The sequence below is a fragment of the Homalodisca vitripennis genome, chromosome 2 (assembly GCF_021130785.1).
Source record: "Homalodisca vitripennis isolate AUS2020 chromosome 2, UT_GWSS_2.1, whole genome shotgun sequence".
Classification (NCBI taxonomy): Eukaryota; Metazoa; Arthropoda; class Insecta; order Hemiptera; family Cicadellidae; genus Homalodisca; species Homalodisca vitripennis.
In genome coordinates, this window is record NC_060208.1 from 80,530,203 (window position 1) to 80,818,560 (window position 288,358).

Genomic DNA, 288,358 nt, shown 5'->3' on the forward strand with positions numbered 1-288,358 from the left:
GTTCCACCTTACGTTGAAGTAAAATAAAAACCCTAAATAAGCAACAAAACTCAAAAACTACTTCGTGGAAACAAAACATTTTGCAGACTTTTCGTATAATATCGCAAACTTAATTGAACTTTCTAATGCTCATCTTTGGCAAAAATATGAACCTGTGCTATCCTCATGAACAGTAACGTTAAGAACAAGAGTTTGTTATCTAGTACGAATGTTATCCTAGTGACAGCCTATGATCATCTGTTGGAAACCACGCGTTTGTCGAAATTAGACGGAATAGCGTGCTTGGATTTTGAGTTTTCTTAAATTACATTAACAATCCCGGGATGCTTGGAAGAATTTCTGTGCCAGATGATACTCATGTTAAAATCACTTATTCCCGCGTATCTTTCAGTGGGAGGATATTAGTGTGGAAGTAGGTGTGAGAGTTATAGGAAAATTTCTGGTTAACTTGTGACGTGTTGATGCTTTGGTATACAAAAAACGAACTTGGTGTAACCATCCCTTCACCCCCTCCCATAACAAAACAATTAACCGAGATTAATAGTGTTTGAAACCTTACATAATCGGCGGAAAACCCTTTGTTTCTGGTGTTGGTGTTGATTTTTCACAAGGGAGAGTGGGAGAAAAGATTTCACGTAGTCCTCTGGTGCCTTGATGCTTTGACCAACAAATAACGACCTGGATGTAACGCTCCCCCTCCCTCCATAACAATACACCAAACATTAATTACCGGGTTAGGGAGGTTTACACGATCATTAATGACAATGATTACTCTTTTTTTGTGGTTTGTGATGTTGATGATTGTTCACAAGTGATGACAGTTAGTGGAATAGTTCACGTAGTCCTGTAGTGTCTTGGTGCCTTGACCAAAAAATAACGGACTGGCTGTAACCCTCTCTATCCCTTCATTACAATACATCATATAATTTTCGTGTACATATAAATTACCGAAATTTATATATATAATTTACATATAATTTACATTCATATAAATTATTAACCGTGTTTGATGCCTTACATAATCAGCAATGATAATGATTGTTATTGACAATGTTTTTGTGATGTTGGCGATTTTTCACAAAGGGTGATAACTAGGGAAAGTTCACGTAGTCCCGTGATACTTTGACATGATGTAATGCCCTCTCCCACTTCCTCTAACAACACATCAAACATTCAGTAACCGTGTTTGATGCCTTACATAATCAGCAATGACAATGATTGTTATTGACAATGTTTTTGTGATGTTGACGATTTTTCACAAAGGGTGATAACTAGGGAAAGTTCACGTAGTCCCGTGATACTTTGACATGATGTAATGCCCTCTCCCACTTCCTCTAACAACACATCAAACATTCAGTAACCGTGTTTGATGTCTTACGCATCCAATTATGACAGCGATTAGTCTTTAGTTGGCTATTCACAAGAGGTGAGAGTTTAATGTAATTGACTATTCACAAAGTGTAAACTAGCGGAAAGGTGTACGTCGTCCAGTGTATGTATTTATTCACCATTCACAGACCAATTCACGAACTGGATTTAATTGACGCATCTAACAACACATGAGTTAAATAGATGTGTATAAATGCATCTAACCATAAATATACACACCAATCCTGATGCTTTCATACTTTTCATTCTTCATAACCAGATCCACTTGTTTCGTTTTTCTCTTAATATGTAAAAAGATAGTTTTAACTAAAAGTACGCGCGTGGACATTCTTAGTCAAATTTAAAAGTGCCAGAAATATCAATATGCCATTTTCTTAAATCTTAATTTACTCACAAATTATTTTTGTTTTTCAAAACAATACAATTTTTTAGATTGTTGGTAAGAGCCATCTGTACTGGCGGCTACCCTGTTTTTATCCCCATAAGAACAACTATAAACCTCAAACACTTTTACAGCCTTATTTTAAGTGGTAGAATCAGGGAACATGTATCATTCTAAAATTACCATTAATATAATTTTTTAAAGTGTTATCTATAGTTTTTTTTTAGTTATTGTACTTCATTAAAAATTATACACTTTACAAAACAGGCATTTGGTTGTTTATTCACCATATATGTACAAGGCAGCAGTACCCCAAACCTCGTGTCGCGTAAAAGGCTTCGCTGAAGTTGCATGTTAAATTTCAGATCTGTAACTCTCATCTCATTCTCGAAATGTCCTATAAACTTAAATAAAGAGACAGATGTCTTAAAGAGATAAAAAATAATTGGCACAGAAATCACGTTCAGCTCAATTCCATGGTTAGACATGCACCATCATAAAGCACGTCTTGTGTATATAGAATTGAAGTGTCGTCCTAACTTTAATATATAAGGCTGAAACCTTTCTCGGGATATCTTACCATATGGATATACATTCGCATTTTTTATTCATTAAGTTAGGTTTCATAGCAGTGTTCAAACAAACTAGGGAGGGTACTACAAGGTTATTGTGCGCTGATATCAAATCTAGTCACCGACTTTTACCATTGGCTGTTATATATGATATGTGTGTGTGTGTGTGTGTGTGTGTGTGTGTGTGTTTGTGTAATTATTATTTCTATTATTATTTTGTTTTACTCTATGAATTCAACTGCCACATGTTTAAATCTCATACGATTTTTTTAGCTTAGGACACAAGAAGGTTATATACTGCACATAGTCCTATGAGGACCTTTACGCTGCTTCCGTAGTTACAGGATAAGGTAAGGTTGGGCGTAGGGGCCGGCTCCTATCGATATCCACGAGGGCACTAAACTCAAGTCATGTCCACTCGAAAGAAGGGGATGCCAGCTCTGAACCACCCTCTGCAATCAAAGCAGGCAGGGGGTGGCACACCCTTATGTTGAGGCTAGCAAGAACCTCTGAGGTTAGGGAACGAACGCCACCAGCTCCAAAAGTCATCCCCCGCAGTAGACTATACCTATCGAATTGTCCTTGAGCCCCAGAATCTCGACATTTGCGGTTAGCGCCGTTCCTGGACATCCATAAGGTTGCCCAGATTTAATTGAGACATCGGTATTTTTACTGTGCCCAGTGGTATGTTCAACTGGAAGGTATGAACCAGCCAGAAGTGATCCCTGCTGGGTAAAATTACATGATTTTACTTAGTTTGTTTACAAATCTACTTATCCTTCTATTTTCCCGTTACCATCATTGATACGTACACGACCAATGTAAAAATATTCGTTAACGTTCAATCAAATCCCCTGGAGATGTACCATCATCTAACTCAGTGTTGCTCATATCAATATGAAGCTTCTTGCAAACTTTCAAGTCTATGTGTCATTTCGTTTTTGAGATATCGTAGGCAAACAGACAACCAGGATTAAGATTTTTCAGCCACTTAAGTGATAGGCTTCGCTAAAGGTCAGCCAATAATGAGATATTGTCTTTAAAGCCGGCTGTACTGAAACGATCTTTAGTTTTACTCCATGAGAACAACGTTAAACCTGAAAACCTGTATTCCCTATATTTGGCTTCAGAATAAGGGGGATGTCTCATTTTAAAGATAAGAATAGTACGCGTTCAGACCCAACGTATTTTTATTTTCTTGTAAAGTGCACGCTTTTTAAATACTCCAAAAATAATATAATACAAAATGGTGTTTAATATTTTTTTTTATTTTCGTTCAAAAATTATTAAAAATTATAACGTATTTAGCTGCGTATTAATCATGTATTTAAAATGATGCAGCTACCATAATACAACGATTGAAAATAAGGTATAAATAAAGTATACTCTCAGCACTATCATTACGTGAGTTTCGTCAACTGATTAATTACTATGCATTAACAGGTTAATTGTAAACAATGCTTTACATTACAGTACTAATTAACTTATAGATTCGCACAGATGTATACTTGATTCTCCCTTCCTTTAGCGCAAGGTAATGTTTAACTCGCCCTAAATTTTGAATAATCAACGACCCATAATATAATTCACTACATAAAGAGGAAATGAGTGTATCTGTTCATATTTTATAAATGAATAATCAAACTGATTCCAAATAAAGTAGTATGTAGTTTCAAAATTAAACACGAGTACAGTACTAATGTTATGTAATCAATATGAAACATAATTAAAACTTTGGGAAATAGGTTAGGGAAAAAATAATTTATCTTATTATATGATATTTAATATTCAGTGGTATTCCATATGTGATTAATAACCGAGGTCACAAATTTGCACTCGTATAATATTTTATCCATTTTAAAATATATTCGAAATTGAAGATAAGCATTTTCTGGTGTAACACTAAGAAATATAGATATTTATAAATACGAGCCTCGTACATTTCGGATAAGGCGTTAATAATCTCATCCTCATGGCAGTGTAGCTTGAGGGATCAGATCTACTTAACCTCATTGTGCGGGGGACTGTGTAGCTCTCGTCTCTCGAGAGTCAACTTCCCCCTTCCCCTCCACCACCCCTGTTCTCGTCCCACTTCCACCACGTTTCGCTTAATACTTTCACTGCGTTTAACTCCATAATTGTTATGCCTTAAACTGTATTTTCCACCTTCATTTAAATGCACGTCGATTGATATTTTCTCTTTCTCGATACTGTATTTGTGTTCGGAAATGAGTTTAAATGTTATTTTTAATAATGTAACCTTTGTTAGTCCGAGTATTGTATTTCCAACCAAGACACTTGAAAAGAAACTTGTACGCCGGAAGTCTGCAAACCAATAAATTTTTTTACGTGATAGGAGTTTTTGTTCTAGATATGATTCTACAATCCTAACATTAAGTTACCCTGTGATGATTCCTAATCAAGTTTTATGGATGGTCTAAACACATATTCAAATCGAGGTTATCAATTAATTAATGCTTAAAACAAAAGGATAAGTGAGAGTGCATAGTCGTTATGTGTTCCTATCCACAGTCATATATAGATAGATGATGAGAGCATACAACTACAAGAGCCGAGCTAGAGAGTTACATAAAGACAATTCGAGTATCTCAGTGGCATGCCTACTATTCCTGTCAGAGAGATAGATGAAGAATGAAGACAATACGAGTATGACAGTGTCAGGCTTACTATTCCGGTCAGAGAGATAGATGAAGAATGAAGACAATACGAGTTTCTCAGTGTCATGCCTACTATTCCTGTCAGAGATATAGATGAAGAATGAAGACAATACGAGTATGACAGTGTCAGGCTTACTATTCCGGTCAGAGAGATAGATGAAGAATGAAGACAATACGAGTATCTCAGTGTCATGCCTACTATTCCGGCCAGAGAGAGATAGATAAACGATGAAGACAATATGAGTATGTATCTCAGTGTCATGCCTACTATTCCTGTCAGAGATATAGATGAAGAATGAAGACAATACGAGTATGACAGTGTCAGGCTTACTATTCCGGTCAGAGAGATAGATGAAGAATGAAGACAATACGAGTATCTCAGTGTCTTGCCTACTATTCCGGTCAGAGAGATAGATGAAGAGTGAAGGCAATATGAGTATGACAGTATCATGTCTAATATTCCGGTCAGAGATATAGATGAAGAGTGAATATAATACGAGTATCTCAGTGTCATGCCTACTATTCCGGTCAGAGAGATAGATGAAGGATGAAGACAATGCGAGTACCTCAGTGTCATGCCTACTATTCCGGTCAGAGCTATAGATGAACGATGAAGACAATGCGAGTACTTCAGTGTCACGCCTACTATTCCGGTCAGAGCTATAGATGAACGATGAAGACAATACGAGTACCTCAGTGTGATGCCTACTATTCCGTTGAGAGAGATAGATGAAGAGCGAAGACAATACGAGTATGACAGTGTCAGGCCTACTATTCCGGTCAGAGAGATAGATGAAGGATGAAGACAATACGAGTATGACAGTGTCATGCCTACTATTCCGGTCACAGAGATAGATGAAGAGTGAAGACAATACGAGTTTGACAGTCAGGGCCTACTATTCCGTTCAGATAGATAGATGAAGACAATACGAGTATCTCAGTGTCATGTCTACTCTCCCGCTCAGAGAGACTGTTATTACTTGGCCAAGTTATTAAGGTAGACCCTTGCAAGATTTATGGCTTTAGCACTTCCTAATACTGGAAAGTTGTAACATCATCAACAAAGCAGTTGTTGATCGTTAGTGGTCTACAATACCATTAACCATTTATAAAATATTGAAAATAATTGTAAAGAATGTAAGGCTATGCGACTATGCTTTTCATACATTTGAATAGTTTTTATGCTTATGTTTTTTACCATGTATTGGATATATATAAACATACCCTGGATGATTTTCTTCGTAGAATAAGGTGTTCTACTAATAATTGTCTACTAAGCAATGCCTCACTGAGTTATAGTGTGGGATCTCTTTCCTAATTGAGCCTTAACAAACAAATTTTCAAACTGATATTGTCTACACTTTTTATTCATTCCTAAGCAAACAATTTCGGAATTCTAAAATACCCTTTGAAAGTTAAATTGCGTAGGATAAAGTACTTCATAATCTAAAGGTTCTACTGTATTTTTTAACAACATACTTACTTACTTACTGCCGGGGCATAACAAATCTCAGTCGATTCTTTGCCTCGTCTATGAGCCTCTTCCACGCCACCCTGTCTTCCGCCAGATCCACAGACCCTCCACACCGGGTCACATCTTCGACCACTTGATCGCACCATCTTATCTTTGGCCTACCCAAAGGGCGCCTTCCTGTCGGTACCGCCTGGTAGACCTCTTTTAACCTTGTGCCCTCCTGTCTCCGATGTACATGTCCTAGCCAGCTAATTCTCTTTGCCTTCACCAAAGCCACAATATCAGGATCTTGGTATACATTGCGTAATTCTCTATTTTTTCTTATTCGCCACACCCCTTCATCACATATTGGTCCAAATATTTTTCGGAGAACTTTATTCTCAAAAACAATCAACCGCCCCTCATTTTTCTTCGTTAATGTCCATGTTTCACTTCCATACATTAGGACTGGTTGAATGATTGTTTTATAAATTCTTATTTTGGAGCATTGTGACAACAATCTTGACGTAAAGAGTCTTGTACACGCCCCAAGACACCTATTTGCATTAGCTAATTTGCTTTGTATCTCTATATCCTCCACGTTTTTTGCTGTTTATTGTTACACCCAAATATTTAAAACTTTCTACACAGTCAATCGAGTAGTTGTCAATGCTTAAGTTTGTTCTCACATTTCCAGCATGTCTTCCAAAATGAATAATTTTAGTTTTATCTTCATTTAGCTCTAAGCCTACTGTTTGACATTCTTTAATAAAACTTTTTGTTAGTGTGGAGAGGTCATCCAAACTTTCTGACAAGATCACTACATCATCCGCAAATGCCATTATGTTCAGGTCCACTCCTAATTTAACCCCTCTTTGTAGTCTTTTAACTTTTTGTAATGCCTCTTCCACAGCCAGGTTGAAGAGAGTGGGAGAAATCCCATCTCCCTGTCTTACTCCAGTGTTGATAAGGAAGTTTTCCGACATTTCTCCATCTATTCTTATTTTGGCCTTTGAGTCACTTATACACATTTTTGACAGTCTTATCAGTTTTTGCGGGATTCCATGTTTTTCCATCTTCTTGAATAGAGCATTCCTATCTATGCTGTCATAAGCTTTCTTGAAGTCTATAAAAAATTCCATAGAAGCCTTTGTTGAACTCATAATATTTTGAAATTGCCTGTTTAAGTAGGAAAATTTGATCTATTGTGGACCTGCCTTTCATAAATCCTGATTGCTGTTCATCAATTATTGCTTCAGTATAAGGACTTAATCTTGATAGTAATATTTTTGAAAATATCTTGTAGGCGGTGTTCAAAAAGAGATATTCCTCTATAATTAGAACATAATTGTTTATCCCCCTTTTTGTGCAGAGGAATTACCACTGCTTCTCTCTATACCTCCGGTATAATTTCCTCTTCCCATACTTTTGTAATAAGTTTATGTATTTCTTTTATCAGGAATTTTCCTCCACTTTTAATAATCTCACTTGTAATTCCGTCTTCACCAGGAGCCTTATTGCATTTAAGCTTCGCTACCGCGTCTTCTACTTCTTGCGTAGAGGGTGGCATCACCTCCGGTTGTACATGTTGGTAATTTAATTCATCGTCAACGCTTCTGTTTGTACAGTGGTCACAATTCAGGAGTTCTTCAAAGTAGTCTTTCCACACTTTAACCCCTGATTCTTTGTCCATCACTAACTGTCCATTTTTGTCTTTTATGCCATAGCTTTTTGCTGAGACGCCTTGTTTGAAAAAACGGATTGTTCTGTAAAAATCTCTTGCGTTATTTGCTGTTCTGTCATTCTCAGCCTTGGTAAGTTTTCCGTTTAGGAAGTCTCTTTTCGCTCGTCTAAGTACCACTCTGGTATTTCTGGTATTTTTTTAACAACATAGATGACCAAAACTAGAAACGTTGCCTCTCACCTTGTTAAACTAAATTGTCTTCTTATAGAACTTACACTGCTATACACTAAATAATTTATATCTAAGCTATTTGTATATATTGTGGAGATAGCTGGATCATAATTTTATCCGAACTCTTGTAGGACGCGAAGGAACTACAGGGAACTGGGTAAAGTCATCGAGAAGTACGTGATATTGGGTTGGGTGAAATTTGAATATGCTATAGTTACAATCTTTAAAGATACCCATCCTGAAGACAGAAACGAGTTTTGTCACTAAGAGGAAGTGTAGACATTTGAAATCATTTTGGGACATTTTAAAATCATGCCTAATGGAAAATGACTGAGGATAAGGATTTAGAATTTGTAAAGTAGGTATGTAAAATATGGTCGGAGGGATTTTTTTAACACGAGTCAATTTTTCCACCACATTTTTTTTGTTACGGGAAAAGTATTAATTACACATTTTTCAGAGTGAAAAATATTTTCATGTCAGCTGTTTCTCAGCACCGAATTTGGAGGGGAAATGGGCCAGCAGGCTGTGTTATCACAGAAAACAAGAAACGAAGATGCTTCTGCGACCTAGCGGCCAGAGTGTACGTTACTGAAATATAGATAATCTTAACCACCAGAGGGCGGTACACTTGCTATCTGGAGCCTATTATAAAATCACTAGTAGATTGAGAGTAGCATTAAAAGGGTTAAACACCGCGCTTCCCTCGAATTCTATCCAAATGAAAATTCTAATTTTTCATAAATTAACACTCAAAATTATATTTAGCAGCTTACTTAAAAACCTCTACTAGAAAACAAACAGTCTGTAAAACACTCATGTTTGTTAATACGATTATCTGTTTGTTAATAGATTATCTGTCAGTTTCCAGAATGGAAATGTTAATTGGATCCAAACCTGTTCCGCTAAACGGCTTAGGAGTGGTAGCAGCCTGAATGGAGTTATGTAAATGAAGTTGTATAACTACAAAATTAGTCGGAATCTACATTCAGCGCACCAGTCGGAACGTTGTTGCTGGGTTTCTAGCTTTGCCAATAGTTATTGTTTCATGGTTGCTAGTCTGTGCCTGATTGAAATAAAACCATACAATAACTTAAAACTTTAGTTATTAGGAATATATTCAAATTTAGATATACTCCTTGTTCTTGTGTAATATACTGAAGTATTTTTAAGGAACACCCAATGAGGTTAGACCAAAAATAAATATAATCATTATTACTTTTTATTGTGAGATTGACTGTCTTGTGACGTGCACACAAAGCTGCATTGCTATAATTTAATGGTTTCTACCACATCTGTATTGATTGATAGTATTACTGATGTTAATTTGCTACCTTAAATAAATGGTTGTAGAATTTTCAAATCTATTCATTTATGTAATTTTATTTTAATTAGTCACTCTTAGTTATTATTTAAAACAATGTCGCGTTATGTAGCGTTTTCAAAATCTATGTATCTCATTAAACTATCTAAAATCGGTTTGTTCTTTTGTTTTTGATCAAATTCAAGAACAGCTCGAATAATAATAATAGCAATACTCAATTGTATACTTAACATTATAATATTATACAGCAATATTCAAAATTGGTAAACACACTAATACATAATATATACAAGGGTGTGTCAATTATATATGGGACTAGTTATGTGAAAGAATTTTTGAAGGCGTCACTGACCTGCAATCGGTTGATGTGCAGGTAGCCTGTCTCCTGTTAGGGGAAAGGGGAACCTACCCGCAACTCTCTCGAAAACCTTTATTACCAAAACAAATCAAAAGTGAACAGGAAGTGCATGTCTCTGTGGAGCAGCAGATTATAATCAATTTATTGGCCAAGGAAGAGGTGAGCCCAACCAAAATTTTGTTGCCATTACGAGCACAGTTCAAGGACATTATTCTGGCAGGCAACCCTCTAGCTTGCTTGGCACAAAGAACCCTCTGAAGATTGTGAAGACGTCGAGTACTAGAGCCACGATTGTCGTCCAAGGATTGTCAGTCCAAAATCCTATCAAGAAAAATATTCTCATAACCCTCTTTGAAATCACAATGCACAATATTATTGAAGTACGTAGTAGTATTATGTGTCGCAAAATTATCATTTCAAAGGAAAAAAGGGCAACAGTTGGCCAGAAGTGACATTCTTCTGCACAACAACGCCAACCTGCGGCTAAAACCGCCTAGCTGAAAATTGGTTGCATTAAATTGTGAAATACTGAAACATTCACCCTATAGCACAGACTTGTCACTCTAGTGAGTTTCATCCTTTTTTATCCCTTAAAGAAGCACTGGAGGCCAGCGTTTTTAAGACATGAAGATGTAGAGGAGTATGTACTCCAGTGGCTAAGAGAATGACCAAGGAGTTTGTACGATGGTGGAATTAAAAAGCTCCCAAACCGATGGGAAAAAATCAGTCCCGTTTATACACCCTCAATGCAGTCGTATTTATTGTATTCAGTCATTCATATCCACCAATTTTTGAACATAAATTCATTCATACTCTTAAAAAAAATAAGAATCGACCGTTATTTTGGTTGCTCTAAATGTATTAACATATGTGTTACAAACGCTGTGCAAATTTTTATTTAAAATTATTGTAATGAGTCAGATAAACATAGTTTTAATTATTAAATATGTATTTGTGCTATTTTAAAATTTTCAATCCGTTTTATAGTCATTTAATATCGTAAATGTTAGTGATATTTGGAAAAATCACTAAATTATTTGCTTTGATTACAATGATAATAAATGCGATGTTATAATGATCAATTTCGTTTTACTTTTAAGTTGTTTTTTTCTTATGAACCCGAAGTTGTAATAAGCATTTTAGAGCTCATTTGGCCTTCCAAAATCAGCTCTAAAGCAGTTTTTTATGACATTAATTGACGAGTTTCTTCTCAAGTTGCAACTCTTAATACCGCTTAGTAAATAGGACTATCTTCAGGACTAAATGATTTTCAATCTGATCTTAATTGGATCGGTTAACATGATCATTCCAGAAAGTTTCTAAAAACTAATCTCAAAGTCCTATCAAGTCAAGTGCTGCCAATTACGTTCAGTTGAAGGGGACGTTGAAAATATAATTCAATACAGTTTATCCGCAGTGATTTGATATTCGGGTTGGCAAATAATGTTGATGTCAATTAACTCGATCATGACTTTAGTGAGTCCTCGTTGCTTATGTGAATATTTCATATAGGCACATATTGCTGATTTCGAAATAACAGCGTATTGTAACTTTGCATACTGTTGGTCCATTCGCTTAGGCAAGTTTGAAGTTCAGGCATATTTTATAATTTCAAAGGTTAGTAAATGAAACAAGTGTGTGATTTTAACTTTTTCTTTATATGCATGTAGATTCTAAGAAGAAACAATTAACAAGGGTGATTTATTTTAAAGTCAATTAGTACTGCAATCCGGTAATAATTTGATGGTAAGTAGGAAATAATTAATCTTTATCATAACACTAAAAGTTTAATTTGAGCATAAAATTACTTTCACAAATTTATCATACCTTAGATCTGCACCATTAAGAATTTCTGAATTGTTAGTTTTCTTAAGGATCCTGTTACTGTCAATTTTCGACATTTGCATCTTTCAGTATCTTAAAATTTTAATTTTACACAAAGTTTTAACCACAGTTATAGACACCTAGCCCTATAGCTATTCTAGTTTACATAGGCTACCTACAGCCGAGTTTTGTATTGCAGTACAGCAGCATTCCTAACTTTGGATACAACTCTTAAGTAGCATAATCCCTAAAATTATTCAATACGCAACTTATACGGTAGAGGTTCATGTTCCTATTTATGATCACTGTATCGTTTAAAGCATATAAACCATACATGAATAATAACTTTTTAGGCAAGTTATTCAACATTATATGTTCAAAGTTAAAAGAGGGTTTAAATTGTCTAAATTATTCCTAAAATGACGAGGAAGTTGGCGAAAGTTGATTGTGACGTTTTGAAACTGCGTCAGAATCTTGAATGTGGCAGCTGATGATTCAGTGATACAAATGTTTAATCCTTGTGGTATACCGCACTGTATGTACTGGTCAATAATTAGCAGTGAAATGCTAGTATTTTATGTATTTCTGTCTGAGTTTAAATTATGTAGAATACCACCATTCCCATGACAAACGTATATTATTTACCGTGATATCCGCACATAGGTTTAGTTTTGTAAGATGTATCGTGGTCAGTCAAGTGTTTCATGTTCCATGTTTGTTTCAGGTTTTACCAAGTTCGCACAGCACTCCGCGTGTCGCCCAAGCTGCCCGTGAAGGTAGAGGTCACCCTGCCGCGTACTCAGAGTAAGTATGCAATACTTACAGTTTAATACCATGTGTGGAACCTTTACCCATTTATTCGGTAAGAAATTTTTTTAGTTAATTCAAACGGCATGCTTTTACTCGTGCTGTACTACATGTAAACTATAGAGAAGTTTTTATAAAACAATAACATATAGATATCGATGGAAAATGTGATATAAACTAAATTACATCACGACATTATGCGATTTGTTCAAATTTGTGCATTATCTAGGGAAATTTGTATTTCTAACTACTGTTTACCTCACAAAGTCGGAAATCCCTCCCCCTAACAGCGGGGTATTACATTTTGAAGTCGAAGACGGTGTTTGGTTCATAATAGACTCTATAGCGGCATAGATGTTTGAAAATGCACTGCGGTCTGGTGCATCAAGGAGACAAAGTAAATAAATGAGCTGATATGTTTATGATCAAAATAGAACGTTAGACATAAGTGTGAATGTAACTTACTGAAAGCGCGTACAAATAATACAGAGGGGGTTAACCGGTAAACGTTCCTTTTCATGTTATTGTTTACTTTTTGGTGTTCCGTTACCAAAATGATGGCGTTTTTAGGTTTATATTAAAAGTTTGATGAAAAATGATTGTAGTCGAGATAAAATCCTTATGCCAGCAAGGCGGCAACGAACCATTAGATAGGTCCTCAGGGGGCGGGACGTTGTGGGTAAAACATTCTACATTATAGGTGATCTGGGAATTTTACCTTGCAGTAATAAAGATGAGAATTTCACCACTGGGTCCACAGGCGGTTCACGTAAACTGTGAATTATTAGTTATGGTTACTTTATCTCTGTACACAATTTGTACAATAAAACCATTTAATTATTATTAAATATTTATATAACGTGTTAGAAGTGGGAAAACCGTATCGGTTTAAAGTTTCTTGGTCAACACTTAATAAAATGTTAAATGTTTCACTTTTACTAGTACTCACATTATTCCACTCAATTTAATTTTGAAAACAAACACCATGAGCATATTCTTCTTAAATGGCATTTTAAAGAAAGCATGGGTTACTTATGTCAGTCTCAAACAAAAAAGAAAATCAATGGATTGGGTTTACACCTCATTGCCAAGAAAATCCCCCTAATCGGTTCCGTTCAAAGGTGACAGAGTATTTTGTAAGTATTGAAAATATTGTACCTAGATACGATTAGTGATCAAATCTAAATGGCAACGATGTTGAAAAATGGTTTAAGAATCGTTCTTTCAAACGTATATAATAAAACAAATCTCTAAAAGTTACGTGTTAGTTTGTATTTACTAAAGGAACTTACTTGACAAACAACCCTCGTAATTATTTATGTACTCCTGTGGTAACAAAAAGGCTGATTCGTAATAGTAAAAAACTATAATTCCCATTAAGTAACTATAGCAAAAATAACTATAACTTTGAGGTAATATTATAAATGTTGTTGCCATTTAAGCTTTTCACATTACGTTGGTGATATATCTCGTTACTAATCGTTATAACACATTTGACTCAAACATGAATTTAGGACCAGCAAGGCTAAAAAAACATACTTATAGAGTGGCGAGAGTGTTCACATTTAAATTTATTAGTGTTTTTGTTACAAGAAATGTGTGATTTAGTGGGAGCCCAAACAACATTTTGCATTCTTCTAGGGAAGACAATTGTGGGGGATGAGGTGGTTTTCAAGGTAACACCTCACATATAATGTTTATTTGCTTTAATTGTAAATTCGATTGCTTAGTCCGACGTTTTAAAGTCATAGAAAATTATATATAACATTTTTTTTAATCTTTGCACGATGCCATTTTCTTGGATATATTCGCGCTGGCTAATCGAATCCCAACACAGCTCAGCCTCCCTCCACTCAGATTTATAAAGTGATATCCATCGCGGCAGTTTGACTCCTGGTGACTGAAGATGGATTTCTACTGCGATACCGTAATATCTCAAGATTTAATTTTGTTTGCCAGCGAATCACGACACAGCTCAGCCTCCCTCCACTCAGATTTATAAAGTGATATCCATCGCGGCAGTTTGACTCCTGGTGACTGAAGATGGATTTCTACTGCGATACCGTAATATCTCAAGATTTAATTTTGTTTGCCAGCGAATCCCAACACAGCTCAGCCTCCCTCCACTCAGATTTATAAAGTGATATCCATCGCGGCAGTTTGACTCCTGGTGACTGAAGATGGATTTTTCTACTGCGATACCGTAATATCTCAAGATTTAATTTTGTTTGCCAGTGAATCACGACACAGCTCAGCCTCCCTCCACTCAGATTTATAAAGTGATATCCATCGCGGCAGTTTTCCTCCTCGTGACTGAAGATGGATTTCTACTGCGATACCGTAATATCTCAAGATTTAATTTTGTTTGCCAGTGAATCACGACACAGCTCAGCCTCCCTCCACTCAGATTTATAAAGTGATATCCATCGCGGCAGTTTTCCTCCTCGTGACTGAAGATGGATTTCTACTGCGATACCGTAATATCTCAAGATTTAATTTTGTTTGCCAGCGAATCACGACACAGCTCAGCCTCCCTCCACTCAGATTTATAAAGTGATATCCATCGCGGCAGTTTTGACTCCTGGTGACTGAAGATGGATTTCTACTGCGATACCGTAAGATCTCAAGATTTAATTTTGTTTGCCAGCGAATCACGACACAGCTCAGCCTCCCACTCCTTTTTCCCTCCCTTCCCACTCAGATTTATAAAGTGATATCCATCGCGGCAGTTTGACTCCTCTTGACTGAAGATGGATTTCTACTGCGATACCGTAATATCTCAAGATTTAATTTTGTTTGCCAGCGAATCACGACACAGCTCAGCCTCCCACTCCTTTTTCCCTCCCTTCCCACTCAGATTTATAAAGTGATATCCATCGCGGCAGTTTGACTCCTCGTGACTGAAGATGGATTTCTACTGCGATACCGTAATATCTCAAGATTTAATTTTGTTTGCCAGCGAATCACGACACAGCTCAGCCTCCCTCCACTCAGATTTATAAAGTGATATCCATCGCGGCAGTTTGCCTCCTCGTGACTGAAGATGGATTTCTACTGCGATACCGTAATATCTCAAGATTTAATTTTGTTTGCCAGTGAATCACGACACAGCTCAGCCTCCCTCCACTCAGATTTATAAAGTGATATCCATCGCGGCAGTTTGACTCCTCGTGACTGAAGATGGATTTCTACTGCGATACCGTAATATCTCAAGATTTAATTTTGTTTGCCAGTGAATCACGACACAGCTCAGCCTCCCTCCACTCAGATTTATAAAGTGATATCCATCGCGGCAGTTTTCCTCCTCGTGACTGAAGATGGATTTCTACTGCGATACCGTAATATCTCAAGATTTAATTTTGTTTGCCAGTGAATCACGACACAGCTCAGCCTCCCTCCACTCAGATTTATAAAGTGATATCCATCGCGGCAGTTTTCCTCCTCGTGACTGAAGATGGATTTCTACTGCGATACCGTAATATCTCAAGATTTAATTTTGTTTGCCAGCGAATCACGACACAGCTCAGCCTCCCTCCACTCAGATTTATAATTTGATATCCATCGCGGCAGTTTTGACTCCTGGTGACTGAAGATGGATTTCTACTGCGATACCGTAAGATCTCAAGATTTAATTTTGTTTGCCAGCGAATCACGACACAGCTCAGCCTCCCACTCCTTTTTCCCTCCCTTCCCACTCAGATTTATAAAGTGATATCCATCGCGGCAGTTTTGACTCCTCTTGACTGAAGATGGATTTCTACTGCGATACCGTAATATCTCAAGATTTAATTTTGTTTGCCAGCGAATCACGACACAGCTCAGCCTCCCACTCCTTTTTCCCTCCCTTCCCACTCAGATTTATAAAGTGATATCCATCGCGGCAGTTTGACTCCTCGTGACTGAAGATGGATTTCTACTGCGATACCGTAATATCTCAAGATTTAATTTTGTTTGCCAGCGAATCACGACACAGCTCAGCCTCCCTCCACTCAGATTTATAAAGTGATATCCATCGTGGCAGTTTTCCTCCTCGTGACTGAAGATGGATTTCTACTGCGATACCGTAATATCTCAAGATTTAATTTTGTTTGCCAGTGAATCACGACACAGCTCAGCCTCCCTCCACTCAGATTTATACAGTGATATCCATCGCGGCAGTTTGCCTCCTCGTGACTGAAGATGGATTTCTACTGCGATACCGTAATATCTCAAGATTTAATTTTGTTTGCCAGCGAATCACGACACAGCTCAGCCTCCCTCCACTCAGATTTATAAAGTGATATCCATCGCGGCAGTTTGCCTCCTCGTGACTGAAGATGGATTTCTACTGCGATACCGTAATATCTCAAGATTTAATTGTGTTAGCAAGATTTGATGCGTGAACCGTAACACCCAGAAGCCTTGACACTAAGAGTGTTCAATGTTGTTTTAATTTAATTTTTTTTAATTCTTTTTGTCATCAAAATTTTTGTAATGGTGTGTAACTAACATGGCCTGAGCTGAAATTTAAGATTTTCAAATTCCTCTTCTTGGGTAAAAACGAAGGTATTCCAGAGGAGAGTATGGGTGGGAGTTTCCTTTTCTTCCACTCAGAAGGTGAATTAAATATAAAGGTAAATCCATGTTCCGGTCCCCACCGCGTTGAGACATTATTAACACAGTCTAACTATTATATTAATGTTGGCATAGTTGTGAGCACTAAATTCAGTAAGCAGATGTTAAATAGAATTTGTTAGCATAAACAAGTTATTCTAAACTTGTTTTATGGCATGTGAGGACATAACAATAACTGTATAGTATTAACAGCTCAGTAGTGGGTACATTTTGAACAGTATTTGGGATTATTGTTGTATGAAGGATTCTGGATTAACTCCTGTCCGATCTCTCGATACTGAGCATAGACGTGATAGTCGTGACTATTCCTTCCTGAATAATTTAACTGGTCCCACAAAAATCGTCACTGGAAGGGTTGGTTAGTGATAAAGTTACATAGTCAAATCATATTACTTTTTTGCAACGACAATTTTACGTTGTATAGCAAACGTCTTGGATTTTAATTTAACATTTCTTACATTCATATCACAAAATTCTCATTCACACATACAATTTTACAACTACGCCCCACTCATTCTTCGCCAATGTAACCCACTTTAAACAGCAGAATTATTCGTCTAATTGCGCGGTCTCCCAGTTAAATGCCAAAATCCCCCCTACATTATAAAACGCTTGTGACGCCAAAATGCGTTTAAGGCACATTTTGAACGCCTTGGGCCATAGGGACTTTGTTATTGAATTTGGTAGTCTTTTAATAACATTAACACCTGCCAGCGAGGGCAGGTGTTCTAAAACCATTTTCATGGTATTCTTACTGTAAAAATTAGACTGAAAATCAGTGCTGTACGAATTAACATTTTCAATTTTTTCTTTGTTAATAACGCTACAAGTCACTTTATGGTACAATGAAACATAAATATATTTAAAATTTTATTTTTTAATGATGTGTTATTTTTCAGCAGGGGCATTTTTTTCATTCCACACTATTTCTTTCTTCTACCAGCACCAAATAATCAATTATTTACTCGTATACTGTATTTTGTTTTTCAACTAAATCTTGTATTTGGGATAGAAGAGGTACGCGTCTGTAAGGAAATTTATGCTAATTAGGAAAACGCTCCCAGCTTTTGAAGCAATCTGGACTGGGAGTTTAAAAGGCTCGGGATGTTCGAGCTTGCATGGTTTAGAATGTTTGTAATCCAGTTATGAAGTTTGACGTTATAAATTGGAGTTATTAACTTAATTATGACTGATCCAATCTACTGAGTCAAGTTTAAATAAGTAATTGATTTCTTGTAACCAAAACACTAATAAATGTAAATGTGAACACTCTCGCAATTCTATACAGGGTGATTCATGAAGTTCTCCCCCCACTTCTACAGCACATTTTACTAGTAAAAATAATGAAAAAATGTTATATAAACATAGGTCCGAAAACGCTTCGTTAGCGAGTTACAGCTAGCGAAAGATTTCGCCTGAATTCCCTGGGTAAAGAGTAAAATAAAGCATACTGAACTTTTGGAAAGGTTAATTAAGTAAGAAATATCGTGGATTCTTATGTATTTTTACCTGATAAAGCTAATAAAATAGGTTTCAGAACTGTACCTGTAGTAGTTTTTGAGGGATTCAGGGTTAAATGCAAAAAATTGGGGCACTAAACAATGTTGTTTTTTTAAGTTTGATGTACAATGACTTTGTTAAATTGGTAATAAATACATAAAATCAACGAATATTAATTGTAGAGAATTTAATTCTGAGAAAATTGATATAATCAAAGTCTAAAAGAAAACAGAAATAAGTACCAAAAAATCGATTTTATTCAGTATAATACATTACTAGTTTTAAGCAAAATTAATCAGGTTGGGCCAACCGTACGTACCTTTTTATAATAGATGTTCGAAAATGAGGCCATCATTATCAATATACATTTTTGCAGCACGTTTGTGTATTGCTTTTGTTGCGTTTCTTAATTTTTCAGGACTTCCCTGTATCTGCACAGCCAAATCCATATACGGGCAATTAATTCATCACGAGAATTCACTTTTGTCTTGTATACAATGTCTTTCATCATCCATCCCCAGATGCAATAATCCAATGGAGATAGATCTGGTGATCTTGGTGGCCAAGGGTGAGGCCCTCCACGACCAATCCAGTGTCCAGGAAATTGATGATTTAAGTAAGCAGAAACGGCACGTGAAAAGTGGGGAGGTGCTCCGTCATGCTGGAAGTACAAAATTTTGTCTGAGATGTAAAGGGAACATTCTCTAACAGCTGCGGCAACTCTTCTTGAAGGAAATGCAAATAAGAACTCAGCATTTAGGCGTCCAGGTAATATGAAAGGTCCAATCAGCCGATTGTGCAAAAGGCCACACCAGACATTGACGCTAAATCGGTGTTGAAAGTTCTGTTCCACTACCTCATGTGGATTTTCTTCTGCCCATGAGTGTTCATTGTGCAAGTTATTGACACCATCCCGAGTGAATTGTGCCTCATTCCCGTAAACAAAATACGCTTGTAGAGTTGATTATTAATATTCAAAAAGTTGCAAAACTCCAAGCGAAGCGGACCATCCCCCTAGCTGTAGATGTTGAACCTTTTGTTTATATGAAACGGATAAAATTTGTTTCGATTAAGTGACCTCCACACCGTTGACTGCGAAACTCCTATCCGCCTAGAAAATACGTCGTGTACTTACACCTGGACTGCGATGAACAGCATTAATAACAATATCATCATCAAGTTGGACAGCTCGTTCATAATTGGTTTCTAGTACTTGGTTGTGATCCTGTTTCCCGAAGAGTACGAAAAGTTCCTGAAATTGTTTTGGTATCTGGAATCCTCCTATTAGGGTAATGTAGTTCATATTCTTCTACAGCAGCTCTAGCATTACCATTACAGTAACCCAAAATAAAAGCCATATCAGCGTATTCCTCTGATGTAAATAAGTAAGGCATTTTTTTTCGCTGAATAAACAATCGAATTATAACTCACAGAAAAATTGCATTTAATAACACGATTCACATAACCCGATCTCCTGCTGTAGCTTGCAAAAACACCACTAATACACAGTTCTAACGTAACAGTACAGAATACCATTGTTGATCAGCTGTTATTCGTGCGTTACCAACTTAGAAATTAATAAAAACAAAAACTGCATTCGATGATTAGTAAACAATAATGGGAAAATGTTTGCTTCATTTATTTTCGAACATTTAATGTAAATTCTTATTAAAAAAAAAAATACAACGTAATAAAACATGATATTTTTATTTACAAACAAATTTATTTAACAGTTAATCTTGTTTTCTCAATTTATCTCATCATTAAGGAACAAACATTTTGTTTTTGTTTTATTTTAACTAAATACCGTACGGTATTTCTTTACAGCTAGTAATGTAATTATACTGAATAAAATCGATTTTTTTGGTACTTATTTCTGTTTTCTTTTAGACTTTGATTATATCAATTTTTCTCAGAATTAAATTCTCTACAATTAATGTTTGTTGATTTTATGTATTTATTACCAAATTTAACAAAGTTATTGTACATCAAACTTAAAAAAAACATTGTTTCGTGCCCCAATTTTTTTTGCATTTAACCCTGAATCCCTCAAAAACTACTACAGGTACAGTTCTGAAACCTATTTTATTAGCTTTATCAGGTAAAAATACATAAGAATCCACGATATTTCTTACTTAATTAACCTTTTCCAAAAGTTTCAGTATGGCTTTATTTTACTCTTTACCCAGGAATTCAGGCGAAATCTTTCGCTAGCTGTAACTCGCTAACGAAGCGTTTTCGACCTATGTTTATATAACATTTTTTCATTATTTTTACTAGTACAATGTGCTGTAGAAGTGGGGGGAGAACTTCATGAATCACCCTGTATGTATGTATTATATTAAAATCACGTATTATATTGATCTTTTTCGACTGGAAAATCTAATTGTGTTTTAAAAATCACAAGTTAATACTAACTGAGTGTAAAACGAAAAAGATTTGTCGAAAGTATTGAAACATGGACGTTGAAATAGTTCACAAATCCGAATTCATAATTTGTTTTAAGATGGTTCAAAATTATCCCTCGGCCTTAAAAATAGATAACATTCACAACTCATTGTACAGGAAGTAAACTACGATGTTAAGGACAAACGTTGAGGGTTTTTAAATTTTAAACGTATATCAAATGTTTGGTCTTCAAAACGAGTTATCCTGTTGTTGATGTTTTAAAAAACAATTAGGTTTTACAATGGCTCTGATTCTACATCACGTCCATGTGTAACCAATTGTATTGCAATTGTCCTCAGGGTAGCACTAACGAACTTTTCTACATTACCGAACATGAACCAGATAGTACAAAACCACATCCCGTTCCAAATGTTACATATATTCTGAAAGGGAGAGTATCAAAGACAATCTAAACCTAGAGGTTTCATGCACACAGTAAATAGAACCAGCCAACATAAATCTCTAATGTCTACGTACTGTCAATGTTGATACTAGGCCTATGCGTCGGATCGCGCTGTGAGCAGTATTTCAGTGAGACTCGTGTGTATTACTTATTCTTTCTGCTGAGAAGTCTAGTATCCTGGACTCAAACAGCTGATTATAGTAAATACTAGCTGTTTCCCGCGGCTTCGCACGCGTCTCTTAAGCTTTGCCCGTATATTTCTTTGCCTTCAAATAGTGTTTGGATATTTTAATATACGTAACTACTGTGTTGTAATTGCAGTTTATAATGTGCAGGCGCTTTGATAACTTTTATATCTTGCAGTACAGCCTGGTGGTTAGTTACATCAATGGGCATTGCGTATAAACCTTCTACATAGAAAAATACAAATTTTCATAGTGATCGGTCCAATAGTTTCTGAGTCTATAAAGGACAAACACACAAACATTCATTTTTATATATTATGATTGCAGAAACAGTTTAAACAAAATTTGTCGTTTCTCTTAAGCTTACTCTATGCTTTAAAACTATAAGTGTAAAGAAATTTATATATAAATATATTTTTTGTCGCATTATATATGTTTACAAAGAACAGCTGATTAAAAATTTGAAAAGACTCTTTCACTTAATAACATATGTTTGCTGCAATGCATTTCTTACGGGTATTTCTGTAACCAGTGGGGCGGAATCCTGAATCGGGAAAGGGATAAAAAGTATCCTATAACCTTCTACAGATCAAGACGAACAAATTTTAAAAAAAAATTAGGCGAATCCGTCCAGCCGTTTGTGAGTGATGCTGTTACACACGAACAGTTTCATTTTTATATATATAGATGTGCCACTATATGGTCAACGTAAGGCAAATTTATTTAGTTTTCTTACAAGAAATAATGTATGTTTTAAAACGTTTATACGCTAAAAAGAGATGCTTCGTTACTTATTGAAGAAATTACAAAAACTTGGCTTTCTGTAGCTATTAATCAGAGACCAATATTTTTTTATTTACAAATTTAATACTTAATGTAATATTTGAGCGGGCTTAAAGTTGTGTAATATCTCATATGTGTTATTGGAGCACCCTGAATTCGAACTTGAAACCCTGGTAGGAAATTTATTGGAAACGAACTTTGCTGTGGTACTTACATCATTTAACAGTGTAAGATACGCTACATATAACAAGCTATCGCCGAAGAAAATAAATAAAAAATGTCACATTACATAAAAGTCGGTGTATTCAAATTATAATTCGTATTTACTCCAGGAATCTTACCACTAGTTTTGTAGCGAATGCATTTTTGATTCTACCAATAAATTAGTAGATTAAACATTTGATTATAAATATTGAATTGTAAATGAAGAATTATATGTTGATTTTGGTGCTGTATCGATAAGTAAACAATTAATGTATAATATTCCCTAATTGTTTCAGAAACCGAACTGGTGTTCCCAGCTTGTGTAGTCAATGGATCCGGGGTCAGCAAAACCTTCCAGATACTCTACCGCAACGAGGAGGTCTGCTTGGATGATGCCATCATGTTCCGTGCACACATCCTAGTCGACAGTCACAAGGTAGGGTATCATCTTCCTTGCTGCTGATTGGAACATGAACCTTCCAGATACTCTACCGCAACGAGGAGGTCTGCTTGGATGATGTCATGTTCCGTGCACACATCCTACGTCGACAGTCACAAGGTAGGGTATCATTTTATCTTCCCTTGCTGCTGATTGGAACATGAACCTTCCAGATACTCTACCGCAACGAGGAGGTCTGCTTGGATGATGCCATCATGTTCCGTGCACACATCCTAGTCGACAGTCACAAGGTAGGGCATCATTTTATCTTCCCTTGCTGCTGATTGGAACATGAACCTTCCAGATTCTCTACCGCGACGGAGAATGGGAGGCCAGCTCTGTTTCAGCCTCTGCAGCCAAAGTGGGCAGGGGACAGCACTATCTCTAGAGCAGGGGTTCTCAAGCAGGGGGTCGCTACCTCCAGAGGGGTCGCGAAAGGCCACGTCAGGGGTTTCGGAAGGGTCACGTAAGAAAATCTAAGTTTTTGTTCAAGAATGCCTACCGGTTTATCCTTTAGTCCATGGTGTTTGGGGTACAGAATACAGTACTTTACCACACACTGCGCTTATTTCCAAGGGACGTACACTACAACTTCAAATAAGACTCGTTGTATTACCGCATTTTTTTTTTTTTTTTTTTTAGTTTGATCCGCCTCTTAACTCAAGGAAGCACTTTTTTATCTATATATTACAACGTTTAACAAACTCGATGCAGTAAAGTAAACACGTGAAGAGTAAGCAACCTCCTGGTTAAATCAGGCAGAGAGAAGACCAAGTCATCATAGTTCATAAACTCTCTAATGAGTTCCGAAAATGTGAACAGTTCCTGGTCCGTTCCGGTTCCGGTGGAACTAGTTCCAGTTTCTTTTGCCTGGGGTCCAGGCTATCAACACCAAGGAAGCTCCACCAGACGTCAATTACTAGGCCTGCTGATTCACCCTCTCACCCCAGTATCTCGCCATATGTAATTAGTGATGTGTCATTCTTGGACGTCCATACGGTTATCCTATGAGACACATCCAGTTTGGCTGTACCCAATGTACGTTCAACAGGTACGATGTAAACAACCCAAAAGCAAATCTTTCTTCTGGTACCTTTGAAGAACTTTCTTTTCTTGATTTAGTGGTATTTGAATAATTTAACAGTTCAATCCAAATTCTAATTCTAATATTAATATTATTCTAGGCCTTTATACTGAGGATTATGTTTGTTTGTTGTCCTTAGTTTGTCTAATGACTGGTAACTTTTGAAATTCACCTCGTCCTGTCACACAGGTTTACCTAAATATGTAGCCAAACATTTAGTCTGTATTGAACGTTATTCTATGCTAGTCCTACATACTGAGGATTCCTTGATCCTTAGTTCACCTCATCGTGACACACAGGTTTGCCTAAATATGTAGCCAAACATTTAGTCTGTATTGAACGTTATTCTATGCTAGTCCTACATACTGAGGATTCCTTGATCCTTAGTTCACCTCATCGGGACACACAGGTTTGCCTAAATATGTAGCCAAACATTTAGTCTGTATTGAACGTTATTCTATGCTAGTCCTACATACTGAGGATTCCTTGATCCTTAGTTCACCTCATCGTGACACAGAGGTATGCCTAAATATGTAGCCAAACATTTAGTCTGTATTGAACGTTATTCTATGCTAGTCCTACATACTGAGGATTCCTTGATCCTTAGTTCACCTCATCGTGACACACAGGTATGCCTAAATATGTAGCCAAACATTTAGTCTGTATTGAACGTTATTCTATGCTAGTCCTACATACTGAGGATTCCTTGATCCTTAGTTCACCTCATCGGGACACACAGGTTTACCTAAATATGTAGCCAAACATTTAGTCTGTATTGAACGTTATTCTATGCTAGTCCTACATACTGAGGATTCCTTGATCCTTAGTTCACCTCATCGTGACACAGAGGTAAGCCTAAATATGTAGCCAAACATTTAGTCTGTATTGAACGTTATTCTATGCTAGTCCTACATACTGAGGATTCCTTGATCCTTAGTTCACCTCATCGGGACACACAGGTTTACCTAAATATGTAGCCAAACATTTAGTCTGTATTGAACGTTATTCTATGCTAGTCCTACATACTGAGGATTCCTTGATCCTTAGTTCACCTCATCGTGACACACAGGTAAGCCTAAATATGTAGCCAAACATTTAGTCTGTATTGAACGTAGTCCTACATTATGCTAGTTAGTCCTCATTTACTGTATTGAACGATTCCTACATACTGAGGATTCCTTGATCCTTAGTTCAGCTCATCACACATAGTTCAGTCGTGACACAGAGGTAAGCCTAAATATGTAGCCAAACATTTAGTCTGTATTGAACGTTATTCTATGCTAGTCCTACATACTGAGGATTCCTTGATCCTTAGTTCACCTCATCGGGACACACAGGTTTGCCTAAATATGTAGCCAAACATTTAGTCTGTATTGAACGTTATTCTATGCTAGTCCTACATACTGAGGATTCCTTGATCCTTAGTTCACCTCATCGGGACACAGGTATGCCTAAATATGTAGCCAAACATTTAGTCTGTATTGAACGTTATTCTATGCTAGTCCTACATACTGAGGATTCCTTGATCCTTAGTTCACCTCATCGTGACACAGAGGTAAGCCTAAATATGTAGCCAAACATTTAGTCTGTATTGAACGTTATTCTATGCTAGTCCTACATACTGAGGATTCCTTGATCCTTAGTTCACCTCATCGTGACACAGAGGTAAGCCTAAATATGTAGCCAAACATTTAGTCTGTATTGAACGTTATTCTATGCTAGTCCTACATACTGAGGATTCCTTGATCCTTAGTTCACCTCATCGGGACATACAGGTTTGCCTAAATATGTATGTAGCCTAACATTAACTGTACTCAAAATGTGTTTCAATTACACAACTAGATTGTAAATCACATTTATTTACACTGATCGTCATCTTGAAATGGGAAGAACGAGAGTACATCTTAGATGTTCATAGCTGTTTGGAAAAATACCAATATTTCAATATCTAGTAATGTTTTAATTGATTGGTTTTTTTACTGAACTAAATATACCTTTTTTGACGTAAACATAGTGACGACGTTTAAGGTTTTGTACAGATAACATTGAAATACATTGTTGATCCGAAATGTATAAAATGTTTGTTTTTCACAATCTTTTTTAACACGAGCAAGGTGGCTCTTCTTTACTTCTTTGCTTACAGATATTTTGTTACCTTGGTTACAAAATATGTAAAGAACAAAAGAGTATATCCACGGAAATAATGTATTTCCACTAGAAATATGTCATACGGATTATATAAAGAGTACACGGAGCGATGACACGTTCTTTGATTTGTAAGTTACGCGCGGCTGGCTATCGGAATATCCTCCACCTCTGGCACAAATGTGTGATGAATTCGTCTGCAGGGAATATCGTGTCTGTTGCCATTGTTCTGAATATTATGTTCGCTTGAAAGAAAGGTTACAATTGAATGTTTAAGTTTATTATTTAAATTTTGTTTAAGAAACAGTGAACGGTATATAATTGAAAACATACTTACTTAGATTCGTGCACAAATATTTTCTTTGATATAAATTTGGTAACCAAACTTCAAAAATAATTGTATTTGTATTTTTTTCCTATTAGTAACACTTATATCGTAACTGACGAAACTATAATAATTCCTTGGGCTTTTGTGAAGATTATCCTCCTGAGGCTGGACAAATTTAGTTTTTATTCTTTAGCACTACGTTTCGGAAACAAGTTGAGTAATATACTTGAAAATGTCATGACGCTTCATTTCTACATGAGGAACATGGTCTGACAAGGGTGCATGTCACTTCATGGGATTTTGCTGAATGGCAATGAATATTTTTATATTGGCATTATGAGCGCAATAGATAAATTTGTATTCTAACTATATTGATCTCTCTATTCATAAACACTCTATTAATGTCTCTGGTGTATTCAACCCAAAATAAATTGAAACATGTGATATGAATACTCATGTAATATAAATATACCAACATATGCAACCTACATTTATAGTGATTTCGTCTGTAGGTTGATATACAACACAATTTAAAGAATGAGCTATGACGCGTCATTTTCGTTTCAAATTGTTGTTTGTGTAATTGGCTTTCTGTCTATCTGTACGCAGGAAATCTTGAGAACGAAATTGGGAAAGTTCAGTGTCAGCGAATACCTTTATATTGGCATTATAAGCGCAATAAATTTGTAATCTAACTATATTGATCTCTCTATTCATAAACACTCTATTAATGTCTCTGGTGTATTCACCCAAAATAAATTGAAACATGTGATATGAATACTCATGTAACTTAAATATACCAACATATGCAACCAACATTTGTAGTGACGTGGTCTGTAGGTTGATATACAACGCAATTTAAAGAATGAGCTATGACGCGTCATTTTCATTTTAACTTCTTGTTTGTGCAATTGGCTTTCTGTGTATCTGTCCGCAGAAAATCTTGAGAACGAAATGGGTTCTACATTTGACATTTTGCATTGTAACTTCAGCGACTTTTGCTGTAGTGTGACGCACTTCTGCTTTGTATAAACTAAAGCAAGCGATTTCAAGAATTCCTGTAAATAAAAAAAAGGATTTCTTATTACTAATTACATTTACACAGAAAACTCCGTACCATTGTAATACTTTTGTAGTTCAGTAATAGTTATGTGCTGTATTTAAACGATCAATCATTGCTGTGCCAGTCGTGTTTTCATTTATTTCCAAACTGTTTACTCTAATCAGGCTTCTTTCTCCCTGTAAATTTCCAGTTTAAGAATGATTATACTTATTCTTACAGGTAATTTAAATTTGTTAGTTATCTCTTATTCCAGATATTGCCGATATCTCCAGTGCCTATGTGAAAAGTGGCGTGATCCGCACATTGTGTCAAATATGTATGCAATGAGGAATTAAATGTTCTTATTATTTATTTCTTTTGTTTGGAAATCGAGTCATCAAAGAGTTTCATTTACGTCCATCTCAATTAGTTGTCTATACTAAATGTTAATATACAAAATTTTTTGTTTTTATTATGATGACCCTAAATAGTCTCGAACTCATAAGATTTAAGTAGATACTGGTGGAAATTAAAACTGCACCTTTTTAGAAATATTCAGGTTTATTAAATCAATTCAAAGTCAATTGTTAACCTTGTATTCCACCAATGAAATGTTTTGCACAATAGTTTAAAATTACTACTTCCTTAGGCAAGGCACTTTCGATTTAACATGGACTCACTGTCCTCTAAATACGTGTGTATAAAATATAAAAATAAAATAATAATCTTGAATAAATTTGTATGAAATAAAATAAATGGGCTTTCTTCTCAAAACAAATAAAATAAAAATTATAAACTTCTTTAAAATAAAAATACTCAAACAAAACTAAACAGTTCTCAACAGGAATTTTTCACAAGTTCCTACAGGATATGGTGCAGCACCTGCAGCTCTTAATTTTAACTAGAATCCCTATAATTTCAATTAAATTTTTACGTTTGACCTTAAATAAATTACTCCTTTACAATTTAGATATATATTAGTCCACACTCAACAGAATTTGATCGTTAATTTCAAATTTCAATTCCAATTTCAAATTAATTCACTTCTTAAATTTTCAAATTTCAAATTTAGAAAAATTTAATAATTCAGTCAAAAGTACTTAGCTCTTTAGTCGTGAAGGTCTGGGAGTTCGGTATTAAAATAATCTATACCGACGGATCCTACGCCCGACACTACTTTTAAACTCGCACTCAAGACTTTACTCTATCGCTTCTCAACTCGGAATGGAAGCAGAGCGTGTTTTCTTGGCCTGCACCGACTACGCTCCTGTTCCTGCAGGCCTGTTTGAATCACTCTCAACGCAGGTTCGCCGCCTAACAAAAGATTGAGTCCACTGTAGACTATTGTTTAGCATTCACTGCCATCAAGTCAGGTCTAGACCAGATTCCAAGCGCGTTGTGCCTGCCGCTGGATTACAATATAAATTTACTTTTTTATTCCCTATCCATTTACAATTCTAAAATAAAATTTTATTTATTAAATTTTTATTTTTATTTAAAGTATACCATGTAATTGGTATATTGTCTTAATGACTACTCAAACTAAGTATATCCTAAAACAATGAATCAGTTAACACAATTAGATTAGCTTCTACTCATTCATGTTGTTATTTCGTTTTGAACACGCAATCATCATGAGTCCCCATTTCTTGTTCACTGACTCGGTGTCAACTCATTGCACTCACTGAGTGGGCGCTCTCGGTAATCTGAAATAGAAGATACGTATTACATAATATAACAGTTGAAGTTTTAATTTCTTAAATTTGTTCCACCAATTTTAATTTAGGATTGTATATAGACTGTGTTACACATAGTGCTCAATGAATGAAGCGCAGTGCGGAAAAGAAGCATAAATGTCAAATTCAAAGAGTAAACTTCATTTGTTTCTATTAAATGCTTCTAGAATTTTCAAACTGGTTCATTTGAGTTCGACTTTCATTTCGGAACGATATCAAGAATGTATTCGTTAAAAAAAATTTCTTTTCCGTAGAACTTATTTAGTTTAAAATTAAATGGAGGAAATTTAATAAACAAACATAAGCGGATTGTTTCTTCATTGATTATACTGAAAAATTTTGTTTTTACCAGTTTCAACTTATTAATATTGGAATAACATTCTTTTATGTAAACCTTATATTGCGTACAGGTACGATTAAATGCCGAATTGTTATCAAACCTACAATAACCGCATGGGCTCCTTAGTACGTAGTTAAAATTAGATTGGATGAAAAACTAAAACTACACAATATTTTATCAAGTTTTACAACAATGGAACGAAAAAATACAATTCCTGCAATATGTCTTATAATAGAATATCAATAGCGAAAATGTAATCAAACCCGTCATAAATGTTGAAAGTATTTTTCTTCAGCACGACGTGAAGCAAGAAATCAGAAATAAATAAATTTTTAAAGTGGAAGAGCTAGTTTAATAATTACTTATATGTGCATGTATATTTCGTCGAATAGGTTTGTTTTCGTGGTTCTGCACACACACACTAACTCGCATGCGCAAGTCGTAAGAACAAGTTTTGGGAACACATCTATAACAACTTTCATAGGATTTCAAATCAATATATGATTAAGAAAGTAAACACGAACAACATATGATAAATATAAACATGATCAACTAACCTCCGCCATTGCACACGTTGGCCTGCAATATACCACATGAGTTAGCGAACATTTTGTAGCCGCTTTTTGGACTGTGTCCACATGCAGGCATTTTGAGCTTCCCGCAAGGGAATGGACATTGGAGTTTGTGGTGTACGGAGATGACATGTACGGCTATACAACTTGCTGCAACTGAAAGTCAAAACATTAGGAAATTTTAGAGTATTTTAGTGTATAATATATTTGTAAAAATGTTGTACACTATATATATTATATATTATAATATATATATATATATATATATATATATATATGTGTGTATGTATGTATGTATGTATGCATGTATAAAACTTTACTAAAGATCTTTTGAGAAATTTCTTATCAAAAATACAAATAATACAGCAAAGTAATTTATGTAAAAATTAGCTCCACTGAAAATAAGATAAGGAACAACCTACATAGTCAGCCATAAATTTGCTAAGTGACGAATATAAAATATCTAAATATGTAGCTAGCTAGAAATGTAGGTTATATCATTAGCAACTTTTAAGAATGTATAAAACATGCTCACATTCGTATTGCTATTTGCATCAGAGAAAGAAATAGATCACTACTGTTGAACAGGATGGGCTAGGTCGTATTTTGTTACAATACTGAATCATCATTTTGAGGTTACGTTAAGTTTTCTTGGTACAAACATTGTTGCTGAGGAGCTTAAATAATAATCGACTGCTTCTCGGAATCACTAAGCACACATTAAAAGTAATTGATTTAAAGTCATTAAATTGATGTGCAACCAAAGACAATTTAAAATAACGTATAAATCGAATGTAAAACCTCGATATGTATAAAATTCAAATTTCAAAAACAGGTTAGTAACCGAGTAGATGCACACTCCGTTACACGAATATCGGTTTCCAATCATCATCGGAATTGAAGAGCAATCCACAAAACCTTGTCTTCAAGCCTTTTTTAAAATCGAGTCTCTTTAAGGCAGTTTTTACTTCAAATAGGAGACTCGAATTTTGGGTAAGATTAATGTTATTTTGAAAGTAACAGTCTGGAACAACAGTAAATCATATACACAGCATTGAAAATGTCTGCAAACATTTTGCACGTAGCATCATAACGGAAATTATCGGGAACTGGAGAATCTTGTTTTAGATTTCTCTCATAGCTCAAGAAAGCCTTGGGGTGCGAAGTTAAGTCTTCGTCAACCTTGGCATTTTCTTAACGCCATCCTGCACTCAGCTTGGACTATTTTAATTAATCAAAATATTTCGACGAAAAGTACTTTTTTACCAGCTGTAAAGTTTGTTTTTTTTCCGTTGTTTACTCACAGTTGTAATGGGAACCAACAAGGAAGGGGACAACTCAGCTCTTTTATAAGTACAAGTAACTAATGTAACCTTTTCAAAAGATTAACAAAGGTAAATAAAACAATTCCTCAACATCAAGCCATTTGGTTCTAAGCTGTATGTATGCAGTATGCAGGGTCAGTAAAAAGTCGTAAAGCAAATGTTTATTCAGAGGTTGCAGTATTGGCCAATTCAATAGTAGGAAGAAGTCCAAATATGGAACAGACCTCCTCTTTTGAATTACAAAAACTAGAGTTCACATCAGAACGTCGGTTAGGAGGTGACAACCTAGTCCACACATTTCGAGTGCTCAGCAATCTTCACACCTCTACCCGACCTCTTCGCACTTGTAAGCGATGGCCTATCCTTCGTATAGACAGACCAGTTACAAAGGCCTAACTCAAAGTTTCAGCAGTACTGTGACAGTAGTCTGTGAAACATAATGTTTTATGTATACGTGCATTTACAGATTCAATTAAACTGATTCGTTAAGTATATCGCCCTGTACTTTCTTTATTTTAAACAGAGATCGAAAGATTACTTACAATACTAATTACCAAAATTCAATGAATTTATTTTGAAAGGAAGACCGACACCATTTGCTAATTACTTGTAGATTATAAGGTATATTTATAAATTGCGTCCAGAAGACCAAATTTTGTGGAAAATAAATGGCATTCAAGGAAATACTTAGAGGGGATACATTTCTAACATTTAAAACCTACATGAATTGGCTATACCTGGCATGTAAAAGTTTAAATTATCAAAAATATCATTTGCTTACTTACGTGACAAGAGAAGTAGTATATTAACGAATTTCATTTTCAGACAGTATTCTTCAGAGCTGCGTTCAGTTGAATGATAATGGTTTATCGCCTGATGTTGGCTTTATAGGCGTGTTTGTCAATTGGAGCGTTGTCTCAGTACATTAGTATTCCAATTAAAACTTTATTACACTTTAGACGTTTAAGGTAGAACGCCTTGTTATGTGTCTGATGTATTACAGTCTATTCTTGTTCAATCACTAATAGATCAGAGTTTTCATTGTTCAAATGAATCATTACAAGTCGTAAACACTGTTACTGTGAGTTGTTAATATATTACTACGCTAAATTATAATTAAATACATTCCTCGGTAATAATTACTAGTTGATAGATAGTGTAAGTAATATGTTCGTGAATTATCACCTTTTTGGTTACTTACAATTTTTTAAAGATAGCGATCAATAAGTTTCTGTTGTACGTATCTATTTCCATGGATGTTAATGGAAGCCGTAGAAATAATGAAAGTTCAACATAGAAGATAGCGTCATGTTGTGATAAAACTGGAAATTCGTAACAGTGAAGAATTATTGGTCATACTGGCGGAACGTTGGTTAGGCTTCAGTCAATACGATACAACTCCTTTCCCTTCAAGTCATCTGTGTAGTAAATTCTATATTATTGACAATTTAGTTGTGTGAACAATGTTTCAACGTGCGTAACCCTAAAACTTGATTATACTTATGATACCTAAGAATTAAGTATTTCTCTTATATAAACATTTGATTTGTATTTTCATATTTAAACAAATAACACTATTCATTTTGTTACCCAATGGGTTTGATTAAATTTCCATTCAACATCGGCGTATTTTACTGATTTATGAGTTATAGATCCGAAATTCACTTTTCGGACGAAAAATGTTTTTTTGTAAATTTCAATTAGTCCTAAAAGGACCTTTGTGCTGCTTCCGGAGTGACAGGATACTCATGTTGGGTAGAGATGGGGGTAGGGGCCGCTTCCTTTCGAGATCCATGAGGAGGGATTTTGTACATTAATCTGTTATGTGTCCATGGAAGAATGGGGAGTCCACTCTGTACCGGCCTCTCCAGTCAAAGTAGGAAGAGGGTGGCACACCCTTACGTCTAGGCTAGAACAGGCTTAACACTCAGGAAGCCCTACCAACTCCAACAGCCATCTTCCGCTGTAGACTAAACCTACTATTGCACACCAGTATCTCTATATTTGCTGTTAGTGATGTGCATCTCTTGGATACCCACAAGGTTGCTAAGATTAAGATGACACATCGTTCATTGCTGTATCCAGTGTAGGTTCAACTGGAAGAACCAGCGAGTGTAGGTTCAACGAGCCAGAAGTGAACCCTCCTGGGGATAGTACATGTGTTATAAACCCACAACTTCCTGTTATGTTCTTTATAACTCTTTATATCGTTTACATGTGTTTGAAAGATATCTAATGTTTTAACTATAGTCTTTTTCCCACATTTACTAACATTGTTTTTGTTTAGTTAAATTAGAAGATTTTATTTTATTTTCTAAATACCCACAAAATCTTTTCATATCGCTACAGGTTTTCGGATAAATAATTATTCTTGTTATTTTCCGTATAGTCTTAAACACTTAAAATAAGTTTTCCAGGACAAGAGTTAAATATTTCTCACGCAACACGCTGTTATTGGACTTAGCATTTTATCAATGAGCGCCAAAAACTTCCGCATACAATCAACTTTAGTTCTATAACTTGTACTTAATAAGCCCATAATTTTTTTCAATAGATCAGTTTTCGAGTTGGTATAAAATATGTATTATAGATTATGAATATGGATATGAAAACATATATATATATATATATATATATATATATATATATATATATATATATATATATCAAATATGGGGTGTCTATTTGTGAATTATTTACGGATTCCCAGTTGTAAGTCACTTTAATAAGTATTGTTGATAGAGACATCTTTATTTTTTCGCGTTCAAAAATTACTAAAGAAAAACAAATCTTGGTTTGAGTCCACCCAACTATTTCGTATCTGATTATAATAGCGAACTATTGTCATTGCGTTCTTATATCTTCCGGGTTGAAGCTGTATTGTAAAAACAGTTAATTAATTATTCTGCATCAAAACACACGATTGAATGAAAATTTTAATTAACGCATATTTAACATGGTCAGTGCCTATATATCCAAATAAAAGAAGGTGTGATGAGATTGCAGTAAAGATTATAAATTTTAATTTTGTATGTTCAAAAATACGCGCCAATGTTTGATTTTACTCAGTCAAAATAATATGTATGCGTTCAGGGATTAAAATTCTGATTCTGATGTTGAACCTATTGATAAAATACATTGATTTAAAAAAAAATGTTTATTCACTTTTTACTTACGTGCAAATACAAATATTACTGCTCCGAAATTTATTTTGTGAGTAGTATCTCTCAGTTATCCATTGAGCTAAATGGCAATTAATTCATCATCTAATATTAAATTCATAATAATGTTTATTAATAAAACTCATTTTCTTAGTACATTAATTAGTCCAATTAAAAATATCTTAAAACCTGTGGCATTTGTGTTATAGCCTTTTCTTTTTCAATTACTAATATATCGACATATTCATTGTTCAGACACATTTAATAAGTAATGGCTTGTCGTAAACGTTCACACTTTACGCATTGCGGAGTTTTACAACACAAAATTGTAGTAGTTAAACGAATTGACTCCGTGTTTTACTTCAAATTACCATTTTATAAATATTTAAGTGAAGTATATGGTAAAATAATTAGCATCAATCATTTCATGTTATTTAATTTTGATTAAATGTTTGCAGTTAGCTGGATTGGACTTTTTCTTATACAGTGGTTACCCTCGTTAGTGTCTTCTTTAGGTTTCCGGCCTAAAAGTAATTCTAAAACTTCAGAATATTTTAAAGGAATGTCGTGAGTTATCTTTAAAATACTTTTCTTCTCTATCAGCTTATTTGGTTTCCCATGTAACCCAGATATAACATTTTGTTAGTAAACTAATATAATAACCCTAATTCTTATAATTATTTTTTTTTATTTGACAACATTTATCGATTGTCTCTCTGGTTGTTTACGAGTATATCTACATTGCATACGTGTAAATACCATTTAAATTTAGTATGAGAATAAAAAATCTATTTTAACTTTTTTTGTGGTAATATACATAAGAGTTTCAAAACATAAATAAATATTTTTACAATTAAAATTTTTTTTATTACTTTTTTAGTAAACTATTATTATTATTGAAATAACTCAGTAATACTGACATGTACTACTGAAATATCGTTCTCAACATAGAAACGGGTCAAGAACTTTTTAAGAAACAAAATGGGGCCTTACTTTCTGTCCACTATGGGGTAAAAAATCAGTTGTTTTGACCCACTCCAAATTTTTCTCTGGCTACGTTTTTGATAATATAAGACATTACAGGAAATGAATATCATACAACACATGTGAGCAAGTTCGTTAAAAATCATATGAAATAATAGGTTTCGGAATGTGTCACGTTTAGATCAATGTCAAAATGATGAACACCCAAATCTAATCTGCCTTATTTACATCGAAGGAACGACTGATGAAATGTGGCATATTAAATAGGCAAAATATAAAAGGTGAATTGCAGACGTCTCGAAAATTAAAGGACTAATTCGGACGATTGAAGGATGCTGCATGAGGTCTACTAAATTTCATACAGTTGTGGCTCATTCTACACCGGGGAAACAGTAAGACTGATATCTGCGCGAGTTAGTGAATACAGTAGGCACATGAAAAGACAGTATACGGGAAAATCGGTCAAAGCGGAAGTCAGTTACAAGACTAAACGTACAATAAAATTTGCCAAACCCAAAGTATTTTCAAAAATATTATATTACTATCCGAGAATAATAAGAGAAACCTATGAAATCATCTCGAAACAAAATCAAATTCAACAAAAAAGATAGCATCAAACTATGAACACACTGGCAGCCTGTGTTAAATAAATCTTATTTTGACTTTTATAGTATTATTGTTGGTTGTTTGGTTAAAGCTCCAGTACAGACGCCTGTGTCTTATTAGCAGTTTATACCTCTCTAGAGAGACGCCGACAAAATTCTGAAATTTTATTGTATAATCAAATTTTTGGCGCGCTGTGAAAAGCGGAAAATTTCATGTTAGTGATGACCCTTAAAAGCCTAAAAAATCATCTTTGTGCAGTTTCTAACCTTTATTTTTTTCATTTTAGATACTCCTGACGTATTGTATTTAGTTTTGCGTTAATTTACAAACCAAACAATACAATAACAAGATTTTATTTTCTAATGTCTTTCGTTTTCAAGGAAAGCATTATCTGATCCACGTATCTGAATACAAAGATTTCCTTTTGAAAGCAGAAGGGCTCACGATAATTAAATCTAGTTACTAATCAAAACTTTAGTGTTTTAGTTTCATGTTCGAACAAATAAAACTAACCATACTTATGTGATTAATTTGTAGGGTACAAATTTTCTTTTACGATAATCATTTTTACGTGAGATTAGTGAGTAATTTTGTGATAAATCCTCATCTAAAATAGACTTATCTGTCTTGTGTTTTATAAAATTGATTTTTTTTTTTTTTTTTTTTTTCAAAAAATGTCGTAATTTGTGTTCTTCTAAAACCCTCTTCCATGTTGGTTACTTTTAATTTACCATACAATTTTTACCATATCACAATATGTTTTCAGAAGAATAATTCATCTTATTCTTCATTGTGCGTATATACTTGAAAACGATTCAAAAGTGTTGCTTGTGTTGTTGTTGGTTAAACATTCCACACACATCAAGCACATACCTATCTTTTAATTTGTCAATTAGAGTTAAACACTTTTGCAACAATTAGCTTTAGTTTCATATCTGGCAATTAAGTCCATAACAGTTTTGATTGGACCAGACGGTCTTTAGAAAGTTTAACTTTGCATTTTAGATTAAATGTTGTGTATTTGCAATGCATAACAATGGACATGCTTGCTCAAGAAATTTTAGTAATGGAAGTGATTTTTTTATGTATTCAAAAAATACTAAAGACAAATATTTCTTGAGGAAACTCTATTCTTTAATATCTCATTATTATTGCGAACTACTTAGATATTCCGGGTTTTAGCTATCTTGTCAAACAGTAAGTGAAATTACTTTTCACCAGGAAAATACGATTGTAAAAAAACTAGTTTTCAAACATGGCCAATGCTTGCATATAAAAATCCAAGAAAGTGTGACAAGATTGCAGTAAAGATCAGAAATTTATATTTTGTAAGTTCAAAATTTCTCTTTCAGTTTTTAAAATATTCAGTAGTAGAAGGTTTGAGAAAAAGTACATCAGAATTGCGCATAACAGATGCGTATCCTTTAAATAAAAAAAGAGATTTTCGGTAAAGTTGTTCTTTAAAATTAAAATTTTCTTTTTTACTTCTTCGGTAAAACTTTGAGCCACTGAGGTTTCCACAGTTCTTCTTTGCAGTAGTGTGGTGCCTTCGTCATTGGATGAATCGGTGAGATAGCATAAAAGAACCCTTCCAAGGTGGGCTCTAATTTATAATATTTTTTCTTAATCTCGTGAGTATTATAGCTACAGCCGTGCCTTGTCAGATATGTATTAAAATAAATCCCCATTGGGACTAAAATGGAATTCTTTACAGAAATTTCGTTATCGTGGTTATAAAACATTGAGAGGACTGAGGTAAATCTCCACTTAAGAAATGTATTTCCACTAGAAATGTGTCAGGGATTATATAAATAGTACACGGAGCGATGACACGTTCTTTGATTTGTAAGTTACGCGCGGCTGGCTATCGGAATATCCTCCACCTCTGGCACACATGTGTGACAAATCCCGCTGCAGGGAATATCGTAACTGTTGCCATTGTTCTGTATATTATTTTCGCTTGAAAGAAAGATTACCCTTGAATATTTATGTGTATAATTCGAATTTTAGTTAATAACTAGTATAGAATTAAAAACGTACGGACAATCGTTATGGGGTGTAAATATTGGATTAGAATCAACAAACCAAAATATTTTATTTTACAAAGTTTGTCTCTTTATGTATGATGCTACAGGGACGAATTTTCTCGATTCGAAATTAGCTTCATAAATGACGAAGTATTGAGAAAATAACTAAATAGCACAAAATGTAAGGATTTGTGTAGATAACAAATTAAAAATAAAGACCGTATTAATATTTTTAGTACGAAGATTTCTTCTTCTACATATGTATTAAGACCTCTAAGGAGTTCTCACTATAGCTTTATGTATACTCACTTATGTGGAATTGCTATATGAGGATATTACGGTAAAAACTATCTACAGGCAAAATAACCCAAACTTCTGTAATAGTTATAAATATTACTACGGTTCAAAGTACGGTATCGTGTAGTTCAGTGTCCAACAAAATGGAGCAAGATGGAGTAAAGTCTGGCTTTATAATTTTGTATCATATTTAAAATTATATGTTACAAATGATAGATGCACACCTAGAATACTACTACTAGTCGCAGACGTGCGAAATGCACAACACCAACCAAAACAGTGGTAGTTACTCTTATTTGTAAAAGAAATCATTGGCTGTTTTTGGGGAAGAGAAAGTAAACTTTGCAGTATCTTGGTTTTCATAAAGATTTCATCGTTCTCCAAACATGTAAGCACTATTGTTTCAATACCTAAGAAGGAATTGGATCCTGTTTTCAAAATTTGAAAAATTTGATCACCTAATTTTCGATAACAACGATTTTGTCTAATACTGTACATATTATTTGTGAAACACCGTCTTACTTTTTCTGGGATAGGGACCGAGGACTATCGGGTCTGTGATTGGCAATTCCTTAGGAGTTTTTGCGGGGTTCCTGAACTAGTTTGAGTAATTCTGTGAAGGTACTTCGCCCTGATCCTCATTTAATACGTCGTGCTTTGGTAGACTTGTTTTCAATGGATTAATGTGAGGTCAAGATGATACTGAGCTGTGTCTTGTAATTAAACAATATCAGTGAACAATACCTTTTTATAGAAATAACTTTGATGCCTTACTAAACAAAATTGCAAAAAACATGTATGAGATAAAACTCAAAACACATTCAAATTTCATATTTACGCCGTAAATTATAAATAATAACCAAATTTTATTATAGAAGAAAACTTATAGAAAAAAAGTACCTGATCGAAAGTTATAAAGCAGACTGAAAGTTAATACATTTATTGTGCACTGTGGCATAAAACATCTTTTACACTCATCCTCTTATAATTTCATATTTAGATTGAATTCTAGAAGTGGTGGCTGTTAATGTTTTAAAATGTTAAACCTTTATTGACAATAAAGTAAGGTAGATAACATATATTGCATTATTTATTGAACTACCCAGAGGCATCCACTATAAATCGTGTTTGTAGAGAGCTAAATACAATGTTAGGAGTTAAAAATACACTTAATAAGGTGTTTTCCTTACAAAGTTCATCCCCCCACCCACACCGCCACCACAACAATAACTCTTACGTAATGTTTAGGGGACTCTCATTAGTCACACACTCATTTTCTTCTTCTCTTTTATGCTAAATTCTTGTATCGTGTTTTTATAAACCTCTTGTATGAAAATCTTAATGTGGTTTATAATGCAACTAGTAACAAATGTGTGTATTTAAATGATATTAGTTTGAAATACAATTAATAAGTGATGGATTGTCATTAAAATATGTGATTGTGTTAAAGTTAAACAAATTTGAGTTTATAATTCATTAATAGTTTTATAAGGTAATATATTAATTTAAGTATTATTTTAATAATTTTCTAATCAGGCAGTTAATGACGAAATTGAGTCTCCAATCATTTGTAATTAATTATGGAATCCAATCATCCAGCCAATATCAATAAATACATAATTGATGGTTCCTATCGGTTTACCAAAGTAGGGGCTGACAAGCGGATCTTCAAACGGAAGGTATATCATGAAAATATTAAATGTGTGTGTGTTTTGTTTTGTCATGGTATATCACTATCAAGTAGAACAGTGCTGTAAAATACTATATATATATATATATATATATATATATATATATATATATATATATATATATATATATATATATATATATCCAATTATCCTCAGGAAGATTCTAAACCATCAACGTAAAAACATTTCCTCTGCTCATACTCAATTGCCGCAACTACGTAATCTCAGTCCGTATTCCAGACAGCTACTGGAGATGGCTTACCATACTCAAGATGGCCTCGGACAAAGGATATATAAGAATCACATAAATGCTGGTCAATAAAAAATAGACAGTTGTCACTCTTCATACAGACAAGTATGCCACAAGATCCCTCTTAAAAACCGAGAATAACTTGAGTCGTCTTATTATAACTAATGAAAGCAATAACTATTTATTTGACCCCCCTCCCCCTCGTTCATTTTTATGAAGACTATAAATGCGCTACTGTGTAAGTGTCTTTTTAAAGCTCATTCACTGTTTTCAAACAGATTAATAAGACTACATTACGAACTTGACTGGCGTAATTAAGTTTGTTTACGCTCGCTCCATTTAGCTACCAATAAACTGTGTTTACAGAAGTCCCTAACGAACTTCTAATGCGTTCAGCAATATCATTGACATCTCTATAGTGTTCATGTACGAAGTCTTCTCAAAACGCAATTAACAACATATTCCTGAAGATCGAGTGATCCAAATCTGAAGTTGAGATTGGTACACAGAATATGGGTGACACCTTCAAACATTTATACAGTGAAGAGTGAATATTACACTGTGGGCTTCACCACGCTCTCGGGACCTATTGCCGTTAGCTCTTTAAAAAAAATAAAGCATTTATTTCAGTTATGTGGGTCTGATGATGTGTTCATTGAACACGAAAGGCCCCAGAAAAATAAAATTTCTAAATTATTGGAGTGTTTATTTATAAATTAAGCATTCGATTCCAATAAGAAGAAACTGGTAGAATGTGTGTAGCTTACTGCTTATAGATCGGTCTCAACAAAGAAACGGGCCAAGCAATTTTTAAGGAAAAAATAGGTTCTTACTCTCTGTCCACTACGGGAAAATATCAATTGTCTGGATCCTCCAACAAATTTTTTCCTGGCTACGTTCTTGCACATTACATTCGTCATATAACAGGACTACATCTCGTTCACTAATTATATTAAATTTATCATATAACGACCCGTTTGTTTTTTTATCTTTTATATCTGATTCGTCATTGAAAAAATATACCGTTTTCAAACACTCCATTTTTTTATGTTCTGCATTCGTTCATAGTATTTGTCTTAAAGTAGATCATTGTTATGTTTGTGTTTTAAGTTGGTAATTTGTTCACAGATAGAGGAGACGCTGGAGAGGGCTGACTTCTGTCTCTCGGTGGAGCTGTGGTTTACAGACCAGACGTTCGGACCTGAGCAACACAGCGCTATAACGTGCGTCTCCAGCCGCACACTCCAGCTCCACTTCTCCGCCACCAGGGGCCTCCACTACCACCTTCCGGTGCTGTTCGACTACTTCCACCTGGCCGCCGTCACGCTCACCATCCATGCTAGTCTGGTCGCCCTCCACCAGCCCTACATCAAGTCAGTAGCCTTTAGATTATAGCTGGCTGGAAAAAATATATATTTTATGTAGTGTCCAGTAATTTTGATGTTCCTCAGGGCTAACACCAAACACCCACACTCGATTTATCTCCAAATATTCTAGTTTTATTTAGTTTGTTTTTGGTAATGGTTCTGGAGGTAAAAGGATGTATAAAATTTACTAACGTTAAGTTAAACAAAAAACATAGGAATGATGTTATGTTACATCATAACATGTTTAATCTGTTCAAACATTGTGTAACTAATAAAATCAAAGTTAGACAATTTGGCTGTACACTTCATTGGCAAATCTGATAAATTAGGAATTAGATATAAGTATGTGGGCTTGTTGACAAGAATCAAGATACTGACACAGGAAGATGTTTATACTATGAACCCTTGATGATTTGGAACTCCATAGCGCAAATTCCTCATGTAACAATTTCTCTACAATCACTCTACATTTCTCATTTTCTCATAGATTTTTTTAAAATTATAGGTTGAGATTGAAAATGATAATTTACTAAATATTAATGATCTAAAAAAAGTAGTGAACTATTGATATTAGGCTGTATATGCCTAAGGATCTCCTCCAGGAATTCAATCTTTATAATTCTCCAAGTAGTAACTTTAAACCACACACATATTTTAACAATTCCGTATATCCTTGCAGTGACATAACTATGTTGGTGGATGAGAGGGATGGAACCCCCCCCCCAGAAAGCTTAAATACAATTTAAATATACATGTAACAGCAATCTAACTTGTTTAATACAGTTCAATATTTTATTTTGTATTAGGTTTATCTAATTTATTTACATATATGCAGATTTATTCCATACCCCAGTGTGAGTTCTCTTCAATCTGATTCATCCCTCTCCTCAAAAGCCAACTCCAAGTTACACCACTGTCTCCTTGTACACGTTACATCCACATAAACAGTAAAAGAGGGAAGACATTTTAATAAAAAACAACATCAAAGATGGTATTGGTGCTTATGGTCAGATAGAAACGGTCAGTGCAAAATAAAAGCTTATTGTGCATCTAGTTCAAAATAATTCTGCACATCAATGCATACAACCCATGCCATATATTTTACATTTAGCACTACAGTGGAGTCCCGCTAATCCGAACACGTGTAATCCGAACGTCGGTTAATCCGAACAGGTCCAGGAGGAATTATTTATAACGATAATGAACAGTTATAGGAACTAATTACATAAAAAATGAAAATGGGTGCATCATTTCGTACTTAAACAAAGAAAACTTTAATTAAATAGACATACAGTATTTTATTAAGACAAATTGTGTACGGTACAGTACATAAATAATGAAGTTAAATACAGTACCAAATTGAAACTTATAGGTTAAGTATGAGTTAAATTACTGTATTATAAGTGAAATCAAACAAAAATTGGATGTACAGTACTGATATTATTATTGAGTACAATATTAATTGTTAAAATACATAAATTCAGTTATTGTCTTCTGTCACATTGAAGAGAGTCTATTGGATGACGTGTAGTTTCGTACAACTATTGAACGCGTAGACCCGTACAATATCCAGTACGCTCACATTTCTTAACAATAGAACTCTCACACTAAATACGGTAAATGTGCTTAGTATTCGCAAACACGTTTTATTTGTCAAGAAATACAATGCAACAGTCAGAACACATGTTTTAATAAACAATGTTGATAATTCTATAACAAAATAGACCCATTCTCAAGTTTAAAACCGTATTTTTCTGTAATTCTGGCTAATCCGAACAATCACATAATCCGAATAGGACTCGGTCCCAATTAGGTCGGATTAACGGGACTCTACTGTACCTTCAAAACCATTGGTACCGAACTTTGAATGACAACTTTTCTGTGTGTAGTACAAGTTTTGTGATTTTTCTATTAGCACACCACAAAAACATCTAGAACTCAAAGGCATTTTAATTATGTATTTATTCACTAGTGTGAACATCCTCATAAATTTATTACTGCAATGAACATTGGAAATATGTACAGAGATCTAAATGTAACCAATCTTATACCACAAAACATTGTATTGCACTAATTTCAGACTTTAGATTTTAACTCTATATGGTCATAAGTACCGTTATGAACAAAAAAATAATATTTATACATTACAACCACAATTTATAGTAGTACACCTAAAATCACTAATTCTTGAAAATACTGTCTAACACAATGTATGTTTTCTGTTTTTCTGTGGCAGAAAGAGCATACTGCATTTAGTACAAAGCTGGTGAGTTATTTTCAAATTAATGGTTTTATCTTCCTTGCATTTCTTAAATCATTTCTAGTATTTAATATGTAATTTAGTTGTTTGAATAGGGAGTAAAAAATAATTATTTAGAGATTGAACTTTTTAATATTGATTTCAAACTATGTTAAGGCACAAAATGCGAAACTTTGGTTACTAAGGTTGGCTTTAATCAAGTGTTTAGGTTTTTATTATTTATTACCTTTAACTGATATCACGTTACTTACTGTGTACAATAATATGATTGTCAAATATAATGTTGTATTTAATTTTATGATGATTGGCACAGTTTATAAGGTACAAAACCTTTTATCATAAAGCAGAGTATATAATAGAAAGGAATTTAATATAAATACAATGACCCCAATCAGTCTTCTTATTTAATTTATTTTGAAAACATGAAATGTTTTTGAGAATATTTTTAAACTACTTCAGATTTGTTTCGAATTTTATTTCTTTCCCTATTTCGGAGTGTGAGAATTGGAAGCAACTCAAAATTAATTGTAAAAATAAGTTCCCATTTTATAGTCTGCTTCATTAAAGAATATATGATATTCATCACTGTTGATGAAAAACCCTTATTTAGTTACTATTTAAAGTGGGTATAGTATAATATATATACATATATATATATATATATATATATATATATATATATATATATATATATATATATATATTTATATATATTTATATATTTATAAATATATATATTTATATATATATATATATATATATATATATATATATTATATATATATATATATATTTCAATTTTATAATGGTTATAACAAGAAAGACTTCTCCTAAACCGTAAATGTAAAAATGTTAAGTAAATTGTATTTTTATGTTAAGTTTGTGAAAGGTATAGTAAAATGTCTACTTCTTTCCTGAAGTATGCAGAAATGATCTTTTAAGAACCAGCTGTAGTGAGAAAGTACTTGAGTTTTATTCAATAAAGTTAATATTATGCCTTAAACATTTTTAATTCCTTATTTTTAACCGTAGAATTGGTTAATGTCTCATTTTAAAAATAAGATTAATAAAAATTTTAATGCTTTTTTTTCTTTGTAAAGTAAACATATAGACTGTAGTAATTGAACTATAAAGTGCAAAAAGTTTGTAATTGTTTGGAACAGTCCAATAAAATTCTCCAAATAAAATTGATTTTACTCTAAAAATTTTCTGCAGACGCCATTTTGTTAATATTAAAGAAAATAACACAATTGTTTTGTTATTTTCCTTGTACCTCTTCAAATCTATATGCCAAATTTGGTTTCTTTAGCTTAACTAGTTTTAGAGATAATAATTTATTAATAAAAAATACAAAATAGCGGCTAGCGGCTAAACAAATTGGAAATTGGAAAAAAGTTATTCTTCATTTTTAGCTTACAATCACACGTAAAATCTGAAAATTGCATACCCAGCCCAACCTTTGTGTTACACCCTGTATACTGGCAAGGAAAAAGTTAAATTAATTAATTTAAGATGGTAGGAGCTAGAAAATTACTTGTCAAATTAGAGCAAATAGGGTTACATTAGAAAGATGGTTTGCCCTTAAAGTCCCTCTTTTCTAGTCTTCAGTAAGACAGTATACTCATAAAATTACGAAAATAAATTAAGAAAAGTAACTTGTATCGTGAACAACTCTTAATACGCTTTGAGTGAAAAGTAACAAATGGGTTAAAAGCTTTACAGTATTTTAAATCTTTTGTTAATGTCTTTTACCTTTTAAATTTCAAGCCTTTCAAAATTAAGTGATTCCATTAAAATGTAATCAACATGTATAATACAGTATTTTACTCCATTGTTGTTAAATGTCTTTGTTCCATAGCAAACAGTAACAAATTATTTTCCCTTGCATTACCACCCCTTTTTAACATATGGTGGCCATGTAGGATAGAAAACAAACTGCTGCCTTAAAATTCAACGCTTTGCTTGAGTCGAATACAAAATTTCAAATCTATAGCTAATTTATTCGAAGATTTTTTCACTGGTTACCCATAAGACCAGTGTAAAAATATTTGCTAACACGCAGCCAAATCCCATGGACAAATTGTCAATTTGTTGTGAATTTCTGATCTTGAAAATTTACTGGCACAGTTGTGGAAAAACAAGCGGATAACAAATTAAAGTTGTTCACCAACAGACCTCCCACTGTTTGCAATCTGTCGATCTTTGCGGTTGACTTTTTATCGGAACAACTTGTCTGAAGCAGTTCTAACACGTTTTACAGTTTTATTCTGGTCTTTAGCTTAACAAACTGTGTTTATTGCTACATTTATATTATTGTCCCTTTTTGCTGGTTTATTACTACCACAATTACTACTAATACTATAGTGCTATTTATTAAGAATACAATAGATCCTTCTTAAAACCTTGTTGTTGCCGGTCTGTCTGTGCAAAACTCTTGATAGAACAGTTCTTAGTACATAGGTTCCTCTTGGTCCAAGAAAGAACATTATGGATTTTGGAGTCAGGGGTAACCATGATGGCTACAAGGAAAATGCAGAGTAAACTATTATTCAAAATATAAACCTTTTTAAACAAACTAATTATTCTATGGAAGTTAATTATGTTATACTAGCACATACCCGCATCTTCACCCACAAATTCTATACAATATCTCATGTATTTGATTGAATAGCTCCCACAATTTCAGTAACAGTTGACTATTTTAGACTAATTTAGAGGAACTCCAAAGTCGAAGTTCATAGCTTTCTAGTGAAAACACTTGTGATATAATACAATAGGGCGCTATGGTATTTAAAAAAATGAAATTAGTCATATATTGTTAGCTACCCATTTTTCAGTGTTAATAATTAAGAAGGCTATTGTTTAAGCAAAATTGCAAGTAATCTTTATTTTAGGTTTTGCACTTCTTTTAATTATATTTATAACGCAAAATTGAAGTTTGCTATTTTGCCCAGAGCAAAAATATATATAGACCTATATTTAATTTTGTAAGAAGATTGGATTCAAAACATTACAGTTTTCTAAATAAAAAACCTCCGTAATTTAGAATTGGATTGACCCTTGCTGTATATAAGTTAATATATTTTGGAAACCGTTTGTAAATTCAGTATTATATAGACATTAATAAATGTTTATGTAGAAATTGTGATCAGTGTTACATTGTTTTAAAATCTAACATGAAATATGTATTTTCAAAAACTTTTTATGTACAAAATAGTAAATTTAAAATAACTCTGATTGAGATTTTTTATAGAATTTTGGAAAAAAACATGATTAAACATGATAATGAACTCTGTAAATAATGTTGAGTTGAATTATAGTTTTATTAGTATTATATGTACAAATTTATTTCTAATTCTTAGCCAGGATTTTGTAAATGCATGTTGTTTTAATACATTTAATTTAAAACTCTCTTGCACCAGTAAGGTAAGGCCTGACACATGGTAAAATGAAAGCTGTCTGTAAACTCCAGGTATGTAACATTATTTACCACTGAATGGTTAAAAATGTATTTGTTGTAATTGTTTTAATCATTGATATTGATGCTGAACTAAGTGGCATGAAAAATCTGTAACCCACTGGTAATGGAGGGTTGTGAATAAGTAAACATGATGGCAGCATTCATCCAATCCTCACTGAACGTAATCCATCATTGGAACGTGTTCAGACTCTCAATACGTTTACTGCAACAAATGGTCACAAAAATATACGTTAGTGGAATAATCAATTGTAAATAATAAATAGTAACTTTATAGCACTGACTACAAAAAGAAAATTTCCAGTATTATATAAGAACACAAAAATATATTACGACTTTAAAAAATAAAATTGTTATACTTTTTTAGTTAACTTTCCAAAAAGAGGTAAATTCAGTCTAATCAATCATTCAGTCAAAAATGATTAATGATCAATCAGACAAATGATCATTAATCATTTATGGTGTAAATACTGCCCAAAAAGTTGCCTAGGATATCATTTGTGTCTTTAAAGTAATATAAGGTAGAAGTATCCCACACCATGTGTCATATAACACCAGTTTTAGCTAAGGCTGCTGCATACAAAATGTCAAGTTTATAGCTTCATATGTTACTATGTCACATGTTAATATGTCATACGATTGTACTCAGTCTGTTTACAATTTATTTATTCTGTAACTTTTCTTGTTGCCATAGTTACCCATAAGACGAATGTAAAGTGTTCACCAACACTAAACTAAATCCCATGTATTGTAACATACACTATCATCGAATTTTATGTTGCCTGTATGATGCTTCATTCAAAATTTCAAGTCTACAGATTATTTTTTTTTATTTATATATATATATATATATATATATATATATATTACATAGACAGACCAACAAACAGAAATTAAACATTTTCAGCCTCCCAAGTGATAGCCTTTGCTGAGTCTGTCAAATATATTATGTAATAGTAACTCATTTCTGATCTACAATTATTATGTAATGATAACAACTTGTATCAGTATATGAGCAGTAATACTAAAGGAGGGCTTTTCTGTAACAGATTTAGTTGTTGCATTTTGCCCGTTTTGTGTTCAAATTTGTACTTTTTGCCATGTATGTAGCTTAATTAAGAAAATACGGTACTATTAAAGCCCAGAGAATTTATCTTGGTGAAAATATCCCTTTTAGTTATCCAGATGAAAAATAAGTCGTTTTTAAAAAGTTTATCCTTCTTTGTGTCTTCATGGCCACTGCTAGAAGTCATGTGGCTGGAAAGATTCAGTAACATTTAATAACTAGATCTAAATATTTCTTAATATCTCTAAAACTACTTTTAATTTTGTTGCAGTCTCAGTTTATAATTTTAAAACCCAATTAAACTATAATTTACCCAGTAAAATAATGTGGTTTTATGGAGAAAGTAAACTTTTTCAAAGAAGGGCTGAGAAGTACACTAAATAAAATTATCAAGGAATGTATGGTTCAATAGGTATTAAATATTAAATTTATATTTTTGACTGTAACATAGTTGATTAATTAAAATTTGTATTCTAGGAAACAATATTTTCTGATACATGAAAGTATACATGTAACTTTAAAGTAAAACATCAAACTTTTTTTTAATAAAATAAAAATTATAAATTTACGTATATATTGGATATTGGCAAGATATAGGTCAGCATGACAGAAGTGCTTGCAAAACAGATGAGTTTCCGATACTGCTAGGAAACTGATGAGATAAGATTGGTAGTAAAATGACATTTCATGGTTTAAGTTTGAGGCTGGGAAGATAAAATGGGCTACTAGAAACTACATAATGTAGTTGATAAAATAACTGTCCAGGATGAGGAATAACATTTGGTATTGCAAAGGGCTTAGGAGCATGTGTACTAGTTATGTAGTACTGTTTTTTTTTTTTTAATTGTTCATTTATAACAAAGTAATATCTTATTGCATGTAACAGGTAACATATTAATCGGACCTGTTTACATTTTATCAGTCACTGGCTCATCTTTTTGAGCGCTCGAATAAAATTTGTTAATTAATTGTTTACCATGTATGCATGCATAAAATTATACATAACTTTATTCAATACATGATGATTGTATACATTTTAAAAATAAACGTTATGGTCAGGGAATTGAGGGCCAATTTGCATTGTACACAATAAGTAAATAACTAATATTTACTAAAGAATAAATAATGTCAGTCAAGCTGGTTTTGGTGAAGGTTATTAAAGGGTAAAAATTTAAATTTATAACTAATTCCAATAAGAACAGCTTCTAGAATGTAAATATTTCCGTGTTTATAATTTTTGTACAACTTATAATCAATACTCAGACATGTACCATAAATAGTTATACCAGTGCCAGCTAACAAAAAAGCTGTTTTTTTTTATCTCATTAGTTGACACTGATTTAGCTATTACTAACGTGTCTATTAGTTCATTTTAACCATTTTAAATACAAATATGTGTGAAAAAAATTATAATTTCATATTTTAATCCTTTTGATGCTTCCCTTTTTGTTCCCCCATCATAACTAGTACTGCTGATGATTAATGTCTTTCTTAGAGGAAATTTTTCTGTTAATTTAATGAAAACCTAGGTTTTTTCATGCAATTCAAATTGTCGCTGAGCTTCTGGGCTATTAGCTTGAGAATGATAAATGGTGCTCAGAAATTTGAAAATATTATTTAACTTAATTACTATAATTTCAAAATCCAAAAGTTACTTAATGTCCAGTTTTTTACATAATACAATTTCTACTTATAATACATTCATTTTTAAAGGCTGACTCAACTCCAACAAAAGCAACACAAGCTGAGTTTGACTCATAAATGATCTATACAGTTCATATAGATAAGTGAGTTCACATTATGAAAACATGAAATCTATTATATATAAAAGAATATAACTTATAGTCATGTTTAACCCTTTGGGTACCAAACCAAAATTTTTTCTTTTTGCCTGAGGAACTCTGGCAACTTTTACCCAGGTATTACCGAAGAATACTGAATTCTTTTTAGCCTATTTTATATTTTTGCCTGTAAGTCCCGTTTGGTAAAAATGTGTGATATTTTTTCTAACTTGTATGTTAATAAATTTTGTAATAGTAAACATGACATATTTTTGCAAAACACATGTAAAAATTAAAATTAATAATAACAAATTTACTTACCGTAGTTAACATTTATATGTTTTTTTCTTCTTTGAGTAGAAATAATATTCTTTACAAAAATTCCAGATAAAACTGTACAGAATCACAAATTTTAGTGAAAAGCCAAATTTAAAAGAAATAGTTTATATGTATTATAGATATAGTAAATACAATTAATTTAATTGAAAAGTATAAAACACAAAAGTAACATTTGGAACGTCCAGATATCCAGTATTTTTCAACAGTACGGGCAATACTGTATAACAGGATGTTATTATTACTCTGCGTGTCTTCACTACTCTGAATATCCAAACATTAGTACCCAAAGGTTTAAAAGTGTGAATTTTGTTATATGACATAATTAACAGACTTAATGAGTCAAAAATCACACATGTACATGTTTAATACAAGTTTTCAAATCTACAATTTCAGATATAAGTATTTGTTTTAGGTCATTGTACAAGAAATGGTAAATTTTTAACCAACCTATACAAATTTATGCAAACGTATAAAATATCATAAACTCAGCCAGTATAGTTGCATGTTTCTCTACCAGATTTTATCACTAAACAGAGAGCATGATTTATAGCAAATCCAACTCAAGTGCATAGAATCTTAAATACTGCTAGCCGAGGAACCTGATTTAAATTTTCTTCAAATACTTGTATGTTGAGATTTAAAGGGTAGAATCATTTGAACATAGTATGAAATGGGTACTTAAAATTAAATTTCATCTAATTCCCGTAAGATAAAATAATTATAAAGACAACCTCTGACAAAATAAGAATTTATAGCTAATTGTCAGTAAATTTTAATTCTATATATCAGTTTATTTGTATTTAAAATTGCTCTACATTTTCCAGCACACCAAGAAGTGGGAAAACCTGGTTGGGGAACCGTCCCAGATTCAATTTCCGCCAACCTCAGGCATCCATGGAAACTGTGTTCTTCGGAAATCTGGTAACTTACCAACGAAGTCTCTTGTATTAATATTAATTATAAATTTTGAAATTATGGAAGGTTACTCAAAATTCAATGTGATGTAGTGTTGTAATAAATTGTAGATTTTGATAATGAAATGAGATGGAATTACTCCAGTCTTATTACCTTATGTGCAATAATATTCTTATGTCAGCTTAACAATGTTACCAAAACACCAGTAAGAAATAATTATGAAAAGATTTGTGATAGGTTTACTGTTCAAAAACTATACAGTCAGCCCTGAAATATTATGGATTATGACAACTATCCCTACTATTATTATCCAGGGTTCCAAAAAGACCTAGTGGGAAGAGCAGGGATATTTATACTCAGTTTGATGTGTAGAGTGGTGGTGGTGGGACCAAGTGTGTGGGCTCAGGAGGGAGTCGCCTGGCGCACGCACGCCATGTACACCGAGAGGTCTGCAGCCTGCTTCTGGCTGCGTATGAGACGCTGCAGCAAACTCTACAGCAGTATACACAGTTGTTGCCACAGTGGCAGCAACTCAAGATGGAGAACAACGCGCCCGATTGCTTCAAGCGGCTCACGAACATGAGTGACCTCGCCAAGGTAAATTGACCTTCTCTGGGAGTTAAGACATGTCCGCTCATGTTTTCTGGCTGTTACTAGTCTTCCTAAAAATGTACAATCATTACAGCGCAATTTTTAAGTAATAGTGACGATCTGGTTCATTAGGAATTTTAAAACAACCTTTTTGTACCAATACCCAACTCTATTTGATATCTAAAATTCTATATTTTGTTTACTTTAAAACAAGATCATAAGTTCTCTTAGAAAATAAAGAACATGTCTTCCACATCTACAGTATCACTTAATAACTGAGAATACAACAGATTAAAAACACATAGGAAAACAACAGCAGAACAGCTAAAGTTTTGTAGAAAAGAAATCCTATTGATCCTATAATGAGAATTTCTTCAGCCTATTGGAATTGTGCAATCGTGCTGGCACTTCACCGAACATGACTCTCAGAGACCAAAACTATACTCTGTTCAAAAGTTTATATAAAATAAAGTAAAGTAAGTAAAGGTATCTTATTTTACCAGGTAAAGTTAGGGCTAATAAGCCCTCTCTGACACTTAACCTTGGGACCAACGGCTTAAAGGTGACTTCCGAACCACCACTAATGGCCGGGCAGGTGGGCTGCTTGCAAGGACAGGATCACTCAGTGGAGCAGCCACGCTCGATGTTGTTTGATCTGGTTATCTTGTGATAACTGTTATACCCACTACATTGTGCATTGATATATACATATATTTATGCTATTAACACAGCTTGTTGAAACTATAACTGTCCCAAAAAAAGCCCAAATGAGTTTAAACTTAGTGTAAAAATTGATTTTATAAATATCTCAGCTAAGTTTGTTGGCCAGCTTGATATACCATTTTGTTTCAATGTGGTGGTCATTCAAACTCAGAAAAGTCACAACTCCTTTATTAATGAACCTGGAGAAAAATAAAAAGTGTTTTTTAATATATTTTATACAATTTCTTTACCTTTTTGTCACAAACAATTTTGTTGTATCTCGAATGGATTTCAATATATTGAGTACATGTAAATCCCATGAAAATGAACTGATACTGTTTCTCTTATCATAAAATCTATCTACTTCTTCCGACAGAGCCTGAAGGTCTATTTTGTTGAGTTACAAAATTGAATTTCACCAAAAAAGAAAGGATTGCTAAGTATATTTCTTACGAGAGTGGCAATGATGGGCAGCATACTTCACACTGATATTTGTAAGCTATCAGCTATAAAACTTTTACTGTAACAAAAATAATCAAGTGTGCCTAACAGCTAACTGAATCCTTCATAACATTCATTAATGATAAAGTGGAAACCATATAATTCAACCACAGTCTCTTTCCACCCTAATTCTATGTCTCTCCATAGAAAGAGTTAAAGTGCTGAGAGAGAGAGAGAGCTATTGTATGTATATTTGACACTAGTTTCATGCTATACTGTGTACTATTCTAATGCTGTCAATCATTAGAGTACAATCTTCAAAGTTCATTAAAAAATAAAAATTATACTTATAGCTGATATTAATTTCATATACAAAATTATTAACAGAATCTGTTTTCAAATTTTAAAAAATCGGTGTGAGTATTGTTCAATTACAGATCTTCAAGAAAAAATTCACATTTCGGTGTTGTGTGTTTTGTTTTTATTTATCTCTTTTATTGTGAGGAATGTCAATAATGTTTGACATGTGATATAGGCTACATAAAATAGTTAATTAAATAACATTATATATTTTACAAGTGCCTTGAATAAATATTAAACATAGCATTACAATTAAAATATATCATTAACGTACGTGTAATTCACTTTTTTCAACTTTAAGAGTTTTATAAAGTATTCTCTTCATTTTTTTTTTTTAAAAAAAAAGCATAAAAATGTAATAATTTGTCTTAAAAGTTAACTTAAATTTAAAACATTGATTTGCACAATTTACATTTTCTTGTACAGCAGGAATAATTGGAGATAAATTATAATGCAAGTCTCTTATTTGATGTTTTCAATTTGTGCAAATGGTGGTAGTGAGCAGTATTATGAGCTGGGCTAGTTGTAAGATATTTAGGATGTTGGCACTTCTGTTGAAGGACTACCAGCGAGCAATGCTGGCACGGCCGTCGTCAGTTCTGCGTACACAAGCGCACTGGGACCGTCTGCGGGTAACACACTTTGCTTCGCTGCATTTTGATTGGTCTTGCAATGTGCGCAGGGTTGTTTTCAGCTGGCTAGCTACTGAATGGCTTAAGGCGTGCTCTTGCTTGTTTCCACTGCCTACTCTTGCTAATTTGGTTCACGGAAAATTGATTTTCTTTGTGATTTTTTAAATGTCTGCTTTAAAGTGTATTTCAACCACTCTAGTGAACTATGTCCCCTCAAATTTATTTTTTATTTTTTATCTCTTGAAGACAAGGAATAAAACTTTTGTGCTTATGATAAAATGACATTGAATCAAAATAATTTAATAGTAATGAATTTAAAAATATCTAAGCTGCAGTGTGGAATAGAATAAAAAACTATTGCAGTTTCAGAAAATATATCTGGAGTTACACTGCTTATACTCAGATCAACTGTAAGTTTCTGTCATTCTGCAATCAGCTGTGTGTCTTGTACTGCAGTCAGTTGTTTGAGTTGTACGTCGTCTGCTGTTTGTAATTTGCAAAGACTCAGCTGTTTGTGTTGCGATGCAACATAGCATTTGTATTGTACCATACAGTCAACTAGAAGCTATTCTGCACCCTCACACACACTGTTTATCATTTTCTATTGGAATAACACTTTACACATCATGTAACTGTTATTCATAAAACAGGAATAAATAAAACTATGAGACAATTATTTAAATATGTTCAGCAATAAGATTCAAGCAATAATATTTATGTAACAAATGTCCCTTTTAGTGCCAACATCCCTATATATTGATGTTCGCAGAAAAAAAGATTATACCACAATCATTTTTCAACATATTACTGTATTAATTTTATATATAAACAATCATAATGAATCAAATGATACAAGAAAATAAATATTTATAACAATATTGTAAAAGTAATCAGCTGTCTAGTGTAAAACAACACAAAAAAATGAAATTGTAGCTTTCTAAAAATGCTTTTACAGATCATTTTTTTCAACATATTACTGTATTAATTTTATATATAAACAATCATAATGAATCCAATGATACAAGAAAATAAATATTTATAACAATATTGTAAAAGTAATCAGCTGTCTAGTGTAAAACAACACAAAAAAATGAAATTGTAGCTTTCTAAAAATGCTTTTACAGATTTAAAAATATGAATCAAAACTTTTTTATGTTTGTGTTCAGTTCTATTTTCTTTTTAAAGTGATATGATTTATAGTGAACGCTTTTTTCAAAATGCTATTATTCATGTGAAGCTGGAACAAAGTTTATACTGTAAATGAATATTTTTCTTTTTTTAAGTAAATTATATTTAAAAATAAATTTATTTTATAGTCATCCTTCAGTAGTACTGGGTGGAAAATTCCCACCATTCCTTGAAAAGACTTAATTTTAGTCTGGCACTAAAAGTGTTAATGTAAATAAACAAAATCATATTATAGCTGAAAAAACACAAACAATTACCTCAGTGCTTTAGTACCATGGCTATCCGTAAATATTTCCTTTTTTATTTCTTAACAAAGTAGCTAGTTCTTCCTAATCATTTGTCCTAAAACAAAGTTGCATTTTTTTAGTTCTCTATTCTATGAAATATCATTCTATCTTTACAACAGATACGTATTAATTAACTTCTCAAAACAATTTCCATCCGTTTTCAAATTAGCAAGAGTTGGCTGTATATAGCAATGTGTTAAATAATAACATAATTTTTTCAGCAATGATTTCCCATGGCTGCAGTTTCATTCACATGTGGCTGCTAATAATGGATGAATCATTTATTTCAGATGCTACATAAATAATGGTGTTGAAATTGTTCTTTCACTGAAATGGAAACCATTATTAGACAATTTATGTTCAAATGAGGTTTCTACGCATCAAACTGAAAACTTAACATGCCTTGTGGGTATTAGTGTAATTGACAATAGTTGGCTTCGGTATTAGCTGGTGGGACCATTGTATTGTGTCATACTTACATAGATGTTGGAAACTTAACACTCCTCGTGAATATTAGTGTACGTGACAATAGTTGGCTTGGGTATTACCTGGTGGGACTATTGTATTGTGTCATACTTACATAGATGTTGGAAACTTAACACTCCTCTTGGATATTAGTGTACGTGACAATAGTTGGCTTGGGTATTAGCTGATGGTACCATTGTATTATTGTGTATAAATATATCAGATCAAACACACTAATTTTTTTCTTTTATATTGATTTAAATCTCTTTTGGTTGTAACTGTATTGATATTTGAGTTTATGCATTAATCAATGACCATAGATCAATTATTAATAAAAACTAAATTGAATATAAATTTGTTATCACAAAAAATAATGTTCCTTACTGTATAAATTAGTTTCATGATTTATATGGTTTTGTGATCAGTATGAAATACCATCCAAATAGTGTATATATTTTAAGTCACACAGTGTATTCCGTAGAAGATTTATGACTCTTTATTTAATTCCAGCATTACTTGTATTCATTATTATTATTATTCTCTATTATTGCATCAAAATGTTATCTAATTATATTTCATATTTTACAATAATAAGTTTTGAATTTTCACTTACTTAGTGTGCTTCTGAAATAAATGGTTCAAATGTTTTGTTGGAAATATGTTTGTGTGTGTTAATATTTATCACAACACCATAAATAAAGTATTTGTTGAATTTTACCTTTCTCATCCAATAATAATTTCTGTAAAGTAGCAAACTTGGGAAATATGTAATAATTAAGGCTGTATAACAACTGTATCGTATATAATAGAATATTGTTATTTGGAGCTGTATATATGTAATTATATTTACTTAAAACAATAGTGTATTACTCACATCTGCATACTAATATTGTAGGATTGCCATTATAATTATTATAACATTTATGGTTTACATATTATTTTGGACATTAAAAACCATAATAATGGTATAATTACTTGTTAGAAGCATGTGTAAAGACTGTATTTGGAAATAAAAGTATTGTTAAGCATGATAAAAACATTTAACAATGTGCTGACCACAGAACATGTCCTAGTTGTTAAAGACAAATAAAGATTTCTGGATTGTTTTCTTACTAAACATCAATTTTAATTAATGTTGTAAAGAGGGTGCTTTAGTGTTTGTTGGATCTTCAAAAGTTTACCTTTCATTTAAGTAACATTAGTGGCAAAATTTATTTTTTATTAATTGTTACAAAAATGATCTCATTGCAGAAGTTAATGTCTTAAAAACTTGAGTACTATTAATAAATTTGGCATTGGAAATCATTAACGCCAATATAACTCTCATTGTATTCTTGCAGTCAAACAAATAGTATTATATTTTCCTTTTGAAGCTTCTTTCACAAATAATAATGTATCCAAAAAATACAGAAGAAATTTTAATGCTATTCCCCATTAAGCTAAACAAAAAAATAAGCATATAATATACAACAAACATATTATTTTGAAAATTAAAAAAATCATAATTTGATTTTACATAACTTATGAACTCTTTGATATTAGTTATATTAGGAATAGATTTTAGATATTAAAAACTACAGCACTTATTTTCTTAATAATCTCACATTATATTGCATAAGCATACAAAAATAATTACATAAATTGTTTATTTAAAAAAAAGGATAGTTTTGGCCATATAAACATTCTAAACCAGGGCTGCCCAACCTACGGCCCGCGGGCCGAATCCGGCCCTCGAGTCAGTTTTATGTGGCCCGCCTTGTTGCCAAAACAACCAAATTTGTTTACAAGCATTTGAAATATTAAATAAATACAAATTTTGAGAACCAAGCAGTCCAGCCGATTTCAAGTAGAATGAGACGTATTCATTTGGTGGAGTATGAGTGTTGAAAGAAGTAAAGTAGTTGCAGACAGATTTCACTGACTACGGTGGTGGCTGCCGGCTGGCGAATATAGCGCGCGTACAGCACGGCACAGCGCGCGGTGCGGCGACGTAGCCCCTACCCAACTCAAGGTCACCACTCGCCACGTAATTTTTATGTCCTAGTATCCTAGTAGGATTAATTAAAATCAATGTATTCAATTTATTGGTGACTTTTTTATTGTTCCCTCAGAATTAGAGCAAACATCCAAAAGTCTGGGTTTATATTTATTTCTAATAAAATAACCTAAAAACATAATATATTATAAACCTTTACCTAACAACTAATAAATAATAAGAAATTACAATAATCAGGAAACAAGGGCCAAATAACCTTAAAACTCATATTTTGCACGAGATTTCTGGAACAAACCCCGGGCAATACGTTTTGTTTGGGGTTCCAAATCCCCTGGGATGTTGGCCCGCCTGGCCATAAAGGCTTTACAATGTGGCCCTTGGGTAAAAAAGGTTGGGCACCCCTGTTCTAAACAACCAACTTTGATGTTACCTAAACTTAAGTTGGAATTGGTCATTTAAATTCTACAGAAAAATAAATGTATTCAACACTTGTTGTAAAAATAATCAAATTAGGATTCCATAACGCTGTGATAAGTAAACAGAATGTTTTCCTTCATTCCGATGTTCGAAATCACGTACTGAAGACTGAAACCTTAGTGACCAACTCCACCGTACAGTTGTTATGTTGGCTACCGTGTGTCCAGCTGGTGGAGGGAGAGGAGGAGTTTGTCACGCTTGCCAACTCTGACATTGCCCAGCTGTGTGCGGAGAACATTCTGCTCTGGCAGCAGTTTCTGGAGGCGTTCTCTTGCAAGGATCCGGTTCACCAACACCTCGCACGGACCCATCACCACCTCAGGGTCAGTTTTCTATTTCATCAGTACACAGTATTTTGAAGTATTTAATTTTCATAAGAGATCTATCTTATTGTACGTTTTATAGATGAACCCAGCAAGGGGTAGGGGAGGCAGCTATGTCCCAACCCTCCCAGAAGCAAAAGAAAAATAATTAAACGGTTATGAAATGATAGTACAAAACAATATTAGATAAGACGACAATGAATAATCATTTGTTTATTACACTTGAAACTGTGTAAAAATCTAGATGTACCAAAAGACACTTAAGGCTCATTTGCACGTGGCTGATATTTGCTGCTGATTTACCATCACTGATAAATCAGCATCATGTAAATGCTCCACCAGCATCCTGGTATTATTCACGCACTGGTACCTTTAAAAAATTTGATATTGTAGTGCTGACGACGGAGAAAGGACAGTGAGCACTGGTAAATAAGTGTCTCAGCAGTGTTGTCTGAACAAAACAAAATGTGTTTGTTGCTTGCAGTTGTGGTCAAATTGTAACAGAGTTGTGTTTAAACCATCAAGATATCAGAATTGAAATGGAATTTAGAATTTCTGGTAAGGATTTAGAACATTATAAAACCTATCCATGTTTGTGGGATAGGTCCATGGGAAGTAGAGTAAAAAAAGACACCAGAAACGTAACTATGACGGTGTTAGTTTCACATCTTGGATCCAAAGGTTTTGGTACCATTGATAAAGACCAACATAAAGTAAAATTACCTCTTTGAAAGACTTGTACCGAGTGTAAATAAATTGTCTCCTCATTTCTGTTTTTGATTTTCTTTATTAATGAAGGATTCTAAATGTTTAATTAAGCAATAAATATAACTTTCTTGCAGCAAACTCTCAATACCAATTGTAAGAGAGTGATTGGACAGGAAAACAGATTGGCTTGCCTTTACTAATTTGAAAGGTGAAATATAAATATCGAAATATATAACTGAATTAATTTAAATAAATTAATACAAATTATTCTGAGTTAATTTTCAATTTCAGAGAAAGATGAATTTATTTTTCTTTAATAAAAGAACTCCCTTAAAAATTGTAAAATAGAAGGCTACTCACACTATTCAATCTTATTGAAATCTGACTTTGTTTCATTATGAAACACCCAAAAAATTTCTGTCTTGTAGACAAGCCCATTCAATAACCAATGGTCTTACAAGATCCTCACTTCTCTCAGTACATGCGTTATGGAATCATAATTGCTTTAATTATGTTAACAAGCCTAGTCCATTACCTGCATTACATTTTTAGTTTAACAATTCTATCATTAATTTATCAAAGGTTAAACGAAAATATTAAAGCTCTATTTGTGGAATAAAATATAATTACTTAAAATGGTTATGAAATGTTTCTTATTACCTTTAGGCTCTCTGCTTAAACATGGTTGAATTGTTTGAATTTAAGTTGTGACTTTTTCCTCTTACAGATGATGATAGTAAGAGGAAATGCACTTTTTATTTGCTAGAAATAAGGAAAATTTCTAAAAAGTAATTGAAATTGATATTGGACACTTGAATGAAGTTTGTAGAATAGACGCAAAATATTTCAAAGTTTCAGCTGCTTGATGTTTGCACAGGTGAAAAGATTTGCCGAAGGATTCTTCGTGATAGACAACCCACGGCAGTCAGCAGCGGGCTGCTACGATCAGAACTACCAGAGCTATCTGGCGGTGAGCGAAGCAGCACGTAGGTCTCGGTACTTGGCATCATTGCCAGGTCTGCCTGTGCACTGTGCTGATCTGGATGGTGACATTACCACGCTGCCTATCATCTTTGAGGACCAATATCAGGAGGTTTCAGAGTTTGCAAGGAGACGTTCTGTTGCGGGAAGGAAGGCTGGCAGTGGTAATTAAGTATAAGATATTAATTTTTTTAACGTGTCGAATAGACAGTCCACCCTACCATTATTTGGAAGTGGTTTTTCCTAATGCATGTCGCTGAAACTGATTTTCATTAAACTAGGTCAGCTACGCTTTTATTTTATTATCTTCTGTTCACCTTTCTGTCAAGGTAAATAAAAATTATGTCATCTTGTATCACACTATGTAGAACTCTGTTAATTTTGGAGTCATTACATTAACATACAGTAGAATCCCTCTAATTCTTTACCTTCGGACTGGGAGTATGGTTGAAACGCAAAAAAAGTCGGATTATCCAAAACAGCCAATGTTTATTACCTTTTACATACAGTAATAATACTAACTATTATTAAATTATTAGCATTGTTTTACACTAAAAACAATAAAAAATCACTTAGAAAAAAGTCAGTTATAGATTTTTTAGCAGATGAAATTCTAGACTTAGTTACAGTGTCCCTCCATTTCTTGATCTGCAAAATGTCCATTGAAGTTGTGATTGGGTTCTGCTCTATGTACTGATGTCGATACAAGCGAGCTTGGTATCACTGTGTGAGATCCGGGTAGAGGGTTCATCTTTTCACCGTCCGAGTCCTCGTTCACAGTTTCCTCATCGTCGTTTTCCATAACAGCGGAAACAAACTGGTTGTCATTGAGCTTTTCATAGGATTCACAGTCTTTGTCACATTTGGTTATCTACTTTTCAACTTCATTGGCAGGAACGTTTGTAGGTCTTTAACAATTTCCTGTGTGTCATTGTTTTGCTCGTCTTCGATCTGGTCATTTTCACTCATAATGTCGGGCCAAAGCTTATGCCATGATTTCCGCAGTGTGTCAGGTTTTAATTCATATGCAGCGATTGCGTAGATAGCATTTTTTATATTCAGGGATTTCATAGCCCCAAATATGTTTCAACCTTCTTCAGATTTTTCTAAGATTGAGCTGATGTACTTTATGCGATATCATCTTTTTAACCAATCGTTAACTCCCTGATCTTTTAGTTGAACAAGTGATATCACATTTGGAGGAAGAAAGAGAGCTTTTATGTTCCCTTTCGCTAAATCTTTCTCAGATGGATGTGACAGTGGATTGTTCAACAGCAATAGAGCAAAAACAGGCAGCTTTTTTAGTTTCAAGTATTTTTTTGACTGATGGAACAAACTCATTGAAAAACCAAGATTTGAAGAGTTTGCAGTCTATTCAAGCAGATTTTTGATTGCGGTAATAAACCAACAAGGAAGATGGGTTTAGTATGTTTTTGAACACCCTAGGCTTCTTGGATTTGCCAATAACAAACAATGAGTACTATCTGTGTTGCTACAATTAGTGACTGTTATCCTATCTTTCATAAGTTTCGTTCCTGCCACGGATTCATTTGAAGTTGCAAGTGTTTTTGTTGGTAAAATTTTAAAGTTTAGTCCTCTCTCATCAATATTATAAACTTTGCAAGGTAACATTTCATTTTCCTCATCAATTTCTTGGAACCTCACAGAAAACTCCTTAGCAGCATCGGCATCAGCAGAAACATACCAGATTCCATGACCGGTTTTCCAGCGATCAATCCAGCCCTCACAAGTGAACTCACTTCTGGTTTCCAATTTTTAGTGAAATATTATTGCCTTTTCTTTTAAAATTGGTCCAGATATTGGGGTTCTGTTCCTCCTTTCTTGACAGGACCATATCCACAATGCGTTATCAAGCAGTTCAAGTCTAGGTTTTTATAGTGTTTTGCAATACGTAAGTGTTTTCGCCATCAATTGTTATTGTATGTGATTCAATGTCTTTCTTACTTTTCCGCCAATCCTCCTGACATGTTGAAAAACAAACAACTCTACACTGTGTGTTAAAACCAGCAAACTATAAAAAAAATACAAAAACACAGAAACAACACAAGATATGACACAGCTCTGAAGCGGGCAAGCGATAATAACCATAAAAAATGGTGAATGATAGGCTGTGAGTCATTGACAAGTCGATACAAGTTTATGAGATCGAGCATGGTCAGCTTAACCGGAGCGACAGAGCAGCCGAGGGCGGATAATTAGGAGGAGTATTACTGTACACAGAAAATATGTAATGTCAAAAAATTAAAACTGTACCACAAATATGTACTTGACTCACAATTTCACTTGTTGCCAGATCCTTTTCTGAACACCTGTGGAGTGGGAGATGGGGATGTCAAGCTAGAGGCGCGGAAAGCTCTGCTGTCCTCGTCCAACCCTATGCAGGAGGATTGCAGCTGTGGTATCGCCGCTATCCTGGAGTCTCGCTCGCAAAAGGCAATTCACCAAGGGAACCGGCTGGCAGCTGGTGTCTCTGTTCCAATGGGTGAGTTCACTGTTATCTCTCCAGAGTTAAAGTCGGCTTGTTGAAAGGATTTGTAAGACACTGCTGGAATTAATTAGATTTTACTTCTCATGAAAATTACAGAGTATTCTCTCAAAAATTGTGATAAGTCCTTTATTGTTAGTAGTGAACTTTTTCAACAAACTACAGAGTAGACTATCAAGAAATTCCTTTAGTTGATGTAGACTTTAATGCATCCAGATTATTGGAGATGAAAGTTATTTTATACGAAAATCCGTTTAACTAATGGTTACGATCTAAAATAGTTTTCCAAGTCTGAAAAAGAAAGTTGTTCTCTTCATTAAGTAACTTACCCACTGTCTTGTTGGTAAATTTTAAAATTGTATCTATTTGTTGGAAATGTTGAGTGCCTACATACAGAGTTATTTTACACATAGGGACCAGTGAAAAAGGTTATTTGGTTATTGAAAAGTTCAATTATTTATACATTGATGGTTCTTTTCCTGGTAGGAAAACAATTGCCGGCCATTCCTGTATTAGTATTGTGCATAGGTGTGGGCAAAGAGCAGCTGGTGCGCAGAGATGGTGTCTTAGAGGCCAGTCTGACCCTGATGCCACAAGCACGCCACAGCAAATCTCTGGACCAACTGTTGCGCACCCCAACCACAGATCTCAGCCTTTCACTGCGCACCAATCATGCAGTCGAGTACAACAACAAAAGGTGTGCTATTCTACTTTCTAGAGTTTAAGATTGGTATTGAATGAACAGTTTGATTATAATCCTTATAATTTTTCCACAGGGATTCCACGAAAGAGCCAGTTGACTCGGCAACGCTGCCGACTCGAGGTGCAAAGCGGACTAACAACCCTTTAAAATCAGACAACAACCCAGAATTTTTCACCTTGCCACTGCCACCATCCCATGGGATGAAACACCGGATCCCACAGGACAGCAATAGTGTGCTCCGCAACCTCACGCCGATACAGAACCGGAAGGAACTGTTCAACCAGAAGTTGTCGAGGATACCCACTGCCGTGTCCACGCTTCCATTCTCACTGCCCTCCCACAACAACCAACAGCACATCAAGCGAAGAAATGTCCCCCGCAGTGTTCCCATCCGTGAGACCGTTCCAATCTCTAGTAGAGACATTAATTTAGAATTTTTTGTCGACCCAAAAGAGCAACCAGCAAAAGAGCTTGTGAACGGGAATATGAAGTACAAGGAAGACGTTCCTGTACATCAACACAGAGTTTTGAGGCCGAGAAGTCTTATAGACAACAGTACCAACTTAATTGCTCAACCATTCCCTGACAGGATACCCCACCTGATGAACGGTAACGGGTCGCCTTCTACGGACTCTAATGACTCTTCCTTGCCGTCAAACTTCCGCCGGTTAGAGACAAGTGCGAGTGTTCCTTACAACCTCAGTGAGGCTACCAATGGAGTGTCTGCCATTAAACACTCGCTGAGCACAGCTTCCATGCCGAGTGCAGTGAGAGTGCGCCCATTAACGGCCACAGGAGCGAACAGCAGCGAGTCCATGCCCAACCTCATGGGCACTCCTCCCCGCCTTCCCGACCCCGCTCCTCTCCATCGCTCTCCCCTCCTCTCCTCCTCACTGTCTGAGAGTGACATCATGTCAGAACAAAGTGGGTGGGTCTCCAGTCACCGGTCTTCAGTGGAAACCTCCAGTGGACAGATCAGTCCAACAGGTACAGTAACATATCGTACTACAACAATTTGCATTTCACCACTGTTGGTATTTCAATTTTATCTGCACATATTGTCAGCATATGAGGTCTGAAAAAGAAAGTCTAGAAAGTGGAGGATATATCATAGTTACTTTAAATGGCTTTGCTTTTGAAATTAGGATAGATTTAAGTATGGCTTATTAAAGAAGTATAGTGGAAATAATATCAGAAAATCGGAGTTTAAAGAGTTCTTGAGTGTGAAATTCTGGAAAGCAGCTAGGAATTAAGGCAAATCTATTTGATTTCATGAGAACGTTAAGCAGTACGTTCTACATTCAGCCAGCCATGTATTTCAAAGAAACTCCCGTGTTTTATTACGTTCTACATATAAACAATGTTGCCTGAAATTGTTACGATAAAAACTATGTAAATTTATTATTACTAAAACTTTTTGTTGATAATTTTATGTTTTAGTTTTTAGTTATATAGTCGTAGAACTTAATATAAATTTAAAGTAAAAGCACCTTTAGTATTGTACAGATTTAAACATTATTTTTAATAAATGTGTTTTATTTTCTAATTGTTGCCAAATGCAGTTTTTTCTTTAATTTTATAAATAATATGTACTTGGAAGAGAATAAGAGTAGTACAACACTAGTGCAACCAACATCAAATTCTTCAAAAAATATTCAGTTTGTTCTTACTGAGGTATATTTCTGAAAAAGTTTGTAAAAAATCGTGACTGCTCAAATATGTATTAATTGTGTAACAAGTGGACTGCAGCGTGCTCTATCTGTTGTAGGCTTTCAGCACGTCTTGGCACATTCTGGGCAGCTTCAGCCATTGTTGGCAGCTGTTGCCAATTCTGTGATCTTCATAGTTTCAGGCATTCACATTATCTTGTTTGTTATTTAAATTCGTATTTGCCATTCATGCAGAACAGAATAAGTGTGGTTTTTATTCTATACTTAGTTGTTTTAAAATCTAAAGATTTTAAAGCCTAACTTAACATGAGTGTTAAGCAAGAATGAATAGTTCTTTTGATAGGAATTAAAACTATTGCTATCCATCGTTTCAACAGAGGTGAATTATTATCTGTTACTGGTTTAGTGGTTTTCTACTAATAAACACACCCAGAAAATACAATTTTTCAGAGGATATTACAGTGATTTTAAAAGATATGATAAATACTATTTTTGTTCGTAAATTTCAATGAAACTTTCTAGTGCTGTTGGTAGAATTAGATACAGAGTAAGTACGTTTATAAATCAGATGGTGATTAATAGTTATTTAGTAATTATTTGGTAATTAAGCATATGCAAATTGTAGTATTTGTTTTATATTATTTTTTAGTTGTTTTTGTGGTATTAACTTTTTATTGTATGTATAATCAATGTTTGATTAAAATTTTATAAAAATAAAATCACTTGTAACAATTATTAAAGATTGGTCAAATCAAATCACTAATGCTGAAGCCTAGGTCTGTCCATCAACCAGCTATTTTGTTTGCTTTTGTATTCTATTTCCAAACAAATATCCGTACTTTAAAACTTTTGTATAAAATAGATTTTTACTATAAACCTATAGATGTGTAATACATTTTTTCAGGAGAATGTGGAGATAATTATGGTACAAAAACATTATGCTTAAACAATTTTAAAAAATATGGCTACCCAAAAAGTTTTTTTTTTTTAAGTAGTGGGACTGCACCTAGAAAAGTTTGATGATATAATAAATATTAGAATATGAGATAGCCAATTTATTCTTCATGTTATTTAATTTCAGAAAATGTATAATAGTATCCAGGTTTTCTTGAAAAAATTTAAATATAGTGTAACAACCAAAAATAGTACATGAAAGGCTAAATTTGTTATTATGGTTATGATTATTTAAAAATTTTGCAATAAATGTAATTCTGATTTTAGAAAATTATACTCACTTCAAAAAAATTAATTATTTTATTTTCAAACATTAATATTAAAAATGTAAATTTTTATATGGAAATATTTCCTCATTAGTTTGGGGTTGTATAAAGCTTAAAGTGAAACCTAGATGTCACTGTCAAGGCCCAAGTTGATTGAGTCTGACAAGTCAACAAATTCTTTAATGTGAAAAATTAGCTGTTGTGGGATATTATTGAAATGAGAGCCTAAAACAAAACTATAACTGAACATAATACACCATGCCCAAGATATATCACTAATACTGTAGCTCCCAAACACTTTCCCTGCATTGTACAATAGTCTAGATAGTCACCTAGGCTTACTAATTATGACATATCACGTATAAAATCATGAAATTACTAACAAAGACACTACATATTGATTTAAAAGACGCATAATAAACTCGTTTATAAGTAATTAACACTATCTCACGAAATAAATATCTTTTATGACTAAATCTAAAGACCGAAACATACAGACAACTGCTTCAAAATTGCTAGATAAAGGTAATCGTTCTGGCAAGTTTATGACATCACTGTTAATGTATTCCAGTCTAATTCAGTGTACATTTATTAATTTTATTCCAAGATAGGTAAAATAACATTTAATATGATTTCTTCTTAATTCTTTTACAAAAAATATTTTATTATTGTGAAGTTTAGTTTACCCTAATCCATTGCAGTGGTCCTTTGTGATTACTACACTATTGCAGTTTTATTACAATAATTGTAACATTCCCAGGAGCTACATAAGATTGAAAACTTTAATTTTATTTGAGCGTTGTTTATAAAACTTTAATTCAATTATAAACAATAAGTAAATACGAAGAGACTTAACACGTGACATACAGAAATTCAAAATAAATAATACACGAAATGCATAGACAAGTTTTTAATAAATAGTACAATCATTTAAGTTTGGCCAAACATATAATAAAATTCTCCTGGAATGCGGCAATCTCACACAGGCAAGATTTTTTTCATGAATTTATATGATTACAGGAAGTGAATTGGCCAAACATCAGACATTGAACAGTTCACAGCTCCGAGCTCGCCTTGAGGCACTGGTTTCTCCACCAACCCCCACCACTACCCCCGCTCCCACCACAGAACAGGCCGACCATCCGTACGAGGAGCTGAGACTGCCCCCACCCCGACAGTTTCGAGACGTTCCCCCACCACCTGAGCCCTTCAGAGATCCTCCTGCTCCTGGGGCAGGACCCATAGACAACTTACTCTACCACATGTATGAGAGCGTGCGGGGGGAAGTGGAGCGAGAACGGAGTTGGCGTCGGAACCGTCGCAGCCAACAGACCAATGGAGAAGCCAAGCCACCGTAAGTACCAAGAGGTTATCTTTCTAGAATTGTTGAAAATATACATGCATATGTAGGACAACTGAGAAGCCTGTTGTGGGCTAGAATTAAATCCCACCTACTTCCGGTATAATCCTTATTAATTTCATTAAACATTCCAAAAAACTATCATTTATAAGGTTTTGTGTTATTAAAGAATTGGTGTTCTTCGTACTGTAGTAAAGAATGGATTCTTGAGGTGTGTTAGTATTAATTTCTCTGTTTTTTCATAAGCCACTGTTAAAATGCCATATCACAATGTAAAGAAATCCTACCAGTTTGGAGTACCTTATGTAAAAATATTCACAGCTTTGTTCATTAATGTTGTTTTATAATAGTGTTTAATTAGTATTTACAATGAATGCATTACATATTTTTAATTCACCACTGGCGCATTCTGCAGTAAAAGTCAGATATTAACTTTGTCTTTGCTATCTGATTACACTACTGAATTTATACTTAATATTTTATAAAATATAAACATAAGCAGATGTTTCAGCCAATTTATCGAAATTTCCATTGAAAGTGTCAATAGCTGTATAGTATGTATTAAATTTAGATTATGAACATAAATATTACCATCTTTTCCAAATTCCAAAATATGTTCCAACCTTTATCTTCATTTAAACCTTCCTTGGATTTCAACGAATATTTCACAAAAAGAATTAGCTGAACTTCCAGCCGTTCTCAAGATTAGCACTTAGCAACACATATTGGGAATCATTTTTATGTACCAGATAAAGTTATGCAAAAAAATAAATAATCACATATCCATTTTACCTCTAAGAGCCAAAAAACTATAACCTTTTTAGGAGATAAATAGTCATCATGAACAAAGTAGCGTAACAGCTTGTGCCATCTTTGAAGTTTACAGGATTAGTGAGGAAGCCCAACTAAATCTGTGTGTAACATGGACATTGAAAATATAAATCAACTTGCAAATCATATTCAATTATCAGACTTATTTGCATCAACAAATTTTGTAACTAGTTAGTACTTCTGCTTATGTTGCTAATATATGCCTGTTCATCTGATAAAATTATTTGAAAATGTAATTCCTCAGTATTATTATAACAATATTTCCAAGAGTAAAGACAACATGATACCTTTAATGCCGGGTTTTCAAACAGTCATTTCATAAATGTACTTAGCTCGAACTCCAGCTTGGATGGAGATACTTACTGTAGTATGTTGAATAAATTGTTTGGACCTATTGTTAGAAGTGATTTTATCGTCAGTGGAAGGTGTTGGATACAACGACAGTGAGAGCTGTGGTTATGAACTTAAGCCCCTTGCGAGGTTATTTATGGCCTGTATAAATGTTAGAGAAAATGTTAATTATTTTACTTCACACGAGTCTTTACATGATTACAACAATATTTAGACAAAAATCTTGTAAGATCAAATTTAAGATTAGCTAAGAAATATAATAGGTACAGTTGTGTAATATCACAGAATGGAATCACTAGTCATCCTATAATGCATAAACAATTGTCATACAAAAATCTCTTATCTTTGTGGTTGCTATAAATGAGGTTGACAGATATACAACTCTTTATGTATGCATGTCTCCTGATATGGTAGTTGCTCTGCAGGTTTGTATGTGGAGGTCCTACCCCTGATGAAGCCCTTTGCGAGTGTTACAACGAAGACAACCTAAGGCAGCGTTTAGTCACACCTCAGACTGATGATTCTGCTTCCTTCCAGAAGAGCAAAGAGGAGTTCAAACGCCAGATCAACTTCACAGGAATCATCTACAGGTACAAATAGTTTTTGATGTTTTTGTATAAAAATAAAAACAGTACTTTCATTTTTCTGATGGTTTATAGAAATTATATTAATCATTTGTAGCCTTCCTTGACACAGTGGTGCCAATAGTGGTTACTCACTAAATGTGAGTCTATTAGATTTGAGTATCCGATTGGAGGCTCAACTACCGAAACAAACTAACAACTCTTCAGTTATTTAGTGAGACTCTCAACCACTGAACTGTCTCTCTGGATGTTAAGGAAATATCTTGTGTATTTACTTGATATTAATAATTCTAACTATTATTTGTTGTCAATTTATTAAATTGCAAATGCACAGATTTATTTCATATCAGATTAAAAAAATTTACTCGTCAGTCAGGACTTACTTAATGAATTTACTCTGTCGTAATTCACATAAAAATATCTAAGTTAGGTATCACAAACGGTTGAATCGACCAAGTATGATAAGTAATACACTATCAAAAATACTTAAAACGAGCGGCAGTCCGTTGCCGCACTGTTTCGTTTTTAAGATTATGTCTGTTTATTAAGGTTTTTACACCTGAGGAAAAGGATATATTTTAATCTTCGAAACAGAGTATTATGCATTTTGTAACATATAATGATAGCAAATGTTAGAAATTCTATTATCTTTTCAATCCATCCATCCTAAATAACAAACTTTAGACAAAGAACCATGAAAATGTTTATGTATCTTTTTGGTGGGAAAATTTGTACAAAATACACCAAATAATGATTAAAATGTCAAATTTGCATGAATCAGTATGCAATAGTACTCGTTTACTACTCATATTTTCTATTATTCACACCAGATTTTTACCCTCTAACTTTTCTGTAATCAGAACAATTGATAGAGTTTAAATGAAAACTTATCACCATTAGACTTTTTATAGTGTTTGCTGAAATATAAAAAATATTTGTAGCAATGACTATGAAATTTTGTTGCTTTTCAACAGCGATTTCCCAACGTTGGCATCAACGTTGCCGTACTTCCACATCAGTGACGAGTACCGCATCTTCTCGCCTGAGGGTCTCCACCTTGTGGTCTGTGTCCACGGGCTGGACGGGAACTCCGCAGACCTCCGATTGGTCAAGACCTACCTAGAGCTGGGCCTCCCAGGCGCCAATCTAGAGTTCCTCATGTCCGAGAGAAATCAGGTACTTGAAAACGATTATGTCGTGTTTGTAAGGTTCGAATTCCCATATTGCATATTATTAATTCATGTTCATATAGGCCTAAGTAAGTTTTCATTACTCAGTGTATTATTCACAGAGATAAACCCTAAACTGATGGTTTTTGATTAAACATAAACTTTAAATTTTTTACTAAACAACATAACAAAATTAAAGGTCAGTAACTCTATCAAAACAGATGTAGTTCAAAATGTTGAGTATCGGTTGTCAGAGTAGGCATAACATTGTTTTACTGCAATATATATTAAGAGCTAATTTAAGAGTGCTTTTGGCCTTTTAAGAAGCACTTAGGGGCTTTATGTACAATATCTGTTTATAATATATCATAGTCAAAAGATCCGTTACAAATATGCATCAAATTGGGAATGAAATATTAAAACACAGGAAAGAAGAGCATGAATTAAAGTTTTTTTTATAATAAATTAAGATATTTTTCAGATTACAATGTTTTTTTTTGTTATATTGCATTAATAAAGTTTTAAATAGTTCAGAATTTTATAAATAAATGAAATATTGAATACTTGAATATTTTTGTAGTTTTTTGAAATCCTTGTTTCATAGTTGTAAATCAATCTAAATTTTGTCATAGGGTGACACCTTTTCTGATTTTGACACCATGACGGATCGCCTGGTGGGTGAGATCCTGTACCACGTAGACGCTTGCGGCCTCAATCCGACCAAAATTAGCTTCGTAGGCCACTCCCTAGGCAACATCATCATACGTGCTGCTATCGCTCGGCCTCAGATGAAGCATCTCCTGCCGAGGCTGCACACCTTCCTGTCTCTGTCAGGCCCCCACCTGGGCACGCTGTACAATAACAGTGGGCTCGTAAACATGGGTGAGTCACGAGGGGATAGTATGAGGCATGATTGAGATACTTCCAACTATATTTTGCCTTTAAAGCAAGTGATTGTCTCCAGTTATATACAATCAATGTCAGCATTTCTTCATGTTTCACTGCCTTAATACACAAGTATGCATCAAACTGGAAGTCTTTTATGATGATTTTATGAAGTTACTGATATAAAAGAATGGCTGGTGATTTTGATATGGCCACATTTTATTGGAAATTGCGTATTCAGGCAGACTTGCAACTATTAAAGAATTGGAAAACTATTACTGTACTTATATGGTAGCTATAACAAGATGAATCAACATAATTATAATCTGCATCTAGAGAAAATGTAAATGATTTATTTAAATGTTTTTACAGTTTCAAAATTTTATCAACAATTTACATCTATCTATATATATATATAAAAATGAATGTTTGTCCTTTATGGAATCGTACACAATTTGACCGATCATTATGAAAATTTTAATGTATATGTACTTTTTGACGGAGAAGGTTTATATGCTATACTCATTTTTAAAACTCACCACGAGGTGGCGCTGCAAAATATAAAAGTTTTTAAAGCGCCTGCACATTATAAACTGCAATTACAAGACAGTTATGTATACTAATTTGCCAAAGACTATTTGAAGGCACTAAGTTAGGATATATGTTTGTCTTTATGATAAATAGTGGTTGAACTTAAAGCTTGACTGTTAGACCGCTTTATAATAAAATACATGTACGTGTATAATGGCTATAAGCATACACAGATTTTCTTGATCGTGGCAACAAGGTAAACTCTACATAGGCGTTGGAAATATAATTCACTTGAACCAGAAGTGCAAGTACATGGCCAAGGTTTACAGAAAGCGAGCAAAGCCGCGGGAAACAGCTAGTTTTTTAATATTTAAATTGAATAATAGGATACATAGTCTATCAAAACATCAGACAGCCTTTAAAATAAATGATTGATTTGAGGACAGTTTGTACTACCAAAAATATAATGAGAATCCAGATCCAATAAAAAAGTTTTGATAATTGTGGATTAATGCTGATGTGGTGTTAAATTATTTGTAAACAACTAAGTAAATATAGTTACTTTAACATTACAAACAAATGCACTAAAAGATTGAGTTCTATGTAATCTGGACTCTAGCACGTTTGCGATGATCGTGGTTTTTATTGATTTTTTAACATGCCGTATGAAATTAGGTAATGGTAAGGCATGGGTCTCTAGAGCCCCACACTGAGTTTTAAGAAAGGTTGAGTGGGACTCTATTGCTCCACGTGTGTGTGAAAGTGCTAAACAATCCATCAAGCATATACTGATATTTTTCAAAGAACTACATGGTCACCCTGCTTATGGTCACACATAACATTGTTCTCCAATCTTTTATTTTATCAAGTAACATTGATGAAGTGACTAAATGCCTATCTTTTACAGTGTAATTGAAGTAAATCATCAGTCCAAATAACATTTTTAATACAGATGATGAGACTGATTGTCTAGGGCTCGATTATACATAAACAACTATTGATCTTTCTTCTCCAATGTCTGCACTCAGATACGCTAATTTAATTGTGTGTTCCAGGCATGTGGTTCATGCAGAAGTGGAAGAAGTCAGGGTCACTACTCCAGTTGGCGCTACGTGACGCAGCAGATGTGCGACAGACATTCCTGTACAAGCTGTCACAACGATGTCACCTCTCGCACTTCCGTCACCTGCTGCTCTGCGGATCCAGTCAGGATCGCTACGTGCCGCTTCACTCTGCCCGCATCGAGTTATGCAAGGCTGCAGTTAAAGACACATGCAGTCTTGGTGAGTTTTCGGTCATGATTTCAACCTAGTTGGAGTTACAGGGCTCTATATATATATTTTTTTTTCTGTTGAGCAAAACCTTGAGAAAATGTTTGTTGAATTTAAACATATTCAGTGTGGCTTCTATTGATGGGATATACAGGACAGAGGGCAGGAATTCGACCTATCAACCGTAAGTTGTTACCTTAACTCGGTGCCACTCCTGGACATCCACTGGATATCCCATATGTATTTGCTGTACCTAGTTTATGTTCTGCTGACAGGTATAATTCAGCAAAAAGTGAATCCTTACAGGGAAGATATATTGTAGAGCCCCATACACACTGTTCTAAAGTACAAAGAGAATAAAGCAGGAAGTAATGTAATTAAAAGGTCCATCTGATCATACCTTTCACATCAAGTAAATGAACTTAACAACAATCTTGTGATACTGGTACTAGGTTATTTGAATTTTGTTATAAGAAGCCAATTCCTTTTTAAATCTTATTCTGCTCATTCTCATGGCCTGTGCGAGGATCTTATCAACAGAGTAAGGGGGAAAGCCAATACAGTATAAGGTTGATGATACTGATAAAAAGTGAAACGGTCTCAGGAAGGATTTGAACCCGCACTATCCCTAACAGATCTAAAGTTCGACGTCTTAGACCACTCCCAACAATGTTTGGTCGCTAAATAGTTTATATCATAATCTCTTTATTTCATCCTCCTGATTTTCAAAATAACTTAAAAAATTCAAAAAACATTATTGGTTTTAGATGTAATTAAATGTTTGAGGTTGAGCATACTTAGTTATTTCAAAGAGTTATTTTTGGAGTTTTATTTATTTATTTTTTTTTTATTATTTTTTTTCTCTTTTTTTAAGCCTCAGCTAAAGCTATGTAGGCTTCGATGTTCACTGGTTTATCTTGTTTCGTGTCTATACATGATTGGCCCTCCCCGGGATTTGAACCCGTGATCTCTCAGTTAGAGAGCCGAGACTATAACCATTAGTCTACGGAGGAGGACTAGTTTTATTTAAACTTGTATAACTAATTTTAAATGTATTGCAGTAATACATTCACTAACTTCATGAAAAAACACAGGCCACGGGGATATAGCAATGTGGTCTGTGTGTATAATGTAAGAGCACACAATTCACATATTTGAGCTGTGTATGATGTCTGGTATTGTTTCAAAATTCACAGCTTACAATTATTGCATGTATATTCCAGTTTTCAGTTTTGTTTCTTTTGCTTATTCGATGTAAACATTCTTTTTACAAGCAAAAAACAGAATCTCAAAAAGGCTAATTTGGTCTGTCTCTATTCACACACGTACCCAGCAAAATACCTGGAACTCAAATCTCTCAATCATCAGTGCAAAATGCTCTCATGTATAGCAAACTCAATGACCTAGCACTAAACCTCAGTAGGGAAAAAGACCAAACACCAAGTCTACGCAATACATCAGTAGGTAATCAGGTCAAGTTTTTGGGTATCACAATAGATAACAAGCTTTCATGGACAGAACAAGTAAATAACACCTCAAAAAAATGAGCACAGGACTCTACCAAAACGTATCAAATGGATTGGAACTTTAGAAGCTGCAAAAATTGCGTATTACACATTAGTAGAATCACATATCAGATATGGACTGGTTGTCTGGGGCAGCTCTACTGGAAACCTTAACAGAGTACTCATTTTACAAAAGAAAGCAATTAGGACTCTAGCTGGACTGGAACCATTTCAAAGCTGCCGACAAGCCTTCCAGTCTCTGGGTATACTAACAGTGACGGCTCTCTACATATTTGAAACAATCATACATGTTGACAGACTAAACCTCCAGACCAACAGTAACGTCCACACCTACCATACCCGTAATGCTTCCAGATACATATTGCCTCAACACTGCACTGTTCTTTTTGGTAAAAAACCATCACACATTGGTAGAAAACTCAAAAATATGCTCCCAGAAAACATCAGATACCCATCAGGAAATCGACTCAAGAAAGGACTTCAAGACTACCTAGTGAAAAGACCAATATACACCCTTGAAGAGTTCCTGAAAACGCCAAGCTGAGAAAGAACTGCACTAATATTGAATGGCATAAAATATAATTTTATAATAAAATAACATTTTTACTTGTTTAATGGCATACTCTCTTTGAATTTTGTATGACACTATTACTGTACATCATGTTCATGTAATAAAGAAAAGAAAAAGTAAAAAATGGTTATTCTAGGTAAAAAATATTTAACACAGTAAAATTAAATTCAACTCATTGTGGGTTGGTTTGTTAGGCCGTTCACAAACAGGTGCAAATTAATTTGAGCGTCGACAGCAGAAAAGTAACAACTTACCTGTATTTTGAATTGTATTCTCGTATATAATTTAGACATTATCAGATGAATCTGTATACTTACAAAAGATATATAATATTTTATTTTATTGATTATTAGCACTAAAGGTTGTGCTACTTATTATTATGCAGAATATTGATCCAATTTGGATGATCCTCAATTTTCTATTTTTAACAACACATAATAATACATGCACATTGAAACTAGTTACTATTTTAAAATTGCTGAGAAAAACAATAAATCAGTAGTGCTACATAGCAGAAAATAAATTTGGCTGATTGTTCAATTTCTATGTACTGTGATCTACAGAATATTTATACACATGTTTGAGAAAACTAAAGAAAGGCCATCGCTAAAAACGTTCAGTAGACTAGCAATGACGCTCACATAGTCTAAAAGGCATTATTAAGAAGTAAAATTAACCCTTCCCACGCTGTATAGACGGATATATTAGAATGGTAGACTTTGACCAGAACCAAATACAGTTATTATCAATATTATAGATTATGTCTCTTGGAGAGTTTTTTAGTTCATAAAAGGCCTTTCAAATGTCCAGGGCACGCTTCTTGCTTATCGCACTTGGCAAGAAAGTATTTTGATCTTCACTCAGCGGCATGGGGAGGGGAGTGCCCTTTGTCTAACTCCGACCACCTGCTCGTCAGTTCTGCGTCTCCTACAGAGCCATAACCAAACATCCGTGGCATGTGTTACTGCTTTCTCGGTTGTCATTATTTGAAATAAAAAGTGTTGTAAATAGTTATGTTTTTATTTTTATCAATAAATATGGTATTTTTAAGTAAAATTACCTGCTTTATAATTTTCTTGCTTTAACCATTAATATTTTAGCTATATTAAATTAGCTTTGAGCTTAAAGAAAAATATTTTTTTTACTTGTCTTGGCATTATAGGAAAGTTAATAGATTTATTAGTAGCGTGCGAAGGGTTAAAAGCAAATCGTTTTTACGACCTGAGCTTCTCACCATGCCACTAAGCCCAGCTAGTGCATGACGAGATATTTAATCACTGATAAACAATTGGTAACAATGAGTTAAATTACAATATTAATGTATTAACCTTTAAACCAAAATAGTTCACTTTCAACCCAATTTTTAAGAGTCATTAAAGAATAACATTGTAGTGATGGTTATATTTATTAATTCTGATGATTGCATAGATGATTGTGTTTTAGTTCTTCTTTTAATTGTATTTGTACCTTTTAGTTCTTTCTGAAAATAAATGATGTAAGCATTGTTTCTATTGATGGATGTACCATGTTGCAGGTGCTGCTTACCGGGAGATGGTCCACAACATCCTCTACCCGATCATCAACAAGCCGGAAGTGACATTGGTACGATATGACGTGCACCATGCACTCCCCAATACCGCAAACTCGCTCATCGGTCGTGCTGCGCACATCGCGGTGCTTGACTCTGAACTGTTTATCGAAAAGTTTCTAGTCGTTACAGGGTTAAAGTACTTCAGATAGACCTAGCCTAGCGTAGAGTAGGAGACTAGGACTAGCCGAACAAGTGTCTTTTCCACAATCAACGCTGGTGGCCTAGCCTCGTCGAGTTTACAGTCAGTCCTAACATTACGTGTTGTTCAGTGTAGAAATACTACCATTTTGTATGAATTTGTGATAACTAGTAGGGAACTGTACGCAACAGCTGCCCGCTGAAAGAAAAGACAAGTTACCTGCCACTAGTCTTATGTAGACATTTTGTTTGATATTATTTGTTCTTCCCCAATAATTTGGACTAGTCAGATTGCCTAAGTTTGCCATTTTGTCTAGGACAGTTTTTCGTGCTCAAAGTTTACAAATAGGTTATTTCTATTATACTTACTCATATTACTCTGTTTCAGAGGAATTACTTTCATGACATAAACCCCAAGGTGTTCTTATATTAATTTGTTAAACATTCTGTTTTTGCTTTATACTGGTCCAGACATGTGTCAGACACATCCTAAGCATTTAAACTTGTCTACTTTTTACCGTTTTACATATTTCTAACTGTAAGGTTTATGTAAAAGACAAAACTCCTAAAAAACATTACCTTATAAGTTACCTTAATAGTTATAAGAAATATTATGGAAGTATTGAAGTACGGAAATATTAAGAAAGTATTCTTGCCAAGTGAATATATAATTTTATTACAACCAAGAAAGATTTTCCTATTAACACTATGGAAGTGTTAATACAGTTTACTCTCTTGACAATAATAACATTCATGCCTGCAAACACAGGTTAAAATTTTATATTTAATAAACATCTTAAATATTTGACCCACAAAGAAGATAATTTTTGTATTTGAACATAATATTAGGACAACAATAAATAAATTTTGCAGTCCTCTAAATAAAATTTAGAATAAGTAGAACGATTAAGTGAAATTTAATTAATGTAAAATTGAACCTCATAATACTGAATTGAGTAATTTTTTAATGTAATTACGTATGTTAAAGTACTAGTCAAATGTTAATCCATTATTTTAAAGATTCCTCTCTGTGTTAACCCTTGGCAGAGTATTTTGTTTCTGGGACGGCTTTTCTTTATTTATTCACAAGAATAAGGGTATAGGAACTAAACAAAATTTAAAATAGTTAAAATATTTGATTATTTTTGCAAATAAACTAATCAACTTTATTTAAAGCAATAAAAAAGATAAAATTCTAATAGAAGTTTACGCAACATTCCATATCACTGTTGTACTCTCTCCTAAATTGCTTTAAATGTAAAAAGTATACAGCTTAGGTTCCTGCTATTAAAATTGCAATAAGAATCTCATATTTAAATTGGAATCTGAGAAAATCATAAAAAACCTTGTTTGTAGAAATATTAAATACTAGATGTTCCGGAATGTCAATAATATCATTGGGAGCAAATAGATATAACTGTTAAAGGGTTTAATATTAGACTTTAGTTCAGAATATAATCTTAAAGTAATAATATTTTTATGTTATGCATACAAACTTTACTATTACTCATATCTCTTCAAATTTGATTTTTTTTTAAAAAAAAAAGCTTAGTTGTATTAGTACTTCGTTTATGCAATATTGTTTCCACCCTCAAATCCTGTATTATTACATGTTAACGTCTGTGTGCGGAATACAGTGGACAGTTTAACGTATCCCCTTGGTGCTTGGAACTGACTTGACGTCGGTCATCTGTACATAAATCACTGTTACGTAACGTTCGTTATACTCTGTTGCTCTATAAGGATGTACATAATATACAGTTTTAATGTAAAGGAACACCAGACAGTAGTGGTATATGTGTTATACCGTAATCTATATTTATTTTTAACACTCCATGGTATATCTAGTGTTGTACAAACTTGTCACGAGCCCTTCTCGGGTCTGGTATTTTGTAATAGTGCTGTTTTTGCTCACTTGTGATCACCGACAGAGGATATCTGCCATCATCCATTTTCAAACTTTTACGGACTGTATAAGCATTTATATTATGTGTGTGCATGTCTGTGCGTGTGTGTGCACGTATGCATGTTATACTAATGAGCTGGAAATAAAATGATGAGGATTTATCTTCTTTTTGCTCTAAAAGTAATTGAATACTACTAAGATGAAGGTCATTAAAAAAATTGTCCATTGAGTCTTCCAAGAAATGATCTATAAGGCCTATGTTGTCATGGCCAAAGAAAAAATAAAACACAAAATATCTCTCTGGAACACTGTTCACAGCAGAATCCAACAGCCAGATCTAGAAGCTACCATTGGTAGATATAGCGCATTACTTAGCCATTAACTTGCTCCTGGTTATTAATCTTAACGACCTGGTCTGAGTTTGGACTGTCCTCCCAGTTTCCCAATTCCTATAGCGTCAGAACATGTTGGTTAAAACACACCTTTGTAAGGAGATGCACATTGTTGGCTCAGTCAGCTTTAGTTTGACTGAAGCTCTCCACAATCAAGATAGTAATGATTTGTTAGCTATGATTTCATGAGGTGCGAATCAGGAAACGTAAAAGATAGGATATTGTTTTGATTTGTTTTCCAATCCTTGGCTGGGCGCAATTATTGACTTAGTGGTTTGAACTTCAAAATCACTATGTTTACAAAATGAAACTAAAACTACAATAGACTCAGTCTTTTAATACTAGGATAGGATGAAAGTTCAGCATCTTGGGCATACTCACAATAAATTAGTATTGAATATACATCAGTTATCAAGTTTAACGCACTTTTATGATTATTGCGAATCAAATTATACTGTATGTATAATGTATGTAGTTCAGTATGTATACTGAACTACATACTGATTTTTCTGTACATGCAATTGTGGCATGAATGTTGTAAATAAATTAACACAGGAGTCGGCCCGGTTTTTAGGAACAGTATCTGTATTGGACAGTAGCATGGCAACTACAAGTATAAAACTACTAATGTAGTAGAGCTATTCAATGTAGTGTTTAGTAAGCTGGTAGTAAAGTAATATTATTTCAGTGACATAGCTTCATTAGTTGCAATTCAGTACTAAATTTGTTGTTTCGTTTAGTTCACGTTAACATTGCACAGTAAGGTATGAAACCAGATGGAATTTCAAATCAGGTTAACAATTTGTGAGTCTATAAAATCAATTATAGCACATAATTTGATTTGTTATCAAATATATTAGGGACGCGATTATCTGAAGCTGATGGGATCAAGTCTATTTCAGATAATTACACTTTTGGATAAAGCAGACTGCCATTAAAATATTGCTACCAGTTAGTATTGATATCTAAAAACTGAGAAGCTGCATTAAGCACACTGTGTGTATACAACTAAGGTCGGTATTTGCTATTAGAATTTAATCAATTTCTCATGAAAATGCAGCTGTAAGTATCAGCCTCATGATAAGTAACATCCTAATATTATAAACACCAATTTGTTTGTTTGTTTGTTGTGCTTTCATGCATAAACTATTCAACTGATTGTACTGAAATTTTACAAGGACATTCTTAGCATCCACAGTATAAATATAGGTCTAGCCTGAAAATCCCTCCGGGCTAAGCCCCACTGGTCTCTACAGTATGTAGTGAACAATCCCATCTTGGTCTCTAAAGTTATGAAATATTAATTGAAAAAGCCTGTTAAATGTAATTAAGTATTCTAAAGGAAACAGGATTTTTCCAGACATTTGCCATCGTTCAGTGATACAAAAAATCAGTAACACTACATTTCGAGATCTGCAATCTGATCTCTTCTTCAGGTAAATAACTAACCTAACATATAATTACAAACTAGGTTAAAATAAACAAATCATACCAGTACGTTGTGACACACATAAGTCAGGAATCACAACCACCATGTTGTGTGTCCAAAACATGCACTCAATAAAAAAACTAAACACAGCACTAAATAAAACCTGAACTAGAGAATGCAGGCCACAATAGGTCTGCATTCGTCGACCAACCACCTACGACTGACCAGAGGCCAATAGCAAATAGCAATTGTCACGGTAGAAACAAGATGTTGAAAAACAGGAAGGGGACAAGAGTGGGCCCTTTTTTAATTTTTGGTTCATGCTAGATGAACTTCTTAAAACCATACTGCGCATTGGTTTATTACGAATATCTAATCTGTTTGATACTTTTGGTTTTCTTTTTAGTTTATTTTTCAGAATTGGTAACCAAAGCGGCCTAATCTCGACTGATGGTTGGTCTGCCAATTTAATGTATGATGCCTCTATTCATTTCCTTTTGAAGAAATTAGGTTCCAGATGTATTATCCCAATTGTTGGCTTCATCATAATTTATTTGATGGTCTTCGGACCAACAATGATGTGCAATTTTTTACTTTTCTTGGAGACCCTTTCTTGTGTTTTCTTTGTGTTCTTTTATCCTTACGATTCACGTACTAAATAACATGCACTTAATAGAAAACTAAACAACAACACTAATCATTAAAACTGAACTACAGAATACAGGTTGCAATAGGTCTGCTGCAAAATCAACAATGAAACAATGAATACTTAGACCAGAGTAAATAACAATAGCCATAAACACTTTATGACAGATTTTTCTTAATTGTGGCAACAAGGATAGCTCAACACGGGTGTTGGAAATATAATTCACTTGAACCAGAAGTGCTCATACACATGCAAAGCCTAACAAATTGTGTGCGAAACCGTGGGTAACTGTAAATATATTTTCTGAATCGGCAGAACAAAGTAAACTCAACTTATGGCACCGGAGATATCTAAGACCGGAAGTCAACACTTTTTGACCGAAGTAGGTTTCTGTTTGTATATATTTTGTTCATCCGACTCAACTATGTCACTGAAAATATCTCAGACTTAAAGTGAACGTAAATGGCCAGAAGTTGATTAAAGTAGTCTACTGAGACCTTTATATGTACAGTGCAACCTCAATAAGTCGGACCCCTTTGTTGGATCTCCGGGTAACCCTGATCAGCTTCTTGTTGTCCACCCAGACAGCCGAGCGTTGAATGGTATTTGTTTATCAGTAGACTGTTTGTATAAATCGATGAGCCAGCCAGATGCATATCGGAATAGGAAGTAATAACGTACCTGCTCAGTTCAGGCCACCACTCACTGCGGTGTTCGTGTCCCAATTCTTTCCACTGAAATATTGTGTCAATTTAGTTTGCGCGTGAGTTCATTTATAACGCGAGTAGCTTTTCTTTTCTCTGTTATGTATGTTCAGTTGTTTTCTAGTTAATTTCTGTTTTTAAACAGTGGCAACAAAACGCAAAAATGTTGTAACAATGGAAAAAGGCTTGTAGCTTTAAGACGAATCAATAAAGGTGAGCCATCATAATTAATTGCAGCTGATTATGAAGTTGAAACTTCTACGATCCCAGAATGGAAGAAAAATGAGAAAAGCTTTGAAGAGTTTTGTTTGAAAATGATGTCTAAAGACAGTTTGGATAATCTACGCAAAGCAAAGAAAGCTAAAAATTAATCACAAGCACTGTTCATATGGTTTTGTGCAGAAAGGGAACGGGGTTATCATTATGAAGTTCCATTGTACAGCAAAAGGCCCTTAGTTTGAATAAGCATTTACCAGACGGTGATCCAAATTTTACTGCCAGTCAAGACTGGCTTGAAAGGTGGGAAAACACCATGATATTCACCAGTTTACTGTAAATGGTGAAAGCTTGTCTGGCAATGTTGAATTGGCCGGTAAAATTCGAGAAAGAGTTTGGAGATTTTGTAAAAAAAGAGAATTTATCAGCAGATCAAATTTGTAATGCTGGCGAGACTGGCGAGTTAACAAAGGTCTTAATAAAAAGCAAATATCGCCTTACCATAATGGCTTGTAGCAATGCGTCAGCCAACCATAAATTTCCGCAAATTTTAATAGGAAAATCAAAAACCCCAGAACATTAAAGAATGTAAATCATGAGTCATTACCAGTAATATATTTATCCCAAAAGAGTGTGTGGATGGCAAGCATGATTTTTAAAGTCTGGTGCTTTGAGTGTTTATGTTCCTGGTGGAGCATGGTTTGCCTATCACAGGGGACATCATGGTTAAACATTTAACGCCTAATGTAACTGCGCTGATTCAGCCAAGAGACCAAGGTGTTTTAGAAACCATCAAGCATGTCTACAGGCGATACAGCTAATTGAAGGGGAAGAACAGGGTTTGGTGGACATTCTAATATCAATTAATGTGAAAACAGTTTTGTACATGGTCTCCAAGTCATGGGAACTAGTTGGCAGAAGCACACTCATAAAGTCATGGAAGAAACTATAACGTAATGTGTGTGACTTTCCAGAGAACCAAATTGAAGTCATGGGGAGACTAACTGATAACAAAGTGCAACCTCAGGAGTTATTAGGGATGTTTAAAAACGTCAGTGGATACTCAGACGTTGACATTAGATATTGAAAGTTGGTTGGGACAATGACGGTAGCTATTGTATTCTTACTGATGACCTAAGTACACGTAATGCGACTTGTTACGATAAAGATGCCAATAACACAGCAGCAGCTTTCAGTGTTACTGATGAAGGTAACACTGAAAATATCACAGTTATAAGCCATGGAGAAGCAGCATCTTATTTTGGCGAGTTAATGGTTTATATCAAGCAACAATAAAAGATAACAACTGCAAGCTTCTTATGTTGAAAAGAATGCATAACCACACGGCAAGGAAACAGCATTCAAAAACTGCCGCAACTCAAATTGATAAAATTCTTTCAGAAAAATTCAACTATATTATACTTTATTTTGATATGTATTTTAAGTGTTTTTCTACAATAAAAAATACTGTATTGTTTTTACATGTTATTCTTTATTTTTAACATTCTCTGTTTAATCCAGATTTTTTTATATGTTGTATCAGCTTCAGTCCTAGTTAATCCGACTTAACGAGGTTACACTGTATATACTTTTTTGATCAGGGAAGGCAAACTCAACCGTAGGGTCAGAAATGTCATCTATTCGAACTAGTAATGCATGATCTTACACGTGCAATACCTGAAATAAGAACCTATAAACATTATATTACCTATTGAATCTCTTAACCATGGACACTAAATTAAAATTAATAGATCTGTGCCTAGTTTTATTTGAAAAACATCATATCGTATATAGGGCTACATCATATTACATCATAAACGCTTTGACTAAGAAGTCTACACCCCTCGATTTTGAAAATTGTGTACAAATCCACAGGCAACTCCTAGTATTATATACAATACTAAGTCTAACTTTTATGTAACTAATTTTAAAATATAACACATTTCTTGGTTAGAACATAACACTATTTTGGTGCATACACGGAAACGGCCAACAACACAATTTGGCTTCTAGCACCAGTCATTTAGTCATTTATGACTTGTTTACAACTGTAACACTCACAAACAGAATTTTGTTAGTCAAACAGTTAATTTTTATGCTGTAGTAATGTATAAAACAATACATGAAAGCTGAGTTTAGTAATTTTCTGTTTAAAAAAATGGATTTATATTAGTAACGACTGGATTATGAAAGAAGATTTAACTCTCATAATGTTCTCCAGATATCCGCAAACTTCGGATAATCACATTTCGGATAATCGCATCTCTAGTGTAGATCCATAATCAGCATTCAGTATACTAATGTCAATAAGTGAATTAATCAACATGAACATTCTATCAAAATTAATCACATCACATTTAAAAACCAGGAAATAACAAAATATTCAGTATTAAAAAGTAATAGCATTGGAAATCTATTAAATTAGGAATAGGTTGTTTATATTGTGTTTCATTATTGTTTTGCAATTACTGTAGTTGTTGAACACATCCTAACTTTCTAGCACTAATATGAAAATATTACAACATTTTTTTCATTCAGTGTTATCTTAAGAAGGCTTTCTTATCTAAGAGCATTTGTGTAAAGTGATCGTTAATTTTATATTGCTTGTATGTACAATGCTGAATGTAGGCTAGGTAAGTAAATACTTCTAGGAGAATTGTAATTGAACGTGAGCAAAAACACGCACGAGGAACGAAACAAAGTCAATTTCAATGCTCATCATGTTGACCATGAATTTGTGGGTGAAAATGTGTCATCTGAGTAGAATTTGGAACCTTTGTCACATTTTTACAGTTGAAAACTCAATGTGCTTTGGCCCAACATTCAAACATTCCTGTCAGTTTTCAGTTATTGTGTAATTTTAATGTTGTGTTCATACCGACATAGATTTGGGCTTTCAGCACATTATGTTTTGTCTTGCAACTTTCTACAATTATGTATTTCTCAAATCGGTTACAGCCCTTGATAAGACAGATGTATGTCTTTCTCTAAAGATAAAATGACAACACAAGAAAAGAGCCACAAATTCATTAACAATGAAAGTTGTTCAGTTTTACAAGAACATGTGACAAAGTCAGGCTCCTGTTTGAATGTTCCAACCTGAGTGTACTTGTCTACTTGATGGTATGTTGTGTTCATATGTAGCTTCCGATAGATCTGTTCGCTCAGCTCCCTCATTACAACCTCATTTACAAATTTGTACTACCCAGTCAACTTTTGTTGTGAATCAATCATCAATTTGATTTACTATAGTGGAACATTGATAACACGAACCTCAAAATAGTTATAGGAAGGAGTGAAGTTTTTGATATTGAGAATTAAAATAAAATGTTACTGAAATTTTCTGAAATTTCTAGTCTTGAATCTGAATAAATGTTTTATTTCCTAAATTAAACTTAGAAATCATCTTGTTAAAATTTTTAGAATAAGGATTGTGCATTAACGCATTGTTTGCAGTGGATGCTCTCTAGATACTACAACGCCTGACAGTCGCCTAATGCTAGTGGTGTGCTAAGAAACTGGGATTACAAAATTTAGTTTTCCCTGAGATAATTATATTTGGACTTATTTAATTTTTTGTTGCTATCAACAACAAATACATCTTGCAGAAGTGCTTTTTACATTATATATTAAGCCATTTAAATCTGACATTCCAGAAAAAGTATCAAAAATATGCAAGTCCTACATGAATTCATATTTACACCCAAACGGTAGTTGAGAACTAATATTCTACTTTTATTTATCCAAAACTGTCATATAATTGGGTAGTTAGCATGGCAACATTGAGGAAATTGTGGTTAATAACTTGTCACAAGATGTATACACAGTTATTGCACACGATCCTTTCTCATGTTCTGCCTGTAAAAGTCTAAGTAATAATAAATTAAGTAAATATTTAAATTGTTAGTACTAGAGGACTTGAGGTTGAAATGTGGTCCTACAGTATGTAAGACTTAAGACAGTGCTATTTTGAGTGCTGATGGTGATATCGGCTAGAATCACACCATATTCCTTCAAGATTTGTGTTAATAGTTTAGATCAACTGGATGAATCAACATGATTTTTTTTTTATTCTAACAGCCTAGCCTCGAAAACTGTGATACTTTTGATGACATTTTTTATCAACTAAGTTGAAAATTGATAAAACATTGCAATGTTCAGACTAATCTCCAAAAATCCCTCTAAAACCAGCAAGAGTGTCAATGAATGCATACATCTTAAGTACCAGCATCAGACTCACTCAACAAAGCAGAAAACAGGAAATGCTAGTATAAAATTGGGGATATGAAGAGGAATAAGAGCCAATGACAGAAGAACTGACCTGTTTACAAATAGTTATTATTGGTGATTCATAAAACTTTATTTGTCAAATAAATTAGTTTGTTGAGGTTTGAGCTATTAAGGTTCCACTGTATTGTAATTTCTCTTTGATTAAACAATAAATGAGTAAAAATGGAAAGAACGCAAGAAAACAAATTGTTTTATTACTACTCTTTTTTGCTATAACATTTGATTTCTCTTCAAAACGACAATCAGCTGTTCCCTATTGCGAGGCAGGTGGGGGAAGCTGGCGGACACAGAGTAGCTTAATGTTTATATCCCTCCAACAAGATCTTGCTCATTCTGCCACACGGCTGCGGCTGTGGCGATTACGATTATCTAAGTGTAATAAACAAACGAATTTCTGTTGGTTACCATTTTGTTAAGTTCCTATTCATCAGTGCGTTGTTTGATGGCAAGAGTTCAAAGCTGGCTCTTTAAATTTGAGTGGAACTATGTCCACACATAAAAAACGTAAGTGTTAGGCAAATTTTAAAAATTTCCAATTAGGTAAAATGTTATAATTGGAACATAAGCTGCCAATTCACATAGTTTTATCTATTTGGATGCTATTATTTCATGAATCTAGTAACACAAGTAGTTTGTAAACTGGACAACAAATCAAGTAATACGTCTCTGATTTGTGAATTCAACAAAGCTTTCTAATCAGATGGAATATAAACATTTTTATGATTCAAAATAAATTTACGACTAATCTATTGAGAATTACGAAGTGTAATATCTAAAGAAGAAAGAATCTATTAAAGAAATCTCTCTCTGCCATACAAACTAATTGAATAATCATTAATATTAATGTGTACATGTTTCTTTAGTTTAAAATTGAAACTACCAAAATTGTTTTCTCCCCTTTATTCAACTCAGTTATAAATTTTACTTTTTTTAGATTTTGAATATGAACATAATAAAGTTTTAATTATCAATCAAACCATTTCTAAGGCCGAAATATGACAACGACCTATGAGGAGTAAGATCTCCTGTAAGAGCCAGCTCTGAGTCACATTTACTCAGTTAGGTGTTTATTTGTACAAATAATACTCAAATTAAGCAACATTTAGACATCACTAGTAGTTTTAGTTCACAGGTAATGCAGTGCTATAAACACCAATGTAACTTAATGGCTTCTAACAATTAGTTTTATGTCGATTTGTTAATTTTTTTACTTTTCAGACGAGACCATTTTAAGACATCTTCCATACATTGTTATCTTCTGTTGTTACAATAAACAGTCAACTCTTGTGAAATGCAATGTCTTGTGTACATTATTTTCCCTCTTGCCATTAGTTGTTAAATTTCTTTTTAAATAAATATTAACACTGTTACAATTCTATAAATCTAAAATATCTGTAAATATAGAATGTTTTGACTTTGTAATACATGAGAGAAAACTGAGAAGCTGGAACTTAGCTTAGCCTATAAGTTTTCAAGCATAACAGGGAGCAAGATTAGCATCTTACAAGTATAGCTTCACTGGATTGTCTGCCACTTTAAAAATCTGGACCTTTTTTACTGCAATTTTTACTGAAGAGATAAAACTAACTTATAACGTGTTCATCATCCATATACACGAAAGTAGGATCATGTTATAATGTTTCCTGCATTTAGTTTTTCCTTCACTTATAACACACATTTTATGATTCACCAAATTAAATTTGACCATTTTAGAACAAAACAGCCTTTCGTTTAAATATTTCAGTTCATAACATATTCCCGCTTACACAGTGTGTGTGTGTGTGTGTGTGTGTGTGTGTGTGTGTGTGTGTGTGTGTGTGTGTGTGTGTGTGTGTGTGTGTGTGTTTCAGAGTATCCTGTGCGTTTTAACACAAGTCTTCCTCACCAAAGTACTATATTTGCCTAATGTTGTTGGCTACTTTAAACCAGAGTTGTGGTTGTACATTAGGTAACAAATAGCCAACAGGGTTCCAGAAATTGCCCAGCAAGCACTACAAAGCATTTAGGAACATACCAAAAACAATGATTTAGGGAATAAACCAGATAAAAGCCCAAGGGTAGCTATGAAATTTCTTCTCCATAAAAATTCAAAGCAAATTATAATTATAGTTTACCACTATATTAAATAAATTTAAAATAGCTATTGTATAAAAATTGTTGATATCAATATTTTTTTTACAAAGTTGTTCTTGAATTTTTTTAAGTTTCACTCAATTCCTATTACATTGAACTACACTATGTACCATTCAATATGGAAGAACCCTGCTCTCAAGATTTTAGTGGCTAAATAATTTTAATAAAATAAGTGAACTCTCTCGACACCAGACTGGCCATCCAATCAATATAAATCTATAAGATGAAATCCTTTGAATCAGACAGAAGACACAAGAATCAACCTGATAACCAACCATATGAAAAAAATAATTCTTATAAGCCAAATAATGTGAGTAATCAATGCTACAGACACAACTTTCATCCATTTTATGTTTTGGGTAAATGTTTCAAATTCGTCACAGAAATATTCAGTCTTCTGAAACTTTTTTTTATTCCTGTAATTTAATCTAAATTTGGACTGACACAAATCCAAGTAAGAATAAACATGTGGATCTCTTGTAAAGTGTATACCCAGAAACTTTTAGACCTATACTTTCTGCAGATATAATTTCTGTTCCCTTAGTAAATATTCAAGTCTAAGCAGACCCATAAATGTCTAGACCATATGAAACACAGTGAAGCATATTAATAATGAATAGTCTATGGAATGGGGTCACACAAGTCTTTCACAAAACCAACAAATTTTACAGAAAGATCATGATATGTCAGCCAGAAAGATCATGGCAACTGTTTTCTGGAACAATGGGAGTGTGATGGATGTGGTTGATTTCCTTGAGTCGGGCTTGACAATCAGTGCAGAAAGGTATTGTGAAAAACTGCAGAAACTACGGTATATGATATAAAACAAGCATTGGGAAACTGAGCTCTAAACTTTTGTTTCTTCACAAAAATTATACTGTCTGCTCGGATGATTATAGATGGGAGTGTTCGATCATCCCCCATTCAACCCAGATCTAGCACCAAGTGATTAACACCTCTTTCCAGCAATGAAGACCGTTTTTGTAATTTGAATGGTAATAACACTTAGATTCTCTTTCTCTGAGGTAATACTGCATTCTCAAATGCATCCAAAGTGGTCAAAAATTTACAAAGAGCTGCTAAAAATATTGCTGATGTTCGGTAACATCACCTCTTTTATTTTGGAAGACCTATATCTGCAGACAGCCTTGGGAGATAAGTACTGCAATACTTATTTTCAGAGATACTGTCAACTGTCGGCCGTGTCTAGTCTGCTTTCTGGTTCCTTCTGCATGCTCTTTTTTACTGACGATGTTTCTTCAGGCATTTCCAAGATTTGCAATGATATGTGTCTACCAATACAAAGATTTCCTCATAATCTAACCTCCTTGTTTCAAAACCTCTTCACAAACATCTCCCCCTATTTCCTGTACAAATTTCCTTTCAGTTTATTCTGCAATCTCATGTGTCTAAGTGATCTAAGGGGAGGTTAAAAAGGGGTAAATAAGGATTCCTTAGTTCATTTTACTCTTTTAAAGAGTGTCAATGAATAATTTCCATCCTTTTTTAAAAGCCCTGCTTTACAACTTCAAAATTCTTGTCTGCAATTGCTTATTACATCGAATATGCACCTCCACTAACTTTCAGTCTGAAGATGATGTGTTTTTGTGTTTTTAATCTACACATAGGCATGATCCTCCCATCTCATTTAGATCGATTTCGCTTTTAACAGTGCAAAGTAAATCTGCTTATATTTTACTTGTTGTGTCATGTGTTATATAATCAGAGATAACTCCTGGATAATTTAGTCTGCTAACTGTTAAAGAGAAATGTGTTTTCATCACTGAATCTGAAATGAAAAATAGCAATATTTTACAGGAATAAAATACACTCATTTGATATGCACTTATTTATACATAAACTAATGTACATAAACAGTAAAATTATTGTCCACTATTTAATAGATTCACCAGCTACCGCTTCTTGGCATTGACCGTTTTCCCAATGATACTGAGTGCTTCTGGATTCTGTAGCAGGATGAGCTCAGTGAAACTGATGACGAGCAGGAGTGCCTGACTCATGGTGTCTCTGAGGGAACCATTGACCAGCAGATACTGTTCTACCGAGTCCGGGGTGAAGGTGATAGGTTGGTGTCGCACATCTGGTATGCCGTCTATCATGTCCTTTACCACATCTTGTGCACTCACACGTTCTGAACCTACCACCTTGCGGAAAAGTCGAGACGGAGTGAATGGACGCAAGAAGTACACTCGATTATCCATCTCATGCCTCGGTTTGTTTTTAGAATCTGAAAAAATAGTCTTTTAACAAGTCGCAACATCAATTTTTGCAATTAAATAATGCCATTTATTATAACTGAACTTTTAATATGGCAGTTACATATTAACTGTTACATTTCTTTCTTAAAATGTATTTACTGAAAGTATATAACAGGATTATAGATATTTGCTTTCATTATCTCTTACAATAGCGAAATCACATTTTGAGAACTGGTATCCAGGGTTTAAGCTGCGATTGCATTTGACCCATTTTGCGAGATACAAGGCTGTTTAAAACAGCTCTCACAAAATTGTGACGCAAACGGGAAGGAACGACTAAATGCAAAAATATCACATTTCAAAAAATCAGTTTACAGCGTTAAAAGATACTATAAGAAAAAATATAAAAATATTATTAGGCACCACAACACGCTGCCGGCCGACGAACTGTATAGTTGGAAAGTGCCTGGCTACTCTTGGACCAAAAAGTATAGATACTTGAGTTTGAATGTTAACCACAAACTAGCTAATAGAGCTTTTTAGTAATTTTTACGTAAGTTAATTACTATTTAGCTTGCTTATTTCTGGGTCTACACATGTAAGTCAAATTATTTACAAACAATAACCAAGTTTTGTGTACCCACATGATGCTGTACTATAGCAGGCAAATTGTGTCTGGATGACACTATCTGCTAATTGTAACACATATTAATGTGTACTGATTTAATCTTTTGAGTGAAATCTGTAAAATTGTCAATTTATTATGAAATATAATTGACATAACAAATATTATGAACAACAATTTAGGACTTACCTGCCTGATTAAACACTGAACAGATTGAGGTTGTAATCATGGCTTCAAAAATATGATATTTTATGGGCTTCTTGACGTTGGCAACATTGCTCCAATTGTTGTTTTCCATTATATAAACATCTCCATCCGGAAGCTCTTCTCTTAAAAGCGTAACCTGAAAGCAATTTTGTCCATGAATACTCTGGAAGTACTGAGCTGTTCAGTGTAAAACTACAACCGTATTACGAGGGTTGTTCAACAAGTCCTTAGGAAAAGATTAAAAACCAGTTTCTTCAACAAAATTTTTGTTTATTTTTAACGTAATCTCCTTTCAGCTCTATACAAAATTTTTTATTACCACTCGAAACTCACTTTTTTCCATTATTATAAACAAACAAAATTGTTGTCCACTTCAATCATCAATAGCAACGAAACTATGCGATGGATCAAGCTGAAAATTTGACAGCTGTCTAGTCAATAATGCTGCTAACAAACAACATTTTTTTAATCCTACGAGCGCCATCTCTAGGATTTTTTAAGGACAATAAGAATTACCTTGTAGAAATAAATAAGGTAGTCACAATTGCACTAGTGGAGTAGTGACTAAAAAATCGAAGACATTCCATTATTCACATTGTATTCAAAGTAGAAGCAGTTATGTGCACTAAGAATTGCAAAAAATCAGACGGTTTCAGAAAGAGTTCAGTTATAAATCTCATAAACATTGGAATTGATTATTTATATTCCTAATTACCTTATTTTGTAACTGAAATTGGATTGTCACCTAAAGAAAGAGTGTTAAGAAACATTTATTTTTCATTTGTTGTCCTTATGTTGATGACTTCTTCTTCAACATTCACTGTGACAACAAAATATTGTCAACTGCCAATGTTGACAATATTACAACTACCACGCTAAATTAAACTGACTACAAGTGCATTGTCGAACTTCAACTGTTGTATTTCCCAATTAAACAAGAATGGCACTAATTGGTTTAGTCCTGTCTGTCCTTTGTTACTTTTAGACCCCTTTTCTCACCTACAGCACATTCAAATGTTCCACATGCATATAATAGATCCGAACAAAAAACTTCCCAATATTGCCATTTTCTCTAGCTCTAAGTTTTCCACTCTGAGATAAAGAAGAAGATGACATTGTATGTATTAAATTGAAAACAGACCAATTTAAGTAATACACATATTTATATTATGGTGACGGCCTAGAATTTGATGCAAAACAGCATTCATACAAAAATCGTGTAACATTAAAAAGGCATCAGTCATGTCCTACACTAAATTCACTTTTTGGCAATTTTAAACACTACATTACAAGACGCATATTTTGGTGCTGTGAAAAGACCAGTCAGAAGTATGCTTTAATTTGATTTAAAAATTGCATATTTTGTTGAAAGGGCATCAGTCATTGACTCATGCTCTTTTACCAAACTACTCTATGTAAAACAGCTGGCTGCTTCCTTCATCTCAAACTGTCATTCACTTCACTAACCGTCTATGTTTAGGTTATGTTTAAGCCGTGTGCATTTAAGACTTAGTTCTCTTAGTTTTTGTTTAACTAAAACTATTTTAGTTATGAGTGAAAGTTAAAAACATGAACAATGTGCACCAAACAATCCTTATAAAAGGAGGTATAAAGATGCAAGTGAATAGAACCGAAATAAAACAAAAGAAGTGATTTTAAAAGTAAAGACCTGTGAAAACAATAAGAGAAACCAAGTGCCCAAAAAAAATACCCTTATTCGATTGAGGGCCCTTATTAGTTATTTCAATGCAGTGGGTTTAAAAATACTTTATTCTACTATACTAATGCGGTTTTTAGTTTATGAATCATTTAAGATTGTTCTGAGGAATGTTATTTGTAACATAATCTCAAAATAAGTAGCTAACTCGACTAGCGGTTCGAAAATAATATTGGCAACATGGTCTTTTTGTATCATTACATCAAAATTAATTAGCCCACCTGCCTTTTTTCAGGTGAAAAGTACATGTTTGGAGAGTGTTGGAGAAGATAATATCCATGATGTATTTGCTAAGTTCCACGACTTGAAGACCAAAAACGAACACGATATTTATCTTCAAGGTTTTATTGATGTTGAAAATGTAAAACTAGAAGGCCTCGAACTGAAACACCAAGAAAAAACAGTGCTGTTTAACCAGTATCATTTTATGATTGGAAGTGAGCGTAAAAAGTATATATGTAGGATGTCCTTCATGCTTTTGGTGTCACTACCAAAAGAGTTAGATGTATCAGGGAACAAAGTGGGAAAACACCTGAAGAAAAATGGTTTAAGAATGTAAGCTTTACTCATTCTCAAGAAACAAAAGCGCTCATGAGGAAACAAATTAGATTGTTTCCAGTGAAAGAATTCTACGATACAGGCCAAAAAACGTATGTTATTTGAGAGCTGACTTAAACCAAAAAAAATCTTAAAATTTAAATTTAAAATTTGGAAACATCATTAAAATTTTTGTAACTCTAGCTTTTAAAAAGCCCGCCTCAATGTGTTTGATATAAGGGAAATTTGTTCATTTTGACAGCTGGCTGGTCCAACCTGTCATTTCAGTCACGTTGTTATAATATGTGGAAGATTTAACATTTATGTTTTAATTTTTTGAAATCATAGCTATGCTCGGTAATTATTTTGATCGAATAGTAAAGCCATTTAATTTTGTACTCATCGTGAAATAGTTTTGTTAAGTTATTGTTATAGTTTTGTCAATTATAGCATAACCTACAGTCGCTGCACTAGCGGACCGATGCTATTTATTTTAATGATGAAAGCACGAATATTCGACAATATATCACTGAACATATATTTCATATTGAAAGAATCACTACCTTTATCGCCGTAATTATCGTTGCTATAAACAATTGACACCACATTCACTTTTCACTGCACTTCAAAATTGACGAAAACATGTAAATGTATTATTGTATAGCAGCCGGCTCCATCGAATTATAAGACGTTGTCACGTCAATAAAGCACAATCTTTACATAGATAAAAACCCCAACAATAAGGTTAGCTACACATTTTACCATATTTTCTTTAAAGAGAAGTTTTCTTTAAGATTTGGTCATTCTTAACCCCACAAGTAGACACATGCGAATAGCTTAATTTGAAAATTAAATCTCCACATCTCAATGAAGCTGCTAAAAGAGCAGAGTCCATGGTTCACAAACGATGTCATAAATTTTATGAAGCATTAAAACATGAAGCCTCTGTCCTTTCCATAGCTTTTAATTTCATGCAGAATGTCTCTTCCAAAAATTCCAGTACAAGACCTCTTTTATCTTCGACAACTAACAGTTAATGTGTTTTCCAGTCAGGAGGCATCTAGTTACTTGCCCTATGACTGAAATTTTACTCTGATGAAGAGGATGGTCAGAAAAAATTACATTTTTAGCATTCATGAGGTATCCGAAAATTTACCCACGTAAAAGTGTTGCATTCCATCTATACTTTGCTTTTAATGTCAGTTTGAAATATTATTCCTATTTTTCTGTATTATACACAATTTTTTCCTTTCCCCAAAAGTTATACAAAACTGACTAATGCCCTTTTAACATTTCATGATTCACATTGCAGTGCATTCTCGATTACCTACAAGCAGTTTTTTACTTCACAGACTATCTGTGGTTCCCACAATAAAAATAATGCAAATAGAAAAATATTAAATAGACTGAAATAAGTTTTTTAAATACATAGGAAATACATTCTTGAAGCTCTTTTCTTATTGGAAATTATATATTAATTTAAAACAAACACTCCAATAATATATGTTTTTTATTTTTGTGAAGCCTGATCTCATTGAGTACGAAAGGCCTCACAAAAATAAAAAACCTATATTATTGAAATGTTTGTTTTAAATTAATACCTAGGAAATATTAAAGCTATTTACTAGTTTTATAACTATTGTAAGATAGAAAAAGTAATCAGAAATGATAAAACAAACTGTTGGTCAATATAAATAGCCATAATCCACTATTGTTGTTTTTGGTTGTCAAACTTCATCTACTATCAATACCATTAACCCTGGTCAACTCTGAGGATAATTGAGAATGTATTATAATTTTTGCACCAAACAATTGACAGAAAGTGAACCATGAACAAAATAAAAAATATGTCCATGTAATTAATTCATTTGGCACAAACATTTCCCTTATTTCTGTATGTCAGAAAATTTAATAATGAGGCCTACACTAGTTCTTAATACTGATTAACCAATTCCTATTCTGTAATCGCAGTTCTTGTTTTTAATAAAATTTCCTTAAAAAAGTATTTTCATTCTGAAAGCTATAACTTATTTTCAACCCCCACTATTATTCTTTAGATTGCTTAGTCTTGGATTCATGTTTTGTATCGGATTAGTTGTGAATAAATTTAAAATAATTCATATTTGTTGGTAAAATAAAATATTTGATGGTTATGGTACTTTACTGCATGTACAACACAATTATCCATTTTTTAAAGAAAGCATCTAAAAACTTTAAGATAACCGCTATTTTGAACATATAAAAAAGCAACTTTGGGATGTGAATAGTGACTGATAGCATAAAAAGTATTTAAGTTTCATGTAAAATTTTAAGTTTTACATTTACTAGTTTATCTTTTCAAATACTTTTCAGCTGCTTGGAGACTGCAGTATATTGTCTACATATATTGACTTATGGTTGATAAAACATTAAAAGAATGTTCCAATCAACCAACTGAATATTACTAACAACTGACCAGATCCCAGACGGCGTGGACATCATACTTCTTGTCAGCACAGTGAGAAATGTCAAGCACTCCCCAGGTGTCTAGTTCTCCAGCTGTGTGTAACCGAGCCCAGCTAACCGTATTGATTCCCAGATGTATACCAACAACAGTCTTCACGAATGGAATCTGTGGTGGACAAAACAGAATGCTGTATTAAAACATTTGTGTCATCAAGTTAATTTCGTCTTGTCCACTCTCTGTGTGGACTATTGTCATCACTATGTCACAAATTATGATGAACTGAAACTCAGCCGCTCATTAAAGACATTCTAAGGCTCTGTTTTGACTACCTGGTAGATTTCGAACTCATCAATACAATTAGTGTCAAGTGTTAAGTACCTTCGTTTTTACTTATAATGCATTCAAATCAGTGAAAGTTTTATAATCTTATGATAGCATCTGAAGATGTTACAATTGTAACAATACTGCAGTAGTGCAATAATTAAAGAACCACAGTGACAAATTATTAAATTATTTTTGTATTTTAATAGTGTTTCAGAAGCTGTAATAAAATTTAATACAAATAAAATTATTGACAAAACTAAAACATCAAGACATATAGAGTGTAGAGAACTTTGTGGTACTTAGGCCTACCTGAGTGACATGGGTCGGGGTGACCAGATTATTAGGTAATTTCAGAATCTGGGATCCGACATCAACAACCCTGCTGTCTTCTTCTACTGACAGCTCTTGTTGAAAGTTTTCTGCTGGCTCTTGAATAATGCTTTCGCATATCCTACTCAGCAGTTTGGGCCCTAATCCATTGACAGTGAGTAATGGCTCCAAACTCTTCATATTGGGATGTTTCTCAAACAACATTTTGATTCCCTGCAACCGCTTTTCATTCAAATGCAATCTGTAACATTAAAAATTACATACTGATATTAATGGTGCAATTTTGTTGTTGATGAAATGGAAAGGTGAAGACAAAATTAAAGAACTTTCACAAAATGATTTCCAAAAGTGATTTAAACAGCTTTACAGATTTTGAGTTAAGTATGTTGTTGCAGGGAGGAGAGTATTTTGAGGCAATACATAAACCAATTCCAGGAACTTTAAATGACTCTACATCGTATATATAATTTCAATAAATATTAAATCACAAAAAGTACTTTTTCCGCTTGGACTCAATTCTGGATAACTCACTCACCGAGTGAGCATGCGACCACTACACCACAGAGGCCTTACTTTTTACGATTAATTTATTTTGTATTTGACCGTTTCTATCACATATGTGTTTAAACAATCAAATTAACATATGATCAGAAAAACAAATACCTATCAGACTTTTAACATGCATTAAATATGTATAAGAGTAGAATACGTTAATAGTGTTGAAATTGTGATTTGACTAAATAGATCAAATTTTTCAAATCTGTTACAAACCTTGTTGTATTCTCCATGGCACATTTCTGCAGAGTGTTTATAATGTGCAGTTGCTGTTCCGCTGTGTAGGTCAGTAAGTTAGGATCATTGTTCCTTTGTTTGCTTGAAATAAATCTCCTGCCATTACAACAAATCTGGAAAAAAACTGGTATTTTAGTTGTTTCATACATGTATTAATCATAGCCTAATGGTTTAAGTTCCTGGTGGAGTGCAATATGTGGATATAGGTTTTATTTTTATATTGGTATTAGCAAACAATATTTTTATTAAAACCATTGATATTATCAAACGATGTTGATTAACTAATTTTAACAAATAACTGAAATCATCTATTTTTATAATTTCTTGCATTTTTAACATTTATTCCGTTTTTGATTATCAACAGCAGGAAAACAACTCAGGCTATGCACTTGCAGACTACCCTAGGCACTTTTCTAAATTTTCTGTGTAAGCATAACAATAATTAATAATAACAATAATTAAGCTTTATTAATACAACTCATATTATTTTCTATATATCAAGGTAAGTCCTAGTAAAACATTCAGTGTAATTTATTTGGTCAAGTTTGTATTTATAACTTGCTAGAGAAGATCAATTCAATTAGACATCAGATTCAATACATGTTACCTAAGGAACTTGATATTATACATTCAATTACATAGTCAATTATGTATTTATTATGCATGTACTCCACATGCATTTTCTTCTAGCTAATAATTTACTGTATAAAAAATATATATTGTCATACTTTACATAATTTTCATAGTGTAGGCTAACTAAATTTATAAGTTGGGTTAGGGTAACCCGCACTTTGTCCAAAATGTTAGAAATAACGCTTATAAAATATAACTGTTGCATTTTGTTTAGGTGCTGACTTTGAAATATATATAAAGACTACATACATGTATATATTTTTGAGTACATACAATTCTGGATGGATAAAGTAGGGGAGATTTTAATAAGCAGCCTACACTCATTATTCGATTCTTACTATCATATGATTCGACATATTATCCAACTTCAATCATACCCAACAAAAAGAATACATTACAATTTTTAGTAACATAAATTTAACAATAACATTATAAAACCAACAATGGCCTAGATCTACTTATTAGAAAAATGCTTGATAGGTTGCCCGGATAATAGTGAGCAATTGCTTTTTTGAAATGAAGAAAGAATTCTCCCCATGGGTTACCAGAAGCCGAACCCACATTTATATCTAGTAGGACTGATATAGCCTACTTTGATTATACGCTCAATGATAACACCCTTAAGAGTTGACAGTGTCAAAGACCTCAGTGTGATTATGGACACCTTCACTCTCTCCGCAGATCATATTAATCATGTAAGTATTTGAGCTGACTTATTGTTGGGGTTCATCTTCAGATCTACAAGAGATTTCACACCACCCCAGTCCCTTGCAATCTTGTTCAAATCCTTGGTGCGCCCAATTCTGAAGTACAAGTCCATCATTTGGTTATCCTATCAGCTGAAAGTTACAAAGTATTGTATTGATCAGTTAAAAAATATCCAGAAATGTTTTATAAGGAGATTGGGTTTTAGACTGGGTTACAAATATTTCACTATTCCTGTGGTGGAGTGAGACCATATTTAATCTTTCACCTTTGCATCTTAGATGTCAACAAGCTGATATTCTAAACCTTTTCAAATTAGTCAATGGCTCCTTGGACTGCCCTAAACATCTTGACTAGATCCAGATCCATGACTATCTTTAGAAGACGCTACCATCCAACCGGCTATTCCAACTGGGAGTAAAATTGCTTTCCATGTTGACTTCTTTAATGAAAATGATGTCATGCAAAAAGTAAAATTAAATATCTTATTAAATAGTTTAGACAGTAAGTCACAGTTGCTTTTGTTGGTTGTTATTGTTGTTGTTATTAATTTACTGGTTTTTTTACATCCTTTAAGGTTTATCGAACTCCTTTTATTATGTAGAATCCTTCCTATATTTTTTTCAGTTAACACTGGTCTGAAGTATAGTTTAGGTTTTCTAGCTATAAGCTGTGTTAATCATTTGGAATGTTATTATTTTACCATTATTACAGTTACTGATAGTTATTATTATATCTGTCATCAGAACTGTTACGTTATATTACCGTACTAGATTTATATTTTGTTATTGCCCATTAATTAGAACTGTTACGTTATATTACTAGATTTATATTTGTTATTGCCCATTAATTATTTTTAATCTCCAGTTTGTTTTTGCTATATATTATTTAGTTTATTAACGTTTCGCCATTCTCTAATTTATTGAGAAGTGTTTGTTTTGTTCTGTTACTCTCTTGAAGTTGATATTGATTTTTATTTTTGTATGATTGTTGTAAACCGTTGGTAATTATAAAATGTAAATCTCACATAACTTCTTCAAATTCATCTCCCTTAAAGTAAGTCTGAAGCTTTTACCTCTTGTAGCGATGGGAGAGTAATACGAGGGTAGACTTTAATAAGCGACCTACACTCGTTATTTGGTTGTTTGTATTGAATAATTTGGTTGTTTCTATCAAAAAGGAATAATTCTATATTACAATTTATTTAACTTAGCATATGATGTCAACTTATTAGTTATGTAATTTTAATGTAAACAATAAACAGCAAGAAGTAACGAATATGTTTAGACATTGAAAAAATGGCAATGAATATGAAGAAAATATGTGAGATACTTCTCACAAGTAATGAGATTTGTTTAAGTGGCTTCAACATGTGGGTTTGGCTCCTGGTAACCCATGGGGAGAAAGTCTTTCCTCCATTTCACAAAAGCGGTTGATCATTGATATCAAGCTGGGTAAGTTATAAATATTGTAAGATCTCTTTGATATCTAAGTCTAGGCCATAGTTGGTTTTGTTGTTTTGTAATGTGAATGTTAAATTTATGTTTTTAAAATTGTAATGTACGAAATTCTTCTTGTTATGGTAATTTATTATAACTCTTATTGTGTACGATTTTTACGTATCTAAGTTGGATAATATATCGAATTGAGCGATAAAAACAACAAATAACGAGTGTAGACCGCTTATTAAAGTCTCCCCAAGTACGACAAGCAGATGCGGTTTTTATCGCTTATTACAATCATTGATAGATACTTTATATATCAAATAACAGAACTATCAATCGATATCAACATATCTAAAATACTAAATAAAAGTCACAAGTTTCAAAGTAATAGAAATAGTTTAAACAATGACGTAATGTCTTAAATACCTTAACCATAACATAAAAGAACCTTAACCATTACTCAAATTATAAAATTGAGACAGGTGATAGGAAAAATGTAATTTAAATAATAAAGAAAATGTAACAACAAAGCAAACATCTTAAAACTAATAAATACAGTAAATATCATCTTTTAATGTTATTTTATATAGTTTTCTAAAGTTAACTATCTTTTTTATTTAAAAGAAGTCACTTATAGAACAAATTCTGTTTAGAATATGAAAATGCGTGTACAGTTGATGCAGATGATATAGTTATTGATAAAATTGGGTGATTGGGTGATAATATTGGGTGATTATAGCGACGAGTATAATAATTCAATATAATTTGATAATTTTAATATAAAAACCGGGTCTGCTTATCCCCCATATCATACTCTACCCCTAGCGAGTTTTAACCCTAGAGCTAGTATGAAACGAATTTTCATCGCCAAAGGCCTGTCCGATTTGGCAACGACGAATATTTGTCGCCAAAGTAGACATGTACAGTTATTGAAATTTTAGGCAATTAAGGTCATATAAATGATTTTTATTTGATATATTTTTATTTTTAAGAGCAATAACTAATAGCCTAGTACCGATTTACTGTTCTTACTTTGATTATTGTCTTCTTTGTTTACCGTAAAACATCGTTTTTTATTTGGACAGCTGACGTGAACGTAGTATGGGTCAACCACATTGTTGTGAAACTGTAAACAAGTGCCGGGTTTTGTGTTTGAGGTTACGAATCCAATAGTATTTGGTGTTGTTATTATTGTTTTTTTAGCTTTCTTAGGTTATAGTTTTAGTTGTTCAGTATGGGTGAAAACTTAGAGACCGATCAAATGATCTTAGAGAGCTCGCAGGGCGGGATCTAGTGACGCTGAGTGAAAAATTAAACTTTGTATATATTGTAAATAATATGTAAATAAGGTAAGATTAAAATTTATTATTTTATTTTTGTTTTAACTGTCATACTTATATAAGTATAAATGCAGTCAGTCAAGAGATTATGTTTACCCACGAACAATAATATTTATTTAGAAATGTACGCATTTTTGAAAATAAGTAAATATGGGTGCTTTTTCATACAAAGCCCTGTAACACATTATACGTTATGATGTAAAAGTTACAATAATTATATATTTTTGGAATTAGGACAAAATTTTGAATAAGTTATACATTTACGGTTTTGATGTAAAGCTTATTGCTAAGCAGTTACACAACGGAATATTTACAAAAAAAATTCCAAAAAAACATTTTTCTTACATTTTATAAATAAAATAAAAAATATGTTTCCATGGAAACAATAAGGTATTGTTATTATAATTCTCTCCATATAGTTGTAAATACATTGACATATAATAGTTTATATTTGGACTAACAGTTATGAAATGTGATACATTATAAGGAACGTCTACGAGGCTGTTAAAATAGAGCCGCCAGTACAGAGTGACACCATTGCCAGTTCTAGGGTTAAACTAAACAAGAATATATAAATAATTATATATGTTACACTTTTCCTTGTTTCTATGAATTTTACAATAACAACTTTATAGATGTCAAAAATAGAGCGGTATTCCATAGTGAAATGATGGGTAGTTCAAGGGTTAAGATTTCATAGGTTAGATATAACTCAATGCTGAACTTACACGAGTTTGAATGCTCTTGGCTGATGACAAAAAGCTTTTAAAGTTGCTCATATCTCTAAAGTAAGAGTGAAACACTAAATAATAGCAATGCAATAAGTTTTATGACAAAACTCAACCTTCTCTCCGAAAACCATAATAAACACAAACCTATCCCTAACGTCGTCTGTTACTCATGTGTTCATTTTGTCCCTCAGCTCAGCTGTGAATTAACATCTGTTTATAACAGCAGCCAACCAATTTAAACATAAACTATCAAATATATATAGCATGTAACAAAATGCATAAGTGAGATGTTTTTTTTCTATTTTAATACGTTATTACTCATAATGTATTAGGGTGCTATATTGTACTATAGTAGAATAGTACTATATATATATATATATATATATAACTTTTTGAAAAATTTAACATGTGTTTTGTAACGTTCAGTAGTCCTAAGAAAGAGGAGTCATAAAATGATAACCAAAGTGTGAACATTATAATTTCTTCACTAAATACTAAAATAAAAATTCCTCAGCAATTTGAAGAGACCTAATTCGTCAAAAAAGATTCTATTCAAATTTTATAATTAAAATTATATTAAATTATAACTTTTTCTAAACAATATTAGCAGTTACATCCCAACATTGTAATTTAGTTTGGAAATCAGTACCAAGGAGAGGGTATGTCATAGTTTAAGTTTACAGTTTAAGTTTAAGATTTTTAAGACTTGTAGTTTCTTTATATTTTATATTATTTGTTATCTAGAGCTTTAATTAATCTAAATTAAAAAAAACACACACAAACAACACATGGTATCCAAATGGATACAGCAATACATACACTTGTCTTAATACTTTCGCTTTCTTACCTTAATTGGTGTTTGATTGCATTATTTTAAGTGTTTTAATTGCAGTTCTTCAATATACATTTCCTGAAGGCAAGTAAAATCGAAACAATATTTTAATTTGGCGTGGAATTGTTGACATTTAAATTTGTATTTAGGGGTGTACTCCAATTAGGTTTGCAGTTATGATTGTTGTAGATAAAGATATGCAATTCTTATAGTATTCATGTGATAGATATTATATTTATTTGTTATATACTAAACTAGAATGTTTGTACTTTCCTTTATTGTGAGATTTCTTTTCGCAAATGTATTTGTGACAAAGAAACCAATATACTTTCTTAGGAGTGTGTTTTATATCATTAGGTATCGTCGTAGACTAAACAAATAGTATACGAATTTATAAAAACTCAAATACGGTCTTGAATAATCTAATAAAGTGTTTTATTTGTATTTGAGAGTGAAAAATCAATATGTTGTTCAACGCGTTCACTATCAAAACATTAAATGGAGTGCATACAAATGTGAAACACTGTATTAGACACTGAATCGCTAAGGGCCCAAACTGTTAAAAGTAAGAATAAAATATTTTATGTGAATAATATAATATTATTGGGTTCAAAACATCCATTACGACTATTTTATTGTGGTTTTGAAGCCGGCATACTAATAGCTGAGCCTTAAAAGAGGAAAAAGCAACTATTGTAAACTAACAGCTGTTTAATTACCTATAGCATTAAAACATTGAATTTGGCACATCTGCTGTTTAGTGTGGTATTGGTGTCGGCAACACTGTAAAGCGAAGACGAGCGTCTTCTGTCTTTCGCTGATTCGAGGGTGCACGTCATAAGGAGTTTATTCAAAGTCTCAAATGTTAATTTTTCTTTAAGACAATTTTAATGTGTATAACATGGCGTTATCACTCTTGATTTAATTATAATAAAGATGAGAATGTAATACAAATTGGACAATTTTAAGTAATGTTTTTGCTAATGTAAAATGTAACATAAAACATTTTACTTGTAAGTGTTACTATTTTTCAAAACCACTACCTAAAATATTTTTTTTATATTCGTGATCATGAGAAAATCCTCTTTAGTATAAATATTTTTTATTAAGTGTTAAGTACATTTAATACATTTTGAAGAAAAGCTTGTGGTTTTCAGAAAAAGCCTAGTAATGAGTCATTGTCATATGTGTAGCAGGCGGGACGAGATAGCAAACCAGCTGCGTTGCCAAACCGTACAAATTCGAAGTGAAAAGTTAGGACGCAAGGAGTGTAAAAGGGACCATTTGCCTACTTTATCAGAGGCACTATCATAGATGCTAGTTAACCCATCTATATTTTGATATTTGTAATGTACCCATCAACACCATGATTTTGATAAATATAGGACCTAATATATATCAAAAAGTGTCTAACTAAAGCTATAAAATAGTATCTAAAATAATCGAGAAAAGGTCTTATACCATACTATCCAATTAACCCTTTGCGCTGATCATCATTGGCAGCTATTACGTGAACTTAAAAAGCAACACCTATAATAATGTAATTATAAGGACTCTACAGACTCCTTATAATTCCCATATAGGAGAATACTGTAAATTAAACATTTTAATTAACTGTTTGGTCATTGAATAAACATTCCTAGTCATTGATAAAATATGTTTGTTTATTTTTTCCAGATAGTGAATCGGTAATACCCCAAATGGCTCTTGTTATCAGTAGGATAGCTTGACAAAGTTTATGAACTTTTAAAACAGACGAATCCATTTGTTACTAAGTAATGTGAAGTAAAAAAGGACAAATATCACAGGTCGGACATTTAAGAGTTCAGATTCAAGGGACCTAGAACAAAACCTTGAGGAACACTAGTTTGCACTGTAGATCTCAAGTCCGTTAACACACTGTAGGCAGTTTGTTAAATAAGACCCAATAAGCCACTCTAAAATAATTTAGGCCTACTCGTATGCTGAAATTTTAAAGCGTTTTGTTATATTTTGGTTATTAACAAACAACACCAAAGGTTTCATTTTGATCACAAAGTAGGACGATGGAGCGCTGATTGGACTCAAAGGCAAACAGTCCTTATTTGAGAACATTTGTTATTACATAGTTTATTTTCAAACCAAACTGGCTAGGTGAGAGAAGGTAGACGCTTGAAAATAATGATGTAGTCAATTAAAAAAAGTCGAGTATTTTTTAACAATGAACACAAAGAATATTCAACCCGTCAATCGCTATAAAATTCAAAATATCGTACTATTTTGTAAGTAAATTGTAACTTCTGGATTTTGGATACAGTCTGTTGTAAATAATGTCCGCCCTATAACCGGTTATGTCCGTTCACGAACAAATTTAATATAAGAACTTTTCAGGCGAGTTTCTGTTATTAGCGTGATGCCAGTTCACAACGAAGGGAATGTATAGTTCAGTCACCACAATCTTGTTGTATTCTAGAATGAACTTGTCACCAGAATTATGAAAGAATTAAAAGGGGTTGCGTCAGAAAGTGCTGTTTATAACTATGATGGTCTAGGACTACCGGTCGATTTACGGTTTGTCTATGTGAGACTGAAGAGGACTTGTATGTTGGGATTGTTGTGAGTGTTGCGGTCATGGTTTAGATATGTTTTTTGTCATAGATTCGGTACGGACTGTTGCAATTGCTGAGGACTTTTATGCGTTCATAAATAATACAGCTCCTGTAGTAGATAGATGGAACCAATCATATATATATATATATATATATATATATATATATATATATATATATATATATATATATATATATATAATATTGAAATAAAACTAAATACTAAACCAGACACAGTTTAGAGCCTTTTTTACTTCTTAAATATTTCAACAAGTATACCTTGATTAGTGCCCTAAATTCTTCTTCATGGATCTCGACAGGATGCGGCCCCTACCCCAATCCCATCTAGAATATCTTTTCCGGAAATAGCGCAAAGGTCCTTATAGGACTAGGTGCAATTTCTAAGTTTCCTATCCTAATAGACCAAAAAAAACTGTCTTGATCATAAGAATAACCACAAATGAACGAAAATAAATAATCAGGCCAGAAAACGGTAAATAAGTTTCAGTGTGAATAAAATAAAAGACAAGAAATGTTTTAAAATTGAGTTTAGGATTTTTATTCTTTATTTGCATCATGTACTGTAATAATGTTTGTGATTCTTTATACTAATTCATAGGTGTAATTTATTTCTCTAAATATAAATTCGTCTAGTTATATTTCTATGTCATTAATTACTTGAGTTTTTATTATCTAAGATACGATTACCAGAAGACATGAAAATAAAATGTGCCCAATCAGAAACATTTAGTTTTTTTACCCGAGGTTGCTATTCATAACTGACTACATTTGAGATAATGTTAATTTTCCTGCAACAGGTAAACGGCAATGGACCAACTAACTGTTAATAAAACGTTAAGTCAAAGGTTTAAATTTAGCAGGGACAATCCTGATCCTGAATTTAATAGTAGATTAACTTACCATCTTAATTTATATTGGTTTAAAATTTAGTAATACATAGGTTAAATAGTTCGTAACCGTCAGTTCCAGTTAATCGTATTAAATAAGAGGCTAGTCATAGGCTAATAGCCATGTCTTGACGACTCACTAAATGTTATTGGTCTTAATAAGATAAACTCGTTTTCCACTTCATTGTTATTGAATTTTAATAACTAACCCAGTAAAGCAAATTAGGATAAGTATGTCTAATAATATTTAGTGAATCGATCATTTCAAATAGGTACTCCAACAACACATTCTGCTCTTCTTCTTACCCGCACAGTTATGAATGTGGATTGAGACGAAAATTTGTATTTCACAACTGAACGGCTGATTTGCAGATTATAATTCAACTGTACAATAAACGCTGTTTAAGCGTAATTTAAAAGTAAGTTTCGGTGAGTAACTTTGAAGTCTTAAATGGAAATAAGTATTTCCTAAACACATTTTGATATAAAATTATTTAAAAGTTTTGTTTGATCTTGATCGCCTCTATCAGCGAAAACAGTAACATAATGGTATCACACACCAACCACTTTGTTGTATTGATATCATCAATAATATTGACGCGCCAGTGGCTTCTGCAATGTTGTTGTTAATACCTCTCACAAACCTATTGTATTGGAGGTCGGATATCAAGAATTCATAAATGTTATTTTTACTTAATTAACTCATCAACACCACTTATACGATAGATGATCGCAAACGTTTCCAATATCCAAGAAGTAAAATATATCCAATATTCATCTTAAATAAAACTGAAGCATAGAGTTCTATAGAGATCAATACTCCGCTCTTTTCTGTTCTTGATTCACATTGGACTATGGTGGTTCAATGCCATTGGTGTTCTAATAAAAAATCCTCCTATTAACTGAAGAGAGTCCACTCGCCCAAGGTAATAGAATGAGTGTATGTAAATATACACAGTCACGGTCACCAAATTAGCTAAGTCGCTTAAATTGCGCAGTTCCTGGTTAGTGTAGTCTTGAAAAGACAATAACCTCCGAATTGCATACATTTTAGAGCCCAAGGTCGTTTACTTTCTCATGGAATTATGCTATAATTCTAATTGAGAAAATACTGGATTTAGAAAAAACTAATTATTCAACCATAATTAACTTTTGTTCAAACATTGATTAAGGTTAAATCTGTGTATGGAATTAGGATATACGTACAAACGTAAATTATATTGATAAGAGTTTTAATACAAAACTGTGCACTGTCACAGTATCGTTAGACTATTAAGATACTTCCTTTAAATAAATAAATTAACTACACAAAAGTTTTAAATTACATATAAATCCATATTACACCATATTTGATCAATTTGAATAAGTGATGAAAATATTGTATCTGTATACAAATTTAGTGTGTTTGTATATAAATAAAATTAGATTAAAACATATTTTTAATCAGCAAAACTATTGTTGATGCTGTCTTTTCTTGTTAAAAAATAAATCATAGCCTACACATTTGTTTATAGCTTTACACTACGCATAGCCTACGCTTTATTCTTTATCAAATACATTTTATGTTCAGTGTTATGCGTCTATAACGTTGAGTAAGTACCGGTATTTCTAATAAATACTACATTATTAGTGCGCGGATTGTCACATTTTTAGAACACGTAGCGAAATCAATATAGACAGCAGCACACAATTTAACTGAAAACGTTCCTCTGTCTAACGGGATCAGAACAGGGCAGAGGTGAGCACAGATGTTGGACAGTACAGCGACCGCACAGTGTTGCCACGTAGTGCAGACTACAAGCGATTCTCGACCTTAGTCCGCTTTGCTTCGTCCACATCTGACAACAACGTATTTACTGCCCGCCTGATTTGATGGCTGTCAATGTTGATTTCTGTTTACAGCGATGTACACGTTATATTGTGACGCATTTCATACAACTCGTTTTGTTATAATTCCAATAAAAATATTTTACTTTATATCACTATGTTGCGTTTAATAATCAACAATACTAATGATATTGACAATAACATTGCTCGTATAGGATAACCTATACGGTATCAATCCATCAGTAGTTTTAAAGAGTTAAAACCTGATCGATTGATCAGAGCCCAGTAGGCTACAGTCTTCACTTCCACACCTCCACTTGTAGTTTTGTAGTATTTTGGAAAATAACTATAAAAAATGAAGACAATTAAGATGGGATTAATTTAGTTTTTTCCGAAAATTGAAGCTATATTCACAGTAAGAAAGAATGACTTTAGTTTGATACACATACATACACATTTTAAATAGGTATTGATTCTTTACAAATCTGAACACAATTATCTATTTGGACTCCTGCAATATTGAAATTGAAGAGGGTTGACCAAAATACCTCTGTTTAGATAATTTGACAAGCGTATCTTAGTCATGATTTCTTTGTTATCGGATGTAACAAGATTTCCTTTAAGGATTCAGTTTGCCTCACAGTTTGAAATTTTAATCCAAAGTTATGTTAGGATTGAGGAATGAAATACCCTTTATTTAGTTATCACTGCACTCAAATCATTGCTTTTCTAGCAAACTTTTAAATCTGTTCTCTTCGGTCTTTTTGGAAGCTAAAATTGAAATGATGTATTGTCCGTTTCGTCGTTGTAAAGGCGTACATAGTAATTGACATACACATGCCATTAATGAGGTATGTTCTTTTTCAATTTTATATTTTAAAAACTACTTCGTTGTTGGTAAAATAATACATGAAAACAATATCTGTTGGCTCTATAAATGTGTCCTAAAAGACAACAAGTGGGGCGTGTATAAACTTCCCTTATCGTTTGAGCCTCAGCCAATTTCAAGTTTCTCGCTAATGGGAAAGTTTTAATATTTTGTGTTGTAATGAATGCGTCAGCATCTGCTGTTGACTACGTCTTTGCTGGCTTTTTCACTTAAAGACGCGATTTCTTTTAGCATTGAGCTTTGCTTAATTGGGTGGACTGTTTTTCGTATTTGGAAGCAGAATACCTATGTATTTTGTTTCAACGAAGCAAAAGATGTGTTGAGATACCAAATATTCTAAATAATTCCCCACTAGATCATGATTCAATAATTCTGAGTACTCCGAAACCTTATTTTTAATTTTTGTGTAGCATATCACATTTTGACGTATCCAAAATCCAGGAGTATATTCTAATTGAGAAAGAAAACACGTCCATTAGCAAACAAAATCAAAATGTTTAAAGGATCAAACAAATATCTAATACAATACTCAATTAAAGAGTGTGCAAATAATTACTTTTAAGGATACAAAATTTGTTAAATAGTCTAAGTATATTTAGTATTATTCAAAATTCAAAGAATACTCGTATTCACAGTTATTGAATAACGTTATGTGTTGGACTTCCTTTTTAATCTATGTTGGCTTGAGCATGTTTTCAATGAATTATAAATTATTTGAACCTCAAAACTGGTTTCTCAAAGTTCATAAATACGAGTATATTCAAGGTTATGAAAGAAATATAATTATTGTATTTTATATATTCATCAAATATATGCGATGCAAAATATAATTTAAAAAAACGCTTTTTGCCTTGAAAAGTGTTGAATTTTATGAAAATTTGGCGAGAACGACTATGATATTTTTGAACTAGGCTCTAAAATGTTATAACTATTATAATGAATTATAATAAAGAATGTTACGATAAAACAATTATACAGAACGCTTCCGATCTTTGGTCATGTATCAGTCTAGGAGAAGATATCGCATCCAGTCCTAAAAGCTGTTGCCACCTGAAACGTGATTGTGCGCTATGTAGCGGCAAACAGAGGAAACAGCAACCACAAATATATTGAAGAAAACTGCTAAATATGAGTAAAAATGAGTAACAATAAGCCTGGTTATAATAAAAAATATCAACATTTTAGATTGAATTCATAAAAATTAGCAGGTAATTAGCCTACTATGAGACAAATAAGTTAAAACTGTGAACAACATATTTAGTATAGTAGCGCTATCTATGCTTTGAAGAAAAGAACTAACTTTATCGAACAAAATTTCTGTCACACAATCCACATATAGATTCAAGATTATATTCTACGGAAAGCCAAAGACGTGGCTGAGTTAAACAACCAAACTCCGGTATGAGTGTGATGATGTCCGCTAGACAAATCGGGCTGCCTCAGCCAAGAAAAGAAATCCGCTCGAGCTGTGTCTGTAAGTATTAATTTTAGTATATTAATAGCAACTAAGCCAAAAGCTTCTTGTAAATAAATATAAATTTTAAATAATAATAAAATCAATAATAAAAGTGATTTAGTTTACACCATTTTCTTATGAAATTGTACGTACTTCTGATGAAACAGTTTTGATTTATTAATTATTGTATTGGCTTAGAACTAATTAGTTGGGGTTGGTATGGACGGGTTCGTAGTTGTCAAGTTTCCGGGGTGACAATGGTTTGTTATAGTCGTCTCTTCGTGGATAACATAATTTCGTGGTTATCAGTATTCGTAGACATTTGAGTCTGTGGAGCTAACATTCATGATCAAGTTGAAAGGGAATTATTTTTTTGAGAAGAATGTTTGGGGAAGTTTGTGATAGTAGAAGGAAGAGTTCAGTATTGGAACTATTATGATTATGTTTTCTAAATAAGGCTATGCCAAGACGTCAGCAATATTTTGTCCTTCGCAGAATGTCAGTGTCCTGTATCAGTCCATTAAAATAAATCATTATTACCACCTCGAAAGGCTAAGATCTATTAATTAGTATAAATATCTATGTACTGTGGTATAATGTATTTTCCGAAATAAAAAATAATAATAGAATCTTCATATTACCAAAAAGTGCCTTTAAATTATAAAAAAGACCTTGTTTGATATTATACATGCCAAAGGACTCGCATTGTTTAAAGTCTCGGTACTGGTGCATCTCCTTACATTGGATGACTGTGGACTATTCGTCTTAGGCTCTCATTATTCCTGGTTTGAGGTAAGGCAGTTTCAAGAGATTGTATCACCTTCTGCCCTTAGAGCAATTTTCTCTTCCAAACAGGCTGAGAAGCAAATCTTTTGGAGCTTGGAATGCCTTAATTCACAATGGTGGAAACCTGTTATTTTCAGTTTATTGACTTCGAGTTTTGGTTTGCTCTAAGAATGCTAATTAAAAAGATAGTGTGTTAATAAGTCCAGTGCAGTGCCGTTAAACCACTGGCAACACCAAACAGAATGATGCAGTATGTGACACGTGGTTGCGGCCTAGTCAGAAGCTGGTAGGACTGTTCCACAAGAACAGTTATTAGAAGTATTATAGCCTACTTAATCCGATACGGTGGGATTCCTGCTGTACCGATTGTCGTCTGCTCTCCTGGGTTTGTTTAAGTTCCAGCTGTCGTCTGTTTTGAGGTTATGTTTGGTCTCTCTTACCTTATTTTCTTCGTAATATACATTCTGTTCGTGTATACATAGCTGGTCCAGGTCCTCAAAGTTTTTCGGATTGTCGCAAAATACTAATCTTGCTTTTACATAAGGAGCAATACCAACCTTTATGATGTCAACAATCTCCTTCTCGGTGTAGTCACACTGTAGAAGTTTAGCATTCTCCTTAATGCTACTAATATAACTACTTAACCTTTCGTTATGTTTTTGTGATCTATGTACAAGATCCCTCTTCAAGCTTTCCTTTGGTCCCATAGGCACAAAGAAATTCATCAGACTTTTATGTATCTCAACAATACTCTTGCCACTTACCTTGTATTCCAGTAACTTTTGGTACAATGGCCTATTCTATTAGCATACCCTATGCTAATATTTAATACTTCACTATCATTTAGTGGAGTTTCAGATACCAATTGTTGCATAACCCGAAGGTAATCCATCAACTCAAATACATTTAAGCCGTTAGTCGGTCTAAACGCTTTTAGATATTTTTCAATCGGATTCTGCAGTTTAGCAAAACTAGCAGATATCCCACTAGCTACTGTACTTGCAGTGTAGGCACAGTCTCTGCAGTAAACTTATCTATGGGTTTTTGGTTTAACTGCTCATTTAAAACTTCTTCTTCTACACTCAAATTCAACAAACTTTCATTTACTGCTAATACATCCTCAGATGTCAACTTATCTTCACTAACAAGTTTCTTAACTTCTTTTACTTTGTTTATTAAAGTTTCCAAAACAATTTTACTTTCTGAAGTAACCTTAAAGATTGTACACAAATTATCTATTCTGGTTGAGTATTGGTTAACCTTCACATTGCAACGCACCAACTCAACCTGTACTTTCATCATACTCGCTTGCCTTAATATTTAATAAATCTACTTGATTAGAGATGTGACTAACTTCTGCTTGAAATGACAATATTTCTTTTAAATTAGCATAATTTCCTTTTACTTTTAACTTTAGCACAGACCTTAAAGTCTTCCTAAGTTCGGCTAAATTACCATCAGTACTGTCAATACCTCTAAACCTCAACTCATAAATTAACTCTTCCTTATTTATTAACTCTACATGTACAGACTCCATGTTGTATAAATATAAAATAAAATCTAAACTTCTTAAAATAAAAATAAAATCTTCAAATAAGAATTCACTTAATATACAAAGAGTCAAATTGAGGTTATGTTTATTGTTTACAAAACTTTGTAAACAATCAAGATGGCGGACTAGTAGCACTGACTTCCTGTTCTTGTTATACCTACAGGAAAATACACGCAGGTAAAATTGTGCACCATAAGTCTTTGCAATCGTGTTCTTACACGAAAATCGAACACGTTCAGTCCTTCATAAAATTAAATAAAAATCAAAGTTCTAGTTTTTCTTCACTTCAAAACTAGTTAGCACTTTAAAACTAGTTAGCAGTTTAAAACTAGTCATCAGATTTGCGCAATTTTTATGTACTGTTTTACTGGCACATGAGGAGTTAGCTTTGAAATTTAAAATAAACTTTTGTGAAGGTTTAAAAATAAAAGTAAATGTTCTGAAATTAATAAAGTTCAAACTAAAATAAAACTTCTTCTTAAAAATAATAACTGGAATTAAAATTAAAATAAAAACTTCTTGATGACTTTTAAATTCAAACTTGTAATATATTCTTCACTCCCAAAAATGTACAAAGTTCTTACAGCTTGTCTTTCATTCAATTTTCAAAATTCAAACATTCACACTCTAATCTGATCTGGTAAATTCTTCACTTTAATTTATCTTCAGAATTCAATTTTTATTTGTTACTAATTTTCTTTACTTTACTTTAAAAAAATTATTCTTCAGTGTTAGAGATTTAATAAATCAAAAAATTGCTGGAAGCATCTGTAACAACCACAAAACTCTTTTAGTATTTTTACATAAAATTTTATATACATGTGCTCACTGCACCAACAAGTTTTATATTGCACATATCAAAAGGAAAAGTTCCTAAATTCCCATTAAATTTAATTTTTACAATATTTCTTTCCCAAAAATTATTCAAAATAACAGAATGAATATTGACTGGATTCCAGTTAAAAAGTTCACTTACCCGCAGGTTCGATGACGATTAGCAAAAAGATTTACTCTAAGCACTGTTTACTCTACTCGTTACAATCACTTCCGATTAACTGAGATGGAGGTACGGCACGTCTACCTCACCCCACCTCTCAATTTCGTTATCGAACACTCCCATCTGCGATGCGCGCCTCGCCGATAGCAGCCTCTTTTGTATAGTCCAGCCCTTATCATTCATCTGGGCCTACTCCTTCCACCGGTAATCCAGTTACCCCAGAATTACTATTTAATACAATCGGTACACTGCGCTGAGTGATTTTCACCAGTGGTAGATAAATACAAGGATAACCAGTATTTGATGCAGGCTCCATCTCAGAAGTACAATAATAATGCAAATAAAATGTCATTTGTACACGACTTTTTGGTGCATAATATGGCCTTGTCAGACCAAAAGTTCTTAAGTCAGAAGTTTCGGTCTTAAATCTGTAGTGCGTAGAAGAATCACAACTTACGTCTTCGAGGCAGATGTAAGAATTTGTTTAGGTTGCAACATTTCACTATATCTGCGGGATATTTTCGGTCATCCGCCCACCCCACGTGTGGTAGTGCGGTGAAAAAAAGGGTTCAGTATTAGAGTTGTTGCGCCCTTCCTGTAAATATAAATTAAAGAGAACAACATATTAGTACAAGAACATACTACCACCATATTCATGGGTATATTGGTGGTGAGTGTGGTTGTTGTTTGCCATTCCTCACTTACTGTTGTCCCTTTTTCAGTGAGCTTGCTAGCAATCCAGAAATATTAACATATAGTTCCAAAATATTCTAGTGTTGTATCAAAGATTATACCTTTTTCCGTCCCACACGTAGTTTTGAATCGTTTGGAAACTCAAAGTCTACCAAAAGACACTGATGAGCTATCACCAGCGGATTTGTTTGCCGATTTCTCCTCAATGTTGACAGAATGAAAGTGATGTGGATGGTTTTATGGTTGAATTTCCTACTCTTTGTGGTTTGTGGTACAGATGTGTGGTGTGTTTAACATTATTTTTTCATCTTAGCGGTTTCGTGTATTGATCGCCATTGACGTTTCGAAGGTTGCGGCTCTGATTTCATTCCAACGTTGTTGTACAATAAAAAATCTTAAATAAAATACGAACTTTATATTTACTGTATTACGAAAAGTCTGTTTTACAATTTTTTCACAATGTTATCAAAATACGATATAATTGCACTTATTTTGTTGGAACTCATCGTAATAATCATAAAAATGAATGTTAAGAACGAATATTTTCTTTAAAATTCAATATAAATTGTTTTCTGACATAAAGTTTAAACAGTAAGAAATAATATAATATACAATACAGATGGAGGTTTCATATGTAATGTAAAAATTTGTTTGGTGTATATTTTGCAATTTATCTCATTATTTATATGTATTTCCAATCGTTACAGCGATATCCCACTCCAAGTAGGTCAAGATCTGTGTCTAGACCCGAAATGGCCTTATGGGTGACGGAAAAGAACAGCAATTTTCAATGTACTTAAGGGGGCAGATGAGCCAAAGATCTTCATAGTTCACTTGGAGAGGCCCAAATGTCACAGCCGCAACTGCATGTCAAAGCCGCTTCATCAAGTGGACTCTACTTCTCTTGAAATCCGCGGAAGCTACACATATGAGGCGATTAATCACGACAAAAGGAAGGAGATATTTCGATTTCCAGTGCCGAGTTGGTTGCCTCATTCACGTGATATAGATTTATCATCGCACGGTGGTTGTGGTAGCCTATCTGATGCTTCTGGATTCTGGAACAAGATGGTGTTTGACACTAATGAAGGACACCACCCGATTTGAGTGTAGTAGGCTATCTATGCTGAGTGACGTAAATACTGCGAAAAAGACAGAGGAACGAGATAAACAGTCATTAAGGGGTCTGTTTCATAACCAATATGACTAAGACAATAACATCATCTTCCAGCCTGCACGATCACTTAGCGTGGAGTTTGATCATCTATAGGTGCGCGGAGTTGTGATTCCAGACATCACCCTTCTGTTGCTTATAGGAATCACTGAGGTAACCATATAGATTTTAGTAGCTGAAGTAACATAGCCACCAGAACCCAGGGGCTGTGTGGTATCAGATAATCCATCCACCTCTTCCACTGTAGGATTAAGTAAATAGGGGTCAGTGTCGTAGTTACCACAGCTCACACTTCCATTCCTCTTATTTCCTATTTAAATTTCCTCACTCTACTAAGTGTTTTATTTTGTTCATAGCAATAAAAATCACGACACTTACAGGTTTTTCAGCTATTATATTTTACCCCCTGATGCGGTATTAGGAATACTCTACATCTTCTCATACATAAAAAAACCATCAGCCTCGAAAGTGAATCATGATTTTAATTGAATCACTGAGAATCCTGTCTCGTCAACTGCAAGACGGTCTTAGAAACAAAACTGCCTTATTGGAAATCTAATATCGACAACTTCAATTTGAAGTTGGAACTAGACCAAATTCCAGACAACACTGAATCATCAACTTCAAGTTGGTAATTTGGAACAACCCGCTTTACCGACAACTCGGTATCGTCAGTTTCTAGGTGGCATTGGGAAAGCCCACCCTACCAGCAGTGGCGTGTCAAAGGGGGGGGGGGGGGGGCGGGGGCGGGCCGCACCGGGTGTCACCTTTTTTGGGGTGTCATCCACCCGGTCTCTCAACTTTAAGAGCAATGTACAAACAAACATAAATAAATCGCTAGCACAAAAATTTCTTTTTCGGGGATTCCTCCACTAGCACTAGCTCAGCTCTTTGACTTTTCAGTTGCAACATTTCTTATTTGTTTCGTGAAGTGTGTTGTGTTTGGTTGGCGTGAATTGTTAAACATGTGTTATTCTATAGTGATAGAAGATCGGGTGTCTCTAGATTTTTTAAAGTTTATTGTAGAGTGGGATTTTAAAGAATCTCTTCAAAATCTTATGATTGCACTGAAATTGTTCATGACGGTTTCCGTGTCCGTAGCTTCACGTGAAAGGAGTTTCAGTAAATTAAAATTAATCAAAAACTATTTGCGGGCAACAATGACCAAATCGCGGCTTAGCAATCTTGGTATATTAGCCATCGAACATGAGGCAATACAAAATATAAATTTCGATGTAGTTATTGCTGAGTTTGCAGCTGTCAAAGCTAGAAAGAAAAAATTTTAATTGTATAACGATTCCTTTTCTGTTTTAGTTATTATTGTTTTGTTATTTCTTCAATATTATAAATAATAAATGATCCATGACCTTTATCATATAAAATTTATTGCTTTTTTCTTTCGATGGGGTGACACCACCAATTTCCGCACCGGGTGCCACCCAAGGTGGCTACGCCACTGCCTACCAGCAACTATATCACCTGGATCAATTCATTAAAGTGGAATTTGGAACTAACCACATTGACGGCAACTCTGTGTAAGCTTCAAGATGTGTTGGGAACTAACCAATCTATGGGCAACCCTGTATCGAAAAATATGAAATGGTATAAGAGCAAACCGCCTTACCGCAAACCAGCAAATCTCTAAAAGGTACTAATGAAAACATATTGCCTTACCAATGTGGTAGATATTCAGGATGGTTAAGATTTGGGTTGGGATCGCCTCCTGCAGAGATCCCATGTTACATCCACCAAGAAGAGGGATATTGTGCATTATCACATTAGTGTTACCTTGGTAGAGGGGTAAGTAGGTAGGGGAATGTTTTCTCCCTCACATTTACACTTCTAAAAACACTAAGGGAGACTTATCTACTTCACAATCACCCTTCACAGTAAGTTGACCTATTGATCGACCCTTTACTGTTCATCACGATATTTACAGTTATTGATGTGCTGTTACTGTACATCAATAGGATTGCCCAGACGTAAGTGACACATCGGTTTTTGCTGTACCTTGTGTAAAGAAGCCTTCTTTAAGTTCTACTAGCAGGTATTAACGAGTCATAACCCTAGAAAGTGATAGGGAGATACAATTCATTATAGCCTATTCACCAGCACACGCCAATCCAATCTATTCGGTCTACTTCTCTTCAATATCCAGATGTGACGACCTTCAACATGTAGTTGTAAGGCCAAACCGATAAAATCGTATACGGTCTCAATCAGCCAATTTTAAAATATAAAATAAATAATACTGTACTACATTTTACTTTGGTTCAACGTAATATTTGTGTAACGGTTAATTTTAATATTGCAGTCAGTCGTATTAGATTAGGTAAAGCAGGAGGAGAAGATATATAATTTAGTATAGCATATGAATCTGTCCTTAGTAAGCCTATCAATTTTCATGTGCAAGAATCGGTACACAGTTATGTCATAGAAACCAGGAAGGAATTTGCTGAGATGTACTTAGCTAGTGTCTTGGACGATACCACTTTGAGGGAAGTCCACTTGGACTATTCCATCCTGAGGGGAGTAAACCATCGGAGAAAAAGGTAGTGTCCATTATTTCCCATAGTCGTGCCGGGATTTGGAAGCAGTAAGCTTACGTCTCTCTCCTCTCTCTCCCTCCTTCCCCTCCCCCTCCCTTATCCTCTCCCACTCACTCTTTCTTTATCCCCTCCCATGCCCACTCATCTTACAAAAACATCTAAATTTGCACGTGTACAACACATTTAAAAATTACCATTTTCGGCTATCTTCTAGATTATCCAGTTCACAACATATCAAAAAAGATTTGTTGTGCTTACACAATTAAAATCCTGAGGTACCTATTTCAACTCCGCTGTGAAGTTATCTTCAATCAAGAAATGTTAAACGGAAAAATATCAACATCGCTTGGATAAGTATACTGAAATATCTTACGATCTGAATCATGTTGATAATGTTTTGACGTGGTGTAAATGAGAAAACTTCGAAAATACTAAATTTTAATAGAAAATATTAATTTAGGGTTTAATACAGTACGGACTGAGTTTTAGAGCCCCGAAAAATATGTTATTAACATTAATCTTACAACTCTAGTGTTTTTAACATATTATGGTTGAATAGATAATTTTTATTGCCAAATTAAAAAAATGTTACAAGTTTCATATTACAAATTTGTTTTGCCGTACTTTGATTTCACTTCCAATACCTGTAACCCTTAAGATGAATAAAAAATAAACATATTGCCTCATTCTGTCTCATCCTAGTAACCAATATAACAATATGGACTCCAATGACTTCGTTTTTGCAGAAGCTCAATTTTAAACCACGTAAAAAGCTTTAAAAAATACAATTAAAGGTAAATATTTTTCAAAGGCGTATAATTGTTGCTTTTTACTTAGTACAATTATTGTAATTCAAATTGTAGCTCCACTTTAGATGCGTCAGATGCATGATTAAAAGTTTCCAACAAAGACAGAGGAAAAGGAAGAACAAGATGTAATGAAATAAAAAGCACAGTTGTATTTTTGTATAATTTTTATTCAATTATAACTTCATCTGAAGATAACCTAACAAAATTTCGTAAGCATTTAAATTAAATTAAAGTCAAACTAAAACTGTTTTTTTTTTCTATAAAACCGTTTCTATAGGCTAACCTTTAAGCAAAGGTGTCTAAAAAATTTCTTATTCTAGATTTTTGGCCGTATTAAACTGAAAGTGCGCAATTATTGATTACGTTATTAGAAGCGGATTATTTGATTTAAAATTTAAGGGTAATTAAAATGTATAAAAGCTGATACACATAAATTTTTACGAAACCGCCTACCTAAAAGTGTGATTTCTATCATGGGTTAAACAACGATATCATATATAATTAAAATTCAGTTATTTATAAGTCTAAAGTACAATAATTAAAACATGTAGTTTACATAATTAACAATCTAATCGAAACAATTATAACGTTCTTCTTTTTTAGAAATTATTGGTTATTATTTAATATAATATTTTACACTGTAGGTGTTTGAGCCAAAATTAAAAACACATATTAATAAATGAAGAAACTGAGATATTCTATAACATTAAATATGTTGATGCCTACAATCCATCAAAACGATTATATGATGGAATTGAATTATCTCAACGTCCGGGTCCTACAGAACAAATAAGCAGTTTTACTGAAACATCAGCATTTTAAGCTATACGTACATCAATGTGTAGGAAATACCCAAAAATGTAAAGTACCACATTTTTGTTTTGGATTCAACTGTATTTTCCATCATCGTATTATATTATTCATATGTTCAACGCTACCAAAAATTTAATTCTTACGGCAATTTTGAATTGGTTACAATTTTATAAGTTCGTTGTAGACTTTTTAACACAGAAGTTTTATTAATACTACTTATTAGTTCCACTTTGAGTAAATTTTCAGAAGATTACTAAAGTTTTGTTCCATCATTGTCTTTAACATCGACGATGGCCTCTCATTCTTATTTAAGACTAGCGGGCCCGGCGCGCTTTGCTGCGCATTTCAATAATTTTTTGCAAAAGTTGCCCGCGGCTTCGCACGCAATTTCCCGTTGAAAACAGTACACTATATTCACTTATTCTTTTTCTATCACATTCTAAACATTGCTGAGATAATTGATAGTCGTTCCATCGTGAGCCTCTTGGGCGTATTATGAAGGTATGTACCATATTCCTGCCTCTATCTAGCTGTTACCCACGGCTTCGCACGCAAATCTTAAGAACCGAAGTCCTTATATTACTTAGTAATTTTTTTTTTTTACTATAATAAATTTTAGATTAAATTAGTTATATCTCCGATGCCACGATTGAGCTTGCTTTGTTGTCTCGATCGAGAGAATATGTACACACGGAGTTTTGAGAACCATACTTCTGTCAAAAAAAACAACTAAGGTTGATTTTATAACATTCTTTATATTTGTAGCCAACGTAAGATAGTAATTATGATATCTGCATTACTCTTCTGATCAAGCATGAGCATGGTTTATATTAAATAAATATTGCAGTTAAAGGTGAATTTTTACGTCAAATTTGAATTGTATTATCTGGATAGTAAAGTCTATGTTTAACAGTGATTGCAAAAACAGTTTAAACAAAAATTTGTCGTTTCTCTTAAGCTTACTCTATGCTTTAAAACTATAAGTGTAATATATGTTTACAAAGAATAGCTGATTAAAAATTTGAAAAGACGTTAACATATGTTTGCTGTAATGCATTTCTTATGGGTATTTCTGTAACCAGTGGGGCGGAATCCTGAATCGGGAAAGGGATGGGCATAGCTTATAAACCTTCTCCGTGGAAAAATACATATACGTACAAATTTTCATCATGATCGGTCCAATAGTTCACGATTCCATAAAGGACAAACATACAAACATTCATTTTTTTTATATATATAGATTGTTAGGTGAAGGGCCAATAAACTTTGACATTAAATTTGATAGCTTTTTTGTATCACATGTTAAATTGCTATTAGCCTATTTTTGTAGCGTTGTTTAGTTGTATGGTTTTGGAATTTTGAAGATTCTTCTAATTACATACCAATCATATTCAATTTTTAAGTAAATACTGCTGTTTAAGAAGTAAATGACTGACTTCCACATTAGGAGCAGGTGGTAATTTGGAGTTTGATACGATGTCATTCAAGATAAGACGGTTGTTACGTACAATTCTAGGAATATATTGTAGAAATAATGCCGCTAACAATGACTATTTATTAATAGTAAATTAAATATATATAGAATGGTGAATTTGGTAGTCAAAATAAAGGTTTGAAAATACTTCTATATTGTATAATATGTCCAATTTATATACCTCAGTTTACGTAAGCCTATATTTAATTTAATATTATAGGCACATCACCATAAGGTGATGCTCAATTAATATTATGTGCAATCTGAGGTGTATTAATTGTTTCGTTAGTTACGACATTTAATTGGGCTGCAGTTCAATGAATGGCTTTCAGGCCGTGGAAGGAAAGACACTTATCCTCTAACTCTGTGGGCGTTCAGTTGGTAAAACTAGCTTCTGTGGGCTTAGGTTGGTTGTTAAGCCTAAGAAGGCGTAAAAATTAGCTATAATGGACGATTCAAAAGTACCCAAGATTTTAAGAATTACAAAAAACCTTCTAAAATTCAATCAATAAAATACAAGAGAACCACGGGAAACGTAGGCCGTAGGTTCTTGCCGCGCCGTAAAACTGTCGAGGTTTTATTACCTACTTCTCAAGGGGTGGAACCTGGGTTCATAGTCACGGCCTGGAACCCACTGTCGGACTCACGAGGTTCTTTTGACGAAGGGTTGACAAGGGTCCTCATGCTACAGTACTTGAAAGACTGTTACGAGATTTCAACTTGTGGTGTAGGCTGTGAGAGAAAATGATCAATGACTTTTCTTTCTACATTACTGTTTAAGGTATGTATAATTCGTAAATTTGTAATAAAATGTGCAATGGCATAATTAAAAAATACGAATTTCGACAAACAGTATACACAGTATAACAGTATAACAAACCTGTTGGTTTGTTATCTTATTACAAATAGGAATAATTGTCAGTGTAAAAATTAGCTAATGTTAGTAAATGTTTTATAGTTCTTTTACGTTTGAAATTGTATGTAGGTTGAAATTGTAATTTATTATTTGTTAGTATAATTTATCTCATGATATACATGGTATTGTGTTATGAAATATACTTATGTCACTGTAGGCAGATAAAATCAATTTAATTTTATATTTATAGGTCGTACATAATAATATAACGGAATAAAACAATTGGCCTAGTATAATTAACTATTTTCTTAATCTGAGCAAGGACGTAGCCAGCGAGAGGGCCAAGGGGTCCGGACTCCCCCCAAATTTTCAAATTTTTTAAATTACTTTTTTAGTAAGCGATTATTATTATTTAAATAATTCAGTATTACTGACATGTACTGCTGAAAGATCGTTCTGAACAAAGACCCGGCCAAGAACTTTTAAATGAACAAAATGGGGCCCTGCTCTCTCTCCACTTCGGAAAAAATACCAGTTGTCTGGACCCCTCCCCTACCCCCAAGATTTTTCCTGGCTACGTCCTTGTCTGTTAGAACTACACATGTGACGTGTTAGGTATGAATTAAGTTTATTTCAATTCTTGAGAGTTACTTCTGTAACTTCTGCACAGTCTACAGGAGCCAAGAGCCTAGTTTGTCTTGAAATCGATAGACGACGTTTTCCTAAGAACTTGATCTTCAGTAACGCTATTTCTGGCAGAGATCTAATTGGTAGTGTATCGAAAGGGTTAAAAACCGGAAATGTCAATTTTTCTCACAATATACTTATCCTAATTTGACAAATTAAAAGTGACCATGACCATAAATTTAATAATTAGCCTAATAATTATATCACGGTGGAACAACTAAATAAAGAGATCGAAAGTCGCAGCCGGAAGGGTTGCATATGATCAACTGACACTGATTTAGCATTTATTTACGTTATTTACACGTATGACGGTGTGTTTTTAAGTGTGTTAGGCTATAAATAATAGCTGAAAAAACATTATCGTGCCGTGCACTTTACCCTTTTGAAAACCATCCAATTCGACCTCCACCAAAACTAGGACGGCTGAATATCCATTTCTTTCTCAGTGAAATTTGTTTATTTATTTTTTAAAATAACCTCTAGGTTGTGTGCTTATACAGTGCATATTGGTTCTCTGCTCCTGAATTATAATGGTTTTTCAACAGAGCATTTTGTAACGGCAATAATTAAATACAGACATTAATATTTTAGTAGGTATTGTAGACGAAATTGCTGACATATATAGCTACAAAAATTGTGATTTCTTCCAGATAAATTTCAATGTAATCTGGGCTTCTATAACACAACATTGGCAACAATTTTATACAGTACTAGCTGTTACCCGCGGATTTGCACGCAATTATAAAATCATAGTCAAACCTATTCAAAGCACTTATGGTGAAGTATAATGGCTCCCTATAATATTTTTCAAACGTAAGTAGGCATTCGATCAGGTTCATATTATTTCATGTACCCGGTCATGTATAAGCCGACTTGTTTGTAGACTTGTTATAATGTACGATTCTACAGTACATTATTTTATTATAAGTCGTAAGGTTTAGTCAGCATTAACATTGAAAGCGCTCAAAAATATAAAATTTCTCATTGAAAAATATTTTCTATACTTTCTACGATTAAAATATTTATTTAATATAGGCTACCTAGGAACCTTTCCTAGTTCATAACGAAGACGAACGTGAAATCCGTATAAAAATCCGTTAAGTAGTTTATAAAATATCCACGCACAAACGGACCAAAAAGCGACTTTAATTTATACTATGTATTGATAAACAAACAAACCAAAGTACTTATTAATTTATCTATGACTGTACCAACAATGCCGGGCCCGGTTAACTCGCGCAGGTGACCGGTGCCATAATTAATTTCTTCTTTTTCTTTTATGGGCGCTAGTTGAGTACCACACCGATAGGAGTGCTAGTTAAGGTACTTCGTTCCTGGTTAACCAGCTGTTAATAAAAATAATAATAGTCCTCATTTGCAATTTTACAGCTGCTGTTTACGTTTACATTATTTTTAATGTCAAATTTTCATCTGTAATTGTTTTACTTTTAAGAAATCCGTTACTTATTACTTTTGCTTCAACAAAGTTTACAGAAATCAACAAAATTTTGACTGAAAGAACGAAAAATAAACACATTATGTCCCATTACTGAAACACTTTAAAAGGCTATTCAAAATAAAGAGGATATGAAGCGTGTGGTTGTTCCTCATCTTATAAACTAGCAAAGTACTCCTATCGTTTTTAGGGAAACTCTCAAATGTAAGGGGATTTTACATAATTGGTTCTTTTATTACATGTAGTAGTTTAATTAAACTTATATTTTAAATAAGTTAGATCCTTACGATAGTAAAGATTTTTTGGTATGGCCAAAAGTTTGTGGTAAACAAAGGCTGCTTCAAACATTTAATTTTAAAAACTATTTTATAATTTGAGCTAATTTAACTGCACGTGTCTTTTTATTTTCCTTACAAAAATTACATTTGTAGCCATCTTAACAGCAAACCCGTTGAACTTTAATAAAACGTTTTTTATTACAGTGATTACTATTAAATAAGTGTATGTTACAATATAAATCTAAATACTTTTAGGGTCTTTTTCGTTTAAGGGCCAGCACCTTACAAACATACTATACCTGACTGACAGTGCATTTAATCGTTTTTTGTTTGTGTTATTAGTTCGTAGAGCAGTAGTCCAGGTACTACTTCTAGTATAAACTCGTCTTATCTTATCAGTGATAAACGCGCGCCGCTTATCTTTTGCCTGTAATGAAACCTACTTAGTTTTTCTTGTTCAATAAAGCGTGATGAGTTGATTTGGGCTTGGACTTTGCAAGCTCGAGTTAATTTTTTGTCTAAAAGAGCAAGCAGCGCAAAGCGCTGCGCAGCGGGCAAGCATCGCGTGATCTGAGTTTTGAATAGGCAAGCTAGGGTCTTTTGTGCTGGCCCTTAAACGAAAAAGACCCTACTTTTATTCTTATCTCGATTTTTGTAACACGTTTTTATAGTAGCCTAACTTAAATCTCATGTCATATGAAAAAAATGTTATTATAGTTACACGAAGCCAATTGTTCTATTGCCGTATTGTATTTAGAGTAAATTAAGCTTTTTGGTATCTTATAAATAAAAATGAATCTCTAAATATGTTGCTAAGCGCTAATCTCGGGGACGGCTGGACCGATTTGGCTTTTTTTTTAGTGCCGTTGGTCGAGCGGTCCAAGAGGTTTGGACTTTGTGTCTGAGTTAGATGTCTGTGAAGTTGGCCCCACCCACAATAGCCCACCCACTTAAAAATAGATGGAATCGTTAGTTTACGATTGTTTAGCCATTTTTAACGTTTGTTTTGAAACTCCATTTATTAGTTTTTGACGTTACAATATGGGTGGGCCAACTTCACAGTAGCCCACCCAAATGTCAGTTTGGGACAAACTACATGCCAGTCGTTTAGTTTTTCGTTAGTTTACGTTTGTTTAGCCATTTCCGACGTTTGTTTTTGGACCGATTTCTATTTTTTTTTAATATTTGAATGTCTCGATTTCGCGGGTGGGCCAACTTCACACTAGCCCACCCATATGTCAATTTTGGGACAAACTACATGCCAGTCGTTAGTTTTTCGTTAGTTTACGTTTGTTTGTTTAGCCATTTCCGACGTTTGTTTGGACCGATTTCTATTTTTATTTAATATTTGAATGTCTCGATTTCGCGGGTGGGCCAACTTCACAGTAGCCCACCCATATGTCAATTTGGGACAAACTACATGCCAGTCGTTAGTTTTTCGTTAGTTTACGTTTGTTTAGCCATTTCCGACGTTTGTTTGGACCGATTTTTTTATTTTTTTTTAATATTTGAATGTCTCAATTTCGCGGGTGGGCCAACTTCACAGTAGCCCACCCATATGTCAGTTTGGGACAAACTACATGCCAGTCGTTAGTTTTTCGTTAGATTTACGTTTGTAAAAGGACAATCATCAATGTTGTTGAGGCGAATTCCAAATGTAATCTTTAATGAAGGAATTTCTGCCATAGCTAAAGCTGTATTAGTATCTCTTCATATTTGTACAGTAAACGACGATTTTAGTGAACAGTTTGGCAAACACGAAATATTTTATTAAAGAAGTATGTGGTCGACAATGTTCAGGAAAAAGCCACAGTGTCCTGCACAATGAGCCCCTTTCTGATTGTTGACGTGGAGTTCCTCAGCAACAAAGATGTAGGCATGCTCGTGGAGTCGTCAGGAAATTGTAGACCTTACGCTTTAAACGAATTCCCATCACAATTAGTTTTATTTGGAAAGAAATTCACAATAATGGGAGTTGTAGCTCACAGGCCTGGCCACTACGTAGCGTACACTCACAGACTGGACAACAGGTGGGAAGTATTGGACGATCTTGCAAATGAAATTGTAATTTGCAAACGAATCAGAAAGAATATCTCCCCATATTATCATGTATGCAACTACACGTGAAGGTACAGATCCATAGATATTATGTAAGTTAAGTAGATAACACTTTTCGGTATTATTAACGAATTAAACTCATAAATATGTAAAAAATTAAAACCGGCCATAGTTTTTCTTTAAAGTTTGTTAATGAAAGTGGAAGTTTTGAAAGATTAGTAAGGTTTTGGATAAAAAAAAATGTAAAGCTTCTTATCTCATTTTTTTGTTGGTAAATAATGTTAATATTTCTATGTAACTTTTAAGCGTTCATTAGATATTTCATGCCTTTAATATTTATATTTGTGTTATTTGTCAGGGTTTTTCAATATGTTGTAAAATTTTAGTTGTACCTTTGAATAATCATTTTAATGCTCTTAAATTGTATATTGTGTTTTGGTAGTATTATGAGTGAATAACTGATATTTCTGTTATATATATAAAACACTTAAAGCTTCTTTCTCGTATGAGATGCACTTTTGCGTGAAAACAAATTATAGTATATCTAGATAACTTTTAGGCGTTTATTTACATTTTTCACAATTTATTACTAATACATATTATTTGTCAGTTCCTGCACTATTTTGTAAATTTAGTATTGTTTGGTGTATAATAATTTTAATATTGTAATTTTTCTCTCGTAGTTTAGTTGTATTATGATTAAATAACTAATATTAGTGTTGAAAAGTGATATAATTTATACAGTGTTTTTTTTTTATTTTATTTAGGCATGTAAATTTTTTTTGTATAAAATAACAAACATTTAAAGCTTCTTATATCCTAAGAGAAGCGATTTGCGAGAAACAAGTTGTAGTATTTCTACATTACTTTAAAGCGCTACTTGCGTATTTCATAATTTATTAGTAATTCATTTGTCAATTTCTTCACCATTTTTAAAAAATTTATTACTGTTTGTAAATAATAATTGTAATAATGTGTAATTATGTATAGTATTTGACTTGTAATATGAATGAATAGCCAATATTGCTCTTACTAAGTAACTAAGTTTTTTTTTATTTTAATCTAGGAATTTAAATTTTGTCGTTGTAAATATAAAACACTTAAAGTTTCTTAAATCGTATTTAGTTTTCCTACTTAGTTTTAAGCGTTAGGTACTTACATATTTTCTATAAGAAGCATTTTTGCATAAATTCTTATTTGTATATATATATATATATATATATATATTATATATATATTATATATAAAACTTATTTACTTATTTCATAATTTAATATTAATAAGTATTATTTGTTAGCTTCTTTACTATTTGATAAATTTAGGAATGATTAGAGATTTATAATATTAATATTGATATATAGTTTATTGTTTTTTAGTAATAATATTTACACAATGAAAATGTAACCAAATAATTTTGTCGTAATAAATATGATAATGAAAAAAGCCTTTAAGTAGTAACTTTATTATGTATTCGTGTAAATCCCGTTTATTAAATAAAATGTATCTAATTACAACGTAAGCATTTATTTATAGTATAATAGGTAATATTTTTCAAACAATCTTTTAAAAACAAAACACGAAGATTTCAATTTCTATAGCATATTTACTATATTTTCGTGTACGTGACAACCAATTTAAAATAAAGGTCCTACACTGCAATAACTACTAATTGAATATGAATATAAACATTACAATATAACAAATCGGCCGTAAAACTAACGAAAAACTACGAACTAACGACTGTCATGTAGTTTGTAAGTTGCGCAAATAATCTGGATATTTTCAAATAATATAAAAAAATATAAATCAACCTAAACAAACGCCTGTATGAATGAAAAAAACTAACGTAAACTAACGAAACAACTGGCATGTAATTTGTCCCAAACTGACATATGGGTGGGCTACTGTGAAGTTGGTCCACCCGCGAAATCGAGACATTCAAATATTTAAAAAAAAATAGAAATCGGTCCAAACAAACGTCGGAAATGGCTAAACAAACGTAAACTAACGAAAAACTAACGACTGGCATGTAGTTTTGTCCCCAAACTGACATATGGGTGGGCTACTGTGAAGTTGGCCCACCCATATTGTAACGTCAAAAACTAATAAATGGAGTTCAAAAACAAACGTTAAAAATGGCTAAACAATCGTAAAACTAACGATAAACTAACGATTCCAATCTATTTTTAAGTGGGTGGGCTATTGTGGGTGGGCCAACTTCACAGACATCTGAGTTAGAGATAGCGCAGGTTCAGATCCTGTCTGTGACCGTTGCACTTTTTATCAGTACCATCAACCTTGTACTGTATCGCTCTCTCCCTTATTCTGTTTGATAAGATCCTTTCACTGGCCAGTGGCCCATGAGGACGGGCAGAAAAGTGAAGAAAAATGTTCTCCATAATTAAACCGAGGAAGGTTTTTATGGTGAGTAGTATTTTAGAAGTATGCCGGAATATTTTAGAATTCGGAAAAAATAATTAAATTTACGAAACACAACCCAAATTTTAACTGACAATGAACAGCTTGAGATAGTTATGGTAGGAAGCGTTGATGTAATGGGTTGTCAACCTTCAACCTTTTGTGGCTTCCTTGAATGACTCTCTGAACTCAAATCGCGTGATTATCCGAACAGCTTTTTTATTTCAAAAGCTATAGAGAACTGGCTGTTTGTGCTTGCTCCCCATAACACTGAACCGTAGGTGATATTGAGGTAAATTAAGCCGTAATACGCCGTCATCAGACCCTAAATAGGGGAGTATTTAGCTTATCCCTTCAAAACCTTAAAATGCCCTAGGACAGTTTGGAGTAAACATGGTCAATGTGAGCATTTCGATCCAAGAATATTCCGAGGAATTTGGAACAATCAACTTCTTCTAAAATAGTGTCATCTAATAAGGCCGGTCCGCCGTTTAGATTTCCTGATTGCAGTGAGAAAGTGAGGAAATTTGATGTTAAGAAATTCACATCGAGATTGAGGCTGTTGAAATTCTGGACACAGTTGTTGATGTCAATACAAATTTGTTGTTCCAGTATAGATTTTATTTGTTCCTGAAACAAAATGTTGTGTCATCAGCGTACTGTACGAGTCTCCTATGTAATAGCGATGAAGTTTTATCATTGACACAAACGAGGAAAATAATCGGACTGAGAATTGATCCCTGAGAGACCCCAGAACTCAGGTAAACCGGTTCAGAGAGTTTATTTGAGACCATTTGTGTTCGGCGACTTGCTGTTGAATTGCGCTGAGCTGAGCCACTGAAGGGGCAAGCCTCTGATGCAATTCAATTCAAGTTTGTAGAGCAGTTTGGAGACTTTAAGTTTCAGCATTCGCATTGAATCATTCCTTCCCACCATAGCTACGTTATGCGTAGAACCAGGCGTTAATTCTGCAAGAACAAATTAAGCAGTAACTTACTCGTAATTCCAATAAAAATAGTGTACAATGTTTTTTATCGTTTGAAAATGTTTATAATACTTGCAATTTGTTTGCAATTATAATAATTCTCACGACGTTTTTCAATAATTTTAACTATGCTTATATTATAAATTGTAATTTCTTGCATTAAGTTAGGTCTCAATAATACCTACTAATCACGCAACATTATACAGTTACAGCTAAAACAGTTTTAAACTATCAGTGCATTAACTAAAACATCTAGGCCCTACTGGCGAAAAAATACTAAAATAAAGCAAGCTATGTTATGGCTGGAGGAACGTTACGCAATTTAAAATAAAGTTAAAACTTCAAAAAACTGTTTTTGTTCGAGTTTTCAAACATGACTGTAAGTGTTAACTTACTTTTTTTTTAATATTTTGAAATAGTTTATGTGTTTCTTCAGTACCCTAAATGCACCGCAGATTTTTGTAGATAATTTGTAACAATCGAGAAGAATGCCTAAGGGCGATGTTAATTTGAAATAGGTACATCAAGACACCAATTTATTTCCTGAACGTTTGACCAAAGATATAACATTATGCTACTGTTATACTTTCAACAATTTTGTGTAGTGGTAAACTATGTACCTGTACGTATATTGTTGAGTAATTCCATAAAAAACTGACTTTATAAAATATACATACACTTTGTATGGCTATACAATTGTTTCGTATTTTTCAAATAACCCAGTATAATATTACTAAAATATTGGTTTTTAATAAATAATGAATAATATCAAGATATGAAAACCTTTAATGTATTGTAAATACAATAATTTACATCGTATTATCCAACTACTTATATGAGAGAAGTTTCTTTTGCGTATTATTAAATCATTAGACTAAGTAGCTATGCATTAATAAGTAAAATAAAAGTTTAATAAATAAATCAACAACTTCTGTTTTTACATTAGCTTAGAAAAATGCATCTCTTCACTGTTAGGGCTCAACGTGTAAAACGTTGGATTCACTTAGTTACTGTAAACCATAACATGAACAGTTAAAAGTTGTTTAACACAATCCTAATATTTAATATTGTTGCAAAAAATCTGCACAAGTAATTAGTTGTTGGTAGGTTCAATACAGGATTAGAGTATTTAAAATTGGCGCCACACATAGAAGCCGGAAACTGTAACGTTCAGTTTCCGGTGAGCTAGGGAGAATAGTATAATGTAAGTTTGCGCTGAAATAAAGTCTTATCACCGACTTTTAACATTGACTTTCCACTTTTTTATATTACACTTAATGAACAATGCAACAAAAACAGAGGCTCCTACTTTACTATAAATAAAAATTTAAGAAATCGTACTTTAGTAAGAATAATTTTATGCACTTGGCCAATCGCATAAAACTTAATACTAACTTGCTACTTAAAACTTACAATTAGAGCGCACAATTATTGTGGATGTACATAAAATGGCTTAATAGTATACCTATAACACTTTATTACTCAGTAACATACTTATTTTTGGTGTTTGATTTTAAAAGTAATCATGTTTAATTAGCATTTCATTCAACATTTCATTTCACTAATTGGTTGTTGATATTTACAACCTCAGCAATGCACAGTACGAGTGCACTGGAAACATTGTTCAGATAGAAAAACAGTAACACACTGCTAGGTTAGTTACGGAAAGTAGGATCGGTAGTCCACTGGTGTTGGCGTGGACTCAATGTCCCATTTTGTAGACATGTGAGTCAGCAACTCCCGTCAAAAATAGGCGTGAACTGACAGTCGCACAACCGAGAACTTCAAAGCTAAGGTACAAGCAAATTGACCACCAAAGAGATTTTTTATCTCCTTTGGTTTTTCAAAATATAACAGAAGAAACAATTAATATTACTAAATTTCGTTTGGGCCATACAAATTTTAATTGCAATTTACATAGAATAAATCAGTATTTCACACCTTTGTGCTTAAAACCATCTTAAGACAAACAGAAACTTCAATCAATTAACAATGAAATAATGTAATCAATGGACAACAAAACTTCAATAAAATAAACGACTTGTTACTCTAGACAAATCCCTGCACTCACATGATTTTAAAGATTATATAACATAAAATAATATATTTATTACGTAAGGTGAAATAAAACACAGATAACGAAATAACCAACCATACGAGTAAGATACATTAATTTAACGTCTTAGATCCGCCTAGTAAGTGTATTAACCTCTATTAACCATCAATTTAGTAAAAATCCTCTGATATTGTAATATGTTTTCTATTAGCTAACATGGAAAGGAATAAAAAGCAAACCAGTGGAATTAAAATAGCGTGGATATTAAAATGTGAACTTTGCACACAACAACAATAAGTTGTTTGCTGACACTTTTTGTTTGTAGTTACTTTTGTAGAAACCAAAACTTGAAATGAAACACAAATAAATGTGTTAATACGAATAAAATGTTCCAGAGCCTTTTTGGTTTTGCACTTAGCTCGTATCCGTAACTTGACACCAAAAATAATATGAAAAGTTTAAATATGGCGACCAACGTTGATTGCAAGTTTTTTTCTCTTGACGAATTCCACATCAGGTTGTGTTGTCTTTTTTTTATGGTAAAGATTGTTTTCTAAGAACAGCAGCGGGCACACCTGCAACGTCAGCAACACGAGAAAGGCAGTCCTGCCAACCTGTTCCAATCAGCAGAATTCGGTCTGGTTAATTTTGTTTGAAATTTTTCAGAATTTCTTTAGCCACATCATTACGGAGTGACGTGCTTCTTATTCACAAAAACCTTAAATTCCCTCAAGTAATACAGAATCTTAAAAAAAATACAATTTTATTTTAAAAATGACGTTTTCTTAGGTCATAAATCAAGTATGTTAACACCTAAAGCCATAATACATATACACAGAGTAAAGAATTACTCGCATTCTTATCATTCTACTGCCGTTTTACTTTGCGCTTACAAAGCGGTTACAAACTTGCCATTTTAAAGGGCTATAATTCTCGTAGACGGTCCAAAAATTTTTTTCGTTGTATTTATCTAGGAAAATTTCTTAAAGGGCTGTGACATTATTTTTCCCTCTCAGAAAACAATTACAATAAGCCGACAAAAAACCGAAACAACAGAAGGGATTGTGTGTAATCTGCGATTCCCATAACCACACACCAAATACACAGGTCATCAGTGTTGCCTATAAGTCTCTCTACATACCCCATACTAGATGATTTTTTTGTTAAATTATTGTCTTAAAATTTCATATGTTCTTTAAGACGCCATCTCTAAAGTTTGAAAATAATTTTTTTTTATCTCATGAAGAGAAATTAGCAATTTCAACTGAACTACAGTTATGTTATTATTTAAATAACTAATGGATCCTCTTTATTGTTTCAGTATATATATGTCCTCTTAAATGGATGTTACTTTTCACTTTGCATCCATATGGAGATTTTGGGACAGAATTTTGTTCGGTAAAGCTACCTTTGTTCTTTACAGAATAGATAGCGCCATTGTAATTACTCTTTTGTTCTAATCCATTTTAATCCCATAGTAATTACTTAACTTTTATGAATAAAGTTTAAAATATTTAATATTTATTATTATTCACACAGCTTAGCCTACTCAATATAACATCTTATAAATAAAAATTAATTGCAAAATGTGTTGCTAAGCGCTAATCTCGAGAACGGCTGAACCAATTTGGCTAATCCTTTTTGTAAAATATTCGTCGAAATCCAATGAAGATGTATAAGAAGAGAAAGATAAGAAAAAGTAGCCTACCTGGAATATCTTGGAATTCTGAAAAATTTGCAGTATTTATGTTTTATGATCCAAATTTAACTGACACTAAACAGCTATTGGCATTTTTTATAAGTTCGACAAATAGGCTGAAACATCTGTTTATATTTACATTTTATAAAATATTACTTGTACAGTTCTTGATCAGTGGTGTAATGCAGATAGTAAATACAAAGTTAATATCTAACTTTTACTCCAGATTGCACCAGTGACGAATTAAAAACGTATAATGCATTGTAAATACTACTTAAACCCTATTATAAAACCAACCAATTTTTTCACGTAAGGATCTTCATAACTGGTGGGCCTCCTTGACATGTATGGTTGACATTGTGATATGGTATTTTAACGGTGTCTTATGGAAGAATAAAGAAATGAACATTAACAAGCCTCAACGATTCATTCTTTTTCAGTCTACAGTACGAAAACAATACCTTTATAACGCAAAACCTTATAAATGACGGTTTTTTTTGGAATTATGCATAGATTTAATGGTAAACGGACTGTAGGTCCACGTCATAAAACTGCCGGAAGCATTTCTTACCTACTTCTTAAGGGGTGGACAGTGGGTCCACGGTCCCGGCCTGGGACCCACTGTCCGACTCACGGGTTTCTTTTGACGAGGGGTTGACAAGGGATCGTCGTACTCACACTGCAGCACTTGAATGGATGTTTCGAGATCTAAACTCTATATCTGCTAAATAGTTTTCAGTACACTACATAAGACAGCTGTAAAAAGAATGAAACAATATGATATACATAAAATAAAGTCAGGTTAGTTACTCCATTTCTAACTTAAGAATGTCTGTAACGATTATAGTGGTCTTTGCTTTATTGGATATGTTTTCGCTCCGACTAGGAGAACAACGATTAAAATATCGCAAGAATGCACAGGAATATCAGGTAAAGAGAACAAGACATTTATATAATAGTATAAGAGCCTGTTAACTTTAGTCAATTGTCCTGTGTAAACATTGTTTTATAGTGGCACAATCATAAATTACCTTACATTTAGTCGTGAAAGCATAGAGTAAGCTTGATAATAACAACACTTCTTATTTAAACATTTTTGCGACCACTGTTGAGCACAAGTAAGACAAATATTTAGATAAGAAAACTAAAAGTTTTATTACAAGTCTACTTTTAACTGTACACTTTAGTAAATATTGAGTATGCATGATGAGTACTGTATGCAGACATCAAAGGAATGTACTAATATAACTTTTATATAGTTATAAAACGCATAGTTTATTTGACTTTTGACAGAAGTAGGCTTCTCAGAAGTTTGTATGTACCTTGTTCGAGAAAACAAAGCAATATTAACTAGGGCTTTTTTATTAATTAAACACCAAATTTTAAAACTTTTAACGTTTAACGGTTTATTTTAAAGGGGAATAAAAACTAATAGGGTTTAAGAATAAATTTAAGAATTTGGAGCGTTCAAAGTTCTTATAACTGCTAGTAATTAAACATGTTATCTCCTGTCGTTCCGGGATCACTATTTGAAATAACGTAAATTTTTTTCGCAGCGGGACATAGCGATGAATAGCAATTGGAAGTTTGAATGAAACTAGACACATTTTTTAGCCGTTCATCGAATTCCTGTTTGAGTGATATTTACAACGTATCGTTAGCTGCATAAGATCACTATTATGTAAGTTAGTATGTCTGTGTAGGAAGATGTTTTGTTTACTGTTTGGATTATATGCCAAGAGCCACTATTTAAGGTAATAACATATTTTGTCTTCGTATCTATTTAACTTAATTTGGTACAACTTTAAAAATTATATATTATATATGAACTAAATTGTTATTTTAACTATTAACAATGTTAATAAAACAAGCCATCCATTTCAATTAACGTGTACTACGAGTAACGTGTCTATTGGTATATACAGTATTATACAAACGATGGTCCAATATAAGGAATAACTAATACAAACTTACTGTAGATGTTTATAATTCATTAGGACAATGCCAAATTAATCAGAGAGTAATATAATGCTATAAGGAATTCGTTAAGATATAATCCCTATTAGTAATCCACTTCATACGTGATAGCTTGAGTAAACTGTTGTTAATATTTACTGCTTTAGTAGTACGCTGTGCGAATGTAGTGGAAGCATCACTGACCAGAATAAAGAATAAGTGCAGATAGAAAAACTAATGCAGGGCCAGGTCAGTTTTGAAAAGAAGGACAGTTAGTCCACAGGTGTCGGCGTGGACTAACTGTCCTACCCTGCAGAAAAGTGACGTCAGCCACCCTCGTCAAACTAGGCGTGGACCTACAGTCCTACAATCAGATTTAATAAGGATTGGTCTCCCATACCGGAAGTAGGTAGGATTTCCCTCTAGGCCGCAATAGGCTTCTCAGCCCTACGTATGGAAGTATACTTCATTGGGACAACGAGGCAAACTACTAAACTATATAATATGACACTAGAAATATTTATACCGAAAGCATAGTACAAGCGCCGGGAGTAGATTTCCGAGAGCATCAAACGTATATAGCACTGTGAATTTAAACGACCGGAAGCAGACGACTTTTAACCGAAGAAGGTTTCTCAGCTCTACTACGTCTGAACGAGTATGTATTTTTTTTTCTTCGTCGGGACAACCAGGCAAACTCTACTATGGCACTGGAAATATCTTATACCGGAAGTATAACAAGAAGACTAGAAGTAAACGCTTTTTGGCCGAAGCAGGTTTCCAAGACCTGTACAGACTCAGCTGGGACGTTAGAAATAGAATTAATTTGAACAGAAATGCTTCTAAACGTGCAAAACATGATATAAGAGTCAGGTTAAACTCCGATACACTTAACCATGAACACTTAAATAATATCTACCGGTACCTGATGTATGTCTACTTGCGTTAAAAAATATAGGCCTGGTTTTACTAAGTAGTTTTGAAAATTGTGTTCAAGGCCGCGGGTAACAACTGGCGAGTTTCCTTCAATTGCCGCTAGATTTCACACAATCACAACGTTTTAAGTGGCAACCGATTTTAGCATTGGATCTAATATCTTTTCATAAAGTTATACTAATATCTTTTCACAAAGCGATACTTATATCTTTTCACAAAGCGATACTAATATCTTTTCATAAAGTGATACTAATATCTTTTCATAAAGTGATACATAATCAAAGACGCCACTAAGATGCGTTAATATGTTAATTTTATGGTCTACAAAATCCATTGAAGATAGCACCGGATTTTTACATAAGGTTTATTAAAGAAAACAAAATAAATTTTTTAAAAAAATAAATTCAGCTGAGCTAATAGCCTATATAATACATTGGAAATCCAAAATGTATGTTTATATGCTTCTTATAGAGTGGTGGAGGAGGGAAAAGCAAAAATTTGAAGAAACCCATAAAAAAGAAAGAACTTGTGTAACATATTAGGTGACATATTTAGGTGTAACATATTTAGATGACTTTACCCAAGATTTAATTTGCTTTTGTTATTTATAAAATAGAGAAAAGATAAGATATAAAAAAGATAATTGTTAATTTGTTATTTGATAAAGGAATTATTACAAAATCTTCAACCCAATTTAACGTTATATTTATCTCTTTTATACTAGATCCATATTTCCAAGATCTTCCAAAATCTTACGTAAAATACATGTACAGCAGCTATATAGCCTAATTCAGTAGTCGGTAGCTAATTTGCGCTGTAGCCTATAAACAGAGAACTCAGTTTTTCGTGAAATCAATAGAGTAATTCCATTAAGAAATAAATCGATCGTTGACCCACTTAAACTCGTCAGACACATAAATAATAGTTTCATACACGTGACGAAGATAGTCACAATAAACCAAGTTATATGTATTTAAAGTACAAATTGGCTTTTTGTTCCTGGACTACTATATTTTTCACCCGATTGTTGTATTCCAACATCATACATAACAATAATACATTTGTAAATCTTTGATTTTTCCGAAACCTGTATCAACAAACAATCCGCATTTCTCTCAATATCTTCTGCGCCGAAGTGTCTTATATAGCCTATGTACCTCGCATCGAGTTGACCTTTAATAATTTAAATTGCAATAGCATTACAAGTAGGACAAGGTCATAAACGAATAAACGTCTTCAACGGTAACGAACAGCCTTGCAATCCTTGATATTTTAAATATTTGTATCAAATTCCGAATTTTTAAAACTAACTTTGCCTATAACACGCTGATTAACGTTTCCTGACATCAATTTCTTGTTACAGACGTTGCAACAATAGGCAGCAGCCATCTTGTCACGTGACTGACGGTGTGTGACTCAGTTCAGTGTTCAGTTCAACCGCTCCGCCTCCTACCTTGTCTTGCAGTCGATCGATAACAATAGGCGGCGATAAATTGTATCCATTATTTACGATCAATTTTTTATTTTTTTCCAATTTTCAAGTTTGTATTATTTTAAAGGGACCAATTTCTATTTATAGACAAATTGTAGGTCAGTGTTTTACTATTTTAAACTTACGTTTTATTCGAAATTTGGTTTGAGAAAAAATTTTAAATTTTAAATTTTTTTCTTATAGCACAATTTTAATCTTCCGATATGTAAAAAATTTTAAAACTACAGAACATTAATTAAATATTTTTTCTTAAAAGTTAAATAAAAATATTAAGTTTAATATTGAAAACCTTTTTACTGTCTATGAAATTTTTATTTCAATTTAAATAAAATTTTATTGGAAATTTTCTTTAAGCGTTACTTCGGAAGCGTTCGGCTACTTCCGGTTCTTCCCCTCTCCATTTCTCTCTGTTTGTGTGGTACTTTGTTTAAGGTCAGTTTGAAGGTTTCGTTGTCGAGTACTTATTTTAGTAACAGTTACGATTCTTTTTGTGGTTAAGTGTTACAGTAATTATTAATTAGAACGTCAGAGTACACTATCGCCGAACTGGCATGTTTTCGGTAAGTATAATGTTTATGTAGTACTTAAATCCCGCCTTAACACATAGACTAAAAGTTTTGAGGTTATGTTGCATCGAGACAGACCGGGAGAGGAATGTACGTAGAGCTCAATGCGCATGCGCCAAGAGGATTCTCTGTCTTTCTCCAACTAAACTGCCAACTCTCACTCTGTCCTTGTCTCTGCCACAGGGAAAGGGGCGCGCTACAACGGAAGATTCCGTTCAATGCCAACTTGATAGGATTTTAACTGAACTGTTGGTCTTTCGTGAATATGTAAATCCTACTTTGGTTTTTTGAGACAACTATTTTCTAGTGTCATATATGTGTACGAGCGTCAAATGTAATACTTGTACTTCTTGTCTAAGATTAGGTGATAAGTTATCGTGCACCCAATTTTCAACTACTAGTACCACTAGCAGTTAATTTTTTGTAACATTTATCCGCGTTAAGTTACCATTTCGTATCTACATCTTCAATACGTATTCTGTCTGTATAATCATCTGTAAAAAGTGTGTGATTTTTTATATTAATTTTTGTTCAGTACTCAAAAGCTACCAGTGCTTTTTTTAAACGAGTTTAATAGAATTTTAAACTTAAACTTTAAATTTTAAAACGTTTTCTATTGAAATAAATATACTTTTTCCATTTCTTACTCAAACTCAAAGATTGCCATGAAGAAACACATGATTGTAGTGAACAAGACCAATTTTGGACAGAAAAATGGATTACCTGAGAATCAGATTAGAATGTGCTGAAGTCGTATTGTAGCGGTTTTCCAATCGAGTTTCGTTTCGACTGTTTTCTTTAATCTAAGTGCCGTCTATAGATCAGATACCTTGATTTTTATCCCATAAGATCTATATCAAACATCAAACCCTTTTAGGTCCTTAATTTTGGTTAAAGATTAGGGGGAGTGACTCATTTTAAAGACGTAACTAATAAGCATCCAAAAGAATTTTAGTGTTTCGTGTGAAGTTTATACTTAATGAATATGTTGACGATAAAGTACGACAAAGTTTGACATTTTATTGTTTAATAGCCAATAAAATAGTAAAGTTCGGTTTCGTATCGATTCTATCTAAAACAAGAGTGTATCAGTGTTTGAGGTTTACATTGTTCTTACGCACCTGAAATCAAGATGACTGCCAGTTTGGACCTGAAGAGAGAAGGTTTTACCACCACAAGAAATTGTAGCCGTTTGAAGTAGTTAGGGGCAATCTTGAAACTAAGCATTCGGAAAACGGCTGTAGATATAAAGAAAAACACATTTTAATAGGATATCATGCCTTTCATTCATATTTAATTTCTAAAATGGGTTCTTTGGTATTATACAGTACTTACCTGTTTACTACTTGTTATTACGCGATATAAGTAGGGAAGTATATACGTACTTATTATAAATAGAAAAAGTTAGAGTTTAACCTTTACGAGCACCCACATGATCAGAGGTTGAATTTAGGTATTATCTCGAGATGTTTTTTTTCTTTCGCCAGAAGTGTGGCAGACTGATGGCCAGAGTCATTTCCGGTCGGTAATTTTCCAACATCAGATCACGTTGGATGATCTCGTACGTGATCTGAGATCGGGAAAGTACCGATCGGGAAATGCCCCTGGCCATGAGGGCGCCACTTGCACCTCTGACGGAAAAAACATCCCTCGAGATAGTACCCAAGTTCTAGCTCACGTGGGAGCGCGTAAAAGTTAATTTTAATTTTGGTACTTCTAGTAAAATATTTATGATAACTTTATCTAAACCTACTTATATAGCGTAACAACAAGTACTAAATAGGAACTGAGTAGCATGCGTATAATACCAAATTACCCTAAAATGTAATTTTCTTAAGTAATCCTGTCACAATAACATAATTTCTGTAAGAAATAACTGATAAACATAATGAAGAAAGTCATAGCCAAGAGCAATTTAAGTTTCTTGATATTTAATATTTAGTCATGAATCTAGATTTGAAATTTATACCTTGTAGCCTACTTTAATATCCTCTTCTCAGATGTTTGTGATTTATCAAGATGAAAATTGTTTAACCACTTTGTGTAGCATGCAACTTATTCTGATGATCACCCCGGGCCTTTAGTATGATGCGAACATATTACACAGTTATTATCGTCGACAATTATGTGTATTAGTGGCAGATTGTTAGAACATTAGGTGTAATTTGTGTTGTTATACGTTTCATAAATTGGATGATAAAAGAACTTGACGTATTATTACAAATTTAACGCGCGCTAGCTAAAAAAGACGAATATTGAAACTATATAGTTGTTCGTCCTATGCAATGACATTTTAATAAATTATGGAAACAAACTTGTTATGAAATGAACATTTTAGAAAAATTATTGATTCTTATAGTTTTTTTATGGTTAGTACTGTTCATAAATATAATTTTACAATGAAACAATAAATCATTTTAACGAAGAAAAAAGGAGTATTGGAAAGATCCACAACAGATGAAACAATTTCTTTTACTGTCAATGTTTATATGAATGATTAGGATGTATACATTCCTTACTGACATGTTGTTGAACGGTAGTGTTTATCCAAGCCGCTTTAACCCTCCAACTGGCGGTCATTTTTTCCTGTAGTGGCGGCATGTTTTCGAGCCTCGTGCAAGGGTTTTTTTTTTAAAAAATTTATTAAAAAATATAAATTAAAAGTAATATATATATATAGAAGTATATATTTTTGTGTTCAGAATTAAACATATAATAATATTAGTATTTAAATTTGGCCTTAAAAAAATGTTTACTAAAATTTTTTTACATGAAATTCAAAATTTACATTTTCTTTTTTTTTAATTTGGGGGGACCATACCTAGCAAACCAAGTTATAGTAAGAAAACTACAAAAGTGAGATTACCATTTTTGTGTCAAATTTATTCTAGTTTCAGAAACACATAAGCATTATACAAATTTATGAAACTATAATAACACTATATAACAAAAAGCAGCGATGCGCATAAATTGTGAAAATAGGGTGTATATGTAAGAGTTTGCTAATAAAAGTTTTACTAATACAGTTTTACTTCAATACATGTTATATTGCATATTTAAAACTATAGTATTCCTTAGGCTTTTTTATCCCGAATCCAATGGTACATGAATCGAATCGATACGTTGCCGGAATATACTGTAATGAGTGATTATGCAAGGGAATGTTTGTTTATCAAAATTTTGACGAACAACAATCATCAATGGGTTATGTTTATCAAAATTTTGATGAACAACAGTTGGAGGGTTAAACACTGACTTATAAGTACAATAATTGTAAATTAACAATGATGTTGTATCGTAATTTTCAATTAAAGTGATTAATGTCAAGAAACACATCTAAATTTACCTTACTCCGAAGCAAGAAACATTTATATTCATTTACAATAACCACTACAGTAATATTAAAATTGAGTACTGTACGTGGATGATCAAACTCAGTGGCAAGAATATACAAAACAGCTGATATAAGTAGAAACAGAGTCTATCCAGAGAAGGATGGCTACGAGGCATTATTTCTTGTCATAATGAATCATTTATATAGTTCTGAGATAAGAAATCGGCACATTTCTTTCTTCAGCGTTATAACATAATAAGGCAACAATTTCGTGACGACACATATTGAAAAATTAATTTCATTGTGGTTTCCAAGATACATTCTGTGTATTGATGTTGACAGTTTCGTGTTAAATGAGAATCAGTTCGAATAATTGTACTGTATTATTTAGTAAATTTGGAATTGTTTTATATATTAGGGTTTGTGCCAGAAACTATATATTAACACACGTATAGTATAAATAGAGAAGGGAAACTATAGGAGTAAAAGAGAAAAGTGGTGACGGAAAGACCTTCAAAATTATGCACAATTGATCATCTTAACACACATTAGAAGTTAATTATCTTGGACCTGCACACAGCCTCTGTAGCTCTGGAATTTATATTGTTTCAAGTAATAAAAGTCATGCATCGGAGGCCCCTAATCGTCGTTCGTTCCCATGACCAACCAATATGTCAGGCCCAAATTTATTAGGAGCACTCAACTCTTAAACGCCAAGACGAAAAGATGCTGTTACCCGTATTGATATTTCATAAGTAAGATATCCTGTAAGGATAGTGGCCTTTGGTAACTTAATGTATTTTCCTTTGCCATAATTCAGATTTTGTCGTGTCTCTTTTCCACTTTGATCCTTCAATAAAGGGATGTTCGCTTATTTTGATTATCTCCAGTAACCTATGTATATGCCTATGGGCTTCATTTTAAAAGGTGTAGTGAAAATCCGTTTATTATTTATAGTAGGCCTACGGGTCATGGTAGCCTAATCATTCTACGAATGCGTTTTGTATCTAGGCTATGTGGAGGAAAATCCCTTTTCAGATGTGATAAATGGTTTAGTTTTAGATGAGATCATGTACTTCTTCAAAGACTTCGAAACGTTGTTAAGAACGTTCAATTGCGCTTTTGATTTAATTGGTTCCATACTATCCTATTATAATAAAAAATAAATGTTGGTCCCTTCGTATATTTGATGTTCAACAATAGCTGAAGCTCTTAAGTCAAGGCGTAATAGAATCATCGTAAACATTTGGGACAAATATAAATTGTATGCTATTGTATGTTTTAGAAAGGTCAGTACGATTTGGGGCTACGGTGAAAATGTTCTTAGTCCTGCTATCCTTTAATTTTGTTTTTAGATTTTATGGCATTTCTAGATCAGAGTTGTCTACTACCTCAAGCCAAGTACTCTGCACTAAATAAACCATCTCAAAGTAGTGCCGAAGGATCTTCTAACACAACAAAATGAAGTCTGCTAAACATCCAACTAATCCGAGGGTTTTCTGACGGAAATGACTTTCTAACACCAACCTGCTACATCTGACACAACTTCCTATTCTTCAAAAATATCACCGTCTCTCTTCTGGTTTTGTGACTCAAAAGAATTATAAATTACAATCGCTTTATAGACCAGTAATTAAATTTCTGGGTGAACGCTTGGTACATTCTTTTGTTTCAGTAATGACATCTTGAAAGTAAACAGATTCTTCAATCATCTATGATCTAACCAAATTTAGAACACGTGTATGTCACTGAGGCTTTGTAATCAACTGCTTCTTCTTTTATAGATTTTTACTACGGTGACTTCTTTCATTCTTGATTCCTGAATCACCAATCACGGATTTCCGAATCGCAGTATATAACTTGAAATTAATAGCAATATCTTTCGGGTATATCAGTTCTGAAATAAATTTAATTTACGCCTTAATGTGACCTTTGCTACACATGTAATTTAAAAGTACAAAAGATGATTGATTGGTCTTCATATGAAAATCTATGTCCCCAGGTATAATATTTGTATGGACATTGAATTCAAATTTCGAAATTAATACTATTTATTTAAAACGTGTCACAGCCTGGAATTTCCAATAAAGAACACTTAATAAATTCTCTGAAAAGAATGTAATATCTTAATAAAAAGGTGCGCTTTGCAAACCAAAGCTGCATCTTTATCAGAATCATCCTTTCATCACACCTAAAACTTCATCGTTATAGTTTCTGTTTCAGTAAACTGATTGAAAACACCAATACTATAAGTAGATGTGTTTCAATGGTTAATAATAAAATCTTAAGAAGCTATTCAATCTTGATTTACTTCTTCTATGCCAATCCGTCGAGGGTGGTTGGTAGACTGGGGACCCTTTGTTCACGCACTCTGGTTACAGTTTCCAATTGATCAGGAAGAGGTTAAAAATATGCAGTCCATTAAGCCTAATATATAAACATATTAAATTTCATATTATTATTTTCATATTTTATCGATTTAAAAAAAAAATTACATAAATTAAAACGTTAAGCAATTAAGACTAGTTTCGCCTTGTCGATGTTGATTTCATTTTTGTAATTTCAATTTATATAAAATATAAAAGTTGACTTATTTGCTTTGAATTTGGTCATATTAAAACAATAAGGTGAAATTAATACAAAGTATAAAAAAACAATTGAATGAAATGCGTCAATGAAACTGGTATAAAGAACAAGAATTGGTATAATTACAAATGGACTAAAGTAGGTGGAGAAAGTATCAAGCAGAAAGGTTTGGTTAGACAACTTTGAAAATGTTAATAGTTTAAATGAATATTAACGTTTGTTTTACATAATACTTTTGACAGCTCGTTTTGTATGTTATTGGAGTGGAGCTTGAAGAATTTATAGTTTGTAATTATGTATTAAGCCTAGGTTAGTTATTTACCTGAAGAAGAGATCAGATTGCAGATCTCGAAACGTAGTGTTACTGATTTTTTGTTTCACCGATCGATGGTACCTAAATGTCCGGAAAAATCCTGTTTCCTTCACAATCTTTCCATCGCCAAAAATAAACATTACGGCCTTTGATATTTTAGCTTCAGCGCTTTGATTTAGTATCCTGAAGATTAAGATCCGTCAATTATTGATTGAACCACGCAACGCAATGATCGCATGAACTCCAATACTTCCGATGAATGATATAGCGATGATGATACACTCATCGGTAGCCATTCGCAATCAATCATGAGTTTGGGTCATTTTGTCCATTGTACTTAAATTAATTTGTTTATTAAGTAAAAGATATTATTACTTGTCAATTTGTTGATTTGTATTTTTGAAATTACTTTTTATGTGATAAATGGCCTAACGTTAATGGTTTTGATTTTCTTTCGGTATAGCTGCATGTTCTATACATCACATTTAAGATTAAACGAAATTGATCATTATAAGCTTACATCACTTTATGAGGTAGCAAGTAAAATGCAGCAGTTGCGCGATGAAAGCTCAAATGTGAACATAGCCTACTACTAAATCATAAAACATTGTATCAAACTATTTGTAGATAATATATATTATTTAGTCCTAGTTAATAATCGTAAATAACTTTTGACCGAATGTAAATTTGCTCTGAGATGTTTGACATTAACTAGACACGAATTTAAGTATCAGAATTTATTTCAATCCAAAGTGCACGGCTGATGTTTTCATCTCGGGGAGTAGTAGGGCGTGGCGCTCCCCACCACGCAGCTACGACGTCACGACAAAGGAGAAGCGCGCGACGACAAAATCGATGGATGCAAGCTACCAACGCGTCCGTAGCAACAAGAAATAGAATAGTCAGTTCGCTGATCGAACTCCACCGTACATCCACATATAGTCTAAATATAGCCTACCGTTGGCGGTTATTTTATGCTTTACAATTCAAGTTCATTTAGTAATTCTCATTACGTTTGATATAAAAACTGCACAATTTTATTCTTAGATATTTGTTACATTTTCCACTAGATTCAAATAGTCATGTTATCAATGGGTTATTGCACCAGTAAAATTGAGAAAGCATACAACTTAAATATAATGAACTTTCGCTTTAAAAAAGTCAAATCAAAGAGATACCTATTTACTCGAAATTAATAATTTCTAAAAATGGTTACGTAACTTCCACTCCGGGGATCGCCCGTACACGCCCAAAGTCGATAGTATTTTAATAGAGAACTGTAAGAATGTTTTAACGAACAACACGTAATTAATTTCACACACATACTCAGCGTATCAAACTCATTCAAAACTCCAGATTGAGTTCAAAGTGCCCAAATTTGAATATGCTGCGGTTACAAAAGGATCGAAAGCTTGTATTGATTTAAACAAAATGATATTTGTTTCTAACACGTTAAGTATAGGCTAATGTGGCTTGTGCTATGAGTTATTTTTGTTAAGTATGATATCAATCACCGTATAGTTCAACTCAACCGTTTTCGTGGTTATTATTCAAGACAATAATAATAACTGATTTTACTAACAAAACCCCACGGACTCTTTATACAGTCTGAGTAATAAATGATTAGCCTGTGTCATTCATTCAATATGTCCAAAAAGTTTTTAAATTATGTGATAATGATGCATGAAACCAAATTATTCAAACTATTTTTGTTTCACTATATAATTTTTACTACATTACTTTTGTAATGTCGAATGATTTTTTTAATGAAGATAATATTACAATCCTTATACATTTGCTCAACACAAACTGTGAGGAAGATTTTCTTTGATTTTGTTTAGCCAACTTTTAGGCGCATCATAGTAGCCTAAGCCACTACACAAACGATGAATGACAATTTACAGTAGGCTATAACAAGTAGCCAAACATTAACCTAAAGTAAATTTTAATGGTGTAGTTGAAGAAATTAACATCACTGGTATCATACAGTTGTGTACGTAACAAAAGAGTAACTCTCACTGCTGATTCGACAATTCAAATGTTTTCATGCAAACACAAACACCAGAATGCAAAACATCGATATTATCAAAGATAAACACGTCAGACCACTAGCCCAAAACGTGTCTTATGGCTTCTACTTGTTTAGACGTTTATCAGCAGGATTGAACTAATCATTTAGAGATTGTTTGGAAGCAGTCTTTAAAATACGAGGAGATCTTTAGTTATTAGGTCTGAGTAGCCTACACTGGCGTTTGAGTCCAAATTAGGTTCTTCTGTGAATCGGATTCTTTTGAATGGTGTAGTGATGCGTTTTGTTGTGTGTTAGTAATTACAAATTGCGTAATAGAAGTCTGTGTACGGAATACATATAGGGCAGTTTGTGAGCTTTTAAAATTGGGCTTGCTTAAAATTCGTTTTTCTGAAGTAGAAAAGTGTTGTTACTCCCAATATAATTGTCTCAACATATTGCAACAAAAACTAACTTTGAATACACCCATGAAAGTGATTTAAGTGGCCATTTTTTGCTAATGGACTGCGTCGCTCAAAATTAAAATGCCTTACGAATGATATTAAGAGCTTTATAATGTGGTCCTATCAATTCAACCTGCCACCCAGTTTGCAGCTATCCAAGGACTTTCTTTGTAGCATTCGTTATCTTAGCCTATTGTATACTGCAATCAACAATTCATTAGTTTGAATCTAAGCTTCTAATGGTGATTATATATGTAATTAATGAGTACCTTTAATTTATTTAGTGAATGCATATTTTGGTGGATAAACGAATTACAAGTATTACAAAAAACACAAAAAGCTGCATTTCAAGACCCAAAAACAGGATCTGATGAGGATGGGATTTGTGAGCTTGGCACACAACTGTTTGTTGTTTTCCCTGACTAGTTTTTCATGACTAAATAGAAATTGTTCTATTTTACATTTCAACCTTACCTGTGTGTAGGTCCATTAGGTATTCAATCATTTTACCTTAAGTAATGGATTAGAGTATGTGGAGTACAACAGTAAATAAAAATATTATTTACTATGATATGATTCCTAGCGTGGTTGGAAATTGTTATCTACAGGCTTGACTTCAGGAAGAACATCTATAAAAAGTGTTAGTATTTACAATTACTGTATCTGGATCTCCATGAAACAGCAAAGGAAGGATTAATCAAGATTATTCAATGAAGGGGTGTTATTCGTTGTCATTAGCATTTTGACGATAGGAATATTTCGTAGTGGATAAGTATGATCTAGTGTTTTTAACTCCAGAAAATTAGGATAATAATGATTAGGATAAAATGATGTAATTTGACATGGAAAATTTAATTTGGGCAGCTTTTGAGTTCGATTGAAAATACTACAGTTAGGATTATTTATTAATCTTTTAACTGACTTTGGTTACGTTTATGATTATTTTACCAAATAGTTTATTACACTGTTTACCAACCATTCGATTTTAGAGGGTAGCATTGCTACTCCATTCACTTCTAACGCTTAACACATTCATAAATTATTCAGAACCAAAATACGTAGCATATTTAGTATAACAGTGTCATAACTTACTGGTTGTTGCATCGTTCATTAGCGTATGCTATATCTCAAGACAGCGTGTAGGCTAAGCTCATTTTAATTCCTCTTTGTTATTGGGAAACATCCGATGGGTGTGAAAAATTGGTACATTCTCATCTAAACTCCAAACCAATTTCCCTCTTCTAGAGTGTAGCCTTATCAAAATACGTGCATTAAAGTTCTGAAGGTGTTTGAATAATATAACGCAGGTATAAATGATTCTGAACTTGTGATTCTGAAAGTGACTGCATGTTCTAGACCTTTCGATTACATAGAGCAAAGTATATACATAGGAAGTTCTTTTTAAATCGTTACTAGTAGATTACTTGCTTTGGTAAGGGTTTGTTGAAATTAATCGTTATATTAATTTCAATGACATAGAATCTCATAGTTCCTAAAGCGAGGTGAAAGTGAGGCACGTGGTATTGGGTAAGTCCCAGACAATGTCGAACTACCAATAACATATTCTCATGAGACTGTTTGGTAAATTAGTGGCACTTTTTCAGAAAATGTCTATTTTTTAGCCATCAAGTATTTTCCAACAATACGTAGTAGTAATATTATAGCTAATTTAAAGGCACGGTAGCTTAGATTGAGGTTTGTCTAGAATGTTCAGAGTGTACCCGTACTGTAGGATAATTCTGTACTATAACTTTTTGAGACTTCACTACACTTGTAACACGTTACCTATTAGACTGTGTTTTGTACCATACGAGTATTGTAATGCAACTATGAATGAAAGATGAGTGTGATGCATGAATGAGGTTTAGATCTTCTGATCGTTAGCAGGTGAGAATCTATTGGTTCTTTGCAAGTGTGGATCTATCGATCCTCATTTATTTCCCAAATAAAATTTAATAATATTTGGAAGAGACTCCAGTCCCTAAAACTTGGGCCAAATTAGAGTACTGTATTAGAGGAGAGAGCCGTACTAGAAGAAATGTCTTGTTATTGATTTTTGTTTTGGATGGCATTTTCAAATGGCATTAGTTTTCCTTGAATCTAACACTGCCGTTTTGCTTTACAAGTACTTGTCTCGATAGAATTAATTGTTTTTGTGTGTATATAAAAACCTGTAGTTCAACGCGGAACTATTTTCTTGCACTGGAACGTGTACGTCACAATCAAGGTATGACGCAGAAAATTGTGTTATAGCTGAGTAATTATAAAATTGGAAACACCGATGGACCACTCACTGACCAATCTGCCGGATTCCAGAGATATTTAATTGTCTATTCAGTAAATATGTATCTATGCGTTTTACTTACATCAGTCATCCTCTTATCGTCGTTAAAATGTTATTTAGCCATGTGAACATGACATGTTTTAACTAATCCTACGTACTAAACCGCCAATGCTACAAATCACATAATGCATCATTACCGTACTAGTGCAGTAATGAGTCCATACACTACGACTACATGACACGATAATTATTATTGATATTTGCCAACTTTTAATGTAGAGAACATTTAGTATTTATCCTGGCATTTTAATTTAAGAAAACTATATTTATAACAATGGTAAACCAACTATTAGGTGGTAGACCTATCCGCCTGTAAAGCGATTGATGATCAAAATAAAAGCTAAGTAGTTGCCTTGTAGGACACCTTAATTAATTTGTTATTACCTTAAAAATAAATAAAATTAATAAATGGTGTATTTAAAATTGTATGTAACTGTCTCAAAAAACTTGACAGTGCTGACCAGTGCGGAACCAACCGAGGAGGGACCTCGGATCCAACATCAAAAAATGCACATATTTCTAATCTCAACATTCAAAATTCAAAAATTTCAATTCACAAGCTTAAAGTAATTCACCAGAACGCTCAAGTTGCGACTAACAAGGTTTACGAATTGGCGCTTTTGTGTGAAGAGCTTAAACCTGATGTGCTGGTTGTCTCGGAGCATGGTTTCAAGCCCGAATCAATCGATATCTTCAAAAATCAAAATTTCGAATTGGCAAACTATTTTTGTCGAAATCATTTTAAAGGGGGTGGTGTGGCAATTTTTGTGAAAAAATCGTCAAAAATCGAATCTTTTAAAATTGACAACAGTTTGGACTTGGATTTTGAGGCCGTATGTATCAAAGTCTCGTCAAACTCTTTTGGTAAATTAACGGTTATTGGACTTTACAGGTCTCCAAATGGCTGTGAACATTCTTTTTTTGAAAAGTTTGAGCATCTCTTAAATCGTCTTTCTCAAAATTCAATGAATTTCGTATTAGTTGGTGATCTTAATATCAATGTAATGGACCACACCAACCCCCTTACCCAGCGGCTTCGCGATGTTCTAAGATCTTTTAACTTAAATTGGTCCGTAAATACACCGACACGAGTGACCGCGACGTCAAGTACTGCCATCGACAACGTCATTACCAACATTTCTGACACCACAGTCTCTGTTTTGAATACGGCGGTCTCTGACCATTTTGCGCAGGAGATAGTGGTTCATGGATGCAAACTACAAACTCAAAATTCAAAATTTCACGAGTTTGTAATTTTCAAAACATTTGCCATCTGAACAAACTTTTAAAAAATGAATCTTGGAACTTTTTAAATAACTTTCAAAACGTCAATGACATGTATCGGGCATTTAGTAATGCTTTCAATTACTATCTAGATGTTGCGTGTCCTTTTAAAAAAAACAAAAATCAATACCAAACCTCAGAAAATTTCATGGTTGACCAAGGGCATTCTCATATCTCGAGAAAAACTAAAATTCTTTCACAAAATCTTTATTGAATCTGAAAATGAACGTTTTAAACAATTTTTTAGAACATACCGGAGGATCTACAAGAAAGTCATACGAGCGGCTAAAGCCTATGACATCAATAGAGCCTTGGGTGAATGTGAAAATTTTTCAAGGACAGCTTGGAAAATTATTAATGATTCTTCTCGAGATGCGAGTAAGGACAAGGGTTCCAGATCATTTGTGATCAAAGTTGATGACACAATTGTTGAAGATCAATTATTACTAGTGGCAAATGAATTCAATAAATATTTTTCTTCTGTTGCCTCAATGAATCCGTCATTCACGGAAACTCAATCTTGTGGAAGGCGTGTTCCGGAGCCGGTTGCGTCCATGGCTCTGCCTCCTGTGTGTGGGGATGAGATAGCACGTGTCATACAGGGACTGAATTCGAAGAAAACAGGTGACGCAAATGGGATGTCAGTTTGGTTACTTAAACGGTGACTCAGGCACTTATTAGGACCACTCACACAAAACTGATAAATTCCTCATTCGAATCTGGAACTTTTCCTTCTCTTTTGAAGACAGCCAAAGTCATTCCAATTTTCAAGAAGGACGATCCTTGCATTCCAAGCAATTATCGGCCCATATCAATTCTTCCGGTGTTCAGCAAAATTTTTGAAAAAATTTTCTATTGAAAGACTTGAAAGCTTTCTAGAAAACAAGCGGATTCTGAATCCAGAGCAATTTGGATTCAGAAAAAACAAATCCACAATTGACGCTGTGAACAACCTTTTTGGAAAATGTTGTCGATGGATTGGAACGGCGAGAACATGTGCTTAGCATATTTCTTGACCTGTCCAAGGCATTTGACTGTGTGCATCATGAGACACTGCTGCACCAGTTGGAGAAATGTGGCGTTCGGGGACTCCCGCAGCTGTGGCTTGCTTCTTACCTAAGGGAGCGAGATCAGAGCGTGGAGATTTCGAACGTCACATCTAACAAAATCAAAATGCCTCATGGTGTCCCTCAGGGATCCATCCTTGGGCCTCTTTTATTCCTGATTTATGTCAGTAGATTGAACTCGGTGATCCAACATGGGAAACTAGTTCAATATGCTGATGACACGACTCTCTGTTTTAAAAGCAAAACACTGCAAGAACTGGAAATCACAACGTTTGTTGCAGTGAATTCATGTATTCAATTCTTTTCTGAAATGAACTTGAAAACAAATCAAACCAAATCAAATTTTGTACATTTCTGCATTCGGCAGAATACACGTTCGGATGGGCCAGCTGTATTTGTAGATAATGTCCTTTTAGAGGAAACATACTCTACAAAGTTTCTGGGAATGTTCCTTGACAGAGGGCTGACCTGGGACGACCACATATGTGCTAGAGTTTCCGCAGGTATATATGCCTTGCGCAACCTAGCAAAGTTATGTTCCCCCAAAGTTTTAAAAATGGCCTACTATGGCCTTATCCATCCACACTTTGCGTATGGAGTAAGACTTTGGGGAGGCTGTGCCAAAAATAGATTGGAACGAGTATTCAGACTTCAAAAAAAGGCTGTCAGAATCATACAAAAGTTGAGTTTCAGAGAGTCGTGTAGGGAATCTTTTAGGGAGCTTGGATTTATGACTTTGCCCTGCCTCTACATTTTTGAGGTGGTTACGTACTGCAGATCAAGGTGTACTCTGATTCGTGGCAGGGACGTTCACCAATATGAAACAAGAGGCAGGGACAACTATCGAACTCAGCATCACAGACTGGCGTTGTCGCAACATCTACCTCAAGAAGTTGGTGTCAAACTGATCAATAGGCTCCCTGAAAGTATAAAGAATTCCAACAATCAAAATCAATTTAAAACTCGTCTAAGACGCCTACTGGTGTCTAGAGCGTTTTACTCTGTCGATGAATTCATGATGAGCCGCTGGGATTTATGAGAGCATAGGATCTGAGGTCAGTGAGAATGTGTTTGAGAGAATGTATGAAGATGTAAGTTTGACTGTGTGTGTGAATGTATAAGGGGTTGCTTATAACTATAATTATAAGGGGTTTCTTGACGATTGCGATGCAATGTTGAATTGTAAAAAAAATTCAATAAAAGATGATTTGATTTGAACTTATATATTTGTGTAAAGTTCGTATTTGAAGATTACTGCAACTCTGATTACACAACTTAATATGTAATATATGTTAACCTAACAGTTAATGATATGGTCCTCATTACAGCACGAGAAGGAAGTTGCGTAAGGATGGGACGCGAAGCCAAAGTTGCAGTAGTAGACTATATAATATAGTAGTACAATGCAACATTTTACGTACCTTAACCAAATTGTTGGAGTTTTTGAAAGCTAAATGCTACGTTATTATTCCTTAAGAAAACAATGGTTGAATGCAGTAGGCTATATTAAATTATTTATCAATGGAAACTGAGGTAGACTATATGGTTTAGCAAATAAAACTATGCCTAATGGTTTTGTATTTAACCAATGAAAATATTACACTGCTTATAACGTGGTGATTTCTCGGATAATTCGTATCAGACATCATATATGAGCTGCACAATTTACAGCTGATCTCAATGATTATTATTGGCCATAAAAATAATCAGTGATACATTCATCAGTGATGTAATTTTGTACGTAAACGAATGTTTTGCAAACCTTTACGACAAGGATAATAGATATTTTTGATGGATATACAAGGAATTAGATTCATTAATAATTTGCACATTTTGAAATTAGGTTCAAAGCTAAACACTTGAAAATAAGAATATTAATTTTTACAGTAGCCTATGTATAAGACAGATGGCCGTAGAGAATGCAATGTTTTGTACAAAAATCGCATCCTTCTTTACGACAGTTTTCCTTGGGGCTGGTCACAAAATTTCGTAAATCCTTATAATTCCTTTTGCAGGAATCAAACAATTCAATTATTTTCATTCTTAGGGTAAACTTTTGTAAGTAATGCTATTAGTCACTGTTATAATATATCGATTTAATCTATGGGTCAAGTAAATATCTATCATGTCGTGACTATGTAAATGGCTCATAGACATCGCTTTGTTGCTGAGGTTGAAATATCACTTGGGAAATGAATGTTGTTAGCTGATGGATGAATACAATTGTACTTGATTTAATAGTACAGTATTTTGTATTTCCGCTTCAGTGTTAATAAACATTTTAAAACTTGTTAAGAAACAAACATGTGGAAAATAAGTCAATTTGCGGGGAAATGTGAATACTAATAGGGTACTTTATAGAATAAAAATTACGCGTTCTTTAGTAAGGACTCTTCAACTTCAGGAGTTCAGTCCTCTGAACGCATAATTCCAATATCACCACTTTCCCAAATGATAAACCATAGAAATAACAGAGGGAATACATAAATAACAATAACACTCACTGTCAAACAACGAGCGAATGGAATTGTTTAAGCCGAACACAACTGAGGCTAAAGTCAATGTTTGATAGTCATGAGTGGAATTCTCGCAAGGGTATTTATGCAAATAATGGTTTAAGTTGGTAACAACAATTATAATGTAGGACCGAAATGGTATTAGCAAATGGATACGACCTGTGATAGAAATTGCATCAAATATGAGGAATGTCGTTGCATTGCGAGTTAGGAGTGTCTGTGGCCCACTAAAATATAGAGGCCATTGACCTGCTTCGCGCGCGATCAAGGTTGACTGTCTTTGTTGCCGCGTTAAAGTACAATCGCAGGTAGTTAAATTTAAACTACCTATCGAGAATTGTATCGACATAAAAATACTTTTACGGCAACAAAGCACATGACTGTACATACTGTACTTCATGGTGGCTGCATGCTACGTAGGTAGTAAGGTCGTATCGTGTGCTATCGTCGATGTTGCCGTTACCGCTGCGCACGTTTGTGCGCAGGTACGCAGTTGGTGACGCGGTGTTGCCATATCGCCACATTTCCAGATAACAGTTATTCATCTAACCACTATTGAAAACACATTAGATAGCTAAGCCCAAAAAACGTTTACTTTGAATAGGCCTAATACTATACGTACATCTTTCGTCATTTACTGGTTAAAAACCGGAAAGTTAATAAATAAAGTATTATAAATAAAAAGTGTTGAAGTTTTTGGCATTTTTAAAAGTGAGGGAAGTCGAAAGTGAAACTGATGGATATTTTGTTGTGTTAACTAATTATAGTATAAAGTCTACCCAAAATTATGATTTTTAAATATAATGTTACCTACAGTATATTATATTACAATTAAAGACAGCAAATGCCAAAACAAGTAAAACTAATGGTCAGCTACTAAATTCCTTTTTTAAATTACACAATTTTTGCAAATTCTTTGGTGTTATTTTATCAGATTACCAAACATGAGGATCGCTTTACGAGGCGTGAACCGTCAGGACCAGGCCAGCTATGATTGTTTAATACGAAAACCCCTCGTAATGCCAGTTATCTTCTCATATATATTCCCCGTGAAGAAATTGGTTGATTCCAATGTCTCCTAAGAATATTGGGCATTGCAATAAACCTAATGACACATTGAACTGGGAACCCTTCTGTTATCAGTCATATATGCTACAGCTGAGTTTGTTACCATCATCACAAAGAAATGTCCAGTCTATGAAACTTACTCATGTGACTGTAGACAGTCAAAGATAATATAAAATTGTCATGTGTAAGTCAAAATATTTACATGTCAAATTAAAATGGTGACGTCAGTTAGCTCTAATGTTCAAAGTATAAAGTGTTTGGATAGTTGAACTGTGTATGCGGTAGAAATGTAATAAACACTTTAAAAGCTATCCAGTTATTTTCTAATCAAGTTCATGTTAAACTTAGACATGTTTAATACGCGTATATTAATGTTAAATATGAAAATCTTTAAACAGCAATTATATAATACCTTAAAAATACATTATGTCCACTAAATTCTGTGAACAATAAAACTTTTAAACAGAACATCTTAAAAATATTTGTTTTTAATAGTGTAAGTTATGGTGCTTCATCACCATAAAACTCACTATTTTTCTCAGATTTTGATATATTTTAGTGAGATTCCATAGCACCAAATTCCAAACAATGGCTATTACATGTTATTAATTTCCATTCCCAAAATACCTTATAGTAAACTTTTGAGGGCTCTTTAGTATTTTTCTGTTGTATCCCTATATCAACAGCTTAATATATATTTAATGCAGATGTGGCAAGTGCAACACAATCTCTATTTGCAGCACATTACTTCAAAAATTTAAACATTAAAAATTGCAAAACTTTTACCAAACAGTAGCCTACATGCCACGTGTTTTTACTATAATTTAATCTTTATAATAAAACACTAAGAATAAGTAGATTAAAATAAACAGTTTTATTACTGAAAATGTTAAAAATTAATATTAAGTCGTATTAATTTAAGGAGAATTTACATTGCCTTAGTGCTACTTTTTGCTTACACCTACTTAGAAAGAACCATGAAAATTCCTTTGACAAACATCAATCAATTAGTATCAGAAAACTGCTTGTAAAATTCTGTGATAGGTCACAACTATGGCCAAAAGTACATAAAAAGTGTTAAAAATGTGTAAACAGAAGAATTATTAAAGTTGGATCAGATCCCTTGCTCTACTTAAACTCAATTTATTGCAATCAATATTAATAATAATACTCTACACTATAGTATCTAATTTAGTGTACCTACTGTAAAAATGTTAACTACTGTAATTACTTCTATGTAATTAATACTTACAATAGTAGCGTATGGGTATCTCAAAGGGTTTCTATATCTTATGCATCTTTATAAAATATATTCAATTCATTCAATATGTTTAAAAGCGTCATGGCATTGCAAGTGTTAGAATTAATCAAATCTAGACTGGTATACAAATAAAATGTAAAGCTACTGAACTTGATTGTAACGGATTTGTAAGCAAATGTAAAAAAATATAATATAACTTTCTTACAATTCTTTAAAACAAACAATACGATGAGAACAAAAGTAATTGACAACTGCGGAGATTAGTTTGAAATAAACTAACACACAGGAATTTTTTCAAACAAAAGTTTGTTTTTCAGATCAAAATATAAATATTTATTTAAAAAATAGTAAAAAAATTAGTTTATAGTAAATCATGTGAGTAAATATGTCAAAACTATGAACACACTTCCACAAAGAATCATATTTTGTGTTACAAATACAAAATATAAATATTTATTTAAAAAATAGTAAAAAAATTAGTTTATAGTAAATCATGTGAGTAAATATGTCAAAACTATAAACACACTTCCACAAAGAATCATATTTTGTGTTACAAATACAAAATATAAATATTTATTTAAAAAATAGTAAAAAAAATTAGTATATAGTAAATCATGTGAGTAAATATGTCAAAACTATAAACACACTTCCACAAAGAATCATATTTTGTGTTACAAATACAAAATATAAATATTTATTTAAAAAATAGTAAAAAAATTAGTATATAGTAAATCATGTGAGTAAATATGTCAAAACTATAAACACACTTCCACAAAGAATCATATTTTGTGTTACAAATACAAAATATAAATATTTGTATTTTGCACAGAAATATAGCAAAGATGTAGTACAGATTAATAAATAGTAGGCCCTTGTCATAAACTAACCTAAACAGCTAACTGCAATAACAGTGTTGGAATTACACTACAGTAAAAAAAGTCTTAAAATTCCATTTAAAATATTCCAATCGACATATTATAAAATTTTAAAAATATACAAACAAGTTAAAGTTAAACAATGAAGTTTGTGGAAAGTGGTTAATACAAAAAAAATTGCCTTTTAACTCTTATTATTTTGTGTATTTGATTTGTTGCAGCTTTTAAACTTTTATGTTTGAAAAATAGACTGTTCTTCATACTTCAAAATAGCATGACTTTGTTTAAATGGGAGAAAAGCACAAGAGATATCTAACTTTAAAATGAAATCAATCTTTTTTGTTTTAATGGTTCAACTTGTTTTTAACTATTGCTGCTTTTTTACAACTATGTAAGGCTATTTAAATGATGAGGGAATTTCAAATCATGCACTTTGTCTTGTGTTATTTAGATCAAGGCCATTGACTGAAACCCAAGCTCATAGCTCTTGTCTCAGAAACCTGTTTTGTTAATAATTCTGACTGGGATTTGTTTTTAACAAGTGCAGTGTTATCATCTTCACTGAGTTGTACCTGTATCACTGCATAAATAGGCACATAGTTTTTGTTAATGAGAAATAATAATGATCCAAACACTGAGACTTTAGTTCCATAAAAAATATGTTGTTTTTTGTTTCTAAATGTGTTAGTATGAATCTAAACCAAATTTAAGATGCTTAATTTTATAAATATACATTTAATTTTCCAATTAAAATGTTGTAGTTGACACAACCAAACGCTTGGACAAGATGTCATTCACAAAACTGGAAAAGGCTAATTTTTTTTATTTATTTTTCCGAAAACAAATTGAAAGATATAAAAGCACTTTGTGGCTCTGGACATTTTTAAATTTATCAAAAACACCAAATTCAACAATTTTTACAAAAACTGGAAAAGTGCAATGGGTTGGTAATTTATAAATATTAGGGCAAGATTTTTAAGTATAGATATAATAATTCAGCTAACTTCAATTTCTTAGGAAAGAAATTACTGAAAATTGAAAGGTTTATTAATTTTTTGAATGGAAGTTCGATATTGATATTATTATTTAAACTTTTATTATAACTTTTGGTATAACTTGTACCATTGTACGGAGGTATATTCTTTAATGTTATGACAGCTTTTGTGCACCTTCCGATCAAGACCTTGCTGTGTTTCAAACTTGGAAAATTGGTATACTGGATACATGTAATAAGAGAATAAGAGCAATAAATTCTTGTTGAAATCAGTACCAATATGAAAATGATTTAGAGTTTTGGACAATATTAAAATCTTAGGATATATTTAAGGAATTGAATATTGTTGTTTTTATAGATTGTCTAATAAATAATATATATTTGTATTTTAATTTACTGACAGATACAAGTGATATTTTATTACATAACAGGTTATTTTGTTATTTTTATTAAATACACTTATGGGTTGTTCACAAGTAACTTTCAGACACAATATTAATGTTCAAAGTTTGCTTTTATTCATTCTTTATATACTGTATAATTATATATATATATATATATATATATATATATATATATTTTATAAATTCTACAACAATAAGAAATTTAGCTTGTTTATGCTAATATCTTATTACTTTGGATATTTTTGTCATTTGTGTAATTAATCTTTTTTATTGTTATTGATTTCAAATAAAATCCAGTATTTAAACAATATGTTCATAAAGTGCAAGACATTGTGATTTGAAATTTAGGATGAATTTAATCATAGAGTATAGATTAACATTTCATTTTTGTACACTTGTTAGTGTTTATTTGTAAGAAGGATTTCTAAAAAAAGAAAATTGTGCTCAGTAAGTTAAACAAACATCTGTACTAATTGTTTTAACTGATTCAAAACTAGATTTGTAAATATATTATCCATGAAAGACTAGGTTTTTACCTATAACTCTAGCTGTTTAGCCTTCAAAATTCAATTAATTTTTGACATCAATATATTTTAGTCAATTCAAATTAGAACCTGCTCCTATATTATGGTATGTAACGTAACAATATCAGTAAATTTTCTAATTTGTTTAAAATTAAGTTTAGTATATTTACAAGTAATTGAAGTTTTACTAGCATTTTAAATTTAAAAACACAAATTTTAAAAGTCACATGTTATTATGTTATTTAGCACTAAAATAAACAATATTTATAGTACATTTGCTGATAGTAAATAAATTGATTGAGGAGAAAGGATGATACATTAATCCTTAATTAATCCAGCGATGCTGTACGTAGTGTGTTCCTGCCCTTTCATGGTGTATCTATGGTAAAGAGATTGTTTATGATTTTCAAGCAAAGAAAATTATGTTTCTTATATTTCTACACTTTAGTTTAGTATAAGAAAAGTTTTATTCAGAACGACAAAAGATATAACATTTTGATATACAGTGAAAATATTAATTTATTTTGGGAACCTCCTAGTTAAAAAGTGAGTTGTACAGAATTATGTGTCCATATTTTTGTGTTAGGCAACAACTTACTGTGACGAAATAACAATGAACTATTGTTAACTGGTTTGGCATTTGGAAATAATTTATATATTTCTGAAAATGTCCAAACTGTGTTTTTACCCCATAAAGCCCTGTTTGAGTAAGAAAAAAAGCAAAGTGTTCCTAAGAACATCTCTAATGATTTAATGACACTTTCACTATTTGTAACCCATCAGATAATTAAATGGCTCAAACCTCCTTTTTTGTAAAATTCGTGCTCAAAAGCTATAAAACATTTAAATTAAAATATAGAATTAAAACTTTGAGGTAAATTGGAACTAATATGAAGAAAGGTCTGATTTTTATGAAATTAGGCATGTCTTAATTTTTGAATATGCACAAAAATCTTTACATGTAAAAATAAACATATAAATGATCAAAAAACTTGAGCTAAAACTTCAATGTTTACTGATAACATTTTAAGATCATTTATAAATAGCAATATTGATTGTATTTTTAATTGCTTTAAAATGTTATATACTACATTTATTTCTAAAAAGTTATGTACGAGTAACTTAATATTTTCAAAGTTCACACAAAAAGGTTTTGAGCCTCTATTATTGAAGATTTATGTTTTATTAACATGAAAATCCTTTAGTAAATTAACCATACATACTTTTATAATATAGCAAAACGTCTTCCATTACCTAAACTAATGTAGAAAAAAGCATGTTGTAGCTTTGCAATCTCACAAAATCCATTTCCATTATAGGCAAATAGGAAGATGCAACAAATCGGTACAATTTTGGTGTATGAGCCTACACATTAAGAAAAAAATCTTATAAATAAATCACTAACCACTAAAGTTAGAAGAAAATCTACAATAGAACTTATATAATATGGTGAAACTAGCAATATTTCATGTGAGATTCATTCGTTACTTTTTTTCTCAGATATCCTCTGGGGATTTGGTGCTAGAATTTGACTAGCTTGCATTCAATGCACAAGGACTACCAGCATTTGAGACCCATTGATTTGTCAAATGAAGTTTGGCTGGTCTTCAATAGACTACGCTAAGATTTGCAAATTTCACTAAGAACCGATTGTATTCAACAACATGTTGTTTTACCCCAAAAGTACAATGTTAAAGCTTAATTCACCTTTGTACTTATTTTTAGTATACCTTAGTTTCTCATTTCAAAGATTCCAAATGCTCTTGGACATTTTTAGAAGTTATAGCTATTTTCTTAACTAAATTGTCCAACCAGTGCAATAGTATTGAAAACCAACAAGATTTGGGCACATTTGTTTTAAGGAGAGGTCGGTCCCCTTTTAAGCTTTATTCTGTTTGTTATCTTGGGCCATTGGCCTGTGCGAGGATCTTATCAAGCAAAATAAGGAGGAGAGTCAAAACAGTACATGATAATGGTACTGATAAAGAGTGCTAAGGTCACAGACAGGATTTGAACCTGTGCTATCTCTAAGTAAGAACCAAAATCTTACGTCTTACTGCTCGGACATCGTTGCACTCTCACATACAGATAATAATACCAGCTGTGAAAAATGCATCTTGCAAAACTCGATCAAACAAGTAATTAAATTCAAGATGGCTTCTAATAGATCAGGCTGTTAAGGAATCTGTTAACAGGCCCAGGATCAAGCCTGAATGTGCTTTTGAATGTGTCCCTTCATTTTTACTGAGAAACAGTTTCTCAGAGGAATAATATTATAACTTACTCTGAAAAAGTCGTCCTTTGCTTACTGCACTAATATTTGGATATCCGCTGCATCATTGGTGGAGGGGAGAAACAGGTTTGAAAGGTAGAGAAACGAGGGATTTGCTTTTCTCTGTAAAGCGTCAGATATTCTTCTGCCCTAATGACAGAATTGAGTATTGGGCTGTCCTAGTGAAGAAAGGTCAGGTTAAAGAAAATGTATTCTGCTAATTAATCTTCTTGGCCTCCAGAAGGTTCGAAGACATCAGAAGAGATACTGCTTCTCAACGATAGTATCGCTAATCGATATTTTGCTGAGTTATGTGCACATTAGACGGACTTTTCCTTAGGTCTCCTTTATCGTCTTGTGGGTGGCAATAGGAATATTGCGCTTAGTTTGCACTCGAGCAATTCCTCTCGGAAACTTATTATTCTCAAATGCGAAAACGAAACTAATGACCTTTTTCTTAAGAGTTCAGAATCAAGTTTAATGAAAATAGCTAGAAGATTCATCGATCATTCGGCTTTGTTTGCGGATGATTTCAGTGCAACACCGAGTTTTGGAGTTATTCAAGTACACAAGTATTGAACTCACAGTGCTACACTAAAACACATAAAAATGTATATTAAGTGATATCCATTAATGTTTCTAATAATGCCCAATGTGACTTTAGAGAGAAAACTCTACAACTTTAAGGTATTTCCTGTCTCATTTGCGTTTAATGGTCTTTTTACGTTCCATTTGGAAAATATTAGTTCAATTTTTATAACAACTAAATTTTGTTTTCCGCCTTTAAATTGTGAAAAACACAATGTGCATTCCTTAATTAATTAGTGAGAAAATACGTCTATAATTGTATATTGAAAAATGTAACGTATTATTGATTTTTACTAAAGCGGATTTCACATGGTGTCTGTACATAAATTTTCATTAGAAAATAATAGCCAAATATTGAACAATGCAATTTTTATACACCTATAAATCCATTTGGTACACATTGTGCCCAACGCGTTGGTCTATACGCTTCACCTTCTTTTTTTAATTAGTCCAGCACGCTGAGTTCGCTTGCCTGTTGATCTTTAGCTCCATTATATAGGTAACTGAAGGTCTGTTAATACTGGCCAATTACTTTAAGCATCCAAGCATTAAGAATACATGGACGGGATGAATCATATTAATTTGATACTCCATGTAGAATATGCTGTAAAATATATTTTTACCTCCTCAAAATCTCGAACATATCTTGAATTTTCAGGTATACGGATTATTTCCTTTGGAGTTATTGAAAAATTAAAGTTGTATTTGGCTGTACAAAAATAATACCTTCCATTTGGTACCAAATTCAAGTTAATTTATAATAGGGTACTATATTTCTATATTTTTCATCCAAATATTTGTATTTATTTTGATCTTTTTGGGCATTGAAAAATGCAGGTGTTAGGTTTTTTTAACTAATGAAATTGTATTTATTTGAACGATAAAAAATATTGTATATAGTTTTTCTTTTTTGGATCCTAATGGCCAGAAACATTTCCCTGAATTCCGAATGTACACTCGGATGCAGTAATAAAATATTTTAAATTTCATACTCAATCCCACTAAGGACAAATAGGACAAATAGTAATTGACATAAAACATTTTTCTTTTTGACCCCTGGTATAATGTTCTGAAATGTTTTTGATTTGGGAAAACCGCAACCAAATGCAGTGCCAATGTTTGGGCATTCACTGGGCTTGCTAGGCCTACATTTCAAGATGTATAAAAAAGTAACTTTCTGTACTTTCATTTAGTCAGCCTAATTATATAAATGTGTGTGCGTGTGCGTGTGCGTGTGCGTGCGTGCGTGCGTGTGTGTGTGTGTGTGTGTGTGTGTGTGTGTGTGTGTGTGTGTGTGTGTGTGTGTGTGTGTGTGTGTGAGTGTGTGTGTGTGTGTGTGTGTGTGTGTGTGTGTGTGTGTGTGTCATTGTCTCTTAAAAGTGTCCTAAAAGGCGTAAATTATTTAAATTTTCGCTATCCATCTGTCAAATATTTAATTTTTAGCATTGTAGATACAGGCCTAATAAGTTTCAAATTACAACCGTATAGAATAATATAAGACTGCGATTCTCATTAACATACAAATTATTTTCTTCTTTTGGACATTTTAAGGCTTTCTATATACTTTACCTATATACTTTCAAATCTTTTTATATACACTTTCTAGATAAAAGGAGGTATCATTCCGATTATAATATTACTGGTGAAGAGTCATTTTGTACATTTTTCTAATTTGTATACAGTGTACATCATTCATAGAAACTTATAGTCTGTATTAGGAATGACGTAATCGTGACGATTCAAACTACAAAAAAGCAGAACGTGTATTTGCAAAGAAACTACTGAGTAATAAATCCATACACTCAATTATTTCAGGGCGTGGCAACTTAGGTTTTCGTTTCGTTAGGTTGGCAGCTAGAGTAATTTTTAGCTTAGACAAGCGCAGTGATGATAGCACAACAAATTGTCAGATTACATCTAAGTCTCGAAATAGTACCAGATGAATGACGTTATGAAATTGAACGTGAGAAAGGCGTTTGCAAAATAAATCAATATCAAAATCATCCCAGTTTTAACAGAATACAACGGTGACGTGGCTATGAATTTCTCCGCCTTCTTCAATTTTTCCGCTGGGCAGTTGGCAACGGCAGGAAACACTGATACCCCACCACTACCGACACGATAACAGAAACAGGCACGAGCCTCTCATCTAGCCACTCGCGTTCACTAGTACTGAAGGCAACGCCACTGCCACTGTCATCACAAACGTAGACAACAATGTTTTGAAAACGAGATTTAACTCGTTTATCAGTATTTTCTTTTCCTATTATCACTGGCTTTAGATCCATTTTACGTAGGCTACAGTGCCAGAAACAAATATTAATGCTGTAGGCTGTTCGAAACTAACATTGTATAGGGCTATTCTAGGCTAATTCTTTGTCGTACATAGCACATGACTTCATGAGTATAAGAGTAATAATTTGTTATGTGGAACATAACGAACTGTGTTGGTTGAATTATTTATACTGGAATTATTATTATTTATCACGGGATACAAAAACAAATTCACTTTTTGTCTAAACTTATAATAAAATACAAACAAAACTGACAAAGAGACGTAAACTCTAGAAAAATAAGAATAAAAATGGAAGCAATACAGCCAGAACGGTGAGCCAATTATATTTAAATAATATTGATACAAAATAGTGCACAATAAAACCAATGTGTGCGTGATATTGTGAACAATAATATAGTTATATCTGAAAAAGAAAAAGATTACAATCCGGTTTCACTTAAATGGGAATAAACTTGAATATAATAATGAAAAGACAAATTTTATTTATGTTATTTGTTAATATTGTAGGACATTATTATTATTTCATCTAGGTTCATGATTGGCATGACACATTTCTCAATCTATTTTGCGTACCGTAATTACAAGAACATTTCCAAAAAATCGTTCATTATTTGTTGGTGCCAATACTTATTAGTGATACTGACAACCATACATCTGTCACAATCATACATCTAACTAATAAATTAAAAGTTTAAAATTTGGACGTTTAATCCCTTCTATAGAAATAAATTAAATGAAAGTGACGAAAAAACCTCGGCATTTAAACAAAATAATTTATAAAATAGTATCTAGAGTTCTAGAGAGAAGTTCAAATATAGTTCGAGTATCAAAACTTCATTGATAATCTTAGTATAGCCCATATGAACACACTTATATACAGATTATAAATAGTTCAATGAACATAAGAAAATATATTTTCGGATAACGGAATCCCCTGCACTGAACTCATGTTTTCAGAAAGAACTCTACATTAAAACACAAATATTCAATGAACGCAACTTCCTAACTTGTGAAAAAAAACTGAGTGTTTGAAAAATATTTTATGAACAAAAAGAATTATATAAACTAAATTGGCCTAAATATAGCCACCAACCGAACGTTGTTCATGATGTGTATTCGGCGTGCACAATAAAATCCATTCAACAACGAATTGGACATTTCTAGGTTAAGAAACCAAACAATTAACTACATATTTTTTGAAAAGTTAGTATTTTAATTAATTTATATACTATGCAATACAAATGATATGCAATGAAATACTTGTATATTTACATGATAAATTATTATAAAATAAATTAAACTGTAATCATAGGGATTAAAAAGAAACTAAAAATAAATAGCTCAATGCTACTAGCTATTCCGAAAACATGGCTAGGTTGTGGCACGCAGCCACCAATGAGACAAAGCGGCCCGTAGCTATACAGTGTTGCCAGTTGTGTTCACTTTGCAACGTCGCATTCCCTTTCCCTCCGACTGGTTCAGTAACGCAGCGGAGTGAGCGAAGTGAGGTAGTAGAGAACGCCATCTTGTACTCCCAGCCGTCGTTATTTATTTATTCCAGTAATATTCCATCGCTGCATCACAACTGTAAGTATTTCATCGATTTTACTTATCAAATTACTGTTACGCCACTTCGTTCCCAAAATCAATGTGACCATCTCGGTTACGGTCACATTATTTCCCCTTCCACTCTTCTTTGAGTCACATGACCATTTTGGATGTGATCCTAACTTGTACATGTTTTTTCTTGTTTGTCACATGAATTTCTATTCCATTTAATAAATAAACAAACTCAAATTTCGTTGTCTTATTGATTGTTTACGAGTTGATTATTTATAGATTTACGGTTATAACTTCTAAATAATTACAGCCCAATTATGAAGTATAAATAATTGTTTATCAGCAGTTTTTTCTAAGATTACTTTGAATTATGTATAGGACATCAGTTCACAATCCCTCAAAAATATTAAAATTGTTTACCTATTTAGAAGTTTATTTTTTCTGTATTGATTCTTACTACATTACCATAAACTGTTTTGGTTGTAGCGTATATGAGTGTTTTTAATATTTTATTACCAACAAATATCCGTCAACGAAATACAAATCTTTAGATTAGCACTTTGCCATTTTTGTTAGTAATAAATATTACTTTTTGGATTACGCCGTATATAACGAATTTTGTTAAAAATGTAAATTTATTTTTCAAACGAACTCTTCTCACGCTCGAAAGGTCAAAATGCTCTACTAAAATAATCGTCTACTTCTCAAAGCCTTCTAGAGTCACTCCGATAAGAGGACTGACAAGCGACGGCACGGAAGAAGCAATGTACTGTAAGGTTTTGTGTGGATAGGTCGACTCGCCGAGTCGCCAAGTTTTCAGTTGGCGTAGTAATGAAATCGGGGTCGAGCGCAGGGCAGCCAACGTTCGCCCAATGGTGGCTGAGCTGCAGCTGGTGGCATTGTTACAGCTGAACACTTCGCGTTGTTACGTTGGTATTCCTCACGGCGGAGGAATATTTTCTACGTTGTTTTGCAATTATTATTAATATTTTGTATTTTAATTACTGCTTACTACTTTACAACAATTTCAACTTTAGTGTGTGCTCAATTAGATAATCTTAAATAAAATGCTTCTTTTTCGAATGTTGTTATGTCTATCTTTGATAGAAGTATGAATCTCGTTTTTTTATTCAAATTTAAATGGTATTCTAAAATAATGTAATACTCGTTTGAGTGAAATTAAACTGTGGCAACACTGTAAAGTTTTAAATAGTATTTAAATACGGCATTATTCTGCCGTGCGCCCTTTATTCTCCTGCCCTCCCCTAACGTTCTACTTGGGTCTCTATTGTTATATCTCTTTCTATTCTAAGAAGAGGAAAGCTTGGCATCTTGATTGAAACCCGCATTTATTGTCCCATTTTTGCGTCTAGTGTCGTTCAATTTGTCATTCAATATTACTTTTTATCTCATTTATCAAATTTAAACTTGTTGACAGCATACATGTATGGCCCTTGTACAGATAATAATAACTAGGAAAAGTATTTTGAGTATGTGCACATCTCGTACAGTAAATTTGTAGCCTTTTATTTTCTTGAATAAAAATAATGACTTGGGCAAACACTCTAGGAAATTTGAAGTGGAGTATGAGTTTGTATCTAGTAATTCGCAAAACACTGAGATATCTACCGAGCTTCAGGCCTGTTGGGTACAATTAAAGATAATCTTGTCAGGAAGACTAAATTGTTAGAGGGACGTTAGAACATATAAAAAATTGTGTGTATATATATATATATATATATATATATATATATATATATATATATATATATATATATATTGAGCTAGTTTGTAAACTAATTAATAAAGTCGTTATGATACAAGGATATGCCTTAAAATATGCGTTGGCGTAATTGCAAGCTAAAGAAATGTCCTTTTTCCAAACGTTAAAGCAGCTGAACCCCCCCCCCACTTCACAAATAACACGTTAAAAGTTCTCCTTTCAACTGATAGGCCTAATATAGCAAAACAAAATAGAGAAGAATACGCATGGGAATTACAATAATATGTCCAAATATTTTCTTGTTTCAGAAGGCTTTTTCCAAACTAAAATATATATATATATATATATATATTGGTTGAAAATTCACATTAATCAATATATTGCTTGTAAGCATTACTTAATCAAAATATTGTGTGCTAAAACCAATATTGGATGACATTTAAAAAAATAATATAAGTATGTAACTTTTCTAAACAAAATTGAATACAATAAATGTGGTGGCATACATGAATTACTGGTTATATCAATCGTATTCAAGAACGCTTTGTTATATTACTTTGTGTAATCATTTACAGTGTGAACTATTTTATCTTTTAGTCACAAATATTACAATCGTATCTTGTTACACTTGAATTTTGTCACAACACAGATCACCTAATCTAGGGATACAAACACTTGAATGTAATTATACAAGTTTATTGTAACTCGGTGTTGTTATATAATAAATTTTTCGTTGCGTAAACAAAATGATTGGCCATCGAAAACCTTAGATGGATGTAACACGTAGTTCAGTGTTGGTATCACGGCGTGGGAGTAGGCCTACTAGAAAAATATCACAATACTGAAGTTACGAATACATGTAGTATAAGTTGTAGTTAGGGGCATATTTGTCTAAAAAAACAAATTCTCCGCCTTCAGCAACTCCTTATCAGTCCCTTTTTATCTCTTATCAGTGAACAAGAACTAACAAGTCTAGTTGATTTCACAATTCATGTCTAAACAAACCAGATGTCCATGTCATTTACCATTTCATGTTGTCTAATACTACTTATGGTTTCATATTATGAGCCATAATATCTATTAACTTGTATTTTTCTTTAATATTAGGTTTGTATTTTCATCAGTATAAAAGTAACAAAACGGAGATAACTAATTCGAAACATACTTATAAAATGTTCTGATCGTATCAGTAAACATTACTTGGTTTACGTTTTCTCAATGAGTAAATAAAATTAAAGAGAAAAAGTAATGGTAGTAACAAAAAACCTTCAAAGCAATTGTGGTTTTGCAAATCATTTAGATAAGGATCACATTTGTGTTGGACCAGTGGTATCGTCTGCCATTTTGAAAAGGGATTATAAATGTTAATTTTTATTTGTTGTGTTTCATCTAGATGGCAACCAAGCTCTAATTTTACTTTTATTTGTGTTTTTATAAATAAACGCAATTTTAGTACGCTAGTTGTTTTGAACTTTGGCATTTACTTAAGTATATATAATTAAAATGGCTAATCTAAATTTAAGAGCAACTCATATATTTTGAGTAATTTTTATTTCGAAAATAATTCATTTATATTTTACAAGAACGGTATTATAAACGTTTTATAAACGTAGAATTCCTTATTATTCAAATTACAACAACGTATAAACAGGTATATATATTTGAAATAAAATATTTTGTTAACGTAATACTGTTTTTTGGGACTTTTATTTACCAATTATTGTGGAACTATATTTCTGGTGCGCAAGGTTGTAGTGCGCGCGCGGAGGGGTTTCTTACTGAAGAGGATATAATATTGTGTGGATGGTGCTGTGTGGGTAAGTGAAAACGACTCTTCTTTTTCTTTTTTTTTGTTGGCTAGCTGTAGACAACCATCGGTTCATTCGAGTATTGATTACCGTTCAGTTGCAACGATTGATGTTTAAAATTAACTTTCTGTATGAGCATACTTATTATTTATGTTGCTCTGTTGCCAACTTTGTAACATTTAAACCGGATTGTTCCATAACCTCTGTGCTGTATTAAATAGCCAAGCGTGTAAATGTGAAAATCTAATAAACTTCGCTGTAATTATGCTATTGAATTTATCGAGCAAGTCTTTTTCGTATTTAGATGTTAAGCAAGCATTAATTATAATTGCGTTTCAAGGTTAAAGAGGCACATATAGGGATTATAAACTATTCCGCAAACATTCCTTGGAGTATTATCAGATGACTCGAGTAAATCAACGGGTGCTCATTGTTGAGGTCACACAAATTTTACTTCATGGATGTGTATTTTTCTTTTCTTGTTCTAGCATTGGTCGTATTAAAAATGTATTTCACTGTGAAAAAACGTACTGTATAATATTAAATAACCTGAAATAGTGAATAAAATGTGTTACAACAATTTTATTGTTGTTATAAGAAATACCAGTTGTTGTAAATGTCAACAGTGGCCCAGAATAACTGCTTTATTCAAGCTCTCAAAAAGTGATCTTGATATAGACCTCAGTTACTTCAGTGCTAGAGTGACTTCAACTACACGATGTGTATGAAAATTGATTTTGGGACGAAATGGAGAGGAGAAATAATTATTATTTCCGTAAAAAATATAAAAGGCGCAGATAAAGATAAGGAGGAAGCTTGTAAATTACTCGAAAAAATCTATGAAAAATTTTAATGCGATCTGATAGTTTTTCTTGGGCCACACAACGTGTGACAAGAAAGGATATTCCTTCCTTTATTTCCATTTATTTAGGTTTGAAGACCTGCTTTAGAACAAACAGCGCAGCACATGTTATGATAAAAGTAATTATTTTGGATGTCTTCACTTGTTCGAGGAAGGGCACAGGTTCTTTCCCATCGGCGCGGCACTTTAATAATATTGCGATCATCTATCTATGCCTTACTATGTTCTTTCATCCCTCTGGCATGCTGCATATGACTTCTAAACGGGCCTGGCCTACTTTAAGTATCTTTGAAGTGCTTCGAATACTGTAATGACGAATACTAAAAGAATCATATTACATCAATTAAAATAACTAGCTTGTAACTGTTCTACAGCAGGCAGTTGTCACGGCTTCTATCATTGAGAGTTATTTAAATCAACTTAACATACCGTCTACTGTTTTTATCTCAGATTAGTTATACTTTTTCTATAGTAGATTTTGGAATTTAACTACTGCAAAGAATATACATTCTAGTTTCTATCACTGGTATCTTCTCTGATGTTTTGAACCGTCATAGTTAGCAATTAAAGGGCGTTTTAATTGAATTATATAAAATGGAGTAACGATGATTTCTTTCGCATTTTTTTTATTTTAAATAAGCAATTAATTGTGTTCGCAATGATTCTTGGCCAGTTGTATGCTGGTAAACTGCATCTGCAGTCTTAAAGAAACTTATTGCAAATACACGTATTAGAAAAATTCAACAGTAATATTTATTGCTGATAACAAACCATTATAAACAATTTAAAAATTACATATTTATTTACTCGTCACATTTTCTTGTAAATTTTATAATACTCGCTTTATTATCTTCTTTATGCATAATCACTTCTTCACACCTTCAACATACAATCACATAAATTGTAAAAAATTCAGTCCTTCTTTCAACATTCCTTCATCAGCACTAACTGCCCTCATCGCATATTTGATCGACCATCACCCAACTCTCTCAATATCAAGCTTCCAGACTTAAAATTGACGCTTTTAATAAAAAAAGAAAAAAAATATGAACTTCTTTATAATATCAACTGAGCGTAACGCTTTTTTATGTTATAAAATATTACATCTCATCTATCTAGAGAATTACGAAATAGTTTTGTACTAGCGTATAATTATATTATATATATTTTATATATTTGATAAAATACAATGTGCTTTGTAATGTTTAATGGTTATCCAATACTATTAAGTAAATATATGGAATTGATAATCAGGTTAACTTACGAATCAGTTTTTCTGATATTCATCTTATTTGAATTTGATCATTTTCTTGTTATTCACGAAATTGGCCGATAACCATACACTAAGTAAATTTATAACAGTTTACGAGATAACGATATAGGAATTCGGGCCTCTGTAACAGTTTATTTGCACGTACAATTGATTAATACAATCGTACATTACTACTTGGATTGGCATAATGAATGTTAGGATTTAAGATTATTTGGAACTGCAGATGCAGTTTATCAGCATACAAATTGGTTGTTCGGTTGTGGGTATTTGTTCTCTTAAACAACTATTAAAACTATCGGTTTTTAATATTTTCAATTATGATAGGAATTCATTTGTCGAGTGGCTTTATCCTGAAAAATGTTGATTTGTCTATCTTGTCTGTAAAACATTATAGACACGTCCTAAAGGGAAATAATTCACTTTTCTTAAATGCTGTATCACATTTATAATTTTAACTCCCACATTAATGAAAAAAAAGCACTTTCCAACATTTTTGCATTAGCCAGGAATCGGGCCCTGTGGCTGACAGCGAGGGTGACTTCAAAGGAAATGTGGCAAGGGGGAGTGTGGACTTACTTTCTTTACGTTCTTTATCTATTTAAAATGGTAAATTTTAGGGCATAACAGAAGTTTAAACTTAAGTTTAAAAGTACATTTTAAAATATGTACGGAACACTTTTATGAATAAAAATATTATTCTTATTCTTATTCTTAAGTCTTAACTACATTTTTTACAGTTTTCTAGCATTTTTGAACACCTTGCTTACAGTGTTTTGAAACTTACAAAACGTTTGAAGTGTTAAAGGTTTTATAAATATAATTCGTATTTCTCAAAACTGCATTTCTTTAATTAAAACTTACTAAATTCATTTATGTACTTCAATACAAATCAGCAATAATAAGATACAAAATTGTCACTTTACTTTATATTCTTGTTGAAGTTTTTAAACATTTTGATCTACGAGTGAATCGAACTTAACGTAAGCAACTTCACGAAAAATAGCTTGCATTTATTTTAATAGACATTTTAACTTATTTCACTCATAACTTTAAATTGCATTAATATTTTTCCCTACTGACGCTGTAACATGGAGATTAGACTTCAAAGGTTTTTAACAACTAAATTAGAGAAGATAAATGTTGTTAATTTCGCATATATTTTAATAATTTTGTTAAATATATTTTTAAACAGCCTTTTAACGTTTGAATTCATATAATATGCTTGAAAATGACCAATCACGGTATTTTAATTTAATATATTATATGTATACTAAGTATGATTGCATCTTACAAAGGTAGTGATGAAAAACATATTTTGCTTAAAATAGACAGCATCTTACAATACTGCAGACATCAATACAATACCTAGACAGCTTATAAAACAGTATCTTGTATTTGAATAAAATTTTTATTTATTTAGATTTTAATTACCCCTTGTTTAGTAGTGGGTTTGGTTATGGAAAATTACACTAATTTTATTTTTTATTTTTTTATTTTAATTTAATTTCAAAATGTATTACCTAATTTAAATATTTAGCCTCTTCTGTTTTAACTCATTATTTTGACGGGGGAAAATTTGTTTTCATTTTACGTTTCAAAACTTTGTCATTTTACCAAAAGTACATTCATTTTGTGAAAAAGCGTGGGCAAATTCTAATGCCATATATACTCATTTCCAGCCCTCAAACATTGAAAGAATAATAGGATTATGAAGATTTTGGACTTTTATATGTTACATAAACCGAAACAAAAAACGTTTCTAAAGTCTGTATTTGCTTTCTTCTTCGTGAGTCAACCCTGCCCTGGAATGTATGTTGTGTCTGTTTTAGTTGTGTATGTTTTCTGTGCGTCATTTGACTTTAAGGTTTGATCTCAATTATAATGTTTTGTTTTTGTTGCATTATTTTTTTCTTACGATATTAACATTGTCTTATTTATCATCATATTTTGTATTTGCTTACTGTCTTAGATTTCCCCCTTGTTCTTGGTTTAAACCCTGATGAAGAGTTCAGATATCATATCTCAAAACGCCATGGTTCAATTTTTCTAACTCATAACTAGGACACATTCCGTGTGATCCTGTTCTTCTTTTTACCTTATACATGGTCTAGCAGTTCTACAGCGGCATTGCAAGTAATTTGCTATTGTATAACAGGAATTTCAAATATATACAATTTAAAATTGTATAATAAACACTCCTGTGGTTAGTGTTGGTCACTGGAAGATATTCCAACCTCCATATTTCTGAATAGTTGAACTAAATTTAAAGAACAGTGTTTTGGTGCCTTGAAGTCGAATGAAAAAGATTTTATAAGTACCAATTAAGTAACTAAGTCTTCTGCAAGATTCCATAACATTTAAATGAACAGCTCCTACAGTTTCAGTTACTACTTGAACTATTATAAGCCAGCAGGGAGGAATCCGAAAGGTCCTAGTTTTCTATGTAAAACGATTAACCGGACCTTGTCATCGATTAACTTCCAGTCTACTTTATTTCCGGTGCAGTTGTGTCGTTACATTATTGCCCCGATCAAGAATATTATATACATAGGCCTGAGAAGACTACTTGAGTCAAAAATCCCATACTTCCGACCATTGCAATCTACTTCCAGTCAAAGGTATTTCCGGTACCGTAATAGAGTTTGCATTGTTCCCCTGATCAAGAAAATATATACATTCGTAGGTTCAAAAGTTTACTTCGATTAAAAGCCGTCTGCATCTTTGTTATATACCATCATAATTTCTTAAAATTTCAAGGTTATTCCCCATTCATGTTAAAATGTGATAATCATAGTTTATCAACAGTATTAGAATTTCACGTTTTTTGATGTGTGAACATTAAAACACAAATGCGTAGTTTTCTAGGGACTGCAACATATTTAACGCCTACGAGTGTTTGATTTTGTAGAAGAATCCTTACTTTATCTAAGATGATTATGTATAATTTTAAGGGAAAAATTGAAGAAATAGATACGCACACAGATTTTCAACGATTGTTTGATCAATGCTCGACTATTTTGCAGTTGCATTAAATATTAGAGCTAGGCATGTGAGGCATTAAGCAATTAATACGATGCCTATTTTTAGGATTTCACAGTAGCAACATATTTAGGGCAAAACTAATCAAATTTGGGAACTAACATTAGTTAGGATATTCATGAATATAATATGTCTTATAAATGATGTATCTGTAATATATTTCGTAGCTAAATTATTATACACTGTAAGTTGTTATTTTAAAGATATGGACAATATCCCTGAGACGATACCAATAATATTGGACTTCACTATCTAATTTTGACTTTCTTTCGACATTGAGAAGGCCATAAGCATTTCTTATCTATATTATGTAAATTTTATTTAAATAAACTTCGTATGGTCCCTGAATGTCTTTAAGAACTCTTAAAGCTCAGTAAAATTCGAGTTGTTTGAATGCAACTTCTAGATCTACTATTGATTTCTTAGTGTGACAAGAACAAAAATTACGTATATGCAATTTGCGTTGATGTAGATATTTTAACATTTTAAATACTCTGTTTTTAGCGTTTTTTAAGGAGTCACACTCATAATAATACAAATACCGTACCAAACCAACGGCGTGGAAGGGCCGTACTCAGCTATTGTGGTGGGCCTCGGAAAAGGTATTCGGCCGGGCCCCGCCATGCCTCTTATTATTTTGTTAATGATAGTACAGATATTCACTGCTCAGGGTTTGACCGTAATGGTTTTATAAGTAATAGGCACAGTTCCTTCGAAATTGTAATTAACTATATTACAAATTTAACCTATAATAGCGTTACAGTGAGCTATCTCGTCCGACGAGACGGTCCCGTCAGATAGACATGTGGTGGGGCCCGGGCCCCGGTAAAATTGTCCGAAAACCGCTCTGAATACGTGCCACCGTGGAAGGGAAGTATAGGCGCATGGTGTGGACTGCGGAAGCTACGGGTGGAATGTTCGTTTGACAGCATGGAGGATTTCACTTTGCCCTTTGTACTAAGCGCGGATGAATACGTCGACGCCATTCAGTATTAATCCAATTGATTTTTTCTTTATTTTATGGTTGTTTATATGCATGTAGGCTAGCTGCCTATTTTCTTACTGGATTAAAATAATTCTCAAAATGCATTGGCTGATTTTGTTGTACAGGCAGGTCCAATGTGTCTCAGCGGAAGAAAATAGTTCTGATGTTTTTACGCTGCTTGTGTTTTTCTCAGTCTTGTATCTCTTCTGGTTTACTTATTCTTCAGTCTGAATTGCATCTGTTATTTTCAACATGGCCAACTTGTTCAACTTTACTGTTTTATGGTTCAAAACATATGATAATATTCACATAAAGGTATAGCATAATTATTTTAACAATGCATCAATTGAATTCTTTTTATTATTACTCTTTGTTCGATAGTTAGGTCTATTTAGTCTTCAAGAGTAAATCTCTATAATAGCCAATGTATAATTTATTACAACTTTCTATGATCCATTTTGAAATTGATTTAATGAATGAGTTCATTACTTTTTCTTCACTTTTTTACGAGGCCTTTTGTATGGTTAAGTAATAATATACTAGACTTCAACTCAATCAGGCTTTTTTAGAGATGTATTTAGTAAAAATACTAAATACTGTAGCAGATAACTCGTAACAAAAGTTGTAGAACATCTTTCTATGTGAGCTTTTGTTTAATCTTTGGCCTAAAATGTGCAAATTATAGCCTACGTGCACATTACAGGACAGGTGTATGTGTTACTCAGTCATATGACAACTACTTGACTGATCGTATTTAAATTTTATGTGGGTATTCTTACAGTCTCTGGTTAACATGAAATAGGAATATGCCTATAAATTAAAACCATAGGCCTATTCCTATTTCAAAAATCCCTTCGGACTATATGCCTTACCGTCCTTGACCACCCTAATAAAAATAAATGTGTTTTTAATCACCTGTGAAAGTAAAAAATAATAACTATAATAATTTATACACATTTACACAGATGATAATATGGTTTGTTGTCATTCATCTGTCAAAATCAGTTACACTTTACAAATGTCATGTTATGTGCAGAAACTTTTATTTGTCTCGTTTGTTTTTATTGGGAATTTAATCAACTACAGCACAATGTCATAATTTATTAGATTATAAGTGTGTTAATTGAAAAGCTAAGGACTTCAATGTTAGTCTCACTTTAAACTTGGGATTACTCTACACTGGCCTAAAATAGTTCAATTGTTACTGGAGTCGGAGCTATTCAGTAAAATATCATGAAATATTGGAGAAAAATGCGAGAAATTGCAGGGGTAGCCTACTAATTTAAAAACATTTTCACTGTACGACTTCAGGGTTCCATCTTTAAACTTAAAGATGAAATTAATCAAAATATTGGAATATCCGTCAGTGACTACCACTTATCTCAGGATTGTTTGGAATGCGATTTAAAAAGGATATTCTCATGGTGTACATGTTTTGTAGCATGAAATTGTACGCAAAGCCACTGGTAACTGCTAATTTTATATAAACAATGTATAAATACAATCATTATGTGTTATATAGTTATATAATATAAAAACTAAAAGGTATATTTTCTATTTTTATTTTATTTGGCCATATCAAATTGTAGTACAATCGGTTGAACAGCTTACACATGAAAGTAAAACAAACAAAGGCACTTTTGCAATTATAATGTTGTCGGGATTAGATAATCTAAAATGCAGTTTACATTTTCTTCACTTCAGTTATAATTGCAATAAATTCTATTTTACATAAATATATAATATTATCAAAGAAATTAAGCTTGTCTATTCTGTAAACTTAAAGAAAAACAAACGTTAAATTTGCAATTTTAATTTTTTTAAACCATTTTTCCATAATTTTGAAATTTAAAATAAACATATATATATAAATATAAATTCCTTTTGATTCATTTATCCTGCATACAAACTTAAAATTGCAAATAGTGTATTATTCCTTCATGTATTAAACCATAAAGTGGATAGATAAATATCATCCATATTGTTTAGATTTAAACAATGTTGTACTCTACTTTTAATATCAATCATTATTTATAACTGTGTTGATTTCAGTTATTTAAAACAGTAACAGCTATTGTCTACCACCTAATTGGTGTTATATTTTAGTCTTCAGTTCTAAAAAGACATATGTATAATTAGCTAATAATGTTCTTAAATAGTCGTTCAGTTAAAAATAAAATAATTAATTAATAATTCCACGATTCGAAAATGTGAAACATTTATTTGTTTACTGTTCATTCTTTATTATGAATAAATAATTTAAAACACCAAGTGATAGTTACACACCTTTTTACACATTTACTTGTTTAGAAAACACCTGTATAGGTATCTTTCTTTTTAATTTGTATAAATAACGTAAATTTTGTAACATCCATCTTATAATTTGGTTAAGATGATTGTACGAGTAACTTACGTGTTAAACATGTTAGACATTAAACAGCATGCATAACACTGACGTGTGAAATTATATAAGAAGCTTAAAACTTGCTTACAGAACCTGAAAATATCACGATCAGTATAATACTGTATAGCCTAGTTATTAATTATTTATTACTGTAATTCTTTTTTGTTAATCATTAGTTTGAGTTTTAGGTTTACGCAGATGGTGTCATGACTTTCTTTTAGTTTCTCGGTTTACACTACATTGAAGAATTGCTAACACAACAGTTTTTGTTAACATTTGTTGACAATTTGTATACATGGACACTGAAGATCTTTGATAATAGTAGTGACAAGCGTATTAATATATTTAAAATCCTGTGTTTAACTCTATTTGTTTTTTTCAGGTGAGAGAGGTGGCCCAGTACAAATATACAGCTGATGACTGACGTAATATGAAATTGATAGAAAACACTGTTGAAGCAGAGAATTTAGAAACGTCTATCTCTCATGAAGATTTGGATGGAAGCATGGCAAGCTGTGAAACTGTGATGGTGAATAGTCAAAGCTCACCTAAAGAAAGCTCCCTTGATAAATCTATTGTTGAGAAACTATCAAGCAACACAAAAATCACAAACGGTATCCATGAAAAAGATGAAGATCAGTCAAAGTGTAATGGAAATATGAATGGGTTCTGTGAAGACATTTCTGACGATGAATTTCAGCTAGTGCTTGAATCATCTTCTGATGATGGGGGATCACCTTTAAAAAAGATTGATGAAGACACAATATCTGCTCCTCAAATAGTACAAGAAATTGAAGATTTATTAGGTAAGTTTTAATATTGAAATTGCAGGTGCAGGATTACATCAACTTACAGAGCTGATCAGCAACTAATTAAGTAAAGATTTATAAGAATTATTTTTTTAAATTTTGTTTTAACAGTTTGAATGTGATGGGTTATTTTAAATCCTCAGTGGGAATTTGGTGATATTTTATTATTCATGTCAGTCTATTGAAAGCTTACTCTAAAAATTGATACCACTCATGATGTATAGTGTAATTTATTTAAAATTTGTCATCGGTGATGTATGATTTATAAGGATAGTAGGATTCCAAATATTTACCATCGTTATATGTTACAGAAATAGAATCTATCCTCTTATTTTATTTATTTATTTAAACCTTTTAAAGCACAAGGTTAAACATGCACAAGGACCATGTAGTAAATATATGATGATTAACTCGCTGAAGTCATGGATAACAACTGAAAAAGTTGTAAATATTAAAAAAATAGCGAGATGTGAGGATCCAAGGTGACTGGAGCAAGCACCGAGCCAAGTATTCACTGCAATTGTTCTGCACAGTACATTGGACCCTCAGATGTTGCTCAAATTATTTATGTACAACTTTTTTCAGTTGCTATCTATGACTTTAGAGATTTCATGCCACATAACTTATTTACTAGAGGTTTTAATTTTTGTGCATGTTTAAAATGCCTTAAGGTTTTTGAAACCTGATAAAGATGATAAGATTCCAATCCTTAAAACACAGTGTTCTATTTTTATAACATATAATGATAATAATTGGTTGATATTCTATTATCATTTAATATAATTTTATTCATACAAAGAAAACTGAGGTACAAAAGCTTCAAATATGGTTGGTTGTATAGATATATTTTCAGCTTGCCTCTATATCTTGAACCTAAGATACTCGTCACATAAATACATATTTGTAACACTGTACCTTTTAGGGATGACCGTATACCTTGAAAAGAATAGTCTATAAACATTAAAAAGCCATTTTATTGTCTTGTTGATAAAAATCCTATTGCTGCTCTTGAACTTGTTTTGGTTGAGTTCCTCTTACAGTAATATTCAGGATTAAAAACTAGCTTTATGTCTACTTGCAGTTTTAAAATAGGAAATAAATAACGTTTGTATTAATGTCATAATTGTTTAGTGCTTTGTTTGTGAATGTATTCTTATGATCAATAGCAATGTATAGAGCTGAAAGATTAAGAGATATCAAAAAGAAACATTTGTTCAAAGCATAAACATTTTTTGATTGAATGAATGTACCAAAATCTAATTTAACAAAAACTAGGACCTGTTGAACAATAAAGAAACCTACACCAAATGTGCCTTTGGCTATGTTTTAAAAGGAAATATAGTATGTAATTTATAGATTTCTGATTAAATGACTCAATTTGAAATTATTGTTGTAATTTTTCAGGTATTGATTCAGGTAGTGTTGGAATTGATGAAGAAATTGAAAAAGAACTGAATGGCACTGAATCTATAGAGCTCAGTGATAAGTATGATAATGTTTCTGAAAATAGTGAAAATGCAAACACTCCTCAAGAAATCAAAGATGTTTTTGAAGACGACATACATGTACATGAAAAAGCAGAAGAAACTATTGAAAAAGAAAAAGATTGTGGAGAAAATAACGAAATAAAAAGGCCAACAGAAGAAACAACAGAATGTGATTCATCATCAAACATGAACCTTGTGTTTGATGAAATTGAAATTGGCACACAAGATAGTGCTGACTCTCAGGATGAAGAAACAATTGCAGCAGAAAAATTGGCCAAGGTCCCTAGAGATAAAACTAAGATAGTTGGCACGGAATTGTCACAATCAACTAAAGTTGAAAGTACAATTGAAAATGGTGTTGAATTAACAAAGTCTGAAGATCAACTTATGAATAAGGGAATTAATGAGAACAAAGAGAAGAACATGGAAGTAGATGAATCCATGGTTATTGCAATAAAAGAAGATTCTTGTGAAATTGCCGGTCAAAACGAAGACATTCCACCAACAAGTACCAGTTTAATAGAAAAAACAGATAGTAAAAATTTGGTTGAAATGTCACATGATAATGAAAAACGTTCTGAGAAAGAAGAAACTATACTTGCAAGTACTAGTGATATTGATGACACTGAACGTAAATCTTGTGATGAAACATTAATTAAAAGTGATGGTTCTGAACTGAAAATTGAATCTGAAGCTAACAACGCTGTTACCTCTTCTACTAAATCAAGTTCTGAAGGTAAAACAAAACCAATCTTTCTATATTTTGCATTAAATACATTAAAGTATGTTAGTCCCATTAACCATGATTTTGCTAGGTAATGCACGGCATTTATAGTAAATATATTTTTTGCTGTGTGTGTGAAACTATCTGGGGTCAGCCACACTTCCTGTTTGCAACTACTAATAATCTAACAAGAAGTTCAATATATCTCATGGTGTGAAGAGGGTTTATAGATAAATTATTGCAAAATAGAATATAACACTACCGGTAACATTCAAATATATATACGTAGAGTTTAGAGTTTCTAATGGAAAAATATAGACAGAGTATAAATATAAGCAATTAGTTATATATATATATATATATTATATATATATATATATATATATATTTTTTTTTTTTTTTTTTTTCATACTAATTGCTTATATTTATACTCTGTATATATTTTTCCATTAGAAACTCTAAACTCTATATTGAGTATACATTATAAACCATTAGTGTTAACAGATAATTATATTTTTAACTATTCATTAGTATTTAGTCAAAACTGTGTTATAAGTGGAGTCTCAGAGCTAACTAGTGTGCTAAATTGTCATATACTATTAAATAAGCACTGTGCACTGTATTTAACTTTAAACCTTGAATGAAACACACATTTATCACCTAACACTTCAATTAGATGTGTCTTTCTATTATAATATGCATTCAAACACGCCTTTATCGGTTTAAAACATACTAAATAATAGTATAGCACTATAACAAGCCAAATAAATATAACAATGACCCAGATTACAGAATTATTTGCATAACAATCAATCATGTCACTATAATGATGTGCCAAAGATGATTTCCGACAGCTGCAGTCAATGTTGCAACATGGATAACAATAAAGAGGAATAATTTATCTAATATTAACTCACAATATAATGTTTTATATAACTGAGAAAAACAGAAGATACCACATGAAAAGCTAAATGTTTTTATTGGACCAAATCATCATAAAAGTTCACAAAAATATTTTGATGGCTTGAAGGCATTTAAACGAAACATATATGATAAACATAAAACTTAATCGAATAAACACTATTCACAATGGAAAATAACTACAGCATATTCACTGATTTTATTATTAAACAGTAAATTTATTAATAAAATACTTCCTACAACATATTTTGTACAAGTACTATCTATTGTAAACTTAGCATTACCTCTAAAATTCTTTTTGCGGGATGAAGAAATAATATTGTAAAATATAAAAATAAATTAAAACAATAAAAATGACAACATTTTTTCATCCAACAATTTATACTTAATATTTTATAGACATGTGGCATTACCATTCGAAAAAACAAATTAAACTGGACTCAGAATCTATTCCTTAATTTTATTGGTATGTAAAGGGTAAAACCATTATGTTAGATACCAGGGAAGTATTAATGTAATTAAAACAAGTCAATTTTACTTGTGTTGAGCAATAAGTTCATTGTGAGGCAGAGCTTAAAAAACAATAGATTATTATTGATCACCAGGTGATTTGTTGTCTTTCGTTTACAAGTAGTCCGTAGTAAAGAAGATGAAAACATGAGAAATAGTCTTCCAAGCAACCGTTATTTAATAAGTATTGGGCTGTGCAGCATAGTCAGCCTGTGTAAGCTCGGTTAGAAAATTTAAAGAATTGCTACGGATGCATAATGGTTTAAGTTAAAAAATAATTTGGGATTAATTTTTAAGGTTCAATAAAAAAGTATTTTATATGAGAATAATAGCATTGAGAAAAATCACATGGTTACACAGCTGAATAGAACTGCTGTGATAGCTAGTTAATCATTACATTTAATATTATCAAACTGTAACTATTCTAATTATTTGACATTAGATATTTGAGATTAAGATACAAAATATGACCAAGCTTACTGTACATGTGTTTAATTAAAGATGGTGGTATTTCTTTTTTGATAATCTTATGTGCACATCTGTATACTGAATGTTATAGAATTATTTACATAACATTAATAACATGATTTACCTTGGTTATGTTTATAATTCATACACGGTAATCTGAAGCATAAGTGTCATAAAATCTTAGCTTTACCTAAACAGTGAGATAGATTAGTACAAATAAAGTTTTTATCTTAAAATCTGTGTTAATACTAATAAATTATTATTAACATTTTATGAAATTACAGTATATGTTTTATCCATTGCAGATTAATTATTATGCTTCTCTAAAGCTCTTCTTCATTCACATAATTGAAATGTGGCTTTGATGTTTATAAATATATAATCAAGTATATTTTTCAAGGAGATGCAGTTCGAAAGAGGACTACTTCTATTGAAGAGGAACAAAAGGAGCTTAAGAAACCTAAACTAGAAAACAGTGCAGAAGAAAATAAGTCACAAGTACTTAAAAGACGGTCATCGGACCCGGTTGAAATTGAAGTGAAAAGGACAAAACTTAGTGATTCCGTTTCAGTTAATGAACCTCTAGTTGACTCTAGTGAAGAGGAAACTTTAACTGGAGATTGTTTAGACATTAAAGAAGGATCAATAGATAGTGAGAAAGTTGAAGAGAGGAAAACAAAAATTGAAGAGAAGAAAACTGACAAAACCTGTGATAAGGTTGTTAAAAACAATCCTGATGAAGATACAGCTAGTTCTACAGTCCAGACAACAGACCAATCTGAGGTAAAACCCTCTTGTGGAAGAACAGAAAAGGAAATGCAATCAAATGAAATTGATTCTTCTCCTGCAAAACTGGCTGAATCATCTGATGACATTTCAAAGTCATCTCTGGAGAAACCTTTGAATGAAGTTTCAACTTCAGATAAAAGTGTAGGTGAGCAATGCGGCAATAAGAGTTCCACAAGTAAAGAAGCTTCAGAAGAGGTTGTTTTAGCTTCAACAAAAAAACTTAAACAAAAAAATAAAAAGGTTAAGGAAAATAAGGAATACATTGAAGTTAGCAGTAGCAGCAACAGTAGCAGTAGCAGTAGCAGCAGTAATATCAGCTCCAGCAGCAATAAGAACAAGGCATGTGCTCCTTTGGTCAATGGCAGTGAAGATATTAGTGAAAACAAAGAGGAGTTGATTGCAGAGAACAAATCAAAATCTGCTCCAAAAGCTACATCTTCCAGGAATATAATTGCAAAGGGAGATAAAGTTGTCAAGGCAAACTTTAAAACAGTTCAACCAGATGAAGATGAGATATTAAAACAGAGTAATACAGCATCATCCTCATCAAAAGAAAAAGAAAAGCTTGTTAAGAAATCTGAACAGAGCAAAAGTGGTATTAAATCTCCTTTTGGTTTATTAACGAAAAATATGCAGCAAGCTAAGTCTGTTAACAAAAAAATGTCAAATTTAGATCTGGCAATTGAGAGTGTGGTTGATAAAGCGAAGGCTGATGCAGAAAGAGTGTTGCCACTGCTCAAGAAGTTTCACAAAGATCAGCTGAAAAAGTTAACTAGATCGGTGAGTACCCTTAATATACCATATTTTAAAATGAAAGTACCATACTCTGTGTAAATACTATATGTACACAGTACTGTTCCATATGGCTGTTGTTATGTGTTAAACAATTGATATACTATCTAGTTTAACCCTTAATAGGCCAGGTGTTATAGTGAGAGTATTATATTGTATTTAAATGATCTATACTAATACTGTGTCCATATGGCTGTACTAGGTTGTTACAATTAAATTATTACTAAAAATAGTAAATGGGTATATTTGTAAGGTTGTAAACATGGAATTTTCTTAAATCAATACTGAAAATATCTCTTGGAAAGTTTAACTAAAGTAATTGGCATTTTATTCATCCAACTAATAGCAGAATACAGAGAATTCAAATTTTTTCATAAGGTGCCAGGGAACAAACAATTTAATGGTGAGTTCTCTGATATTCTTCAAATTTATATTGTAATTAAATAAGATTTAAGTACTATACTCAATCTTGGAACATTTGGAAGGAAAAAATCAAGTTTTCATTGTATCCTCACAATTAATTTGGAATACATCTAATGTGCTTGATTAAATTGAAAGAATTTATGTGCGAGTATTAAGGCATCCTCCAATAGAAATATTTTCATTTCTGCATTAGTTATAAGATTGACTTACAAAATTTGTTTACAATATTTTCATTTTTGTTAGACTCCATGTTGCCTATTCTATAAGACTTAGCTAAATCCAATTAAAATATTTCTTTAAATTAACTTCATATTACAGATTAATGGATTCCCTTATTTTATACAACACTTAGTTTATTTAATAATTTTAAAAAAATTGTAGTATGGAAGTTATATTTATCATCAATATATCATAGATCAGACTAAATTTTACAAATATAAAATATAGCCACACTCACTGTGAAAACTAAACCTAAATTTATGCGTAAAGTTTACCTACAGAATTAAGTACGCAGTATAAACTGGCACTGTGCCAGTTAATTCAGTGTATTTGGAGGAGATTTATGTTGACACATTTTTAAAAAGCTTATGTAAACAATTATGTTGCCACCACTCAGTTGGATCATGCTTTACTTGCTGTTAATGTTTACAGTGTCGGTTTTATCTGTATTATTGATAGTGTTATAGTTTGTGCTTAATGTATATTCCAAGATCAAGATTGTGAATTTAAAATGTCTCAATGTGAACAAAAACATAATAAAACGAAAAATTGATTTAAAAACAAGATTTTAAAGAGACTATCAAATTGTCTTTATAACCTCGCAATCAAGTAAGAGTTGACTATACTCTTGAGAAAAATAGTGAAGAGAAATACTTTTTGCAAAAACTGAATGTGTTAGAAGTGTTAGAAAAACATTAAAAAGTGAGAGTTTCAGGTTCAGGATACCCCATTAGTGTTTAGTTTTTTCAACAATGAAACAGGCACATATCAATTTTCTTCAAGTTTTACTAAAAAAAGCAAAGTTATTTTATCAGAAAATAATGGGTAAAACAATCTTAAAACAACTGTAGAATGGCTAAAGGAACTCAAAAGTCACTCCTCAATTCAGATGTTAAGTGTAAGAGATGAAAAACTATTATTTGATGTTGCTATGGTAAACTTTACAAAGAACAATCTTAACATATCATTGGTGAACTAGACATAACTCCAAAGGGTATGGGAGTGGTTTATTTTATTGGTGTTATTCCAAAAAGACATATGTTCACTGTTCTGTATTAGTAGTGTCTAAGACAAAAACTGACCAAAGATTGAATGACTTCGTGTTTGAATGCAGAGAGACATATAAACTTAAGTTATTTGTGATTGATATGATAAAGAATCCCAGAGTATTTAAAAATTCAAATTGCCTGGTGATCACAAATTTTAGGCAGGGGATGGACTCAAGTCAGTATTCAAGGAATGGTCTAATAATATATTTTGTGCAATTGATGAAAATTTTACAAACAAATTTTAAATTATCACACAATAAGCTCAACTTATTTTTGAAAATGTTGTGGTTACCCAAATGAACAATTTTGTGTGAGCGTTTTGTTACCAAAAGTAACCTCTTCTATAACCAATGGGCCAGAATATCATTTAAATATTAAAAATGCATTACATAGAAAGATTTACTTTACAGAGTTTAATGAAAAGATGACTTTAAGATCCAATAATTAAAGAAACAAGCCAGAAAAAATTGATTTTATTTCACTATTCTTGGGGAAACCTAACAGAAAACTGTTATTTCTTCATGGTGTATCTTATAGTCTGACATGACTGTAGGAGCAGTGAACAAATGGAAGTGTTATTCACTGTTGATCACGATGAAGAAAAAGTTGATAGTAAACTAAGCTGTGTGATATTCTTGTTGAAAACCTGTTGATTTGAAAGTTGAAATTTAACAGCAGAAAAAAAACATTGTTCAAACAATTAAATTTTAGAAATATTTCTGGCTTGCTGTGGAGATTCAACTTCTCAGAGTTTCACTGAAGATGGCTCTCCACAGCAAAGCCAAAATATTTTAAAGAATTTAGTTGTGTGAACAATGTTACAAATTGCTGTGTACTGACAACGTGAATGTTAGTTAATGCTATAATGGATGCCTTCTTAACTTCTGTGGTTGGCAGCAAACTATATGTTTCTTATTGATATACTTGTTTTAAAGAGGCTGTAATTTATTATTTCAATTTGCCAGATCTTTAAATTCAATTTAATACAATAAATACTATAAGCTTGTTTAATGATTAACCCAATTGTTGAGATGTAATGTTTACTTAGCTAATGGCATGGCTAAAGGCAGGGTTTTAATGTGTAGTGGCATAATTATAGCTGAAATACACATTTTTAAAAGTACACACCAATTAAAACAAGTACATTAGTTATAGTACTCATAAAGTATTTTTAAAAAGTTTTCAAACTGATACGTTTGTTTCAGGATCTTGAGGAATTGGTTGTCTTGAAAATATGTGAAGCAGTTACAGACAGAAGTGAAATTGGCCAGATGAGGTTAAGGTGTCAAACTTTGGAACAAAACAATGAGCTTTGGCGAAAGAAGGCTTTGCAGTTCGAGAAACAGGTAATGATTTCCTGGTGTCATCTCCATCCCTTCTATAACATGTATTTTATCTAGTAATAACAGTGAAATACTTGATAAAATAAAGTAGTTTTGGTACATACATTTTATTAAGTAAAGAAAATTTCAAGTAAATATCTTAAGCAATTCTTGGAATTTGATTTAACTAACCTCGTAAAACATGTTTTATGGAAAACGGAGAAGCACTTAAAGGTTTACAAGTGCAAATGTAAGTCATTTTCTCCTAAATGCTCCAGGACTGTGTCCAAGTCCATCCCTACTTTGGCTTGCAATCTTTCTCTTCTTCCTTCCACTGTTGCTTTTTGTTTTATCTTTTGCTTGAAATTCTGATTTCCACACATTCGTTCATTTCACGGAATGCTGCGAAAGCATTGACCTCTTAGTCTGTTAACACTAGTTCTTTTTAAAACTTGAGTCTATCTAGGTTACCCCGATTAAAAGTTAATAGTGCATAAAAAACTCCTAACTCCAATGTTCTCCTCTCTACCAACAAATTTTTTTGGTATTCAAGAGCATACAATATTATTGAATAACTTTTGATGTTTTTAGTCTGATTTTTTCATTACATTCTTGGGTTTTTGTCTCATTTTAAACAAACATAGGACCTGATTACTAGCTAGGAAACAGCTTTGTCAGGCTGATAACCTTGTATGAGTTATGAAAGAAAATTACTTGATTAAGCATTATATGAAATACAAGCATGATTCGAGAAGCTCCTGACGGTAATCTCAAATAATTGCTACACTGAGCACTATATAAAAATCAAGCAAGATTCTAGAAGCTCCTGATGAAAATCTTAAACAATTGACGTGTTGCTACACTATGCACTACATAAAATTCAAGTATAATTTTAGAAGCTCCTGATGAAAATCTTAAACAATTGACGTGTTGCTACACTAAACAAATATTTTTAAATACTTCTATGTGTTTAATTGCTATATTTTTTTCTATCAAACTGCTTTGTTTACAATTTATTTTCAATTATTTAATATTTATTGAAATTGTCAACTTTGTTGTGGATTTTCTTTTGTCTAACAAGCAGGATATCTTGTAAATTAGTTCAGTACTGTAAGCACTAATGAAGTTTGTTTGTTAATTTTCCAGAACCGAGAGCTAGAAATGGTGTTGAAAAGATTCCTTACAGAAACAGCTCACAACAAACGGGAGAACCAGAACAAAGTGGTGGTGCCAATTAAAGTGACTCGGTCTGTTGGCCTTCAGGTCGTTTTGGCTAGTTCGGTAAGTTTTAGCTGAATATTAAATATATATAATAAGGAAATATTTGGTCAAAAAAAATTGTTCTGCTTGTGTAATTTATATATTTGCGGCCTATGAAATAGGACCAAATCAGCACTCAAAATAATATTAAATATTTTTAAGCACCGATGAGTATCCAATTGAAATATTTATAACTTAAGTATTAGAATAATCATATGCTAATATGGTCTGAACAATATTCAATTATACTATGAAAGATGCTCATTAATAAAAGATTTTCTCTTTCAGGATGTATTAGTTTAAATGTGCGGCTTATACATGTCCTAATGTTTTGTAGTTCTGTATTATTTGTTTGTTAATAATCTGTGCTTATTTGCTGACGACACATCTTTCAATATGTCACATAAAAATAGGGAAAACCTGGAATATGATATTTTTGTACAAGGCAGCTGTCTTCTTCAATGGATGGAAGAAAATCACCTTACTGTGAACACTGCAAAGACGACATTCCTGGATTTTAATATTAGAGCACCCATGAATGGTGATAGTGGAAGTTCATCCATTATTTTAGGCGATTCCGTTATTAACTCGTCACAATTTACAAACTTCTTGGGTGTGATTTTGGACTCAAGCCTGAACTTTCACCTTCACATGGACAAGGTGTGTGGGAAATTATGCAGCGGCATATTTTTATTACGTAGACTCTCCAGTTTTTCTAGTACTGAAATTCTTCTGGCTGGCTATTATGGGTGCATTTACCCACATCTTGCTTATGGACTTCCAATATGGGGCTCTGAAAACACAAAGACCCTATACATCTTTCGTTTGCAGAAGAAATCTCTAAGGATTGTATTAGGGCTGGCAAGAAGTCAATCATGCAGGGGTTTTTTCCGATCAAACAAAATTCTTACATTCCCAAGCCTATACATACTCGAAACCTTAACCTTCTTTAAGAAAAATATGCACATTTTTACCTCTGATTCTCCTACTCATTACAACTTAAGAAACTCCATCTGTATACCTGTACCAAAAACACCGTACCTCATTTTTTGAAAACCAGTTATATTTTTCAGCAATCAAATTATTTAATAGTCTCCCACTGGAAATAAAAGCAGAAACTGTTGTTAGCAAATTTAGAAAAATACTTAAGTGTTTTTTGATTGATGGAGAGTTTTACTCTGTAAGAGATTATCTAATGTACAAATAAGATGTTTAGTTATTTTATCTTTTGTTTTTATTATTATTGTAAATTATTGACCATTGTCATGCAATGTTAATTGTTAATTGACAAATAAACACTTTGACTTTGACTTTGACTTTGAATATTAAACAAATTAATATAAAATTTAAATTTTTTATAATGAAAAAATTGTACATTTTACAAAATCCCTTGAAATATTTTAATGCATGTAAAACTTATTTTTAAAATAAGGTATCTTACTATAGACTGCGATCAAAAATAATTAATTGAGAAAATTGTTTATGGCTTAACGTTATTATGGATCATAACTCTAGTTTGTATCAGTACAGTCAACTTTAAACTACCATATATGATGATCATTATGATTGACTGCGGTCACTTCAAAACTTTATTACTCCATTACAGATGCATGGAGCACTAGTGTCCGCGAGAAGCAAACCCAGTTCTGAACCGGTGGCATCAACATCTACGTCAATGCAGAGCAGTTCTGGTCGATCCATCAGCCAACAACAGTCACAGCAAGGAACCAGCAGACCCAAGCCTGTGGAGAGAGAGTCAAGCAAAGCAGCCACATTTACTCCACCCGTGAGTGCTAATTATGATTTAACCCTTTTAGTGCTAAGGGGGTCTGGCACATTGCTATACCCAAGAGTGCTAAGCATTTTAGTGCATAAATGCAGAGTTTTAGTAAATTCCTTACTATTTCCTTATTTGAGGTCATATCTTATTAATTTTTTTTGTATTGAAGATAAATAAACAGTAAACAGAAATAAATACAAAAAAATACATTTGTACATATTTGGATTGTTATAAAAAAAATTTTCTTTATAATGTAAATGTTTTTTATAATTGTTTTTCACTTTGGCATACAATTTTAGTAAGTAAACAATTTTATATTATTTTTCTGAGGCTACCATCGGAAAGAGCAACTAAAACTAAACAAATTACATATATTTGATTTTATTTTTACACAACAAATAATAAGTGTGGATTAAAAATATAATATGTTGTCCGCGCGTCAAATTTTGCCCTACATATAGGCCTAATGTTTGAAACGCTCAAGAGAAAAAGTAATACACTTACTATTATTAGCATAAATGCTTTACTAACTTTATTATTATTTATAAAAGAAGAAATTCAAGCACAGCCTGCAATGTTCTTATTAGACATTGTAACTTAGTAAAATATAATACACACGGAAAACACAAATGAAAAATGAAGTAATGCAATGATTTGGAATACTAATGAAGTAGTAATTTAATGGATAAAATAAGATAAAACAGAGTAAACAAAGCACAGCGTCAGTTCGCTCACAACGTAAACATCCGAACTGTCCTCTTTATTTCACGTCAATGACGTAAAACAGCTGGTCGTCGGCAATTAAATATACAAATATCGTTACTCTGTGGCTTTTAGATGAACTATCATCGTTTGCAGCCAGTAAATTGCATAAACTGAATCAATGTATATTAAAAATACGCTGCGTCTACGACGTAGACGCTATCACTTTTCGACATAAACGCAGTGTCTACGATGTAGACGCTATAGCACTAAAAGGGTTAATCCTTAAAAATTCATGTTGACATTTAACATCTATTTTGTTGTACTGTATTATAAAAAACTGAAATGTTCTGTGACTCATGGCATTATAGTTGTATTGTACTGTTAAATACTAAAGAGTTTTTCCAACCTCCAATCTGACGCTATGATGGCTAGACATGTGCCAGGTCCGCAGTGCACGCAGTAGTCGATCGTCCATCTTCCCCGCTACGACATTTGTCACTGCCAAGTTCAAGTACTTAGTTTGCGCTGAGCTGCAATCGCATAAAAATGGTTGCCTCTATTGACTCTCCTGCCAAACGTGAGTTGAGAGATTTATTTTATTTCATGCCAGCAGAAAAACATAGTGCAGCAGTAATCCATGTGAGAATGAGAGGTGTGAAAAGCCAACGATGTTGACAAAAATCACCGAATGGCTTCAGCTTTCACATTTCTCGAGTAGATCCTTAAATTTTACATTCATTCATCCTTAAACTTTTGACACGATTCACACACAACACCATATTTATGCGACTTGCACTCGACAGTGACATATGTTGTTGTAGTGGGGAAGATGAACGATTGACTATTGCACACACTGCGGACCTGGCACATGTCTGGCTGTCATGGCATGAGATTGGAGATAGAAAAAAACTACCCTCGTTTTTTCTTTATCTTTCAATTTAGGCAATTTGTAATTATTCGGCTAATCCGAAAGTTGAATAATCATAATAGGGTTTGTTTCTAATTACTTTGAATTACTAGGATTGTATTGTAATATAAAATGATAATACTACCAACTTGTAACTCTACCAAGATACATGTAGTAACATGCTACTTCAGTAATTACTTGTTAGATTATAGTAAAATATTTTCAGGTGCAGCCTGTACCCAACAGTAGGCCAAGGGGTCGTCCATCCAGGATCTCTCAAACCCAGAGTCAGCCCAGTTCTCCAGTATCTATAGTTCCACAGCCCTCACCCTCCAAGGTACCATCTTATTTTTATTGATGATAATTACATTTTTCAATTATTAATTATTGCTTTTTGCACAATTGTGTTTTGACTATCTTAAAACTCTTTAATCGAATCCAGTATGTAACACTTTCATAGACGATGGCAAATGCCTGAAATCCTGTTCTCCTGTCAAATCTTCCATCGTGAACAACAAACTTTAAACAAATAATTCTTAGAAGTTTTCAACAAATATTCTTTTTGTTTGTTACCTTTGAGGACCAAATAATTTTGGACTATACAAAGTGTTTTTTGTCATTTAGGGTAACCTAAAAAGACCAGAATAAAAATGGTAATTGGGTTGACGGTTCAATATTTAAAATTATACTTTGATTTTAAACATTTGTGCATCTTGCAATTGCCTTAGATCTTGCACTACTTCATAACTTATTTTCATCCAAGCATTGATTAATAAAAAACAGTGGAAACAAATCACTTTGTAACTAATCAAAGCTAATTTTACAGGTTTCACCACCCACAACTCCAGTTAAGCCAATTGCTTCGAAAACAGCATTGCCAAACAAAGATCTGGAAGTCATTGATCTCACAGACAAGGAGGAGAAGACCAAAGCTCCTTCTCAAAGTCCTGTCGGTGTGTATAATTAAATATGTGGCTTAAACTAATTTAATGATCGTACATATTTAAAGTTTAAAAATAAAAAATTAACAAGAAGAATACAAATATATATATATATATAATTTCGAGTCCTGGCGGAGCAAGTACTTTTTGTGATTCAATGTTTATTGAAATTAAATTAGGCTATTGCCACTTATACAAATTTAATAAATGTAAACAAAAGTCATTTGACAGGTATTTGGTCTTCCGATCATATGTTATTTTGGTTAATTAAACGCATATGCGACAGATACGGCCAAATACAATATAATTGAATAGTAAAAAGTAAGAGCTCTGTGGTGTAATGGTAGCACATTCACCCGGCAAGTGAGAGATCCGGGTTCAAGTCCCGGCGGAGCAAGTACTTTTTGTGATTCAATGTTTATTGAAATTAAATTAGGCTATTGCCACTTATACAAATTTTTTATATATATATATATAATTATATCACCATTCAAATTGGCATATTTATTGTAGTATAGCATAAGTTTTACAGTATATTTTCTGTTGAAAATTTTTGCCTGAGATTAAAAACCACTGGTTTTTACCAGCTTGCATTACAACATCACTATCGACTACTTTTTGCTTCACAATAGATAATAACCTGGTTACCATTTTCGTTGCAATCTTCAATGAAGGGGATTGCTACTAGTTTCTCTTTTTTGTGGTTTTCCATTAAGATTTTTGAAACCCACTTAGAAAAAATGTGTGATAACGAAGCTTTTTCACTAAAACTTCATGCACTAAATTCTAGGAAATTCGACTTAGGAAAGTTCGAAAAGATAATTTTCATGAATTATATAATTGATTTTCATTACCAGTTCACAATCACAAGACTAGGCTCACAAGACTCTGATTCTCAGCTGAGCATTGTTGCGGTTGTTTATAATTTTTTGTGAAAAATTCCTAAATGCACTATAATTAATTATTATGACTTTCCATATAAGAAGTATCAAAATTTATTGTATGATGATTATGTACATCAAATTTTGTTTTAAAATTTGTGTAAATAAATATTAAGTTAATTGAATTTCAAATTTTTTTTAGGTGGATCAATCCGAGTGGCCCCTGCAACCCAAATGTGTTTTGTTCAGGTAAGGTTTTAAACTTGATTAATATTAAATAAATTAACTAATTAATTTATAAATAAACTGTAAAATATAACAAATTATGTATTGTTCGTTTTTAGGCAGTGTGCTCATCCTTTTAAAAATTTATGTTGAATTGTTATACATGTATGAAAGATTGGTTTTAATGGAATAAACTCAGGTACTAATTACATATATTACAGTAACTTTTAATGAAAAGAATAAAATACAGTAAAATTCCATTAATCCGGCATCCTATATTTCGGCACACTTAGAACAAGTAACATTCTCTTGAACAATACAATACATCAATCATTTAATACACAACGATGTTTTTTTAAGTTCGTTGTGAAAACAGCGTTTGGCAGGGGTGGAGAAGAGGCTAGGCACCATGTTTGGCCGACTTATAGTGATATCGATACCATGATCAGTCTGTGTAACCATTTTTACACTTTTGTATTTTCGTATCAATTCAACTGAGTCTTGTAATGGTAGGTCAATTTCACAATTAATATGCTCAGCACAAGTGTGTGGTGGAAGGACTACTCTGTCTCTGAGAAAGGCAGTGGCAGTATGGTACGGGGCTGTGGAGACCGTACTCTGCGCACTGTAAATAGACAGTTAAAAAAAAAAAAAATTCTTATAGATCCATATGTAATGAGGATTACCTGAATGTCATATTTGCTTAAAGGTAACGTGTTTTACTATGATTAATTGTTTATTTATTATGTCTAAATTATTTCCCTTGTATATATATCCAATAATCCAACATATTTGATAATTCTGCATGTGCTCAAGTTCTGATCGTGCTGCATTAACAGAAGTTTACTGTACATTTATATGTATATAGACTATACATTAATATGCCTATTTGACGTTTCATTAATTTAAAAAATCCTTGCTACTTCAGTTGAGTTCTAAACTAAATTACTTGACTATACCTTAAATAACTTTTTTTGTTTTCAGCAAAACACAACAAACTCACCACCCCAACAGATGGCATACTTTGTGCAAAAGTCTGGTCAAAGACCACAGCAGTATCTGGTCACAACCGCTTCTGCAAGCCCGGTAAGAAAAAACTAAACATTTTCATATTATAATACTTTTATTATATTTTTAAATCTGTCAATCTAGTGCATTAGAGTTGAAGACCTTTTATACTGCCATAAATTTTAGGGCAAAAATTTAGATTTTATCATAAATATGTTACTAGAAGTTAAAGTTAACCTTTATGAGCACTCGTGTGATCTGACCTTGAATTTCAGTACTATCTCAAGGGATGTTTTTCTATTTTTGCCAGAAGTGCTGGGTGACCTGATGTCGAAGAATTTAGATGATCTGCTGGGATATGATCTAAGGTTGGGAAAGTACAGATTGGAAATTCCCCTTACCATCAGTTTGGGGCTTAACATAAATGTTAACTTTAACTTTTTCTGTTTCTAATACATTCGTATTTAACCTATTTATATAGTCTACTATCAAAAATAGTAGATTGGGACAGAGTGGCCCCTGAATAATACCAAAGTATGAATTTTAATATATAAGGGCCTGCACCAGATAGAGCATCATCGGTTGAAATTTAAATTATTGATTAAAGTTTGTGGAGGTATAAAACGTCTTCAGTTCTAAAACTTTGCTACTTCCATCAAGAATATAATGAGAAAAATGTAGTTCATGATAATTGTTAAATTTTGCACATTTTTGTTGTATTTTTGTTCCATTTTTCTGTGCACACATTAATTAATAGGTAAAAACAATTTGATTACATTTGAACACAATATATTTCTCAATACCATTAAAAAGACAAATTTATACTTCTGTACCATTATTATTGTTAAATATAATTGAGGAAAATTACATTTTTTTAATTAAATTTTATTTAAGCAAAATCCATTTTTTCATACATAAAACATGTCTCCTTTCATTATCTTTCATGTAAACTATTTTTCTGTGTGTCTGATTTTAAAATGTCTCCAATTACTGCTTTTAATTCCTACAGGTCTTTGTGGACTGTTATTTTTTCCATTTTTGCGGTCTTCAGAGAAGATAGTCTTAAAAGGATTCAAAGTAAAAAACTTATCCCAATCTAAATTTGATTGCACCGTCTGAATGTATAAATTATCTTGACGTGAGGATCACTGCAGTTAAAATGTCAATTACAAAGCAGTGTGGTAGTAGTAGTTAAGACAAAGTTCACAATTACTTAACTGATGTGTGTGCTTGCTATTCTGCTAGAGCGTGGGTGTCTGTTTTAACCCGACACCTGATTTGCAGCCTAAGGCAGGCGGTGCCACCACCCAACGACCTACGCCTGCGTTAGCTGTCCCGGTGTTCAGGAGCGGGCAGATCATCCCTGTCCAGGCTAGTCCTCAGGGTAAGTTTCTTGTTAATTCGGCAACTAGATTATTTAGACTTTGATCTATCTAATACTTGGGAATGAAGAAAGGGTTTCACAACTAATCTAGGAGCTGAGAGTCTATCTCGACACAATTTAAACCATCTGTTTGACACATATATGATCACTATCAGGCAAAAATAAACTGAAAGCCGCCATTTTAACTCTTTTACATGTATTTTGGGAAATCCTGCATATTAAAAATTAGTCCATACATGTATGACGGTAAATATTTTAATCGACGATTTTGTCCTCCAATATGAACTGTAGTTCTTAAAACTGGTGATAAATGCATTAAAATGTTAACTGGTTGTCTGACAACAGTTGCGATTTATTCATTGCTCTAAGCTGCCTGTTATCGATCCAAAACTGGTTGTCATAGCAACTGAAAACCAGTTTGTGCTGTACATTGGTGCATTTGATGACTTTCTGTGTGGAGAAATTGATGGTGTTATTCTTTAGATCTGTGCGCAAAGTCTGTCTGTTCCTATGTCGAAAATGCGTGTTACATGTTACATCTGAGCATTGTTTACCCATATATATATATATATATATATATATATATATATATATATATATATATATATATATGTATATATATATATATATATATATATATATTAATTTTTTTTTAACATGTTAGTACATACCAATATACCAGGATATGATATTTGGGAGATGATTATTATTGACCACGATATGTTCTAGTATCCATGTTTCATTCCCAGTTCATTTTCTCACAAGTAGAATAGTCTGGTGAACTCAAGTTAACTAGGAATTGTTATTTGGCCCCAGAAAGTGTAAGAATCAAGTCGGACTTAACAATTAACATGTTCGGAGACCACTATAAGCTTTAGACCCTAGTTTCCTAGTCACTGGGATATTGGTGAACCTTCCCATTCCATTTAATCTACACAACCATTCATACACCATTCCCTCCAAAAGTGGTAAAATGTCACCTGGCACCTGGTATTAACCTGCAGTAATCATTAATTTAATTAGTTTAATGCTAGTAAGAGATTTACTATGAAAATGAGTTATTTATGATTACAAAAGTTAATTCACATAGTATAAATTGTGTTATATTTGCAGTTGCAGTACGTGCCCCAACAAATACAAGCCCTGCTACAAGGCAACTGCCCCAAGCCATCAGGCTGCAGTCTCAAGTGGGGCTCAAGGTATGTTTGATCATTCTTTTCAAAATTGTAAATTGTATTGAGGTGTTGTATTATTGTTAAATATATACATTAACACATTTACGATGGTGGCTGATTTCTGGACTTTGTTATATGCAGTCAAATTTTCAATAATAATGGTAAAAAACTGTAATAGTTTATTTTACGTTAAATGTCTTAAGTATAACAAGAAAAGTATTTAGGCTTCACAATTTTGAAAAAAAAAATTATTTTATAGTGTGTTTCTTTGTGTAGCCTAAGGTGTATATAAAAAATTGATTTTCCTTAACCTTTCACAGGCCACTAATAAATTCATTAACTTTCCTATAGCACCAAGACAAGTAAAATATTTTGTTTCTTCAAGTTCAAAACTAATTTTTATTATAATTAAATTATAAAAGGTGAAAGCAAAGAAGTATAAACCAGGGAATTTTACTTAGAATTAGCGTATTTATTGATAAAAAAAGAACTATTTACAAAACTGTTTATTTTAAACAAATTTTAATTTCATTATAAAATGTAATTAAACTTTTCAGTTTAATTACATTTTACTATAAAACAAGATAAATATTTCAGACTAATCACAACACTACTACACAATGAAGAATAATAACGAGATACGTAGTAAACGTGCACTCGTGACAACCGAGAAAGCAGTAATACACGCCTCGGATTTGTGTAGGTATGACTCTGTATGGCACGCAGAAATGACGAGCAGGTGGTCGAAGTTAGACAAAGGGTGCTCCGCTCCCCCTGCCGCTGAGTGAAGGCCGTTGTTTATAAATACTTCCTTGGCAACCACGATTAGCACGGAACATGCACCGGGCATTTCGAAGATCTTTTGTGAACTAAAAAACTCTCCAGGAGACATGATCTAAAATGTCAGATATAACTGTATGTAACTGTACACATAGTCATGAACGTATTAATGTCAAAACTATTATTGTTAACTTTTGTTACTTGTTTCAGCATCCAGCTCCTCTGCCATCTGCACCTGTAATTCAGTCAAAACCTGGCTTCAAGGCGCCACCACCAAAACCTCAACTCAAGATAGCAAAAACAGTCAATGGTTAGTTTTAAACTATGATGTTACTATTTTGTATATAAGCACTGGCAAACTGTGGGTTTTGTCTCTGTGAACTCGCTTTGGTCTCCAAGAGTAATTTTTCTAATTGTTTTATATCTTTGAACGTTGTTAGAAATCTTATAGGTAGGTATTTTGGTAATATACAGAGGCCACTATTGTACTCTGTACCTATCTACGACCTGTTATTATGCGATATAAGTAGGTCAATACAACGTCCATATTCGAAATAGAAAAAGTTATGTATTTATTTACCATGTCCATTTCTGGTCATTACTTTTCCGAAGTTAGGTCACGGGACGATCTGGCAAGTGATCTGAGGTCGGGAAAGTACCGATCGGAAATAACCCTGGCCATCAACGTAGGCTTCAATTGTATCTTCGGCAACACAATAGACAAAATTCTTTATTACATATACATAAGAACAGCAATAGTGTCATGAGTACAAGTAAATATGGTTATGTTACAGATATGAATGTTCATGAATCTGTGCATCTCAGGTCATCTTCTTTTGCACTTATGAATTATTCTAGTGTGTAGACTGGTCTGCTCACGAGAAAGTCATGTAGTGTTCTTTTTAGGGCTGTTCCTTTGAGCTGCTTTATTGATGTTTGTAGAAGGTTCCACAGTTTCTGGCCATTGTGAGATGGACTTTTTCTATAGAGGGTTGTACAGTGTATTGGCTGAACATAGTTTTTGGAATTTCTTGTATTGTATTTATGGAAGTCTTCATTTTTCAGATTTAGCTTGTCGATATATAAAATAACATCTAGAATGTATAGTGCTGTGACTCAGTATCCCCAGGGTTTTGAAGGCTTGTCTGCAGCTCTCTTGAGGTCCAAGCTCAGCAAGAATTCGTATGGCTTTTTTCTGTAAAAGAAGGATTCTGTTGTTGGTAGTGGCTGATGATCTGCCCCATACAGCAATTCCATACCTCAAGTGGGATTCGATCAGAGCGTAGTAAGTTGTTTTTGCAGCTTCCAGTTCACTAATCCATTTAATTCGTCTTAAGGCATAGATTCCAGTGCTGAATTTTTTGCAGAGATTGTTTACATATTCTGACCATGTGAGATTGTTATCAAGAATAACCCCTAGAAATGTTGCAGAATTTTTCATTGATATATCATGTATGTTAGGGAGTCTTTTTTCTTGCTGAAGTTGACTTGAATTGTTTTGGATGGATTTACAGCTAGGTCGTTCCTCTTGCAGTAATTGAGTGCTTTGTTAAGATAACATGTGGCTGCTGTGTGGATTCCACATTGACCAAGAGTGTTGTGTCATCAGCATATATTACACAGGTGGTGTGTTGGTTTTAAACATGTTAGTCATTTAAAAAAAGTACAAAAAGAACAGGGCCGAGGACAGATCCTTGAAGTACTCCTCAGTTGATAGGCAAAGGGTGTACCCTCACACTTCTGACAAAAAAATAAAAACATCCCTCTAAATAGTACCCACATTCACGCTCAGATCACTTGAGTGCTCATAAATGTTAACTGTAACTTTGGTACTATCAGTAACATTAAAATCTAAACCTGATTATATCGCGTAATAATGAATAGTAGATAGGGACAGAGTGTAGTAGTGGCCTCAGTATAATAACAAAGTCATCTGAGTAAAGGAGAATAATTTTTGTTTCATCAGGATTTTGAGTAATAAGTGTTTATAATTAATTAATTTGTTGTTTAATGAATATTGGATAGGTTGTTTTATTAATGTGTTTGATTTAGTTTTGCTCTTATAAATGTTGCAATTAACTCCAAAAACCAACATTACAAATATTTTATCTACTCTCATTGACTAAGTGTTAGCAAATCATATCATTAGAGATTATAGAAAAAAATGATTGCTATTTAATTGTCTGTCCGCACAATATCTAAAAATCAGACTGGCTAATAGATTTGAAAAGAATCAAGAATCTTTATTGTCATCCCACATAACAATGTATTGACAACGTCAGAATAGCACTAGTAGGCCTAAATAAATATATAAATATGACCAACATTTAGGAGCACATAAATTAAAATTAAAATAGCCTACAACAAAACAGTTTATAAATCACATGACACATAAAAATCAACATAGCACAATTTACATGAAAATGCAATCACTTATACTACAGGAATAAAATTCTTCTACAGAATAAAAAGCTTTTTCTTTTAACCATTTAGTCATTGAATTCTTAACATCTTTACATGAAATGTCTCTTACAACTAATGGTAACTTATTAAAGAGTTTTACGCCTAAATAAAGATATGCACCGTGTGTTTTAGATAGTCTAGCAAACGTCTGATCAATAGAATGTTGGTTTCTAGTATAATGATTGTGGACTGAGCTTCTTAAATTAAATAATTCTAACTTTATAAAATCTAAATTAATGAATGAAATGTGAATGTATCATGTGGCAAGATATCCTTAAGAAAGATTTAATCTATTAACGTTAAATTTTGCATGAAACTTAATTTCCACATTGACAAGAATGAGTTCTACGATGATGCATGCATGTCAAACCATGGATTTTGGCAGAGTGTCGTTGAAGCTTTTCACTCAACAAGTGACTGACACAATTTCTCTTTTATCTATCAGGGGGATGCAAAAATTACTTTTCTGTATGATAGTCTGTATAATAAAATGAACTATAAATTAAAAATTTTGCAAGAAACCTGAGCAAAGCCTGTTACGCTACACATGGTGTGGCATACTCCTACCTCACAGTTGTAAATGAAGAACTCAGAGGCAAAATATTTAGAAAAGAAACACTGGTGCCGTCATGGATCATTTGATTCGCAATTTTCTCGTGATGACTGGATCATCTTAATCTGCTTCCAGTCAACAAAAATACAAAGAGAAATATTTGAATATCTATGTTGAGAGGCGTATAAGAACCTATTATTGTTAAGAATTTGACTATTGGTGGGGATAATGTAAAAAAGATTGATCCAGTCATTGGACTATTACTTACCATCTCTTTTGTGAAATTTATGAACTGTACACGGAAAGATAAAATGGTACACACTATTCCATAGATCACATAGTCTTTTATGTCTTTCACTTGATGTTTACCTAGAACAGACAGAGAAAGAAATCTAAGAAAGATAACATCCACTGGTGGCTACAAGGCTTTTGAAGTAGTTGAATGTATTTTATTTCAATAAAAGTTTACACATGAACTCATTTGTCCGTTGTCTGCAGGTATAATGCTTTCATGGAGCATGATGCTGACAAAGGATATGGCGGAGATGGCCAGCTATCAACTCTACGCATACCAAGAAGGTCACCAGGCACCTACCACAAACCTGTGGAAGAAAGTCGGGGATGTCAAGGCCCTTCCGCTCCCAATGGCCTGCACGCTAACACAGGTACCGACCACATTGGCAGTCCAGATCTCTTAGTTTTATTTTGGTTAAGATTCGGATTGGTCATTTGTAGAGTGCTATTGAGCTGTTTGGTATAAAGGCTGAGGCAGCTCAAGGTGTAGATTACACTTTATCAGTGTAAATAAATTTCAGAAATATTCACTGTTTTGTGCATTCACATGGTTTCTTCATATTCATTGCTCTCTGGGCTCTCAGAAATGTGCAAGTTTTTTTAACATTTGACTAGTTCTGTTGTCATCTTTGACTTTGGCTGTTCTTCGCCATTCATTGATTAGTTTTTGTTTGTATGCTTATCTTGAGTTTTTTTACACCCGAAGAAGATGGATTCCAATCCTTGAACCGTGATGTTCTATTTTTGCAACATATAATGAATGATAGCAAAGGTGCAAAAACCTGCTTCCTTTCAAGCAAGACAATCGAGCCTAGTAATAACCAAAATTAAATAGGTAAAATATTAACATTGTTTTATTAGTACACAAAGTACAGTCGCTTAATTTGTGCTATGTAATGTTTTATACGTTTGACTTAAATGTAACTGTTGTATAAAATAGCTAAAATATGCAATTCAAAATAACACTGCACAAAACATAAAATCTTTGTGTTATAACTACAGGATTTGTTCTGGAAGGAATTTTGTGCTTGACATAAAGGTATAAGCAATGTAATGATGAGCCATATATAATGACCTTATCAGCACTAATAATTTTACAATTGTTAACTTCCTATATCAGAGAATTCCAAGATGAGATGAGAGAGCAGTAAAAGGTTTGGGTTCGGCTTTTTTATGAGATAAGCTGGTATCTTATTTGTTATATTACTAAAAGCCGTACAATAATACCATATAATACTATAACAATGTTATATCAATTAGGAAATGTAATGATGTGTTTTACTTCTGCCTGCAGTTCATCGATGGACACAGATATCACTTCGCTGTAAGAGCGGTGGACATCCACGGTCGTATCGGTCCGTTTAGCCCACCTAGCACCATTATGCTCACCAAGTAAACTGTTTCAGTTCTCCAATATCCTGATCTCTGATCTCTCCTTCCATAAACACTTTAGCAATATGAAGCGCTTATTTTGTTTATCAAGAACAGTATGTATTATTTTAGTTATAAGTTTTTATACCTCATTGTACAATTGGTAGAATCACATGCTCGTTTTTAGTCTGACTGTGTTTCCTTGGTAAATAAAAACATTTGTGTGCCAAAACTCTAAAGCACTGTTGTTTATTTAATAATTTATTTTATTTGGCTTGAAATATGATCGCATCATTTTTTATACGTTTTATTGTGGTTTGTACCGATGCACAACAATACTGAGAAATTGTATTTTTTTTAATTAGAACTTTACTAGTGATATAAAAATATAAATATTGAAATGAGCCAGACTGCAAAAAGTAATTTAACGAATTAATTGTTTATTACAGATTAGAATTGCCCAGGAGTTTCTAGAGAAAATTACTCTTCACTATAAAAATAGAAAAGAGGAAACTGTGGTGCAATTATCTTATATTTAATATAAAATGTACTGTCATATTTATTTGAACTGTTTGCGTTCAATTTGAGGTATGGCTATTTGAGTTATTGACTGATTTGAAATGAGTCTGATTTAATATTTTCTATAATTTTTAAACCACTTCCTTTTCAAAATAATCAATTTATCGATAACTGCATAGCTTCATATCAACTTTCTACTATGACTGCAATGCTGAATGTAATTTTTATAATACATGGATCTCAAATTTTCTTAATTTGAAAACTTGGATAATTTGAACTTACATTCTGGTCTCTTGACTTTTATACTTGTTTGATGTTTTTGGGTTTTACACTGTAATTTAAATTTGTGGTTAATGTGAATTTCTGTAATGTTCCTTAAAGTTTGAATTATCCAAGTTCCACTGTATGTAAATTATTTACTCACCTTAACAACCCTATAACTTTGATTAATATCCATTTCGATATATTCAAATGTTTTCAATTGAAAATTCATAAATAAGATTACTTATCTATATTATATTTTGAACTGCCAAGTTTGGGTCTATTAATTGCTTTAAATATACATTCATTGATCAAGTACACAAAAACATATTAAATGAATAAAATAAATGGAGGCTTCTAGGTGGTGGCCGACCATCGTAATCCCAAAACAGGTTGTAATTTTTTTTAAAACTTCGTATGTTGTTTTCATGTTAACACTTTTTTATTGTCCTACATTCAGCCACTACAAGACAATAGATGAGTGTTAACAGAAAGTCCAATAGTACGTGAAATTCAAATACAGTTAAAATCTGTTTTGAGGTTATAACAACAAATGTACTTAATAAACAATCAGCATTATTTCGATAGTGTGAAACTGTCCGTTTGTTTCCACTGATGCCAAAACGTGAATTTAGAGAGCATTTGATATGTGTCATAATAACAGTCCGATTAACCTCTAGCCACACCTCATAAAAACTAATGCAATGTTAAATAAATTTTCAGGATTGATTTTGAGAGCACAAAATATTTATATAAAGTAGTGAGTGGCCAATCTATGAATTACCTTCTTAAGTAATAACAGTTCATTGTAATTAATGTAAATATTGTGAATTTAGTTATTTAGTGAGAACTTCGTTAAGTCTGACCGTTAAAATTATTTTTAATCTACATAGAAATATGTATATGTATATAAAACAAAACTTGTAATATAAATAGTTATAAATGTATAGTGTTAGGTTTTATGAGTTAATTTTTTAAATTTAAATACAGTTAATGTGTTTGTACAAGTATACGTAATTTTGATTACGAATAGGTGCATCAATAAATTATTATCATTTGTTATAAATAATATAAAGTAACCATTATTGTCAATTTACAAAAATTTATTTCATGTGAAGTAATTAGTGAAAATTGTCAGCCATAGATTTACTATTAATTTTAATAACTTTTAAAATACTTAAAAAAATAACTTTTCCAGAGTAGCTGTGTTTTTAATTAGTATGATGATAACAAATTTCACTAAGTTTTAATTGAACAACATGTTATGTCATCCCAATATTGATTCACAATGTTTGCATTTTTGGTTTGTGGCAAAATGTTATATTTATTACCCAGTGCTCAATATTGTTTGAAAAAATAAATTATTGTACAAACATACTAAGTTTTTTATTAATTTCATTAAATATCTTAATCTGAAGTTTGTCATAACATATGTGTTTTATCTCTTGTATAAAAGAATCTTAGGTAGTTATTGAAATCTATTAAATACAAGAGCTATTCAAAAATTAAAGATTGTTTATACCTGGCGCTCGCCAGTCGCGTATATATTGGTGTGTTCGTCCTTGGCACCTCAATCAGCGTCCAGCCGTGACAACGGGAACAACTTTACACTGCCCGATTATTTTTATATTCAAATTTTAAATGTGTGCTGCAATAAAAAATCCCACCAGTTGTAAAGTGTGGTCTATGTTTAGTTTTTTGTTGGCAAAAAAATTTAAAACCAATAGAAATTCATTGGGAATTGTGAAGTGTATGGGCACTATGTAAGGACTGAAAGTTCTGTCAGGAAGTGGTGCATTCAGTTTAAAAATGGCAGAACAAACGTTCATGATCAAGAGAACAGTGGACGACCGAGCATTGTGACTGATGATCTGGTTGCCAAAGTTGATGAAGAGGTTCGTGAAAACCGCAGTTTCTCAACAACTGATATTTCTCTATGTTTCCCACAAGCTTTACTGACTTTATTGTTTGAAAATTGTTTCATGGAAACTAGGGTTCCAAATTTTTTTCAAGATGGGTTCCCAAAATGCTTACAGATCACTATAAATAGCAACGAATAGGAGCAGTTTGGACTTTTTTAGGCCTACCACAGTCATGGTGATGCACTACTGGATTGAATTGTAACAGGAGACTAAAACTGGGTGAAACATGTGAATTGTGAGACAAAATTCCATGGAGTTGGGGCACACAAGTTCCCCTAAAAAAACCAAGGAAGATCATGACAGCAATATTCTGGAACAGGCAAGATATTCTCCTTATTGACTTTCTCAAGCATGGTGCAACAATAAACTCTGAGCGGTACTTCCAAACATTGCAAAACCTTAGGAAAGCTGTCCAAAACATGCACTGAGGAAAATTTTCATCCAAAATTTTGCTTTTGCATGATACTGCATGACCTCACGTGGCAAACCGTATGCAACAACTCATGAACTCGTTCAACTGGGAAGATTTTTTTCATCCCTTGTACAATCTTGATCTTGCTCCAAGTGATTTTCACTTGATCTTGAAAATAAAGACCTGGCTAGCAAAACAGTGTTTTGACAACGATGAGGAGCCCCAGGTATCCTTCACTGAGATCACATGCGGCAGAATTGTATGACACAGGAATTTCAAAGTTTGTCCACCACTATAAGTGCCTGAATTTGTATGATGATTATGTAGAAAAGTAGTATTTTAGTCCCTCTTTCACATGTATATAATACAATGTGTTTCTTGTACTTTGTTTTTTTCAAAACTCCAAAACGTTCATAGATTGCTGAACAGCCCTCATATATGCAATTGAAGTGGAGGAGAATCAAGAATTACAAAAAATAATATGGAGCATTTTAAAGTTCTAAAACTAAAGAAAAGCTTTTTCTTTGATAATAAAATGCTTGGTGAGTCAAGAATTATGTTGGGGGAAATCTTATACATAAGAAAGAGAGCATTAAGAATAAAATATATACAAAATTAAATGAATGGCCTTGTTATATTTGTTGCCAGGTCAGATGAGTTCAATATTGTCAGGTGATACCTATTTGGCAAAATGTAAACAGGAAATGAAAGTAACCATGACTTGTAGATACAGTGCAGATATACTATAAGCTCACCAAAATCAGTGAAAAAGGTCTGCATCCTCTTCTCACTCATTGTTTTTTTAATACATCAGAGCACAGTCGCTGGGTAAACACAGTGCAAAACCATATATAGTATACTGCTGTGTCCACGGAGTTTTTTAAAATGTGCATATGCTGTACAAAACTAATGAAAATGTTTTTTAATGTTTTCAGAAAAAAAGAACGGTAAAACGGATCATGAAGGGAGCTGGTACTTCCATACATGGTATGGATAAATGATGGAATACCTGACCACGCATAGCTCCTGCAGCTCTGCCTCTTATAATCTTCTGCCAGAAAATGTCATATAGCTGTATCAGAGAAGTTAATGGTCTTATTTTTTAAGAGAGATGTTGAACTGGAACTGACTGAGCCAGTGACATGTTTAGTTATAAAGACAGGTAAAGAAAGAGCTGTCTCATGATTAACTTGAACTAAACTAATCAATGAAATCTTCACACAAGTAGCCAAATGTTTGATGATCTAATTCTTTTATTTTGAGTGGAATTATTTTCATTGTTTTTTGACAGTTTTTCTTTAAAAGAGGGCATATTATGCAGTATAGCTAGTTAAGTCAGTTCTAGTGCTTAACATATGGCTTTCCATAATTATGCCGAAATATCTAAAGATTGTAATTGTGTTTGTAATGTTTTAAAGCATTGTGAACTGGAAAACTCTGAAGACCTTCTGGTGATGTTATTAAGAACCTGAGACGTGATACTCAAGTTTATTAACGCCTATAGATGGCTAGATTTATTAACACATCTAGAGCCAAGTGATCTCATGCACAAGTCAAGAAGGTGTTATTAGCATCAATATTGTACTTTCAAGACAAAGCCAGTCTCAATGACTGGTCACCCTGATGGTTACTTATGTGGTGGAAACTACTCAATGTGAGAACATCCCTCACGAGGTACCTGTCAATAACAAACATGTACAGAAAGGGTAATAGAATTTCAGTTTTGGCACTGGTATGTCACATCAATAGAACACTCAACTATGTTGAGGATTGAAATCTCTATCCTTTTCCTTAGGTATCAAAAATCCATAAGACACAAGTTTTAACATAAACAAAAACTAAAAAGTGTGGTGATGGACTTTATGAGAAATGTTTTACGTCAATAAATCAAGCATATACCTGACTGGTACATTAGCATTGGTTGGAGTGAAGTTTCAGCACAGAACCAAGAGCACTACTCTAAACATGTTACACACACCAAGGAACGCACAATTGGGGAGAAAATTAATGGCTGCACTTCCTGTGGTATCACTATGCAAAACAAAAAACAAAAGAGAACAGGAAGGCAATGGGAAGTGTAAGGAGCCTTAAGTTTTGGTTCTGGATCTCAATGTCAAGAAACTTTTATGGGCTGAGATTTGTTTGATCACTTAAGGGGGCCATTCACCCAAAAAATTTAACAAAATTTAATTTTTATTTTATTTTTGTATTTTGTTAGAAATGTAATTAGGAATACTTTTATGACTTTGGGTTGTCCAAATATGTGCTAAAACATAAATAAAAAATATTTTTGTGTCGGGTTTTTCACAGTCGAAACAACGATTTCATGTTCATCCCATGTTACTTACGGTTTCTACCACTGTTTATACCTGCACAAATATGTTTTATAGTATTTTTGTTTATTTGACTTAGATGTAAGTTTCTTGTATTACTCTATGGATAGCGGTATTACTCTATACCTACTACGATAGTAATATCTTAGTACAGCTGATCAATTATTTTGTTTACTTCAGTAAATGCCAGTTGCAGTTGTTTACGTTCTCACTGTCCTGTTATATTTTGACCAAAACTTTACTTTTCCAAGAAGGTTATTTTAATTCGTCATTATACTCCATTATGAAAAAAGAACCACAATAGCCTACAAGAAATATCTCCGCCTACTCAAGTTGAAAAAAATGAAAAAAGAAAATAAAAATAAGGAAAACGAAGGAATTACTTATGGAGCAGGACTATTTTAGTTCCAGCAACACTTCATGTTGGAAAAAATTGTGATATAAGAACTCAATGGTATGTAAATTTTAAAATTACAGGAATTACTTTCGTTTTTCTTGTTTTTCTGCTGTTTTGATTTCCCGTGTTTTTATTCACTAAAACATACATAACTTCTTTCTTTTTAGAGATACAGAGTTCAAATTTTGCACACAGGTTCATAACACTTATGGCTATTATCCCTAGCATGCGAAATTAGGTAAAGTGTATATAACTCATACAATAACATATTTTTCATAAAGTTCAGAAATGAAAACCTAATTTTTGGTTTATTATTTATAGATCAAAAAAGGAAAGTGACTGCATAATATCCATGCTACAGATAATGTAAAATTGTATGGTCTTTAAAATTAAAAAAAAATTAGGCCAAGGGAATAACCACAAAAAAAGTTATGTATGTTTTCGCAAAAATTGATTTTTTCAGGTTTCGTCCCCCCCCTCATCCCAGAGGTGTTCGGGGGTGGGAGACCTGCCTAAATATTTTCATCTACACCACATATATGTTTTAAGATAAATATGTTGACCAAATATTTTGAAATAAAAAAAAAAATTGGGTGAATGGCCCCCTTAACAATCTTTGAAAATTTATCCCCCAGTTTTGTAACTTATGATGATTGCAAATGTCCGAAATGCTATTATCCTTTCAAATCATCCTCCATAATACATTTTAAACAAACAACAAATAAGTTGTCGCCTCTTTTAGATATTTCCTGATTTTATGCACAGCATCCCCACCAGTATTAAATAACTTATACAGAACCACAGTCTAAACAATATCAGATAAATCCAGTGTCATATTCTTGCATATAGCACTATTATGTTTAATGCAATCACCATGTATTTCATAGAATTTTTCATTATGTTTTACATGTATAAATATCAGAGGAAGAACAAAAATTGCTATATAGCTGTTTTAGTTTATATTCTTGTACTCAGAAATGGAATGAACACGTTAATGGAATCCTGACCTTGGTTACAAAGTAGAGTACAGATAGTAAAGGGTTTGAAGTGCCTTTTGCTCACCATTTCTATAGCAGGTAATGTTAATTGTTCTTCATGGTCATTAGCAGAACAGTACCTCAAAATAAAGTATTTACCATTAATTTAGCAATGGTGGTGGTGGTGGTTATAAACAAATAATGTGAAGAAATGTAAAGAGAGCAAGGGACAGATTTTTATAAAGAAGATTAAAAGATTACACAACATCTTATTATAGTCTATTTCTTAAATATATACATTATCTGAAGTACATATAGTTATTTTCTTACAGAGCTTAGTTTGGAAGAACAAAATCAGTCTATCATGTAACAAAGTTACACAACTTACTCTTGATATCATATTCAACCCATTTTTATCTTTTGTAGTATTTTCATGAAAACCTACATTATAAAATATAAAGTGATAAACATTTAAGAATGCAATTGACATTTTATGATGTAGTATTGTCTGTAGTAATCATTTTACTCTACCCAACTTTTAATAGTGTTTAAGATTAATGCATGAGGAATATTTTTTATTTGCATTTGAAAGGTTTTGTACAGACTGCATATAGATAAAAATCACATTTTTGCTAGGAATCTGGTGTTCTACTTTGATTTTCCAAGTGGAGCCCCTATCTTTATCAATTTTATGTTGGCCCCTTGTGGAATTGTAATTAAGGTTCAAATGAAATTTGTTGGTAATGACTTCTTCATAATTACCGAAGTATAACTTGTAGAATATGAAACAGTACCAACCAATAACTTGTTAGCATGTATCTTGTTTTTCCCAGAAGCTCATAATGAGTAAAGCCGCGGACAACAACCGTTATTAACGGACGTTAGCCAACGTATGGTAAAGTTAACTGACGTTAGAAATAGATGGCTCCATTTGTGTTTCAAAGTCCTTAGCGTCTATTGAAATATCGATTCAGAGATCACGCGCCAATGCCAAACGATCGCTAGTCACGTCGGAGTATGTGCAGCTCTATATGCGATAATTGTAACTTGCAACGTCCATCAGACAAAGTCGTGTACGTACCCGTAGCGTAAAGGTATGCATGAGCGTTGGTAAAGGACGTTAGCCAACGTCAGAAACATCATAGATGAAGCAGAAAACAAGACGAGGGCACTATGTAAGGTAATTATAACATTCAAAAAGAAAGACAAATTTTCCAAGCTAACTATATGTTTATAGAACCCTTTCTCAAAGCACGGAAATGATGGCACGTTACTTTAGTACTTCTTCATCAACATAACCGACAACGTAACGAGGAAAAATTGTTCACTTAATATTCAGATAATGATGACACCAATGGATAATCCCAACATTTCCACACTCATCCCCACATAAAAATTGTCTGGAAGCACCTCAAGCAATAGATCGTCTCAAACTAAAACCTCCATCAGGATATTATGGCATCTCAGACAAGCTTGTGAAGAGCTGCGGAGAGAACTGAGCATGCTGTGTCTCATAAACAAATCTTTTATCTATGGAATTTTTCCATCAGCCTGGAATCAAATTTAGAATCCAATGTACTGTATGTGCCACAAGTATAGTAAGACAAATATGTCACAAAAACAAATTAAACCTTTTATTTCCTCGTTACAATTAACATTGCATGGTGAACGTAATTTTTAATTCTAAGATTTGGAAAATTCATCCTACAACTCAAACACGTTCAAACTTACAATAGATTCATACACTCAAGTACCATTTTCCATCGCCAATATCAACTCACTTCCAGAGCTTTCATCGATTTGAGCGGACCACAGTTACTTGCCAGAAACTCGTCATCTCTGTAAAATGTATGAGACACTCCAATCGTTTTAGCTGAGTTTTTGACGCCTTGGACGTAGGAGAATGTTTTTATAAAATCGGGGAACCTGTTGATGAATTGAACACTTGCCTACACTACCGTTCAGTACGGTAGTTATCTCTCCCTCTTGCCTCATACCCATGTATGTCCCCGGCCTCTGACTTTGGCACATTTAGAGAAACAGTATAAAGTTGTTTCCAAAATTTAAAGACTGGGTAGAGTCAGCAGTTGCAAATTTTAATACACGACTCTCTGAAGTTCAACTTGGCGATAACGCGAATCACCTATTTTGCATCTGAACACTCTCAGGAAATCACTGCTTGCACAAGCTCCTCACAAAACCACCCCGTAAAAAGGTCTGGGCAAATCAATATAATATGCCTTAATTAGTACCTGACTAGGACATAATGGGCTAAGGATCTCCAGACATATATTCCTGAGGATATTTTGGTGCATACACGGTCAATGTGATTGTTAAAAGTCAATCCTCAATTAAGGAGTATTCTAATGAATTTTGAGTAGTGGACTTCCTCCAATATGTAATCTGCCATCATGAAGGCCGGGCCATATTAGAAATCCATGGGACAAGTCCTGAATTAAAAGACAAATTGACTAATTTGTAAGTGGTTCCACAGTACTTCTTAAGCATCTTTTTTATTAACCACATAGATTTCGATTCGGGATCATTTAATTCGGGAGCAAGTCATTGAATGATTTAATCGAGCTCTTTCTCGACTACGGGAGCCAGGGCCATTGAGGCTTTTTGTGTACACGCGGTATCTCAAGTTAAAAACCATATTAATAAGTTTTAACTTTTATTTTTTTAGTTTTTTAATTAGGAATTAAGATTTTACGTATGTGTTTGTATATTTATTGTTATTTATTTACTCTCTCGTATAGTCCAGTTAGATAGATTTTAGATTAAGATTGTTATTATAGTTCATTTAAATGCAAAATTTTTAATATTTAAAAGTGATATGAGTTGCTTTGAAAATCAGTGTATCTGAGAAAAGTACGAATGCATAAATGCATTTTTATTTTTCAAATCAAAGAAAACATTGTTGAAGATTTTCACACTCATTTGCATAACAGCGTATAGCTTGATGCCAGCAAATAACAGGTAATAACATCATTAATTCCACTACTTTTAGGTTTTCTGGAAAATATTACCTTCATAGTAGCGCAGTAGTTAGGCTATGACCCTCTAACCGGGAGGTCACGGGTTCGATTCCCGAGGGGATAAGTAAATGTTTGGAATGGGTGTGGATAATTTTTCTTTTAAATATTTAATACCATTGAATAATATGTCCTTGGCATAGAATTAACCCCCTTAAAATATATAATAGAGTTTGATTCTAAGAAGCCACAGTTTTCGTGGTCTTTGCTATCAGTATACTAACCACAAATAGGGTAATTAGCTTTATTAGGCGTTTGTCGATTAGGCCTTTGGCAATCTCAGGCCAGCCAGGCCCAGATAAAAACAAAATGGAGAAGAGGAGTAGTACTGATTATAGGTTTGTAATTTTCTTCCTCAATTAAGGTAAAAATGTATATTCTACAATCTCTATTAGACAACTATTTGTGCATTTAACATTATTAAAAAAAAATCATAATTCACAAAATCTACTTATGTTGAACTGAGTTATAGTAGCCTAACTTTCATTAGCCTAGATTTCTTATATGCTAATAAACATTGAAGTGTACAATGACAAAACTGATACAAAAATAAGGAAATAAGGCCACAAATTCATATACTTAAAAAATAAAAGTATAACACTCATGGGTGTAGCTAGAAAAATGTTTCGGGGGCAAGAACCTATGAGGGGGTGTGGAGGGCTTAAAGGGTTAGTTTAAAACTGCTTTCATGTATAAGGCAATATTTAATTGCAGGTCATTAAAAATCAATTCTTTTAGTATATTTTTGGTCCATTGACCATTTTTATATTTTCCTCTTCCAAGGGGGGGGGGAAGGGAAGCACACCTTATCTTGCTCCTATGTTTAGATATTATGATTAGACTAACTTGGATTGAACATAACCCAAGGATCATAGTTTTTAACCCTATAAACACCACAGAATGTGTGATAGATTTGTATCAAGGTTTAAGAATAAATTGGTTTAAAAATAATGTTACTTCCATAATTAAATGTTGTATATAAATTTCTTCACTGTTAGTTGCTGAATAGTAATTAATTAGTATCTAACTGATATTGAGCTGTATTGTTTGTAAAAAATAAACTAAAAAACACATATGTTGTGTTATGCTCCTTGAAGTGAATGCTAAAATTGTGTTTTTATAGCAACCAACTAATTTATAATTAAATTTTGTCTACTTTAAAAATATATAGTTCTATATAGTTTAGTGTTTGAAAACAACATTTTTATTCTGTTTGTTGAAAATATGTATACTTGAAATTGTCATAGGCCTAAATGTCAATTGTCATACCCCTAGCTATGTTGATATATAGCTGTTTTACATCTACACAATTAAATATTTTAGTGCTTTATCTGTAGTCTACCATACCTATACAAAGTATTTTCTTACATTTTAGTTGAATTTTGTTTATTTCTTGACATTGAGAAAGGCAAATGAACTTATGCCACAAAGTTACACACGTTACAAAAATTACATTAAAAACATTTTCTGAACTCCAGGTATTTCCACCGAGTATGAAATCGAAATACGTGTCTTCAGCTACATAGAACATAAAAAAAATTGTTTTATTAAAACAGTTGGTGAAATAAGTAACTTATGTAAAGACATGCGCATCGACACCTGATGTGTTGACGGTATTGGCAAGCAGGAACTGATTGAGTAGGTTAATATAGGATTGGGTAGGCTGTGGAGAAACTATGAAGACAGCCTACATACATTTTTTATGTTAGGCCTTGTGTTTTATTGTTTTTGTAAACCTGTTCACTATCAGAATAATGACCTGGGGTAGGCCTAGAGAATAAGTAAGTGATTAAGATTGATTGATATGACATTTAATAGTCAGACAGTGAGAATGAATACTTTTGATCCTGAGGCAATCGCTGTTTGTTCATATGAAACACCAAGCCCTGTTTATAATTTTTATAGTGCAATGGTTCCTATAATTTCACACTTGGTTCCTATAAGTGAAATTGCAACAGGTTGATTTTAATCTGCATGGAAAGGCTCACTATAATCTTCATACAATACAGAACAACCCCAACCCTGCAGTGTAATTTATATTGTAATCTGAATTAAATGCATATCAGATTATAATTAAATGAATTACTTTTATTAGCTGTAGTTCTGTAAAGGGCTACCAAAACAATAAAAAAGAATGTTGAATTTAAATTATTGATTGATTTATTTTTTTATTTATTTACATTCTGTTGTACATTATCATAGAGATAAGAACAAGGGTCATGGAAGTCTAGTATGGAATATTTTGTCAAGTTAATATAAAACAGTTAGACTTTCATTGTTATTAGGCCACTCATAAAATCTTTCAGTTGGTAAAACGGATGCTCCAGTAACCAGTTCTTCAGTCTTCGTACAAACTGCTGTTTTTCAGTCTTCCTAAGGTGTTCTGGGAGGACGTTCCATAACTTTGCTCCTGCGTAGGTAGGTTTCTTCTCTGTCATAGTGAGTCGGTGTACTGGGAGTTGGTAGTTGGTGGCATGCCTAGTATTGTAATTGTGATATTGTGCACTGGTTCTTGCTGCTTCAGGTGACTTAATATGGAGAAAGGTGATAGTTTCCAAGATGTAGAGATTGACAACAGTGAGAATTCTTAGACCTTTAAATGGATGCCTGCAGGATTCCCTTTGCTGGAGGTTGCTAAGAATTCTGATTGCTCTCTTCTGAGGGACTAGGAGACATTGCATGTTATTCGTTGAGGTGCCTCCCCAGGCAGCAATCCCATATCGAAGGTGACCTTCGTATAGGGCGTGGTAAGCAGTCTTGGCTGTTGCTGTGTCACATGTACTTTTTATCCTGCGAATTACTGTACATATAATGCTGTACTCAACTTTTTGCACAGAGAGTCTATGTGGTCTGTCCATGTAAGGCGGTTGTCAATTATGCCCAGGTACTTTGAAGTGTCTGTTAACTCCAGCTCTGGTAGTCTCCCTGCAATTTCCTTGTGTCTTCCTAGGACCAGCTGTTTAGTTTTATTTTCATTTACCACAAGGTCATTTCCATGGCTATATTGAAAAGCCATATTCAGAGCAGTGTAAGCAGCTATTTCAAGTTGATCTGGTTCTGTTTTACCTAGTAGAAGCACTGTATCGTCTGCATACATCAGCGTTTGTCCGAGATTTTGCATGAAGCTAGGTAGGTCATTTGTGTATAAAATGTATAAGACCGGTCCTAATACAGAGCCTTGAGGTACACCACGCGTGATGGGCTGTGGTACTAACTTTATTTGATGTGTTAAATTGTTTGAGGTGTGGTTTATTTCTACCATTTGGTTTCGTCCTGTCAGGTAACTTTTTATCCAGTCATGTGATTTTCCATTTATTCCAAAAGTCGTCAATATTTCTAAGAGATGTCCATGACTAAGGCAGTCAAATGCCTTACTGTAGTCGATTAGAATGGCAGTGGCTGTGTTACCTTCTTCTAGTTGGTCTGTTAAAAATTCCACCAGGCTAATAAGAGCTGTTGTTGATCTTCCAGTCAAAAATCCATGTTGGTGGGGTGTCAGAAGTTGATTATTTATTATGTGATGAAGCAATATGTTTAGTACCAATTTTTCAATAACTTTGGAGAAGGTGGGTATTAATGAAATTGGGCGGTAGTTAATTGCTTGTGTAGTGCATCCTTGCTTAAATTTAGGGTACACTTTGGCTAGTTTAAGTGCTGTCGGGAATATTCCAAAATTAAAAGATTTATTTATTATGTTAATTAAAGACCCAATTAGTTTTTCTTTACAAACTTTCAAATGTTTTGTTGAGACATTATCATATCCAGCTGAGGTTTTAGTTTTCAATGATTGGATAATTTGATCTATTTCTTTTCGGGTTTTGTGGTTTCTTGGTTGTTTACTGTTAATATAGTATCTTCAGCTACGTTTATGAAAAATTTATTGAGATAATCTGCAATTTTTGTGGGATCTCTAATGAGTTTTCCCTGTATGTCTATTGCTGCGGGAAGGTGCTTTTCCTCTTTTGGCTTTCTCTCTGAGTTTATAACCTGCCAGACTGCACTGGATTTATTATCTGCTGATGAAATTGTTTTTATGTTATCTTGGCGTCTAAGATGTTTTAGTCGTAGGTCGTACTCTTTTTTTTAGAAGGGATACATTTCTTTTGTCAGTTTCATCTCCTGTAGTGTTGTAAAAATCTTGGGCTTCAGTGAATTGCCTCCTCAGATGAACTGCTATGGGGTCAGTTGAAGTTTGTATGGCCCGCTTTGTCCTCTTTTTCAATTTTATTATAGGGCAAGTTGAATTGATGGTAAAAGAAAGAGCACTGTTAAAGTTATTGTAGGATTCTTCTACATCATTCGTATGGAAGACTGATGTCCAGTCTTGCTGACGGAGGAAAGTTTTTAAGTTAAGCAGATTTATGTTGCTCATGTTTCTGCGCTCAGTAGCAGGTGGCGGTGGTATGTGTTTGTTCCATTGAATGGTGCAGAGCTAGCCAGTGTGATCCAAGATGGCCGTATTTATGACCTCAACGTGAATCTTTTCTGGTTCAAGGTTAGTACAAACACAGTCAATGGATGTCCTTGAAGTCGGCGTTATCCTTGTAGGTGGTAAGTCAAGACGATGGATGTTGTGACTAGTCAGGATTTCATTCATTAAAGTGTAGTCATTCTTTTTGGTCAGGCTGTCAATGTTAATATAACCCATTATTAATACTGGTTGGTTTGTTGGTATGCTTTCCAGTGCTTCAGCTAGAATTTCCAGGCTGGCTTCCAGGTTTCCATTTGTTCTGTAAACTCCAACAAGAAAGAGATGGGACCTACCAAGGGTAATCTTAGCAATAGCTATTTTGCATACCAATTCTGTACGGCAATTGTATGTCTTAATTATGTCAACATGATGGTTTAAAGATTCTTTTGCAAATATAGCAACTCCTCCCTTTTGGTGGTGTTTCCTTCAGTATTCTGCAGTGAGTATATACCCAATAAGTCTTGTATTTTGCAGTGATTCAATTTTTTGTCCATGTTCTGTTAGGATCACAAAGTCTGGTTTCAATTCAAAAAGAAGGGTGTTTAGGCGGTCTATTTTGTTGGATATCATGTCAGTGTTTTGGTGTAGGAAAGTGAGAGTTCTTTCTTTGGTCTGTTCTTGTGCAGGTTGAACATTCTGTTGTAATGTGCAAACATGTTTGTGATTAATGGTTTGTTCAAGGAGATAATTTGGATTGTTTATTGGTTCTTTGATGTAATGAGGCATTTTCTGAAATGATATATTGATTGTCTTAAAATAATCGAACAACAAAAATATCTATGATATATTCAAATAAAATAAGTGTTAAACATATTAATTCTATCTGGTTCCTTCAACAGCAATATTAATTAAAAAACCAAAAAAGTAAAATAATTTGGTAAACAAAATATGTGTATGAATTAAAAGAGTAAATTCCTGTTTTTATCAGTGATACAAATCATCACAAAAATGGATCCTTATCAGATAATTTCTATTCTGTAAAGATATCCAACCAGGTAGTCTGCCAAATGATGTATCATTGTTTAAAGTGAAGTGTTTCTCATTCCAACTGTCCTATGGCTAATTAGCATTTGATTTATTTTTGACTCTCACCTTTAAATTACTACCTAATTACTTCAAATTTGCTACCTACTTTTGGCACCAAATCTTCCTCTTGAAACAGTAAAAATTAAGTTTATGAAATATGTTTACAAATTATTATAAAATAATATTAGTAGTAAATGAAATAATACTAATTAATCAAGTTATTGCTTTTAAAGTATATCTTCAATAGTTGTATTTGAACTATAAATAGAACTTAAGCAAATACAATATTACAATCGCCTGTTTCTATATGCAGTGTAATAAAGTGGATTTTTTGTGTGTTTAGTTTTGATGATAGATATTGATATATTTAATTTTACTCAATATTCTATTCGATTGTTTTGGTGGCCTGATCTGCAACTGCAATTTTTTTTATTGGTTATAATAAAAAGGGGCAGAGTACAATAAGTGGACCCGTATTTTATATTGCTTATTACAATCATCAAAAAACAACTTAGATAATATCTATATATTATATTATATTGAATAACAACTATCAATCAATATAATTGTATCTTAATATAATAAATTAAAGTCAAATGTTTAAAATTAATAGAATTAGAATTAGTTTAAACAATCACATAATGTCAAATAATAAAAGATCCATAACCATTAATCAAACAATATAATTAAGACACGTGATAGGAAAAATGTAATTTAAATAAATAATAAAGGAAATATAACAACAAAACAAACATCTTAAAACCGAGAAAGACTCAGTAAATCATCTTTGTGTTATTTTGTTTAGATTTCTAAAGTTAACTATCTTTTTTATTTCAAAGAAGTTACTTATAGAACAAATTCTATTTAGAATATTAAAATGTGTATACAGTTGGTGCAGATGATTTAGTTATTGTTCAAATGAATTACCATTGGTTCATTACATCATTGTGTATACAAATTAAATATAGTTTGATCATTTCTATATTAAAAACCGGGTTTTCTTATTGTACTCTACGCTAAAAAGGTTACGGTTTTTTAACTTTTCTTCTTTATTTCTATCAATTTAAAAAGAAATAAAATAGTCCTAAAATGTTATTTTAAATTTTTACGCTTTTTTAAATTTTTTATTTAATAAAAGTTTCAAAATTTATTCCTTTAACTTACATAAATAATGCTATGAGTGTTCAATTTCTGTGTGCTAATTGCCAATATTTTTAGTATCTGAAGGGGCACAATTGTCGATTTCAAACATTACACTTCATCTTCATAGGTTTATATTTAATATTAATTAAATAAATAATGGATGATAATATGTACCATTCTGAAATAGTCTAAAGTAGAATAATCAATTATGTTTAGCCATCTTATTTTTTGTGTGGGATAGCGGGATTTCGGACATTTGCAATCATTATATGTTATAAAAGGTATAACAAAACGTTTTGAGGATTGGAATCTTATCCTCTTCGTCAGGTGGGGAAGGTATTAGTACATACAAAAATAAATAACAGAAAGAAGAAAAGAAGGCAAAGAAAAGGGTTCAAACATACCCAAAAGCTGATAGGTGTCTAGTCCAGGCTTTGTCACTGCAGAGAATGCAAGTCCTGAGCACGAGTATGAGAAACAGTCACAAATCACACCAGCACGGATAAAAGTAGGATACTCACCAGTACCGAATATAGTGTTCTTTGTTCTGTGATACGATTAAATGTTAACAATATATGACACATACTTTAACTGCTAAAGAATTCAGTCCGCCTTCAGCCTAGTGCTCCAAGTAGTATTCTTGTGGTTACACAATTTTTGACTTACAGTTATTGATTGTTCTTGTATCTAACAAAATATTGGGACTACCTGTACTACGAGAACTCTTGCAGGCTGTAGTGGACATATCTCTAATCTCATCAAAAGCACCAAAACAAGTTCAAAATTATGGTCTATGCTTTCTTTTTATCACATGGTGAACTACATTTCCCATATATTTAGTTTTTAAAGGAATAAGAAACAAGCAATGTAGAGCCCTACCGGGCGGTTTTGTGTTACCATGCAAAATATTATGGATAAAGAAATGATTTCTTCTAAAAATTAAATTATAAAAACACTTTTATGATTGGTTTACATAGAATATGTTGGAAAGCAAAATGGGTTTGAACAAGTACTGTACATAAAGCATAAATTCTTTATTGAACATATTCTTAGAGAACAGTACAATTTAAAAATTCATTTATCGTGTAAAATGGATGGTCTTGAAGCCAGAGTTTTAGTTTGTGTCCAAACTGCAGCCGGTCTCTCCTCTTCAGTTCTAGTGGGAGGGCGTTCCACAGCTTTGCTCCGACATACGTTGGCTTCTTCTCCGTGGGCGCTAGGCGGTGAGCTGGAAGATGGTAGTTTGCAGCATGCCGAGTGTTGTAGTCATGTTGCTGTGCTCCAGTCATCACTTCATCGGGTGATTTCAGGTGTACGTAGGTTACAGCTTCTAGGATGTATAGGTTGACCACAGTGAGAATCTTCAGTTCTTGAAAGGCTTGCCTGCATGATTCTCTTGTGCGTAGGCTTGCAAGGATCCGAATTGCTCTCTTTTGGTGTATTAGGACCCGTTGCAGGTTGCCTAGTGTGGTACCTCCCCAGACTGCAATACCGTATCGAAGATGTGATTCGTAGAGAGCATAGTATGCAGTTTTAGCTGTTCTTAGGTCGCTGATATATTTCATCCTGCGGATCACGTACAGTCCTGCGCTAAGCCTTTTACAGAGGTTGTCAATGTGGTGTGTCCACGTCAGAGAGTGGATATATATATTTATATAACATATAAAATTTGTTAAGATAATATTAAAAGAAAAACTTGGAGAAATAATAAACATTATTTTATATAACTCAGGCTAAATGTTCATAAAGTTGGGCAAAACCTAGTGCATGTTACTACATGAGATCTGACTAAACATTAGCAAATATTTGTATATTAATTGAACAAAATAATTCCAGAATAAATAAATTTGTAAACAAACTGAGTACAATCATATGACTTGTGACATAGTAACATGTGTCCTTCACAAGTTATCTCGAGAAAGATTTCATCTGTAGACGTTAAATTTTGCATGAAACATCATGTCTATACAAACAATAATGAGTAATAGGTGGTGCAGGTCTATCCATGGGATTTTACTGATGTCATTGAAACCTAGGCTGGCTTTCTTTTAACAGGAAATCTCAAGACTCAAATGAGCTATAGGCTTAAATTTGTGTGCACCTAAGTAAAGCCTGTTATATGACAAGGACCGTACTCAGTTTTGGTGGACCCCAAAAAAGATATTCGGCCGAGCCCTATCATATCCCTCCGCCCGCCACCGCGCCCCTATCACACTACTTCACCTACTGTTATCCCACTGATAACATCTTATTGTTTTGTTAATAATAGTAAGATTCAGTAGTAAGTTACAGTTATTAGATTGAGCTATCTTGTCCGTTGACACAATCCCTTCAAATAGTCATGTGGCAGGGCCTGTCCCGGACTCTGGTAAAATTGTCCAAAAAAACCGATTTGAGTACGGGCCTGCATGTGACATATGGTGTGGTGTAAATTCTACATGTATTACTTGTGGAACCTTAAGATGTATGAAATTTTATTATTTCATACTATTATCAACCCCCTAAACCAATTACTAAATGATGTTTGGTGTCTGCTGCAGTTGCTGTAGGCATCATAGCCAATTAGTGTCCTATCGCAGTAAATAGGTTTTCATTAAAAAAAAATCAATTGATAATTTACACGATTTACTATCAATATTCAGTAATTTTGGTAAGTTTGATTCAGAAATATCTTAATTAATTTTATTCACTACATTAATGACACAAAAATATTACATTTCTAGAAAAGTTATTGTCAATGCCATGAGCACTGGTCACTTTGTTTTTGGTAAAATGTATTTATGTATGAACTTGGGAGCCAATAGCAAAGTTGAATTGACAGTTTAGTCAATGATTTGTGTGTAAGTAGACTATTATGATGCTGTTTACTTTTTAAACTGAAGGGTTTCTTCTTATTAATGGTATAGCTTATTTTACGTTCCAATGAAAAACATGTCATTTGGTAAGTAGAAAGTATTAGTTTAAGAAACTGTGTTTAATGTTTGATTTAATCTTTAAATTTTCCTTGAGGATAATACATTTTTACACGTACACTGGCTGAGTCTATTATCAAACCCATAACGTATAGTACTCAATATTCTGCAAAAGTATTAAACTAGCTGGAAAAACGTATGTTAAGTCTTTAAGATTTAACTCATGAGTCATGAGTGTATAAATCAGTACATGTACAATTCTTTTTCTATATAATTTTCTCATTTGAATACTATCTAGTTTTAATTAAAAAGTCAAAGCAATAGACATAAAAATAATGATTCCCATTAAAAAATATTAAAATTCACAAAATTTGAGTTTAATACTTAAAATTTGAGATCCAGATATAAATACCGCAGAATGTGTTATTTTGTAATAATGAACATGTAAAAGGTGAGATGTTGATCTCTTATATCCACCTTTTGATAGTAATGATTTTTATGTTAGTATTGACAAGCAGATTTTTTACTCTAAATACAGATATAACACTTAACATGAATAATCCAAAATTAAATAAAAATTATGTTTGGGATCAAATTGACAGCATTTCATATATAGGTAGTACAAGTATTAAACATATTAAATTTATAAATGAAATGTGAAACAGAAAATTGATAGAATAAAGGTAGATGAGTGTATAGAGTAGTGGCTTATATTGGTTGTGTGGTTTACAGGTGCTGTAATCAGAGAAGTAGGTGAACATGTCTTTGATACCAAGTGTCCCTGTGACATGCAAGGACACTAACACAAACTTCACCGACTTTACAGATAAGTGCTGTTCTAACTCCTTCTTCGCACGAACTGTTAACAAAATGGCTATGGGACTGAATTTTGAAGGTGGAAGGTTTAGTTTCGGGCGTCAGATAGTCTTCTAACTCTCCTTGGGAGTTGGTGTCTTGGACTTCTAGTCAATACTGGTGCCATTGCTTTCATTTCATTTGCCAAAGATTTAAGGCTTATTTAAACTTGACTGACCTATCTTACCGTCACTTCTATTAAGGGTGACCAGTAGTTAATGCATGTCCATATTTATTTACAAAGAGACACTGTATTTATGTAGGCTATTTGTAATTGGGAAGAAGCTCATCTGTTGTGTACAAGGTATAATATGGATGGAAGACGTATAAATCTTATTGCATGATATTTACGTATAGAATTGGCTCAAGAGTTTGGGCATTCTGAAAAACATAAACGATGAAACAAACAAAGATAAAAGATGAGAAGAGTGATGAAGGTGAGGATCAAGTGCGAGGAGTGGTTTATTGCTGTGAGTTCTGCGATAAGCGGTTCACACTACCTTACAGTTTGAAGAAACACTTGCGCTCACACACGGGAGAGCGGCCCTACAGCTGCGACTTCTGTGGGGCCAGGTTCACACAGAGCGGAGCTCTGCGTAATCATGTCCGCAGCAAACACAAGGCAGAAGAGGCTTTTATTTGTAATATCTGTGGAAAGGACTTTCCCATTAAGGACTGGCTAAAATGTCATCTTCGTATACACACAGGGGAAAAAACCATACAGGTAATAATAAGTTATTGGTTTTATAGTTTTCAATATATCATTTAGACTTCAGGTGATGATAACATCACTTTTGAAGAAGTATATGAAAATTGAGAGGTATCGACATCATTGTTAATTAATTGTATATGCTATACATATTTTTAAATTGGTGATTATTGCTTGTGCTTTTACATAAAATACTAGATTTCTTAACTTATTTATGGTAATACCTAATCCCATACATTTTGATGTTTAATAGCTTTGCCAAACCCAGATTTCATTTCACAAACTAACAGTTGTCTCCACGGAAATGTGATGAGAAAAATTACTTGGTTCTTATTAGTTTTTGTGTGAGTTTGAAGTCTTACACTATAACAGTCTGAAACTTATTATACAGGTTATAATAGTAATCCTAAAATATATTAAACAACCTAAATGAAGATCGCATAAATTTGATACTGACCTTATCAGAAAACAAGCAATTAGAGTTTGTATATATATATATATATATATATATATATATATATATATATATATAAAATATTTAAGGCGCTGAAGAACTTCTAAAATATACACACCACTGTATTTACCAGTTTTAGGAAGCTTGTATAATTAATTGTTTTAGGAAATTTTTCTGACGCCATAGTTGAGTTTGTCTGCCCCAATCAAGAAAATATTATATACTTTTATCCTAACCATCGAATTAATTTCAACAAAAACTGTTAGCCTAGTTGATTTACAATTATGGGTTTAGGAGTGATTTGGTGTTTTAGGTGTTTCTTGTTATATTTTGTCCTCTTATATTGGTTGACAGTTTAATTCTTGAAAGTTATTCATTAACTTACATACAAACCTTAATCTGAGTAATTTGTATACAATTTATCTATACAATTTTTGCGAACCAAAAGTAAATTAAAAGTTTTAGGCGAGTCGGCCCGTCCTGTGAGACCTCAGCCAAACAATACATCGGCGTTTCCCTGCCGCACTAACGGTTAAAGGTTTCAAAAACCTACTTTGGTCAGAAAGCGTCTATTTTCAGCTCTGGTAATTTACTTCTGGCCTAAGATATTACTAGTACCATCAGTTGAGTTTGCCTTGTGGTCTGGATGAAGAAAGCATATATGTACATACATAAGACTGAGAAACCCTACATCTATATCCTTTTTATCATCGAACAATCTAAAAGTATCTATTCTGGCTGTTTTAATTCACTTCATAACTTATTAATATTATCTCAATACTTGACAGCAATGCTATCACTTAGACTTTGTGCATATTTATCTACCGACTTTGTAAAATAATAGAATAATTTATTAGCTACACAATATCTCTCTGAAATACATAGTAGGCAAGTCACTTTTAAAAATAGATAAATACATATAAAATCTATTCTGTCCATTTTTTGGTAAAAAAACACTTCATTTACAAAAAGAATTTATATTAAAAGTCTTATAATGATCTATAAAATGCTCAACACTGTAGATGGTAATTTATTCATCATTATTGGTAAGTTAATCAGCTGATTGATCTATTATTTAGTGGACATACAGTACCTCATTCCTTAACGGTATGTACATCAACATATGTATCAATAATGTTTTTACTAATATAGTATATGACGCATTACTGTTCTTAACAAATATGTAAATAAAGATTTTTGACTATGGAGAAGACTGCCAGGATTTAGTTTTGGTGTATGTACATTATCCATTGAAATATGTTGGGGAAGAGTCCAGAGTAAAAATCCTTAATAGCGTTATGTAGAAAATAATACACAAGAGGTTAGCTTTAATTTCAATGTCTTTTTCCTGCAAGTCTTTCTATTTTTTTTTCTATTTGTAAATTGTTTTGGTCTCTCAACTTGGTACAAGATCAAACAATTAACACCAAAATTCCCTGAAATATCTCATATTGTGCTAGCTGACATTTGGTAGAAATTAAGCATGCTGTTCAGTCCAAAACTTTCAAATGTTGCTTCTGAAATTCTCTGAGGTTTTTGAAAGTAATTCTTACATTGTTTGCCATTACTTCCCTTTTTTCTGCTCTACACAGACTTTTTCCAGGTATGTTATCTTTAGAGCTGGTCTCTAAAACTTAAAATTAAAATTTCTGAATTGAATAAATTGTTTAATGCATGGAAATAATTTCTTACAATAATTTCATATTCTAAAATCAGTAAGCTTTTACTTAGAATGAAAATAATTATGTTATATTTTGATTGAGATAGTGAAACACTGCTTAGTAAGGACTGTTTCATGATATCTTTTGCCCAGTTTTCAAGTGTTACTTGGAGAACAGTACTAATTTTGTAAACACATAAAGATTAAAAAAATATGGATGTCAAAATTTCAAATTTCAAATTTCCTATCATCAGTAATGCTATGTAGCTATTAGTATGCTCATGTTATCACTTGTTCAATTATCAGTGTATATAACAATTAATTTTGTCGATTAAAATTTCAAAATGGTTTAATTTTTGGAAAAACTTTAAGTCCGTTACTATTCATTTGTCTTGGCTTGTAAAACTTATTTATTCTATTATTATAGGCTACATTAAAATAGTTTAAAGAGTCTGTAAGATACAGAATGCTCCCTAGTTGAAAGAAAATCACTGAAAACATTTTTTCTTAATTGCACTGTGAGAAGTAGTCCATCCTAAGTGGCTATTGATTCATTGTTGATGTTTTTGATGTCCTTAAACTCTGTTATGTTTAATACTTCACAGCAGTTATTGCCGACTGGGTAGATGTCTCTGAGACTATATTTGGGTCTGACATGTCAGGATATTCACGATTCTGTAGAAAAACAGAGATTGTATGTCACAAGTGTTGCATAAACTCAACAAGTTTTAAACCATTCCTTTTAACTTTTCTGGCATCAGTTACAATAGTTACAGAACACACTTAAAATTAACTATTAGAGCACAAAGATGTTCCGGATTGATACCATCCCGCACACATCCCATGGGCGAACAGATCAGCTGGTTGAAATTTCTTTTCTTGAAGTTTTAAACGTTTTATCATTTATTTCTTCATTAGGTTTTTGAAAATAATTTATCTTTGGTGATTAGATTGTAGACAGCCACTCCGGTTTCAGTTACATGGCAAACCAAGTGATCCCTGAATTTGTACCACGGATTAAGTACCAACAACGGGTTTACCAAATTACCTCTTGAAAACTTAGCTACATCAGCACTCATATTTCTATCATTGCTGAAGTCCCCTGAAACACAGTGTACGAAGGTAACACTTTTGTCTCTACAGTTATCCTTTATTAGTTTGATCATGTCTGCATCAATTACGTTGATCTGTTTTTCTTATACATGTGGTTTTCCTGGTAAGCCAATCTCTCAATACAAAATCTCTGGTAATCTTATCACTTGATTGCTACAATCTAATAGCCTTTATTATTAAAGCAACTAGTTTATATTTCCTACTTTTATGAAATGGAAGCTAAGTTTAATATAGTGAAATCTTCCAAACAAAGTATTGCGAATTTTGTGTATTTTAAAAAATTATTTATTTATTCTTGAATATCTATTTTGTCCCCTTCAAAGTAATCCCCCTGGGATATTATACACTTGTACCAACGTTTTTTCCAATCTTCGAAGCACTTAAAAAAATCATTTTTTTGTATCTTGTTCAGCTCCTCCTTCGATGCTGTCTCTATCTCGTCAATTGTGGCGTAGCGTCGTCCTTTCATGGGCCTCTTCAGTTTAGGGAACAAGAAAAAGTCACAGGGGGCCAGATCTGGGGAATACGGTGGCTGGGGTATCATTAGTGTGTTGTTTTTGGCCAAGAAGTCGCGTACAAGCAGCGATGTGTGAGCAGGGGCGTTATCGTGGTGCAAAAGCCAATTTTTGTTTTTCCACAAATTCGGGCGTTTCTGGCGGATTGCTTTGCACAAATTGCGCATAACTTGCAGGTAATATTCCTTATTCACCGTTCTACCTTGTGGCAAGAACTCATGATGCACCATGCCTCTGCAATCGAAGAAAACTTTAAGCAAAACTTTCACATTCGACAGAACTTGGCGTGCTTTTTTTCGGTCTTGGTTCGTGCGGCAGCTTCCATTGAGATGATTGAGCTGTGGTTTCCACATCATAACCATAAACCCACAATTCGTCACCAGTTATGACTCTCTGGAGCAAATTCGGGTCGTCGCGGACAGATTCCAACATCTCATTAGCAATGTTCATGCGATGCTGTTTTTGATCGAAATTGAGCAATTTTGGTACAAATTTTACGGCGACCCGTCTCATGCCCAAATTATCGATTAAAATCAAATGGCACGAGCCGATCGATATGCCTAGGTCCTCGGCAATTTCTCTAACGGTGATTCGACGATTGGCCAATACCATTTTCTTCACTTCATCAATTTTTTCATCTGTTGTTGAAGTGCTCGGGCCGTCCGGCACACTCTTCGTTGTTCACATCTTCTCGGCCTTCTGAAAACATTTTGTACCACCGATAAACATTGCTTTTGTCCAAAGTAGCTTCTCCGTATGCCACAATCAACATTTGGAATGCATCCGCGTACTTAATTTCGTTTTTCACACAAAATTTGATACAGGTTCTTTGTTCCATTTTTTTGAATAGGTAAAAATCGAAGACAAACCAAAACACATGCAAGCGAAGCAGCTGTCAACAATTAACTGAACATTCAAAATGGCCGAAATTGTCAACATAAGTGAGAGACATATGTACCAACATAACGCCACAAAAAAATCTAAATTCGAATATACGCAACCCGCGAAAATTCAAAATTCGCGATACTTTTTGAACACACCTTGTATATATATATATATATATATATATATAAACAACTCTGGCAAGACTAATACATAACTATAATATATATTATAGTTATAGTATATATATAAACTTTAAAACATACATACATAAATATATTATATATATATATACCATAACTATTTAAAGTTTATATATATATATATATATATTATATATATATATATATAAACTTTAAATATATATATATATATATTATATATATAACTATATAAAGTTTATATATATATATATATATATAGAGGTATATAATAGTTATGTATTAGTCTTGTACAGGGTTGTGTTTTTATACGGAAGCTGAAGTCTTGTTCAACTGCTAAATTAGTTCTAAATGCCTATTATGTTTTTTTATGTTCATTAATAATTGTATGTTGTAACCCTATGGGGTAGCTCAACTGGAGCTAAAAATGTTTTTGTGTGGCAAAGGAAAGTAGTTAGATTTATTGCTGGTGTTAGTAATGGAGATTCTTGTAAGAATTACTTCATTAATTTTAGTATTTTAACTTTGCCTTGTATATTTATTCTGTATATTTTATTGTATATCAAAGACCATTTTAACAAATTAACCTTAAGATCTCATGTACATAGCCATAATACAAGAAGCAAAGAAAATTTTGATTTTAGCTATGTTTGGCTAGAGAAATCTAAAACTACCCTAATTCATATAGGCATAAGATCTTTTTTTAATGCCAGTACCATACAGAAATATGCCCTATAAAAGATGTAACGCAATTATAGAAAATTAAAAAAAGAAACAAAGCATACTACTCAGTTAAGAGGATAATCTAGATGATTTAGTATGACATGTAAGTAGGCCTATCTAGGCTAGCATAATAATTGTATTATGTTTAATTTCAGAAAAAGTTGACTACCTATTTATTACACTGTAAACTGTGCGTAACGACATTAAAGTTTCTTATGGAGATTATAGTAAAAAAAACAAACAAACAAAATGTTTTACAGGTAGGATATGGTAAAGTTTGTTAAAAACAAACAGATATACATTGTATGAGAAAGTTTGTTAAAAACACACACACATAGATAAACACTGTATGAGAAAGTTTGTTAAAAACATACAAACAGATAGACACTGTATGAGAAAATCTTTTTTTAAACATACAAACAGATAAACACTATACGAGAAAGTTTGTTCAAAACATACAAACAGATAGACACTGTATGAGAAAGTTTGTTAAAAACATACAAACAGATAGACACTGTATGAGAAAATCTTTTTTTAAACATACAAACAAATAAACAATGTATGAGAAAGTTTGTTCAAAACACACAAATGGATAGATACACTATACTATTTATTGTCTTTGAGAGGGTGATTACTGATTTTATCTCTACAGCCTATGCAAACTTGAGCTAATGAGAGTGTCAATGATATTTACTTAATAGATTGTCAATGTCCATGGATACCAGCATAGCCCAGCACCAGGACTGTTAGATTATGACAACAGCTGATTGTCAGTAGTAATCAACTTTCCTGCAAGTCGTTGGTAGTGGGATATCCTGTTTGTAGAATCCTGCCATAGGAAGACTACAGTAGTCAATCTCTGGATAGTGCTCTCTTATATTTTTAAAATATAATTTTTAATTGTTTAGATTTATTATTGGCACATTAACAGCACATGCTATGGTTACAAATTATGTTTTAAGATACATTAGACTCTTTTAGTGGAAATTATTACTTAAATTCACAGTTAAATGTAACAATGAAAACATGTGCTTCCAACAAATGGTAAGTGAATGGAAATTCTTCATTAATTTAATTATATTGTTGTGTATAAAATTTGAAGTTTAAGACTTATGAATAAATTTTATACTTATCTATTTCTTTTGGAATGCTTTACATATAGCAAAATTTAATTGAAATACATTAGAACTGTGAAAGAAAACTGTTCAATATTCACACCACTTCATAAACAACACTTCAGTTTTAAGCAAATTAGCTAGTTGAATATTAATAGGGCTAATTCGCAATACTAAACAATCCAATAGCTATACAATGACACTGTACTGTAATTTAGTTACACTATAACTAGTTATATTTTCAACAGTATTGATTTTTTTAACATGTTTTGTTATGTTATTTATGCACTTGACATTTTAATTTAAGAGACGTTAGAATTTTTTATACCATTCACTTTATTTAGTTCACTAACACTCTGGACAACTTTTTATGGAAAGCTTATGGCAAATTAGTTTTCCATATTTACAGTATGTTGTGGTTAACCTTGGTTTTGAATAGTGACAAAATTTGCAATATTTTCAAGGTTCCTGCTGATGTTCATTCACATTCACAGGTTCTTCCAACCAGCTTTCCGATCAATTTTTTCAAAGATAAATTTATTTTGAGATAATTTTGAAGTCTTGTTTGCAATTTTGTTGTAAGCTCACTGTAAAGAGTTAGCATATTGACACATTTTTTGGCCTTGAGAGTAAATATTATATGTTTAGATCTCGTAGACATTTATAGTGGGCCGCCACCTGTTGTCTTTTCAATGGTTGCTATACAATGCTACATGTACATACATGAAATGATACATGTTCGAGACCAGAACCACAAGGTTTTTGTTGTTAGACTTAAATGAAACAACTGTAATATCCTTCCTTATAAAATAAAGGGAAAAGTTGGAGCTTTACGATCATAATACTTTTTGTCGATGACCTGCACAGGTAGGGTTTATTTTTCTTAATTGTTCTCACAGTTGTCAATTTGTACTCTTTAGAAGACGCTGAACAAGTAGAATGCTTGTCTATTGTTAGGTTATAATTGGAGACCTTTTACAGTTTGAATAAGTAAGAATGACTCGTGGCAGCAATCTTTGGAGGATATATTCCCTTTCCTAAATATGTTTTTGTGCCAACCGTATACTTAGTACCAACATCATAGTTCCATATAATATCTTTTTATTTCCGTATTTGTTAGGTTTATAAGGAATATACATTCTAAAGGGACATGTCTCTCTAAACCCAACTAACTGCTCATCAATAGTTAGATAACTTCTTGGCTTGTAGTTCTCCCTGCAATTTTTACAGGATATCCCAGATGTTAGAGATAAGAGCCAAGTTGTTGTTATATATTCTGGAATCTTGTCTCTTTTTCGTACAATGTAGACAATTCAGTAAAAAGTTGAACCTACACTCAGTAGTAGTAGCCTCGTATCTCTCACTACCATAAGAATTGTTGAACAACAATGTTATTTTTAAATGATTTTCTTTAAGTGGGCAGTATAAAAATCCAGAGAAATGCTTCCAGTTCTTCCATATCCAAGTTTGAGAGAACCATATGGTACTTGTTTGATAGATACTTTCCATCTGTAAAGCAATTTCTTTGTTTGTACAGTTTAAAATTTCCTCCATATCGTTCTTAGTGAGAAACAATTGCTTGGAGTAAAGACTTTTTTGCTCTCTGTGTAGGTCCAGGGATATTGTGTACATTATCTTTAGCAGGAGTTTTTCCATGAATTCAGTTAGGTGCCCAAACAAATTTATTGCTCTATCCAATTCAAAATTCTTTACTAATTATAATGATTGGGGGAACTTAATTTAATTTTATTTTTGTGTTCTTCAGAATTTGTGTTTATTGTAGGTTTTTTGTGAAAAATTCCTTTTTGTAGGACTAAGTGCAATTTCTCAGCTTCTTATCCTAAGAGAAAAATTTTTTTGATAGTATTGTTCATACTTGTAGGTGATTATTGTATAGCTCATTAGAGTGTAAATACCCCACATCCTATGCTCAATTCTAAGGTAATTTGAGTTGGGAAGACGAGGATAAGGAGGATCTTTCCACAATTTATGAAGAATGCTTATCATCTATGCATGGAATTGTGGTATTTTGGTTAAATTAAAATAACCATCATCTAATTTTCTAGCATCATCTAAGGTTCAATTTATAATGCAACATGAATAAGTAAGTAATTAAAAAGTTGTAATGTTTGCAGAAATAAGGATTGGAAAGCGAGTTGTCTTTTATTTTGTGAAACATGGAAAAAAATCACGTTTATATTCTGTACTTTTTTAGTTTCAATAGTACCATTGATACCAAACAAAATTGAATCAATATTTTTGTTTTGTTATTAAGAAGCAGATAAAGTGTAAATATAACTGTAATAACATATCCAGGTGAAGTTCTAACAAGAACAAAAAGAAATACAATATTAATAGTTGCTCATTATTTCTCTTATTTCTTGCCTAATTATACTTAAGAGTGCTCTAAAATCAAGTACACCAATGTCTAATGGATTGGACAGAGATAATTAGATTTGCGATTTTGTCCAAAAACTTCTTTCTCAACTACTTCCTACAAATGATTCAGGTATTGATAATTTGAAATTCCATGTAAAAAAAGATGTTAGTTTTAGATACTAGTAATTGCAGAATATGCACAGCATTTTGTACTAATGACTTGTGTTACACAGTTGCAGAATATGCAACAAACAGTTTGCTCGGAGCAGCCAGCTCACTCAACACTCAAAGTCTCACAATTACGAGAAACCCTACAACTGTTCCATGTGCAGCGCTGGTTTTATTTGTCGTACGAATCTGATGAACCACATCAAACGGCATGAGGGCGCTGCAGATTACATCTGTCACTTGTGTGGGAAGAGTTTTGTTAGGCGAGACGGCTTGAAAACTCATCTCGACTTCCATGCGGACCTGAAAACTTCTCACTGTAAGATTTGTAATAAGAAGTTCAAGGGTCATTTAATGCACCACATTCGGACACATTTGAAGGAGAAACCACATGCTTGCTCTCACTGTAACATGCGGTTTGTGCAGCGCTCTCAGCTTACGGTTCATGAGCGCGTGCACAGTGGCATTCGTCCATATCGGTGCCAGGTGTGCCACATGGCGTTCTCTCACTCTACAGCTCTGAAGATGCACGTTAGACGTCACACAGGGGAGAAGCCCTTCAAGTGCCTCATCTGTCCTAACAAAGCCTTCAATCAACTCCCCCACCTGAAGAAACACATGCTCACCATACACAAAACCGATAAACCATACATGTGCGTGGGCTGTCAGTCATTTTTCAAAACAAAAAGCGTGCTTTTGGAGCATGAAAGTGGCTGCCAGCTAACCAATACCTCTGGAAAGAAAAACTTGACTAACTCAGCACAAATGTCAATAGAGAAGATGAGGTTGTTGCTGGCATGCCTCTTCCAAAAAATATCATCCCAAGAGAAGTTAGATACATTGGGCTATGGGAAAGTATTGATAGATGAGGTTCTGTGTTCATCAATCGAGAATTCAGGGCGAAAACCTTGTCGAGATGATAGTTTAGACGAACTAGAATTATTGAAGAGAAACATAGAAATTCTTCTGGATTGGACAGTGCCCAAGATGTACATGGAACGGTTCCGCAGAGAACAACGTACGGTTGAAGATCTCTTGGAGGAATTGACTACGTGACAACAATGTAATGTCATCTTCATATCATTTCAATCTTGCGTAGCGAGAACAATAATCTGTCTTGCCTTTATATTTGTGTTAGTCATTGAGTCATAGTTATTTAGTTCTGCTACAAGCTGTTCACCAAAGATAAGTCTTGCCAAAGATGACTAATAGTTTACATCATTAAAAATTGTTATTAGGATAATAATAAGAAAACTAAAGGCCTTTAGTTCTCATATCACTATTTATGAGTAAAGTTTGTGACTTGAAATTTACAAAATTTCTTTCAATTGCTCAATTACTGTAGTTGTATTTCTTGTAGTTCAAAAAAATCAAGAATGCCTACGATTAAAACCTAGTTTGAAGCATAAATTGAAACAATATGTAGCTATCAAAATACAATATTGTCTACTTTTTTAAAACATAACCAATGCAAAGCATGTAGTTTTAGTTCCAGATGATGTTTAGGTTTATAATAAGAGTGTGAGTAAAGTATTACCAAACTTTTGTTTCCTTGGTTGGTGAACTTAAAGCAGGCAGCCATGAAAAATGAGTAGTGGTGTACACAGTTCTATCTCCTCACTACTGTTTTGTTCATTAGTTTAGCCACAACATGGCAGAAGTGATCTCAGCAGTGGTTTTTAATGCAGGTCGGTTATAAAATACCTAAGGTTTGCTATACTCTATACTTGTAATTTTTTATATGTGAGTTTTCAACCAATCTGTATATCAACATATTCAACACAAAATAATTTCTTTTTTGTTGGTAATGATATAGGAGTAAATATTTGAGTTATTAGTGGCCAAAACTTCTTACTCACCAAATAACAGTGTTTTATAATCTAACTTTGGAACCAGCCCAGAGTTTGGTGGTTAAAATCACCAGTGCTGCTGAATCGTGGTTGGAACTTGAACTTGTGCCTTGGATATGGCTGTAATGGTGAGTAAAACAAATGTTGAGATAGGATTGTGTCCATGCCTTGTGTGTGTATATAATACTTCTGGCTAGCAGTTTGCCTTGTTCAGAGTACCAATCATCAAAGCAAAAAAAAATTAATTTATATTTTACTCAACCTTGTATTTTAGTTATTATTTTAATATCAAGAAATAATAATCCAAAGGTTGTAAAAATCATCCAAATAATTAATTAGACTTTCCCACAATTTAGTTTTAGTTTTTAAAAATGTAACATGAAAAAAACTTTGATAGAGTTCAAATTAATTATATTGTTTAGGAGTTGTTGAATAATATATAATTTTAGCTAATTGATATGTTTATCCTATATTTAAAGTGGTCACATAATAAATGCATTATGCATAATAAATAACAATTTATTGCTAATTAAAGAAACCAAAGCTTTAATTTTCGTTTTTTTATTATATTGAACAATTAATTTAATTGGTATTTACTTCTGTTTAAAAAATAGCATTAAATTTATTCTTCTTCTAGGCAACATTTATTTTTATGTTTTAATTCATAGTGAAAGCTTGTATGATCCTATACAGATTCTATTTCAAGGTGTTTTAATTATAAAACCCTTTTTAATATTAATCACCTAAATATGTGATAAATATAAAGTCTTTTTTAGGTAATCTTTTTTGTAATTGAACAAGTCTGTCAATTACAAAGCTTCTTTTACAAAAGAACTTGTTTAAAAATATTGTTTAACTGAACTTATATTATGTATTGAATAATAGAGTTGTTTAATTTCATATTTATTAAAATACATATTGATAAATTCCATTAGTTCAATTAATATCAATTAATAAATTATGAAATTTCCTGGTTGTATGAAAACCTTGCTCACATAATATTGTAAACAAATATATAAAATTGTATGAAATATATAATATAATGTAGTAATATAACATCATTATTTATGATACATTGAAAGAAATAAATAGACATAATATTTTGTTGCTTGTATATTTTTCAAGTTAATATATTTGTTTACTCACTAAGTTTATATTTGCTTTAAATGAAAAGTTTTGCTTTTAGATAATTTTTTACTTTCATGCATAATTTTAAATGTGTATCTGTTTTCGAAATATTCATATATGTTAAAAGTTTTTTCAATTAAAAGGTTTAATTTAATTTTTTAAATGAAACTTTCTTTTTATAATAGAATTTTTAAATTCTTGCATATTCATGCTGCATCACAGTACCTTCAACATGTGTTCATAACATTAAAGCTACATTTAATGTTAGTAGTATGTTTGTACTTTATCATATTTGTGTATTAGTAGAATTTCTGATAAATACAAAAATTATAATTTAATGCACATATTTATTTTGTGTGACAAAGAATTTACAGGTTTTGTATTTTATTTTTTTTATTGCATGCATTTAAGTAATGCACAATCACAATCACACATTTCATTTAAACAAAATTACAAAGTATTTTTATGAAGTGATTTTTACGTGTGCACATATTTTAAGCTGTATCTTCAAATTTGTTTTATTTTATTTTAATTAATAATGTTGGTGCACCAGTCAGGAATATTCTCAATATGTCAGTATTTTCTTGTAATTCAAGGTATTTTGTGGTGAATATTTTTACAATTTAGATGCCTTGATTATGGACTGGTTTATTAAGGAGTCTTTATGATTATAAAAGTTAATGAAATATATCAGGAAAATAATATGAAATAATATACGTAAAATATTTATGTAGTTTACAGTTAGTTAGTTACAGTTAAGTTAGTTACCTTTTCCCATATTTTTTAAGAGTAAAACTTACATTGCCAACTAGGCAATTCTATGAAAATGCAATTTTGTTGTAGATTTGGTATAGCTCAGAAATGAATGATACATAAACTTGTTATTCAATATAACTAATAATAAGCATACAGTTTCCAAAATAAATTGATGTTTTGTGGTGAGCCTTTTCAAATAAAAATTTTATGTTTAGGCGACACCAGAAATAAATTATGTTGTTAACATAAGATTCTTGCGTAATGAGTTAGAAATAGATTGTGCTAATCAAATGGTTCCAATTTGTTTCTGTACTGGTTGTGAGTTAATGCCAATAATTTTTAGTCAAATGTACATCACAAAATACCTTGAAATTTCTTCGATCTCACTTAACAAATTCATTTTGTACAAATAGATTTATGTTGGTAGAATCAGTCCTGTATAATTGAGGAGGAGGTAGTTAGGTTCTGTAAGCCTTATAATATAAACACTAGCTTTAACAAAATGATGTATATTTTTCTAACTCAGTGTAATCGTGCTTGTAGACTGTAGCTGGGTTGCTTCTGGTGTTGGTTTGGTGGTGGTTCCCATACTTATGTTGATCCTTTTATGTGTTTTCAGGTCTTGTATATTTCTTCCTCAAAATTGCTCCATTGTTTGTCAGGTCATCAAAGCCCAAATCGTTTCAGTCAATCTTGAAACTCACTTATTCAAATGAAGGAATGATTACAAGTTTCTCAAGATTACTTACAAAGAATCGATAATGAATGTAAAATCATTTAGAGTTCTAAATCTTGATTACTCAAACTATATGAAAGAATCAAAGTACAGCGAGCTATGTTGGAATACTCTACAAACATCTTAAAGTTATATTGATTTATTGATGTTCTGTTTTAGTAACAAATATTACTACTATCTTTACAACTACAGTATATAAAAGAAGTCTCAATTAAAAGACTAGTCTTTGTAGCATAATTCTATGATTTAACAAATGTTTGGTTTCAAATAAGAGTAACATTTCTTCTAATCTGCTTGTATGTTTTATTAGTATAAAACTATGTCAAAGAAAAGTTCGTGGCCTTGACAAAAAGACTGGAGGTTTCTGTCCAAAACTGCTGAAATAACTTTTGTCAAATAAAAACATAACACATGCTTTTCTATAACACCCTCTTTGGTGTTGGGTTTGAAATATCTCAATTCCAAAGATCTCCATGAACCTGCTAGTCCATTGAAATTTAAAATATAATAAGGTTCCTAAATGAACAGTCATGTATAAGATTTTACTTGTTTTGCTTAGATTTAGTTTAACTTTTTTTCATATTTGTTTTTTTTTTCTAAGCAAGTTCTTGTCTCTAGCCATAAGTTGTTACCATTTTGTGTTCACAATCAAATGTCATAGTTTAAGTTTATTTATACTTAACACATAGTCTGTAGCTTGTTACCAAAGGTGCCATTATATAAAAAGTGGAACAAATCAAGGTTTATTATTTTTAGCATTGTCAGTAAATTTATATGGAAAAGGTAAGTTATATATAAAGAGTGGGCCTGGGATTGTTTGGGTAAAAAAAGCTTGAGGGTAAATAAAGGTTGTTTTGTTTTTTTAAATATTTTTGTTTGTAATAGGAAATTTTGTTTATGGTGTTGTGACATTTATGTTTTGTTGGTTGTCAGAGTTTTTATTTCGAGTTCTTACCAGATCAACTCCAGAGTAACCAAAGCTTGCCAAAGTTATTTACTTTAACAAAAATTATATAATAAGTACTTTTAGTTGTTGTATTTTATTTTGTTCACTTTCATTTATATTATTGTTGTTATTCTATTATTTATGATGCAAGAGTGTTTATGCTAGAGTTGATGCTTTATACATTTTTTAAAACTAAATTTTGTAGTTTTATGTGCTTTGTACGTTTTACTGTCAGTAAAAATGTGCATAACACAAAAGTGTGGTTTATTAAAAGCATTGTGAGAGCTTCTAGTTTTGTTTTGCATTTTTAAACCTATACAATCCTAACATGTATTTCTTGTTGATACAATATAAGAAAATGCAATAGAATAAAGTTTATTTTAAACATGACAACATAGTAAAAAGGGAGATTGCTACGTAATGAATAATTTGACTATGAGAATAAAATGTTCTGAGTCCAAAGACTGAAATATGGATTCTGTATGATTTGGTGTATCTTTTTTTTGGTTGTGCACCGAACGTTTTGGAGGTATTAATATGTCTTCAGCGTATTATTAACTTGGTGACGTCTTTTGTGCACCATTCAAACAGAATGTGAAGTAGAAGACATATTTCCTCACTCCACCAGTTCACAGATGCTTGGGATAATGCACTTCCTTGTGTGAGAAGAGTTGAGTACCCACGCTCGAGTTGAGATAGGCAGGCAACATGTAACTAGCTAGCCATGGTTCGAGGTGCTACGTATTTTTACATCGCCAATGTGAAAACATCTGTAAAATCAACATCTTATTGCTGACAAAATTTGCTAGTGACAGAACAGAAAGAACTTGTTGAAAAATTTGTGTGGAGTGTACTTTATAACCTATTTACACTCTACCATTTTCATTCTTTGGTTGATTAACCAATCACCATACTTAATTTTGAACTGTAAAATTGTAATCCTTATAGCTCATTCCATTCTTCTTTAAACCCTTTTTTCACAACTTCGTGTAGTGTACTGTCAATAAAGTATGTGCTAGTTGTCAAGCAAACCTGCAAAGTGTGTTGTCATGTTTGCTTGTGCATTGTGTTGATAAGGATTGCTTATCAAGGAAACAACATTTTTAAACAGTATAGCTCTTTTAGATAGAAGGGTTTATTGTTTTTTGCCATTAAGATTTCACTGTCAAAAGATTTCTCTTAACACAAATGATTTTATGGAAAATTTTTATTATTTTCAGAATTTTACATTTTATAAGGCACTTTTTCAGAGAGGTTGTTTATTCCATTATCATATAGCCAACCTCAGTAGAATTAATATTGTTTTTTTATTGCTAACAAAAGTACTTGTATAAAAAACATGACGTCATAGGCTTGGTTAGTTGTTCAGTTTGAGTAAATCAATTAGCTAACCCATTGTTTAGGGGGTGATCCGTTGTTATCAGTTCTCTTCTGCCTTGTGTATTCCTAGGCCTGTGTAATGCAGTGTGGGCATTGGAATTGATAAACCAATGTGGCAATTCTTTGACTTTCGTTATTGATCTCTTGTTTGCGAAATCAAAGTGGGAGATCTTCAAACAATTTTGTATCAGGTAGAAAAAGCAGTTGTAGTACAGAGCTTTACTTTAATCAAGCTTAGTACAGTGTTTTGTGTTATGTTTTGATTGGCAATGTTACAAGAAACGTAGAAGCTACAGCTCCTAAGCTTACCTTTTTTTACTATAAGGAGGATATGGTTTGTAACCTTTTAATGAACCAGCAGGGATCACTTCTGGCTGGTTTATACCTACCAGTTAAACCCACCACTGGGCACAGCAAAAACCGATGTGCCACTTCAATCTGGGCAACTAATGGATGTCCAGTAGCGGCACATCACTAACCGCAAATGTTGAGATTCTGGGGTTCATGGGCAATTCGATAGGTCTAGTCTACTGTGGAAGATGACTGTTGGAGTTGGTGGGGTTTGTTGCCTTAACTCAGAGGTTCTTGTTAACCTCAACAAGGGTGTGCCACCCCCTGCCTACTTTGACTGGAGAGGCTGGTTCAGAGCTGGCCTCCCCTTCTTCCGGGATGTCTTTGAGATGTAGTGCCCTAATTCTACCTTATGGATCTCGAGAGGAGGCGGCCCCTACTCCCTAACCTTACCCATCCTGAATATATTATCATTCCGGAAGCAGCGCAAAGGTTCTTATAGGACTAAGTGCAATTTATAAGCTTCTTGTCCTTAAGAGAAAAAAAAAAAAAAAAAAAAAAAAAAAAAAAAAAAAAAAAAAACCTATCAATCCTTCATAAGCAGCTGTGCTTATGCAAAATACATCAAGTTTGTTAGGCTCAGGACAAAACATATTTCTATAGAAACACGTTTTTCTGAAACATTGTGATATAAAACTAATTATGTGATTGTAAATTTTCAACATGTAATTTTATTGACAACTTTTGGGGATGAAAATTATGCTTATATATATATATATATATATGCCTCCCATCCTTCACAGGAACATGAGTGGTATATCCATCATCTGTGTCTGGTAGTAATCACAGTTTTTTGTGAATGGTACATTCCTATTACGACGTACTCAAGAGGATGGGAATAAAAACACACATTTTAGTGAACATTTCCTTTTGATGAAAACATATGAGTTATTAAAACTCACAAGGTACAGGAAATAATTACAAAATTATTAGAATAAAAATATATTGTAATCGATTGATTTCAAAAGATTTCAATATATTCTTTTTATTTTTTTAAATAGAAAAATTACCATTTTTAGTATGGTAAGTCTCAAAGTCAGTACAACAGCAAAGTTGTGCTTCTGAATAACTAACAGTATTGCCAATGTAGAAAACAAATTTCCCTTACAAATACTCGTTAAAGTTGTGTTTCAAGAGGTTTTGTTTCTATTTTTGTAAATTACTTCTGATAAATACAGTTTTGAAGATTTCTATTAAAAATACATTGGTATAGTTTTGCCCTGATTATGTAGATACCTATGAACCATTCATGAAAACCAATGTTTAGTAGATATATCTGCATGTTACTCTTGAAGGGTTAAGCTGCGAAGTATACAAGACTGCCAATTTTCCAAGGTTTGACACTCACCTTAACGTCAGACGAGAGTTTTTTGAGAGGGCTCTGGAAAATCTTCCATCCATTCTCTTCTGATGCTTGAGTGACTAGAGAGCTGATCCAACTCTTTCTCTACATTACCTTTCTACAGAGGGCTGTAAACTTACTAAGAGAAGCCTTGATTTTTCTTTTGGCAGCGTCAAAATTGTTACAAGTTTCCACAAAGGGCCTCAGTCAATGGCTTTTCTACCACAATGAGGCTGTAGCTTAACTCACCTCTTCACAGTTCTGAAGTGAAGGATACTCCAACTCTTAAGTTTCGATTATATGAAGAGAAACTGACTTTTCTTGCCTGTAAGTACCATTTTTTGTTTACCTTATTTCCTGGCATTAATACCGGCTCTACGTGATTGTATTTTGCCAGTTAGTTCAACATTAGGTGAGAGTATTTTACAAGTCTCAAATCGAACTCAGGCATGTAGCCTTCAAGCTGCTTGATTGTGTTAAGGATACATTTCTTATTCCTGATTCTCTCAGAGTATGCACACATTTTATTTATTTATTTTTTTTAAGGGATCAATAGCCCACATACTAATTGTTCTATAACACCTAAGCAACTTTTTCTACCACAATTCTAACTAAACATACAGTACAATCTTGTGGATTTTCCTTTTCATGTTTAACTCATTGTGGTTAACATTTAATGATGAGCTACTGAGTACAACCCCATACCCATTTAGAACTTTCCCGTTGTTTTAATGAAAAGAGTTAAGACTTATTAATCCTTGTGGTCGCTTGGTTTCAATTTTGACCTGTTCACTCGATCAAATTCAGACGTTCCTCCGTGTTTATACTTCAGCCAAGTTCACTTTTCACACCGTGAGCACTGTTCAGTGGACTATGGAACTATGGAATAACGAAAGTTACGGCTGCTGTTTCTTCTGTGCCTAAGATGAAAGCAGAGAAATTGGGTTAACCCTATTATTCTGCCTAAACCTAAATATGGTGTCCACGTTTAAGATTATGTATGGAATCTTAAGAAGGAATAGTGATATTTTAAAACTTTTACTGTGTGTCAATAGGTAGTTTTGGCAAACTGGTAGAGAAGCTCCAACACTTGCAGAAGATCCTAACATAAGGGACAGTATTCAGCCAGTGGATAGACTAACCATTAGGTTGAGAAGGTTTTTGTAATGAGAAATTAGTATACAAACTGTTAAAAATATCATCGCAAAATACTTATGTACATTAAAAGATAATGTTCCAGAACATAATACTAAATCTACTGTGTATATTGAAATGTCATTATACAGTATGTTTACCACAAAATAATATCTTAAGAAAGAGGTGTATTGAGGTAACATTTTTACATGAATCTTTACATTATAATTGGTAACAGAACGTAATGAGATACTATAAGTTTATTTTTCAACATATAACAAATAGAGAGGTCTCGTATATATTAATAAAATATCTGAAAAACGTTATTCTTGATTTACTATCAAAAGTTTATAGTGGTCACCATCTTCTAATTCTGTGTTGAGTGAGATGATTTTTGTTAAGAATTATTTATAATTTAAAGGCATGTAAATATTCATCTTATTACAACTGCTTATTCTTGAGATATAAATTTTTAATTGAAAAATGAAAAAATGGTGGATATAGATTCTTTTCTCATTCTTATATACTTAAACATATGCATAGGCGTTTTTCTTTGTCAGACATCTTTCAACACAAGGATTTAACTTGTTTAAACAATCCTCCATGTCTCTGTTGTGTACGTTCCCAAAGTCTTATCACAAATACCGTACATGTTCTTGTGACAATAGTGTTTTCAGGTGTTCAATATCGACATTATAAACAGAGATGATCTCCGTCATATTTAGACTAAAAAAAACCCAACAAGAAACATATCACAGTCTACACTCAGCTGAGTATGAAATTATATTAGTGTATGTCTCTGCAAGTGCGGGCAAATAGAGCCTTTATCCACGTCTTCTGAACAACGCCTTTTAACTCATTAAGGTAAAAAAACTAGTTGGTACAGACACCGAGCCCTCTGAAAGGTTTAAGGTGGTCTGTTAAGGTTGCTGAGACCATCAAGGCCGCTAGATCACTGGCCAAGATGCGGGAGGCTTGCATCTCATCTAAAAATGCTACATTTCACTCAATAGTAAACCACTGTTCATTACAACCAAAAGCCTTTAGGATTTGGTTAGGAAAGGTTCTTTTTGAAGATAGGACTTTTTGCTAATCTACACATTTAAGGCTGTACGCCACAATATATATCTGCTCCTGTGTTTTGTACTAGCATAGAAAACTAACTTAAGTGGAGCTGAAAATATTTTAAGAATCTGATAGTGTCTTCCATTCCATTTTTCTGTGATTATTTCTTTTCCGCTTATTGCCAAATTGCAATCACTCACTTTATCTGCGTTACAATACAGTCTGAATTGTTTCATTATAGTAAGACTTAGGGACTTAATGATTCACTACTTTCTGTTTTTGTGAATAGATTTTCTACTTTTCTTCTGACTCAAATTTCTTCCTTATGCAATCACCCAATTTTCCCCCATCTAATTGCTCCAGAACTTGGATATTCTCCAGGAGCTACAATGTTCCTTTTAGATTTTTTCTACTTGATTATTGTTCCTCTTTATGAATGCTGGCTTCTCAAACACTCCTTGCGTAGCTACTAGGTCAAGTAGTTATTCCTTCTCTGGCTTTAACCATCTGTGGTTTGATGCTTGACGGGTTGAAGCTTGTAAGTCACCATACCTGGTAATTTCAAGTTTCTCGTTCTGAATGGATTTTAGAAGCAAATTGCCTGGGCTTGCTTCACTTAATAAAATTGTATTAAGTGTCACGATCTTGTCTACCCATGATGCAACTAACGTGGTACAACTTTATTGAATATTGGGTAGTTTCTTTTTTACTTGCTTTAAAACACTTATGCTTGGTATCATATTTTAGTTCTTTCTTACCAAATTTCTTTTTAGGCCAGCCAGTCTTTTTAATTGGTATAAAATAGAAACATGATACTCTTCATCTAAATGGTTATTATTAGTCATCATATATCTACCACTTTTGAAGATGATTCATCATGAGGTTAATAAGATAATATGTTATAAAATTGGGTTATATGACATGTCCACAAGAATTTCCATTTCTTCATGTGTAAAATCACATACGAAAGTATTAGAAATATTTTTCTGAACACCCTGTATATGAGTGCAAAATTTTTATCTTGGCACAATTTTTATAATAGGCCTTATAGACTAAAATATTAAATATCTGAGAAATGTCATGCAGTGCAAAAGAGCCTCTAATTAATGTTTATAGAAACTGTTTAGTGCTCTCAGAGCCTAATACATTGCTTTAAAAATAAATATATTATTATTCTTAAGTAGATGGGCATATACAACTAAGGATTAAGGATGAGGGAGAAATACCTCCTCCCCAAGAGCCTTAAAAATTATAAAAATTTCAGGTATAAAATCAATCTTAACTTGTTTTTGAATACAGCAGGTTAATTTTTTACTTTAAATTAGGCCTATCTATTTATTTCAGTTTCATTCCATACCCCTGGGTGTGGTGTGCCTTTTTCATCCTAGTTATGCCACTAGGCATATCTAGTTAAGTATGAGTGATATGATGATGATCATTACCAGACCCGTATTTAGGCACACGCTATTCTGTATTAACACAGGGTGTCAAGATTTGGAGGGCGGCGAAATTTATGATTTTCCTTTTAATAATCATAACAAAGTATTTGCAAAGCATTAAAATAATTATAAGTTATGTAATATTAGTTGACCATACCATTATAAGGTTGTCTTAATTAGAGTAGCGCACCGTAATAGATTAGTGTATATCAACAGATATTATTCTAGAGGTTATATGCCGCCCCTCCTATTACTCGTACTTTACTACTCTCGGATTAAAAAGTATAGAAAACCAAGTTGAAACATACTACCAGTTAAAACCATGAACTAACCAGTAAATCATTAAAATGTAGTGTATAGGTTACGTTATGGAGTCGTTTAGTTATGTGTAAACCTCTATTAAAAACTGAAATTTTTATCACTGGTTTCATTGAACAGATTTTGTTGAAACTGCCAGACTACTTAGTAAAATAACCAATGCTCTGTGTGTCAGAATTGTGAAGTTGACACTTTTCTCAGACCAGGCTGGATATTTTCTCAACTATCGTGAAGGGCATGTCAAAGTGTCGGTCCACAGGTAGGTGCCAAATGTAAAGTAATCGCAATGCAGAGTTTTAAGTTTATTTAAACAGCTGCTTTCATTTATAAATTGAACATAAATAAATCCAAAATAAATACAGCTTTGTTATGTACAGATTGAATGTCTGCAGTTATTCTAGTGACACGCTTTGGGATGCTTCCAACACAACTAGCCCCTGTTCAGAAACAAACAATAAACTTTCTAAAATTGACAAATTTAAGTATTTTATCCTAACTTAATTAGTTTAAAATAGTTCAAATTGTATGTCTGGAAGACATAATTCAATTTAGGCTCTGAATTAGCCCTCAATTGGGTATTATCATTTCATTCTCAGAAAAAGAGTGGAGCGTCGAGAAATCATTAAATTGAGTCCTTCCCACAAAAATGTCACCCCACCATGAAAATTAACGTTTCCACTAGATTTCAATTAATTATGTTAGGAATTCCCATTTGGGGATAATCTGTGTTTGACTTCTACTAAACTGTGTTTAAACTTTATTTTATTTTTTGCAATTGTACGAATTTAAAAGTCAGATCAAATGTTTGTTGCGTAATCAAACTGTATAGTCAAATTCATGAAATTAAATGTATTAATCATCATGGAATGTTGTCAATTTTAACCCTCAAAAAGTCCACTAATTCTTCCAGTTCAGTCAGAAGTAGGTAGATTTTGTAACAAATGAAATTTATTTAAGAAATGCAGGATTCCAACTAAACAACTTCTCTCTAGACCCATAAACAACGAAGTTATCAAACAAATTTCTTTTTAGTTTAAACAGCCGCCAAGGTGTAACGAAAATGCGTACCAAACTGGCAAGTGAACTTGGTCGAAATATTTACAAGATCAGTTTTGTACCAATTTCCAATTTAAAATTAGCTGAATTTTTATCGTAACCGAATCTACCTGAAACGTAAAAAAAAAAAAAATAAAAGAAAACGGTCATATTAGTATTCACTTAATAAGGACAGACACTATATGTTGCGTACATATTTGTATCTTTTGAACCAGGACACAGAAGCAGCCTTACAAAGTGTCATGAATAACACTACGTCACCAGGGCTGTACTCATACATTTTTTTCGGACAGTTTTATCGGAGCCCGGATCGGGCCCGCTACACGTCTATTTGAAGGGGCAGAAAAAAGGATTTCGATATGGTAAACGGACTGTAGGTCCACGTCATAAAACTGCCGGAAGCATTTCTTACCTACTTCTTAAGGGGCCGGGACCCATTGTCCGACTCACGGGTTTCTTTTGACGAGGGGTTAACAAGGGATCGTCGTACTCACACAGCAATACTTGAATGGATGTTTCGAGATCTAAACTCTTATATCTGCTAAATAGTTTTCAGTACACTACATAAGACAACTGCAAAAAGAATGGAACAAAATTATATACATAAAATAAAGTCAGGTTAGTTACGCCATTTCTAACGTAAGAATGTCTGTAACGATTATAGTGGTCTTTGCTTTATTGGATACGTTTTCGCTCCGACTAGGAGAACAACGATAAAAATATCGTAAGAATGCACAGAAAAATCAGGTAAAGAGAACAAGACATTTATATAATAGTATAAGAGCCTGTTAACTTTAGTAAATTGTTCTGTGTAAACATTGTTTTATAGTAGCACAATCATAAATTACCTTACATTTAGTCGTGAAAGCCTAGAGTAAGCTTGATAATAACAACACTTCTTATTTCAAACTTTTTTGCGACCACTGTTGAGCACAAGTAAGACGAATATTTAGATAAAAACCTAAAAGTTTTATTAAAAGTCTACTTTAACTGTACACTTTAGTAAATATTGAGTATGCATGATGAGTAGGGTGTATGCAGACGTCAAAGGAATGTACTATATAACTTTTATATAGTTATAAAACGCATAGTTTATTTGACTTTTGACAGAAGTAGGCTTCTCAGAAGTTTGTATGTACCTTGTTCGAGAAAACAAAGCAATATTAACTAGGGCTTTTTTATTAACTAAACACCAAATTTTAAAACTTTTAACGGTTTATTTTAAAGGGGAATAAAACTAATAAGGTTTAAGAATAATTTTAAGAATTTTGAGCGTTCGAAGTCCTTATAACTGCTAGTAATTAAACATCTCCTGTCGTTCCGGGATCACTATTTGAAATAACGGTAAACTTTTCGCAGCGGGATATAGTGATGAGTAGCAATTGGAAGTTTGAATGAAACTAGACAAATTTTTTAGCCGTTCATCGAATTCCTGTTTGAGTGATATTTACAACGTATCGTTAGCGGCATAAGGTCACTATTATGTAAGTTAGTATGTCTGTGTAGGCAGATGTTTTGTTTACTGTTTGGATTATATTCCAAAAGCCACTATTTAAGGTAATAAAATATTTTTTCTTCGTATCTATTTAACTTAATTTGGTACAACCTTAAAATTGATATATTATAAATGAACTACATGGTTATTTTAACTATTAACAATGTTAATAAAACAATAGCCTACACCATCCCTTTCAATTAACATGTACTACGAGTAACGTGTCTACTGGTATATACAGTATTATACAAACGATGGTCCAATATAAGGAATAACTAATGCAAACTTACTGTAGATGTTTATGATTCATTAGAACAATGCCAAATTAATCAGATAGTAATATAATGCTATATGGAATTCGTTAAGATATAATGTGATAGCTTGAGTAAACTGTTGTTAATATTTACTGCTTTAGCAGTACGCTGTGCGAATGTAGTGGAAGCATCACTGACCAGAATAAAGACTAAGTGCAGGTAGATAAACTAATGCACGGCCAGGTCAGTTTTGAAAAGTAGGACAGTTAGTCCACAGGTTTCGGCGTGGACTAACTGTCTTACCCTGCAGAAAAGTGACGTCAGCCACCCTCGTCAAACTAGGCGTGGACCTACAGTCCTACAATCTTTCGATACGTATACATTACTTTCAGAAAGGTAGTTTCCTGGAAAATGGACACGATCCTATGTGGTAAGTAAGTCTTTCAAGTTTTGTTACGTGGGTTGTAATGCATCCTGATGTTATTGAAATGTCATCATGTAAAAAATATAAGAATAAGCATGGTAGCGCTATCTGTAAATCGCCACACAAAACTTTTGATGCATAACATTTTTTCACACATATCATATCTCTAAGATTTAAAAACGAAGGCCGTAGGCAGTGTAACTTTATAGGTGTTTATCGTATGGTTCAGTCTACTATTAATGTCATCAAACAGCCACGTAAGACTATATACTAAGAGCTAATATATTTTGGTGAGGACTAAGTCCTCAGGTCGCGGTGCATTATCTTTTTAACAATATCAAAAGAAAAAAATATTTTGGTAATCTGCACTTACTTTTTATTTTATACTCTATGGTCTGGGCCTATTTTTGGTCTTTGTTATCTAGGCGTTGGAAGCGAGAGATAAGATTTACACACCCACACAGGCCCATCAAATGGTAACCTGTGTGGACACTTAAGATTTAGCCTACACACCCACACAGGCCCATCAAGTGGTAACCTGTGTGGACACTTAAGGTTCACTTAAGATTTATAATATAACCTACAACAAAATTATTGTAGAACGATGACAAACAATGATTTTAACGCGTAGTTATAATAGTTGGCTGAGAGATCATTATGATGATATATATTTGATCAAAGTCGTTTAAAGTTTTCCAACACAATTCAGACATATCGTTTCTAGTAAAAATGTATGAGTACGGTGGGTAGACCTACTTATCAACCGATATTTTTTGAAAAAAAAGGAAGAATTCCATCTACCTTTATCATTTTCTAATTTAGAGATACGATCATTTCAATGCTACGTTCCAATTTACTACGGAGTTATAGTTACACGACATAGAAAAAGACGAAACGCTCGGGTTTTAACGCAAAAATAAGCTTGTACCCTTTTTGTAATTTATTTCTTTCATAAATATGTCTAGCGTAGATTGTAAAGATGTGTGCCAAAAACGTCAATGTCGTTTCATCAAAATAATGATATATTAAAATACGTAAGTTGTGTATCAATCTTAGTACCTACGCACATAAACCATCGGGTATTAAAGAGACAACAACTAGTTTGTGTTTGCTGATTCCAAAAGAGAAAGTTATGGAAAATAAATATTTCAAAGAGGGTTGAGTTTTTAGGATTAGGACACTCTTAAAATATCTTCAACTATAAAGTAATATTACTGTATAGTTAACTGACTACATTGCCGTATAGCAGTACCTATTTGAACAAAAGTTTAAGGTGTATAGGCCCGGAATTGTATTTGGAATCTGAGGTTGGTTATCATACGGTTTTAAATTATTATTAGCTTATTTATTCTCGATCTTTCGTACATACAATCAGTAAACCTTGGTAAAATTACGTATATTTTGCATTGAAAATATCTAATTAACTTTATAAATGATTATAATTTTAAGTTTAAAATTTGATTCTTCTTATCGCTAGCCAGTTATTAATAATACGATTATCTGTTAATATTAATGGTTAATCATGTATATTCAAAGCAGAGTTTATTATAAGAGAATCTATAAAGAATATCAATTATAAACGATTAGTATTTCTTATAATTCATTACGGTATCAGTTAGGCACTAAAAGCTATGATTGTAAAGTGTAAGAGTTATCAAATTAGGACGAATTATTACTATTTATAACGAGTTTCGAACTTTAGCTCCATGTCAAAAACGGAACATCAGATGAGAAGCTTGTAGCTGACGGCTGCTACGCGCCTGTGGTTATTAAACGCAATAATCACAGTCCACGTATACTACTAAGTATCCAGCTGTAATTGAAGGCGTGGCCCTTAACTGTTAGTGGAATCCTGTTACTAGGCCCTGGGACTATGGAACCTCAGAAACTCATGCTCTTGAGAAATTATTAGTAGAACTGATCTCAGCAAATTAATACAGTATAGAAAACCAAATACTGGTGCATTAAGAGCCTTTACTAAAACGATATTGCGTTTTAGCCCATAAGAACAATGTTAAACCTACAACACTTTTAAGCTCTCATTTTTCGTTCTAGAATTATAGTTGAATGTAGTTATTTAAAACAAAAAGTAAAACATGTAAGGAATCCTCCCTCCTCCCCCAAAATAACAATACAAGTTTCGAACAAGCTAAAAAGTGTTGCAGATGCGTCTAAATATACCTTTAAAATAAAACCATTCTACCGCCAGTAATAAGGGCACACAAGTGATTGAGGCTCAACAATGGCCTTATTGTAATAATAATAGTAGAATGCGTTTATCTAAACGTATTTTATTATGGTTGTGTGTACAAACTGTTTTTAAAATCAACGTTGGTCATAATTCTACAAGAATAATTAATAACTATACTGAATAATAACAGTGATAGATACTACACTTACAACATTAAAATTCTAAAGCTAAAATTAATAAAAATACTCTTAAAACTAATCACAGCATGCACATTTAGTATCAGCATATCTGGACAAAACAGTAAAGTTCCGTTTGGTTAATGTGCTCAATGACCTTTAATGTCTCTCGTTCTCAATAAAAAAACATCCGATGTTCTACTGAAAATATGCTTTTAATCGAAATAACATTTAGAAAGACTATTCTAAAAATCCCAATGTTTCAAAGTTTCAGGTATGGGGAAACTCTGTTCTTTGTGGGGCGGCTACTTCAGTTTTATTTGCCAACCATTATCTTATGTCATCCTTTGATGAATGGATGCCGCTAGTGATTTAATGAGTTTATTCAATAAACCTACAGGAACTAACAAGAACCTGACGATGTGTAAATATATGCCAGAAACATAGTTATGATTACATGTTATGTGGTAAGTTATATTTCATGCTGTGACATTGGCTTATTCACTTTGACTTAAAATTGCAATATGTTTATTTTTGTTATGGCAGTTTTATGAGAACTAAGAAGCAGTAACCAACAATGAACTGCACATAAGCCGAAGCCCTAATTATGATTTTGCAATAGCTATCAGTAAGCTACTGTATACGTTGTGAAATGGGCTTTCCCACATTGAGCTAAACCTCCATAATGATCACGAGAAAACTAACGACAGTCTTGCAGAAACTAACAGGAACTAACGAGGAAAATACAATAGGTATTCCGAATATATGATTATCTTTATTTAGTGACGGTAAACTAGGTACTTCTAATACTGTAAAGTGGCTTACAAATTGAACTAATCCTGTAAAATTGTTAATATTGCTGATATAATAATTGATTTAAAGAGAACTTACAGGAAACAACGGTATACACATGAAGAATACCTAATTATCATATTTAAATGTGGGAGAGCTACGTGTTTTGCTGTAGAATTAACCTTTTCAGATTCAATCAGAACTTAAAAAATTAAAATACTGCTGAACTAATGAATTTTGATCAGACCAAAAAGGAACTAACGAAGAACTAACGATGCATATAAAGACATTGTAAAGTTATAAGTTGATTATGTCAACATCACAGACGCTCGGCTACAATTGTCTCCTGAAAACACAGACTGTACTCCCAGCCCAGAAAGCAGCCACTGCTCACCCCTTATTATCGCCAAAAACTCTTTTAAAATATCTTCTATTTGCGAGATGGTGTAAAACTAAATGACCATGAATCCTAATTAGCGATCACAATCACTACGTATAGTATCAAGCAGTCTTTCAAAATCTCAAAACGATAACTTATAACCGATTTCGTAAGGGTTTACAAAAAGATAATTTACTCATTTAATTATTAACTTAGAACTCTCAAGTTTTGGTATGCCGTTCTTCAAGAAGCATATAACAAATGTTGCATAATAATTTTTTTACAGTTATTACTTTTGGAATAATGGGAAGTTAAAGTGAACGAAGCTGAAAATTTAATCAGAAAACCGTGTTTTTTCTATATATTTAGTTATCACAATCCATAATAACACACAAAATATTTTTCTTTCACTCTATACTACTGCCCAAACAGTAAAAAAGTATTTCCGAGGTAATATAGGTGTTTATATTAATGTGTTTGACGTTTGAAATGAGATGTTTTGAGTGTTCAGACAGGTCGCCGGGACCCGACTCTGTCAAGGATCTTCAGAAAAACAAACTGTAGGAAAGTGGAGCGTTCCATCTTGACGGGTGCTATGTTCAGCAATCTCTCCTTGGTACTGAAGCCTCTCGTCTACTTACTGTGGTTCCCCAGTATCAAGGACCTTGTGGATAAAACATAATGTCATTTTCCAGCACACGGCTTCCATTGGAAACAGGTTGGCAGCATCCCTATAGGGAGAGACGTAATCATTACGTGTCAAGCTGTAGACAAGTCTGACAGCGCTGTTATGCATTTTTTGTTTCTTCTTTGTCTCCAACAGAATAAGAATAATTTATTCACACAATAGAACTCAAAGGGTTTTGTGTGCAAGTCAAAACATCAGTATCATAAGTAATTATAAATTATGGTCAGAGATGCTGTTACTGTATGTAGGATATCAGTATTTAAATACAACCAGTACCAGTGAGTGCAGTATTACGGATTCCGGAAGTAGATCTCTAAATCTGAGCAATTCTCTCCAGCTTACATAGAGCTCTCTGAATTGTGCAAGTAAGTTGGCCAGCCAAAGTAAGGCATCTGTCCAACACGACTCATAGAGTCTTAATCTTGTCAGAGACTGACAAGATCTCTTCGCCGAGCGTAACCTGCACAAAGGTCTCACTGAGGAGCTGTACTAATTCTTGAGGAACAGTATGCAAGACAGCGCACTTGCTCACATTGAGTCTGTGGCCATTGCTCTACGACCATTGTAGGCTACATGTTAAGCTGATCTGAGTTGATGGTGTCAATATGACTCATGTATCAAGCTAGGCTCTTATGACAAGTGCAATTGGCGACTGTCAGGATACTGATGAATGGTGCCGAACCGGGAAGATCAGAGGTGCACAGGTTGAACAATATGGGCCCAAACAACTACCCTGTGGAACACCACGTAGCGGCCCTGATTTCTCACTCCCCTGTTTTGTCACCTCCACTCGACCCTTCAAGTAAGTTTGAAACCAGGCCACAGTCTTATCATCACATACAAAAAATCTGAACTTGGCATTTAGCATTGTTTAATAGAATCAAATGCTTGAGAGTAATCTAGTAACACAACTGAGCAACATTTTCTGGCATCTTTTGCATCGTAAAGGTCACCGAACAAATTTGATAGTGTTGTTCCTGTACTGTTCCTGATGGGGTTAAAATCAAGATAACCACAAGTTTCTGAAGGAAGGGCAGAGAGATATACTAAGAGATTTGGAACTGTGTACCCCAATAATGGTCCGATGGTTGGGGAAGGAGATATTATAATATAGAGACCTCAAGCATTGTACTACATATTAAAAAGTTAATTCTAAAACCTGAAACAAGTTAAGGGAAATCGGGTGATCAAAAATAAAAATATATACAGATTTTAACTGTATTTTTTAAATTACCTAATCCACTAGGAATGATACAAATTCCAATTAAATCAGTCAAGTGTAAGCAGTTCTGTAACTGTTTTTACGAAGCGCTGTTAGACGATTTCTTACTTTTCAGAATTGCTGTTTGGTATAGTCAGTAGCGCAGAATAACCAGAATTATGTTGTGTTGTCGGGATGGTAAAGGTTGTTTATGAGCGTCAAAACAGGTGCCTAAAGTAAAATAGTTACTTATTTGCTGTTGTGTAAATTCAGAATCCATAAAAGTATTTTAATAACGTATTGTATGAGTCACGGCCAAAAAAGTGTTTGTTTTATTGTCAACATTAAACCTAGTGTAGAAGATAATTTATTATTCTGTTTATTCATTACGTACATACTGATGTAGCCAGATTTAACAAAATTGATATTACAAATTGTTTAGTTTAAATAAATACTAGGCCTACCTGTGGAGAAGGAATGTGCTGAAATATTGGAAACACATACCTAGAACAGAGACGGCTGTAAAACAAATTTTGGAACTACAAAAGAAAGCCCGTCAGACTAAAGTAACTATAAAAGGACACTTGACGAACTCTGAGGAAGAAGATCCTGGCAATCCCTTTGGACATTAATAGAACTTACTAGATGTGTTTACTAACAAATAATCTAACAGATATTCTATTGTAACTTACAACGTGTTTATTTAAAAGTTTCACACACCGGTACCAGTAGGCATAAATCTATAGAAGAGAAACAAGTTGCTTGAAAGTTGTGTTTAGAAATTAGAAGTTCTGGTTAAAATGATTGCATTTGACTTTATGGGAATCAAAATAAGGGGCTCTTCAGTAAATAGGCTCGTATCTAAGGGTGTACGTGGTTTTATGTTTTATGGTGGTACGAGAACTAGTCAAGATTTTAAGGCACGGCAAAATAATAATAGTGTGTAGGTGGTCAACGGAATCTGAACCACGATTCTGGTATATGCAAAAGTTCTTATTGTAAATTCTAGAACAACGAAGTGTGTGCATGGTTGAGTGTTATAAGCCAATACACATATCACTTGAGGTGTGTGTGTGTGTGTGTGTGTGTGTGTGTGTGTGTGTGTGTGTGTGTGTGTGTGTGTGTGTGTGTGTGTGTGTGTGTGTGTGTGTGTGTTCAGTGGGGGCTGAGCCGTATCGTGATTGGCTGAAGCTCAACCAATCAGCGATCAATATGGCTCCTCTATCACAGGCTGCCAACAGTTTGATAATTTGATGCTATGTTATTAAAACGTTGGTAGTCTGTGACGCAAAAGCCGTATTGATCAGTGAGTGGTTGAGTCAACAACCGCATAGCTCCTGACTAATTCACATGATTGCCAAATATGGGAGTTGGTAACTTGCCACGCACATCCCCTGCAATTCTGACACTAGTAATATCTTTCCTTGTACTAATAAATTTCACATCGATTGTCCTACTAATAATCGTATTTCACTTAGGAGACGAGATTTTAGATTCAAACTGACCAAAAGCTCCGCGCTCAGAGATGTGAAGTGATGATACACGACTATAACATGGTGCTTTGTTACAAGTTCAGTACTGACGATGAATGGCTTTAAACGATTTTGGAGATTTGCCTTCGACGTATATTATATACTTCTCGAGAAATGGTGTCTGACCTATTCTTATAGTCTAATGATGACAAATATCTAAACTCTTGTAGGCCGTATACTTACTGCCTCGACATTGCATTTCTGAGAATGACCATCCTTGAGGTTAGATTACCTCGGTATTGGGCTTCCTTCCAACTGCAATCCACTCGACTCAAGAATCCACTCACTTCCTGAGTGACAATGACACGGGCCGTGGCCTTTTTAACAGCCCATGTCGGAATTGAGGCGGTTCTATTCCGTTACAAAAGCAGCAGCATGTCCTTCATAAAAGAAGAGGTTTATCAGGAGTTGATTCACTTTTGATGGTGAACTGTACTTTGTGTGATGACCGATATTCTGCAGGTTAAAAATGTAAAACTATACAAACCCGACAGTGACAATGTATCAAAATCAAAATTGCACATCTTGTTGGAGAAATAATTTAATGTTCAGTTATTAAACATACCAATGTGTCACTAACTTTAGGAATACGTCTAAATAAATCTATATGTAAAATACTAATGTCAATGTTTAATTGACAAAGACGTGACGCTATTGTGTGGCTTTGTAGCTGTTTAAATAAAGAATTTCTTTCTTAGAAAGACAAAAAAAATTGTTTTGTAATAAAATACAGTAAAGTCATGATTAAAAAGTCATTTTATCAGGCTGCATAAGAGCCATTATTTTATGAAATATGCTTAAGTGAAATCATAGTTCCGGCAGAAGTTTTGACGTGACAACGTCTTAAATTAGGTTGCGGCTCGGAGTCACTCATGAAAAAGTGTAACGCCCGGTAACGTTACGATGCCCGTCCAGTGGGTCCGCCGCACGGGATCCGCACGGGATAAAGCAGATAACTGTGGGTCCGCCGCACGGGATAAAGCAGATAACTATGTTTATTCGTGAAAATGTGGAGTGCTTAGATTCGTCATTTACAACAACTACAACAATAAAGGTAAATAATTGTACACTGATATTTAATTATCGTAAACTATGATTGATTGATTAATTGTTAGATTGACACAAAAGTTGAGAAACTGAGTTTATAGGTTATGTCATACTATTGACAAATGTTGATAGTGTTAAGTAAATTATTAGTTTAAATCACTCTGCAATCAATCGTAATTCAGTCGATTGAGAAGAAACAGCGCGTATTGCTAGTCAAACATTTAAAATAACAAATTATAACCTCTAACCTGTCATAACAGTTGCGACCAAACAAACGAACTAAACCGACCAATCACCACGCGCGGAGTTAGAATTTAACTGTGTTTAGCAAGAATTTCAAATTCCAATTTTAGTAAATGTTTTATTCAACTTTACCATTTACAATAACAAATTTTAATTAATTTCAAATTATGTACAATGTTTTAGTAAACAAAATATATTTCTATAGTTAAAATTTGTGCAATTCTTATTTTCATTCAATTCCTTGTTCCTATTGTGCAATTTAATAATATTCATATCAATAAATATTCTACCGAGAAAAAGACGTTGTCACGTAAAATCTTCGCCCATAAAACCGACTTTACAGGCAACCATAATTTTTTTTTCTAGTCTAGTCTTTGGATTTCACTGTCGAAAATGATAAATGAGATATTAACATGTACGTGTCTAATTTTAATATAATTTGTTTAAGTATATTGTTCTATAATAGGCTAAATGAGCAAAACTGGATTTTATTGGGAGTATTCTAATTCTTTGATTTTCGTAGAGCGACATATAAGTAACCAAGCTAAATCCTAAGTAATAAATAATACACTGTCAACACGGTAGTAATACACTTCTTACCCGTAGTTGGCGGCTATTTTCTCTAACAGTTCTGAGAATTTGTAAGTGACTTTACATTCCTATATCGTGATTACCCGCTCGCCAATGTAGTAGAAGAGTTAAATCCTATAAATACATAAATTCCCGCTGAATGTATTGCTAAGCGCTAATCCTCACACGGCTGGACTAATTCGGCTGTCTTCTTTTTTATATTCCTTAGTGGCCGAGGAAGGTATTTATGAAGAGATATTTGGAAATATTTCCTTGAATATTTTAGAATTCAACGAATTTAAACCATTTAACGCATTCGAAATACTATTTAAGCGCTGTTATAAAACCCACCTTAATGGAGAAAGCTGTGAATGTTTGCACATAAAGTAAATATTACATGAACTTGCTAAAGAATTCTCTCTCGTAACGAAAGTAGATTACAAACGCCGAAAGTAGATGCTTTTAAACCGAAGTTGTCTTCTTAACTTGGTCGAAGCGGGTTGCCATATCTACTTAATATGAATGAGGTGTTCTTGATAGGAGCAACAAGACAAACCCTACTGCGACTCTGAAGAAATTATTATAGACCAGGAGTAAACAGTTTTATCGAAGTAGGCTTCCGGGTCCAATATGTGTATATGTTTTCATCATGACAACAAGGCAAAAGTGTTCCTACACACGCAAAACCTTGCATAAAAACCAGTCACAGTTTGTTCAACCTCTTATCCTCTTAACCATGAACATTGAAATACCAATCTGTTATATGCCTTTTTCCGTTTGAAAAATATCATAAGACTCCAACGTGGGCTTTCCCCAAGTACTTTCACTAAGAAGGCTACGTGTGTAATATGTGTGTAACAGTACCTAGCAGTTACACGCAGCTTCACACGCAAATATTCCAAATCGAAGTCCGCGTTTTATCTATATATATATATATATATATAGTGGCTTATATATAAACACACACATCCTGCTTATCCTCATTTCCGTTTATCTGGCTATGTAAAAAATGTATTCGGTTTATCTATAATATATATATATATATATATATATATATATATATATATATATATATATATATATATATATATATATATATATATATATATATATATATATATATTATATATATATAACTAGCTGTTACCGGCGGCTTCGCTCACAATCTTTAGAACCTAAGTCCTTATATTACTTAGTAAAAGCAATTATGCGCGATTAGCCGCGGGTAACAGCTAGTTCGTCAATACATTCGTAGTATTTTATAACGAAAACTCTTGATTTTCAATAAAATACCAATTACAACCAGATACCCAGTTGCCCACGGCTTCGCACGCGATTGTCCTGCAGAAAAAATTGGGACATAGGAGGCATATTTCTTTTGAACGTCCTTATTACCCTTCTGAGATAAATAGTGACTGAAAGATACTCCAAGCTCATGAACTATTTAAGATTTAAATTTTAAAACAGTATCAATATGCACTTGTGAAATAACTGGAATTTTTCTCCAATATTCTATGATTTTTGTATACAATTGAACTATATTAGCCCAGCGTGGACGGGAGTCAAAAGTCGAATTCATTAGCGCACATACGATATTATAAATGATGGCGCTCAATGTAATTTTGAAACGAAAATAGGCGTATATTAGGTATACATATTATTACAGTCTATGATTATGAGCTCCAGATGTTAAACGAAATTGCGTATGGTTTTTATTTTAGGCTTTGCGCGTGTATCACTTCTGGATCGAATTATTTATACTCATATATCCGATGCCACTATTGAGCTTGCCTTGTTGTCTCGATCGAGAGAATATGTATGCACGGAGTTCTGAGAACCATACTTCTGTCAAAAAAAAAAAAAAAAAAAAGGTAGGTTTTTATAACATTCTTTATATTTGTAGCCAACGTAAGATAGTAATTTTGATATCTGCATTGCTCTTCTGATCAAGCACGAGCATGGTTTATATTAGAAAAATAATGCAGTTAAAGGTGAATTTTTACGTAAGATTTGAATTGTATTATCTGGATAGTAAAGTCTATGCTTAACAGTGATTGCAGAAACAGTTGAAACAAAATTTGCTGATTCTCTTAAGCTTACTTTATGCTTTCAAACTATACAGAAATTTAAAATCGTAATTAAATTATATAAACATAATATATTTGTTTCTCGCATTATATATGTTTACAAAGAACAGCTGATTCAATTTGAACAGGCCCTTTCACTTAATAACATATGTTTGCTGTAATGCATTTCTTACGGGTATTTTCGTAACTTTTAGAGACCAGTGGGGCGGAATCCTGAATCGGGAACGAGATAAAAAGTATCCTATGTGTTTCTCCCAGTTCTTAGCTACCTCCCTACCAATTTTCAGCCAAATCGGATCAGCCGTTCTTGACTTATAAATAGTGTAACTAACACGACTTTCTTTTATATATATAGATAGATTGTATCAAATAAATGGTGTCACCTATAAGAGGATCTGGCAAACTTTACTTGGATTATATACTGAATTGAGGTCGAAGTACCTCTTAATATTTTTAAGTACAAGGAAATTCTTCTTGTAAATAAAACTTTTATTATAATCGACTTTAAACAAAGAGGAATAAACCTGTATGAAATTATTTACAATCACATTTCAAATGAGAATATTTAAAATTCTTATAAGTTTGTCAGATAAATCGGGTTTTCAAGTTCAAGTTCCAATTTTCGCATTTTTTACAAAATTTTAAAAATCCACCATGACAGTTTTCAGCACTTGCACTTCCTTCTTCCTTCGTCACCCTCATAGTCTTCTTTAAATTCCTTACCAACCATTTTATTCATATCAACATTTATTTTCCTTAGTCCTTGTTTGCACAAGTTAAAATATATACACAAAACTATAAGGATAGTACATAAGTATATATTCTTTTATTAGATAGATAAAATTTGCTACAAAATCTCAAATGCTCTAATAATGTTTACTTTTCGAACTCTTTTTATCTTTAAAAAACATTGATTTTGACGACGTATTTTCAAGGGTGTTGAATTTTTATAATTTAACTAACTTAATTCTATGTCTTGTAGAAAAAGGTTAAATACAACAAGCTTCTGGGTAGATATAAAAATAAAGCCGCTTTAAACACTCTTCGTCCCTGTTTCATTAATACATAGTACCTAATTTAATATATAATAATGAAATAATTACAACTAATTTAACTGAAAAAAAAAACAAATATATGGTATTTACTCCTTATAGGGATTCAAAAAAACAATCCAATGCACCAATAAACTATACCAAAGAAAACATTTTAGTTAATCGAATACTAAAAACCTCTTTTCCTCCCCAATAAAAGTTCTGTTTTCCGTTATTCTATGTACTGTACCTCCTTTAAGAGTCGTCTGTATTGGCAGCCATCATGATTTTAAGAGCAATGTTAAACCTCAAACCTTTTTACGCCCTTATTTTTAATCATAAAATTATGAGATATGTCTCATTTTACAGATGTAATTAATATGTATCCAAAAGCATCTTACTTTTTGGATATTTTTTTTTAAAACAAAATCCCAAACCTTTATTTCTTCATCGTTTGAATATTACAAGGCATAAACATATTCTAACCAAGCTAAAAAGCGGTTGGATGCCTAATATTCATATGCTACCATTAAACTAAGAATATAAAATTGCTTTAGGTATAACATTGCTGTTATGGAGGAAGTCTCAAAGTCATTTCACTGCACTCCACACATGCCCAGGAAATTAAGAGTTATTTTTATGCATCAACGTTCTTTTACGTTCCTTATGGACGTACAATGAATTAATTTGGATTAAAATAGCGTACAGCGTTTTCCATGTTTTATTTCATTTCATTTCCAAGCTATACATATGAGCTCCGTTACTAGATTTTATTTCCTTTACCTCGGAATTACAGTTGAATGAAGTGTATGCGTACTAGTGCTGTAGTAGCCAGATATAACGATTACACAAGTCTTGAGTAGTCATGCGGTGGGCCTGTTACTACAATGCATGTTACGTCTGTGGGCGTGAAGTCCAGCCGCTTTCAGTGGTCGCTTATCAGGCTACCAGTCACTGGCCTTTTTCCTTACTTAGATTTTAATACTGATGCAAATAAAAATAAAGGAAAACTCGATTCGTTGAAGCGCACATAGGAAAATTTGAAAATAGCGCAGTTTTTAAGTGTTGTAAGCGTGCTATGTAGATTTTGCAAGTGGTATATATTTGATTTATGTATTTGTTCTATACATGAATAAATATATAATGCAATTATTCATAATTATGAACGAAATTCTTTATGTTTAACTTAGTTTTCCTTGTTGGGCACCATAGAACGAAACTTTCTGGTGTTGGCGTCTACTTTCGGCCTGTAAGATATCTCCATAATTTTTTTTACTTAGTATCCAAATAAAGAAGATATAAATGAATAGGACTGAGAAGCAATTATAGACCCAAAGTGTATATTACCACAGTGCCGGCATTTTTTTCAATCTGAGCTACCACGGAACAGCACCAAAATGATACAATTTTATTTTTATGTTTATTTCCGTAATTTACAAAAGATCTTAATGTTGGAAACTGATTTGTTAACTAGTTAATCATAGAAGTTATTTATAGAAGCAGAAAATTATGTACAAAACTTATTTATAATTTGAAAATGAAAATTTGCAGATAGTTATTTTGTGTGTAATACATTTTTATTAATTTTGAAATTTTTACTTTTGGTTGAGTTTGTTTAAAATGCGGGTCGTTTCATTAGTTTTTGATAAATATATTTATAAATATAATTATAATCTGAAGAATGTAATTTCAATAATGTGAGAGGATTTTAGGGTCTTGAACAGGCGTTCAATGGAAGTTATTAACAGCCGATCAACGGTTGTTTGCATTGCGTACGTAGAGTGAAGAACTGCTGAGGTCGGAGGCATGGCATGGCCGCGTCAGGGAGGAGTTAACGTATTGCCTGCAAGATATAAATACACGAAATAACGTAAAAAGGATTCTGATAGAACTATTCAACTGTTAAAAAAATAATCTTTAAAATTCATATGAATTTTTAGTCCTTAAAATGACTACCTGCAAATTTTTATTTTCCAATTTTAAATATAGGCCTACATTCCGTACCATAATTCTGTTACTATATTTTAATTATTTTTTCTGCTTCTATAGATAAGTTTTTTATGATTATCTAGTTTAAAAATCCGTTTTCAAAACTAAAATCGGTTGAAAGTTAAAGAACAAAACAACTATTAAAACAGAAAAATAAATTTGGCCACAGAGGTGCTACCATCCGTCGGATAAATTTCGTTACATTTTCCGACATGCTTAGCCTTAAATTCACTTCCAGTCTATTACATTTACGGTGTTACAATTGAATCTAGTTTGTTCCCCTAATCTTAGGAAAATATATGTTGTATTTAAGACCTAGTTCGGCCAAAAAGTGTCCACTATCGGCCCTTGAATCTATTTGCAGTCTGAAATACTTTAATTGGCATAATTTAGTATGTATTTTTATTCGATGAAGAAAATGTACGTACTTAAAACAACTGAAAATTTACTGCGGTAAAAACTGTTTGTTTCGACAGTTTAAGTTCACTTCCGGTCTAATTTATTTATACAGTTACACAGTAGAGTTCATGATGTAGCGCCAACCAAGAAAATACGAGTATGTAGATTTCGGAAACCAACTTATATTAAAATGTGAGCATCTTCTGTCTACGATATTTCTGGTGCTATAATTAATATTTATCTTTTACCCCAATCTAAGAAATATGTTCATACGCGAGCTTAAAAATACTACTTCGGTCAAAGAGCATCTACTTGCGCCGCTTGTGGTCTGCTTCTAGTATATGAATAAGTATAGAATATCCTTAAAACCAATTTCATTCAACATTTCAAAATAATTGTTTATAATAAGTTTTGCATGATGGAAGTCTTGTAATTTTTTGTTTTTGGTGTTGTTATCTGAGAGAGAATGGCTCATTGAAGCACGTTTTTGCCCATCCCTGTTTTTCCTTTAGGCAAAGTGAAAATTATATTATCATTGTCAAGGAAGAAAACCAATTTTTAAATACTTTATGTGGAAACATTTACAGATTTGTTAATTAAAGTTGGATTTATATCACGAACTTGCATGTAAATAGTATTTAGATAGTAAATAATTTTGTTTAAATTGTCACTGTGCCAGGTTTAGTATTATATGGTGGACTAAATAACAGCGTTTAAATAGTACTCCCAATGAATTAATTGTTTAAATTCGTCATTTTTGCAACTTGTACTGAAAGTAGACAGTAAATTCGTCTTTGTAAACAGCACCACAATACTATGAATTAATTGTTTAAATTCGTCATTTTTGCAACTTGTACTGAAAGTAGACAGTAAATTCGTCTTTGTAAACAGCACCACAATACTATGAATTAATGGTTTAAATTCGTCATTTTTGCAACTTGTACTGAAAGTAGACAGTAAATTCGTCTTTGTAAACAGCACCACAATACTATGAATTAATTGGTTTAAATTCGTCATTTTTGCAACTTGTACTGAAAGTAGACAGTAAATTCGTCTTTGTAAACAGCACCTACTATGAATTAATTGTTTAAATTCGTCATTTTTGCAACTTGTACTGAAAGTAGACAGTAAATTCGTCTTAAACACACTAAACACTCAGCAACTTGTACTGAGTGACAGTAAATTCGTCTTTGTGCACCACAATACTATGAATTAAAAATTCGTCATTTTTGCAACTTGTACTAAAAGTAGACAGTAAATTCGTCTTTGTAAACAGCACCACAATACTATGAATTAATGGTTTAAATTCGTCATTTTTGCAACTTGTACTAAAAGTAGACAGTAAATTCGTCTTTGTAAACAGCACCACAATACTATGAATTAATTGTTTAAATTCGTCATTTTTGCAACTTGTACTAAAAGTAGACAGTAAATTCGTCTTTGTAAACAGCACCACAATACTATGAATTAATTGTTTAAATTCGTCATTTTTGCAACTTGTACTAAAAGTTGACAGTAAATTCGTCTTTGTAAACAGCACCACAATACTATGAATTAATTGTTTAAATTCGTCATTTTTGCAACTTGTACTAAAAGTTGACAGTAAATTCGTCTTTGTAAACAGCACCACAATACTATGAATTAATTGTTTAAATTCGTCATTTTTGCAACTTGTACTAAAAGTTGACAGTAAATTCGTCTTTGTAAACAGCACCACAATACTATGAATTAATTGTTTAAATTCGTCATTTTTGCAACTTGTACTAAAAGTTGACAGTAAATTCGTCTTTGTAAACAGCACCACAATACTATGAATTAATTGTTTAAATTCGTCATTTTTGCAACTTGTACTAAAAGTTGACAGTAAATTCGTCTTTGTAAACAGCACCACAATACTATGAATTAATTGTTTAAATTCGTCATTTTTGCAACTTGTACTAAAAGTTGACAGTAAATTCGTCTTTGTAAACAGCACCACAATACTATGAATTAATTGTTTAAATTCGTCATTTTTGCAACTTGTACTAAAAGTTGACAGTAAATTCGTCTTTGTAAACAGCACCACAATACTATGAATTAATTGTTTAAATTCGTCATTTTTGCAACTTGTACTAAAAGTTGACAGCTATTTTATGTCAGGACATTTTCATTATGTTTATGAAATTTACTATTACTATTCCGAGTTCTAAAATAATGCAGGAAGTTTCCAATTTTTTCTTCATAAAATCTTTCCTTGGACTCCAACGAATTAAATAAAGAATTAGTCGAATTTGTCCATCCGTTTCTGAGATTAGCGCTTAGTGACACATTTAGCGATTCATTTTTATTTATAGGATTTAACTCTTCTACCGCATCTGCAAGTGGGTAATCACGATACAGGAATGTGAAGTCACTTCTCAGAACTGTGCAGAGAAAATAACCGCCAACTACGGGTAAGAAGCGTATTACTTATCGAGCTGGCACCAAGTGTATTATTTATATTACTTAGGATTTTGGCTTGGTTACTTATTTGTCGCTCTAAGAAAATCGAATATTTGAATACTCAAAATAAAATTAACTTATGATAATTTAGCTTCTTATAGAACAATATACGTAAATACATTTTATTATTAGACATGTACGTGTTTAATATCTTATTTAACATTTCTGATAGTGACATCCAAAGACTAGACTAGAATGAACTTCTGTCGGACCTCTATGATTTCAATATGTCATAAAATTATTTAATATTAGTATTAAATTTCTGAAGATGCACGTTGTTTTTTTAATTCACGCCATTTGTAAGTAATTTATAAATTTAATCATAATTAACCTGGCTAAATTTTTAAAATTTTAGTGTAATTTATAATTTATTAGGTTTAAAACACTTGAACTCAAATTTTATCAGAAAGTGTTGGTAAAATATCGTTTATTATTGGGCCTCACTGACCCAAGTAAGAAAATACCTTTCAGTTCCCTTTAAGTAAAGCAGCATTTGAGTAAGAAATACATAACAAGTGCTAAATACAATGGTCAATACTACTGCCTATCTGGCAGTATTCCTAGATTTGGCCAACATTCCGAATTCATTAGAACCATATACTCTCTTATTTTGGTTTAATAAATATGTACTTAAAATGAAAATTCTACTTTTTATCACTCTGTAAAATAATAAATAAAAATATGAGATTTTTGGCATTTTGATAATACTAAAATTTAATGTAATGTTTAATAATAATTATAATTATTGATGATCTATGGAAAGAAAACATAATTCTTGGCCCAAAAATTACACAAAACAAACGAAACGTAAAAAGGTTTTAATGTTTAAATGCTCTAATCAAGTTCTAAGAGACTGACTTCATCAAAATCACCCGCGTTGTCTCTATTGATAGTTCAGTTTAAGTTTGAACCATAATTATAATTTTACCTGATATAACATTTTTATGGCCATTTAAGAAAGAAGTGTACGCTATTTTTAGGAATGTCATAGTGGTACATGTCAAAATTAGATTAAAATATTTTATGGTTTGTTTTTGATAAAATGTAGTATTTTTGATAAAATAAAATTGAAGGTAAAATAAATAAAAAATACAAGTTTAAAAAGACCTATTTGAAAATTTCATGTGCTTACAATATTCGAGTAAAGTTAGCTTTGAAGTTTAACCTGTACTTTAATTATATATTAAAGGATTGATAATTCCCGAACAATTACAGGTAAAGAAATGGCACATCATTACTGCACCTATAAATGTACCTTTTTAAGTAACTACCATGTGTTTGTCATGTCAAAGGGATGCCCGCAAGGATCCAGAAAGAAATTTAAAATTAGAGCATAGGTCGAGTAGTACATCAAATTAAAAATCTCTTATTATTAGAATACAATGCTGCAAATTATACCTGAAAATGTTATCTCTTTAAATTACGCTGGTTTAAAGTTTGAATCATTTACAATCTAGGTCCTGTTCTAGGTGGTTTAATATTCTCGTGTTGGCTCAAGTTATGAAAGTTAAACTTAGTAAATGAATACTGAACTTAGGAAATAGTGTTTAAGATAGTCAGTGACTTTGCACATCCAATGGATGATGGTCTACAAGAAGATAGACAAAAAATTGATGAAGCATAGATCAAGATGTACATCGTTTTAAAGTGTAGTGTAAGATCTACAATAAGTAAAGTCCAAAGCTTAACGTAAACATAAGAACTCTCTGTTATAATAACTGATACCAGGTTATACTCTTTATTAATTATCTCTTCTGAACAACCCCTTTATAATATTTTGCATATTGACATATGTTTGACAATTTAGTCGAAATACGAAAAGATTGTAAAGAAGTCTTTTTCTTTGTTGTGTGTGTGTGTGTGTGTGTGTGTGTGTGTGTGTGTGTGTGTGTGTGTGTGTGTGTGTGTGTGTGTGTGTGTGTGTGTGTGCGCGCGCGCGCGCTTGAATTATCTCTACGGGTTAGAAAATATCGGGCTGTGATAGATAAAAAACGCGAATAAATGTCAAAACAGTAAAGTACAAAAATAATGAATTATGTTATTTTCATACATATAATATATGTACAGAATCTGCTCATTGTAACTCGGTAACCCAGTACCCAAGGGTCATTGTTTATGGCCTCCCATAATTCGTACCACTTATCGTACTTGCTCCTGATTATTGTTTGCTTAAAATCCCGCCTTGTACGCCCAACGTTACTCTGTTCGCACCCTCCGCCGTCCGCGAGGTATCCCCCGCCTCAGGCTGAAGCATCTTCTGCGGAACAGTGCGATTTCCTCGTTCCGCCACTACACTGGAGTTCTATCGGTATTTTTTTACATCGTAGAGTTTACAGTGTCGCCGGCGCGGCGTCCCTCATCACTTCCAGCACAGCGCCGTTACCCTAACGTTAATCTTAATCAGAGTGTCTTCCTTTAGCCTGGCGACGCGACGTTCCAACCTTGAGGTCGTTAGGGTTGTCCAGATCGCAACTCCTGATTCTTTGGCACGATACTGAAAGTGATATACTGGTGATCAGATCCACTAAAGTCATCCAACACTCTCCAATCAGCGATTCTTCGGTAGAGGTTTTCCACCGCAAAAGTAATATCCGAGCACTCCCGGGCGTCAGACTGTGGGAGTGCTCCCCCAATTCACGACAACCAGACCAATCCGTACAGCCATCTCCAGAATGCGGCGACTATGAACGTCACTTGCATTCTCATTCGACTACTTTTGCGTTAAAATCGCCGGCAACACTCAAATGTCCCCCGAGAGGGTGAAGTATGTCCTGAGGTTGTCGAGCTTGTCCTGGAAATCGACTACACTTTCATTAGGTGTGAAATAGCAGTTCATCGTTACTCACCCAAACGAAACCCCGGCAGGTACTGTGGCTATTAACTAACACGTTCGTGTTCGGCACCCAAATTGCAGCGATACCTGGTTCCGTACAGTACGGCTCGTCCCTGTCACGGTACTGGTGGATTATTGTGACAACTAACGTCGATTGTTTGTTTCCGGACGAGCTGAGAGAGTAGATAGTCCGCAAATCTACATCGGTGGAGATTCCTTGAAGGATTTTTATCTCTACGTTTTCACTAGCCTTATCCGGATTCTGTCGGAAGACAGAACAGGCCCTTTAACCAGGGGGCTTCGGGCTTCCGCCTTACAGTCCCTCCGCCTGTGACCCGCCTCCCAACACTTAAAAAAGGCCTTAACCTCTTCTGTCAGGCCTTCTTCAGTCCTCCGGGAGGTGGCCGAAACCGAAGCACCCAACCGACATTTGTACGGACCGTAATCAGAAGCCTGCTGGCTGCGCGCTCCGTTAGGAGTACTATGGCAAGTCTCTGGTCCTGGCTATTCGGCTGAGTCACAGAGATTTTCAAAGTCCCCGCGTCAGTTCCCAGATCTCTGGTGATAGCGGTCTTGACACCCTCGGCCGAGGTGAGACTGCCGAGGTCACGAATTTCTAAGGCCGCCATCGGTTCTAGACATCGAACGGTTCCGGTAACCCCGAGCGCATCCTTCAGTGCAGCACTGAAGAGGTCATGTTTGTGGTTTTCCCGCCAAGCTCCAGGAAGACAACTCCTGTTCTTGTCTGCCTGATTTCCAGTGACGGTTGGTGCCCCACCGAAGTTCACACACATAGCCAGAGGAATTTCCGATCGGTACTTTCCCGACTTAAGATCACGTGCCAGATCGCCAACATGATCTCACATCGCTTTGTAATTTGGCTTAGTTACTTGTGATAGCCTAATCTAAATCTACTTATATCGCATAATGAAAAGAAGTAGATAAGGACATAGTGACCTACTTCTCCTCGACATATCTTCCTCTTGGGATTCAGAAAACCAGAACCGATCATCATAATGAGGTATAATTGTCACAATAAGTCAAATCAATTTTGGAATTTCTAATAATGTTGTTTTTATATCCCCAGATAAGACTGTAAAAACTGTTAAAAAATGTTGGCCTCCGGATAATGCTATATAAGTACCAAATTGTGTAACATTTTATGTACGTAATTGTGTAAATTTATAAATATGAAAACAATAGTAAATTTTAAAAAATGTGCATGGTTGCTAATTATTGAAGCATTACTTATTTATTTTTCATGCCCTATATATTTTCATATGTACTAAAATTCAACATTATATTAGTACAATCTAGATGGATTTATGAACCTGATTGAATGTAGATGAAGTTATTTTATTCTTTCTACTCCATTTCCGAAAGTAATTTAAAGTGCGTTCATAATTATTTAACTTAATTTTAAAAGTGTTAATCACGTTTAAAAAATAAGGTCATTGTCCCTACTGCGGTCTGATTTTAATAATTTGTGGATAGCCTAGTCAGAGGAATTTAAACGTGGAAATCCACCAACCACTTTATGACCGAGTTACGCAAACGTCTTTCTCGAAACAGGTTGAATACGCACGCTATGTGCATCTAGCAGTGTCATGCTGTCAACTGGATCTTGTTACAACAAATGGACAAATGACTGCGAGGAAGGGCGTATTTAAGAATACAATATTTTCCTCCTAAATCATTTGTAATTGTTTTTCGCAAGTGATATTACACAAGGAAGTAAATCAATTTTCCTGAATTCGTAGTAAAATGGGCCACCGACGTTCTCCTGTGCCAATCAATTTCTACACGGGCCTTGAATTCAAGTTTTCGTGTGATCTATTTGTGTTATTTATCTTTGAAGTTGGTGTAAGCGATTTTAGGTTGGGATGAATCTTTTTAATTTGCCCTTTTAGATAACTTCCATGTAGATTAAAAAAAATTAAAATATTTGGTTACTCCAAAATGATTCACTGGTATTCAAAGTAGGAGATCTACGTAAAATAGGCTCAAATAAACGTGGCTGAACATATAAGTTGAATTTATTTACAGTATGTACGGATGACATTCGTAATTAATGATTTATGACAGAAAAATTACAAATTTTCACCGATTAAACGATTTTTAAATTAGGTCCTTCTTAAGGAAATTGCTATTTTGTTCATAAAAAAAATAATTTCCCTCCAGCTATTTTATTCAGGATTTACATGCTGTCAAAAATATATTTCTTTTTAATAAAAAGTTTGTTTGGGCCTGATTATAAGATGATCCTAAATTCTGCTTAAAAATTGTTTTTGAAAATACAACAAATGTACCGACCAAACATTGATTGCTTAAAGATAGCCTCGATTCTTTAATGCAACGGCAAATCCTCTGAAGACCGGCTGGTCTGCTAAAACCTGGTAAATTTAAATTATTAATTCTACTTGATTTGTGTTTTTGTTTGGATGGCAGCGGCGGTACACGCTTCCACCTACACTATCAAAACAATGTTTTTGGGGTGCTGAGGTTATATACACTTGTTTGTATTTGTATATGTTATGTATGCATCATACAAACACGTAATCCACAATTGTGATACCCTCGTAAGGACTCTCTGAAAAATATTGTGTTTCAAAGATAACCCTAAGACCTTATAACTACCACCTTTCGAAACTTTTATATATGTTTGGCTTATAACTTACAATATAAAACGGGTTTTACAAACAGGATAGCTGTCGTGATATATAACTGATTAATTATAACTTAGAAATGATACTTACACATGCCTTCAGGATGAGTTCAGTAGCGTATCTAGAATTAAAGCTTGGAAGGTCTAAGCCCACCAATTCTTATTTCATGGACACGGGGGAGGAATAGATGGATCCCTTCTTTTCTTTGAATATTATGTACTGAAGGTACAGGATTTTTGGAAAGAGCAAACTTGGACGACACTTTTAGCACGATGTGCAAGCCTAAAAATTAAGATAATTATTTTGTCTAGAAATGATTTCAAGTGGGATCATTAACATTGCACCATAAACACCATTGCAATATAGTTTTTGGGGATTTCATTAGAGGACTCTCCCTCAGAATCCCACAGACTCTAGAAGAATAATATTACATGAAGTATTGCAGTTATATTTTTTTTGATTGTGAAGAAAGCAATGAAAGTGAGCTTTTTGCTTTAGGTAAAGTTTTCCTGCAAGTAAAATAAAAGTAATAGAGAAAACTGTACCTGTACTAACGCTGGTTTTGGTCTTTATTCGTATTACTAGCAATTATGATAAATTTCAACCTTACACAAGGTATTAAACTTAACTTTACAAAAAAAAATGGTTGCCTGTAAAGTCGGTTTTACGGGCGAAGATTTTACGTGACAACGTCTTTTTCTCGGTAGAATATTTATTGATATGAATATTATTAAATTGCACAATAGGAACAAGGAATTGAATGAAAATAAGAATTGCACAAATTTTAACTATAGAAATATATTTTGTTTACTAAAACATTGTACATAATTTGAAATTAATTAAAATTTGTTATTGTAAATGGTAAAGTTGAATAAAAACATTTACTAAAATTGGAATTTGAAATTCTTGCTAAACACAGTTAAATTCTAACTCCGCGCGTGGTGATTGGTCGGTTTAGTTCGTTTGTTTGGTCGCACTGTTATGACAGGTTAGAGGTTATAATTTGTTATTTAAATGTTTGACTAGCAATACGCGCTGTTTCTTCTCAATCGACTGAATTACGATTGATTGCAGAGTGATTTAAACTAATAATTTACTTAACACTATCAACATTTGTCAATAGTATGACATAACCTATAAACTCAGTTTCTCAACTTTTGTGTCAATCTAACAATTAATCAATCAATCATAGTTTACGATAGTGAAATATCAGTGTACATTTATTTACCTTTATTGTTGTAGTTGTTGTAAATGACGAATCTAAGCACTCCACATTTTCACGAATAAACATAGTTATCTGCTTTATCCCGTGCGGCGGACCCACAGTTATCTGCTTTATCCCGTGCGGATCCCGTGCGGCGGACCCACTGGACGGGCATCGTAACGTTACCGGGCGTTACACTTTTTCATGAGTGACTCCGAGCCGCAACCTAATTTAAGACGTTGTCACGTCAAAAAATGTAATTTAAATTTGAATGAAGTGTTTTGAATCAGTTGAAAAGAGAAAGCATGTTTATATTGCATTATAAATGGATAAACCATGTTTTGAACGGAATATGATGATATGAACACAATATGGGTACAGTTAATATTCTATCTGTGAGTACACGAATTAGTAAGTGGAGAAGTAGTGTGTATGCCAAATAAAGGAGTTAATTATGGTAGTTGCCTCTGTCTATTAACAACAAACATACACATAATCAAGTAACACTACAGCGCAATAAACGTAATAACAAGTTACCATAACCTCAAAGAAAACACTTACCATAGCAGCTAACAGCTTAGGATCACATGACCAAAAAGAACGGACCTGATTGGCTTGCTGGAGAAATAACTGTTTGACTGGACGCACCCTTTCAAGAATATAAGTTTTGATTAAATCATCAATCTTTTACATTGATTTATAATAGGAGAATACATATTTTGTTTGAAAATTGTATTTGCATTAGGTGCAGTTAAGCATAGAGTTCATACAAGTAGCATTATCTTGTTTTTTATTTATTAATTTTTTATTCAGAGAAAACAAGATTTGAATATTTGATTCATTTATTCAGTAAAAGATTCATATCGTGTTTACATTCTTTAGCAGGGCTAAAATAAATATGTAAATTGTCACAGTCAAAACAACAAATAAAAAGAATGAGAAATCAAAAGTACAAATTACACTTTTTCTCAAAAAACTTATTTAAGGCAAATAAGAAATATAATTAGGTAAATAAAGTATTTAAGTACTCTTCAACAGAGTAATATGCCCGGTTTATTTTAAGGAATTTTTAAATGTTTGAATGGAATATACATTTTTTTAAAGATTCTGGAAATTTATTGTAAAAATTTTAATGCAAAATAATACACCCCCTGCTCATAGAGTTTTCTTCAAATTCTTGACTATTGATTTATAGATGGGAGGGAAGTATATTATAATAGTACTTTTAAAGCAAGTACTAAAATATATAAATGATAAATGTTTTGGTTCACTAAAGGAAGAAGCTGAGAAACCTCTCATTGAATTTAGTCCAAAAAGAACCTTTGGGGTTGTTGCCGGAGTGACAGGATATCAGTACGAATAAGGTTGGGGATATGGACCTTATTCTCTTGCCTCCTGTCGAGATCCTGTGAAGAGGGATAGCGGGAATTATATCTCAGTTATGTTAGCTTAGAATGTGAGAAGGCTAGTTCTGCTCCAGCCTCTCCAGTCAAAGCGGGCAGGGGGCAGCACTCCCTCGTGTCCAGGCTAGCAGCAGTCTTTAACATTAAGGGAGCTCCACCTACTCCAACAGTCAAACAGTCATTCTCCACAGTAGTCTATTTATCTACCCCTCCATCACCTCAACATTTGCGGTTAGTGATAGCGCTTATACCTTGCGTTGCCCAGGTATAAGTGACATAAGTGTGTGTTGTACCCAATTTAGATTTAATTTGAAGGTATAAATCAGCCCGAAATGAATTAATGGTTAACTCAACTCGCTAACAGTTACAGTTACTCGCTCAGTTTTCAGTTAGGATGTTGGTTTCATCCTAACTGAAAATGTTGGTCAATAAACGTCTTGTAACTCATCTCCCACCTATCATCCTGGTGAACTCATAAACCTTGAAAAATATTACTTCCTTGTAAATTTAGTGGATTTTACCCGATATGCACTCCACCCTCTGATCAAAAAGTCTTACACTACTAATCAATCAATTTAATTCACCCCTTTCATCTTTTTGTTAAGATAACCTCCTAATAAAATCTATCATAGTTAACGGACAGTACTTAATAACGCAGAGAATTTGTGTGAACAACTCGATGGACAAAGAGAGTAGAACCTGGGAGTCCAATGTAGTAAAGCTGTTTAAGAGCGTTAGCAATTTTTCGATTGCTAACGTTTCGTCAATGTTCGAAGTCCTAAAAGGATTTCGAAAGTAGCCGACAAGCATCTAAGCATATATTTTAATTATGTTTAACAATCCAGTGGTCGCAGGTTTAGCGTGTGTCATGAAGGAAATTGGAGTCAGCTTTTGTTAATATGAGTTATGATCTCTAGATTGTAGTCTTCAAATTTAGAGCTTTATGGTACATTATTCCTCCTTCATGAAAAATCCCTGGGCTGTGGTTGGGTTTTGCAAATTCCAACGATTACATCGTAATATCCCTTGAATCAGAGTCGTTTGTCAAATAAAGATCACTTATTGAATACAACAATAAAATCAAATTACACACCCCATATAGCGTAAAGCCAATTTGATTTATTTCCAGGGAAAATACATTTTAAAATGTTAGCTATATAAATTTTGTATTGGATGGTATTTGAAATGTCTAGCAAAGCAATAGCAATATTGATGCTTCAGTTTGTTCTGTTTAACAAAACATATTCAACAATTATTGGGAGGCCTGAACATTTATTGGCGGCTAGTATGCTCAACTGCGCTGACTGACAGGACATCACCTTGTTGGTTATTGGTTATTGCTACTGAATTCCAATTACTAATGGATTGTTTCATTACTGACATCAATTACGATGATGGGGTTATCAGATCACTGTGCCTAGCATAGATATTTTGGAATCCGGGTCAGGATAACTTTCTAACAAATTACATCCTGATAGCAGTACTACCTAAAAACATATACTCACCACATATCTTCTGTTCATTTAACATCATTACAGTCACTGGAAGACTAGATACACTGTTCCAGCACCCTTTGTGTCAATTGCAGCAGTTCTCTAATGATTTGCTTACAAAGCTTTATTCCTTTGCTTCCTTGGCAACGCCCAAGAAAAATGCTGTGTTTTTAATAGTACTTTATAGTTAGATCTCCATACGAGCTACACAATAAAAATACAGCCAATGACTACAAAATAATCGTTTTTATACATTTTAATAGAACTTGAAAACTGCCTAGTATTTGAAGACTCGACATAACACGTAAGTATTTGACAAGTAATTGTATTGTATTAACGAAACTAATGTTAATATACATGATGTGTCAGGCCAAATAAGCCACTACCCGTATTAGCCAAACACATTAAAATACCCTACAGTCTTTTAACTCATAACCCAATATTTTAGACTCCGATGAACAAGGAAATTATTTTCAAATATGCTACATGGCTCAGGTTAAAGTTGTTGGGGCACGGGGGTTGGTTTTTTATACAATTTCCAAATATAAACACAATAAAATGTTATACTCTACTTTAAAGGTCTCGAAATCTTGAATATGTAGTAAAATCTGTAGTACGTTGTAGTTACAATTATATCTACCAAAACCTTTTTAAAACAATTTTCGCTCTTTATTTCAAAGCACCATCTCCGCATGTCGTCAATTGTCATTTTTTTTAACTAACGGCATTCCTTTTTCTGAAAATTAGAGTAAGGCACTTTTCAATCCAGTTTCATAAATTTACTGTTTTAAATATTTTTATAAAAAAAAAAAACAAAACAAGAACTGTGTAATGGTGTGACTTTACATTATAATATTATTTAATTAATTCTCCACGCTTTTCCAAATATACGAGTACATTTAAATGACCAAGGGAAAGGCTTGGTGCCATTAACTCTTTGAAGCCATGGCATAAAAAATTACGTCATATTTGCCAATTTCCGGTAATAAAACATGATTCGTTAAAGTAAATGTATATTGTTACAAACAAATTTAAAGCATTATGCTTCTGTAGCCTTTTGATCTTCAGACGTGTGCACACCTAACGCAAGTATGTCCTTTATTTGTCGTCATACATACACCAAATGACCGCGGTCATCTATCAATTGATGAGTAAGACACGGAGATCCCGCCACGCGCTCGTGGTTATATACGAGCGGCGCGAGACAGTCTGTGTCAGTTGGCAATATGTCGCGAGACAGTGTGCCGGCAGCGTTGCTGTGTCTGACCCTAGTCATCCTTGTCTTCGTGTCTGTCTCGGGGTCACCCGCGAAACTCGGTGCCAGCAAGGAAGATTTACTGCTTTGGGAGCGACACCGGGAGAGACTGGAACACTACAGATGTGGGGAGCCGCGGCCTACGGTCGTACCCCTGCCCTCCCACCTCCAGAAGGTCGTGCACATTCCTGAACAGACAGTGCTCCACAGGTGTAACAACTCCGGCTGCTGCCCTAGAGGAAGAACCTGCAAGTCTTCCAGTGTCGAAAAGGTGAAGGTGGCCTTTCTGCTGCCGGTCATCAATGACACCGAGGGGATCAAGGGAAGCCAAGGAATCGTAACGTACGTTGACCTCTCCAACGATACGGCCTGCGCCTGTGTGGAAACCCAGACTGGGCGGAGGAGATCATGAGTCTACGCTCGAATGGTCGAAAGGTACTGATTTATAAAAAGTTCCTAAGCACCTTGCCAAAACACAATTCATCACTAATATAAAGTTTTGCGCAATCTAATATTTGAATTACAAAATTCAAATTAAAAATTCATTCCTGTCTAATTTTAAATCAATTGTATGGTTAAAAGTAGATTTTTGGAGCAAATGATGGTCTTCTAGTCATGTACAATGTTGAATGCGAATGTATGAACTGGGAATGTTGTATGCTCAATTTATATTCAACCGTAATAATATTGCCACTGTAAACTATTAGTGATAATGTAGAAACCCGTACCTACCATTATTGAAGAATAATGGCTTGATCTAAATGTCACTCAAAACGTATAGTTCATTGAAAAAATGTGCTTTGATTTTAGAAGTTTTTTTTGTAATTGAAGGGTTACAAAGGATCCGTAATTCGTATTCCAAGAAATATTATTATATACGAGAGTTATTTTTTATACGAAACAGATTTTTAAGAATGTATGGGTGGGGATTGCTATCTTTTTTATGTTATATTATGTGCCATTTTTTTTACTGAAGATGTTCTATAAAGCATTTAATGAGTCCCACGATTGTTAATACAATAATAGGTAATTGTTTTATTTTTATAATTATCTTTAATTTTTGTTCCCAATACATTTGTGGTCAGAAATAGAAATTTATTGTATCAGTATATCAAAATAAAATACAAATTTTCTGTCTACAGACATAACTACCACAACTCTTATTAATGAATTAATTAATTTAATACATCTAAAATTAATCTTTGTGAAATAAAAATGATTTTAATTTAAGCATTTGCTGAACCATTTTATTTTATTAAGTGTGTTACAATAAAATAATTTGAGTATACACGACTAGTGTATGTTAATAATTAATTGAAACCAGCACTAATAATAATATTTAGGGTTAATATTTTATAATATATTTATTGTACTTGTATATTTATTGAATGAAACTAATATGATTATTATTACATTAAGTTTATTGTTATTATTTATTTATTTATTTTTGAAATTAATATATACTATGTTAAATGTAATGATTGTTAATTGTATAATTTTAGGTTTTTGTAATACTTGTACATGATTTTACAATGTCATACATAAGATGCAACTAATAGCTTTAGGTTAAGTTGCCTGTAATGTAACTTCAACAATCAACAGATTAAATTTTAAATAACGATAGACATGCCAATTTTTATGGACTGCAAATTACAACTGTATGCAATTTTATATTTCAAAAATTCGTATCATAAAAATGTATAAAATCAGGGTTATGAAAATATTAGGTTTGAAAACAGTTGCGTTTTTATATAACGTGCTTAAACTTCTAGCCTCTTCTTTAATTACTAAAATTTTAGTAATGAGAATCATTGAGGGCTCACATAAACATTGTTAAAATCATGTATAAGTGAGTATCTTATCACAAACAATCTTCATGAAAATAGATAAACAAGGTAGGAATGAGCCACACCACGTGTCACGTAACAATCGGCACGTCTTTGATTTGGCTACATGTTTTACAATGTCATATGTTAAAATGTGATATCAGTACAGTCAGTTTGATCATATTCATAATCATATTCATTCATAGATATTCTCGTTACCATCATGGTTCACACATGAAACCGATGTAAAATTGTTCGCTAACGCTCACCCAAATCTCATGGAGTGACATGTACTCGAATTAGATGTTACCTATGTAGAAATAAAGCTCCCTGCCAAATTTAAAGTCTATATGTCAGTTCGTACTCGAGACAGATAGAGAGAAATTAAATATTTCCAGCTCCTCGAATGATAGCCTCCGTTAACGCTCAGCCAATTAAAATAACTAAATGCCAGAAATATAAATGTATTCAATTTTTATACATCGAACCAAATAACTGAATACTTTATAATGTGGATTTAGAATGGTGAACAAATATGTCATCAATTAGAAAAAAACACTTCGAGACCACAGAACTATCCTTGTAGCGTCAGAACAACTGAATTTAATCACCACGCCCATGACCTTGTCAAGGTATTTAATTATGTCTGTTATCAGCTCATAGCGGCGTGTTCGCCACAGATGATTCAATGAAAAGGAAGTGTAGAGTATTACAACATTTCCTCCTCGCAAGTGACTTCATTGTTGTGACAACTTGAGTTGTGTTCATTCATTGTGTTGATCCGTCAGTGACTGACCATGTGGTTGCCCCTCCCCCCACCCCTGCTGATGGTACAACTCGCTGTCTTGTATGTACAGGGTGTTCTAAATTATGAGAAGTTATATTTTGGGTTTGGTTAAATAGCTGAAAATAAACAAAAACGCACCTCTAACACAATGACCTATTTGGATTCGTTTGGCGCATCAGCATTTTTAATACAGTAACAAAATATTAGAAACAATCTAAGTTATGGCGTTGTAATTCTACTTGCATGTGTGTCTTATTGGGATGTTAGGTAACGAATCTATCATTAACAATTATAAAATGGTGTCTGACAAAAAGAACAAAATTTTCAGTATACATAAAGTATTAACACTTTATTTGCTATAGACGGGCGATAACGGAATAAATCCGTGTTTACTGATCTCGTAGAACGTAATGCAGCAATGTGTTAAATACAGACGAAATAAAGCGAAATAGACAGTGTTGTTAATTTTCACCGATTTCACCGTATTCCTAAACATTGACTCATATTTTTTAAATATTCAGTATAAGACTAATGGAAAATGAGTACATGATTATCAAATATAGTCATCTGACTAAAATCAGAATTCGCTAGTTCCCTTCATTATTGGTAATACTATGTCTAGCCTTTGGATCGCGCTATGATCAGTGAAACCTCTGAGTTTTTTTATCTGTGGGCGGTACGTGATCAAAAGAATCGTAACTGAATATTCTTAAGTTACAATGTGTGTATGAGGATTGTTATTACACGAATTCCAAGTGTAAATTAAACATATTTAGCACACTTTTAATTTATTTTTTAATACGTGTTTTATTAGACCCATATTTACCAATAACGGTTAAATTATAGCACATTTTCTAAACGGCGTTTGTTTTAAAATTGATAAATTATACACTACAAACTACGGGGCACACTATGAAAATGTCTCAAGACACATACATTATACATTATATAAGAAACAGAATTATGACTTGGTTATGTCATCGGTATTGAAATCAACTACTTACAAATAATAAAATTAAAAATAAATGTAAAAATACTTTTTTTTTAATGACAATGCAATTACTTTTAAGTTAGTGTACATAAAATGTAAATTTGTATTCAAACACTAAAATGCCTTCTATAGAGGTTGGAAGAAATAAAGTGCAACATTGGTTTATTGTGATTTTTAACGAGTTTACGTACAATTTGACAAATATTTTATTGATGTTTAAACCATAGTTACTGCACATACAGATACCATTTCTGTTCCAGTTTAGATTATTGGAATCTAGTCGTAATAATGAGATATGTTGTATTGTAATTCGGTAATCAGTGTTACACAGTGTGTAAATATATATATATATATATATATATATATATATATATATATATATATATATATATATATTTAGGCCTACTTGTACAAATTATGTATGACAAAGCATTGTTATTTCATTTATAATGTTCTTTATGGAGTGAAATTTGTATTTGTGGTTGTATTGAATGTTAAGTCCAAGATTCTGTATAATTTATTATATTTATAAAATTAGTTTTAATTTTGTAACTTATTTTTATACTTTTTATGAATTTTATTTATCAAAACATCACTGCTTTATCAAGATACACTTGTTTTATGAAGCATAACTAATCTATGATTTTGCTTATACTTTGTATATTTGTTTTGTGTATCAAATAAAGCACGATGATATAAAATAGTTGTTGATTTTTTACATATACCTATTAATCTATGCTATAAGAATTACATAAGATATGAATTTATTGCTTTCAAAGAATATACGTTAGTGTTGAGAGCTGGCTATATTGACGGTAATCTGGATTGTATTTAAGAACAGTATAACCGTAAAATTATGGGTGGTGTATCATTTTAAAGATTTAATTAATAGACTACGCATCCAAAATTTTGTCTTTTCGATATTTTTAACGGTTATTCAGAAAATATTCTCCAACTGCTGCGAACTTTATAGTTTAAATACTAAAAAAAGTATACTCTTTAGAAGAAAATTTAAAATCTTTTGGAAGCGTTTAAGAACAGGATACAGAAGGAAACTCAAGGTCGGTTCACTTCACCTTTCTCTCACTCATACGATCCTTTCACAGATCAATGTCAAGTATATTCAAAAGTATATTCGGTACTCAATAAACTTTCAGATTAAATCCTATGAAAATATGACTATAAGATATTAATTACAAATTTGCAACCTCAATAAAAAGTACAAAAAGTAGAAAATAAAAAAATCAAACAAGTCGGCTTTATGCTTTTTTTTTTAAACTGAGGTGAGGTGCAGATTCCGGTTAATTACATTTAATACTAACTTTACTGCTGGGAAAATGAAATATTTTACTATTACAAGCTACTAAATACTTTGATCAGTTATTCAAATACAAATTTAAAAGAAGATTTGAATTATTCTTACCACTACCTTGAATCTTTTCTAAGGCTTATAAAGTTTCAAGATTTGTTCAGTATCTAAAGAGATGTCTCATTGAAGACTATGCTTTTAAATTAGAATTTCCGCAGTTTTACAAGTCGTAAATAAATCTGTTTTTATAACGTTTTAATATTTTATTTTGAAACAAATTATGTCTTGATTTATTGTATTGCCGTAAAATTGTATTATTTGAAAGGTTAGGATATTAATCTATCTCAAAACTTCGTTTCTCATTTCAGATTCTATAATTAGGAGTAACTATTTAGTTTAAATTACAAGATCCTGTTGAGGCCTAAACACAACAATAACAACTTAGTTCTAGAAAACATTCAGACCCAGTAAAAAGTCATGGAAAATTGTCACAATGTGATGTTTTAAATACATTCAGATGTTTAAAATATCTTGCAAATACAAGTCAATAGATCTACGCCGCCAAAGCCAAGCTATTTAAGAATTACTCCGAGAAATAGTAGACTTTGTCAATGAACTACATTTTAAACTAATAGGTTTCATTAGTTTAAAATTTAGTCTGGCTAAGTACCTAACTATTTCACTCTAAGATATATGGTTATTTTCTAACAAAAAACAAAACATTGTGATGCGTTGGCACCAAGGACAGGTTAAAAGTTGATGAGAATAAGGGTGTCTATATACTGGAAAAAGGTAAGATTTTAAATATATACACGCAGTTTTAGTTCACGCGATACTTACAATTATTTACGTGATTAACTAATCACGGAATAATCAAAATCTTAAAAATAAAATAAAATTTAAGTGACACTCAAGTTAATCGTTTGATATATGTAATTTATAATTATATACTGTCACATATCCATATCCTTTGTATCCTTATTGATAGGCAGCATATATATTAAATCATTTCTTTAATAATAGACAACCATTCACAATCCACTCTCTGCAGACTTTAACAAATAAACCACAGCCACTAGACCACAGTATGCGACTACTTTACTTGGTATTCATTCAATAGTTATCTTATAATTGGGTTCTAACCATTTACCGGTACCTAAATTGAGACAAAATAATGTATAATCTACTAAGATTACACATGCGTAAGAACTATCTTACGCACAAGCAAACGATGTCATGTCTATACAATTTTTATGTTCACAATGAGTCGAAACATTGAAAGAATGTCGTTGTAGAATGCCATTTTCAACCAACCAAACTGATGTTAAACCGAAACTGCCCATAAAACACGCACGCTTATACAAGCGAGTTGAAGGAATCGACGCTGCAACGTGGTTGGCTACAGCTATTGCGACACATTCTGTAATGTACTCTTCTCTGCATTTAAGTTATGTATCTGATGTATTGATTTCACGATGGAATAATATATTCAACAAAGGAATTAATTAAGCTATTTTAGATTATTGCACGTTGATCGTTACACTTCAAAGTAATACTAAGGTGCATAACGTTGTAAGATGTGTGTTTTTACTCGTGATAATAAATTACATTTTATTTTATAGTCACATAAAAGTAATAAGGAAAGTCACCAGGAATTGCCTCGTAGAAAAAATTTTTTTTTTGTTTAATAGGAAAAACTGTTACTGCATAGTTCAGAGTAAGACCTTAGGAATTTGCAGACACGCTGATTGTTCATTCAGTTAAAACAATGCGTCTTAGTCTAATGGAAGGATACACACAGCTGATGGTCTGATGGTCAATCATGCATTTGACTTTTCAGATAATACACCGAGCATCCATATGGAAATTGTGTGGCAGAAATTTTGTTCGGTAAAGCTAGTTATGTTCTTTGTTTGAAGGTTATTTTTGACGATGGAAGGATTGTGAAGGAAACAGGATTTTTCCGGACATTTGCCATCGATCAGTGAAACAATAAATCAGTAACACTACGTTTCGAGATCTGCAATCTGATTTCTTCTTCAGGTAAGATGCACTTTTTTATTAAGTGCATGTTTATAGAGTTAGTGAAGTTGACAAACAACATGTAGGTTGTGATTCCTGACTTAGGCGTGCCACAACGCTTTGGTAAGATTTGTTTATTTTAACCTAGTTTGTAATATTATGTATTAGGTTAGTTCTTTACCTGACGAAGAGATCAGATTGCAGATCTCGAAACGTAGTGTTACTGATTTATTGTTTCACTGAACGATGGCAAATGTCCGGAAAAATCCTGTTTCCTTCACTAGTTATGTTCTTTATCGAACATATAGTACTAATGTACTAAATATTTTGTTCAGAGTTTTAAATCATTTTAATCGTATACTAATTTGCTCCTCGTTATGAATTAAAAAAATTAAAATGTTGAGTATTTTTATTATTGCCGGAGTTTACACAATAAAATATGTATTTAATACTTTATGTAATACATTTATAATCGCTGTACCCTTCGTTTACTGCTAGATGGCGCACAATTTATGCTTATTCATTCTGTAACAATACGACGATTACCAATTTTTCCACGAATCATCTGAATAACCATTCCTGTAATTATTTGTGCTGGAATGGGGATGAGGGGGGGAATTCTTCTCACATTTATCTCAAGATTAAACTCAGAATAAGTTAGTCAGCTTCAAGATGAGTTCAGGTTTTAATCCTAACCAATTATACATCGCAGCGAAATATCAAAACTGTAATATGAAAATGTACCTAATCGAAAAGACGTACCAGAGTGCGAATGTTATTAAAACGGAAATTTATTTTCTTCCCTTTAACATTTGGCAATCGCCGTTTTATAATTATGTACAACAACAAGCAACAAATAAAAAACACAATATTGTTCCTGAAATAAAATTATTTTTAGTTGATAAACGGCTGTACATTTATGAAAAATCATTTAAAAAAAAATCAAAATTGAAAAATTAGTTCATATTGGGTACTGTTTAATAAGAGTATTTAATAAACCAATATTAACAATACGAAAGTGTATAACCACACACAACATAATAGTAATTGTATGATACATTTTATCATGTGAACAAAAAAAAAAAAATAAAAAAAAATAAAAAACATACTGGATGTTTATCACATAGCTCTAAAGACGATGTCAGCAAATGATATATGCTCTTAAAACTTGTTCAACTTGTTACACTGCAGAAACCAAATTCGTTTGTAATATTTGTAAAATACAAGTGGTAATGTTTCATACTTTGTCAAGAGACGTTTCTTCAATAGGGTAAAAAAGAAAAAAAGACTCGTATGGCAATGTTAAAAGTCGTTGCAAAGATTTTATTTTACCCACAGGGCTGTACTAAGCTTTGGAGAGCTCCGGAAAAGATATTCGGTCGGGCCCCTTCATGTCTCGTCTGTCGACACGATCCCTTCAAACAAACGTGTGACGGGACACCTCCGGGACACCTCCGGGACCCGGTAAAATTATCCGGAAAAGAACCGGTCTGAGTACCGGCCTGAATACCCACCCTGGGTTATGGGAACTGCAGACTCTAGTTTTCCAGTTCCTTACATGTGATCTCAGTTTCAAATTTATGAATACAGAATATATTGCAACTACCTAAAACCAGTGATAATTCGGTTTACTTTGGTTTGTAAACAATTCGCTCATATGGTTCAATTGTTTTAAAATTAAAATACATCATAAACATACATTCATAGCCATACCACATAAACGGTTTTAAAAAGAAAAAAGAACTAAGAATACTGAGTCTGTGAATATAATAAACACAGTATCTAATAAATTAAATTAAACGATAATAAACGTGCCAATATAAATAAGTCATGCTAACAGTTATAAATCAACAACATGAACTGAAAATAACGTAAATACTGAATGATCAAAAGTATTTAATTCGAGAGCTGGTATTTTTATATTGCTGCAGTATAAACCCTCAGCCAATAAAACACGAAGTACCTCAATTAATGTAGCGACCATAGCCGAAGAACATGGGATAAATCTTGGCATGGTTACCGTAATAATCGAGCTTGTCCACATTGGCTATTAGTGCGGATTGATACTTTACCGAAAGGAGCGTTAATCAAATTACCTAGTTTTTGATTTGCAGAAGTTGTCAAATTATCAACTTAAATATATAAATTAATAAGATTAATCATAATCT

General features: G+C 32.9%; 4 protein-coding genes across 12 annotated transcripts; 3 read left to right on the top strand and 1 right to left on the bottom strand.

The window, feature by feature from the left end:
* Positions 1 to 12,568: 12,568 nt before the first annotated feature.
* Positions 12,569 to 79,325, top strand: LOC124354246 (protein FAM135A-like). 4 transcript variants are annotated; one of them, XM_046804556.1, is made up of 18 exons: positions 12,569 to 12,699; positions 23,136 to 23,275; positions 41,995 to 42,239; positions 44,470 to 44,499; positions 51,982 to 52,078; positions 52,445 to 52,669; positions 54,727 to 54,798; positions 59,379 to 59,534; positions 61,120 to 61,387; positions 63,538 to 63,726; positions 64,258 to 64,426; positions 64,506 to 65,419; positions 68,343 to 68,676; positions 70,290 to 70,454; positions 71,423 to 71,624; positions 72,250 to 72,499; positions 74,089 to 74,316; positions 77,936 to 79,325. In XM_046804556.1, the coding sequence occupies exons 1-18, from the start codon at positions 12,600 to 12,602 to the stop codon at positions 78,139 to 78,141; spliced, it is 3,990 nt and encodes a 1,329-aa protein (XP_046660512.1). In that variant the 5' UTR covers positions 12,569 to 12,599; the 3' UTR covers positions 78,142 to 79,325. The 4 variants fall into 4 exon arrangements, with proteins under 4 accessions (XP_046660512.1, XP_046660513.1, XP_046660514.1 ...); XM_046804557.1 differs by lacking the exon at positions 54,727 to 54,798; XM_046804558.1 differs by lacking the exon at positions 54,727 to 54,798 and having other exon boundaries at positions 59,382 to 59,534.
* A 12,355-nt stretch (positions 79,326 to 91,680) lies between these two features.
* Positions 91,681 to 135,765, bottom strand: LOC124354248. Its single transcript, XM_046804561.1, has 6 exons — positions 135,747 to 135,765; positions 99,023 to 99,156; positions 98,231 to 98,492; positions 97,607 to 97,762; positions 92,880 to 93,033; positions 91,681 to 92,094 (listed from the first exon to the last, which is right to left on the bottom strand). The coding sequence occupies exons 2-6, from the start codon at positions 99,037 to 99,039 to the stop codon at positions 91,760 to 91,762; spliced, it is 924 nt and encodes a 307-aa protein (XP_046660517.1). The 5' UTR covers positions 99,040 to 99,156; positions 135,747 to 135,765; the 3' UTR covers positions 91,681 to 91,759.
* A 4,759-nt stretch (positions 135,766 to 140,524) lies between these two features.
* On the top strand, positions 140,525 to 207,936 carry LOC124354249 (activating transcription factor 7-interacting protein 1). 5 transcript variants are annotated; one of them, XM_046804563.1, is made up of 16 exons: positions 140,525 to 140,681; positions 180,922 to 181,345; positions 182,753 to 183,571; positions 185,859 to 187,027; positions 189,936 to 190,076; positions 191,199 to 191,333; positions 192,919 to 193,098; positions 194,931 to 195,041; positions 195,531 to 195,657; positions 196,729 to 196,775; positions 197,736 to 197,837; positions 199,005 to 199,143; positions 200,257 to 200,342; positions 201,309 to 201,408; positions 204,613 to 204,779; positions 205,703 to 207,936. In XM_046804563.1, exons 2-16 carry the CDS (start codon positions 180,970 to 180,972, stop codon positions 205,802 to 205,804), a joined length of 3,801 nt encoding a protein of 1,266 aa, XP_046660519.1. In that variant the 5' UTR covers positions 140,525 to 140,681; positions 180,922 to 180,969; the 3' UTR covers positions 205,805 to 207,936. The 5 variants fall into 5 exon arrangements, with proteins under 5 accessions (XP_046660519.1, XP_046660518.1, XP_046660522.1 ...); XM_046804562.1 differs by lacking the exon at positions 140,525 to 140,681 and adding an exon at positions 168,354 to 168,472; XM_046804566.1 differs by lacking the exon at positions 140,525 to 140,681 and adding an exon at positions 168,354 to 168,472 and having other exon boundaries at positions 199,044 to 199,143.
* Positions 207,937 to 215,855: 7,919 nt separating this feature from the next.
* On the top strand, positions 215,856 to 241,628 carry LOC124354250 (gastrula zinc finger protein XlCGF52.1). Of its 2 annotated transcripts, XM_046804568.1 has the most exons (3): positions 215,856 to 215,973; positions 225,920 to 226,766; positions 235,987 to 236,278. In XM_046804568.1, the coding sequence occupies exons 2-3, from the start codon at positions 226,440 to 226,442 to the stop codon at positions 236,134 to 236,136; spliced, it is 477 nt and encodes a 158-aa protein (XP_046660524.1). In that variant the 5' UTR covers positions 215,856 to 215,973; positions 225,920 to 226,439; the 3' UTR covers positions 236,137 to 236,278. The 2 variants fall into 2 exon arrangements, with proteins under 2 accessions (XP_046660524.1, XP_046660523.1); XM_046804567.1 differs by lacking the exons at positions 215,856 to 215,973; positions 225,920 to 226,766 and adding an exon at positions 231,821 to 233,303 and having other exon boundaries at positions 235,987 to 241,628.
* Positions 241,629 to 288,358: the final 46,730 nt, after the last annotated feature.

Excerpts from the sequence above, each read along its gene's own strand:
- LOC124354250 (XM_046804567.1), top strand. The coding sequence starts at position 233,278 with ATGAAAACATGTGCTTCCAACAAATG. Across the intron at positions 233,304-235,986 it reads ACATGTGCTTCCAACAAATG|TTGCAGAATATGCAACAAAC; the intron begins GTAAGTGAATGG and ends TGTGTTACACAG.
- LOC124354246 (XM_046804556.1), top strand. The coding sequence starts at position 12,600 with ATGTTCCATGTTTGTTTCAGGTTTTACCAAGTTCGCACAGCACTCCGC. Across the intron at positions 44,500-51,981 it reads CTGCATTTAGTACAAAGCTG|CACACCAAGAAGTGGGAAAA; the intron begins GTGAGTTATTTT and ends TACATTTTCCAG. Across the intron at positions 63,727-64,257 it reads TGGTGTCTCTGTTCCAATGG|GTGTGGGCAAAGAGCAGCTG; the intron begins GTGAGTTCACTG and ends TATTGTGCATAG.
- LOC124354248 (XM_046804561.1), bottom strand. Across the intron at positions 97,763-98,230 it reads CCCCGACCCATGTCACTCAG|ATTCCATTCGTGAAGACTGT; the intron begins GTAGGCCTAAGT and ends TGTCCACCACAG. Across the intron at positions 93,034-97,606 it reads TCCACGCCGTCTGGGATCTG|GTTACGCTTTTAAGAGAAGA; the intron begins GTCAGTTGTTAG and ends AATTGCTTTCAG.
- LOC124354249 (XM_046804563.1), top strand. The coding sequence starts at position 180,970 with ATGAAATTGATAGAAAACACTGTTGAAGCAGAGAATTTAGAAACGTCT. Across the intron at positions 181,346-182,752 it reads AGAAATTGAAGATTTATTAG|GTATTGATTCAGGTAGTGTT; the intron begins GTAAGTTTTAAT and ends GTAATTTTTCAG. Across the intron at positions 187,028-189,935 it reads TGAAAAAGTTAACTAGATCG|GATCTTGAGGAATTGGTTGT; the intron begins GTGAGTACCCTT and ends CGTTTGTTTCAG.